At 48.3% G+C, this 224,983-nt stretch overlaps 12 protein-coding genes and 2 long non-coding RNA genes across 36 annotated transcripts; 5 read left to right on the top strand and 9 right to left on the bottom strand.

Annotated features, from left to right (window-relative positions):
* Positions 1 to 5,243: 5,243 nt before the first annotated feature.
* On the bottom strand, positions 5,244 to 23,829 carry PELI3 (pellino E3 ubiquitin protein ligase family member 3). Of its 5 annotated transcripts, none has more exons than XM_080985790.1 (7): positions 21,334 to 23,829; positions 12,809 to 12,961; positions 12,033 to 12,162; positions 10,872 to 10,973; positions 9,459 to 9,656; positions 7,679 to 7,867; positions 5,244 to 6,178 (listed from the first exon to the last, which is right to left on the bottom strand). In XM_080985790.1, coding segments are annotated over exons 1-7 (1,341 nt in total). In that variant the 5' UTR covers positions 21,336 to 23,829; the 3' UTR covers positions 5,244 to 5,611. The 5 variants fall into 5 exon arrangements, with proteins under 5 accessions (XP_080841916.1, XP_080841915.1, XP_080841917.1 ...); XM_080985789.1 differs by lacking the exon at positions 21,334 to 23,829 and adding an exon at positions 19,735 to 19,838; XM_080985791.1 differs by lacking the exon at positions 21,334 to 23,829 and adding an exon at positions 18,757 to 19,084.
* Positions 23,830 to 26,660: 2,831 nt separating this feature from the next.
* Positions 26,661 to 44,517, top strand: LOC308465698 (actin-related protein 2-like). The gene is made up of 9 exons (XM_080985803.1): positions 26,661 to 26,818; positions 34,136 to 34,246; positions 36,162 to 36,377; positions 36,994 to 37,066; positions 39,282 to 39,418; positions 40,867 to 41,016; positions 42,438 to 42,583; positions 43,921 to 44,053; positions 44,238 to 44,517. Exons 1-9 carry the CDS (start codon positions 26,771 to 26,773, stop codon positions 44,406 to 44,408), a joined length of 1,185 nt encoding a protein of 394 aa, XP_080841929.1. The 5' UTR covers positions 26,661 to 26,770; the 3' UTR covers positions 44,409 to 44,517.
* A 970-nt stretch (positions 44,518 to 45,487) lies between these two features.
* DRAP1 (DR1 associated protein 1) lies at positions 45,488 to 57,372 on the bottom strand. The gene is made up of 7 exons (XM_080985812.1): positions 57,177 to 57,372; positions 52,433 to 52,505; positions 51,541 to 51,634; positions 50,454 to 50,573; positions 49,145 to 49,232; positions 47,686 to 47,774; positions 45,488 to 47,192 (listed from the first exon to the last, which is right to left on the bottom strand). The coding sequence occupies exons 1-7, from the start codon at positions 57,216 to 57,218 to the stop codon at positions 47,045 to 47,047; spliced, it is 654 nt and encodes a 217-aa protein (XP_080841938.1). The 5' UTR covers positions 57,219 to 57,372; the 3' UTR covers positions 45,488 to 47,044.
* Positions 57,373 to 61,243: 3,871 nt separating this feature from the next.
* LOC308465700 (UPF0696 protein C11orf68 homolog) lies at positions 61,244 to 65,022 on the top strand. 2 transcript variants are annotated; one of them, XM_080985810.1, is made up of 2 exons: positions 61,244 to 61,381; positions 63,256 to 65,022. In XM_080985810.1, exon 2 carries the CDS (start codon positions 63,271 to 63,273, stop codon positions 64,006 to 64,008), a length of 738 nt encoding a protein of 245 aa, XP_080841936.1. In that variant the 5' UTR covers positions 61,244 to 61,381; positions 63,256 to 63,270; the 3' UTR covers positions 64,009 to 65,022. The 2 variants fall into 2 exon arrangements, with proteins under 2 accessions (XP_080841936.1, XP_080841937.1); XM_080985811.1 differs by having other exon boundaries at positions 61,297 to 61,391; positions 63,267 to 65,022.
* Positions 65,023 to 66,810: 1,788 nt separating this feature from the next.
* Positions 66,811 to 98,074, bottom strand: RELA (RELA proto-oncogene, NF-kB subunit). Its single transcript, XM_080985776.1, has 11 exons — positions 97,728 to 98,074; positions 81,375 to 81,416; positions 76,889 to 77,040; positions 75,636 to 75,784; positions 74,810 to 74,901; positions 73,842 to 73,976; positions 73,087 to 73,191; positions 71,878 to 72,090; positions 71,226 to 71,306; positions 70,448 to 70,522; positions 66,811 to 69,171 (listed from the first exon to the last, which is right to left on the bottom strand). The coding sequence occupies exons 1-11, from the start codon at positions 97,774 to 97,776 to the stop codon at positions 68,561 to 68,563; spliced, it is 1,704 nt and encodes a 567-aa protein (XP_080841902.1). The 5' UTR covers positions 97,777 to 98,074; the 3' UTR covers positions 66,811 to 68,560.
* A 2,860-nt stretch (positions 98,075 to 100,934) lies between these two features.
* Positions 100,935 to 116,410, top strand: KAT5 (lysine acetyltransferase 5). Of its 5 annotated transcripts, XM_080985584.1 has the most exons (14): positions 100,937 to 101,077; positions 101,161 to 101,227; positions 102,552 to 102,620; positions 103,477 to 103,613; positions 103,991 to 104,170; positions 105,807 to 105,887; positions 106,901 to 106,975; positions 107,105 to 107,353; positions 109,642 to 109,731; positions 111,121 to 111,261; positions 112,123 to 112,216; positions 113,282 to 113,441; positions 114,256 to 114,337; positions 115,550 to 116,410. In XM_080985584.1, the coding sequence occupies exons 1-14, from the start codon at positions 101,066 to 101,068 to the stop codon at positions 115,682 to 115,684; spliced, it is 1,572 nt and encodes a 523-aa protein (XP_080841710.1). In that variant the 5' UTR covers positions 100,937 to 101,065; the 3' UTR covers positions 115,685 to 116,410. The 5 variants fall into 5 exon arrangements, with proteins under 5 accessions (XP_080841711.1, XP_080841712.1, XP_080841708.1 ...); XM_080985586.1 differs by lacking the exon at positions 103,991 to 104,170 and having other exon boundaries at positions 100,936 to 101,077; XM_080985582.1 differs by having other exon boundaries at positions 100,936 to 101,077; positions 106,901 to 107,353.
* A 169-nt stretch (positions 116,411 to 116,579) lies between these two features.
* Positions 116,580 to 120,865, bottom strand: RNASEH2C (ribonuclease H2 subunit C). Of its 2 annotated transcripts, none has more exons than XM_080985588.1 (4): positions 120,442 to 120,865; positions 118,629 to 118,735; positions 118,429 to 118,548; positions 116,580 to 117,312 (listed from the first exon to the last, which is right to left on the bottom strand). In XM_080985588.1, the coding sequence occupies exons 1-4, from the start codon at positions 120,839 to 120,841 to the stop codon at positions 117,283 to 117,285; spliced, it is 657 nt and encodes a 218-aa protein (XP_080841714.1). In that variant the 5' UTR covers positions 120,842 to 120,865; the 3' UTR covers positions 116,580 to 117,282. The 2 variants fall into 2 exon arrangements, with proteins under 2 accessions (XP_080841714.1, XP_080841715.1); XM_080985589.1 differs by having other exon boundaries at positions 118,629 to 118,732.
* Positions 120,866 to 127,334: 6,469 nt separating this feature from the next.
* Positions 127,335 to 152,488, bottom strand: LOC308465239 (uncharacterized protein). Of its 3 annotated transcripts, none has more exons than XM_080984971.1 (12): positions 151,308 to 152,488; positions 148,414 to 148,600; positions 146,359 to 146,514; positions 144,498 to 144,634; positions 142,748 to 142,893; positions 141,766 to 141,954; positions 140,916 to 141,005; positions 138,636 to 138,725; positions 136,998 to 137,120; positions 130,483 to 130,614; positions 129,357 to 129,473; positions 127,335 to 127,838 (listed from the first exon to the last, which is right to left on the bottom strand). In XM_080984971.1, exons 2-12 carry the CDS (start codon positions 148,572 to 148,574, stop codon positions 127,725 to 127,727), a joined length of 1,455 nt encoding a protein of 484 aa, XP_080841097.1. In that variant the 5' UTR covers positions 148,575 to 148,600; positions 151,308 to 152,488; the 3' UTR covers positions 127,335 to 127,724. The 3 variants fall into 3 exon arrangements, with proteins under 3 accessions (XP_080841097.1, XP_080841096.1, XP_080841098.1); XM_080984970.1 differs by lacking the exon at positions 151,308 to 152,488 and adding an exon at positions 150,319 to 151,153; XM_080984972.1 differs by lacking the exon at positions 151,308 to 152,488 and adding an exon at positions 149,733 to 150,281.
* Positions 139,915 to 148,849, top strand: LOC308465241. 2 transcript variants are annotated; one of them, XR_013980382.1, is made up of 4 exons: positions 139,915 to 140,524; positions 142,517 to 142,753; positions 144,441 to 144,597; positions 148,685 to 148,849. It is a non-coding gene; the product is annotated as an uncharacterized lncRNA (long non-coding RNA). The 2 variants fall into 2 exon arrangements; XR_013980381.1 differs by lacking the exon at positions 144,441 to 144,597.
* Positions 152,489 to 153,712: 1,224 nt separating the features above from the next.
* On the bottom strand, positions 153,713 to 164,815 carry RIN1 (Ras and Rab interactor 1). 2 transcript variants are annotated; one of them, XM_080984973.1, is made up of 7 exons: positions 163,991 to 164,815; positions 163,293 to 163,367; positions 158,083 to 158,263; positions 157,310 to 157,424; positions 157,086 to 157,158; positions 155,947 to 156,038; positions 153,713 to 154,841 (listed from the first exon to the last, which is right to left on the bottom strand). In XM_080984973.1, exons 2-7 carry the CDS (start codon positions 163,361 to 163,363, stop codon positions 154,216 to 154,218), a joined length of 1,158 nt encoding a protein of 385 aa, XP_080841099.1. In that variant the 5' UTR covers positions 163,364 to 163,367; positions 163,991 to 164,815; the 3' UTR covers positions 153,713 to 154,215. The 2 variants fall into 2 exon arrangements, with proteins under 2 accessions (XP_080841099.1, XP_080841100.1); XM_080984974.1 differs by lacking the exon at positions 163,293 to 163,367 and having other exon boundaries at positions 163,991 to 164,801.
* A 4,500-nt stretch (positions 164,816 to 169,315) lies between these two features.
* BRMS1 (BRMS1 transcriptional repressor and anoikis regulator) lies at positions 169,316 to 187,532 on the bottom strand. Of its 6 annotated transcripts, none has more exons than XM_080985806.1 (11): positions 187,374 to 187,532; positions 184,204 to 184,336; positions 182,017 to 182,107; positions 179,806 to 179,933; positions 178,679 to 178,758; positions 176,426 to 176,522; positions 175,719 to 175,811; positions 175,013 to 175,077; positions 173,689 to 173,728; positions 171,973 to 172,111; positions 169,316 to 169,779 (listed from the first exon to the last, which is right to left on the bottom strand). In XM_080985806.1, exons 2-11 carry the CDS (start codon positions 184,328 to 184,330, stop codon positions 169,662 to 169,664), a joined length of 978 nt encoding a protein of 325 aa, XP_080841932.1. In that variant the 5' UTR covers positions 184,331 to 184,336; positions 187,374 to 187,532; the 3' UTR covers positions 169,316 to 169,661. The 6 variants fall into 6 exon arrangements, with proteins under 6 accessions (XP_080841932.1, XP_080841933.1, XP_080841931.1 ...); XM_080985807.1 differs by having other exon boundaries at positions 184,204 to 184,373; positions 187,374 to 187,501; XM_080985805.1 differs by lacking the exon at positions 187,374 to 187,532 and adding an exon at positions 187,078 to 187,263.
* Positions 187,533 to 189,564: 2,032 nt separating this feature from the next.
* On the bottom strand, positions 189,565 to 193,033 carry B4GAT1 (beta-1,4-glucuronyltransferase 1). Its single transcript, XM_080985802.1, has 2 exons — positions 191,831 to 193,033; positions 189,565 to 190,897 (listed from the first exon to the last, which is right to left on the bottom strand). The coding sequence occupies exons 1-2, from the start codon at positions 192,890 to 192,892 to the stop codon at positions 190,706 to 190,708; spliced, it is 1,254 nt and encodes a 417-aa protein (XP_080841928.1). The 5' UTR covers positions 192,893 to 193,033; the 3' UTR covers positions 189,565 to 190,705.
* A 1,282-nt stretch (positions 193,034 to 194,315) lies between these two features.
* SLC29A2 (solute carrier family 29 member 2) lies at positions 194,316 to 224,293 on the bottom strand. 4 transcript variants are annotated; one of them, XM_080985779.1, is made up of 14 exons: positions 219,961 to 220,028; positions 217,759 to 217,894; positions 216,605 to 216,710; positions 211,757 to 211,838; positions 210,142 to 210,329; positions 208,967 to 209,106; positions 207,346 to 207,480; positions 205,503 to 205,600; positions 204,644 to 204,728; positions 202,915 to 203,093; positions 202,667 to 202,772; positions 201,276 to 201,361; positions 199,397 to 199,596; positions 194,316 to 198,195 (listed from the first exon to the last, which is right to left on the bottom strand). In XM_080985779.1, exons 3-14 carry the CDS (start codon positions 216,631 to 216,633, stop codon positions 198,084 to 198,086), a joined length of 1,440 nt encoding a protein of 479 aa, XP_080841905.1. In that variant the 5' UTR covers positions 216,634 to 216,710; positions 217,759 to 217,894; positions 219,961 to 220,028; the 3' UTR covers positions 194,316 to 198,083. The 4 variants fall into 4 exon arrangements, with proteins under 4 accessions (XP_080841905.1, XP_080841906.1, XP_080841903.1 ...); XM_080985780.1 differs by lacking the exons at positions 217,759 to 217,894; positions 219,961 to 220,028 and adding an exon at positions 224,184 to 224,293; XM_080985777.1 differs by lacking the exons at positions 217,759 to 217,894; positions 219,961 to 220,028 and adding an exon at positions 220,578 to 221,381.
* Positions 217,894 to 218,944, top strand: LOC308465704. The gene is made up of 2 exons (XR_013980543.1): positions 217,894 to 218,657; positions 218,870 to 218,944. It is a non-coding gene; the product is annotated as an uncharacterized lncRNA (long non-coding RNA).
* Positions 224,294 to 224,983: the final 690 nt, after the last annotated feature.

The following is a 224,983-nucleotide window of genomic DNA, read 5'->3' as shown; positions in this document are numbered from 1 at the left end:
AGTCCCTTTCTCGGCAGGTTACTCAGAGATACCATGATTCAACCCACATAGGACCAGATGCTACAACCAAGCAGCTGGAGAAATGCTTCTATATAGCCCACCTCTACCAACTGGCAGCCCAGATTTCCAGGAAATGCCTGCTGTGTCAAAAGAATAATCCCAGAGCCGGACCACTGGCTCCCCCAGGGATTCAGCATAGTGGAACTGCACCTATGGAAGATCTTGTCGTGGACTTTACTGAATTACCCCGTTGTGGACTACACCGCTACCTGCTGGTGGCAGTGTGCACCTACACCGGATGGGCCGAAGCATGGCCAACAAAGACTGAAAAGGCATTTGAAGTAACCAGGTGCCTGCTTAGGGAAATCATCCCTCGCTATGGATTGCCAAGGTCCATAGGATCTGACAATGGACCAGCATTTGTTCATGCAGTCCTACAGGGACTGGCAAAAGCGCTCCAGATCAACTGGAAGCTGCATACTGCTTATAGACCCCAGAGTTCTGGAAAGGTAGAGAGAATGAACAGGACTCTAAAGAATCAGCTGTCCAAGCTGACGCAGGAAACCGGGTCTAATTGGGTGACCATGTTGCCCTTGGCATTGCTCAGGGTCCGCAGTCTCCCGTCAAAGCGAACCCACCTGTCACCCTTTGAAATTGTGCTTGGGAGACCGGTCCCATATGTCAGAATGTTGTCCCCACATGCTGATCAGGATATGCAATTGAATAATTAAGTCCAGATATTCTTCCGAGTTTTCTTTTGTCTCGACAGGTGGACCCAGGCTCGCAACCCCTGTGTGTTGGCTGCATCAGTTCGAGCCAGGTGATGAAGTGTGGGTAAACGATTGGGCACGGACGCAGCTACAACCGTGCTGGAACCTTATACCGTCCTGCTCTCCACACCCACCGCCGTGAAATTCGCCGGCATCACCCCTTGGGTCCACCACACCAGAGTGACCACTATAGATTGAACTGTGCAGTTAAATCCTGATTGACCCCTTCGGCTGACCATCTCCAGACCCTCCGCTGATGACCGCTCTGCTGATATATCTCAACGCACAGCTGAAGAAATGGATGGGAGGGACGCCCGCGGGCAGCGTCCCCAACGTGAAAACCCGTGCCGGGACTGATCCAGGAAGTCCACCAGGACATTTAATACTTTCATAAGGACTTTCTCTTTTCCTTTTTTTCTGTTATATTCTGTATTGATTTGCTCTATGCCCCACAGCCCTGACCTTACCGAGCCATACCGCCCTTACTGGCCTGCTGGCCTCTGCTACGACTGGTTCGTCTTGCCGGTGGTAAGAGATGGCGTGCTCATTGACTACTGGAAACAGGGGTTTGATGAGGTTACTATACCAACCTCATCTGATGGACCAGGTTCTAATCTTAATCCAGGCGTTAGATGGGACGGAACCTATCTTAATGCAAGTATTGCAGGGGTGGGAGCCTTAACCAGGTGTGCATTGAAATTGCTAAACAAGTGCCAGTAAGAATTGCCACCCCAGGATTTCAGCTTCCATATGCTCTGGTCAGTAGGGAGGCAGCACGAGAGTTCAATCCACCCAACAGGGTTAGTATGGTGATAGGCCCAATAATGCTTCTATTGCTTTTTTGCTTTTGTATTCCCTGCTTGATGCAATGCTTGCAGAATATGATGGGAAAGATGATGTCTCGCATGATGGGACCTCGCGTGATTGCTGTAATGAGAGAATATAGACCCCTACCCCAGAACGAATCTAAGTAATAGATTGTTCAAAAGAAGAGGAGGGAGTAAAGGGAGATGGGAAAAGGTTTCTCTCAATATTTTCTGTGCTTAGAACTCTGTACCTAAGAAAGGTTGCTCTCAAATACTATCTGCAGTAAATTCCTGTGCTAATCCTGTGCTAATCTTACTTCTGCAAATTTTGGCCAGACAGTTAGCACACCGCCAGTGACTGCTTGCAAAATTTGGCTGACAGGTCAAAAGTTCGTTTCCTGCCTAGCCAGCTAGCAAGAAACCGCTGCTGTTAGCAATAACTAACCAGACCTACTAAATTTGGCTGGCGGGTCAAAAGTGCAGATTTAACCAGGCCTGCTAAAGAGGCCCCTTTTCCTGTCTTATGCTTACTAATGCAAAGATGAGAAAAGACACGTGTACAAAGGAGAGGGGAGGAATGTTTAGCAAGCAATAAAATGTGTTTAGCAAGCAAAATAGAAAGACAGGAATGTTTAGCAAGCAATAAAATGTGTTTAGCAAGCAATATAGATGTGCCATGTAAGGGAATAATTTGAGAAGGTATGGGAGGGGGGAAGAGTGCTCAGAGAGTATAAGAAAGTTTGCTGAAGTGTCTTGCTTTACAGCCAGTCTATTTTCAGGAGCTATCCAACTGGTTGTCTCTGTGTACAGATATTGTCTCTGTGCACAGATTTCAATAAACTTTTTCTCCAAAGAAGATTTTGCTTTCCTGGTACTTTTGTTCCCTCCAAGGTCCGGGGATGGCGTGGCTGATGGATCCCTAGGTAAATAAGGCTTCATTAACTCAGCTTGTATTAGAAATTGTACAATTTTGATGCTCTAACCAGGCCTGTGACCGTGTAACATTTGTTGTGGTGGCTTTTAAAGCCCGGGGTTATTGTGTGCTGCAAAGCATTTGCTGTACCACACTGTGAAACTACGGCTGTTCCAGGCTGTGGCTATTTTGGGGTGGGATTCAATTACATACCAGCAAATTTTGGATGTGCTGTCAGTTGATGGAGAGCTGTTGTGCAACAAACCCACTTGCCCCAGAGAGCAAACTTTTTGCAATAAGAAACAGCCAGGAAATCTGCTGGTAAGTGTGATAGCACTCACTATGAGGCAACATCCTGCAAATAAATCAGGATGAATGCTGAATAAACAGGTAGTCTGGAAACACTTGGCACATGAGGTGGCAGCATCAGAGGAGACTCCTGATTTTTCATGCTGACCCACAATTGATTTATGTTAAAACATTCCCCAACATAGGCACAACATAGGCAACAAATACACAAATTATGGCATGTTCTAATATGGAGAAACAGGGAAATATTTGGTGCAGGATTCTTTAAAACAGGACTGGGGAACCTTTTCACACCAGAGGGCCACAGACCCTTTTGGACAAGCTTCTGAGGGCCACATGGTACTGGTGGACAGGGCCAGAGGGAAAAGTGGGCAGAGCAACAAATGGAAATTTTACAGTACACTAGGGTAGTTTCTGTACTGTCAATCCTCTGTCCAGCCAAGCAAGAAGCATTAAAAGGAGTTCAAAGATGCATTCTAGACAGGTAGAAACAGGTAGGGAGCGATGTTGCCTAGAGAAAGTTTCAAGGGCCAGGTCGAGAGAACTAGAGGGCCACATTCAGATCCCAGACCTGAGGCTCTACTCCCCTTCTTCAAAAAGGGCAAGAATTAAACAGCAGTAGACAGTGTCAGAAATCCTTTGGTGGTGTGTGCATGAACGGTGGACCCCTGCTGGGGTGTGGGCCCCAGCAAATACCTGACACTGAGGTGCACATGACACTGCCTTACATACCAGGTTTGTGTTTGACAGGTTTGAATGACAGCTACTCTGCAGGGAGGCAAGTGGGAAGGGCTTCTTCATCCCTGCTCCTTTTTAGCACATCAAACCTGGGCCCTTCCAAATGCAACTACAAGCCATCTGTCTAGCCCAGTACTGCCTGCTCTGACTGGCAGCAGCGCTTCCATAGTTTTTCAAAGGCAGGGGCATCTTTCCTAGCTAGTCCCATTCACTGAAGATGATAAGAGGACTGTATCTGCAACCTTATGCATGCCAAAAAAAAAAAAAGGTCTATTCCCACTGAGCTCTCGTCTCCATCGTCTTCTGAGAAAATACATACCCATAGCAGCAGCCTTAACCCAAACTGCAGTGTCCCTTTGACCAGATCCAAAGTGCAATTCACGGATGTGACGAAGACATGGCGCTGTGAGCAGATGGGAGCCAGGCGCAGCGCTGGAGCATCAGGGACATAGGGACATAGGAAACTGCCACACACTGAGCCAAGCCATTGGTCCATCTAACTCAGTATGGTCTACACCAACTGGCAGCAGCTCTCCAGGGTTTCAGGCAAGGAGTCTGTCCCAATCCTATCTGGAGATGCCTTTGGGGAATGAACCTGGGACCGTCTGCATGCATAGCAGGTGCCCACACACTGGGCTATGGACCTGCCCTTAAAAATAAAGCAAGATTCCAGTCCTCATAGTTCAGAACAAAGGGCCAATTTAAAAAAGAGCATGCTTTGTACCAGGGGTTGCCAACATCTTGGAGGCCTGTGGCTTGTGGGACCAGGCATAGGTTGCAACCTGCTGTATTGGCTACAACAGAACACTTCTTCAAAGCCTAATTTCAGTGGGGGCAAGGGGGACCCTGGGGGTGTCAGGAAAGGCCTCTCTGGGCACTAAGTTGCCTATGGGTACTACCTTGGTGGTGTCTGCCTTAGACCAAGTCAGATCGTGAGTCCATCTTCCTTAGTATTGCCTACACTGACTGGCAACAAGCTGTCCAGGGTTTCTGGCAGGGAGTCTCTCCTAGCCCTGCTTGGAGATGTCATCAGGGATTGAATCAAAGATCTAAATGCAAATCAGCTCCTCTGCCCCTGTGGGATGGCCCTTCACTCATCATAACTGGGTAGCTGCCCAAGCCCACAGCCCGGAAGGGGGCCCAGCGCCAGCCTCCAGTGGCCCCCCCTGCTGCCCACATGCTTTTCAGCTGCCTGAGCCTGTGGTGGGAACAGTGAAAAAAGAGCAAAGAGAAAGAAGTGCAGCCTCTGCTTCCTTTGCACGTTCTTTTTGGGTGAATATTGGCGGGGGCAAACCTTGGTAATATGGCACCCTGAGCAAGGACAAAATTTGGTGCCCCTCCACCCTAAATATTTCTTATTTTCACAATAATTCCTTTTGATACAGGGTTTTTTAATCTTCTAAGTAGGTGCCCACATAAATATAGGTATATTATTATTATTATTATCATTATTATGTGCCTCTTTGGCTCAGCATCCAGGGCAGGGGAACTGCCTGCTCTGCCCTAAATCCAGCTGGGATTGGTGCTGGGGGCAAGTGAATGCACCATGGTGACTATGGCATGAAGAGGGGCATCTTCCTCACCCCCAGCCTATTATACCTATTAGGAAGACTTAAAAGCACTTGGAGAGAATAGGAATGTGTCGCATTAAGGAGTTATTGTGGCAGGGAGTTCCATAGGTCCTGAAGTATTAAAACAATGAAAGAATTGCAAATATCTAAACTTGTATTTATAAAAAAATGGGACTGGGAGAACCATTTTCCTACAAGAAGTTGCAGCAGGGTGACCTGTTTCCCTAGAGGTTTCGGGGGGGGGGGAGAGGGCTCACTGAGGGGCTTCTTGCCCAACAACATCCCCACCGCACCCCCAAAAAAATCTGTGAACTGGCATTGCCTGGGATATCCTTACATACGGTGGAAGTTTCGCAGCCATTGGCAGGGAACCAAAATGATGCTTTCATTGAACCACACACGCAGAGCACCTGCCTCCAAGAGCCGGACCTTGTTCTCAGATGTTGCTGTTTATTTTCCATCTCACCCTCCCCTCCCCTCCGCCAGCCCCCCGCCCTCCCCAGCTCAGTCGAGCGGCCCCTGGAAGATGAGGCGGACAAACCCCTGCTGGCCCGTCAGCCAGGTGCCACAGAAGGGGCAGGCTGCGTGGAAGGCGTGGGTGCCGTGGGGCAGGGGTATCTGCGCCCAGTACTGCACAGTCTTGGCCGAGCAAACGTGGCCGCAGGGGCAGAAGGCATGGGTGGGGCGCCCGGCGTCCAGGTACAGCCCCGCCTCGCAGCCCAGCCAGAGAGGCACGTAGGGCCCCGAGCGGCGGCACATGGGGCACTCACGCTCCAGCCCCCCTTTCTCCTTGCGGAAGCCCCAGTTGTGGAAGCCGTGGACGTGGCCACAGTTGACGTAGACCCAGGGCTGCTTCTTCTCCACCACGCCCCGCTGCGCCAGGCTGGGGAACGCCAGCGTGCTGAAGCCCACCGGGCACTGGGGGCGGGCGGCGTTGATCTCCTGGCGCAGGGCCTCCAGCTGCTGCAGGGTTGGAGTGCGCAGGAGTCCCTCCGAGGTCCGCCACAGCAGGGTGGCCCCGCACAGGTCAATGAGCGAGCCATCCTGGAGCACGTTGGACTCAGACTCCACCTGGCCGTGGGGGGAGAGAGAGAGAGATGTCAGAAGAGGCACTGAGGTCCAGCTCCGAGGGCCTTCACTGCGAGAAGCGAAGTTACAGGGAACTAGGCAGAGGGCCTTCTCGGTAGTGGCACCCGCCCTGTGGAATGCCCTCCTACCAGATGTCAGAGAAAAACAACTATCTGACTTTAAGAAGACATCTGAAAGCAACCCTGTTTAGGGAAGTTTTTGAAGTTTGATCTTTTATTGTGTTTTTAGTATACTGTTGGGAGCCGCCCAGAGTGGCTGGGGAAACCCAGCCAGATGGGCAGGGTATAAATAATAAATTATATTATTATTATTATTATTATTATTATTATTATTATTATTATTTGCGATGGAAGGGGATGGACAGAAGATGAAAGCATACCCTCCAACATTTCTCCGATGAAAATAGGGACGTCCTAAGGAAGAGCGGGACATTCCTGGATCAAATCAGAAACCAGGATGGCTTCTGTAAATCCGGGACTGTCCCTGGAAAAGAGGGGCACTTGGAGGGTCTGTGAAAGGCCCAGTATGAGGGGCAGGGTAGAGAGGAACTCCAGGGGGTGGGAGGCTGGGGGAAGAGGGTGAAGCTTCCAGATGAGAGCTGGGAGACTTTACTCTTCTATGTGTGGAATAAGGGTTAAGATATAATTGTGGTACAGAGCCTTGTGTTTATTTTCTCTTTCTCTTCTCTTTCTTCTTCCTTAGTTTCTCCCTTTGCTTATTCTTGCTTCTTTCCTTTTTATCTTATTTAGATTAGTTTGACTTTTCAGAGGGGCCCTGAAGCAACTTTAGTCTACATTGCTTTAAAAAATTGGGTCTAGTAGACCCAATTTCATCATTTGATGATGCATCCTGCACATATATAACATTTCCCTAATTTTCACCCCCCATAACTCAAAAACTATGTCATATTATTTTTTTATTCACACCAGCGACTTTGACATGTGAGATAATTCACTACAACAATTTTAATCAAAATCTGAGATATAGGAGTTAAATATTTCAAAAAATTGTGGCAATCTGTCATGGAACAACCCCACTGTAGATGATAACAGCAGTTTGCTGGACCTGGTTGCTGGTTGTGAAGGGGCCCCCATAACAGCTCAAGCGTCAGGGCCCCAAAAATGTAGGTCTGCCGCTGTTTCCTACCCCTTCCCGAAGATACCAAGGAATGAAGCTGGGACCTTCTGTGTGCAGAGCAGATGTTCTGACCCTGAGCTATGGCCCTTCCCCTTAAAAAAATAATGAACAGATCCAGTCCTCAAGGTTCTGAATAAAGGACTGATTTAAATAGGAGAATAGGAAGCTGCTTTTGGGGTTTCAGAAAGGGTGTCTCCCCATCCTTCCTGGAGATGCCAGGGATTGAACTTGGGGCCTTCTGCACGCCAGCAGGTGCTCTGCCACTGAGCCACAGGTCCTCAGTAGGGCAAGAGCCTCTCCTTGGTCCTGCAGGGCACCTTGCCTGGGCTTCCTCTCCCCACGTACCAGCTTTCCCCGCTGCTGCGCTGAGCGACTGTCCCGCAAGGCATACACATTCCCGCACACGGAGATCTCGCGCCATACACCCGGCGTGGAGTCCTCGCTGAAGCCACCGTTGGGGTGCATCACCAGCACTCCGTTTGTCGTCAGCCCGTCCATCAGTCCGTCAGGAGTCCTCCACTTGGCTGCCCTCTCCTGCCAATGAACCCAGAGACTGGCATCACAGCACCGCTTGGGCAGGGGGGATGTGGGGGCAAGACTTGTCCTAGGGGCCTTTGAACGTGGAAACAGGATTGCCCTGCAGAGTCCTAACCAATTCCAGCCAGGCTTATTCAAAGCACAGTCTCTCTCATCAACAATCCCCTGCCTCTCGCCGGTTGCAGTCTGTTTCCTGGCCCAATTCAAAGTGCTGGTTTCACCTCTTCCCACACATACCTACCCATGACTGGCAATTGTTATCATAGAATCCTAGAAATGTAGAGTTGGAAGGGACCCTGAGGATCATCTCATCCAACTCCCTGCAATGCAGGACTATGTAGCTGTCCCATACGGCGATCAAACCTGCAACCTTGGCATTATCAACACCACGCTCTAACCGACTGAGCTATCATGCCCCCTCAAGGGAGCTCCGCCCGGCATTGACACCATATTCCTTCCCAGCTCCAGGCTAAAATGTGTTTGTTTGCCCAGCCATTTTAGATTAAGGTTATTTTTGTCTGGTTGAATGCTTTTATTTCTCTTCACTTGACGGTGTATTTGGTTGTGCTTTGGAACGCATTTGCCCTTGGAAATTATTTGTTTAGGCCGCATTCCCAACTGTGTCTACTCGGAGGCTGTCCTACTGAATTGAATGAGCCTTGCTTATTCACTGCAGGGGTGGGGAACCATTTTAGGCGGGCGGGCCGCGCTCACTCGTGGGCAGCCTGCCAGCCGTCACATGCCAGGGGAGGGCAGAGCAAGAGACAAAAGTGGTCAGAGAAACAGATGTAAATCTGTACCTTTGTACGGTAGGCTACATTCCAGACACACACACACAACCAGAAGTTTCTGCAACCTCTTCATCCAGGCAAGAAAGAGGCATGACTACAGTTCAAGGAAAGTGAGAGGTGTGGTCAGGGAAGGGGATGTTGCCTCAGGAAGGTCCCAAGGACCAAAGAAAGAGATCTGGAGGGCCAGAGGCATGAGCGATCCCTACACTGAGGATCTGGAAGCAGCTCACATCAATAAAGACAGAGAGAGACACATAAAGGTGTGTGGGGAGAGAGGCTACATCAGACTTAAAAACTAAAAAGATGACGCACAAGGAAAGGAGAGGAGAAGGAAAAGGCAGAGAAAGATCACTTTCTCAAGGCCAGAAAAAAAGTGGACGACTAAGAGGGCATTTATATCCAGCTCAGGCCAGACAGGTCTCTTTGAATATCATTTAGAAATCCATTTTTGGGGACGAAGGGTGGTCTAACTCCATTAGAAGCCCTTCTCTGTGTGCCCCCTCACAGGCTGCAATAAGGCAGGAGGCCTCAAGGGGAAATGGCAAGCAGATGCACTGCAGGGAGTTGCTTACAGAGCAACTGCCTCCTGCTGGCTGGTGCAAGTGAGCCAAGTTATGTGACAGGCAGAAATGGCACCGATTAGGATGTCCCCGTCCACCATCATGTTGTGGGAAACTGCACCAAAGTGAATATTTGCGTATCACACAGGTGTGCTGTCCTCCTTTGGAAGCCAAAGACTTTTCCATTCCACCACACATACGCAAAGACATACACAGTCATGCTGGTGACTCACTCACTCCAAGGAAAATGTTGCGGGAGGCATCAAAGCCAGCAGCGTAAATGCGTGCTGTGTACGGAGGGTTCCTCTCGCAGATGACACGGCAGGCAAAGCGAGAGATGGTGCTCTGAGCCGACTGACCATCGATGGCTGAGTTGGCCCCTGGGGTCGTGTCCGTCACCACAAAATCAATCATGCTCTCTGTGGAGCGGCCAATCTGGGAAGAAAGGAGGCAGAGAGAGTTCAGAAAGGCAAAAAAAGTGCGCTGGTGTTTGCTTCGCGAACACATCCATTGTACACTTGTGATTTTGCCATCTCGGTTTCAGGAAGATAGCATTTTCTCCTGTCAAAAAATCCTGAAATATCACAAACGGATGCAGAGAAGTCAGGAAGGCCTTACATTGATGAGAGGGACCCTTATTAATGTCCCATCTCCAGAAAATGTTTTGTCAGTCTGCATCAGGAACGTGGAACCTGTGGCTCTCCAGATGTTCGTGGACACCAACTCCCAGCATGGCCAACAGTGAGGGATGCTGGGAGTTGGAGTCCAACATCCACTGGAGAGTCACAGGCCCCTCATCCTTGGTCTAGGTAACAATCGGATATCTGTATTAATTTCCTTGCGCTCTCAATAATAGCTTTGGTTCACATCTGTTCATGAAGTAACTAGCCAGCACTGGAACAAAACATCCTGGCCACACCTGAGGCTTGAAGAAATGCATTTCCAAATGAGTTGAAAACTATTTCAGTGGTATTGTCATGACTCCAGAATCCAGCAGTGATCCAGCCACAGATGGAGGCTGTGGAGGCACCAGCGAGGAGAGCTGGACACACCTCAGGGCTCTGATTCAGCTGCTGGAGACTGCTGGGCCTCAGACGGGGGCCTCCAGAAGGACTTCCTGTACCACCAGAGGCCAGAGTCAGGACTCACATTGGTGCCATCGCCTAAGCACTGCTGCCTTCTTCCTAGCATCCTGCGCAAGATCAGAACACAACAGGTATTTCAGCTAAATGACAAAGGGAAAAGTGGTGCCAAGGCTGCCACCATCTCTGGAATCTCCAGAGCCTCACTGAAGCAGATATGAAAACAACAATCTGATGCAATATCCACAGGGCATGAAATCATAGCCAGCATTGGTGGTAGGCACCGCTGGGCACCTGCCAAGGCTCACGCAGGTTTTCAGCAGGAAGTTATGGGACATGTGTTGCTTGGAAATTACTCAGTACATCCACTCCGAAACATTTGCAGGTTCAAACAGTATTGAAAGTGTCATTGCGTATAACCATCATGAGTTCAAATAATCATAGATGCACAATAAAAAGTATATGTGGCACAAAAAAACCTCATACATCAGACATCTGCTGAAGGCACAGGCACCTAGTCACCCAAAGAGGATGGCATTCCTGTTTCTGCTGCCAGGGTCATAGGTACCTGGAACATGTCGGTCTCGCAGTCATGAGTATACTCAACGATCACAGAGTGGCTTCGGGAAAGTGTGTATGAGATGCTGTGCTGGCCTTTGTTACTCAGTGCCTGTTGGGCAGAAGAAATAAAATAAACAGCTGTGGGACCCATCTAAAGCTCCTCTCCAGAGCTAAACTCATCACCTCAATCCCAGCACCGAGCCTCTGAGATTCCCTGTTCCCTTTCTAATGATACATGGACTAGATTCAGTGCCTGATCAAAGAGCAAGAGGCTTGTATCCCATTCCTAAAGCCCAGCTGCACAGAGGAAGACAGGAAGGTGCCTTATACTGAGTCAGATCATTTATCTAACTGGATTGTTATCGTTCACACTGACTGGCAGAACCTGTCCAGGGTTTCAAACAGGGTCATTCCCCAGCCCTACCTGGCGATGTCAGGGATTGAACCAGGGACCTTCTGCATACAAGCAGATGCTCTGCCACTGAGCTCCAGCCCTGCCTCTAAAAAGAAAGTAAGATTCCAGTCCTCATGAATCCGAATAAAGAACTGATTTAAATAGAGACAATAAGAAGCTTCTTTATAACCAAGTCAGGTCACTGGTCCATCTAAGCCAATTTGTCTATAATGACCAGCAGCAGCTCTCTGGGGTTTCAGATGAGAGTCAAGACAGTTTTGTCTCTATTTCCTTATTGTAGGGTTGTCATATTCCCAAAAGTGAAAAGTTGTTGAGCCATACGTCTGGGTTTCCCCAGACATTTTGCTGATTCGGCAAACATCTGCATGGACGCCATTTTGACAGACTGATTCCTGGACGTATGGCAGCCCTACATATTGGGACAGAAATGCACTTTACACATGCTTAGAGTCATAAATCTTTTCCAGGACTAGATTCTGGCATAAAAAAAATAGCAGGGAGCTGCCCTATTACAAATAAGACCCTTGGTCCATCTATCTTGGCCATGCCCACAATGATTGACAGTGGCTCTCCAGAGCCTTCCTTGTCCTACTTGGAGGATGTCAGAGACTGAATCTGAGACTTTCAGCATGCCAGGCATGTGCTCTATCACCACACTATGGTCCTTGCACAAAATGGCCCCCCATTGAAGCCCAGAGTGGTCTGATGAGCAGAAGAGTATTCCTGGTGGCTAGGAAGGGGCTTTGGACTCACCTTGGATACAAGCGGTGTAGAGATGTGGTGGATGACATCTGGTTTAACCCCATTGGGTTTCGGCCTCTTGAACAGGGCCAATCGGCTGCGGCGGCGGCCCTTGTCACCATTGGGCAAGGAGCCATTGTACCTGTGTTGGGAGAGGCCAATGGATCTGTTTGTTTGTCTGTACTTGGTACAGAGTAAAATAGAGCATCACATCAATTCAACTTGATGAGAGTTCAGGATTTCAAATATCTAGTGTTCTTTAAAATATATCTATTTTTGAGGCCCACCTTTGTGAAAAGGCTGCTTTCAAGTCTAGTGGACAAACACAACCGCAGGCACTTCCAGATGATCTGTTTACTGAGCATTCATACTGATTCACTTGCAGGGAGACTGGACTTCTTGTCTTAGCTATTTGATGAGCATTCATTGTTATTTTTTCCCATAGAGATTAGATGAAGTTGCATCAAAGCAAGGGTTATCCCACCCTTTCTCATGTTTTCCCATCATTTTCCTATTATTATAACAGGGTCTCTGAACCCCTTCTAAAAGAGGTATGATCGGGGTTCAAGCCTGCCTGGGAGACAAATTATCTGATCTGAAGGTCATCACCCACTAACCTTGGAAGTACATGGCTATTTTTACTCAGTGGTGAGAGAAATGTACTCTGTACATGCTCAGGCTTCCTGCTCATCAGCTTCTTTTTATTTCATGTTCCAGAGCTGAGCACTAAAAAAATGTGTCCAGGTCTGCATGGGGGACTGCTGGCAGAAAGGGTTCCCTTCACTTACCCCAACACGATCAGCTCCCCGTACTTCACTGGCTCCTTGGTCAACAGGATACTGTCCCCTGGAGAGGGATAAATGCGGCTGCTTTTGGGGCAAGCTCGCCGGAGATCTAGTGACTGGGAGCTCACTGCTTCAGGGCTTCCTTCTAACACCATCCTGTAAGCACAGAGAAGGCAGGTCAATGATTCTTCAACATCAACTTTGTTGGACTGGTCATGTTGTTCGGATGCCTGATTATCATCTCCCAAAGCAACTACTCTATTCCAAACTTAAAAATGGAAAGTGTAATGCTGGTGGTCAACAAAAGACTCTCTAAAGGGAAATCTAAAAAAAAAGTAGTATAAACACCAACAATCGGGAAACACCGGCTTGCGAGCGCTTCAACTGGAGATCAGCCTTTACCAAAGGTGTCATGGAATTTGAAGACGCTCAAACTCAGGACAAAAGGGAGAAATGCACGTTTGGCAAACCCACACCGTGATCAACTCCCGCCTGGAAACCTATGTCCCCACTGTGGAAGGATGTGTGGATCCGGAATTGGCCTTCACAGTCACTTACGGACTCACTGTTAAGACCGTTTTCATGGAAGACAATCTTACTCAGCTACGAGTGATCGCCAAAGAAGAAGAATGCCACACATTTAAAGCACTCTCATTTCACTGGATGGCTTCCCGAAGAATCCCGGGAACTGTCATTTGTTCAAAGGTGCTGGGGGTTGTAGCTCTGTGAGGGGGTCTCCTAAGAAGTTTCAGAACCCTTAACAAACTACTGTTCCCATGATTCTTTGGGGTGGGAAGCCATTGTCAAAGTGTTGTGAGAGTGCTTCTTCTCACTTCAACCGTACGAATATGGTTGTTAAGAATAATTTTTTAAAAATCATTTACGAGTCGCTTGGTATGAAACATATCGAGGCAGTTTAACAATGAAACATTAACAATATAGATATATTTCATAACTAGAACAAGTTCACGTATAAAAACAATGCCAAATTCAATGCAGTTACAGACTGGGATTAAAAAAAAATCTCCACTTAAAAGACAAGTTGGAAAAAGGAAGGTCTTCCATAGGCCCCCAAAAGACAACAGAGAAGTCCCTGTCTGATATGTAATGGGAGGAAGGAGGAGGAGTAATAAAAAGCACAATCAATGCGCTTGCATGATCCTTATCAGAGAACAAAAGGAAAGATCCATTGCAACCCTGTTGTACCTCATGTTAGTCCTACATAGATTCATTAAAAATAGTGGATATTATTTTGACTCTGAATATTATTTAGCTAGAGACAACCCAGTGCATGCCTGGTTGTGCCTGAAGGCCCATCTGGCTTGAGGGGAGGAAGTACTGAAGGAAGTAGTTTGAGGGCCTGCCACCCTCCAGCTCCCATAGCAGCCCCTCTCCCTCCCCCCCAAATGTCACCACAGGAGCTTCTGCAGAAGAAACTTGCCCTAAGGGGAGGGGAGAAGAAGTAGTAGCAGTTTTTTCTAAGCAACCAAGTTGTCTTTTCCATTCTATTGCAATTTCTTCTTTAAAAAATAAATAAATGCTTCTAGTTGTAATAATCTTACGTAAAAGATTTGTGAGATCTGCTCAAAAAGTTGTACGTAAATATTGTAAGTAAAATAAAATACTCAGAAGTAAATCCCATGGAGTTCAAGGGGCCTTACTCTGTGGTAAATGTGTTTAGGACTTCAGCTTCATTTATAGTAGGAGGACATGGATTATAGCCTCCCTCCTGTAGGGACTCTACACATGCTCAGATGCCCATTAGGACCGCATCCCATATTCATACTGCATCTCGCCCTTGCATTGTCATAGCAACGCCCGCTTGACGGCTCCCCATCAGTTGCCGTGGGTGGCACTCCCTGACCTCTATGGTTTTGGGCCCAGTGTTCAAAGGAGCCATATGGTAAACACCTCTAGCATCTCCAGGTTTCTAAGGTGACAGTCCTGACCCTTAGCAGCAGCAACCCCCCCCCCAAAGTTGCCATGGTGATAGCCCTAAACTACCTCCGTCCGCACTGTTACCACAGCAGCATTTCAGATATTTTATGCCTCCCTGTTGCCATGGCAACACTCTCGGCTCCATCCTGGTCCCTGCTGCTGGAGGAACCCACTTGTGGTTCATTGAAATCCTGTAGCTGGCTCCTTCCCGCGCCCCCAATCCTGTTGATTCCCGGCTCGTGGAGCTAGTTCACACATGCACACACATAATGCCCCCCCCCCACACGGAAAGACATGCCTACACAAAAATGGGTCTTCTTTAACAACCACCACAACAAACCAAACAAATCTGAGCTGAGCCTCACCTAGGCCTTGCAGTGTGGAATGGGTTGCATCCCACTAAGGCCCCATCTCCACAATACAGCTGAAGCATCATCATACTGCTTTAAACAAAGAATTCTGGGAACTGTAGTTCATTAAGAGTTGTTAGCAAGCCTGCTATTCCCCTTACAGAACTATATTTCACAGAATGGTTTAGCAACAAATTCTTCCCCAAGAACTCTGAAAACCGCAGCTCCTTGTGCAGGATAGGGATCCAACTCAGAGCATCCTTAAGAAACTACAGTTCCCAGGATTCTTTGGGGGGAAAGCCTTGGCTGTCAAAGGGGGTATGTATAGCACAGGTGCCCCCCCAAGTCCTACACAGAGTAGACCCGCTGGAATTACTGGGCCTATCTGTGTCCATTAATCTTAATGGGTCTGCAGGTCTAACGGGATAGAATCCTATATTCTTTTTAATACCAGGATGTAGCACAGATATATAAACTGGAGGGTATGTCTTAAGTGCGTCTCCGCATATTTTTCATTAAAACAAGTTTTAGTTAATGATTTAAGTACTGTACTGCAAAGAAATGCATTAATATCTCATTGTATGAAGGTAATTGGTTTACTTATTTAGTGGCCAACCTGCATGTTGCCAACCACCCAATACAGTATATAAATTATAGTTAAGGGGTGAAGATGGCCTTAGTCTTATCTGTTTAGATACAGAGATGTTAAGTCAGACATTCTAACCAATTTGTAAACTGCCCTGGGTGCAATCTCTTAATCAAACTCCCCACAAACAGACATGGTCTCAAAAACATTACTCAGATACATCCAGGAAGGTAGTACCAGCTTTGATTCTGGAACTCAGGCAAGACTGTAAATAATTACATTTTGCACAAATGTCCATCACGTGATACCCTGTAGAACTAAAAAAGTATAAACCCAGAATCCAGCAATATCCACTGCTCAGAAGGTTACACAAATAATCTGAATTATGAGATTATACACTGATTCCCGCCCCCGCCCCCCAGCCATTTTTTCCACCCTCTCTAGGCTAGGAAGCAGCATTTCTGGAGGCTGTAGGAGGTGGAGGTGCTAAGCCTCTATAGAGAACTGTATTGTCAATAACTATGGAGCCAAGGACTCTGGGTGTGTAGAGCAGAGTGTGAGGGGGAGAATTAAATCTTGAAGAACGGTTGTGTGTCAGGATCCCTGGGGCAAATTCAGAGACACAGAGGAAACTTAGTGGGACAGGGTATCCAGAGATGCCTGGCCAGTGAACATTTTTGAAAAGCTCTTTGTATGTGCAAAACTGAAGGGCAAACAGAAATTAAAAAGAACTCAAGAGGATTTGTAGATCAAGGAATGTAGAGATTTATGCATCTTGAGGTCAAACAGGATGGGTGTGTGACTAAAGCCCTCAAAGGGGAAGTCTATGTGAACCTTTGCATGTGCAAGGTCTCTTTCTACTGAACCTGTCCACCTCTCAGATTAAGGGCCAAGACTTCCAGGTCACACAAGGTGCAGTATTGTACATGCATCTTCTGGAAAGCTTTGAGTCATAGGGTTTTCTCCCCCCTTAAGCACAGAAAGGGGAGGTTTTCTGCTTAAGGGGGGGGGGAGGGTCTGCTACACCAGGATATTCTAGAGCAGTGGTTCTGGTAAGAGTGGGTATGTAGATGAAAATCTGTAGGATCTAAGCTGTGCATTGGGAGAATGGATCAAGTTCTTCCTGTTTAGAGGGGCATAGCTGTTGTTGTTGTTTAAAAAATACTTAGAAAGATTTATAAACCACTTACTCAAATAGGCCTCTAAACAGGATACATAATAAAACTGTAGATAAAAACACAGCTAAAATTAAAAAAACTATTAAAAAGAAAATATATCTATAAAATAATTATCATTAAAACTTGGGGGGGGGATCAGTGCAACAAATATAGGGAACTAATGTCCAATGGAGTTGTGCACAAACACGGGGGCTCTCAGGGTTTCTAAGGGACTGGAATGGGGTTTAATGTCAAATGTGGTGAGTGAGAAAGGAGAGGGCCGCATCCTGCTTTATTGCGAAGTTAGGAAGGTTGCATTTTAAGAGATGATGTACATAACTTGAAGGGGGTGGACATGTGTTTAATATGTTTAGGAGAAGTAGAAAGAGTTGGGATGTCCATGATGGTACCCCAGTATACCTGCCCCCACTAAGGAGCAGGCTGTAGCTCCATGGTAGAGCAACTGCTTTGCTTGCCAAGGTCCCATATTCAATCCCTGGCATCTCCAGGTAGGGCTGGAGATATCTGAAATCCTGGAAAGCCCCTGCCAGTCAGTGTCTGCAATACTGACCATCTAGCTCAGTATAAGACAGCTTCTGGTGTTCCCTGGAAACAGCAAGAGTGCTGGAAGAGTGTATAGGGTGCTGTGTGACTGTGTAGGAGAGGGGACAATCCTGATTTATTGGGGTACCATGGGGATGCATTTGCAGAAAGAATTCACAAGGGAAAGGATCCAGAGGCTGTTTGACAGGATATTATCGATAGTGCTAGAGAAGCAAGGAAAAGGGCCTGATTTTGCTACTCAAGAGTTGCCTGATAGCCTCTGCCTTTGGACAGAGGGATCTGGACTAGGAACTGAAGTTGTTGGAAATTTATATTGTGGGGGTGGCTGTCTCTTTCACCCATGAAAACCAGATATTGAGCATGCATTCTTGGGGATGCAGGGTAGGTGGGCAGTGCCAGGCATAGTGCAATAAGGAAGGACCACGGAAAAATGGGACATTTTGCAAAGGGACAGTGGCCCTTTACACTCGTTCTCCATACACACACACACACACACACACACACAAATGTGTGTGTGTGTGTGTGTCCGTCCGTCCGTCCCATGCAATGCTGGTTAGCAAAAGGTAAACACAGACAAATGTGTACGCATCTTAACGAAGGTGCTGGTTTGGGGGCAGAGAACAGGAATCAGAGGACACCCAAACGGATTTGGGACAGGAAGGTAAAGAATTCAGGAACACCTGGGCATACTGAATTAGGGGACATGGGAATCAAAGGACACCCATAAGACATTCAGAGGCAGCCCAAGAGATCTGAGGAGGGAGAGTGTGTGTGTGTGTTTATATTAGGGTTAGGAATTAACAGGGGCCCAGACAGATGGTGCTGCTGGGGGAGGTTAAGAATAACAGGGTGCATATTAACAAAAGAAAGCCAGACAAGTGCCAGGGCTTAAATATGTTATATAAAGACGAGACCTTTTTAACAGACACTATTAAGAGACAGCTAACCAGATTTGAGAGGGATGGAGCTAGGCAATGAATTAGGGGACATAAAAATTCAGGGTCACCATATCAAATTGGGGGTGGGTGGGTGGGTTAGGAATTGGGGGGGGGGCATGAGAATCGAAAGGCAGCCGAGCCGATCTGCGGATGAGCCTAGGAATGATGGGGATGGGGGGGGGCTGCAGACAGACAGAAAGCGAAGAACTGCAGAAAGTAAAAGTGGGGTGGGGGAGATCTGTGGGAGGCATCCCTCCCTCCCTCCTTTCCCCTCCTCCCTGCCCTCCCCCCGCCGCTCCTCTCCCCCATGCAACACCACCCCCTCCCCGCAGCCTCCTCCGCCTCCCTCCCTCCCTCTCTCCCCCCCACCCCAACCCGCCAGGCACCACCGTCAGGGTTGGGGGTCTCTCCGGCTCACCCCTCTGCGCGTCCCCCCCGCTCCCCTGCGGCGGGTCCTTGCTCAGCAACCACCGCCTGCGCAGGATGGATAGCCCTGCATTGCCGAAGGAGGAAGAAGAAGAAGGAGGGAGGAGGAGGGAGGAGGAGGCGGCGGCTCTGCTTTGGCGGCGGCGGCTGCTCCGGCGCCGGGCGGGATCACAGGCTCAGCTCTCGCGTCCCCGGCACCCCGCCGCACACACCGCAAGTCTGCAACGCACACAACGCCGCTCCCCCCCCCCCGCAACCCTTTGCAAGGACCAGAGAAGGGGGATCCTCCTCCCCAAGCCCTCTCGTCTCTCCCTTTTCCCCACCCAGGGGCAGCCCTTGCCTCGCGCCCCCGCCTCTCCCTGCAACCTGCCCACCAGCTGCATCACAAAAGCAAAGCGGGTGTGTGGACGGGAGGGGGGGGAGCGTTTGTTTATTGCTTTGCAGGTGTGCAAAGAGGCTAGAAGAGAGGGAGGTGGGAGGGTGCCATCGTGCGTGTGTTGGGGGCGGCGGCGGGGGGGGGGGGTGCCGAGAGGGGTGCAAGAGCCGAGGGTCCCTCGCTCGGGGAAGGGGAGAGGAGAGGGAAGTGCAACAGATAGTTACGGAATGCATTCTTGTGTTTTCCGATTGCAAACCGCTGTGTGATTCTCGGATGAAGGGCAGCATAGAAATTAATAATAATAATAATATAGGGGAAGTCTCCTTTCGATGGAAATCAAGGCAAAAGCACCAGCAGCAGAGCCCAAACTGGAAAATGTTGTGCTTTAAAAGGATTGCAATGCAGTACAGGCTAACAATAAACATATAGTATAACTTTATTAATAACAATGCTAATTTTGTTGTTTTGCTTCCTTTGGTAGCAGCTTAGGAAAGTAGGAAAGTGTCTTAAACTGAGTCAGGCCCACTGGCCCATCTAGCTCAGAAATGTATGCACTGGCTAGCAGTGGCTTTCCGGGGTTCAGGCAGCCCCTACCTGGGGATATCAGGACTGGAACCCGGGACCTTCTGCATGCAAGGGTCTTGTTCTGCCCCTGATCCACAGCCCTTTCCCCAAAAGAGAGGCACGGGTGGAATGTGCTAGGATATTAGTAGCTGCAGTGGCTTCCAGTCTGTTTCCAGGTCCTATTTAAAGCAGGAAAACAAGAGCAGAGATAAGAAGCTGCCTGACAGCGAGTCAGGACATTGGTTCATCTAGCTCAGTGCAATCTATACTGACTGGCCGTGGTTCTAGAGGGGTTTTGGTTGAGGGATATTTCTATGCTAAGGTTGAACCTGCCCTCAGCTAGTCCTCACCTGCCTGTCTTTTTGACTTACAGCCAGTCCAGTGAGTGGCATTTGTTCCCTCCTCCTTGGCCTCAGTGTTGCCTTGGGAGAAGGGCACTGGGAGGAGACAGGAATTGGGTGGCCCAGCCTGCCATTGGCTCTGGCGCCACCTGCTGTTGGGCTCCTTTTCTTCTGCCCTACCAGTCCCAGGGGGCACCAGCCACCCCTGCAGCTTGGGCAAGGCACCCTTGGTGGGCCCACTGTTCCTCCTCCTCCAAGACATCGCTTCCTGCTCACTTCTGTTTCTGGGCCCAATCCATCCAGCCATCCAGCGGGAGAGCAGAAGGCAGGTGCTGCTGTCTTATCTCTCTTGGGCGGAAAGGGCATAGCTCAGTGGTTAGAGCATCTTTTTCCCATGCAGAAAGTTCTAGGTTCAATCGTTGGCATCTTTAGGTAGGGCTGGGGGAGGCTTCCTCTCTGAAACTCTGGAGAGTAGCTGCCAGTCAGTGTAAACATTGCTACATGAGGTGGCCTTTTGGTCTGGCTAGGTATAAGGCAGTTTCCTCTGTTCCTTGTGCAGGTCCTTCTTAAGACTCTGCAAGATCCAGAGGTAACATGTACATTTGAAGTCCCCCCCTCCCGGCACTACATATCAGTGTGATCCTCTGCCTGAAAAACCAACCCTAAATATGCATATGATCCTCTCTATTTGCCAGCGGAAGCAGTATGTTAAGATTCCATCTCTTTAAAAAGTATACGCACAGAGTGTGTGCTGCTACAATACACCTCGTAATTATGGCTTGTGTCACGTGCAGATTTGTGCCTTCTTTAGCAGGTGGAGTGGACCGCCCAAAAATAAGCTATACATGGAATGAAATGTGTGACAGACAAGATGAGCCCAGGAGAAGCTTCTCCTGTATTTGTACTTCCATACTAGAAAATGCTTAACCTGTTGAATGTCTGCCTGCTGCACAGTTGTTAAAGGTACAAGAACCCCGCTTTCCTTCAATGCCCAATCCTAAACCAAAGTCTGTGCCCACATACTGTGGGGATGTTAAGGAAGGTAGGAGAAGATACATTGTTTTGATATTATCCCTTCTCACTCACGCTAGTGAGTAAACAGCAGAGCACATTCCCTTTGCAGCTTATTGGAAGCAAGCTGATGATTTGTTAAAATCCTTTAATTAAACAATCCTGTCTGACTTGTCGAGTCTGGATTGTTCCTGGTAAGTTTCCCCTTTATTTCCCTCTTAAAATAATAATAGCACAACACAGTCTTCTTTAAAAGTAAGAATAGTGTTTTACTCACATTCAGTTCACAGCAGTAATTTGAAGGCAGGATTTATCTTGCGGTTAAAATGAAAAGAAGTCTGAGCTACATTTCAGACTTTCTGCTTGTGGGCTCCATCCTATGTGAAGCTTGAGCCATGCACTGGCTAAAAGCCAGGACAGCAAGAATCCAAGAGTAAGGGAGTAAGAGTCCAAGAGAGAAATGGGGGTTGCGTGGCCAGCCCTTTTATGTGGTCAGCTAGGGTCACGCCCATCTACCTGGTCACACACAGGGGGAGGAAGTTCCAGAGCAGGTATGGCAGGAAGTCCTCCCTGTCTGGAGCCACATCCCCGTGTGTCCATTCTAGGCAACAGGAAAATGTTATACTTGACTGCTCTAGTAATACATCCCACATACCCCTTCTCAGGCAATGCAACTGAAATTGAGTCGCAAAGTGATTTCATGCTCTTTATTCAGCTCATAGTGGTGAGGAGGAATGGAAGTCCCCTCAAAGTATCTGCTTTATATACATTATTTACACAATGAGCTGCACCTGATTGGCTAATTCCGGACTTCTCCTGTAGGCCAATCAGGTTGTGGATTCACTTCTATCTGGAGCTGGATTGGGTGGCTCCTGCTGACCAATCATACTGCTGCATTGTTCTAGGACCAATCAGACTGCTGCATTCTGAATCCTATTGTTCTAGGACCAATCAGACTGCTGCATTTTGGATCCTATTGTTCTAGGACCAATCAGACTGCTGCAGTTTGGATCCTATTCAATTCAGTACATAACAGCAACATACATTTATATACATAAATTTTATTCAACAACCCAGAGTCCCAGCTTGACACGAAGGTTCTGGAAACTCTCCTTTGGTAGGGGCTTTGTCAGGAAGCCCGCAGTCATCTCCTTGGTGTGGCAATAAGACAGTTCCACAAGTCCCTCGTGGATGGCCTCACACACATACTTCACCTCAATGCACTTTGTCCTTGCCTGGAATTTCTCGCTCTGGGACAGCTTTAGGCAACTCCATTGGACTAACAGGCCCCTTTCTCACCACCCCAAAGTCTGAGCCAGGCCATCTCTCTGCACACTTCTGTGGCCGCAATGTATTCAGACTCTGTGGAAGATAAAGCTATACAACTCTGTTTATAACTGCCCCATGAAATGGGACCGTTTCCAAACATAAACACATATCCACCTGTGGATTTATAATCAGTTGTACATCGCAGCCCAATCTGCATTCGTAAAACCAGTCATTCTAGGATTACTAACAGCTGGTAATCTTAATTTAGTTTATTGCACCCATGAGTACCAAACCACCCTTTTCACACCTACCCAGTCATATTCAGTGGGAGCATTTACTTTTCAGCTTAGAATTCCCACTGCACTGGCTAAATTACTTATTTATTTATGAAAGATGACCAAAGTCCAACCCTGTTCTATGTAAATGTTAAATACTAGTCATTCTGTGCTGAGCTCCCACATAATATATAGATTTTAATAAATTTTTTCTCTCTTTTTGGAGGGGGTAGATTTCAGAGATTTCAATTAGCCATTTCCTCCTATCACAATTTTGGATGTGTCTCACACAACATCAGGAGTATGAAATTCACTATAATTGTTCTGAAGGCATTCGGTAATAACTGGAGCTATATTTACAGTTAAGTCTGAGGTTCTGGAGTAATCTTGGATTTATTTTCCAAGTAAAGTCTTACAGGCTTTGCAAAGCAGAACATAAGAGTTATGGGGCTATGGTCAGAGATGATAATATTGGTAATCAAGGCCAATTTAACAGAGGGAATAAATTCAAATGAAATCAAAATATGAACTATTCTGGAATAAGCGAAAAAGCTTTTTGAAAAGTAAGTGTAATTGTGTTTATTAGGTATAAAGGACTCGGCAAGGATCAAAGTTCATTTATTTATTAGTTGAGAAAAACTGGTGTTAATTTATTAGGGTTTATGAATGTCCTATCCAATTGATTATTAAGTCATGTTAAAATTCCCCCTAAAATTAATGGACCCTCTTTAAAATTTGATAATTGAAACAGTAGAGCTGATAAAATAGGTTGAGTGGAGTGAGGGGCATAGACTGAACCAATTGTATAATTTTTGTTTCTCTATAGTTTCTTCTTCTTCTTCTTCTTCTTCTTCTTCTTCTTCTTCTTCTTCTTGTTTCAAAAACACACACAAAATACCCCTTCTGATCTATTGGAACATCATTATATACAATGCCTGTTTTCTTGGCAATCCATAAAGCCACACCCCTAGCTTTTGAGGATCCAGGCAAATTATATCAAATCCCACCTTTAGGGGGCAGTACAAATCACTCGCTCGTTTTTCTTTTGTAGGTTTCTTATAAGCAAATGATACCAGGATTATTTTTTTATGTAGGAATTTTTGTACTTTTTCGTTTTGATATGGAACCCAGCCCATTGACAAAATATTCACATTAGCCAAACTTATATCTAAAGCTTAAAACAACTATGAGCTTGCATAACACAGTTTATGCATCTCTCCCAACAATACATCCCTTCCCCCCCCCAACCACCACCACCCTAACCCACAGCTTGAGAAGTAAACCCAGAAATCATGTACCTGCAGGATCCATCTCCAGGGAGAAGTCCTGGGTAGAAATGGCCACAGACCTCAATTTATTATTTTTATTTATTAAATGTATTGCTCTTCACCCGAAGATCACAGGGCAGTTTACAGTAACTTAGGCCTCAAGAATAAGGGGGGTGAGCTCCCATTTCCCCCATTAAGAGCAAACAGAAGAAAAAAAGGCACAATTCAAATGTTTAATCAATCAGCAAACTGATTCAGGATATGGTGAACATCATTCAGCTTGATGTAGACTAGAGGATAGAAGCATACATAATAAAGGTTTTGTAGACTCTTCAGGTCAATTTGACTCAGGAAACTTTCTCTTTTCTGCTGTGGTGGTGTTTTTTACTTGCTAATCATGACCATCTTCTCCAGAGTCCTCCACATTAGTCCCACCTTCACACTGCAGTCCTAGTAAAGTTAGTAGGTTTTTAATTTTCTACAGTGTTATGCTATCTCTGCGCTGAGGCTTAATTTAAATGGAAAGCCCCATTTGTAAAGGCTTGAATTTCCTTCTAGGTATGCTGAGTGAGGTATTGAGAAATTGCAGAGCTGTTCCCATCAAGGTTCTGATCTTCTGTATGGTTTAGTCCAGGGGTCTGCAACCCGCGGCTCCGGAGCCGCATGTGGCTCTTTTACACCTTTGCCGCGGCTCCAGGGCGGATACTAGCGAGGGGAGGAGGCGCATTGTGCGCCCCGACACTCCCCACTGTGGCGGGCGCTGTACTGGCTGTGACGTCGCATGGGGGCAGTGCGTATGTTAGTCACGCACCGTCCCGACGTCACCTTCCCACCCGCCCGCTACATTGTAAGGGGCATGTATGCTGGTCACTGCATTGAAAGGGGGCATGTACGCTGGTCACTGTTTTGAAGGGGAGTGAAGAACACACACACACACACAAAGGTAACTTGTTACTTTAACGTTTATTTCTATGAGGAGGAGTAATTCTGAGGGGTCAAACAAAAAAATAATTTAAAAAAGTGACAAAAAAGTTATTTTTATAATGATGAGTTTTGCGGTTCCCAGTTTTTTTTCCTTCGGAAACGGGTCCAAGTGGCTCTTTTTGTCTTAAAGGTTGCAGACCCCTGGTTTAGTCTCTCACTGCTTATCTATGAAATCTTGTAGTATCTCTTGGTTTCTTGTCTCTTTGGGTATACAGTAAGTCTCTGTGGACTCTGTCTATATTGGGATTCAAGATGAGCTTAACCATGTGTATAGCCAGGATTTGGGGGGGCAGGCTTGGGGGGGGAGGGGAGAACCAACTTATCTGCAACGCAACTGACCAGTTAGTTAAGTATTTTTATTTATTTACTTGATGGGGGGGCAGCTGCCCCCCACCTCCCTGGCTACGCTCATTACCTTAACAGATTGGAGAACTGGGCATGAGCTAACAAAATGAAATTCAATAGGGACAAAGGTAAGGTTCTGCTCTTTGGCAGCAATAACCAGCTGCACAAATATAAGATGGGAAACACCTGGATTGTCAGTAGCACATGTGAAAAGGATCCAGGGGTCTTAGTAGACCGCAAGCTTAGCATGAGTCAACAGTGTGATGCAGCAAATAAATAAATAAATAAATAAATAAATAGCTAATGCTGTTCTAGGCTGCATCAACAGAAGTACAATACAGTGGTACCTCAGGTTAAGTACTTAATTCATTCCGGAGATCCGTACTTAACCTGAAACTGTTCTTAACCTGAAGCACCACTTTAGCTAATGGGGCCTCCTGCTGCCACCGTGCCGCCAGAGCACGATTTCTGTTCTCATCCTGAAGCAAAGTTCTTAACCTGAAGCACGATTTCTGGATTAGCGGAGTATGTAACCTGAAGCGTATGTAACCCGAGGTACCACTGTATCTCGATTAAAGGGAAGTCATAGTCCCGCTCTATTTTGCCTTGGTTCAAACCACACCTGGCATACTGTGTCCAGTTCTGGGCACCACAATTTAAGAAGGATGTTGACAAGCTGAAACCTGTGCAGAGGAGGGCAACCAAGATGATAAAAGGTCTAGAAACCAAGCTTTATGAGGAACAGTCGAGGGAATTTGGTATGTTTAGCCTGGCAAAGAGGAGACTGAGAGGAGATATGGTCAAGTATCTAAAGGGCTGTCAAGAGTCAGATGGAAGATGCACCCTGCTCCGGAGGGTATGACTTGAACCATGGGCTTCAAGTTACAACAAAGGAAATTCCGACTCAACATTGGGAATAACTTTCTGACAGGAAGAGCTGTTCAGCTGTGGAATGGACTCCCCCCAAAGGTGGTGGACTTTTCTTCACTGGAGGTTTTAAGGCAGAGGATGGCCATCAGCCATGGATGATCTAGTTGAGATTCCTGCACAATTCTATGATGATTCTATCATGCTTATGATGGACCTTATCCTGCAAGCTCTTCTTAGATCCTTACCTACCTTTGAGCCAAACCTACTTTACAGGTCCGTGTACCCAGAAAATTACTGAGTGAGATGGCCCAATGGTACAAGCCGGCTTCCGTGGAGTCTTTCCTAGGTGTAGAGTGGGAAAGAGCAAATGCGCAAAAAGCCTCGCGATTTCCGACGCATCTACCTGCTCGGGGCGGCTGCAAGCCCCCGGTTCCTGCCCGGTTCTCCGCCCTTCTCCATGGCCCTTCCCGGTCCCTCCCTCCCTGGCTGGCTTTCTCTCCCAGCCCAGGATGTTGCATCACGGACGGGGCTTGGCTCCCTCCCTGCTCCGGCGCCTGCTCCGTGCGCTGGCCCTGCCCCGAACCCGGGCGGCGGCGCTTCCTGCTGCTGGGCGAAGCCGGAGAGGGCGGCGGCTGCTGCGACTTGACAAGGCGCTGCCGGCCTCGAACCCGCGACCCGCAGGCGGCATCGACTCGCCGCTGCCATGGACAGCCAGGGCCGCCGCGTGGTGGTTTGTGACAACGGCACCGGGGTGAGCGTGCAAGCGCTGGCGGAAAGAGTGTGCCAGGGAGCTGGGCGTGGCGGGTGGGCGCGGCGGGGCATCGTCACCGCCTGTTCCAAGGGGCTAACGTGTGGATGTGCGAATGCGTGTGTGTAACACGTCCGAGTGTCCCAGGGTTGCCTCCGAGAGCGCCCGACAATCGGGGCTTTGTTCCGATTTAGCCAGCTCCCTTTCTCTGCCGGGGATGAGCTCGCCTCGGATCTTGCCGCAACTCCCGGGGAGACCTCGGGCAGCATCAAGGTTTTGACCCACAATATTGGGGCTTGCCTCCCTTGCGAGGTTGTTGCAACCATGTAGCCGTTCGTGCAGATTTGGAAAGCGCTCGAGATTATGAAATGAAAGAGCAAGAGCGCCTCTGGGGACGTGCAGAGCGCCCTGGAGACATCGCTGTCGAACCCCAGGAGGGCATTCGTTTTTGAGTTTTGTAGGGCCCACCACCTCGTCGCAAAATAGTGAGTATGGTCATCCCCAAATACATCTGGAAAGATGAAGCTGGTGGCCTTCCAGGGAAAAGAGTGTAGCTTCTAGGCAGGGTGTTGTTGAACTACAGCTCCCAGCATGGCTGACCTTTGGCCATGCAGGTAGGGGCTTCATATTTAACCAGTGTACTCCTTGGGGGATAAAGGACTGGATTAGCTCAGCCAGATCAGTTAGGGACCTGGATTTCACCCTGGAGTCTGTGATCCTCATTCTGTGACTGTGACATAATGACCTATTGTGTGAAAGCAGAATGTGAAGATCTCTAACCCCTTAAGCCAGGAGTTTAATGTGGCCCTGTAAACTTCTGCGTCCGGCCCTCAGGCCTCTCCCCAGGCCACACCCCTCGCGGGCCTTGATTGAGTGCTTTTTCTGGTTTGAATGAACTTTGATAATGACTCTTGCCTGTCTGAATGAAGGACAGAAAGGAGTGTGTGTTAAAAACCAGCCTATTGTTGAAAGGTAAAATTTACCATTTGTTGGTCTGTTTACTTTTGTCTCCTCAGCCTATTGTAGAAAGGTAAAATTTATCATTTGTTGGTCTGCTTACTTTTGTCTCTGGCTTGGGATCCCCACCCCCCAAATCAAAGGTTACCCATTGTGGCCCTTGTCTTGGTCACAACTATCATTTGCTCCTCCAAACACAAATCTTTTGCTGTTGCTGCGATTTTTATAATTCAGTTTAAATTTAAGTGCAGGCCATACATTCAAGCTCTGAGCTGCCAGTTGTTGAGAAAGGAGTAGTCTAGAAGAGGAAGGTCGGCATCCATCTGTCTTGGGGGACAGTGGAGGAGTGTGCCTTCAGAGATGGAGTCAAACCATTGGAGAGTTACAGCGCCTGCTGTGGCTGTAGAGACTGACAGGGGAGAGACATGTTTTGTTGCAGCTGGGGCAGACGAAGACATGCGGTTGTGCTGCTGCAGATGCCCCAGGGCGTTTCTTCTCTCTGCTCTCCTCCCAGCAGTCATTCCTCCTCTGGTCACTGCTGTGGATGTATGGCTTGACCGTATGTCTCCAGCACTGCGGTCATCTGCAAGGGATTCCCACATGGCGGGATTGATGTTGCCAGCCTTCATGCCACATTTGCAGACATCTTTGTAATTCAGAGCTGGTTTGCCAACAGGCCTGGTGCCTGAAGCCAGCTCCCCATAGGAGATCCTGCCATCTTTCATTCTGTCGACATGACCAAGACAGTGTAGACCACAAACTAATACAGAAATTAGGCCTAATGGCGGGAATGGGGGTTAGATACACAGGAAATTCATTGGGGAACTGCACAGCTGTGGGAAAGTCCACATAGATACCCTTCTCCAAATTTGTTTGTAAGTCTTTTAGGGTTTTAAAAATAAAATAAAAACAGTTTGGAGATCAGAGCTGTAGAGCCTTAGGCTAAGGGATGCAGCTGTGGAGGGTGTAATTCAGCCTCTAGCAACCTGCGACTGCCAGATGTTCCAACTATACAACTTCCATCAGCCCCAGCTAAAGGTGGTTGCAATGTTTTAAGACTAGATACTCCTGTGAGTTAGTTCCCTTGGTTAGAACATGGTGCTGACAATACCAAGGTTGTGGGTTCGATTCCCGTGTATTCCAGCATTGCAGGGGGTTAGACTAGATGACACTAGTCCCTTCCGACTCTACAATTCTATGATTTCCAAACATTTCAGGGGGATGATCGTGCTAGAAATGGTCTACCCAAGGTGCTGTTGAACCTGGAAACTGCTGTCCAAGGGGGAACATAGGAAGCTGCCATGTCCTGAGTCAGGCCCCTGGTCCATCTAGTTCAATACTGCCCGCACTGAATGGCAGCAGCTCTCCAGGGTTTCAAGCAAGGGACATTTCCTACCTGGAGATGCCAGGGATTGAGCCTTTCACACGCAAAACCTGGTGCTCTTACCACAGAGCTTTGGTCTTCCTCAGCTATATTTTCAAAAATTTTAAGCTGCATATTTCACAAGTGTTGTTACATGGCAAGGCCACTAAATAATTGACTTAGTGGGTGTGGGATAATGCTGTGAACACCCAGGTAAGGACGGTGACTCCAGCTCTCTCCATCCACGGTTTTAATCAGTTTCCAGCATGTCATGACACCCATATGCATACATAGGAAACGGACTGGTCTGTCTTTCTCGGTGTTCACTGCACTGACTGGCAGTGACACTCCAGAGTTTACCTGTAGATGCTGGGGATTGAATTTTGGACTGCAGGTGTTTTGTACTTTGAGCTTAGTAAGCAGCTGCTCTACCTTAGTAAAGGTAAAAAGGGACCCCTGACCATGAGGTCCAGTCGTGACCGACTCTGGGGTTGCGGCGCTCATCTCGCTTTCTTGGCCAAGGGAGCCAGCGTACAGCTTCCGAGTCATGTGGACAGCATGACTAAGCCGCTTCTGGCGAACCAGAGCAGCGCACGGAAACGCCGTTTACCTTCCCACCGGAGCGGTACCTATTTATCTACCAGCACTTTGATGTGCTTTCAAACTGCTAGGTAGGCAGGAGCTGGGACTGAGCAACGGGAGCTCACCCTGTTGCGGGGATTCGAACCGCCAACCTTCTGATTGGCAAGCCCTGGCCTCTGTGGTTTAGACCACAGCGCCACCCGCGTCCCACTCTACCTCTGAGCTTCCACCAATCAGAAAGCAAGATTCCAGTGCTTGAGTTTCTAATGAAGGGCGGATTTAAATATCAATCTGCCTTATTTATACTGAAGTCAGGCTGTTGGTCCCTTAAGCTCAGCATTTTTACAGTGGCTGGCAGTGACTCACTGAGAGTGGGACGTCTGTCTCTCTCAGCCCCAGATTGAACTGGGAATCTTCTGCCTGCAAAGTGAGCCTGCCCCTCTTAAGAAGTGTAGGCAACCCTGAAATCCCTGGGAGAAAAGGCCGGTCTCTGGCTGATTTAGCCCCTTTCTCTTGGGCCGTTCCACATGCTGCAGTCTTGCTGCTGGCAACACCCGACTGACCTGTAGATCTCTCTGTCTTGCCCTGTGCCTGTGGGATTTCATACATGCAGATTTACCAGGAAGATTAAGCATAAATTAAGATTAACCGGCATGGATAACACAGCAGACAGTTCAATGGGCAAGATTCTTAGGCTTCTGGGAAATCTTCTGAAAGCCACATGCCAACTGGCCTACAGGGCCAGAGACAAAAGTGGGCCATACTTTTGTGCTGTCGACTAGTTTCTACGCTAGTTTCAGTGACACTTTCCAGGCAGGAAAAACACTCGTGAAGCAGGGCCAGTGATGGATGTGGCCTACAGAGAGTTCTGAGGGCCAGATAGCGAGACATGGAGGGCCACATTTGGTGCTTTGACATGAGATATAAGCAGCCAGGGGTTGAGGTCCGCAGTATATTAATGTTCTCTTGAGGAGGCTATATAAGGTTTTTGGAAAGCAATGCATCCTTTGAGAAGTGTGTGTGTGTGCACACATGGCAGGTTCTTTGGAGAGCGTGCTGGGAGGGTGTGTGCACTTGCGCACGCACTGAGCTTTTCCAGCAATCTGGAAAAAGTTGCCTCTCAACGCAGCTTTGTCGGTGATTTGCAGCAAAGCCCTGTGGGTAACAAAGCCACCCCCACATGTCCTCTCAGCTTTCCATTGCTTTTTTGTTCCCAAACCCACTTCATTCCCCCGCCTGCTGAACATAACTCAAAAGAAACTGGCTGGGAGATCAGTGTGCAGGGAGCCTACTTATTCCATGATCTTGGCAGTTTTTAATTTCTAAACGGAAAATAAGAGAGAAAGAGAGGGGGAGGGGAAGTGTTTATAAACGTAGCGAGCTCTGCTTTATATTGAGTCAGGCTATTGATCCATGTAGCTCAGTATTGTCAACACTGACTGGCAGCAGCTCTCTAGGCAGCGGTGTCCCACAGCCCTATGTGGAGATGCCAACGGGAATTGAACCTGGGAAAAACAGGGGGTCTTGTCAATGAGCTACGGGCCTTCCCCTAAGAGTAAGATTCCAGTCCTCATGGTTTTGAATAACAGGCTGATTTAGATAGGAAAATAGAATCATAGAACTGTTGAAGCGGACACAAGGGTCAGTGCAGCAGGAATCTCTTGCCCAACAAGGGGCTCGAATCCATGTTTTAATAAGATTAAAAGTCTCATAAGAAGCTGCTGCCTTGTACAGAATCAGACCATTGGTCTACCTAGTTGAGTGCTGTCTATGCAGAGTAGCAGTGTCTCTACAGGGTTCCAGGTGCAGAAACTTCCCCAGCCCTATATGGTGATGCTGGGGGTCGGACCTGTAATGCTCTGGATGAGGACTATGCTCTGTGGGAGGGTTGGCCTCCACCCTCTGACAAAGCCTTCTGCTTCTGTGTTGAATTTCTGGTTGAGAAATTTCAGCAGCCAAACCATTAGCTGCATAAAGGTTAATATAGAAACAGGAATTTAGGAAGCTGCCCTATACTGAGTCATTCCCTCATTCCATCTGGTTCAGTTTTGCCTACAGCAGGAGTTGCTTCTTGGACAAGTGAGCACATTTCAAATTTTGGAGGGAGAGCAGGGGGCGCCTGTCACAAAATGGCTTCCGCGGAGGGGGCATGGCATAGCACAAAATGGCTGCCACGGGAAGTGTGGCAAAACGCAAAATTAGAAAGGCAGCCACCTCCAACAACCTTATGCTTACCAGCAGGGAAGTAAACTGTGTCCTGCTGGCACTGATTGTGGAGATAGCGCAATATTGATTTTTTACACACACACACACACACACACACACACACACACACACAGAGTTGCTGTCTAGGAGCAATGGGGGCATTCCTCAGTAGCAGGGGAAATATAGAAGGTGGCTACACCACACCCTGATTTCACGGAAATCACTTAGAAGGCACCTGCACATTTTGTCCCATGACTTCCTAGGAGGGCTAGATGCTTACTTTAAAAATAAAAATGGAAGCTCAGAATCTGGGGGACCTGCCCAGGGGCACCAGTGAAAGCTTTTGTGAGTGTCACTGTGCCCATGGGTGCCAGGTTGGCGGCCCCTGATCTACAGTGACTGGAAGTAGATCTCTGGGGTTTCATGCAGGGGGCTCTTCCAGCCCTATGTGGAGATGCTGGATACTGAACCTGAGGCTTTCTGCCTGCAAAAGAAGTGCTCTTTTGCTCAGCTGCGGCCCTTCCCCGCTCGTTTTTGTTGCCTGCATGGATTCAGGAGAACTGCCATGGCAGCCAGAGGTAGTAGCCCTTGGTAGCAAAGTTCAGCAGGAGAAAGAGGCCTCCATGCTCCCGCCCTTCGTTTTGGGCCTGCAGATTTCTGGAGCTCTTGGTGTGCAAGCAACTTCCTCCTTGGTTGCCTGTTTGTTCTGCCGTGAGTCATATTTGGCCATTTCATTTCCTGCCTCTCCACTTCCCCCTTTGCAGTTTGGTTTCCTCAGTCTAGTCTGAGGGCACATTTCCCAGCCCAGAACCAGAGGCCTTTAGCAGGCAAGCAGAGCAGCTTCTCAGGCTGGCCTTTTCTCGCACACACACATACCCCCCCCCCTTTTAAACCAGGGGTTGGCCACCTTTGGGGGCCAGTGGGCACAACTGGGATTTTGAGAAAGTACTATGGGCGCCTTGTAAAAACAGCTGCTGCGGAGCGTGTTGCATAACACAAGCACATTGGAAAGGGGGGGGGGGGAGAGAGAAAGACCACTTTGCTGTTACAGCAGATGAATCTGAAGGGGTGTCCACCCTAGAACATTGTCTAGTCCTGTTGCATCTGATGGGTTTCACTTGGTAATTCTCGAGGACATGGACAAGGTGCATAAAATATCTGAAGCACTGTTACAAGAAAGATGGAGCAATCTGGTTTCCTGCTGCTCTAGACAGTAGGACTCAAAGCAGTGGGTTTAAATTACCAGAAAGGAGATTCTGACTAAACATTAGGGAGAACTTTCTGATGGGAAGAGCTGTTTAACAGTGGAATGGGCTACCTCAGAAGGTAGTGGACTCTGTTTCATTACAGGTTTTTAAGCAGAGGGATGGCCATCTGTCAAGGATTCTTTTTCAGACATTCCTGGATTGCCCTACAGTTCTATGATTCGATGACTGTTGGCCATGCTGGCTAGGACTGATGCATATCTCCAACACTCATATAAACTTGCCCTGTTCCATTAAAGATTTCCCTTCAGGAAGTTCTTTGGATTGTGATCCTTTTGCTAGTTGCGTGGGAAATGGGCTTGCTGCCGTGTCAGTTTTGCCAATAACTTTGGATGAATATGAAGCTTGGTAGCTTCCAGGTTAGATTACTGCAATGCATAGTGTATGAGACTGTGTTTTAAAGGGTGCTCAGAAAATGCAGTTACTTCAAACCCCCGCTGTTAGGCTATGAAAAATGCAAAAATTATCAAGGGAATGGAGCAATGTCCCTGTGAGTTGGGGTGTGTGTGTGAACAACACTTTAAAAATAAAGGGCTAAAAGGAAAAATGCATTCTGGAGTGTAGTGTGTAGAAAACTGATAGAGATAAGTTTTGCTCCATCTCTGATAATCCTAGAACTCGGAGGCAGCAGAAGTATTGGCAATGCAGAGAGGCAGAATAGTGGAACCGCAAAGTCCCCAGTTTGAAAATTGTGGTTGCTGCTCATTTGCATCATAAGCCAGCCTTTGCACTCCCAAATACATTACGGTGATGGTAATACTACTGACCTCCCTCCCAAGGTTGTTGTAAGAATGAACTTAAATAATAATGCCCACAAAGGAGTCCTATAGAACCAACCCTTTTCCTACACCCCTGGCTCCCCTACCCACTGTGTCATTCTTCCATGCTTGAATTACTCTCAACCATTGTTTTTTTCTCCTCCCCCCCCCCCCCCCGTTTTCCCTGCAGTTTGTAAAATGTGGCTTTGCTGGGTCAAACTTCCCGGAGCACATTTTCCCAGCTCTGGTGGGCCGCCCTATCATCCGCTCCACCGCCAAAGTTGGCAACATTGAGATCAAGGTGAGTAGCGTCTGTGGGCCTCAGATCTCAGTGTGTGTGGTGAGGCCAGTCAAATGCGGTTGGGGGTGGAGGGCTGTTTTTTATTCTGTAATGGATAAGGTGGGGAACCAATGGCCCTCTGCCTAATTTCATGTGGCCCTCAGCATTTCAGATGTTAGGGACCCACTCTTGCTCTCTAGGCTTCTGCTCTAGGTATTGCTTCCTCTTCTGTTTCATGTGTTTGCAAGAGGTAGAGAAACAGCTGTGCAAGAACTTGCCTTATTAAATATCTCCCAGGACAACAACATACACACACAAGGAACTCATAAGTCACTTACTCTCAGCAGGTAGAAATATCATAACTGGAAGGACCTATCAGGAGTGAACATAGACCACTGGTACCAAAAAATAACGGGAAAGTTACTATAAAGTTAACCAACAAACTCAAACTAGCACAAGGACAAGGACCTCAGTGTGGTTCCCCTTTATTACATACGCAACATTATCCCCTCCAACTGCATACAAATCAATACGGCTCACCTGACCCAACAACCTAGCCTTCCTCCCTCACACAAATGAACCACACCGCAATCAACTAAACACAACCAACCAAGCTTGGGAACCCCTAACCTCTCACAATATCTATATATCTATATATCTATATATATATATACACACACACACACACACACACACACACACACACACAAACAAACAAACAAATGTGATGCTTACACAACTCCCCCTATACTAAGAACAGGCAATAGAATGAAAGAACAATTTCCCCAGTCCATCTCCCCCTCCCTTTGCCCCCAACTGCAAGATGTCAATGACAGAAATGTTTTTCACCAAATGTAAACGATCTTGTGAAAAAGACTTAAGAATTGAAAGTCAAGACAATAGATGTAACGCTCCCTGTTTATCTGTTTGCTTTGTAACACAAAACCCCCCCAATAAAAACTATTTTTTTAAAAGAGAGAAAAAAAGAAACAGCTGAGCAATTGTAGAGTGCTTAGAAAGCCTGCAGGCCCTCCATTGGAAAAAATGTTCCCCAGCCCTGCCATAAAGTTACTGAGAGGCCCTGGAAGCTTCAAATATAGAATTTTTAGCACTCCTGAGAGTGTGTGTAACTATAGTTACTACAACTGGCGGGAGTGGCATATAACTCACCCACTGCAAGAACAGTATTGGAGTTAAAGTCACCCTGAGGGTTTGTATGCTTGTTTATATGGTCCAACAATCTAACTCCACACTGTTAGTTGGAGTTTGATACCTGTTTGTGTGAAGGGAGCCCAAGTTTTGGCCATGATCTGAAGGCTGATTATGCTCTGTGATGACATGGCATGGGGGCTCATGTATTGCACACGCAGGTGTATAGCTGTAGCCCAGCAGCATAACTATTTATTTATTTATTTAACTTTATATGCCACTTGATTGTAAAAAGCAGCAAAATCAAGAAAAGCAGCAAAATCAAGAAAAAATGACAAGCATACTTAAAAACATACAAAACAAAAAACATACAAAACACTAAAACAGATTAACATACTTAACATACAAAACATACAAAACACTAAAACATACAAAAACATACAAAAACATACAAAAACATACAAAACACTAAAATAGATTAAGATTACCTCAGCTTTCTAGGTGTCTGGGTAGGCCTGACTAAACAAAAACGTCTTTAGCAGGTCTGAAAAGAGTACATGGAAGGTTCCTGCTTCCTCTCAATAGGCAGGGAATTCCCAAGTTGCAGGCGCTGCCACGTCAAACGATCGAGTTCTTACAAATGCGGATATTATGTGTCACCTGTGGCAGGGCCAATTTCGCCAATTGGCGCGGTCGAGTGGGCACATGGGGGCAGGGTAAGGTGATCTCATAGATGAGCTGGCCCCAAGTTGTTAGAATTGAATTTTGTTTCTCTTTCCCGTGCCAGGACCTCATGGTGGGAGATGAAGCCAGCGAGTTGCGCTCTATGCTGGAGGTGAACTACCCCATGGAGAACGGGATCGTGCGCAACTGGGACGACATGAAGTACTTGTGGGACTACACCTTTGGGCCCGAGAAGCTCAATGTCGACCCCCGCAACTGCAAGATCCTGCTTACCGAGCCCCCCATGAACCCCACCAAGAACCGGGAGAAGATCATTGAGGTAGGTGGGATGTTATTAGCAGAGGAGCTTTGGAGAAGCCGGGGTCCCAGAGCAGGGGTGTGAGAAACGAGTTCATCAAACCATCCCTGCAAGATGTGAGGCTGGATCAGTGTGATGGGATCTGTTGCAGCAGGAGCGAGATAGGCCGCAGAGTTTTGTAAGCTCCTTGAGGCAGGGTCCTGGGTCCTCTTGTGTACTTTATAATAATATAAAAAATAAGGAAACCTGGGGAGAGGTTGGGTAACTTGTGTTCTGTAAGTGGGGCTGGTCTTGGCGGCTATTGAAATACAGTGGTACCTCAGGTTAAGTACTTAATTCGTTCCGGAGATCCGTACTTAACCTGAAACTGTTCTTAACCTGAAGCACCACTTTAGCTAATGGGGCCTCCCGCTGCCGCCGTGCCGCCACCGCACGATTTCTGTTCTCATCCTGAAGCAAAGTTCTTAACCTGAGGTACTATTTCTGGGTTAGCGGAGTCTGTAACCTGAAGCGTCTGTAACCTGAAGCGTACGTAACCCGAGGTACCACTGTATGGACTTGGGAATAGCCAGGAAGTCTAGGGGTGGCTGAGACTTGTAGAACGAATGCTCATTGCCCATTTCCCCTTGCAACACAGGTGATGTTTGAGACATACCAGTTTGAAGGAGTCTATATCGCTATCCAGGCAGTGCTGACCCTCTACGCCCAAGGTAAGTCGGAGGCTGGGGTGTGTGATGGGAGAGGCCAGGAGTTAAGCAGTGGTATGGTATTAATGCATGTTAAATCTTTTGGAAGACCCACATGTTTTATTGTTTAAGGGAGACATTGTATTAATTCCCAATCTGTGTCCTGTTAATCATAAAGGGGACGCGGGTGGCGCTGTGGTCTAAACCACAGAGCCTCTTGGGCTTGCCTATCAGAAGGTCGGCAATTCAAATCCCCGCGACGGAGTGAGCTCCCGTTGCTCTATCTCAGCTCCTGCCAACTTAGCAGTTGGAAAGCACACCAGTGCAAGTAAATAAATAGGTAGCACTGCGGCCGGAAGGTAAACGGTATTTCTGTGCGCTCTGGCACTCGTCACAGTGTTCTGTTGCTCTAGAACATGGGTAGGCAAACTAAGGCTCGGGGCCCAGATCCGGCCCAATCGCCTTCTCAATCCAGCCCGCGGATGTTCCGGGAATTAGCGTGTTTTTACATGAATAGAATGTGCTTTTATTTAAAATGCATCTCTGGGTTATTTGTGGGGCATAGGAATTTTTTTTTGAGGGGGGGGGAAATGAACAAATTCCTATGCCCCACAAATAACCCAGAGATGCATTTTAAATAAAATGACATATTCTACTCATGTAAAAACACGCTGATTCCCAGACTGTCCACAGGCTGGATTTAGAAAGTGATTGGGCCAGATCCGGCCCCTGGGCCTTAGTTTGCCTACCCATGATCTAAATCAATGTTGTCTGCAATGGACATCAGCTCTCTGGGTGTTTCAGGTAGGAGACTGGGAGAGATGTCATTGGGGATTGAATCTGGGCGTTATACATGAACAGCCTGCACACTACCACTGAACTATGACATTTAATTTAATGAAAGTATGGGCTGGCATGTTGATGATGATGTTGTGTGGACCCCATGTAAAACTGCGTACAAAGGCTGCTGAGATTGCAATATAAGCCCCTAGCAAGAAGCACTTTTAGAAGTGAAAATTTGTCTCACCCATTCACCTGGTTGGTATCAGTTCCCGTTGGTATCCAGCTTCCTTTGAAAAGTCTGCACTGAGTGTACTTTCCCTCCCCATAACAGTTTGTAACTGGTGATTTTATTCATGACCACAATGTTCCAGATCCTTTTCTTCTGTCGATCTGTTGTTGGCTTGCAAGCTGTTTTCAAAGGTTTTGCTAGCAGAGTTCACGCTGCAGTTAGCAAATGCTGCCAACTCTTCAAATAAAAGAAATTCTGGTATCTGGGCAGGCCCAGGGGAGGAGGCTGCTGGGGTTCCCCCCACCCCCATGTCAGAGTGTGAAGCCTGGCTAATTAGGGCATTAGACAAGATTGTTGTGTATATATAAAATAATAGATATAACAGATTTAAAGTCAATTGTTTGCTGCTATATAGGAAATTAATGTATACATATTTATATATTTTTTCAAGCAAACATTTAAACATTTAAAGCTGAGATTTTAGAGATAATTAGTAATATATTTATCTAGGGGAAAATGATGTTTAACATATTAATATACGTATATTTAAAGATAAATTGTAATACCAAGAGTCTGCATTGCCATTCAGTGCAAAGAGACTGCGGAACGAAATGGTTTTATAGAGCTGGGTGTGTCTTGATTGGCTGGCAAGGTCAGCTGGCTTGTCTTCAGGCCAGTACATATTTCGATTCCTGCTTAGACTTTTGTTTAACACACACACACACACACACACACACACACACACAAACCCGGTTCAATTCTTGCCTCTTCCATGAACTCCAAAGGTGGCCTTAGGCAATCTAAAATTATCTCAGCTTTGGCCTTCTCTCTGAAGCTTGGGGATAATACAGTGGTACCTCGGGTTACATACGCTTCAGGTTACATATGCTTCAGGTTACAGACTCCGCTAACCCAGAAATAGAGCTTCAGGTTAAGAACTTTGCTTCAGGATAAGAACAGAAATTGTGCTCCGGCAGCGCAGTGGCAGCAGAAGGCCCCATTAGCTAAAGTGGTGCTTCAGGTTAAGAACAGTTTCAGGTTAAGAACGGACCTCCAGAACAAATTAAGTACTTAACCCGAGGTACCACTGTAATTCTCCTTGATGGCCACCTTGCAGGGTTGTTGTAAAAATTAGATACACACACACTGTGTGAAGAGGTTTGTACACTTTGAAAATGCTACTGAAACAGTCTGTTGCCATAATTAATATGAAAACCTTTTTTTCAGGCCTTCTCACAGGCGTGGTGGTAGACTCTGGGGACGGTGTCACCCACATCTGCCCAGTCTACGAGGGCTTCTCCTTGCCCCACCTCACCCGTCGGCTGGACATAGCGGGGCGTGACATCACACGCTACCTCATCAAGGTGAGGGCTGCAGAGGCCGTCGCTGGCTTTCTTCCCCTAGGTGGGGGGATGCCACATAGGGCATCAAAGAAATGAGTGAGCAGGATCTGCTGAAACCCTTTCGTGAAGCTGGAGGACCTGTGTATCAGCAAGTAGGGAGCGCCTGTATCAAAATACTGCTGTGTAACCTCACCTCCTAACAGGAGGTGCTCCTGTTCAGAATATCAGCCCTCCAGGATTCCCCCACCGGCGTACTAATATAAGCTAGGCCATTTCACACAAACACACCACCCATCATGTTCCATTTGTAGCCAGTACTTAACATTCCACAGCTACAGACATGCTCAGTCCTCCTCCTGTTGTTTTTGAGGATGTATTTCAAAACCTGCTTCCCCCTTGGGCCCTTGTAGGGGGGTTGGACTAGATCAGAGCTTTCTAAACCGTGTCATGCCACGTGTGTCGGCTGCAGTCTGTAGGTGTTTTGCGTGAACACTCCCAGCACTCTGCTTGTGGCTGGAAAGGGGTTTGTTTAACCTCCGGTTTGCTAGTAAAACGGAATTATTGTGTCACAAAAAGATGCACATCTAAAAAGTGCCTCGCCAACATGGAAGGTTTGGAAAACTAGAGGATCCTCATAGTTCCAACTCTTCAATTCTATATGATGCCAATTTTGTTGGCACTCACTACTATGAGTATGCTATTGGCGGGAGCTGTACTGCTCTGCTGCCTCTCTGTGTGGAGGTTTTATATTTCTAGCTATCCTATATACTAATAGTGAACACAGTTCTCCAAAAGTGTGGATCTTTGTTTATCTTCATTGATAAGTAGATCCTTCCAACCCCTCTCCCTTTTCCATTTCCCCCCATTTTTCTTTTGCAACTGGCATTTTGTGGCTATTGAGCGTGCCCAAATCTCACTGGGCTGGGTGGGGTGTTGTTGGTTTTTTTGGCCAGGGGTGGGGAGGTGCATTGCCTCCTTAGTTTTACTCCCCCACCTTTCACACTGGCCTAGTTTTGTTTCTATTTCTCCTAACTTGACTAATTTAACTATAATGGAGTGTGTTACGAATTGACAGTGTCAGAGACCATTATTTCCTAAGTACAGAAACTTTTGCCTTCTTGTTATCAACACTTTCCTTCTTGAACACCTTCCTTGCTGGAAAAAGATAGGTTTAGAATTGTGTGTTTGTTACACAGAGGCTGTGCCTATACTTTTGTGGGGTGTGTGTATGTGCCTCCACCATCTCTCAAGAAGGCAAGTCAATACGCCCCATTTATTTATTTAGTTTCTAGGAATGTGAGGTGGGCAGAGTGCTTCAGGGGTGAGTGTGTGCGCGCTTAAGAATCCTTGACAGAAGTTTTTCAGCACCTTCGCCATGAAATATTCCCAGGATGCTTTGCAAGGGGTGGGTGGAAGCCATTAGCAATGACAGCTGATACAATGCAACTGATGGTTTTCTGCTTTGACAGCTCTTGTTGCTGCGTGGATATGCCTTTAACCACTCGGCTGACTTTGAGACGGTCAGGATGATGAAGGAGAAGCTGTGCTACGTCGGCTACAACATTGAGCAGGAGCAAAAGCTAGCTCAAGAGACGACCGTGCTCGTGGAGTCCTATACGGTAATTATTAGCTGAGTTATTAATTACTGTTGGCGGGATTTCTTGCCTGTCCTTCACCATAAGAGCCCTAGGATGAGTTACAAGAATGTTAACTGTATAAAATATTGCAACCAGTTTAAATGAGTTAGAAGGATAGGATTGGTCCTAAAGCATATATATAACTTGGTTGTCAAAGCCCAGAGCATCTCAATGCATCTCAGCATGCTACAAAAACTGTAGAACGAGTGTGTCTGACCCATCTCTGTTCGGGAGAGAATTCCACAGTTTAAGGGCTGCCCCAGGGGATGTCCCGAGCCATGCCACCCCCTGCTCTGAAATTGATAAATATAAATTTATCTATTTAAAATTTCTATACAGTGGTACTTTGGTTCTCAAACTTAATCTGTTCTGGAAGTCCGTTTGACTTCCAAAGCGTTCTAAAAACAAGGCACGCAGTAATGCAAAATGGATTAATCCGTTCCAGGCTTTTGAAAACAACTCCTAAAACAACAATTTAATATGAATTAACAGTCACACAATCAATCAATCAATCAATCAATCAATCAATCAGTAGCTGAGCTAGGTTCCATACAGTCACAATAACAAATTAACCAAAAAAGCCGCAAAAACAAAAGCACAAAATAAGTAGCAAAAATAAAAGCGGCAAAGATAAGCTCCAAATATCACCTCCATGTTGCGTGGGTGCTCGGGACTCACCATCCGACAGACCTCAACGTATCACTCAAAACAGAAGTGTGGCACTCAGAACGGAGCATGTTCGGCTTCCGAAAAATGTTCACAAACTGGAACGCTTACTTCCAGGTTTGTGGCGTTTGAGTTCCGATTTGTTTGACAACTAAGCTGTTCAAAAACCAAGGTACCACTGTAGTTAAAAAGTATTTCTAAACCACTTAATGTTCTAAGATCTCTAAGCGGCATATAAAATTTACAGTATAAAACCCAGTCAAAACAGTATTACAAAAGCAGGAATTCAGGAATCACAAAGTGCAATCTTAGGAATCAGGGAAAGCCCAGGCTAAAGGATGTGTTTTTGCAGGAAGCTTGTTCATGTAACCAGGGGTGGGAAATGCCCCTTCTCAAGTCACTGCCCTGTTGTCCGTGAGGAAAATTTCCCCAGATGATTTCAGTGACCTTACAGGTCGAATGAATGGAACGAGGAGCAGAGAAAGGGGAAGATCATGTTTGCAAAGTGATTGTGGCAGGGGCCGTAAATTAGATCAGGAGTGGAAGTGGGGGCGAATGTGGCTTTTCAGGCTCCTCCATCTGGTCCTGAAGACTCTTCCCTCCATGAATGTTTTTGCCTGGCTGGAATGTGTCTTTGGTCTCTGCTCATGCCTCTTTCTTCCCCTGGCTGGAAGGCAGAGGAGGGGGACATGCCCCACAGCCTACTAGTGTCACCCTTTCTTGTTTCGCCCCTACAGCTTCCGGATGGACGGGTGATCAAAGTCGGGGGCGAGCGCTTTGAGGCCCCTGAGGCCCTGTTCCAGCCCCATCTCATCAACGTGGAAGGAGTTGGTGTGGCTGAGCTCCTCTTCAACACCATCCAGGCAGCGGATATCGACACCCGGTGAGGGGGGCGTTGCCCAGGAGGATGTGGGGGGCATCTCTAGAGGTTAACGTGGGACAGACTTTAGGAATATGTTTCTGAATTGACCCAAATGTGGGTGATGGGGCTTGTCAGCCTGGGAAGGTAGCCCATCTAAGAGAAGGAAAACTCTGATCCTAAGCCTCCACTCTCTTGAGGGACCTCTTCTGGTCCCTCAGTGTGGTGTAGTGGTTAAGAGCGGTGGACTCGTAATCTGGTGAACCGGGTTCGCTTCCCCGCTCCTCCACATGCAGCTGCTGGGTGACCTTGGGCCAGTCACACTTCTCTGAAGTCTCTCAGCCCCACTCACCTCACAGAGTGTTTGTTGTGGGGGAGGAAGGGAAAGGAGAATGTTAGCTGCTTTGAGACTCCTTAGGGTAGTGATAAAGCCGGATATCAAATCCAAACTCCTCTTCTTCTTCTTCTGGAGAAGAAAAGGCTAAAGATTAAATCCTGCACAAATCCAGAGTGGAGTCCCTGAGACAGTCGGATGGCGCCTTGTATGCCTCCTTCCGGCAACTCCTGCAGCCAGGCTGGGGCCAAACATCTTGCTCTACTTCCTTTGGACCACATCAGAGAGGCTGAGAAGGGGGCCTTGTTGCCTGGACAGCCCAGGACCTCCATACACACTGCCCAAGCTTTGTGCCCCGGGGAGGTCACTGCGGTGCTGCTAATGCAGTGGTTTGACTTCACCCCCGGAGGCGCACTCCGTTGTCTCGAGACAGACAGCTGCCAACAACAACTTCTCCTGATGTTCAGACTGTACATGTCGTTGCATGTGGTAGACAAAACAGTCCCATGCATGCACTTTGGGGGGAGGTATCTGTTTGGGAAAATCCTAAGAAATTCAGAAGTACAAAGGGCGGGGGGACCCTTTTGGACAAAGGCCTTAAAGGTGTGGGTGGGAGAACTCCTAATAGCCCCGTGAAGGACTTAAGCATGTTTAGTAGGGACAGAATACTGACTGATTGTATGATGGGAAAGGATATGGGTGGCTAACTGCAACCTTGAACAGGAATTTGAGTCATTTGGCAAAGAAAACAGGGAGGGGGGAAGGAATGGAATCTCCTGAGAAAGGGCATGGCTGTAAATTGGTCTCAGTGAAGAGGAGCACTCTGCACTGCAACATTTTGCTGCAGGTCCCCACTTGTTCTCTCTATGACAGGTGGGCAGAGGCGGCTTTCCTCAATCACCAGCTTGCTCTAGTGAGAAATTTCAGTGGGGACCCGGCCGGCTGTGACTGTCTCTTTCTCCCCTCTTCTTAGATATAAAAGCATTACAGTTCTCCTCTTACCCCCCCCCCTTTTATATTATCATAGGGCTGAGTTTTACAAACACATTGTGCTTTCTGGGGGTTCCACAATGTACCCAGGACTGCCTTCCCGCCTGGAGCGTGAGATCAAACAGCTGTACCTGGAACGGGTGCTGAAGGGGGATGTGGAAAAGTTATCGGTGAGTTGGGGGGTTGTTTGGGGGGTGCTGTAATGGGGCATGGAGCTGCTGCCCCCTAGTGGCCTCTCCGAGGGGAGGAGGGATCTAGTCAAACTGGGGAGAGACACAACAGTGAGTGGAGGTGGCAGGTTCCTTGCTGTTTGCTTTCTTTTAACCCCCCCCCTTTTTTCTCTCTCTCTTCCAGAAATTCAAGATTCGCATTGAGGACCCTCCCCGCCGGAAGCACATGGTCTTCTTGGGAGGGGCAGTGCTCGCAGACATCATGAAAGACAAGGATACCTTTTGGCTGCAACGGTCTGAATATCTCGAGAAGGGGGTCCGCATCTTAGAGAAGTTGGGGGTGACTGTGCGATAGGACCCCCCCTCTTTCCATTTCCCTTGCCCTGATGCATTCCAGCCCAATTTCTTATTCTGTTGAGCCACCACTGTGCAGGATGTGGGTGGGTCAGTGAAATAATCTTTTTTTAAACAAATATCCTGTTTGGGGAAAATAGGAGAAGCATTCCAAGCATCTAGTTATTGTCTTCCTTGCTTTCCCAAGTTCATTGTCCTCATGGAGCTTACAGGAGCAAGCCCCATCACACAGGAAAGAGCTTCTCCCCACCCACACTGGGGTGGGGGACGCACATGTTTAGGGGCCAAAGGTCAGTATTCTCCACCTCTTGCAAGTTTCACACTCCACATTATCTCCTGTGCAGCACATGCTGCAAATGTTTGCTCAGGGAAATCCATCCATTCCCATCCTCCCTTCTTTCGCTTTAATGGAAAGGAAGCAAGTGTCCAGACCTCATGGCTGTGAGATCATATGCTTAAGCATGGGATCAGGGAGAGTTTGGCAGGGTGGGGGCGGCAGCACTTGACTGCTGGCCTAAGTCTTCGCTTTCCCTCTGCTCCCTGCAAACATCTCACATCTCATTCCTTTCCCATGCTGTCGTCTTCCCTCAAGTGTAGCTGAACTGCACAGCTTTGGCTTCATTACCAAGCCAGAGAATAATTATAAGGAGAAATCTATTTTACTTGTGTATTCTGAGTTTTCTAAAGACTACTCTTTCAAGTGGCTATGATTTTAGGATTGTGTAAGGGCGGTGACACCCCCCCCCCCTCACACACACCCACCAGTTGTAGGCTTCAGTGATGGAACATGCACACCACAATTGTTTCTGACTTGTTTCCAGGTTCAGCAACACTCCTTTCATTGGTGAGGGTAGATCAAGCGAGGGCAGGGGGGCAGAGACAGCAATAGATCAATATTCAATATGGTGCCATGAGGGTGCTGGGTAAGGGTCTCCCATTGCTGGCCTGCAAAGCAGCTTTGCTGTTTGCTGGTTGAGCTAGCATCCTCTAATACAGGCATGGCCAAACTTGGCCCGCCTGCTGTTTTGGGACTACAACTCCCATCATCCCTATCTAACAGGACCAGTGGTCAGGGATTACGGGAATTGTAGTCTCAAAACAGCTGGAGGGCCAAGTTTGGCCATGCCTGCTCTAATACATTGGTGCGCTAGATCCTTCTTTCTTCTCTGGGGCCCCAACATCACACCACCCATTTTCCTTTCCCCATACGAGTTGAAATCAAAACTGCTGGCAAAGACCCCGCACTTTGCAGGCGCCAATCAGCTGGTTGCCGGAGTCTGCAAGGGGCTGTGTATGCTTGGCTCACTGCCAGCATCAATCAGATGACTGTTGCTGCTGACAGCAAGTTCCGCTTGCAAAGGGACAATTGAGAGCTCCCCTTAAGAAATTCACTTGTTTTGTTTTTTTTAAATTCCATGGGCTTTGGGGCTGGGAAGGAGCTCCTGTTCAGTTTATGGCCTTCGTGCTCCTATGGAAGGCATAGTTGCTCCACCAAATTTGGGGAAGGAGGGAGGGGAGTGAAATAAAGGAAGCTGCCAATTTTATCCCAAAGTATTATTCCCCATCACTGCCATATCCTGCCCTTCTCTTTCTCCTCAGGCAGTCCCAAATATTTGTTTCCTAAAAGTGGGGTAGGAGGCGATGAAGAGACAACCTGGTTCACTTGAGGTTGGGACCCCCTGTTGTAGTTATAGGGCAACTAAAACTTGCTTGCCAGCTTATAAATGCCCAGGCAGTTGGGCATTATCTGCCTGTTCCCTGCCCCCAACCAGAAAGGTCTCCTCTCTCTTTGCCAGGAGGAGACAGAGTGTTCCCCCCACTTTGCACACTCATAGAATCATAGAATAGTAGAGTTAGAAGGGACCCCTGGGGTCATCTAGTCCAACTCCCTGCAATGCAGGAATCTCAGCTAAAGCATCCCTGACAGATGGCCACCTAACCTCTGCTTAAAAACCTCCGAGGAAGGAAAGTCCACCACCTCCCGAGGGTGTCCGTTCCACTGTCAAAGCAGCTCTTATCGTCAGAAATTTCCTCCTGATCTTGAGTCAGAATCTTCTTCCTTGTAACTTGAAGCCATTGGTTCGAGTCCTACACTCCAGAGCAGGAGAAGACAAGATTGTTTTTGGTGTGAGGATGAATGGATGGGTCCACTCCATACTGGCCCCCCCCCCAATTTTGTTCTTTGTATCAACTTCAGGAGAAGGTGCAAGAAGTCACCCTCCTAATTCTTTTGGTATTTTGTTTTGGTATTATTATTTTTTGGGGGAGGGAGGAATAAGCTTGATTTTTTTAAAAAACGGATCTGCTTTTCAAAACTGTCCATGTCTCTGGTTTTCTGTTTAGCAACAAGAACAATCAGCTAAATACCTGGTGGTGGCAACTGAGGGCATGAGATGGTGTTGGGGCACCAGGGAGTGAAGGACCACTGATGCTTATCTCAGCACTGGGGAGGGAGCAAAGTAGCAAGAGGGGCTGGGGGCAAAAGCGGGCAGAACAACAACAAAAACACACACACATCCTGCCACAGTTTCATGTTTTTTAATAAATTTAAGAACAGCCCCGTTCAAACCCTGTTCTGTCCCTCCCCTCCCCCCCACCCCTCCCCAAAGTGGCAACAGCAAAAAAACAGAACTAGGGCTAGGAGTCATAATCCTCCTCGTCTTCCTGGGCTGGCGCAAGCGGCACAGGTGGGGGCGCAACTGGCACCGTCCCCATTGGTGCAGCGACAGGCAGAGGTATTGCGGGAACCGGCGGGGAAGTGAAATGTAGATACGGTGTTGGAGCACTGCAGGGGGAGAAAAAGGGGGTCGGATTAGTGTGCAGGCCAAGGCACTTTTTCTATAGATTGGGGGTGATGAAGATGTTTTCCAGGCCTGGGGTGTGTGGGTGTGTGCCTGTGGCCCTCCAGGCGCTGTTGGACTACAACTCCCAGCATTCACAACCATTTGCCATGCTTGTTAGGACTGATGGGAGTTGGGAGCCCAGGAATATCTGGAAGGCTGCAAGTCGTCCCTGTCCCCTCTAGGCTCAGAAACAGATCAGGGTTTCTTTGGTGAGGAGAACAAATAACAGCAGCCTAGACTTTAAGCCAAGGCTGGTGCCATAGCAAAGTGGCATCCAGTCCCTGCCCCCAAAACACACAGACGTCAACAGTTTTGAGGCAGCCAACAACAGCACTTGAATCCCAGCTTGACGGCTAAAAGGGCAGAGCTCCCAACCACAATTCCTGACACACTACTGGCCAAATGCAATAAGCAGGAGCACACTGAAAATATTACGTGGAGAGATGTGTGGCAGGTCGCACAGGAGGAGGGGCGATGTGGGACACTTCCTCCTCCCCGTTGCTCTCGCTGTCTTCAGAGTCGTCCTGCACAGGCCGGAGAAAAAAAGGGTCACCATGGAACGATGCTATGCTCTTGATGCCAGCCTATCATTTACTCGGAGCAACCAAGCTAGCTGGATCCTGCAGCCACATCTTTTGCCCTTCTAGGCAGGCAGCTGAAATGTGTTTCCTGGGCTGCTTCCAGTCCAGCAGACCCGATTCACACTGCTGTGCAGGGACAGTGCACTGAACACAACAGGAGCGGGGAACCTGAGACTTGTGGGCCAAGCGTAGCCCCCCTAAGCCTCTCCATCCAGCCCTCAGGACCATTCTCCCCCCCCCCCCGGCCACACCCGGATGCCTCTTGCTTGCTTGCTTGGAAGGAGGGGAGAGGGGTTTGTATGTGCGCAGGCAAACTAGCCTACTGTACAAAGGGAAGATTCACCTCCATTGCTGGATGTGGCCCTGGGGAGGCTGCCTAGAAAGGAATGCGGCCCTTAGGCTGAAAAAAGGCTCCCCACTCCTGGGATACAACCAACATCACTGCCTCAGCCCACTGCTTGGAGGCTGGACAGTCTAAAACAACATAAGAAAAGAGGGTGGAATATTGAGGAATAAACTGTGTATGTCCGATGAAGTTTGGCTGGAATCGGGGCATGGCATTGTGGGGCACTTGCCAAGGCCTCACTGCCCACCCACTGAGCCCCCTGGCTATGCTCAGCTCGCTCCTTGCGGTTGTGGCCTGCTCGGCTGCCCATCCCAAGTGTGAGTGAGCAGGGAGGCCTCAGCACAACAGTCCCTGCCTGCCTGCCTTGCTGCCGCCTCCTGGGCAGTGCGGCCTGGCAGGCCCAGAGGGGAAGCATACGGGCCGTGAGCACAGTGGCAAGCGGGGGGAGGCCACAACTTCACCCCCCTGTGAAGAATCACCGCTGAGATGAGGCAAGGGTGGCTCCAAAAAAGTTAACCATCTATAGATAGCAGAAAGGGAAGGGGCCGAAGCAAGAGGGTGGTTTTTCCAAGCAAAACCACCAGGGGGAAGGAAGATGAACAGCAGCCGCTTTGGGTTTCTGTTCACACAAACAGAAACCGAAAGTGGGTCAAGAGACTGTACATGGGCATCCACCAAGGGGGATGACGATACAGTTGATCCCCCTCCCTGGATGACCTGCTTCGTCCTCTCTGTGGTTTACTCCACCCGGAAAAATTCCTGCGGGCGCCCATACGGCCCGCATTTTTCTATGGTTCTTCAGGATTTCATTTAAAGGAGGGAGGGAGGGAGGCGGGATGAGAAAAGAAAGAGAAAGGAGGAGGAAAAACAGGGTCAGATGATTAATTAACTTTTTAAAAAGTGTTTCTGGACTGCAATTAGAAGAGGGTTTCAGTTTCTGAAGACACTCAAAACCACGCCAGCCCACCTCTTGCTCCGAGTCTGTGCCTGACTGCTTCGGATCCCGCCCTTTGCCTGGGCCGCCGTTCTTTCGCCCAGTGCCAGGTTTCCGGCCCCTGAACCAGAGAGGAAAAGAAAGTGGAGACAGGTGTGCGGAAGAGGCCTCCAGGTTAGGCTATGCAATGCGTTGTCATGGGGCTGCCCCTGAATACCATTTGGAAACCGGGGCTCAATTGCTGGCTTTGACCTTTACTGCCTTGCAAAGCTCAGGACCCCTATCTCTAAAGGCTGCCTTCCACTATATAAACCTCCTGAACCCTGAGATCATGTCCCCCATTGCCCTTCTCTGCATCCCACCTTTGAAGGAGTTCCAGAGAGTGGCGAGAAGAGAAAGGGGCCTTTTCTGTGGTAGCTCCGCACCTCTAGCAAGCTCTCCCCAAGGAGGTCTGCCTGGCACCAACCTTGCCAGGCCAAGACATTTTTGTTTTCCTGGTCATTTGGGCAGCACCAATGATGGGATGTGTTGTTGTTTTTTGCTTTGACTACATTTTGAATATAATGATGCATTTTTATTCATTACTGCACCTCACTCGTCCTGTAAATTGCTTCAGGGACTTTTGCTGGGGGAGTGATTCATATAATTAAATACACCTAAAGCAAGCCTCCCCAGGAAAAGTCTCCACTTTCACCTGGCAGACACAAACAGCGGCTCAGAAACTGATGCTCTGCCACTTGGCTACGGCCCAACACATGTCATGTGTAGTCACTGAGAGCTGAAATTCCTGGTTCTAGTCTTAGCTCAGCCGGACTGGTCTCTTGACAAGGCTGGGGAAGCTGCGGTCCTCTGGAGGTGTGTTTACTTAATCTCCCGCCATCCCTGGTTGGGGGGTTGATGGGAGTTTGAGCTCAACAATATCTGGAGGGCCTCCAATTCCCCATCCTCAGCCTCCCACTCACAATTTAACAAGGACAATACTAGCCAACTTGCAGGATGATTGCAAAGGTTCCTGAAGCAGAAGCAAGCAAGTATTCATATTATGGGAAAAACCTCCCCATCTCCCCCCTTTAGCAAAGATCAGATTAGGGGAGAGGGACAGAACTTCCTCCAGTGTCTCCCATCCCACCCATTATGAAGGAGGTTATCTTAGGCCAGATCAGATTATTCATCCATCTAGCCCCATACTGTCTACTCTGTCTTGCAGAGGCTGTCCAGGGTCTGAGGCTGAGAAAGATCTTAGCCATCTCCTGCCAAATGGCCATTTTTGGGAAAGTGGAGAGATGCAATCGGGGATCGAACCTGGGACCTTATGCTATGGGGGCTTCCCCTCCCTTCCTACCTCCTGGAAACTTTCTCCCCCTCCATGAGGTTATCCTCCGCGTCTCCTTGCATATCTGGCACAGAGGCAACAAGGTCCTTCAGGAAGTCGAACTGTTGCTCCAGCTCTATGCATTGTTTCCTGCAAAACCAGATGACAGGCTTAGATGGGAAATCCAGACACAGCTGATGCAGTGACAAAACTTCTCTTTAAAATCAGGGGGACGGGGAGACAAGTTTCTAGCCCTCATGGTTTCAAATAAAGGTTACTAGATTTGTGAAGGCAGGCAGCTAGCTGCCTTCAACTTAGTGGGACTGTTGATGTTTCTCCAATGGGCCAGGGACCACCAGTGGGTCTTAAGTCTACTTTCAAGGGTGCTTCAGGGCCACAGCTCACACAGTGCTTCCTCACTCTTCCATTGTGGCCTCTGACTTTTGGGAGGAGCAATGCCAGCAAACCTGTATGCTTGGTAAAGGTGGGTGGGAAAGAGAAATAAAGAGAAAGAGAAAGAGGCAGGGGAGGGAAGGAAGGTCTCACTCCTCTGAAAGGAAGAAGCCAGAGGAGGTACTGAAGGAAATCAGAAAGAAAGAAAGTTATTTTTTTTAAAGTAAATGAAACAAAAAGGAATATGATAACAGTCTAAAGCTGCTGCAGAAGGAAGAAGTGAGTGTAAAAGGAGTGGGCAGAAGGAATGAGAGAAACTGGGAAGTTTGGAGGGGGGAATTAGATACATGTATGAAAGAAAAAGACGAAATAACAGGAGGTAAGTAAGTAAATACTTTTGAGAGGCATGGTTGGGGGAAATAAACAGTTTAAAATAAAAACACTTTCTGCACTTCAAGCCAAAGCACTTGAAGCTCAACAAATTCTGCCTGATACGGGGAGGCTGAACTGCAATACTTCCACAGCCAATGCCTGTGCTTACTTTGAGGAAAGCTGAACTGGGGAACTCCTTGCCACAAGGAATATACACATTTCCAAAACGGGATTAAAAACCAAGGAGAGATGATGTCAGTAATTGCCAGCTGATTGCACCAACTCTGCCTCCATCCGCCACCTTTTCATGACTGGCTCTGCCCCTGCACCTTGATGTGCAGCCGGTACTCACAAGTGCGATGTGGTCATGGTCTTGGCGTTCCTGGACTGCGTCACGTGACAGGCCTTCTTCAGTAGCGATTCTAGAAAGAGCTCCAGCGCCCGAGCTTGGGGAGACCTACAGTTAAGGGATGCTGTGAAGGGAGCCACCCCCCCCAACCCCCTGACAATGTGCAGAGAGTGCAAAGCCTCGCACAGGAGGCTGCCTGAGGTCAGATTTGCCCATCCAGTCCTAGGGAACTTGTCAGGCCCCCCAAATATAGTGGGACAACAGCTTCATCCTCATCCCTGAGCACGGGCCATCCTGCCTGGGGCTGACTAGCAGCAGGTCCCTGCTGGAAATTCACATATTGCATCCAATATGCCCCTTTGGTTTTAGATAGTACATGAGTAGACGAGTCTAAAATGCCTGGGACGCAAATTTTCACAGCCCTCTAGCGGCAATGGTGGCTCATTTACCAGAAGTAATTTATTCAGTGTTAGCTCTGGAAGTGTATTCACTATTCCAGGGCTCAGCAAACTTTTTCAGCAGGGGGCCGGACTATATTTTGAAAAAAAAATATGAACGAATTCCTATACCCCACAAATAACCCAGAGATGCATTTTAAATAAAAGGACACATTCTACCCATGTAAAAACACACTGATTCCTGGGCCAGATTTAGAAGGTGATTGGGCCGGATCAGGCCCCAGGGCCTTAGTTTGCCTACCCATGCACTATTCTGACCAAACTATGCCTCCTAGAGCAAAATATATGTAGGAGGCTTAGTTTGGTTGGAATCGAATTCCTACAGGTTCCTCAAGCCATCTCCTTGGGGCGAGACACATTCCCCCACTTGGCCTCCTTGCACTTCTCCCCAAGGCTTGGCGGGCGGGCGGATCCAGGCGATGTGACGAAAAGGATACAGATAATCACAGGAACAGCCGCCGCCACCTTGCCAATCTCCTCGTCAGTCTGCATTATCTTCTTGATTCGAGCCTTTTTAAAAACAAAAAATGGAGAATGGAAGAGGGTATTAAAATGGAACCCTGGCTTCTCAGATTTCAGCTGGACTTAGCCAAACAGCCTGTAAGATCTAGAAATTTTGCTTCCTGAGTTTGAAAAAATTCAACTTAGCTGGTCACAAAGCTGAATCACATCCCTGGTAGTCACCACATTTTACATGCCTGTGGAATCACAAAATACAACCCCCACCTCCAACCACTCGATAATAACCAGGGCCTTGAACTGGCGCCTTGGAAACTAGCTGGAAGACCAAATTTGACACACTGTACTTCACCCCTATTAACAAGGGAATGCGGCTGTGTGCATGCCATCCATTTAAAGCACATGACCCCCCCCCAAAGTATCTGTAATTTATTAAGGGTTCCGGGAACTGTAGCTGAGTTTAGAGTAATCTATAGTTCCCAGGATTCCTTGGAGGAAGCCATGTGCTTCAAATGTGATGTGTGCGCATGGCCACAGTGGTGGTGCCTCACTTCCCAACAGGGGTAAACGACAGAGGGCATCAGTGCCACCGGTTTGCCAGCTAGCTCCCAAGTCTAGTTCAAGGTGCTGGTTATAATCACTGCAGAGGTGACGTCTGAACTGGAGGCTTTCTGCTTAGGTGGAACAACCACTCATTGGGTGGCCCTAGAAGCAAACACTAGGAAACACTTTAGAAATTGAAGAGGTAATCCTGGAACTCAACCTCAGCCCAGGGGATCATTCAAGAAGGACACTGACAAACTGGAACGTGTCCACAGGAGGGCAACCAAAATGGTCAAAGGCCTGGAAACGATGCCTTATGAGGAACGGCTAAGGGAGCTGGGCATGTTTAGCCTGGAGAAGAGGAGGTTAAGGGGTGATATGATAGCCATGTTCAAATATATAAAAGGATGTCACATAGAGGAGGGAGAAAGGTTGTTTTCTGCTGCTGCAGAGAAGCGGACACGGAGCAATGGATCCAAACTACAAGAAAGAAGATTCCACCTAAACATTAGGAAGAACTTCCTGACAGTAAGAGCTGTTCGACAGTGGAATTTGCTGCCAAGGAGTGTGGTGGAGTCTCCTTCTTTGGAGGTCTTTAAGCAGAGGCTTGACAACCATATGTCAGGAGTGCTCTGATGGTGTTTCCTGCTCGGCAGGGGGTTGGACTCGATGGCCCTTGTGGTCTCTTCCAACTCTATGATTCTATGATTCTATGATTCTATGATCTATTTTGGAAGTCCAATGGTCCAACTCTGTAGCCCACAGAGTAAAAAAACAACTCAACAACAAAACCTCTAAGGGCTCCTCTAAGCACATGCAGAGTGCATCCCCCCCCCCGAATACTATTAAGTGACTTGGACTGGGTGACCAAGGCTCAGCATCTCTCCTAAGCACTAAACCAGGGAAGGGGAACCTATTGCCCTCTAGACTGATGGGAGCTGGGGCGGCCATGGATTTCCCCGGCCCTGCACTAAAGCCTTCCCCTGAACTCTGCCTTGGCACCTGGGGTGCAGCAGGGAGCTGCCAGTGAACAACCAACTTGGGTAAAAAGACACACTGCTCTCGGGAAGCTAGCTTTTCAGCATTGCACCCAGGTTGTCCCATGGGTTGGCAGGAAGGACTGTGCTGCTGGGCTTGCTGAAGGACAGCCCTCAGGCACCCTTGTCTGCCAGAGTCAAGAAAGGCTAGGATCCACTGCTGGGCAAGAGAGTGGGGCACCTGGGGCATTGCGATGCTTGAAGTGGAAATGCCCAGCCTAGCTTCACAGGGGTTGGGTGGAGAGACCCATAGTTCAGCGCCAGAACACAGGATTTGCATGCAAACTCAGTCTTCAGCATCTCCAGATCAGTGTAGACCAGGAGTGAGGAATGCTTTTTAGGCAGAAGGCCAGAATCCCTTGTGGACAAGTTTCTGGAAGGGGGAGGACCAGAGGCAAAAAGCAGATAGAACTCCTGCCTTTGTGGAGCAGGCTGCATTCCAACATGCCAAATTCACACACACAACGCACTCTCCACCCAGGCTAGCAAGAGGCCTTATCTCAGTCAAGGACATTTCTCAGCCGAGCCAAGACAAAACACTCAGGGAAGGAAGGGAGGGAGGCCAGTATGGGGTGTGGCCTGGGGAGCAGATATGTCAACTGAGAGTCCCAAGGTCCCGGCTGAACATCTTAGAGAGCCCCATCTGCTCCCCAGCATGAGGTTCCCCATCTCTGGTTTATATTGGGCTAGGTGGACTGGTGGTCTGACTCTGTCTAAGGCAGATTCAGGCAGGTAGCCGTGTTGGTCTGACGCAGTCGAAATAAATTAATAAATTTAAAAATTGTCCAATAGCACCTTAGAGACCAACTAAATTTGTTCTGGGTATAAGCTGAAGTGTGCACGTCTAAGGCAGTTTCCTATGTGAATTAGCTGTTTATCCAGAATCATGAGGGCAGGAGTCTTGTTTCTGTTTTAGGGTGCAAGAACACATGCTTTACATGAAGAAGGTCCCAGATCTCCAGGTAAACCCCATAACCTCCAGTTAAAAAGGATCAGGCAGCAATTGATGGGAAAGACGCTGGCCGGCCTGAAATTTCAGACAGAGGAAGAGGATTGATGGGAGTTGGAATTTACCAACACCTGCAAAGTCACGCGCTTCTCAACCCTAAGGAAAGCCCAATCCTATGCATTTGTGCTCCGAAGTAAATCTCATGGGTTTTACAACTCTCATGCTTGTACAAGTCAAAGGATAGCAGGACATGTTCCAGGAGAGGCTCACATGTGTCCCTCCAGATTTTTAAAATTTTAATTTAATTTAAAAAATTAGTTGAAATATAAAATCTTACATTCAGCTAGGAAAATTAAACCAAATTGTTTTTCAAATGACAAAGCAGAATAAAGTAAAAATTAAAATTAAAATACATAATCATATTCATGTTCTTATTATGTATTTTGTGTTTTTTATATTGCAATTTTAAGTTGTGAACCGCCAATAACAATAATAATAATAATAAACACTGTCCCAAAAGGCAGTGAAAAGATAAAACAGCCAATGTTGTAATAATGTCCTATACAAATGTATCATGAGTCCATCCATGCTTGGAATACATGTGGGTGATCAGCAGTCTCTTGATCACTCAATCACAAAAAGGTTTTTGGGACCAAGGAAGGAAGGAAAGAAGGAAGGATAAGAGGTTTTATAAAATGATGAAAGGTGCAAAGAGACAAAAATAATCTGTCTTGCTCCAAACACAAGGACCCAGGTTTTCCACCAAAACTGTCCAGCAGCAGCACTTTGGACAGAGAAAAGAAAATGCACCCCCTCTTCAGAAAGCCCTTCTACAAAAGAGGCACCCACCAAGAAGCCTTACTATAAGACCTCAGGTTGGCCCAGGACCCAACAATCAACATTAGCAAATAGCAGAGGAAATAAACTCAGACCTATTCCATGCCAGGAGAGGGAAACCTGCTTCCCTCCAGGTGTTGCTGGACCACTGACCATGCTGGCAGGGGCCAATGGGGGCTGCAGTCCAACAACAGTTCTGGAACTAGTGGCCATGCAGATGTGGGCAGACTCCAACTCCCATCAGCCCCAGCCAACATGGTCAATGTTCAGGGATGTTGGGAGTTGTAGTCCCAACAACTTCTGGAGGGTCATGGATTCCTCAGGAGCCAGATTGTATCTTGCAAAGGCCACAGAGAGCAGAGGGCACATCTTCCACAGGGGCTACAAAAGCCAATTTCCATTGGCGAGGGGGTTTGTCTATCAGGTCAGGGAACCAGTCCCTGTTCAGTTGTTGTTGCATGACACCTTCCGTCATCCCTGACAAGTGACAAGGGACCACACTGGCTCTGGCCGATGAGAACTGCAATCAAGCAACATCTGGAGGCGCATCAAGCTTATTCGAAGGAGGATTTTGTTTTGTATTTTATTGGAAAACGGGCTACACTCACTGAATTGCTAAAGCAGAAAACCTCTCCTATGGGTTTTCTCTTCTGCGCGGAGGGATCAGTTGCCTGTGTGTTCGGGGTTACATTTTATTCCCTGGAGCAGGAAGGCAGTGGGGGTGGGGGAAGCAGGCTTGTGTGTCTATTCCAGGAGTGGGGAACTTTTGGCCTTCCCGATGTTGCAGAATTATGACTCCCAGCAGCCAATGGCCAGGGGGTGATGGGAGTTGTAGTTCAGCAACATCTGGAAGGCCAAAGCTTCCCCATACCAGGTCTATTCTAATAAACAGCAAAAATAAGGGGTTCTTAAGACTTCTATAGGCAAGCAGGCACGAGTGTCTTTTAGGGAGGGGTCTGTATTACCTGCTTTCTTTTCTCTCACCCCCCCCCTTTCCACATCTTGCTTGAAGCATACGGGAGGTACGGGGGGGGGGCAAGTAAAAGGGAAGTAATTCATTTGCCGCCTTGATTAATTTATTTAGGCAGCCACCCTAGCCGTGTCTACTCAGCCGTTTCAATGGGGTCCCCCCTCCCCAGCTTCAGCGGGCTTAAGATCGCAGCCTCAAACTCTCTGGGGATTCTGCAGCGGCCGGGGTGGGGTGGGGAGGAGGGTGGCAGTCCAGGAAGCAGCCCCGGCACTTTTTGCTCCCTTCCTCCGGGGCAAGAGGGGCTCCGCTGCTGCGGGCCGGGCTTTGGTGCAAGCTCTACCCCGGGGTAAGGCAGGCGGGGGGAGGGCAGCCACGGGGGATCTCACCGGAGGAAAGCGCGCATTGTACTTCTTCTTCTTGCTCGGCATCTCCTCTCCTCTTCCTCCTTCTCCTTCTCCCTCCTCCTTCTCCTGCTGCCGGGCCTGCAGCGAGCGAAGAGCCGGATCAGGATCACCTCGGAAGGAGCCGCCTCGCCCGACCCGGCCAAGCAGCCTCCGCCGCCGCCTCCTCCTCCTCGCCGCCCGCCGCGCGGGTCCTAACGCCGCCTGGATCGAGGCAGAAAGGCATGAATGGGCGCTCCTTCCCCCGAGAGCGCGAGGCCCATTCATAAAAACAAACCATCAGTAGACACACATCCTGCGGTGCCCGCGGAACAGAAGGAGCAAAAGGACAGCAAAGGCTGGCTTGCCTGCCACGTCAAGGAACGAGCGCACAAAGCGGGAGCCCCCAGCCCACCCGCAAAGGCGGAGATGGGGGAACCTGGGACTCCGCACAGGTCGTTTGCCTGCAAACTCCCATCAACCCCGCCGGCCAGCAGGGCCAATGGTCAGGGGTGGTGGGAGTAGCGGGGCGGGGTAACCACTTCTGGAAGGCCTCCACCCCCTAGACTCGAGTTCAAAGTTAGGTAAGCAGGAGTCTCCCTCCGCCCTCCCCCCAAAGTAGAAGCTCGAAGGGGGACGGAGAGGGAGCTTCTGAGCCACATGCACGCACGACTCGTTTCATACGAGCATGGGGACCACGAGGGTCATCTAGGCCATCCCCCTGCAATGCAGGAATCTTTTTGCCCAGCGTGGGGCTCCAACCCACGACCCTGGTCTTAAGAGTCTCATGCTATCCCGCTTCGAAGTAGTTTGCCATTTAAGGGGATTAATCATGCTTACTTGAGAAGGGAGTCCCACTGTGTCCAACGAGGATGACTGTCAAGTAAATGTTCATAAAATAGCTGCCCAAAGATGAAAGAAAAAAGAAAGAAAGAAAGAAAGAAAGAAAGAAAGGGCAACAACTATGATGTAACAATCAAATGATAGCAGCAATTTAAAAAATTCATTTGAGTACAAGACAGCTGCCATTAACAGATAGATAAATTGATATAAGGCTGCAATCCTTCTGCACAGGCTTACCCGTAAATAAGTTATTTACTTGTTAAAGCACAATCTTTCTGTATTCCCAGAAAGAAGTCCCACTGGGTTCAATGGGCCTTGTTCCCAGGTAAGTGGGCATTAGATCAGCCTTATGTTATAAAGGCTTGCCTGAAAAGTATATTTATTTTAAAATTTTGAATTAATTTCTGCCCTGCTTTTCAATCCAAAAGGAAAACCAAAGGCAGCTTCTTTTGATATGTGAAAAGTACAATGATAAAAAGTATTGTCCAAAAGCACGAGGCACCTTGCAGAAAATAAGCAGCTTTTGGTTGGTTCCTGCCTGGATGGGGAACCCTTGTACGCCACCTTAGGTTCCACGATGGAGAAATGACAGAATATATATGTAGAAGAAAACAAGTTAAATAATGTGGGGCAGCTTCCATCGCCTTCAATACACAGGATTGCTCTGTTGTTTCCATTCCAACAACAGTGTCATTAGCTGGGTTGAAACACTTATGACAAACTTATAAGGTATGTCACAGTGTCAGTGCAGTGAGAGAGACAGCTTGCCTACAACACCCTGGTATCTTCAGGAATTGATCTGAGATCTGATGTAAAGACTTTCTGACCTACGGGTTACCAAGTTTCCTGAGTGGCAGTGTTGGGGAAATCTAGACTGTTGGGATACTGAGCTTAAAACCAGTTTCAGATGTACTGTGTACTCAATTCATTCTGCGCCCAAAGTAGCAAAAAACATTTTTCCTGCATGATTTGTGTACTGTACATAAACAATTTAAAGGTGTGATCCTAAGCTTGCCATTTCTGATCCAGCAAACCACCCCCTCGCCCCCCCAAAAAACCAGGCCTCTGTGAACAATCAAAGCTTTCCAGCTTGTTTCCTTATATACAAGCTTTTTACTTAAAAAAGAAGAAGAAGCTGAGGAATGCCACTTTGGACCTGTATGCTAGCTCTGCTCACTTGTAGCGCAGACTGAACAAAACAGTAGACTGCTTATTCATTTGTCAGATGAGACTTGCCAGTTAGTTTTGATGCTAAATTTCCCCCTTTTCCTGCAAAATAAAAGTAGCAGCTGTATTTCAGAAAGAACAGAGAAATGCAGGATTTTAGCCCAGTTGTGATAGGGGAACAGCACGCCCTTCCCAAGGTCTGAAGTCAGGAGTTGGCAACATCTAGCACCTGCCAGTGCCTGAGGGGAGGGGACAATGCTGTTCCTGCTGCTCCTGCTTCCATTGCCATCCATTCACTTCCAAAGTGGGGGCAGCAAGCAGAAGGAAAGGAGCGAGCAGAAGGAAAAGCAACTGCAATGGTTTGATCACTATCTGCCATCTTTCTCTGGGCCACGAAGGGAACTGGACCCCGATGCAAGAGGCTGAGAGCAAGTGGGCAATTTCAAGGCGGAGGAGGGCACTGAGGAGCCCCAAACCTAAACCAAGAACTCAATCAACCAACCATTCATACAAAAGAAGGGCGGGGGGAGTAGTAGCAGGAATGAAACATTACTTTAGTTTTTTAAAACACTGCGCCATAAATGCAAATACAGCCCGTAGTTATTATCCCTATATTGATGGTGAGGTGGCAGTGGCTTTGGCTGAGTTGCCAGCTACAATGGCTATGTTCTGCCTCCACCATGTGGAAAGTATGCCACTGATTTTGAATACCATTTGCTGGGAGTCAGAAGTGGGGAGAGTTGCTGTTGCATTCAGATCCTGCTTGGAGGCTTCCCAGAGGTATCTAGATTGCCACAGTGAGAACAGGATGATGGGCTAGACGGGCCACTTTTATATTCTTATGAGGGGATTACAAGGTAGCCCTGTGGTTGTCCTTTTTAAACATTTGGGCATGTGTGTGAGAGAGCGGCTCTAAGTGACAGCCATGTGGCCCTGTTTGCCCCGTTACCCTAGGCTTTTAGAGCCTGTGGCTTACATCTGCCCTGCAATGTTGTCATCTTTATATTGCAGTAGTGTGTGTGGCTGAGAAGCTCAGAATGCAGTGCAGCCCAATGCTTCCATCCTTAAATTATTTTATTTAAGGAATTTACACCCCACCCTCCAATAACATTCCCAGTTCTTCCCAGTGGCTGAAAGTGAGGCTTACAACAGCCCTGCAATGATATTATCCTCGCATCGCGGGTACTTGTGTGGGTGGGTGATGTTTCAGGAGAGCACTGCCAGGCAGTCCAGTGCTCTGATCCCCGCACTGCAGATGGGCGGGCTGGGGAGCCGTGGTTATACCATGAAGGGCTGCGATGCCAACGGAGCTCTTAACATCACATCCAACGTCAAACTAAACTGGTTTTCCGCTTTATTCCCCAGTGTAAACTACGAAGGGATTTCAACGTAGCTGCGCCTAGAGCTATTACGGACCCACCTCTCAACAAAACTCAAAACACTTAGGCGCAATCCGGAAGAAAGCGGGGGGGGGGGAAACCAGCCCTTCTGCGTCACTTCCGGTATAAAATGGAATCCTCCGCGCGCGATACACACACAAACCCCCCGCCCTCTTAACAGCCTGAGCACATTTTAGAGGGGGGCTGTTGCTCCATAGAGAAGCCAACTGCTAGACCGGCACCACTCCGGACCCCCATAGGAAACAATGCCCAACATGGCGGATTGCCATTTGTGAGAGGAGATGTGTTTTAAACCCACCCCCGTGCCCTCAGATATTTTAGGTTTGGGACGAAGAGATACAATAATCCTCAAATACTGGGAAGCGCAAAAAAAGAAGCCCCTTTTTTTCCGGAAGATAGCAAAAAAACTTTGGTTCCCTTACCTCAGCTCCCTTACCTCAGTTCCCCGGCACTTCCTGTCCCCCCTCCAATGCATTCCCCGCATAACTTCCGGGCTGTGCCGCGCGCCCGGCCGCCTACGCCAGGCCGTTGGTAAGGCAACGCCACTCCAGGCGGGGCTGCTGCGAAAGGGGCTCCGGCGGCGGCGGCGGCGGCGGCTTCTCTGGAGGGGCCCGGAGAGGCCCGCTCTCTCGCGCTCCTCTGTCTCGCCGGGGAGGGTCAGAGAATGGAGGGGGCTCCCGTTTGCCTGTTTATTCCAACGCCTGCCGCTCACTGCAGTCATTGCCAGTAACGGTTCGCTTTACGGTGCTCGGAATGCGTCGCCTCCATTAAGCTTCTTGTTGCACTGAGCAGCCCTGCAAGGTAGGCCAGTGTTATCAGCCCTAAGCGAGGGGAAAACTTCCTGGTTGGGTCTTGCTTTATTTTTATTTTTGGCATACTCCCCACCCTTTCCCATAAGCTCCTTTGGGCGACTCCTTAAGACACCAGCTGACACTGGCAATTTCTTTAGTCACTGCAGTGTTGTTGTTTTTAACAGCCACGCTCCTTCTGCAACCAGCTTATTGCTATTCCTTCCTTAGACTAAAATTTAATGCTGCCTAAAACGGCCCCTAAGTGAGGAGCTGCGTAGGTCTGCATGTGGTTAGTTTTTGTAGGTTCCCCTCCACAATTAAAAATGTCTTTGGAGCACCCTTTGCTTTGCTGCAGTTAGTGTTGCCTTGGTAAATGGTAAATATGTCTTAAAGGCAGGGGTGGGAAACCTTTATCAGCAGCTAAAGGGGTCACGTTCCTTTCTGGGCCACATGGCAATGATGAGCAAAGCCAGAGGCAAATGTGGGCAGAAATGCAGATTTTACCTTTGCACAGTAGGCTAGTCACACACCCCTCTGTATCTTCCATCCAGACAAGCAGTTCAAAAGCACATCCCATCTTGCAGAGGCAGATTTAGGGGAGTGTGGCAGGTTTGCCTGCACTGGCACCGAGCTGTGAGGGCACTGTGAGGGATGCCACAACAATTAAGTAGAATGAAGTTTTGTGGTGGGGATATGCACCAAATTTTGGCACCTCACAGGGCGCTACTAAAATTCGAAAGCCCGAAATCCAGGCAGAAACGTTTGTAGTGAGAAGCAGGTTGAGTGAAGGGTCTGGATTGGGGAATAGATCAGAGGGCCAGATAGCCAAGTCTGGAAGGCTGCATTTGGCTGCTGGGCCTGAGCTACCCTCCCCATGCATTAAACTATACTGATGCTTTTACATTGATAATGTTAAGTCATTACGAACTTAAACTTTACTGAATTCAGTGACTAAGCCTGGATCCAACCCTTGGTGTGTAGTGCTTGAAAGGGTTGTGTGTGTGTGTGTGTATAAAGTGTTTAACTATTTGTATTCCATTTTTACTACTTGGAATGTATTGTGGTTGGAATGTAGGAAGCTGCCTTATACTGAGTTAGACCCTTGGTGCATCTAGCTCAGTATTATTTAAATTGACTGGCAGAGGCTCTTCAGTGTTTCAGACATGCGCCTCTCCCTTCTTCTAGTACATGTTGCTCTTCTGTTATCCTTGCAACAAGGTTTTGAGGCTGATCAAGCAGAGAGCTAGTAACTTTATGTAGAAGGCTGCCTGCTGAGCTGGGGTTTGCAGCCAGGTCTCACATCCAAGGCTAGTGTTCTGCACCATACTGCCCAGCAGTTTTGAGTAACTAAAAAATAAAAATAAAAAAATCCTTCCAGTAGCACCTTTAAGACCAACTAAGTTAGTTCTTGGTATGAGCTTTCGTGTGCAAGCACACTTCTTCAGATACCTGAAGAAGTGTGCTTGCACACGAAAGCTCATACCAAGAACTAACTTAGTTGGTCTTAAAGGTGCTACTGGAAGGATTTTTTTATTTTGACTATGGGAGACCAACACGGCTACCTATCTGTAAAAAAAAAAAAGTATGTGTGGTGGTGGTGAACTTCAGTTGCTACTGCTCACTCTGGAATTCCTGTTTTATAAATTCCAAGCTGGGTTACAGTTATAGATAAATAGTTACTGGACACGTTTGGTAATGACCTCAGGGTGAGTGAGGCTTGGCCTCAATTCTCTAATCTGTAAAATGGGACTGTGTAGAGAATTTGCCTTGTTGGCTAGTTGTATGAAGGAAGGAAACATTGCAAGCTAGGATATATGACAGCAGGGACCAGGCAGGCTGCCTCTTGTTTATTACATTTTGCTTTGCCCTCTCCTTCTTTGTCAGGTGCCCTGCAGTGCCATGTCCAGCCAGGATGATAAGACAGGGAAGGAAGGTGCTTTTGCAGCAGAGCAGCTGGCTGCTGAGTCCATGGCGGCAGATATGGACCCCTGGGTAGTTTTTGATGCTCGCAAGACTCCCCGGGCCGAATTCGAGGAGTGGCTGCAGACCTACCAACCGTCCCGTGTGTCCCGGTTTGGTGACCCCGAGTGCAATGCAGAGCCGGTGGGTTGGATAGCAGTGTATGGGCCCCGTTTCTGTCCTGAAGCTGGCGATGTGGTAGGGCTGCAGGAGGACTGGGAGCTGCTGCAAGCCAGCGGGCGCCACATCACCTTCGACATGGTCAAGGAGCTGGCGCTGAACCGGCGAGTGCTGACCGGGAAGTGGCTCATGCACCTGGATAGTGGCTTCAAGGTGGACCATGCCTGGTGTGGCATTGCCCGTGCGGTGCTCGACGGGCGCATTGGCGTGGCCAAGGTCAGCCCCTGCTGCCCCGACTCGGAGCGCAAGCAGGTCATCTGTGTATACACAGACGACTTCACAAATGAGGAGCAGGTGCTGGGGGCCGATGCTGTGATCCGCACCACAGGGGTCAAATGCTTGTTGTCCTACAAGCCTGATGTTTATACCTACTTGGGCATCTACCGAGACAACCGCTGGCACCTTTGCCCCACCATCTACGAAAGTAAGTTTGATTTGGAATGTATCCCTCGGCGTTCGCGCATCACCAACAAAGTGAACAACATGGAAGTGACTTAAAACGTGTTCCTTTGGATGTGTGGCCCTTCCAGGGGAATGGTGTTGTGGCTGGGAGCTACAAGTCCCAGTGCCCCTCCCCTTTCGCTCCCCCTCAGAGAGACCACATTACAGTTGCCAAGCACAGGCCGGCAGGGATGCTGGAGGCAGGATTTCAGCACTGGGTGGCAGCTGCCTGCATTGGTCTTCCTGCAGCCACATTTAAGGACACCTGAATTTATCTTTCAATGAAGTGTGCTGCCTTCCTTGTTTTCAAGAACTTCTTACTAGGAGTGCATCACTGCACTTCTTCCTCAGTTGCCTGTGCGTATGCTTTCATATCCCCTTCCCCAGTGACTTTGGGTATCAAAATAAATGCACACACTCCCATTTCATGACAGGTCAGTAGAAAGATTGCTGTAGCAGTCAAAAAGAAAAGGGGTGGCAAGTCAAATGATCTCTTATTTGACAAATCCTTGCATGTTTAGGATATGAATACCCAACATGGTGTCTTCCAAATGCTTTGGTCTGCAACTCCCAGCATCCTTGACCATTCACCATGTTGAGTGAGGCTGATGGGAGTTTTAGTCTAAAACACCTGGAGGGTTTGGCTACCTCTGTGCTAAGAGGCGGCATACTTTCTAACAATGCAAAACATTCCCATCTTGTAGAATAATCTAAGCAGACTATGGGGAGTTCTGTGAAACACAAAAGTTTGGATATTCTTGCTTCCAACAGTTTCATCTAATTTTGCCACAGGTTCCCCAGGCCTGCCATAATGCCTGGGAAAAGTAGTTTCTAGGGAAGTTTTTCATCAGAAACTACTAATGGTTCACCAGGGAGGTGCTGTGTAGTTTTGAAAGAGGGGCTAAACATAGACACTATCCCAACAAAATGTGTTGGGAGAACAAGTTTTACTCATTTAAGGGAATGTCTCTCAACATTTCTTTCCTCTTGAGGCTGTGGAAAATAAATTTGATTCAGCAGCACTTGCCTACCTGTAAAATAGGTTTTTAAAAAATAAAGTGATTTTGTCTTCTTGCTGAATGTTTATTGCCAGGAGGGTGTGTGGGAAGAGAGAATGGAAATGGAAGAGGCAAGCAGGCCAGCTGGCACCAGTCTTTGAATTGCCTCACTTGCAGTTTAAAGCTAGTTCCTACTCAGGAAACTTTTAATTTTTAAAGAGGCTTCTATACTAGGGTTGCCATAGGTCTGGAATTTGCCGGACATGGCCAGAATACGGCAGTCAGAAGCAGTGTCTGGGTGGAAATGGCTGAAATTGTCCTGGAAAACCCGGACATATGGCAACTCATGTCGGAAGTCAATATTTTGGTGAATTCCCTCCAAAAAGCTCAATTTCCATTTTTTAGATTTTGCAAAATAAACAAACACTTCAACTTTTTGTCTGGATTTTAACTTTTTGAAATAGGGCAACCTTATTATGCAGACTAAGTATGCTTATCCTTGAGAGGGGAAGGGCTGTGGCTTAGCAGTAGATTCAGTCCCCAATGACATCTCCAAGTGGAGCTGGCAATGTCCCTCGACTGAAAGCCCAAAGAGCTGCTGCCAGTCAGTGTAAACAGTACTGAAAGAGGAATCATTATTCTGACACAGTATAAGGCAACTTCCTACGTTTCTGCCTTACGGGAACTGAAGGAAGGACCTGAACATTCTTGCACTATGGTGAACCCTGTCCATGCTCTTCAAATAACCAGTCGTACCACAAAATGAATTATGTGAAGCAGCTGTCCAGTAGTCAGAATTTGCTTTCTAGCTTGTGCATGCAACTACCATTTCAGGTAGCCTTTCTAACTGAGGGCAGTTTGTTTGGGGATTTTTTTGTGAAGCTTCTCCCCTTCAAGATACAAATGTAAGGTTGTTTCAGGGGCACATGGCTGCCATCAACCCCAGACAGCATGGCCAAAGAAGCCCAGGGAAAGTGGGAACTGGGGGTCCAGCAATATCTAGAGAGCCCTAAGTTGTCCCACGCCTGGGCTTAGGGAAAGAGCATGATGCATGTATAAACCGCACCTTCTACTTCCCTGCTTGATTCATGCAAATTGTACATGTGGATAGGGATATCTTATTTAATGTTTTGGAAGAAAAGCTAGATAAGTGTTCATAATTCTATGGGAGTGCAGGCAAAAGTAATAAAAGAAAATGGCTTTGGTTCCAGAACCTCTTTCCATTAAACAAAAATATTCTGATCAGCTGGGAAATGGGAGGGAGAAGCTTAGGAGCCAAGAAGGCTGGCTGAGCAAGATGCAAAGAGGTTGGGTGCTTAATGTAACACTCTTCGCACCAGCAAAGCCAAAATGAAAAATCAGAACATCACAATAAATTATACAACCTGAAAGAAAACAGGCACACCTATACGGTGTGCACATCTATGCTCCAGTGTTCTTTTGGTGTGCAGTTATACAACAGCCCAGGAAGCGAGAAAAAATAAGGAATTACTAAGCTGCTTTTTGTTTTAAAAAGCAGCACAATAGGGTTTATCCATGCTTCTAAATGATAATGCACTGATGCCTACCAGATAGATGTTTTGGATTGTAATTCCCATCGGCACCAGTCAACATAGTCGATGGTCAGGAGTGATGGGACACGACAGCTTCCTGGGGGAAGGCTCCCAATTTGCCCCCTTAAGAACCTAATAGTCCCCATGGCTTCTGGATTTTATGTCACTGGGGTGGGGTAGGGGTGGGGAGAATACCAACACTGGTTTGAGGTGACATTGCCTGCAAATTAAGGCCACAGTTCCCAGATCTTCCTTCCACAAGTCCTTACGGAAACCACACCCCAATTCCACGATAAAAAGAAAACTGCCAGGCTGAGGCTTCAGTTTATTTTTAGGAACCTGCTATAGGAAGAAGAAAGCAAGAATTGCCACATCAGATAACAAAAAAAGAAGAGTGAGACAACTGTGGACCAATAACAGCACTTAAGTGGTTAACTATCTTGACACACCCACCCACCCTTAAAAAAATGCAGCAAATAGTATTTAAAAAACAAGGCGCAATCCCACCCCCACCCTGGACATAACCTTGGCTGCCCCTGCTGGCTTGGCAGCTGCTTTCCCCACCAGACCCTGTTGGCAGCAGGCTGCATCCTAACCTGGGATAACTGGATCTCTCTTCCGTTTTAGACCTTGTGTCTGAGTTCAGCCATCTGAGGCTTTTGGTCTGTCTTCCCACTGAGGAAGGGGAAGATCATCCTGCTTCCTGCTAGCTTGTTTTCCCTCTACGTGGCCTGAACTGTCTTGCTTTTCTTTGGAGGGGTGGCATGATTTGGGGGCTGGCAGGCACTGGGTTCACATGGAGGGTCTCAAGCCCTCACCCTAAGAGGAAACTGAGCAGGGCTAGGGCCAAACAAAGCCTGCAACAGAAAGGCACCAAATGTCCCATTGCACCCCCTTATAGTAATGGCATATTTTCTGAGCGGAAAGGCTCAGAGTTGGCTTCAGTATGGAAAAAGAAGTCGCCGCCCACATCCTCATGCGATTTCCCATTGTTTTATCCCCCCCACCCCCCGCCACTGGCAGGCAAGGTGCAGGCCTAGAGCAGAATGACTGGGTCTGCATCCCTTTCATCCACGAGGCTGGCTTACCCCTCACAGCCTTGTTGCTCTTTCTGGCTTTAAAAAAACCCCTTATCTTAAGAGGAAGAAGTCCTGTGTGCGTGCCACAGAGACTGACACAAATCCCCAGTTAAGGCCAAGGACACCAAGGTTGAAAAATAGCCTGTGTTTTGCCACCACAAGTCCCATGTCTGTATACCCACAACAGCCTGCTAGAGTTAAGCTATTCCTTCTACAGCAAAGGACCAACAAACGATCCCAACTCTTCCCGCCTCTTCAAACATGGGCAGAAGGGACAAACCCTCACGGCCCTGGAGATGGCTGTAGGGTTTCACCAGGAAGGCCTCACCCACCAGAAGAACCTTGGGCAATGCTTTAAGGCACTCCGGAAACAGTACAGAAGTAGCTTTGCTTTTAAAATATCCTGGTACAGCTACTGTAGCATTTAGAACTGTGTGGCTTTTCATAAAAAGGTTAGAAACAGGTTTGACCTGCTGATTTTTTTTTGCTTGCTGGCACAGTTCTTTAAGGCTTCTGAGCTTCCGCTCCCCCTTAATAATGTTTTGTTTGGCATGAGGAGGAGAAGGTGCCGGCTGGCGAGTTTTCAGAAGGCAACCATGGTAAGGAGGAGAGATTCTTCCCCTTCAAACAGTCAAAAACACACACAGCTCCATAGTTCTGGAAGGAAAACAAGCCTTCAGTAGGGAAGCGAGAACTGGCTCCGCCGTGTTACCAAATGTACAACGCCCACTTCACTGGTGGCGGGGAGGAAAGAGACCTCGCCTCTGCCTAAAAGCAATGGTCCAGGCCTATAAAAACCTCATGTTCCAAGAACCTAGAGGTTGCCCCCACCCAAACACATCCTTGAAGGATAGTCCATCCAGTGGGGGGGACCACCAGAGAGGGGGAGAGTTAAGTTGGCAAAGTCTACGCAAACAAAGAGGGGCCACCCGGGATCTGGAGCCCAGGGACAGAAGCTGTTGGTCCTGTGACTCCACCCTTATGAGTTCAGCTGGTTCAGAAGAGAGTTCAAGTCAAGATCTACCATGGAGGAAAAGCTTTCCTCAGCAGGAAGAGCCCCCGGAAGGCCATTGTAGCAGCTGGCACCTGAGCCGCCCCCGCCCCCTCCACTGGGCTCCCCTTGGGCTCTCCGCTGGGACACCAGGCGGCTGATCGACTCTGGATAGGTCAGCAGAGTGCCTTGGTTGTCCTGGAGTGCTTGCTGGGCGGCCCCTTCTGTGAGGAGCTGGCAGAACTCGGCTGTGTTAATCCCCTCCAGGCTGGCGTAGGGAGCATCATCCAGGATCCCCCCGAGCTCCATGCCCCCAGCATCCGCCCCTTCGAAGTGGAGGTGCAGGAAGGCGTCTGCAATGCTGGCTTCGGCCTCCGACTCAGAGGGCTGGACCCGATGGCTCACACCCAGGCCCGACAGATCTTCCATGTTCACCGTGCTGAAGCTGGACTGTGGAGCTGCGGTCGGAGGAGGAGCCGCCGCTGGAAGTGGGGCATGGCTGGGCCCCGTGAAGTAGGCGGGAGAAGGGTGCACCATGGCCTGGGGTTTGGAGGTGGGCAGTGGGGTTTGCCCTGATGCTCCCATGATTCCTGGGACACCTGCAAGGAAGATCAGAGAGAGGAGATGACGACAAAGGACACATCAGCACTCTTGCATCAGTGAGAGAAGCGCCAGGGCCTCCTGACCTTCCTGGACTCCCAGCTGGCCAGGGTTTACCGGCCAGAGGATCTCAGAGCTGGTGCAGGATCTGCCCACCAGCCATGGTTTGGAAACTAAGAAGCAACCTTGGCGCCAATGCAAACACCTAGCATGTGTTAAGGCAGAGTTTCCCAAACTTGAGTTTCCAGACTACAATTCTCATCATCCCTGACCACTGGTCCTGCCAGCTAGGGATGATGGGAGTTGTAGTCCAATAACAGATGGAGACCCAAGTTTGGGAAATACTGTGTTAAGGGAAAGGGAGGGAAGAAGTGCATTCCCAAGAGTGGCTCCCAATTTTGCTGGGAGCCAGTGCTGCAACATCCACTCAGATGTGGCATTTTCTTTCTCTCTTTCAAAAACAACAACAACTTGCCAACAAGTTTCTAGTTTTAAATGCTGTGATTGTGGACTTTATAAGTGTATGTTTCCTAGTGAAATCCTAGAAGCAAGCCAATAGGAAGCTGCCTTCTGCTGAGCCAGATTCACTGGGGCCCATCTCACTCAGTACTGTCTACACTCTGACTGGCAGCAGCAGTTCTCCAGGGTTTTAGGCAGGGAGTCTTTCCCAGGCCCACCTGGAGACGCCATTGGAGATTGAACCTGGGACCTTCTGCATGCAAGGCAGATGCTCTGTGCCCCCTCCCCCAGCAACAGTTCCAATCATCATTCAATGGGGGAAATTGCCAGATTGTGTTACATGCTTTTCTTTTGAAAGCACAGAATATAAATAGCTTAGAGCAAGGGTGGGGAGCCTTCAGACCACGAGTCAATCTCGGCCTGCCATGGGATCCAATTTGGCCCATCACACCCACTGACACCACTGGTGATGCCAGCTGTTGGGTTGGAGGACAGGGTTCAATCCTGCTTTGGGTGCACTTCCCTGTTCCCAGTAGAAAACAGGATCTTGCAGCCTAGGTAGCAGGATTTAATCTCCACTCGTCTGCCAATGAGCACAGGTTTTAAAAGCCCCTTTCCCTTCTCCTTTAAGCGGGGGGAAGGGTGGACAGGAGCTGAATGCCAACCAACAGTTTGAACAGAACATATACAACTCCTAAGCTGCTAGTCCATATTGACGTCATGGGACAAGATTCCCAGCCAGACCAATTTTCCTCGTAAGCAAGCTGTTAACTTGACAGAAGAGTTACATGAAAGGAAAGGTTAGGCATTCCTCACCGCTGATGTTGGGCCGGGCCAGGCCATGTTTGGGAACAGCAATGCGGCGCTGGGAGCGAGGTTCTGGAGCTCCGACTGTTGGGAGGGAACGGAAGGGGTCAGAACATGCAAAATCCTCCCAAGAGCCCAGCAAGGCTTCAACCCCCTCCCCCCCCCATGTATGGACACCGGAAGAACCCTCACCGTGAGGGAGACTCTTTGTCTGTCTTGCTTAGTATTGCCTGTTCTGACTGGCAGAGGGAGGGGCTCCTTCCCCATCACCTGCTCCCTGATCCTCCTAAACGGAGATGCCAGGGATTGAACCTGGACTCTGTATGGAAAGTGTGAGCTCTTATTTACTGAGCTATAGAGGAAGCAGTATCCCCCCTGCAACATCAAACCCAGGTCTCATGAGATTCCAAGGTATTCCACCTCCTGTGCTCCTCTCTGTTGGAGGCCAGTGTACTAAGAAGAGCAGGGCATGGGCCCCTCAGCCTCAGCCATTCCATCTGCCTGCCTTTTTACTTGCAAGCAACTCACAGGGTGGCTCTGCCTGCTGGGATATTCCTCCACAGCCCTGCTCTTGCAGAACTTGGTTGGAGGAGGAGGAGGATGGGGACAAAACTAGAAGGAGTAGGTTCCACCTGCCAAGGGCTCTGGGCTCTGTTTTCCTGTTGGTCTCCCTGTCTTCTGCCCCAACAGTCCCAAATGGGGCCCAGTCACCAATGTCTCACCCCCCTGAAGGTTCTTCAACCAGCCACACCACCCTTTTCTTCTACCCCTCTAACTCGAGCCCTACCTGCAAAGGGTGTTTTCTGAACAAAGTTCTTGAAGGTGCCAAGGGTCCGTTTGCGTTTCTCGTCAATACGATTGAAGTCACCTGTCCAAAAGGAAAGGGGGGGGGGAGAGAATAAGGACACCTTTGCTTTGAAAGGGAGCTGATAATGTACTCTCCAATCATAGGCAACGACTGAGTAACAGGAGAGCTGGAGTCAGGGAATCACGCCTGCACACTCACAGCGGTGTTTGAAATTCGCCAGGCACTGGGCCCATTTTGCACCTGACTTTTGGCCACTTGTGAGCAAGTGAAGATGCCCAGGTGCCAGGAAGGCACCTGACGTCTCCATCACCTGGAGGCGCATCCCTGGGGATCCTTGGATCTTGCCTGCTTTCACACACTAGCAACACACCCTTTCAAATTCTCTCTGTGGTATTTCATCTGCGCAATCCGAACTTTATTTCAGGAAGCAAAAATTCACATTGAAAAGTATGTCTTTTGAGCCACTGGGCCCCAAAATGAAAACTAGGCATTCTGTTTTGGCAACTGTAACCCTATTCAGGGAGCCCTTTGGCACCTAACATACATCTGAGTTTCTGAGCTGGCTCACAGCTGAAAGCTTTGACCCTAAACTCATAGAGCTTAGAACCTGAGCATGCAAGAGAGGACATACCTTCATCAGGAAGATAACGGAACTCCATGGGCCCACTGACTTCCTTGTCGGATGGGCGACGCAGCTGCATCTGGACTGTCACAGGCTCCCGAAGGGCTTGGTCCATGTACGGCGGGGTCTTGAAGACAATGGCCACTTGGCGATGGACGTCGGCTTGGGAGAAGGAGCCCTTTGCCTCCCAAGAGTCCTTGAAGAAGCGGACTTCAATGTCCTCTGCAAAGGAAGCGAGGGGGGGAGGATTGAGGGGTTCAGACTCACTGAGAACGTAAGAACACAAGGAGAGTCCTGAAACTGGATCAGGCCAATGGCCCATCTAGTCCAGCATCCTGTTCTCACAGTGGCCGACCTGGTGCTCCAATAGGAAGCCTGAAAGCAAGTCCCAAATGCAACAGTGCTCTCCCCAATTGTGATTTTTGGCAACTGGTACTCAGAAGCATTCTGCCTCCAACAGTGGAGGGTGAACCGAGTCTCATCCTCTTTTAAAGCCATCCAGGTTGGTGGTTGTTGCTACCCCTTGCTAGTGTGAAGGGTGGGGGAAAGAACAAAATGGGAAATACCAACACCTGGTCTTATTTCCTTTCACCACAAATGTGGAATCATCTCCTGTTCCCAAACTGAGAAATGGCCAACAGCACTTTTTGAAGGCAACAGGCCAAAATACCCATATACACACACCAAACAAAATGTGGAAGACTTTTTAACATTTTGAATATATCAGCTGACTCCTTGAAGTTGCCTGCCATTGGGCGAGATGCTGTGACATCAGGGCAAACCTCACAGAAAAGCCCAGGACTGAAGTGGGCAAACAGTGCTGGAAGCGAAGAGGTCAGTTTGGCCACATGGTGACTATAGTGAGCCTGCATTTAAAAATGCATAAGTTAGGGAGGATTTTTAAAGGGTTGGCAGACACAGGAGGCTTTAGAGATGGTTTCAGTCATTGTTATGAGCAAAGATGTGGCTGGAAGGGCTTTTTGAGTTTTCCCCACTACACTAAAAACTGCCTTAAGAATAAGAACAGCAACAGCAACAACAAAACAACAACAACAACAACACCATGAAAGGAAAACACACATGAAAAGTTGAACCCTTGCTGCTGTTGTCCAGAAGTCCTTTGCAGCCTCTTCCAAGGCTTGACCTCTACATCTCTTCCAAAGCCCAAGGTGGCCAATGGAAGTAAAACCCTGCACTGAAAAGGGAGGCATCTCTTACCTTTCTGGACCTTGTCACAGAGGAGGAAGATCTCGTCTCCACCCAGGCAGCTCCCTGAATTGCGGTTCACACGGCAGATCTTCAACTCGGCTGTGTTGGGAGCACCTGGAGAAAGAGAGGGCGCCGGGGCCGTCTTAATGACTCGGTGGCAGTGAGGGAATACAAGAGGCTGTGTTATGGAGACCATTGGTCCATCTAGCTCAGTACGGAATACACTGACTGGCAGTGGCTCTCCAGGGTTTCAGGCAGCCTACCTGGAGATGCCAGGGATTGAACTGGGTAACTTTTGCATGCAAAACAGGTGCTCCACCACTGTGGACCTTTGTTGAAAAATAAATATCCCAGTCCTCATGATTCTGAACAAAGGACCGAATTGAAAAGGGACATCTGAAGCTGCCTTATACTGGTCAGACCATTGGTCCATCAAGCTCAGAACTGCCTGCACTGACTGGCAGCAGCTCTCCAGGGTTTCCAAATCATGATTTAACAGAAGCCCTATTAATTTCAATCAAGTAGTTAGTGCACCTAACTCTGATCTGCATCCATTCCATTTCCTCAGGGATAGAATTATTTACTTGTTGGATGAAGAAGCTGCTGTTAAGTTGCTCTGGGACCCTCAGATAGAGCAGGATGCGAAAATCAAAAACCAATGAATGATCAGTGTTGGGTCTGCTCCACTGTCCATCCCTGGTTGGTCCCTCCCTCTCTAATAAAGGTAGCGGTGTGCATCAGAGCCACCCCCCGTTAGCACTCACGATTGTCATAGATGGGCTGTGAGATTGCCAGGGGCAGCTGGACCAAGCGCCCACTGCCTGCATCCTGAATCCACACCTGGAAACAGAGCCGAACCGCGTTCAGGTCATAGTCTCCTTTTAGCTCTTCCATGGACACTGGAATCAGGGGCAGGCGGGGAGGGAGAGAGAAAGCAAGAAATAGAAACAATACAGTTAAGTCTAGAAAAGGGAAGTAAAAATTGTGCACCTGCATCTAGATGGTTCAACCCCTGGAAATGACAATTAAAGAGAATGAGGCAGCAGAGGGGTGGGTCAACTGTTTTCAGCTTGTGGTGCAGATTCCCTCCTGCGCAACATTTCAGGGACCGCATGCCAGTAGCAGACAGAGCAATGAATGCAAATCTGAGCCTGGAGGGCACCCTGGTATGTCTGACGATGGTTGGGCTTAGCTGCTGCTTTTACAGGGATAGGAAACCCTTTTCAGCCGGAGGGCCAGATTCCCTCCTGGGCAATCTTCTGGGGGCCACATGCCAGGGACTGTCAGGGCCAGAAGCAAAAGAGTGGGCAGAACATCAGGTGTGAATTTTAGATTTCTACAGAAGGCTAGTTTCTAGGCACACCTGCACACCCCTCTCCATCCTGGCAAGAGGCATTATCAAAGTTCAAGGGCACATTCTAGCTGGTCTAGAACAGTGTGAATCAGGGTGAGTGAGGGGCATGGTCTAGGGAGAGCCCCAAGAGCCAAACAAGGAGGCCTGGGGGGCCGCATTTCATCCCCGGGCTTGGCATTGCAGCATCTCTGAGACAGCAGGTTGCAAAAAAGGCCCTTCTCTGCTGGAGACTCCAAAGCAGCATTGCTGGTCATCACATGCACAGCTAGGTGGGAGAAATAGTCTGAGCTAGTCCAAGACAGCTTCTCACGTTCCAACAACAGACCCCTGCCCCCCACAAAGCCCTTGACCACTGTCACGGCCGACAGCGCTCCTCACCATTGAACGGGTTGTTGTTGGTTTCGATCCGCTTGGCCACGGCCTTGTCCAGGTCTCGTTTCCGCACGCATTGGATTCCCAAGTTCTGGAAGCTGGGAAGGAGCACATGGAGCAGGCAGGGGTCAGTGTGCAGCTTGGAGGGAGGGGGAGAGGGAGGCACAAGGAGGTGAAAGGCATCGGGTGAGAAGCACGGCTGCTTCCCCAAACACCAGCGAGGAAGATCCCCAAATCATCCACCTTCACGTGGAGATGGTGATGCTCTTAACATTGGCCCATCTAAGCTTGCTTTATTCTTTGTACAGACTCCCGTGTAAAGAGCCAAGCGCCCCACTCGCACTGGGCCGCCCGGCTGCTTTTCACGCTAACTTTTCTCCTCGCAGATCAAGGTTAAATGGCTGACAGTGAAACCTGCAGAGCTTCAAGCAGCCGCCGTCAAAACATGGCCCACAACTACCTCCTCTTGGGTTTTAACCTGCGTAGTTTTTTATTTTGGAGTTTGCAGCTGCAGTGGTCGCGGAAGGGCAGTAGCTCAGCAGTGAGCACACCTGCTTTGCACACAGAAGGCCCCAGGTTCAACCCCAAAGGCATCTTTGCGTAGGGCTGGGCAAAGATACGCTCTCTGAGACACTGCAGTTGTTCATTTAGTTTGGCAGCTTCATCCCTCAAGTTGTGCTTATGTTTGCACTTTTTTTTGCAGACAGCAATGGCTAGCGGTTGATGCAAATAAATAAACACCCACCCCCAAATCATCCTCCCAAATGGCCAGAGAAAAAGACCGGGGGGGGGGGGAGATACCCAGCTCTCTCCCCTTCCCACATCCGCTCACCTGTGGATGGAGCGCTCTGGAGACAGCTCTGCTTCATAATAGCCTTCTTTGCAGTCCTTCCCCACCAAGTCGTGTGGGTGGGGCCGGTAGGGGACCTCCTTGGTGACCAGCGAAATGCGGACCTTGCCTGGGCCTGTATAGTTGTGGATCTGAAAGCAAAAGGCGGGGAGCTGATGTGTGGCAAAGGCTGCAGCTCAGAGGCAGAGCATCTGCTTGGCATGTGGGAGGCCCTTGGCTCCATCCCCAATGGCATCTCCAGGAAGGACTGGGAGAGACACCTTGTGCCCCTGAAACCCTGGAGAGCTGCTGCTGCTTCAGCATCTCTTAAGTCCAGTGTTCACAGTAACCTTGCAGAGTAGGGTCGTACGGCCTTCCCTGCACTGCAGAAATGGGGATATGTAGCTCAGTGGCAGGTACAGCAACTGCCTTGCATGATTCAATCCCCACTGGCATCTCCAGGTAGGGCTGCCTGAAACCCCCAAGAGTCATAGAACCACAGAATTGTAGAGTTGGAAAGGACCCCGAGGGTCATCCAGTCCAGCCCCCTGTAATGCAGGAATCTGAACTAGACCATATGTGACAGATGGCCATCCAACCTCCACTCAAAAACCTCCAATGAAGTAGAGTCCACAACTCCCAGAGGGAGTCAATTCCATTGTCCATACAGATCTTACTGTCAGAAAGTTCTTCCTGATGGTTAGTTGGAATCTCCATTCTTGAAACTTGCAAGCCGTTGGTATGAGTCCTACCCTCCCGCAGAATGACACATGACCTCTTTCTTCACCAAGAGCCTGGAATGTTTATGATCATTCCATGCCAGCACACCAGTCGGTGTCAGGGGCTTCACCTCCGCAAAGGGCAATTAAAGTACAGTGGATGCTCGGGTTGCGAACGTGATCTGTGTGGAACGCAAGTTCGCAACCCGCAGCGTTTGCAACCTGCAGCAGCGCGTCTGCGCACGCGCGGGTTGCGATTTAGTGCTTCTGCGCTTGCGCGACCGCAGAAACCCGGAAGTAACCCATTCTGGTACTTTCGGGTTTCGGTGGGTCCGTAACCCGAAAAAATGCAATCTGAAGCATCTGTAATCCTAGGTATGACTGTATCCTTAAAACGATGCCTTTTATTCTGAAATTCACACTCCCATGGCCACACATACAAGCCCTGCTTCAATCCCTCAACCCCCTAAAGACTTCTAAGTAACACTTATTTCTAGAAGAACCCCCCACCCCACTCCCAAGTGCTGTGGGGCTGACCTTGATGGTGGGGTGGGTCTTGGTGGTGTCTGTGCTGCGTTCCCCGGGAATGGAGCCAGCCAACCGCCCTTCGCACTGATAGCGGAAACGCATGCCGCGCTGCTTGGGCTGTTCAATTATCTCCACGACAGGAGTGCTGCTTGCGGGAGGGTCTGGAGGGAGACAAAAGATACACCTATATTAGTATTATATAAACTGTTAGTAAATCCTACCAATTGTTGTCGTTTTTTATTTATACACCACTCAATGCGAAAACAGGATTCAAAGTGGTTTTCAGAGCATAAAAAACAGGTGTGCAGACATGAAAATGTGAACGCACCCCCACTAAAACATGAAAAGCATCCATGATTAAAATACACAATGAATCAATCCCACAGAAACAGCAATTAAAACAGGACTCTCAGGTGGAGAGATCAAGAGAATCAAGAGACACCCCCCTACAGAAGCCAGAAACACTTGGCTATTGTGTGTTTTTGAAACAAGCCAGGCTGCAGTTGATAAATGCTTCTCTCTCTCTCTCTCTCTCTGTGTGTATGTAGAAATTTTTATTATTTTCAAGGGCAAGCATTACAAACACAAAACAGGGAAACACTAACTAACAGGTAAGTTACATACAAAAAATAATAATAAAATACAATGCCCTATACATAGATTCTCACCAACTCTGGAGGTGTGAGCTCACACCAACAAATCCAAGTGCTTCGATTCTTTCAGTGATAATCACCTCATCAATAGCAAATAATACTAATGTTAGTCAGGCACCTGCATTGCACTGCTTTCAACACCGGCTAAAATTGTTTTTGTTGTGTAGCACAGCCTGCTAAGACATGCAATTTTATCACTGTTAGTTTATTTGCTCTCACACCTGTTGATTTTATCTGTATTTTGAGAACTGCATTACGCCTACTGTTTTTATCATATTACAGAAACCTTGCTAAATAAAAAATGAGCTATTAATGAAAGCCACCCCATTCCTAAAATGAAAATGACAGGCTTCTCTCCCAAGTTAATTCAATTTCTCTTTGGTGCCAGGCTTTAATCCCGCAATGGGGAGATGGTGCTGGGACCCCCAGAATATGGTCTGAAGCAAGGGTGGGGAACCTGTGACTTTCCAGGCATTGCTGGGCTCCAGCTCTCATCAGCCTTGGCCAGCATGCCCAATGGTCAGGGGAAATGGGAACCTTAGTCCAGGAACATCTGGAGAGCAACGACTTCCCCATGTCCAGTTTATCCCTCATCTGCACTACACATTTAAAGCAGCACCATACCACTTTAAGCACACACAGCCTCCCCCAAAGAATCCTGGGAACTGTAGTTTGTTAAGAGGGATACGAGCTATGGGGAGATCCCTATTTCCCTCCCAGAGGTTCAGTTCCCAGCATGGCTCGACAGTCAACCCTTCTTCACTTGGAATTCAGAGAATTGTGGCTCTGTGAGGAGAAACAGGGGTCTCCTAAGAACCCTCAGCACCCTTAAAAAACCCACCACCTACAGTTCCCAGGATTCTCGGGGTGTGGGGTGTGGGTGGGAAAGCCATGACTGTGTACCTAACCTGCCACACCGGGCTGTTGTGAGGATTAAATGACGGGGAGAACCACGTACACCCCCTTGAAGAAAAGGAGATATATAAATGCAATGAATATGAGTAAAATAAGTAATGAATGTATAGCGCTGAGATGGGGCTTTAATCCAAGCCAAACCCCAGCGCTAGCTGTCAGCTCTAAACAGCTGTGTCAGTGCATACAGACTTTCTTTCCCCCAACTAGATCCAACATTCGAGCGGAGGGGAATGGCTTTTGGGAGAGAAGCTCATGATAAATACATACAGCGGTAACGGGTTACATACGCTTCAGGTTACAGACTCTGCTAACCCAGAAATAGTACCTCGGGTTAAGAACTTTGCTTCAGGATGAGAACAGAAATTGTGCTCTGGCGGCTTCACGTTAAGAACAGTTTCAGGTTAAGAACGGACCTCCGGAACGAATTAAGTACTTAACCCAAGGTACCACTGTATTTTTGACGCCACCTTTTTCAACGAGCCTTTTGTGCTCCCTGCCCCTCGAATGTGGATTTGGAATCGTTTCATATATGATTTTTTAAAAAAATATTGTTAATAACAAATTGCTTTGAGGCATTTCATACAGTGGTTTTTAAATGAATGCGAGTGTTATCAGAACCCTGAGCCCTCTTGGTGGTGGGCAAGGTGCCCCTAGGCACACATCACACCTTGCGAACGGCTGACTCTCAATACTTTTCATTTAAGAGAGAAAGAAGAAACAGCCTCTCCACCTTATTCCAATCCCCCTAAATGCAGTTGTCCCTTGCTGGGATTTGCAGCAACAACAAAAGGTACTTTCCCTGAAAATTAAGAACTGCCTGCCAACTTTCTGTCTGGACAGAGAAAGGAATGTTCCCAAAGTCACACAGGCAGGCCTATGTGTGTCCCCTCCTGCTCCCCCCCCTTGTCAAAAGGGGCCCTGTTTTTACTCTGTCCTGTGCTCTCACACTGTTTCCTCTGGGAGTCAACTTCCCCCCTCCCCCTCCCAAACTTGGGGATTTCCCGATCCAAGCTTTGAAGCAATACAGGAATTTTTCTTTTTCTACTAGATTAAGTCACAGGCACAAGCGAAGTCCAGCCAAGCTTGGCAGCAGATGGTAACTGTCTTTTCCACTGTGCAGGGACAGAGGCCCCACCCCTCCAAAACTGTGGCCTGACCCATCTGTTTTGCTTGGCAGAATCAGTAACCCCTGTGTTACCTGCGCCAGACTCCTTCGCCCGGGCTATTAAAAAAGAATTAAAATGCAGGGCGGATCAACCTGAGAAGCTAGAGAACTCTCCCAAGACAGGGGAAATCCCCACAACAGGGAGAGGCAGTACAGCAGGATCCACATCCACCAGAAATCAATGACCTCACCCTCCACCGACACTGTGAAGCCAGGAAACAAGGACTATAAGTCATTTCTCTCTGCTCCAGTCACAGAACCTCCCAGCCAAGATGTGAATTAAGACTTAGAAATCAGAAACTGATTTATTCAAAATCCAATAAGCCCCTGCTCTCCTTAGCTTGGCCCACAACTTATTTCTGCTCTTCTAGTCACCCCAGGTGAGGTTTACATGTTTGTCTGTCTCTTGACCATTGCCCCTTCCGTCACAGAAGCCAGACAGCGACTGCAAGCATTCCAACAGTTGTTCCCTGCCCTGCTGGAGCAACATTCCACAACATTACAAGGCAGCTCAGCCAACCCATGTGAGAAGCTCCACCACCACCAATTATACATGCCCAACAACTACTCCCCGCCCCAGCCAATCACTATCTCTCTACCCGGAAAAACTTTTAACTCCTGACTCGGCATCTTTTACAGCCAGAAAAGCTTTTGTCTCCGCAGCAGCCAGATGTAAGGGATGCAGTAAAAGAAACAGAGGGACCATCTCTTAGAACACTAAAAATAATATACCAAAGGTGTGCATGGCTTCAGGAGCAGTACAGTGTCCAGGACAGGATCCTGAACCCCAGAATAGGATCCTGGACAAAAAGATCTAGCTCATAGTAAAGGAAATTCACAAATACTGTATCCTCCGATTCTTGGAGAGTAAATATATTACTGCGTAAAGCTGGATCGCTGAATTTCTGGTACCAACAGCACCCAGCAATTAAAGATTTTTCCTTTCTCACCACCATAAATCCTACTCCTGCATTTATTATATTTTTTTATGACAGCCCCTTTACCACTTCAAATGAGTGATATAGGAAATCTCAGTGTTTCAGAACATGCCTCTGTTTTTTTTCTGAACTGACTTTTTTGAGTTTGTCTAAGAAGTCTTGCAACAGGTGGCCCGACACTGGTATTTTAACAGACAAAGAAATGGTGAAAAGTCTGGGAAAGCATGTTACTGAATATTTTTTGCTTAAGTCATGCCTTCATGTGGGATTCCTTCAAAGCAGCCCTCGGGGGCCAATGCAGTTCTGAAACTAGTGTTCGAAACCACTGCAATGGGAACACTATTTCTGCTCTTGCTTGCAGAAATAAAACTCCTTGAGGTGAAACATAAAACCACGACTAGTGAACATATTTACAAAATGCTTCAAAAGATACCAATACAATACTAATAAAATCTAAAATCACTGTAAATTAGGGTACTTTTTTGTTTTAGGAAGAACATAAAGGTTATAAACATTTGTAAATTCAGTGCCACGGGGCTTCTATTTTTTCTTAAACAAAAACAACACTACGACTTAGATCTTTATTAAGTTTATAAATGCTTTTAAATAAAATAAATAACATAAGCAAAGTGCGTGGTATCAGGTTGTGTTATTCTGAAACAAATAATAAGTTCTAAGAAAAGCTTAAATCCCATCTCCTTCCATTAAGGAAGTGGAAAATTGAGGGGCACTATCCTCCCCCTTCCCCAATTCAAAACTTCCCAGGAAATACTGTCATTTGTGATATGAATGACAACAACACGAAACGAAGACATGCCACTTACCTGGAAGACCCCAGTTATGTTGCAACAACAACGGCAGGAGATCTGGAGGAAGGAAAGAAAACAAAACACCAGCATGAATAACTGTGGAAAGCACGAACCTAGGAAACTGCTTATAAAGAGTCAGATGACTGGGCCATCAGCAGCCCTAAAGCTGGAGAATTCCCTCCCCAGGGAAGCACACTTGGCACCTTCACTGTATTGCTGCTGTTACCTGCTGAAGACACAACTCTTTAACCTGGCCTTTGATATTAGAGGTATGTTTTAGGACCCACCCCGTTCTTCCATTTGTAAATTGTATTTGCATGTTGTTGTGACCTTCCCTGGAGCCTTGTGGAGAAGGAAGGATATGAATTCCAGTCATGATGATAATGATAAAGATAATATTATGATGGCAAAAATAATGGCATCTGCACCAGCAGGGGCTCTCCACTAGGGTTTCAGACAGGAACCTGTCAGCTGTACTTGGAGATGCTAGAGGTTCAACCAGGGACGTTCAGGTGCTCTGCCACTGAGCTACAGTCCCCCCCTCCACCAGCAACTGAATGCCATGTCTTACTCAATACATAATCCATACATAGGCAGCAACTCCACACAGCTTGACCACCCAGCATTAGCCTTGTAAAGACTTCAGCCGTTACTTCAACCGCTGCGGTCTGCCAAGCAAAAGGTGTGTTGCTCATGATCACTTGACACTATACAGTTAAGGAAATGATCCCAAGCCTGCACTCTTGCTTAACAGGATCAGCTCAGTGTCCACCTCCCCAGCAGGCATTAGGATATAAGGATGCTTCTCCTCCACTCTCCAAATGATCACAGAGGCCTCCCATTTATTCCCTGTTTGCAATGAGGCTTGAAAGGAACCCTCTGACTGGCAGCCAACTTTTTCAGGCCATGTCGGCGCACTCTGATTTTCAAGCGAGCGCTGTGGGTGCTGCTACCCCCTTTGCGTCTCTTCTCCCGAAACACGGGAAAGAAAAGATACGCGTGCACTTCATGCTTCCAAGAGATCAGGGTAAAAGTTGGATCCGGCTGACTTACACTGAACCTCGAAAAGCACATAGAGCTGAAAGAGGAAGTGAGGAAGAGAGTCACTTTTCCAGCTTCCTGCTTAAGGCCTGTGGAACTTTTTTACCCCTTTAAAAAGTAACTGTGCTCGCTACCTTATGGCCAAGGGTCAACAATACCATGTGTGTGTCCGTGCACATGCTCAGAGGCTTTGGAGCACCAGGAGAAAGACTGAAAGGGCGCCACCTGACACCGCACTGGCAACCACGTTGTAGTCAACAGATTCTCCCCAAACCTGATTTTAGTCTGGGGAGGGGGGAATTAACTCTCCCACAATTGTGGTTCCCCCAAGACACACACACACACACACACACACCAGTACAGTGGTGCCCCGCAAGACGAATGCCTCGCAAGACGAAAAACTCGCTAGACGAAAGAGTTTTCCATTTTTTGTTCCGCAAGACGAATTTCCCTATGGGCTTGCTTCGCAAGAAACATCTTGCGAGTTCTTGCGAGTTTGTTTCCTTTTTCTTAAAGCTGCTAATCTGCTAAGCCGTTAATAGCCGCTAAGCCGCTAAGCTGTTAATAGCCGCTAAGCCGCTAATAGCCGCTAAGCCGCTAATAGCCGCTAAGCCGCTAATAGCCGTGCTTCGCAAGACGAAAAAACCGCAAGACGAAGAGACTCGTGGAACGGATTAATTTCGTCTTGCGAGGCACCACTGTATGTGAGAATCTGAGGAATTTTCCCATCATCCGATAAAGGGGAAACAAAGTATTCTGAGGGTGATGAACCTTTCCCAGAAATCCTATTCATCTGGAAAGTTGACATGGGGGGGGGCAAGAGTCCACAGAGTGGTAAACTGAACTGGCAGAGAAGGTGACACGGGGGAGGAAAGTAAGCAGAGTAGAAAGGAAAGGGAGAAGAGAGACAGGAATACCCACAGGTGAAAGGAAGTAGAAAAAGGCAAGAAAAATAAAGGGCAAAAAGTGTTTTGAGAAGGTAAGGAGAATGTGGAAGAAGGGATGAGCAAGAGAGAAAGAGGCAACAGGAAGATACCTGGTGATAGAAAAGATGGCGAAAGAAGGTGAGAGCAAAGAGAAGGTGGAAACCGAGGGGGGGGGGAAGGCAAGACTAGCGACGCAGGAGAAAAAGTAGAAGTAGCTAAATAGAGAAGAAATGAGAAAGGAGGTGGTGAAAGTTATGGAAAGCGAGAAAGTGACAGAAAGGCTTTCTGATTAAGAAAACGCAACCATTGTAAAAGTGAGCATGACTTCACTACTGAGGAAATGTAATAAGCGAATAGGAAGAGAACCTACCCAGTTGATGCTGACACAAAACCCCACACGTACACAATGTAAAAGAATGTTTCACCCCCCTTCCCCAACCTTATACCGCATACAACACTAACGTCTCATATCAAATGTAACTGATCTGTAACAAAGAGACTCTACAACCTGAAAAAAAGACAATGCATGTACTTTTGTAAACCAGGAAAATCTTTTAATAAAATTTATTTAAAAAAGAACTGAGCATGACTTGCCCTCTTGCTTAATGTCTACCATAGCCTTCACTGAAGAGAAAACCCCCAGAAATCAAAAGAGGATACAACTATTAAAAGTGTTCCGAAGTCTGACTAACAATACTTGGAAAACAGCTTCACTTGTTAGCATGCCAATACCTCAGTGTGGCAAGACACTGCCTGGTACTATTAAGTTTAAATCAAAAGTGAAAATGTGAAAGATGGTCTGGTTGGCAGTCAGAAATGGGTCTCTAGTCTGGACTGGCTGAAGATCACAAAAGCGTGTTTGGGAGCTGGAACTTCCACACAAAGCTTCCAAGACAGAGAACAGATACCTTAGGTTTTTATGTCTAATCTAGTTTAATCCTCTCTCTTTTTACAATAGGCCAACTGGTCTGAAGTGGCTTGTTATTCTGTAGTATATGTTCAGAACCATTTAGAAGGGAACCCTCTAGGTTAGATTACTTTTAAGTAAATTTCTGATTGGCTCCTTACAATATTTAATTTCACAGATTTTGTCACTGGTTGATACCACACTCTTCTCCAAGGAAGGAGGCAGGCTTTTACTGATCTCAAATTCATATAAGTATGTGAAACACCATTGGAGCCATTCACATCAGGTGACTCAAGGCCCTGCAAGGACTTACAATGGGGGTGGAAGTTGTTGCTAGACTACAATTCCTATGATCACTGGCCATGCTAGCTGGGGCTGATGGGACTTGGGAGTACAACAACATCCAGAAGGCCACAGGCTCCCCCATTCCTGCCTTATACCCCCCTTCCAGAACCTCCTTTCTGCAAGGAACTCTGCACATACTCAGAAACCCACGGCTCCACTCAAACAGGTACAAATGGAACGAGTTAAGTGGCAGCAACTTTTTTTGAGATGTCTGAATGAGGGATCAGTTTCGTCTAATCTTTCCCAGTTTTCCAAAAGAAACTTCTGTACAACATAGCAACAGCTGGCTGTGTTAACAAGCTGTTTCTCTGCAATTTCTCACTAAGAATCTCCCCTGTGAGTTCCAATGAACAGCTACCAAGCCACCACTTTTAAGTGTTTTTCTCCTGCTCTTCAAGATGAAAAAAAAGAGTTCTTATGTTTATTTCACAAGGTCTGATTAAAGCCTGTACCTTCTGTACTTTGGCAAAGTAAATCTGGAACACCTTGTGCTTAGTATTTATGGAGTTGGGTTTAACTGAGGGGTCCCTTGCCAGAGCCCACCCTGCCAGAGCCCCAAAACTCCTAGGGCAGGGAAAACCTCTACAGCCCAAGGGCCAAATTCCCTTGCAAGCAGCCTTCCAGGGGCCACATCCCAGTGGCGGGCAGAGAAATATATATGGAAGGCACAATTCCAGCTATATTCCAGCCACGCCAAAGCCGAGAGGTCAGCACCCACACTTCTCTCCACCCAGGCAAGCAAGACACAGGTCTAGGACACATTTCAGACAGACACAAGTTCTGGAGGAGGGCAAAGACCAGGGCAAGTGAAGGCCACAGGCTGGGGAAGAGTCTCAAGCCCAGAAGGGAGGCATGCTGAACCACATTCAGCCTCCAGGCCAGAGAGGTTTCCCCACCCCTTTTTGTTTAGGGCATGTCAGGAGGTCCGGCCTAATAGGTGGAAGACTTTCAAGCATGCTTTTTCTTTCTTTCTTTCTTCTGGAATAAAGACTTCCTCCGCAATGGTCCATCGCAGCCACCAGCAGAGAGCGATAGAAAGAAAAGAGAAAAAGGTGGGAGGCAGGCCTGTGTGTCATGGAACTGAAGGCTCGCTTGCACGCACACAACAACCAGAGGCCAGGATACATATGTGGGCCTCCCCTATGTGAAACGGAAGCTAAAACTGCTAATGTTAAGTAACGCCAAGAAGTAAAAGATCAAAAGGCTGGACTGCCCTACCAGAGGCTGTGGTTACCCTGCAGCACAGAAAAAAAACGCTCTGAAGGTGGTAAAAGGGTGCTGAACTAAGCTTCCTGGATTTAAAGAGAGAGAGAAAAAATGCATGCACACACAAGTTTCTAGTCCTTATGGCTTCAAAGGCAGGCTTGGAAGAGGCTGGGCAATGGCTGCCAATGTCTCAGGTGACAGCAAGGCGGCCAGATAAAACTACCAGCCTGTGTCTAGCAAAATAGTAAAAATTAAGGGTGCTAAACTAAACTCTCATGCACATCTTTGCAATGTTTTGTTGCAGCTGGAAAAACTGGCTCTACCGGGTGCAAAGTTTAAATAAAACCTAGACATAGAACATTAATTTATCTCTCTTTTTAAACACAATCTCAGCTATACTGATTGACGCACAAGTGTGCAGAACTACAGAGCAAGGCAGCTGGGGCTTTAAGCATAGAAAATCCAAATGCAGTTGCCCTGCCCAGCTGTGAGCCTCTGGATTGGTGAGGGCAAGTCAAGTCTCTCTCTTTCTCTCAACCTGAAACCCACCTGAAACCCTACGTTTAAAGCACATGGCTTCCTGGGAACTGTAGTCTGTTACGGGTGTTGGGTGTGAGGCTAAACTACAATTCCCAGGATTCTTTGGGAGAAGTCACGTGCTTAAGATATATGGTGTAGATGTTTATATCAACAATCCAAACGGAACATGTAGAGCATAGTTCCTGAATATTGAAAATACATTTCTTGCAGTTACATTTTGTTCTATTTCCTTGGTTTCCGATCATAAAAAGAGGGCACTGCTGGACCAGGCTCAGAGGCCCACCAAGAAGACCTGGGGGCAATAGCCGCTCTCCCCACTTGCGTTTCCACTCAGTCTTACTCAGAGGAGTACTGCCTTCCGCATGGAGGCAGAACATGGTCATTTTGGCTAGCAGCCGCTGACAGTCCTATCCTCCATGAATTCGCCACATTTGTCACTTTACGAAAGATAATGCAACCAAAGCAACATAAAGAAAAATAGGGAAAAGTTAAAAAGGGAAGGGGGAGCCTGGGTTAAGGTCTATTTCTGACCATATAAATTGGAAATACAAATCTGAGCTGTGCAAGTCTCAAGAACACGTGACTGAATGGTCTGGTATTTCTTCTTTGTTCTCATGCTGATACGTCGCCAGTTCAAATAAGGACAAGGAATGTAACCCATCACTGCATGCCAGGCAACTTTCTCCCATCGTGCAACTCAGAGCGAAGCACAAATGGGGTTCCCAAACAGTTGAAAACCCAAATGCAGACTAGACCCATACCTGCTTAGCTTCAGCAAAGTGGTACAGCCTCATGTGCCTTCAGACCAGGGTTTCCCCAAACTTGGGACTCCTGGTGTTGTTGGACTACAACTCCCATCTTCCCTAGCTAGCAGGACCAGTAGTCAGGGATGATGGGAATTGTAGTCCAAAACCGGCTTCCAGCACTGAACCGCTATGGGTTGTACCCACTGAAAGTCACTTGATCCAGGGACAGTGCACATATCTATTTTTCTTAATGGTGACGTGGACCATTCATAACATAAGAATATTCTTCGAAATTGCGAGCAGGGCAGTGGGGTGGGGTAAGTGAAGACAAGCTACAACAATGAACTACAACGTTGTTCACTGCTCCTGCTCAGGCTGCACAGAAAAAGGCATTTTGGTTCCTGATTTTATCTGATTGTGCAGCTAAACTATAATGGATAGAGTTCTACAGTATATGTTGCTGGTGCTGTGAAAGCAGTCAAGATCCAAGGATCCCTAAACATGCACGTCCAGAGGGTGGAGATGTCAGGCACCAACCAGCCTGGTGCCCAGCCATCTCCACTTGGTCACAAGTGGCTGATAAAAAGGTAAAGGAACCCCTGACCATTAGGTCCAGTCATGGCCGACTGGGGTTGCGGCACTCATCTCGCTTTATTGGCTGAGGGAGCCGGCGTACAGCTTCTGGGTCATGTGGCCAGCATGACTAAGCCGCTTCTGGCGAACCAGAGCAGCGCACAGAAACGCCATTTACCTTCCCGCTGGAGCGGTACCTATTTATCTACTTGCACTTTGACGTGCTTTCGAACTGCTAGGTTCGCAGGAGCAGGGACCAAGCAAAGGGAGCTCACCCCGTCATGGGGATTCAAACCACCGACTTTCTGATCGGCAAGCCCTAGGCTCTGTGGTTTAACCCACAGCGCCACCCGCATCCCTAAGTGGCTGATAGTCAGGTGCAAAATGCACCCGCTAATTTCAAACACTGTGTGTGGCCCCAGGAAAGTTATCCAGAAAGGAATAAACCCTTGGGGTGAAAAAGGTTCTTACACACACACACACACACACACACACACACACACACACACAGAGTCACCCAGCAGGAGAGCTTCATGGCTACATGGGGTTGAATCCAACTAAGTTCTACTCAGCATAGACCCAATGCAATGAGCCTATGCTAGTCACGTCTATTGACTTCAATGGATCTCGTCTGCATAAGATTGGTAGGGGAGCCAACCCATGGCTTCTGAACCTACCCTCCCCAGCCCTGGTCAGACACTCCTAACCACACTGGCTCTTGCACCACCTGATGTCACAGCAAATCTGCTTCAGTCTTTTTTAAGGTGCCACAAAACACACAGTTGGGGTTTCTGCTGAATGAGACCTTACACAGTTTCCCCTTAGGAAAACAAAACTGAACAACAACACACAGGCATAACACACAATGCAGAAGCGGAGACAGCCCCCCGCCCCAAGGAAAATTGAGTTTCAAAAACAGACACATAATGTTCTTTGTTTCGGGCCCCAAAAAGAGGAAGTTTGAGAGAGACACATTTCCAGATACCCAAGCGCTGACAGAAAACACAAGCTTTAAGAAACGGGGACCGGGCTCGATCTTATAAGAGAAAAGGGAAAAGAAGGGAGAATAACCAAGGTTATTTCTTGCCTAAGGGATATGGAATGCAAATGAATTGTAGAAACGCCATAATTCTACATTATTCTCTTTTTTAAAAAAGAAAGGTGCATGCAGGTGTGTGTAAATGAGTGTACATGGAGAAAGAGTGACTAAAGTTTTTTTTAGGTAAGGAAATAGAAGGTGCCAGGATTCAAATCTACCTCATGATCCATACTCTGATCTGGAAGTCCTACTGACGGGCTTTCACTGCACATGCTCAGAGGGTCTCCCACTGACTACCACTTTGCAAACAGTTTCAATGATCTGCAAGGAGTTATTGTGTCATTTATCAGAAAGGAGAGAGAGATAGCGGATCCAAGTCAGTCTACCCAAAAAAGCTGCTGCTTGTTGTTTAGTCATTTAGTCGTGCCCGACTCTTCGTGACCCCATGGACCAGAGCATGCCAGGCGCTCCTGTCTTCCACTGCCTCCCGCAGTTTGGTCAAACTCATGCTGGTAACTTCGAGAACACTGTCCAACCATCTCATCCTCTGTCGTCCCCTTCTCCTTGTGCCCTCAATCTTTCCCAGCATCAGGGTCTTTTCCAGGGAGTCTTCCCTTCTCATGAGGTGAGCCTAATTAGGTGAAGCCTCAGCTTGAGGATCTGTCCTTCCAGTGAGCACTCAGGGCTGATTTCCTTAAGAATGGAGAGATTTGATCTTCTTGCCATGGGACTCTCAAGAGTCTCCTCCAGCACCATAATTCAAAAGCATCAATTCTTCGGCGATCAGCCTTCTTTACGGTCCAGCTCTCACTTCCATACATCACTACTGGGAAAACCATAGCTTTAACTATACGGACCTTTGTCGGGAAGGTGATGTCTCTGCTTTTCAAGATGCTATCTAGGTTTGTCATTGCTTTTCTCCCAAGAAGCAGGCGTCTTTTAATTTCGTGACTGCTGTTGCCATCTGCAGTGATCATGGAGCCCAAAAAGTAAAATCTCTCACTGCCTCCATTTCTTCCCCTTCTATTTGCCAGGAGGTGATGGGACCACTGGCCATGAACTTTGTTGTTTTTAGTTTTTTTTTTATGTTGAGCTGCTACCTTGCAATAAATGCAAAACTAGCCTGCTGGGGAGCAGATAGAAAAAAAGACTGAGAGCTTCGTCCTTCCTGAAGCAGTCCACTGCATTCCCACTGCCCTGGTGTAGTGGTTAGAATGTCAGACTAGGACCTGGGAGATCAGAGTTCTAATCCCCACTCAGGCATGAAGCCTAATCTGGGTAACCTTGGGCCAGTCACTATCTCTCTGTCCAACCTCCCTCACAGGGCTGTTGAGTATAAAATGGTAAGGGGGGGGGCAATTAGAAGCATGTATGCCACCTTGAGTTCCTTAAAGAAAAGGTGGGATACAAACATAATGAAGTTAATAGGTACAGAAGACTGATGGAGCAGCCTCTTCTCCCACCTTCTGCCAGCCAGCTCACTCATCTGCATGCCCTTCCATCTCACCTATGGTGAGCAGGCAAGGACTTAAGGAGAATGGGGAGTTAGCACACAGGATTTTCCTACCTTAACTGACAGAGCTTCTTCAGGGTCTCGGGACTGGCGGTGGTGCATATCAACGTCTACTGGACCAGGTTCAAAGGGGGCCCACCTAGTCCAGCATCCTGTTCTCACAGGGGCCTACTGGATCCCCACGATGGCAAACCCATAAGCAGGACCCAAATGCAACAGTGCTCTCCCCACCTGCCATTCCCAGCAACTGGTGTCCAGAGGCCAAGTGCCTCCAACAGCAAAGATCACAGCCATTGTGGCTGGTGGCCAATGATACCTTTATCCTCCAAGTTCACGTTGTCTAATTCTCGTACAAAGCCATCCAGCTGGGTGGCCATTGCCACAACTTGTGGGAGCAGGTTCCATCCTGTAATTCAATAGCTCTGCTACCTGAGAGCCAAGCGCCAGGAGACTGAAGCTACATGCAAAGTCTAGGCAAGTGGTTCTCAAACTTTTTTTTGAGCAAAAGCTGGCTTGAGGCACATCAGGGTTTTTTTTGTTGATAAGAAATACACTGGAAAACAAAAAACTATATTATACTGAAATGCTTAAATGTTTCTTTGATTGTCCTTGAATCTTCCCATCCTCTCCTGGCACCCCACCCACTTTAGGTCTAGGGCTAGGCTCTCCCCATGCCATATAGGCCCTCCTTAAAGAGCTGCCTTGCAGCCAGACAGACCGTTGCCCAACAAAGACCAGTACTGCCAATCTGGCTATTGGCTCTTCCCAGTTACAGGCAAAGATGGACCTTCCCTGTTCCTATTACCTAAGAATCCTGGTTTATGGCCTGGAACAACTTCCTTGCCAAACTCATATATGCAAATCTGGACTCGCAAGGGAGACTTCAAAGAATGTGCGGAGGGGGGTTGTGGGGGGGCCCTGTGAGCTAGCCCCTCTCCCACCATCCCTCCCCCTCAATTCCATGCATTTGACATTAAGTACATATTTCCCTCCAAAACATTTCTTATTGAGTTTTAACATACAGACCTGATGCACGCACATTCTATATATGTGCCGATTTGCTTTGAGTGTGCAGAGCTCCTGAGGAGAGAGCCTTGCCCAATCAGGGCCCCATCCCACACGAAGCACCACACATGCATCAGTGCAACTACATAGAACTCCTTCTAATGCACATCAAATGTGCAGATGTGAGAGGAGCATGTTTGTGGGCACAGTGGTGCAGCCCCCTCACCCCATTATTGTCCATATCTCAGCTGGTAGAGAGCACAAGACTCTTAATCTCAGGGTTGTGGGTTCAAGCCCCACGTTGGGCAAAAGACTCATGCATTGCAAAAGATGACCCTCGTGGTCCCTTTCAACTCTACAATTCTATGAAATCGTCAGTAAGATTTTATTTGTCTACCAAATGCAGATTACAGCCAGAAAAACCACATCTGGGACATCACTATTTGTAAGAAAAGGAGAAGAGAGAGACCGGGTTTCCACCACATACCTTTAGCAGGGTCTCTACACCCAGACAGTCAGAATCCAATTACCAATTACGTACATTCTCAAGCCACGCAGAGCAGCTCGACTTCTGCACTGCAATTATGCTTTTCAAAAACTTTCTTCTCCACATCGTTCGCCCCCCATGTAATCCCTGCATGGTGCCAGTGATTCCCGGAGATTGACCTTCTGTATGCAAAGCACATGCTCTACCACTGAGCAACAGCTCTTCCCAAATAGGAACATAGGAAGCTGCCTTATAGCATATCAGAGCACTGATCCATTTGCTTCAGTATTGTCCACACAGATTGGCTGTGAGTTTGTTTTACTTAATCCTGCTGCCTTGAGATGTCGGTGGGCGGCTAGACTTGGGACATTTTTCATGCAAAGTATGTGCTCTGCCAGAGCCCTACATTCCATCCCCAAAGGTAGAGGACAGAGGTTCTGCTGGAGAATGTAGGGATTTGTCCCACTCCCACCACTACCCTTGCACACTAAGCAAGAGCCACAGATTTGAACCAATTCCCTGGCTGAGGGTCTTTCAGAGAAGCTGTTCCCATGAGCTTCCAATGAACTCCAGCATATGCACATACCCCTTTGCAATGACGCCGTGTTCAAAATTAGCTAGGCGCCAGCGCGTTTTGCATCTGGCACAGGTCTAATTGAGACCATGTAGAGATCTCTGGATGCCAGGATGGCGACTAGGGAAAGTAAAATGTCCCTTAGAGAAGGATCTGAAATATTTCCCTTGAAGCTTGGATTTTTTTATTCTGCATTGTTTTATTTGATGTCTTAATGTGTTGTAAACTGAGATTTGTTCTTTAAAATATAAAGTGGTACAGAAATGAAATGGACAACAACCACCATCAATGGGGGGGAAATGGTGCCTAGACATTCTGTAAGCTAGGTTTAAGGTGCCATTTGGCAATTGGATATCTGAGCTTCTAACACTGAATGACACCTAATTCTAGATGGAAGCAAGCAAGCTCTGATTTCATGCTGGTCACAGAAATGCAAACTGTACAAGCTCCACAACCACGAGCTTGTATTTGTCTTCACCACCAGCAATTTCATTACAGCAGCACCTCGGCTTATGTTACCCTCGGGTAATGTAAACTTCGGGTTGTGAAAGCGGCAAACCCGGAAGTGTTTCACCATGCCCGCATGCGCAGAAGCGCTCTACTGCACTGCGCACAGGCGCAGAAGTGGTCCCTCCGGTTGCGGAAACCTCGGGATCCAACGGGAGCTCTGGAACGGATCCCATCCGCAACCGGAGGTACCCCTGTATTTTCATCCCAAAGAGCTCAGAGTGGCAAATGTGTTTCGTAGCTCCCATCCACTTTATCCACACAAACAGTGTAAATAAGGTATGGTCAGGCTTAGAGGAAAGATAAAGAGCCTGGTGCCCACAGATGTTGCACTACACCAGCCCCAGCCAGCAAGGGCAACGACAGATGATGCTGGGAGCTTTGGTCCAGCAACAAATGGAGGGACACAGTGTCCCTGCTTGTCAGGGCTGGTCACTGGCATAGCCTTGTCAAGGTGAACAAGGAAAACTAAGCCAGAAATTCTGCCCATTCTTTTCTTTTGAGGCACAGGAATAAGGGTGTAGGCATTTGGGCCTTCGGAGCTATGCTGTAGCTAGGCCTGCCCATTTTGGAACAGGTCCCAGTTATCTTGCCCTGCGACTCAGAGACATGGAGAGGCCAGAAGATGAAGCACTTCCTGTCCTGACGGAGTTTTGCTTTTCCCCAAAACAAATCCTTCTCATTGGCTTGAATTCTAAAAAACAGCACCATGCCAAATTGCTTAGTGCTTTGCGGGAGAGCCCCAGAGCCTGTTGCTTAGTTTATATGCTAGCAACTGCCTTCACCACTGCATTAACTACAACACCACCACCTGCACACGTGGGGCTGGTGAAAAGAGTTTCAGATAGGATACATAGGATAGTAGCCCATGGCCCAAGGAGTTGCATGCAGACTTCATGCCTTGGCAGCTCCAGGAAGAGATGCATAAGATCCCCAGCAGCAGCCACCACCTGGATAAACTGGGGGGGGGGGGGGACCTTTGGACCATGGGCCAAATTTGTCTCACAAGACAAGTTTCCCAAAACCACACCCACCCGCCCCCCACGCCAGATGTCAAATGCATCATCAGATGCAAGGTAGGTACAGACACATGTCAGTTGGCTGGGCAACTGAGCTCCCTGTGGGAAACTCAATTGTGCAGCCAATCCCTGCACAGCGCAGGCTTGAAGTCAGGGCCCATCAATGGTGAAGCAGTGATTCCAAATCTGCTGATCAGCAGCGCCTCAAAGCAGCATGCAGGCCTCTTTAAAAGTGTCATGCGGTGCTTTGATGTCCTGGGGGTCATTGATCACCGCCTGATGTCATTGTGATGTCAGATTCAGCCCATGAAGGGTATGTGAGATAAAAATTTGGCCTGCAGGTCAAAATCCGGCTTCCCGCTCCCTGGGGTAGATGTGGTGTTATACAAGCTACCTAAAGCAGCAGCTATGTTCATACATCACAGTAACCCAGGGTTGCTGGCTTATTATGGTTCATCAGGAACAGTAGGATATACATGGAATTAATCAATGCCTCAACACAAAGCTAACAGGACCAAACAACAGCTTCTCGCAGCCCTAGCACATTTATTTTTCTCACCATGGTAGGCAGAGCCATCACCTCAGTGATTCAGGAACATAAACTAAGGCAGTGACAGGGAACCCTGTGGCCCTCCAGATATTGGTGAACTACAACTCCCATAACCCATGTGCAACGCCCGTGTCAGCTGAGGTTGGTGGGAGTCCAACAACATCCGGTGGTCCAGAGAGTCCCCATCTCTAAACAAACAGCAGAGTTTTAATAAACGGTGCAGTTTTTGTAATTTGATGTTTCTTTTTGAAATTATGAAAGTGTACAATGTTGTTTCTCCCCACTGCCTAAGGCAGGGTCTGGGGAACCCATCACCCTCCAGATGTTGGACTGCATCTTCCATTGTTAAGGCAAGCTCCTCCCCAATTTTTTTTATTATAAACAGTGTATTTTTTTAAATAAATCAATTGATCATCCCTGATCAATGGCCATGCTAGCAGGAGCTGATGGGAGTTGTGAGTCCAACAAACACCTGGAGGGACGCAGGTGCAAGAGGTAAAAGACCAAGAAAAGGAACAGTTTTTTCATTTCATGCAACTGTCAGAATTTGTTGCAGCATAGAGCCAGTAGGGCAGAGTACTTTAGAGTGGCAGACTAGGGCTGGGGGGGTCCTCAGGTTCAAATCTACACTCAGGTGGGCAAACTTCAGCCAGTCACTATCGCTGAGCCTGGCCTACCTCACAGGGCTCTAATGGAGGGAACATACATACCTTTGTTAAAAGTAGCATCATGATGACAGGGAAGAATCATTTGGGAAAGAATGAGCAGCTTTATCTGTTCCCACCCTAGCACATAAGAATTGGTTAGAGGGCACACATGCATCACTGCCATTCATCAAAAACATTGACAGTTTTGGATTGTATTAGTCGCACCCAAGAGTAGCTCCATTTAAATGAATGAGATGACTGACAGGTCTCTTCATTTCAAGAGGTCTACCTGGAGTAGAACTCAGCTGGATACAACCCAGATGAGTACACTGACCACATTCTCACACAGCACAGCTAGATATGATGGCCAGTGTTAGAAACTGAGATATGAAAGCTAGGAGCTAAATGGCACCTTAAACCTAGGTCATGGGCGCCACAATGGAGTGTCTAGGCACGCTTTTTAATAACAAGAATACAAAGCTGAAAATGAATGAACTGCAGCTAAAATTTTATCTTCATTTTTCACATAGTCTAGTCCGCATCCTAACACTGCAAAAAAAAAAGCCCTACTTCCCCTCCCTGCCCGCCTAATATTATTATGAGGGTCCCTTCTCCAGTCTTCAGAGAGTGGCTGGAAGTGGGGAGGCAGAAAAAGGTCCTGCTTTCCTTCCAGCAGTGGTAGTTTTAATCTGAAATTTTAGGCGCAATACTGCACCCTGAGCTCAGAAACTGCTTGCATTAATGAAATTCCCTGTCACAAAACTGCGCTTAGAACAATGGAAGTTTCGAACGCTGATGATGGGCACTAGGACGCCCCACAAAGACAAACAGAAGACAGCAACATTCCAAAGATCATCAAAAATCTAAAATACCTGAGCAAGTAGGAAGGTCTTCAGCTGGCACCTAAAAAGCTTGCAAGGTGGACACCAGATGTGCCCCCCATGAGGAGAGGATCCCTAAGTTTAGCTGCCCCCCCCTTCGTGAAAGATTGAGGTACATTTGAGAAGGGTAAATTTGAGAAGAACTCTAATAGAAGATCTGAAGATGCATGCAGGCTGATAATACTACATAAACCATAATCACTACAAAACTACAGAAAGTCAAATATCACTGCGCATCAACCAGCACTAAATAATCCAGAAAGGATAACCAACTAAAAGCATTCGGGACCAGCCGTGTTTGGGGACAAACCTCTATTACAAGTTAATTCCTCCCTGCCCCCAGCTCCAACAGCAAAATCGAAATTGTGAGCCCTATCAGTCGAAGACAAAGGATAAAGTGCACCAGTAGGAAACAACACAGAAAGGAGCCATTAGTGAAGCACATAGGAGCAGTTTCTTCCAGGAACCAGTCACAGGTCCAACTTGTAAGCAGGCTTGGCCAACCTGGTGCCATCAAGATGTTTTGAACCACATCTGGCTGGTGGAAGTTGTAGCTCAAAACATCTGGAAGGCACCAGGTTGGCCTAGAAACCTACAAAGTGTGCATGGTGTGTCAGTCGTCCCCAACCTCCTCCTCAGATGCCCATCCTCTCATCCCAACTCAGAGAAGGCCCCTGCTGCAAGAGGAATAGCCCCAACCAAATACCACTCCCTCTTGAAATCAGCCAATCGCTAGGCTCATTTTGCACCTGGCTATTGGCCACTTGCAACCAAGTGAAGATGCCCAGGCACCAGGATGGCATCTGACACCTCCACCATTTGGAGAGGAATGCCTGGGGATCGGTGGATCTTTTCACACACTAGCAACACATTTCATTTACTGCTCATCACATAGGGAATGTTTATTAAGAAACCAATAAACATTTCTCCTCCTCTCCTCCAAATCAGAGACATCTCACCTCACACCTTCCTAGTTTTATTATGTTTTTATATATGTTGGAAGCCACCCAGAGTGGCTGGGGCAACCCAGTCAGATGGGCGGGGTACTAATAAAAATTATTATTATTAGTTAACAGAGAACCAACCATTTCCCTCTTCCTTCCTAACTCACCCCTTTAACCCTGGCCTTTGACAGGTAAGACATTTTTGTGGGACCCATCTCATCTTCCATTTTTGTTTTACTCTGTACACTGCTACATTTGCTCAGGATTGCTTTGTTTTAATAGCTGCATCTGAAAATCGTTTTACTTGCATGATTACATTGCTGTAACTCAATTTGGAACTTCACAGCTGAGGGAAAGTGGTTTTTTTAAAAAAACATACTTAAGAATTACTGAAATCAACCCAAGATAGCCACTGCCATTATTTTCAACAGGTCTACTCAGTGTTTTTCTTCTTCTAAAAAAATGTACCAGTGCTGCGTACACTTGAGTACCCCCAGGGGGGAAAAAGCACTGGGCCTTCTCTGAGCGGGGCCAGCACTGGATCCGACCCATAACTGCTTGCAACTCACCAAACTGTGTTTCTGTGTGTATTTGTTAATGTTTTGTATCATTGCCTAATGGCACAATGTATTCTAATGATTTCAAATGTAAGCGAATAACAACGACGACGAGGAAGAGAGTTGTGCATCATTTGCTAATGGCAAAGTATGCGTTTGTGTTGCCAGATGCGTTGCGACGTGAACAACAACAACAACAAAGTGGAGGGGAGAGAGGAGGAGGAGGAGAATGCACACCCCTCCTCCCTCCACTAAAGCGGGTGTGGGGAAGCCCCACATCTGGGGCAGAAAGGCAAAGATGCCCCCACCCCCGGACCCACAACTGAGAAGGAGGTTGCAAGCAGAAGGCAAAGGCACTCACCGTCCATGTTGGCAGCCTGGAAGCCCCCCTGGGGCAGAGAGTCCCCCATGCCAGTTGGGTGGGGAAGGTGCGGGGGGGACACCACCGCCACGCAGGCCCGCGGGAGCAGGAGAAGAGGCGCCTCCAAGGAAGGAAAGAAGCCAGCCTAGAAGCCGTCGGTGGTAGGCGGCAGGCCCAGGCTCCCTCCCCGCCCCCTGAGTCCCACTACTACTACTACTACGGCGCAGCAGGAAAGGGCGCTCGCAGGCGGCGGCGGAGGCGAGACACGCAGGCGCACCCAGCCCGCTCCGCTGGAACCTCGGCAGCAGCAGCAGCAGCAGCAACGCCTCGGGGTCGGAGGAACCACCGCCACCCCGCCCCACGTGACCCCGCCGCCTGCCGGGAAGGCGCCGCCTCGCGCCTCTCGCGCTCATCCTCGCCGCCCCCCCCGCCCGCCCGCCTCTTATGCAAATCGCGGGCCTAAGGGATCGGGCGCAAGTGCCTTACCTGGCTCAGGAGGGAGAGGGAACCTCCGAGGAGAGCCCAACCTGGATTCTGTTGGGTTTTATTTTTAAAAAAGCAATAATAAATATTTTATTAGTGTTATGTTGCGGGTGGCAATGTTTTATTCTGTGAAGCGCCCTGAGATTTTAAGAGGAAGGGCGAGGTATATAAATCTTAAGAAATTAAAAAGTATGCAAGCACAAGAAGCGTTGAGCGTCCCAACATCCTCGCTTCTCATGCGCCTCTCAGAAAATAATAAAAGGAGAGGAAAGTAAGGAGACGACCTATGAAGGGGTTGCGGGGTGGAGAGGCAACATAACAAAAGCTATGTAATACGAGGAATGAATTAAAAGGAAATATATTTGAAATATACTCAGAGTTCTGTAGTGATTTCATGCTCTCTATTGCAGCTTGTAAAACAGTGATTGAATTGCCCCCCAAACCTCAGGCTTTTATATACATTATTTACACAATGAGTCCCATCTGATTGGCTGATTAACTTCCTCTTGGAGCCTGATTGGTCTTTTCCTGCAAGCCAATCAGTAGTTGCAGTCTAGGTTCCTACTTGCCTATTGTTCTAAGATCCAAGCTTAGTAAGGTAAAAATAAAGGTAAAGGTAAAGGGACCCCTGACCATTAGGTCCAGTCGTGGCCGACTCTGGGGTTGCAGCGCTCATCTCACTTTTTTGGCCAAGGAAGCCGCGCATGGAAACGTTGTTTACCTTCCCGCCAGAGTGGTACCTATTTATCTACTTGCACTTTGATGTGTTTTCAAACTGCTAGGTTGGCAGGAGCAGGGACCGAGCAACGGGAGCTCACCCTGTCGCGGGGATTTGAACTGCTGACCTGAATCGACAAGTCCTAGGCTCTGTGGTTTAACCCACAGCGCCACCCGCATCCCTTAGCTTAGTACAGTACATAACACCATTGCTTAGTGCATAACACCATTGTTATAAGGAGGAGGAACAAAGGATAGAATCATCTTGGCTGCTGGCTGGAGCTGCTGCCATCCAGAGACTGTGGAGCATGACTCTAGGACTCAAGCTGGCCAAAGCTATGAGAGAAGCAGGGAGATGCACTCTGCTGATCTAATACTGTGTTCACTTCCATCCTAGGCTCAGGTTGTATTTATTTGAACAAGCCATTTATCTCATAGTCACCATAGTCTCTTGTGCCTCTTTTTATCCAAAGGAACACAGACCCTGGGTAAGCGCTGGGACTAGAGGTGGCGCCCAACCTTTGTGTTCTTTACTTTCCATAAAAAAATTTTAAAAGGGCCCACCTTTCAATAAATTTCAAACTGAATACTTATAGTTGTTTTTAAAATAAATGAATAAATACTAAAAACAAAACATAACTTAAGCCAGGGTTGTTTATTCTTTCTTGGTTCTGGAGCAAAGGTTTTCCTCTCCGCTCTTTAATTAGACTGTTTGGGTGGCCAGCAACTGCTTTCTGAAAAGCAGTCATCAGTTACATAATGCTATCAGTAACATGTCATCAGTAACATAAATTATAGCTGTGTTATCTGTATTTCATCAGTGCAAGGAGGCTCTGCAAACCCTTTGCATGTACCTGACAATGCCAGCCTCGGACATGGGCCCTGATTTATCACATACAGGCATTTATGCAAGGAGCTCAAAATGATCTACACGATTCCCTATCCATTGCTAAGGTCACCTAGTGAGCTTCATAACCAAATTGGGGGTTTGAACCTGGGTATCCGCTAGTATTCCTATTTTCATCCGTGAAATGTGAAGATATTATTTTATTATGGTGAAAAGGGAAAGCACTCCTGGACACCTTGAATGCATTCACCTCACTCTCCATGTGACTACAGCCAACACTGACACACATCTAGCATTAGGAGCAGTTTTCTGTTCAAATTATGTCTATCCATGGAAATGCATATGCAAAAGCTTGCTTACAATTTTGTAGTTATTTGCTTATTTTTTCAACTAACAAAGGTCTTACTTTTTTATCTATGTATGGAATGGAATTCTAATGGGCAAAAAACAACAACCCAGTGCCCTGCTTGTAGTTGCACACAGAATTGTTATCTGTTGGTGAGAGCCTTGAGTAGTAGAGTGAGAAGTCCCTGGTTCACTCCCTGGCATCTACAGTTAAAAGGGTCAGATAGTCAGGGATAGAAAAACTGTTATCTGGCTGAGACCTTGGCCAGCTGCCACAGTAGACTAGCCTAATGAGTTTAGAAAAGGCAGCTTCTTTTTTAGACATGCTAAGTGACTGCTTTCACTTTGCTTTAGTTGTCCTCAGAACAACAACAAAATCCAAATTGGGAATTGGTGTATTTTTATTGGTGAAAGGGTTGGTTAATTTTGCAGCCAACTTCTGTATGATTTATATTATTGCAAAATTCTCAGCACATCTCCAGTCTGATATCTTACAAAATTTGCTTTGGTATCTTGGCAGAAAGGCAGTATATAAACGTAATGAATTAAATAAAGGGGGACGGAGTCGGTTAACTGCCAAGTCATATAAGCTCATACTATACAAATTACAACAACAAAAATGACAACTTCCGTTTTCTGGGAGGCAGCCAGGTCACGTTGAAAGCGTTTTAGCGTCACTTCCTAGACCATCACGTGACAGCAACGCCTGTCGCTGTGACGACTTGAACGAGCATCATTTCCCTTTCTCTGCTGCGGGCTCTAGCTGGCTGTTCTCGTCACGTGATACTACGACCATAGAGTTCAGAAAGAAGCCTATAGAAGGATCAAAGCAAAATAGGAAGTTGTCATCTAGAGCACACCGGAAGCGATCGCTTCCTTTCTCCCCCCCACCCGCTGTTTGGTAGATGCCGGAAGAGAAGGCCCCGGCTAACGGCGAGGGTCCAAGATGGCGGAGGTGGTGAGTTGAGAGCCGGGGATTGCGGGGTGGGGGTCTGGTTGGGCTTGCTGGCCCCTCTGCTAATCTCTCTCTAACTCCTGCAGGAGGAAGTGACCGAGGGGTGTCGCCTCCCCGTGCTGCGCCGTAACCAGGAAAACGAGGACGAGTGGCGTGAGTGAGGGGCGGGGCGGAGGCTCAAGGGGCGGGGCGGAGGCTCAAGGGGCGGGGCCAGCTGTCATCATGGCCCAGAGGGGAGACCTCTCACCTTGTGGGGGAAATGATATCTGTTACCAATGAACCTTGGGGAGGGTTAGCATGGACAAGAAGGTGGAGTCAAAGAGGCTGGTGAGGCTGAGGGCCAGCACCGCAGGGGTGTCAGGTCTAAGGTCAGGCTGCGAAAGAGCATCCTGCAGTGTATTGGAGTGTGGTACATGGGGAGGCTCAGATTCAAATCCTCATCTGCCTATAACACTCAGTGATTGAATTGGGGTCAGTTGTAATCTTGGTCCAGGTGTGGAGAACCTTCAGCCCTCCAAATCTTGTTGAATTATAACTCTTCTCAGCCCTAGTCAAGTTTGGCTGGTGGACAGGAGTCCAGCCTACTTTCCAGGATTGTTTAGACAAAAATAGAGAAGGGAGACCTGTATGTATCACCTTGAGCTCCTTGGATGAAAGGCCTGGTATAACTGTAAATATGGGCCAAGATGAGGTGGGACCAACAGCACAGTCTTACCTATGCCATCTCAGAAATATGTTCTATTAATTCATTGGAGGCTAGTGCGGTTTTGAGTTCCACCACAATCAAGATGTCAAGGAGTCTAGAGGTCTCTGGGAATTTGGGGAGAATCCAGTGGAGGAAAGGAGCAAATGGAATTTATTAATCTCAACAGGTTTTGATGACTTTATGATTAAAGGTATTGCAGAACGAAACACACTTTGTTCTCCATGTACAAAAGGAAGTCCAAGTATCTGTGGCAAAATCATATTCTAAACTGTTTTGTATCTTTGCCCTTATTCTACCCATTATTTGTCAGTCTTCTGTCAGTGATGAGTTCCAGTAACAGAATCTGGTATTTGGATACATCCATGACATTGATTACAGGCAATGCAGGTCAGGGCTATCATTTCTTTACAGCACTCTTACCTATTATTCATATCTGAAAAGATAAATTGAGTTAAGAAAGAGTAGTGCCCTCAGCCATCTAGTCTTACAACCAGGATTTGAACTTGAGTTTTTTTTATCTAGGCTCACATTAGTTCTTAATACTCACATTTCACAGACTGAGAACATTGATTGTGAGAATTTTTTTTACAGAGATCCTTGTGGCAGACTAGAGCGTTAAAACTGATATAACATTTGCATCGCAGGAATCCCAAATAAGAGAGTCTTCCTGACACTTTTAGTAGTAGCCTTTTCAGAGGTCCACAAAGTGGTCTCCTCTCTCTCTCTCTCCCTCCACATTCTCTTAGATAATATATTTCTTTCTTTCAACAGCACTGGCTGAAATACTTAGCGTCAAGGACATCAGCGGCCGAAAACTTTTCTACGTTCACTACATTGACTGTGAGTAGATGGGGACAAATCCATTTGGAGGGTGGGCAGGATGAAATCATAAAATGGGCTTTTCCAGATAGGAATGATGAAGACCGTCTGGGAAGGCAAAAGGTTATAGAAACATACTCAAGATACTTAGAAATTGAAAGCAGAATTTTTTAAAATTACTATCCAGTAATTAAAACTGGTCTACCCACTTAAATGGGGAAGTAGACCAGCCTTTTCCCAGAGCAGGAATGGGGAACCTGGAGTCCAACTCCCAGGCAGCTTGGCCAATGACCGGGGCTGATTATCGTTGTTATCTAACAACATCTGGAGGGCCACAGGTTCTGCAGCAGACTGCCCATAGAGCTCACAGCAGAACCAGCATGCTAAACAGGGGTGTGTGAATGCATGGGTAAACTTCCTTTCCATCTGTCCTGAGCATCAGAACCAGTCCTAATAAAAAAAGTTTTTGGAGGTGATTGTTGCTGACTTCATTCTTCACTTTGGAAACATCTGAGAATGCTTTTGAAACTCAGTATTGGGCCAAAAACCAGACTCCATCCTTCCCCTGTTGGGATGTGACTACCAAGATTAGTCAAAAGGCATGGACTCTTCATTCCAGCCCTTGGGACCTGTTTTTGCTTTTGATGTGTATATGTACGTAATGAAATCTGGTCACCAAAAGTAGACAGCTGGCAGCTACTGTAAACAAGCAGGTGGGAAGACAGGCAGAAGCTTGGGGCACTGCCTAGAAAGATAGGGGGGATGTAACAGGGATTGCTGCTGGCTAGATAGCGATCCAGAGCCCTGCTTTTATCATCATTTCATTCCTCCTTAAAGATGGGGGTGGGAAAATTATCCCTTGCCTTGAACCATGCAGTTAACAAGCGTCTGGATGAATGGGTGACTCATGACCGGCTGGATTTGAAGAAGATACAGTTCCCCAAAAAGGAAGCGAAGACACCCACCAAGAATGGGCTGCCTGGATCACGGCCCAGCTCTCCGGAACGTGACGTGGTAGGAGGAAATGTGGGCCCTGGGGGGGGGGGGGGAAGGGAAGGGCGGCTTTGGGAGGATGTGATCTGGCAAGGGATCGGTGGGTGGTGGTGTTAGTCTGGACCTGGGGAAGAGAGTGCTTTTATTAGCATTGGGGTTGATTCCCCGTCCCATTCCCCCAGGTCTCTTTGGGTCAAGGACAGAGACTTTATAAGGAACGAGGCCTTTGGAAACATTGGTGGTTTTCTTCCGGTCTTGTCCCTTGTGTCCTTTTATTGTGCTGCCCAGCCTGCAGCATGTGGGGATGGTGGTCCCTGCACCCTTCCCCACAGCGGCAGTGCCGCCCCTTGCCCCTCCCTCCCATGTGTTGGTAACACCCCTCTTCCTCCCCCACTCAGAGGAAGACCTTGGATCTGTCTCTACAACCAGCCACAACTCCATCCAGCGGTAAAACCCTTCCCATTCCGGTGCAGATAACCCTCCGTTTTAACCTACCTAAAGAGAGGGAGGCCGTCCCCGGCTCGCCCGACCAACCCCTCTCCTCCAGCTCCTGCGTCCAGCCAAACCATCGCTCAACGGTACGAACCGGCGCTCGGCCGCCCCGGCTCGCTCCTTTTGTGTCTTTTGTCTACCCGGCACGTTCTCAAGAGGCCGCACAAGCTGGGCGGGGTTGGGCAAGGTCTGGGCTGGCAAGGGAGGCCTCCAAGGGAGGAGCCCGGGGGCATTCTGGCCTTCATCTTGAGGGCACTCTCTTCCCTCCCGAGTCAAAGAAGAGTAGTGCAGGTGACCCCCGACAGGAAAAACACCAAAGAAATAAAGAACGGGTTCAAATCAAGCCTCCAGTACAGTGCCCTGTGCACATTGGCATTCAGAACCATATTACTCATTGAACTAAGCTCTTGAGTGTCGCTCAGGGTCTGGAGCCTGTGAATGACCGTGGAGCCCCACTAAAAATACTACTCAGACGTCCATTTATTGCTGACTAAGTGCCCTGGAGGGACGTGGGTGGCGCTGTGGGTAAAACCTCAGCACCTAGGGCTTGCCGATCGCATGGTCGGCGGTTCGAATCCCCATGGCGGGGTGAGCTCCCGTCTTCCGGTCCCAGCTCCTGCCCACCTAGCAGTTCGAAAGCACCCTTAAGTGCAAGTAGATAAATAGGTACCGCTTTGTAGCGGGAAGGTAAACGGTGTTTCCGTGTGCTGCGCTGGTGCCGGCTCGCCAGAGCAGCTTTGTCACACTGGCCACGTGACCCGGAAGTGTCTTCCGACAGCGCTGGCCCCCGGCCTCTTAAGTGAGATGGGCGCACAACCCTAGAGTCGGACACGACTGGCCCGTACGGGCAGGGGTACCTTTAAGTGCCCTGGAAATTTTATTTGGTTTGAAACCAGCTTAGCTGCTACAGTCACTTCATTCGGCCCCAAGTCCCCAGGTTCCTTGCTTCACAGCCTCGCTGTTAAGCAAGTTAGAGATTTGAATCGTAGTTTAAATGTTGGGTGGGGGCGTTTTACTTGCAGCTGTCCTTTTTATATGGACTCTCTCTTTCTCTGTGATGTGTCTGCCTGCAAACCCATTAAAACACACCCTGCACCTAAGGTGTCTTTGTGTAAAAGTCTCTGATACCAGAGGCGGGGGAAAAGCTGTTGTGAGCATACAAGCAGACCTTCCATTGTGGAAGGTTCCCTCTCCCCCAGATGTGGGATTAGGACAGCCATACATGCTCCATTGACTGCAGAAGATTGCTGTACAAAGCAGGCCTGAGTCCCCAAGGATGGGGGACAAGTAATCTCTGTAAATGTTCAGAAGAGTCGGAGCTCAGTGATAGAGCACTTGCTTTGTGTGCAGAAGTTCCCAGGTTCAATCCCCAACATCTTCAAGTAAAACTGGGAATGCCTCCCTTTTTGAAACCCTGGAGAGCTGCTGCCAATCAGTGTAGACAGTAATGAGCTAGATGGACCAGTGGGTTTGATTGATTATGAAGGCCCCAAAGCAGATGAACTTGAGCCATAACCCCTGTATGACCTTCCCTGCAAGGCCCAATCCCCGTGTGGGCTGTGGGTCAAAGTCACCATGTTTTTTGCTATGGGACATGCAAGTGGGGATCTCTGCTTGGAACTGAGTGGGCACATGGAAATGTGTTTGGAAGCGTATCAGTGGCTGTTGAGGAAGGGGATGGGCAGCCCCAGAAATAACTTGCTTTGTTTCTGTCTCTTCCAGAAGAGGAAAGTGGAAGTAGTTTCTCCAGCAACCCCCATCCCCACCCCAACAGAGACAACACAAGCATCAGTGTTCCCCCAGGTAAGCCACTCCGCACCCACCTCCAGTGGTTCTTGTTGGACGAATGGGTCTAGGTAAGGGATTATGCCTGTTGGGGGTTGTGGAGGAAGAGAGAGCCAGGTTCTGAAGAGGAGCCTGTGAGTGTCTCCACAGACACCCAGGATGCAGAAGCTGCTCTTCCAGCTACTCAAACAGAGGTTGGTGAAAGGCTGGAGTTTGCGTTTTCTTAACGAGGAAACCAAATCTGAATCCTTGCCTTTGTGCAAAACCACATTTGATTTTGACCTCAACTTACAGAACAGCACAAGGGGATGGGTGTGTGCGCATGAGACCCAAGCAGGCGGCGTGGAATTTTAGCTTTTCCTTTGGGAGGGCGGCTGGATTTTATTCATGCTCCAATGTGGGCCGTTGGCCCACAGAACACATGGCACCGGTCTGAAACTAAGCAGGACAGGGTCTGGAATGTAGGCCTGCCTGAGAACACCACACTGACTTCTGAAGAGGAAGATGAGCTACAATAAATAGATACACCTCCCAAAAATAAATATACCTCCCAAGCCAAATAGGTTTGTGACCTAAAGAGCGGGGATGCATGTGTTGCCTTCCTCTTTAGCAGCCCTCCAGACCTCTTTGTCTTGCCCTTAGAACCCTCTCACCAACCTGGCTTGCATCCTCCTTGACTATTTTTGCTTGGCTAGAATGTCTCCTTGAATTCTCATACTGCTTCTTGGGTGCCAGGATGGAGAGGAACGTATAAGTAAGTTAGACATTGTTCCTCCACCCATGTTTTCTCCTGGCCCTGCCCGCCACGGGCGGCCCCCGAAAAGTTGCCTGGATGGGTGAGTCACCTCAGGGTGCAAAAAGTTCCTCCCTCTTGCTGTAGCTTCTGTCCCTCAGTGAGTCTTCTGGAGCTCTTTTTGAGGTGCCTTTTAACACTTTTCTGCGTGAGCTGGAGAGAGGGGGAGGGAGTGCCTGGGCAGTGACTTTCCCCTGCTCTCTTTGACATCCTCCTTGACCCCGTTTTTGTCTTCCAGAATGGCTCCGCACGCCGAGCGGTGGCTGCCCAGCCTGGCAGGAAGAGGAAATCCAATTGCCTTGGCACTGATGAGGTAAGTGCCAGGGCTTGGGGTAGTGCCTGCCAGCCTGCTTCCCAGGGGGGCACCAGCCTGGAAGAAGGAATGTGTGGCTCTTCCTCGTTCATCCAGAATCTCCCGCCTCCCCCCGGTTTTTGTGAGCAGGACTCCCAGGACAGCTCTGACGGCATCCCCTCAGCCCCACGCATGACAGGCAGTCTGGTCTCGGACCGCAGCCACGATGACATCATCACGCGCATGAAAAACATTGAGTGCATTGAACTGGGGCGTCACCGCCTGAAGCCTTGGTACTTCTCGCCCTACCCACAGGAGCTCACCACCCTCCCCGTCCTCTACCTCTGCGAGTTTTGCCTTAAGTACGTCAAGAGCCTCAAATGTCTCCAGAGGCACCTGGTAAGTCCCAGGACCCAGTTTGGGCAGCCTGTCATCCGGGACCCAAAGTCTGCCGGCCTGGATTGCTCTGTTTCCCAGCCAGCTCTTTGTCGCCAACACCTAGCGGCTGCCCGAGACTGCATGCTGGCTACCGTTGGCATACCAGGTCTAACAACACCCTGAGTTGCCCAGACCCGCCTGTTTCTCAAGACGCCAGATCTATCTTCCTGGGTTGGTAGACCTGGTCTCTGGCCTGGGTAGACCTAATGCCCAGTCTGACTTGTTATAGCAGGTAAGCCCAATGCCATACTGTGCCTGCTCCTGCAGAGTCAGAGGCCAGGCAGGTCTACCGTCCCGACTGGCTGTCGGACATGCCTGGAGACTGTTGGGCTCAGCAGACCTGTTGATGGGGATCTACTGATCTCTGCAGACCCATTGCCCAGGGTTGGTAGCCCTGATGCTAGCCTGGGATTTCTGCCTGACGCAGCCTCCAGGAGGTTAAACCTATTGAGTCTAGTAGACCCTGTTGGTCTTCTCCTGCCTATTGGAGGACCGGTCTGCCTACCGTCACATCTCTGTCACAGCCTTGCAGGCTACACATGCCCATCATGCCAGTTTGTGCATTCAGAAGATTTGATTGGCAAAACGTCTCCAGATGAGATAGGGCTTGTTTGAGTACACCCCTATGGGAACATACTGGAGGGAAAGCTTGCTTCTTCACCCTTGCAGGCTAGTTTTCTACATGCCCCTGAGGTATTTTATACGAGAAGCAGGACTTGGAGCAGTTTTGCTCCTCAAGCCGCCTGATTGCATCAGTTCTGTGCAACTCGGAATCTCAAAAAGCTCCTACAATCACCTGGGGAGTCAATAGATTTATTTATTTTATATATTGTGCTAACAACAGTGACGACAAAAAATACAAATCAGGCTGATGCAACAGAAATAAAACAAGAATACACTTTTAAACATAGAATAAAATAAAACCCATTACTGTCTTGGGTTGGATGAATCTTAAAGAGGAACAGTATCATATATTTTTGAATCAACCAAATCCATTGAGAAGCAGCAGGAGGTAGCAGGCAGTGTTCTTCCTTATTGACATTAGTACAGTTGTACCTCAGGTTACAGACGCTTCAGGTTACAGACTCTGCTAACCCAAAAATAGTACCTCGGGTTAAGAACTTTGCTTCAGGATGAGAACAGAAATCGCACCGTGGCAGCGGGAGGCCCCATTAGCTAAAGTGGTACCTCAGGTTAAGAACAGTTTCAGATTAAGAACAGACCTCCGGAACGAATTAAGTTCTTAACCTGAGGTACCACTGTAATATAACCAAACCAAACCCCTAAAAATCTATCCAAAAATCTATCCTTTTTACATTGTCCCCTGGAAATGCATAGTTTGTTGGTCAGCTTTTATAATAAAGCAAGTTCCCAAACTTTGGAATACGAAAAAGAAGTATTGGCTCCGTTTGGAACTTTCTAGAAATGAGCCATTGTGGCTCTAGCAGCCATCTCAAAATGAGCAATTAGCTCTTTATTATGTATACTAAGACCAGCTTCCTCAAAAATAGGTAATGGTGCAAGCTGGGCAGAAGGGATAAGAAAACAATTCAAAATTGTATTGATTTCTTTAAAAGCCAGAGACCATAAATGAAAATATGATTGAGTAACATGCCTCTGGGAGTTCTGTACCAGTTCGTGAATCACTTTTAAGGACAGTTCTTTATATTTTGCTGAAACAGAGCGGAGAGGGGGCTTCACCCATATTCTCTGCCAGGTATCATCCTCTTTGCCCCAACCTGTGTCCTGGCTCCATGCTAATCTTAAACCGAGCTGCCTGTTTGGTTCCTGTTTCAGTAAAAGTTTGTATAACCCAGAGTCAGTATTGAAATGATAACTGTGTGTGCTTACTTTGCACCATCCAATTGTGTAAAACATGGGAGAGAACTCTTGAGCGCCTTGCTGGACTTCCAGAGAGGGAAGACGCAACACTCATTTCCCTGTGTGTGTGCTCCACTAAAGGTTAGGTTCTTGATTCCCCACCCTCCATCTGGCATTTACTCTGGGAACAGTTAACTTTGTTAGAGAGCAGTATCAATGGTTCCAGACAAAAATCCCTAGTGTGTGCTGGAGCCAGGTAAGGGGCTGCAACTTTGTAGGATCTTGAGCTTTTACCTCCCCACACCCTCCAGTCTGCCCTGTCCTGTCCTATGTCCCTGCCCCCCAAATGCAATTCCTAGAATCACAAGGACCCGGAAAGGTTTGATTTTGCTTGCGAGAGTTCAGCCTGTGATCCTTCTGTTTTGCAGACAAAGTGTGACTTGAGGCATCCGCCAGGGAACGAAATCTACCGCAAAGGGACGATCTCCTTCTTTGAGATCGATGGGCGGAAGAACAAGGCAAGAGCAGTTATTGGGCGCTGATGAAACAGGGATTCTAGGAAAGCTGATTCCACGATGATTGCTGGGGCTTTGTTTTGGGAGATGGGGATGGAGAGCGCACTGGTGGCGGCTGTTGGCCGTAGACGTCTCATCCACCACACACACACACACACACACACACGAAGTTGGGACTGCTTCATCTAGTGCAGGGGTGGGGAGAAACTGTTGCCCTTCAGATGTTGTTGGATTACAACTCCCAACTGCTTCAGCCGCTGTGGGGGTTGCCATCTAGGAACTTCTGGAGACCACGGTTTCTCCACACCTGACTCAGCCCAGTGATGTCTGCTCTGTCTGGCAACAGCTCTCCAGCAACTCAAAACAGAGAAATCTTTCCTCCTCCTAATTGGAGAAACCAAGAATTAAACACAAGACTTTCTACATGCAAAACAGTTTCCCCATCATTGAACTACAGTCTCTCCCTGTAAAGCTACAAACTTCCAAATGCCAGAGCAGGCGGTTTCTTCATCCTGTCCAGTACCCTCTCTCCTCTGACTGGCTGTGGTTCTCCAGGGTCTTCCCTGTCCCCTTCCACCTGATCCCTTTAACAGAAGGTGCCAGGGATTGAACCTTGGGCCTTCTGCAAGCAACAGTAAATTTGGCCCTCCCTGCTGCCTGCTCCCGCCACCCACCCAAATGCGAAAAAGGTACAAAACTGAGTCACATAACGTGTGGTCTGAACTGATAGGCAAGCCAGATGGGTGTCCCATCTGGTACGACAAGACGTTCACAATGACAGAGAAGCAATGCAAAATTGGCATTTTCAGTCCTTCATTGCAAAAGTCTTTTCTTTGTGTGCTCGTTTCCTTTCCTCCATTTCCTCCCAGAATCCAGATGTATGGATTGACAAGTCGGGGCAGAATAGAAGGGAGGGAAACAATCCAATCCAGTTGTCTCTGTGTGGGTGGGCAGATAGGGTGGAGGTTCATCCCCACATTGTAAGGCAGGCATGTTTTAAAAGTCTTGAAACTGATCCAAAAGCAAAGGTCATGTGCTCAGTACTTGGGGAGGGGTGTTTGGAAGTGAAACTTCTGGGTTTGTCTTCTCTCCCCTCCACTTGCTTCCTTGTTGTTCTGGAGATGTAATGGAGTGAGCATCCCACACGAATTTCCCTCTCCTTGGAACTGGGAAAAATGCATTTTAAATTCCCTGGAGGAAGCACTGGGTTTCTAGACACCGTATGTGAAGCTGAGAGGAGGAAATGCTCATAGCCTCATATTTGAAATGGCTTGTGATTTCCCTCCCCCTCCAGTCCAGTCTTGCCCCACAACCTTTCGCTGCTAGAGATGAATCTCAGGCCCTCCTTTCTCAAGGACGTGCTTTTTTTACCCTTTCCATATATCTTTTCAGAGCTACTCGCAAAACCTCTGCCTCCTGGCAAAGTGCTTCCTGGACCACAAGACCCTCTACTATGACACAGATCCCTTCCTCTTCTACGTAATGACAGAGTACGACAGCAAAGGCTTCCACATTGTCGGCTACTTCTCCAAGGTAATGTTGCAGAATTAATGTACACATACATTGGATAGATTTTAAGAATTTCTAAATTGATAATGCGTTAATATAATATTAATTTGCATGGTGTATGTGTAAAATTCATTTGTCTATTTCAAATACATTTAATATCATCAAGTTCTTAAATTAGTTACAGTTCCGATTGAAATGGATCTGAAGTTTCCACCATGAGCTGAGAGTTTTACCTAACTGAATGCTATTCTTTTTAGCCCCAGTGAAATTTTGTGGAATGCTCACAATAATGTCTTTGCTTTGCAAATGTGTCCAGGGGCCAACCTGTATTGATATTTATCATCCTCATCCTTTTATGTTTTGTCCTGCCTCTGAGAATAAAGATTTATTATTATTATTATTTTTATTATTATTATTATTATTATTTAGCAAGGAGAAAGAAGTTAGGGGGAGAGCTGGTAGCAACAGCCTAATGTTATCTGTGGAGCAAGTTGGCTGTGAGGATCTACACAGAGCACTGGAGACCTGTCCAGCTCAGTCCCTCTCTGCCTTCTGATATTTCATTAGGCATTACATTTTCTCTTTCCAAGTCTTTCCTTGCAGCCATAAGGACTGGAAACTTAGTTTATAGAATAAAAGCTGAGGGCCTACTGTTAATGAATTTTGCAACAGTTATGAAACCAAAGAATGGGCACTGTCCTAATGCAATCGCCATTATGCTAGTTGTGGTGAAACCTAAACAGCTTCCTCTTGACAAGGGACAGAGAGAGGGGAAATCTCCTGTCATGCCAATGTCAGGGATCCCGGGGAGAGTCAGTGTTGGAAGGGCTGGAACAGCTCCTCCAGTGAAAATTAACATGCTGCTTGTTTTGCCACTACGTGCAGGAGAAGGAATCTACGGAGGACTACAACGTGGCCTGTATCCTGACCCTGCCCCCTTACCAGAGACGGGGCTACGGAAAGTTGCTGATTGAGTTCAGTAAGTGGAGTCTCTTTCCATTTTCAACCCTCCATTTGAATCTTAGCAGGTTGTTGAATCAAACCCTCCTATATCCCCAGAGGTTGTTTTTCTGGATTTGGCCCAACCATTCCCGACAGTCTCAGGAGACAGTCTCTTCCCTGACACATCGAGGCTCTAGAGGTGCCCTCATCTGTGCATCATGTTTAGATTGTCATGTGCAAACATGGGGAAGAGCACTTGTGGGGCTGCCCCACAGCTGCCCCACAGCTGTGTAGCTCCCTCATCTTGAGTAACCTTCAAAGCCCAAACTTCAGCACCTTCCCCCACCCCCCACCCTAGATGTGTTGTCTAAGTAGTCTTTTACTTGCACTTTTGGTAGTTTGGTATGAAGATCCTGCTTTGACGACTCAGTTGCTTATTAAAACAAACAAAGCCACAGAGTTATGCTTGGTTATCTATGCATTACATAGATTTATTTACTTGCAGGATAGAAATCCTACAAAGGTGGCTTACAAGTAATACAATTACATATTTTAAAAATATATTAGAAATATTAACATATCAAAAACACCACAGGATCCTTTCCACATGACTGTTGGTGGCCATGGGTTGTGGGGAGAAAATCCAGCTGGGGCAGGCCGAGGAGGGCACCTGGTTGGGGAGCGCTGCTATAAACAACAGCCTGTTTGAGGTTGCTGTGATGTTTGCTAGCCGCATATTAAGACACTTAAAGTTATATCCTATTTTATCAGGTCTCCCAGCTAGGAAATGCTCCTTATTTTAGAAAGTGCTTGTTCCATGGAGTAGGCAGTCCCAATTTCACATTGTGGAAAAGACTCCTAATCCTGCCAATTCCCAGTTCCACCAGTCGAGTGCTGTATTTTCATTATTTATGAAAATTCACTTCTTTAAAATTTGGGTCGAGGGCGCCTCTTGGCCCTCATTTTAAACTCCGTGGCTTGAGACAAAATAGGTAGAACTTTCCCTGATTTAGTCATCTCTTCCATCCGCCACATTGTTCTTTCTTGTGCACCGGGATCTTCTCACAGCCCCCCTCAAGCTGCCTCACTCTTTCCCCTCAAGGCTATGAGCTGTCCAAGGTGGAAGGGAAGACAGGCACGCCAGAGAAGCCTCTCTCAGACCTGGGGCTCCTGTCCTACCGCAGCTACTGGTCCCAGACCATCCTCGAGATCCTCATGAACCTCAAATCGGAGACCGGAGAGCGTCCACAGATCACTATCAAGTGAGGTCCAAGTAATGAAAGTTCACTACTGAAACCCCTGTGGGCAGCCTCCGGGCTGCATGAGGCCCTTGGGAAGGCCTTCAGTGCGGCCCTTAGCAGTGCTGATGGCAACCCCTCGCTGCTTAATTTTTTGCATGGGGTGGAGAAGACACCATGCGGTGGGTGCCCAGAAAATCATGTTCCCCTCAGCTTGCCAAATAGCTGGAGGGGGGAGGGAGCTGTGATGGGGAGACAATGGTGTGTGAGGTCATTTCCACGTAAATTAGCCCTCTGTGTGTGTTTGTGTGTGTGTAGCCACTAGCACAGGCATCCCCAAACTCTGCCCTCCAGCTGTTTTGGGACTACAACTCCTATCATCCCTAGCTAACAGCACCAGTGGTCAGGGATGATGGGAATTGTAGTCCCAAAACAGCTGGAGGGCAGAGTTTGGGGATGCCTGCACTAGCACATAACCTGTGACTTCCTAACCTCATGTGACAAAAAACAAGAAAAAAAATCCATCAGGAGAAGCTCCCAGGTAGGAGCTGGGAGAGCTCACTTTCGTTTGAAATAGGGGTTAAGACGCAGCCTTAATAGAGGGCTTTGTATTTCTTCTTTTTTTTCTATCTTTTTTGTCTGTTTTATATTTATTCAGATTAGTTTGGCTTTTATTGTATTCTATGTTGAAAACTTTCAATTAAAAAACTGATTAGAAATAATAAGGTGGCCAATTCACTACCTGAGGTGCACGCTAAGGTTGTAAGACTGGCCTCCCTCTTTCACTGGCCCTTCTTTATTTTGGATTGCACTCAGTATTTCTTCTCCTTGTTTCCAGTGAGATCAGCGAAATCACAAGCATCAAGAAGGAGGATGTCATCTCGACACTGCAATACCTCAACCTCATCAACTACTACAAGGTAGCATGCCTGAATGAATGGCCATGCAATTTGCTCTGCAGCAGCAAGACTCCAACATTTCTAGGCACCACTTTGGAGCTTAATGGGCAAGTTTGGGCTCCCAATTTAGGGGTTCCCTAGAGCTCCCAGCAGACAAAGACACAGATGGGGATCACAAATGGGGAATGAAGTCTCCTGCACCCAGGTGTTGCTAGATTCCTAACTACTATCAGCCCCAGCAAGTCTAGCCCAATGGTCAGGGCTGATGGAACTTGGAAGACCCAACAATTGCTAGAGGGCCTCAGGTTCCCCACCTTTGGGCTGAATTCATCCTGAAGGAGGGAAGTGTTATAGTAACATGAACCAGCTCTGCACGGAGGACACACTATCTTGGGATGGATGTGTCTGCATGTGAATTTTGTTTGTGTTTGGCTGATGGAGGGATAAAAACGACAGGCGGTGATGTGCTAAGGTTCTTGCAGTTTGTCTATGCAGTTTTGCATAACTTGCTCTGCTTCTGCTGATGTGGCTGATGTCTTTGCAGTGGCATGGCCAGGAGTAGAGGAGCTGTGCAAGGCAGCCTTTGCTGAACCCATGGCCTTCATCTATTTTGGACTCCAACACCCATCAGCCCCTGCTAGCATGGCTAATGGTCAGGGAAGATGAGAGTTGGGAGCCCAGTAATACATGTAGCTTACCAATTTGGAGAAGGCTGCTATAGGGTAACAGGTATGAGGGTTTTTTGTGGGGGTAGGGGGAATAGCATTACAGGGAAGACTAGAAACTGCAGAAATTTCTTGTGGGGTAGGGAGTTGCAGCACTAGAAAGTGATACAGCTTGTTGGCTTCAGTTTTCCCCACCTGCAGTAATGGGGGCAGCAGAGGAAACGTGTTCCTTCCCCTCAAGATAAACCAGCTAGAACTGTGGCCTGCTTTCAGGCATTTTTAAAGACGAGACTCATTTTTCCTGAGAAAATTCCATGAAAAGGGATGGGCAGGGAGACGCTGCAGCCCTTGGCTGTCTGTGGTTCTCCGCCACGTCAGATTTACCTCTTGTCACAAAAAGCGCCAGGAACTCAGAAGAGGTATTTAATATGCAGGATTTCAGGAGCTGAACCATAGTGGCCACAGAAGTGGTGGGAGTGAGCAGTGTTTCAAGTATAGCCGTGTCCCCATCATGAGGACTAGAATCTTTGTTTAAAATTAACAGAACCAAAACACGTCTCCTTTCTAGGGCCAGTATATCCTGACACTCTCCGAGGACATCGTGGATGGACATGAGCGTGCCATGCTGAAGCGAATCCTGCGCATTGACTCCAAGTGTCTGCACTTCACCCCAAAGGACTGGAGCAAAAGAGGAAAGTGGTGAGGCCTGCGCACCTGAGTAAGGACCAGCTGCTTGCAGGACATCCACCCTCCTCCTCACTTTCTGTGACAATGGGGATCAGGCAAGGTGACCATGCGCTCTTTCGAAGACATTTTCCAGTCGGCTATCGAAGCAGGCACCGTCAGCCAGCCTTGGCGCGTTGTTACCTGGGCCTCACGTGCCCTGGACTTGCCTGCTTGTTTGTATATAGGACTTTTTGGATCCCTCACTGAGCGGTTGTGTACAGAAGTGGAAAAAGCACAGACCAAGCTACCCAAGCCGTCCCCCACCCCCCCCTTTTTTTTTTGGACCGGATATTTATTTATATATATAAATACAAAACCACCATCACAAATCAAAGTTTGGAGCTTGACAAAGGCAGTTGAAGGGCAGCTGCTTTCTGCTGCGTTTCAACTGCAGGCAGAGAAACTGTTGTTGCTGCCTCCTTCTTTTGAGGCTGGAATTGTGCAGTTGCTTCCTTGGGAGGAGAAGCTGGAGGCCAGCTCTAGAAAGCTGCTCTCTCCCATACTGCCTGAGGCTGTAGCAGCATCCACAGGGGTGAAAATGTGGAAAGAATCTGTTATAGGTTAGCATACGGTAGACAGTCTCGCTCTCTTGCTCCCTTTCCCCAAAACCAGAGTCTTCATGAACTGGAGGAGCAGCCTTAAAAAAAAGCAAACCCCACCCACCTTCTGTGCTCAGAATAAATTAACAAAATGGGTTTTTAAATGGCATGTGTGTGTACATCTTTTTTCTGGATATGGTATTGCTTTTTCACAAAACCAAGACCCTCAGACAAGCAAATGGGAGCCTGAGAAGGAAGAGGCTTATAGGCCAGAGCCACTACAGCCTGAAGCAGTTGAAGCGATGGCTGCGTACACATCATACATTTAAAGAATTCTGGAAACGTTACGTTTATTACGGGAATTACAACTATAGTTCCCAGGATTTGGGGTTGCTGGTGAGCTGTGGTGTAAGTATATGCCACATAAGGAGCCACAATCACTTTACCTTGTAAGGGGTTTTCAAAGCTGAGTCTTTGCAATACAAACTAAGTGTGTTTAAAATCCATTTCCACTACCCTGGCGCTCTTCCTGAGGAACTGTAGGAACTACAGCTCTGTGAAAAGATAGGGGTGTCCAAAACTCTGGAGTTGCAAGATTTTCCTGGGAGACAGAAAGCGTGGGAATTAAAGCAGTGTTGACATGGTCTTATCTATGTAGTTGAGGGAAACCACCAGAACCAGGTGTGGCAGCAGGATCCTTTGACTTGATGGAGCACATTCTCAAAAGTCACTTTGGTGAGGAGTGAGCCCACAAAAACTTGCTTTAAAAAAAAATATTGCAGAGATAGACCAAGATCGAAAGCAAAGTTCCACTTGAATGGTAATACTGTAAAAGAAAAGGCTGAATGCAAGGAAAGCACAGATCTGCACGTTGGTGGGGCTGAGTTAGCAACAGCATCCAATCTGAAAATGAGAGGCCTGCAGAAAAAGGACTCCTTAGCCCCCCCACCCCAAAAAAATCCAATACAGAGTTCGAAGTGCAGCCTGTTTGTTTGTTTTTTTACTTCCATGTCACCAGCAGTCACAAGCTCCCATCTCATTCTTCATCAGCCACAGGAGCATGGATCTACAAGGGAACAAAAAGGATCCTTTTGAGGAGGGATGGGGAACCAGCAGCCTCCCAGCAGAAGTTATTGGGCTACAACTCTCATCTCCATCCCTGACCACTGGTTGAGGTTGATGGCAGTCAGAGTCTCACAGCAGCTGAAGGGCTATGGTTTCCCCACCTGCTACAGCCACATTCCTGTCCACAAGATGCACGTAAGAGTCGGTCTGACCAGACACCGTCCCTAACAACGTAGAAGAGACGGTGTTTCTAGTCAGAGAGGAGGAACTGCAGAATTAAGCCACTCTCAGAGAGGAGTCGAGGCAAGAAAGGTGCTAGGCTGAGCAAGGCGGCATCAGTGTCAAACTCTACCAATGCAGCCCTGCACTTATTCAGCTTCACCCTATTTGATTTTGGTGCTGTGCGTGTTTCCTGCCTTTGCCGCCCCCCGCCACAGATTATGGGTGGGGAGGGAACGGCACCAAAACCCTCGCCTCCCAAAATGCACAATAAGGCCAATGTTTACTGGAGCGTCTGTTTCTCCAGAAGCATGTTTTTAAAGTATTTGCCCTATGGAATCAGAGCTGGAGGGGACCCTGGAGATCAAGGCTAGGGAACCTGTGGCCCTTTAGGTGCTGTTGGACTACCACTCCCATCATCCTTGACCATTGGCCAGGCTGCCAGGGGCTGATAGTCCAACAGCACTGGAGGGCTAAGTACTCCCCAACCCTGCTCTTAATTGCCACAGGAAATCCAGAAATCTAGAACGGGTTCCCAAACTTTCAGGTGCTCTCCAGTGTGTCTGCATTAAATATACTGATTTTTGATTGCATTTTAAAATTTATTTTACGGTATTACGATCTGAATTCTACGGGGCACAATAAAATACAACATAAGAAAGAAAAGCAAACCAAACCAAACCAAACCAAACCAAACACAAGAGCCATATAGCACCTGCAGATACTACATGAAGACTGTTAGATTCCCAGCTCTCACATCTTCACCCTAACCATACCCAGCTCTTTTCCATGACTTACAGGAATAATACCAAAATTTACAGAAAGGGCCTGAAGGTATGCTTCCAAGTGGAGACGCCCACCCTGAGCTTCCCTGCCCCTTTATAGATAAGATACGCACCCCTTCAGCAATCTTCGGCCATTGTAAGGACATGAGGATCTCATCACTGCTGTTGGGGGCCTGCTCCAGGTTCCAGACAGTGAGTAACTCAAAGGTAGACTTCACCTGCACCTGCCGCTCCTGTAGGAAAGAAGGGACAGTCAATGGGGATCCGGGGATTAACCCTCCCCTCTCCAGGTTCCACCCACCCAACAACTCACCTGCAAAGCTGCATCATCTTCCTCCAGGACCAGCCCCATGTAGCCCTCAGGTACGAGGACTTCCTTCCCTTTTAGGCTCCGCCCACGGAAGGATACGGATGCCTCTGCTGGGCAATGCAGGGTGACAGAGGACAAAAACAAACAAACATAGATTCTCAGTCTGGGCTTTCCAGGCAGAGATGGGGCTCCACACCTGCTCTCCAGTCCCTTTAAACTGGAAATCCCTCCTAGAACCACCTGCATGCAAAACTCATGTGTTCTTGCTCCTAATAATAATAATAATAATAATAATAATAATTTATTTATACCCCACCCATCTGGCTGGGTTTCCCCAGCCACTCTGTTCTAACATAGTCAATATTGTTGTTTTATCACAATATATTGTGAAACTAGGGAAGGAAAGAGAGAGGGAAATGAGCAAATTTCTGACAGGCTTCTAGAGTGACGGTCAGTTTATTCTTTTAGCATATTATTTTATCGTTAATATAATGGGTGTGGGGGTGAGGGCCCGGTGTCAGCAGCTGTGATCGAGGAATGTTTTGGGTCACAAAACTCTTATGCCACAAAGGCTACTCCAAATCGCAGCACCGGCCGCCAGTAAGGGAAGGCTTGCTTCCATGATAGGTTGAGGGACTTGGAGCTGATCAGCCCCAGAAGACCTCAGAGGATGTTGAAGACTGGCAGTTATGGCAGCCAGCAAAGGCTTGGGGTTGAATTGAGATCCTCGTTCAACTCGGGGAACAAGACCAAGGAAGGTCTAGCCTTGAAGTCAGGAAACGCCACCTGAGCAATTCTGTTACTTATAGGAGGCATTTCTATGGTGTCATTTTTCTTGTGCTAATTTTTATTTTGGTAAAAAAAAACCCAAGCCTTCTAAATAAATAAATACGTTATTACTGGATTCCATACACACTCTTCCAGGGTGTGTAATACAACAACATTAAATACCTAAGCAGCGCAGAAGGGCCAGAGCTCAGTGGTCGGAGCTCGTGCTTTGCATGCAGAAGGTTGTAGGTTCAATCCCTGGCATCTCTAGGGTAGGAACATCCTGCCTGAGGCGCTGGAGAATCACTGCCAGCCAGTGTAGACAACATTGACCTAGATGGGCTAAGCGGTCTTTTCTGGTAGAAAGCACCTTTTTTTGTTCTAGATGGACAAGGGATTCAGGGCTCCTGCACCTTTCATAGCTGTCCAGAAGAGGGAATTTAGGCAGCTATTGTTCAATCAAAGGTGCAGGAACCCAGTCCTCTTCCCCGTCCACCCTCTCCCATGCCCTCCCTGGTGGTCCATTACTGCACTCGGAAGTCTGAGCCTGCCAAGGTAACACCCCTTGCATCGTCTCCTCTGCCCCATTTACTTCAAGCAGCACCAATCCCTCGCAGCGCAATCCACTCCAGGGTGGAGACTACACAAAGTTTCTTTAAAGCACACTCTCTTCCCCTCGGAGAATTATGGGCACTGTAGTTTGTTAAGGGATGCTGGGAATTATAACTTTGTGAGGGCTAAAACTACACTGCCCAGAATTCTTTTTTTATTATTATTTTTTGGGGTGGTGGGGTGGGAAAACGTGCTTTAAGCAGATATGGTGTGTCCGCAGACCAGGCCTACTTCGAGATACAAGACTGCACTGAGTTCGACGGGGCCCCGAGTTCGGATTCTGAGCCATTTCTTTCCCCCCTTGCAGAGCAAATCCTACCCCCTTTCCCAAGTCCACACGGACAGATAAAAGTCCCTCTCGATCCAATGGGGCCTTAGTGCCCCATAACCGGCTGCCCAAGGGGTCTGCATCCCACTCTCCTCCTGCTTCGCTCACCGTCCGGTTCTCCGGGCCGTCGAATGGCCGGCGCGAAGTACCGCCGCACCGCAGCGGCGCCGTCGTGCCGGACCGCGCAGGGGAGCAAGTGGAGCCGCTCCCGGGGCGCCCCGGGCAAAGAAGGCAGCGCCAGCCGCGCCGGGCCCCGCTCCTCGCCAGCCATGAGCAGCACAGCCGTCCGCCCTTCCTTCCTTCCCGCGGAGCAGCCGCCCTCCTGCGCCCCGCCCAGGCGCATCCACTCCCGGGTCGCGCCCAGCCCAGCGCCGCCTCCTGCGCCCTCCAGCGCGCGTTGGACTCTCCTCCGCAAGCCCCGTCCGCCTTCAACGGGTCCTGGCGGGCACGTCCGACTCGAAAAGGGAGTTCGTTCCCCAGGAAAGGGTTGCCAGTTTCGGCCTTTCATTTTACACCCCCCCCCCTACCAATCTTCAATTCGGTTCTCCCACATTTCTGCAGCATTAGTTCAATTAGTTCAGCATTAGTTCAACTAGTTCAATGCAGCAATCTTTCAGCATCTTAAAAGGTAGCTTCTTCTAAGAAACGCATTTAAGTATATAGTTTGGACGGACGCCCACGTGCTTGCAAGCACTTTCTAATAATATAGTTCATTTTCGTATGTTGTTTTCACGGGTATATTCCTTTCCAGCCTTTGTCCTGCAAAAGCCATTTCCCCACTTGGCTCTGCCCCAGGCTGAGAGGGTGGGAGAGACATCATCGTGCGCCACAGGGGTTGGGTGTGGGACACTGAGTTCCTTCTCTCTTTCCTTCTCTGGGGGGTGGAAGCCCCCCCCCCCAATCCAGACAGCTATCTCAGCCCCTGCTGCTGCATATGGAACCCTAGACCAGCCCCAGAAGAATGGGGAGGGGGTGTTTGCAGGGGGAAAGGAGAGGCGTGTGTGTGTGTGTGTGTGTGTGTGTCTTGGACTGGAGGGTATTTTTTCAGAGGGGAGTGAATCTTTACTTTTCAAGGAATCTCCCACCACCCTCCTGTGCTTACCAGTAGTTTGCAAGAGGTGTTGGGGCTCAAATTTCAGAAGCCCTCTGTCTGGCCTGGCTGTGATGATGACCCAGCTGCAAAGGAAGACCACCCTCTGTTCATGCTCAAGGATGCTGTCTTCCCCAAGCAATTTGCAAAGAAAATGCCCATGTTTCCCTGGTATTGCATGCAGGTTCAAGAGCTGAGCTCTGGGAACTCAGGGAAGGCTATCGGACCTCACTCACCCAACCTGGCAAGATGCTACCATATTTAATAGCGGCACAAAGCAGCAGAAAAAAAATATAACAGGTTTTACTTTCCCCAAAGTGTGGAGCTGAATTGACTGGAGCGGGAGGGCAGCTTCTCCTCTTGAATTTCTGCCTGCTGTGACTCTTATTTCAGCCTGGCAGACTCTTATTTCAGGAATATCCTAACCCAGATGCAAAGTAAATAGAGCCAAAAGGGTTCACTCCATGTTAGGGTTAAGCCCCCAAATGCATGGATCCCTCTTTCTGCCTCCATCCCACCCAAGTTCTCATCACTGAATTTCTCCACCTCTTGCCTTTTGAGTTTTGGATTGATTCTCTGCCAGAGATGTCCACAGACCCAGATTGCATCCCTCCCAACATGACCACCAGCCCAGAGAAGCTCCAGCCCTTTCAAGCATCAGCAAGGCAGCCCCCACCCCATGTGAAAAGGGTGGGGTACCTGATGCATCATCATTCCCAGCATCATAGACTCTACCGAGCCAAAAGCTGGGGCTGTGGTGTTGCTGGGGTCAGGGCGACAGACTGGGAAGGGAGGGTTATCAGCAGAACAGGAGACTGGACTCAGCTACAATTGGCAAAGAAAGAGCGCTTTATATGCCTTGTTTATGCATTCTAACACTGCGACAAGAGATGGCGCTGTGGAGTTCGGTTTTTTGCTAACCCGATTTCTCATACAAAGTTTGCAACTCGTTTATCTGAAACGCTTCTTGGATGTGTCTAGATCCAGCCTGAGTTCTTCCCCATCCCCACCCCCACCAAAACAACAACAACAACAACAACCCAGTCAAAGAGCAAAACAGTGCAGCTTTAAAATGATTGACATGATGTTTCTCCAGTGGAAACGTCCTTCAGAAAGTACTTAGCCACAGATGGCACTGCAGAATTGACCTTTGGAACCGCTTGCTTCAGGATGTTGGGGTCGCCGCTGGCAGGATTAGGAGAGGAGCTGTACCTTTGTGATCAAGCATGTTCTTCCTCCTGCAGAGTCCATCTCTAGCTCAGTATTGTCTACAAGGGCTGGAAGTTGCTCTCCAGGACTCCTCAGGGGCCCTTTGCACCTCGAGTGTTTATGGCCGGCTGGGATTTGTCCCAGAACTCTGGTCATGCCTCTTGGGTCAGTCACAATCTCTTAACCTGACCCACCTCACAGGGATGCTGTGGGGGTGAAATGGAGAGCGAGGAAGAACCATGTGCAGCTCCTTGAGTTCCTTGGAAGGAGGGTGGGATAAAATGAAATAAACAAATCAATAAATCGTGGCAGCTTGACACAGTGAAGTTGCAATCACAGGGTTTGCAGCTGCGTCTCACTTAAACCACACACACACACACACACACACGGAGGCTGCATATGCACCATACATTGAAAGGACATTTAAAGCATATACACAACCAAGAATCTTGGGAATGATAGTTTGGTAAGGGTGCTGGGAACTGTAGCAATGTGAGTGGTAATTCTGCGTATGCAGCATACATTTAAAGCACACACAAACTCGGTTTTGTGTGTGTGTGTGCATGCATGCATGTGTGTGCTTTAAATGTTTTTCAAATGTATGCTGTGCACACACACACACGCACACACACGCACACAAACACACACACACAGACACACACACACACACACACACACACACACAAGGAAGGGTGGGAAACCTGGGCAAAATGTGCATTATTTTGTCAGCTCTAAAGGGGTGGAGATCTGCAGGCTTTTGCAATCAGGGCTGGACCTCAAATGGATGCAAAGTGGAATTGGATAGGGACTGTATGATCTCATCCCATACACTTAGCAGATACGAGCAAGGAACAAACAGGAAAACACACAAGACCTAAACATGTGAAATGTGAATGAAGAACCACAGTTCTGTTCTCGCTGGCTCTCTGTGCAGAGAAAGAGGGGTGCATGTGGGGGGAGGCAGAGTGTCACGCAACCTGGGGTCCCAACAAGAGTGGGAAGGTACACTGCTAAGCCCAGATCCATGCAGCCAAAGATTTTGTGACTCTTCTGGAAGGGCCCTGCGGGTATTCTCTAAGGGCTGGTCCACAGTAGAAGAATTTCTTGAAGCTCAGAGCTCAGTTGCAGCTAATTTAACCGGCAGATGACTGGAAAGAGTCTGAGTAACATCTGGGAAGCAGAGTTGGCATTGTCAAAAAATGTGCTGTCTGTGCACTCCGTTCAGGTTCTGCTGCTTCGAAGGAGAGGGAGCAATGTCACCAACTCCGGAAACTGGTTTCAAAGCTGGGAATCATATGGCGCAACCGTCAAGGGCGGCTCGATCTCTGAGCAAGCACAGAGTGCAAATTCATAACAAAGAAGAGAGTGACCTCAAACGTGCAGAGCTTTTATTCTGCACCATGGCGCAAACACAACCATGTTTCAGGAATTGAAGAGTAAAGGGATGCTGGTCTGAGCCCCAAGCCCATCTCATTAGCCGCTGAGCCAAATATCCATAATTATCCATAATTAACCGCCAAATATCCATGCTGAAACTTTAGGTAGAAAACTGAGCTGGAAACAGACAGTGGCATTAAGTAGGGTTTGGCTTGTGAACCTGTCAGGCTAACAACATTAGGCTCTTACACAAGAGCAGAGGGTTTCCTGAGCATGGGCAGAGTAGCTTTCCATCACTGGCCCTTACACCTGTGGAATCAGAGGGAAGAGTTTTCAGGATAGGGGAAATAGCATCTGGGTGTAATGATCTTTTCTTTCTTTCCTCACTTCCTTCAAACCCCTTTACAATCAAGGACCTTTCCTCCTATATCAAGGATAGGGAGCCAGTGACCCTTAAGATGTCGTCTTCATCCACTTTGACCAGCAGCACCAATGGTCAGGGATTATGGTCAGAGTAATTAATTCAGTAACACCTGGGGGGCCACAGATTCCCCTTTCCTGTTCTATAATCACCGCGGCACTGTTTACCATGGGCACATTCATATGTGTGGAGCAGAGCTCAAGAGTGGCAATTCAACATCTCTGTACTGAATTGTCATGGGTCAAAGCGGCAGGTGGGGGCTCTTGCATAGAATCATAACATTGCAGAGTTGGAAGAGACCCCAAGGCTCAACCCCCCTGCAATGTGTTGACTGTGAGTCTTCGGCCTGGTACCTTCCTGGGACGAAGGATTCCAGCAACATCTGGAAGGCCACAGGTACACTGGCTGTCAGCAGGGCTCCTAGGTTCCACCAGACACGCTTACCTGGAGATGCCAGGGTTTGAGGCCAGGACTATTAGCATATAAATGGTTGGGCTTTAGCTACGGCCCTCCCACAGTTCTTGGACAGGAATCCCAGGATGGCTTTATAGCTTAGATAAATTCACAACTAATTTTCTTAATGGCCACTAGCCGTTACTGCCCTCCCATCATGCTGTTTGTGGCTGATGGGAGCTGGAGTCCAATGATGGGCCACAGTTTCTCCATCCCTTCGTGATGACAGGAGCAAGCCCAGCAGTAAATCAGACCGTGCAAGTTAGAGTTAACTCTTTATTAGCAAAACAGGGGAGTCAGGCCTAATGAGTGCAGCAACCTGTTTCCACTAAGTCTTGCTCCCCAGGAAGCAGTTGCTGCGACTGAAGGTCGCTGCGTAAGTTCCCCTCCTCTCTAGGGTTCCCCCCCAAACAATCTGAGACTCTGCCTGCATGAAGCTAACTCCTCCTCCTCCCTCTTCATGCCTCTCCTGGTTCTGAGAGACCAGGGACAAGGGGAGCTTGTCATAGCAGGAGGGGAAGACACCCTCCTGATGTATCTCTGCCTCTTGGCCTCCCTCCTCTCCTGCTTCAGCTTCTGATTCTAGTCTTCTCTCTGTCACAGACTCTCCCTGCTCACTAAAACCTGGTGCCTCTTCAGCTTCTGACCCCTCCCCCCCTTCTCCCTCTGACCACTCATTGCCAGCCCACCCCCGGGCTCTGAGCCTCCTTCCCTTGGAGGTTCCTCAGCCGATTCCTGCTGCCATTCCTCTGCATCCAACCAGTCCCTGACAATACGCAACATCCAGGACTGTTGCTTTGCTGTCCTGCTAGTTGGCTTTCCAAGGGCACCCGACTGGGGATGGTGATGGTGGTCTATATTGGCCTTTGGCCTCTCCTTAGGTTCTTACAAGGGGAGACTGCTGGGAGGGCCTCTGCTTTTGCGGGTCAGCTTGCTAGTGCAGCAGATCCCGGTTACGGAGGGGGTGCCTGCGTGGGCCCATGCAGCCAGGGGTCCTGCATTCTGCACCGTGGGTGTGTGGGAAAGCCATTCGGAGCTTGTGATTAGAGCCAGGTGGATGTGGGTGAAGGGCAGGGCTTGTGCTTTCCCCCCACCGCCCCGCCCCCTGGGAGGTGAGTCAGCCCGGGAAGAATCTGATGAGTTCATCCCTTCTGTCCCCGCAGCAGGAGTCCCACCCTGGGCCAGCTCTTTGTTCCAGAGGCCATGAGCCAAGATGACCCAGAGGAACAGCTGGGCCCGCTCTCTTTCCGCGGTGCTCGGGTCCAGCCTGCCTGGAGAACTTTCGGCGTGGCCAGGGTTACGAGCTGACATTGACCCGAGTCTCTGTGTGCACTGAGGACTCCCATGCACCTTCCCACCTCTGGCTTGGGAGGATTGCCCTGGCTGGCTCTAACCACTAGGGGCCCACTGCCTTTCCGGAACGGCACACAAGCTCACTTCCTGTGGAGCACTTGGAGAGGGCAGGCAGGCAGACAGAAGCAGCAATGGGAAATGGAGTTAGGAGGCTCCGGGGGGAGGCAGTGGGTCCCCTCCTGGAGCTGGGGCTTTGGCGATGAGGAATTAGACCACCAGTTCCTCTAGCTCCATATCATCCTGGCAAAGGGGCAAAGCAGCATAGAATTATAGAATTGTAGTTGGTAGGTTTCCCCCTTGGGTCGTCTAGTTCATGGGTAGGCAAACTAAGGCCCGGGGGCTGGATCCGGCCCAATCACCTTCTAGATCCAGCCCATGGATGGTCCGGGAATCAGTGTGTTTTTACATGAGTAGAATGTGTCCTTTTATTTAAAATGCGTCTCTGGGTTATTTGTGGGGCACAGGAATTCATTCATTATTTTTTTCCAAAATATAGTCCGGCCCCCCACAAGGTCTGAGAGACAGTGGACTGGCCCCCTGCTGAAAAAGTTTGCTGACCCCTGATCTAGTTCAACCCCCTGCAATACAAGAATCTCAACTAAAGCAGCCATCCCAGACCCTCCAAGTATCCTTATTTTCCAGGGACGTCCGTGATTTAGAGAAGCCGTTTCGGTTTCTGATTTGAACCCGGAATGTCCTGCTTTTCCTTAGGATGTCCCTATCTTCATCAGAGAAATGTTGGAGGCTACGGCATCCACAGACCCACCCACACCCCTGAACAGTAAGGTCTAGGATAGAGAGCTCACCCTGTCCCAGCCCAAAGTCCTCCAGGTTCAGCCCTCTCCCCAACACTGGGACTCATCAGCTCTCAGACAGTTCAGGCAGGTGGCATGAACCATGAGTTTCAGAGATGTTCTGCCGTTTCCAAATACTGTATGACTGTGGCAGCACGGCACTGATTTATTGATCAGATGGAGAGCTGCTGCCCCCTGCTGGTGGGTTTATAGGACTTCAATGTGACAACCTGGGTTGGTTCTCATAACAGCATGGTTTTGCAGGGATGGAAGGTTCCCCACAAATGTAGTATAAACAAGGAAATAAAGAAAATGTAGTAAGTTTTTAATAACCGAAACAGATGGAACAGAGATGCGGAGGGAGAGGAGGGGATCGTTCCAGGAAGAGGGAAAGAAAGGAAAGAAGGAGGGAAGAAGGAAAGAAACAGAAAGAGAGAGAGAGAGAAATCCTTCCACACTTGCAGCCAGACCTGGAATAGTGCAAAGCCAAGTAATCTGACTGAAAGGCCAGCAAAAATCCAGACTGGAAGGCAAAGTTTCTTACAAACTCTTGCAGTGGATCCAGACTTGAAACCTGACCAGGCAGCAGTAGGAAGAAAACACAAGTAAATGCTATTAAAAGCTTGCTGGGCCAAAAAGCTCCTGGAGCTGGACAGGAGTTCACTGCCACAGGCTGTTTGGGGTGGGGCAGCAGCTACTGCGGCTTCAGAGCATAGAAGACCCCCCAGCGCTGGTCCCCATCCGCACAGCGCTGCAGCTTCTCCCTCCATCCAGAGGCCAAGGACTCAAACTCGCTCTCTGAGAATTCCTAGGCAGAGAAGAAAGAGAAGAGTCACTCACAATCCCTGGTGGGGTGAAATTGATTGTTTTGTTCTCTGTCTAGGGAGGGGACAGATCTGTCAATTGAGGTTTCTTCCAGTTTCTCGTTTTTCCAAGCATAAGTTCAGTTGTTTCCACCTGCACATCAGTTTGGGGACTTATTTTTAAAGTCCTTGTGAAAATCCATCAGCATTTCAGTACAAATTTCTCCCAACATACACATTTTCTTCAGTATTTCTGCCTAATGCATGCATTTTTGCAAAGCATCTTTCCCCATATATTTATATTTCCCCTCAAAATGCATTTTTTATGCTTACTTTCACCAAGGTGTGCTTTTTTTATGCACACCTTACCTTCATTTTTGCATTTTTGTACATGTTGCTTGGTTAGAAACTGCTTTGCAAAATCCAGAAAAGTGCAAATTTCCAAGAATAGCTGTTTCAGTTCACATATTGTTCCAGTTGGTGCAAATTAGGTAGGTTCGTCTTTAAATTCAAACTGAATCATGTTGTCGTCCCCCCCATCACCGTATGGTTTGTTTTTATTTACACTGCTCAGAAATGCTATGATTATGCACAATATAAATGCTGTAAATAAACAGAGAACAAGAAGGAATTGTAAATGTCCTCATGGTGCAGTAGAAATATTTATGCTGCCCGCTCTCCGCTCCCTTGGAAGTTTTGCCTAATGTTTGTCTGAAATCTGCTTGCCTGGAGCTCCCACATGCTGGGAGGGGAAAGGATTATTACAATTAATTACACCTGTTTGTTGCTCATAAAAGGTCTCGAAGCAACTTACAACTGTAAAAAAAAAGAGACAAGTTCTAAAGCTTAAAACATCATATTCTAAAAGTGCTTCTCCTGCATTTTGATAAAAAGGACAAATCCTGCCTCGCCTCCGCCAAAGATGACCACCACAGCATTATTTACTTTGAGTGGCCATAATGCCACATGATAAAAAGGACAGATTGTACCCCAGCCTAGGTCACTGGTTCTACTTCAGCCCTTTTCAACTGCTTGCCCAGTCCTCCGAAATGCCCTTGCTCTCTCCCAATATTTGTTTTCATGGCGCCATCATTGGTCAGGGCCAGCCCACCCATGAGACAGACTGAAGCAGCTGCCTCGGGCGGCGGAATCCCAAGGCGATTCTCTGCTCCTGCCACCAGAGAAGTGAGAAGCGGCAGAGGCAGCTTCCGATGACATCTTACCACTGCTTCTGCTCACTTTTTCCCTGTCACCGGAGAAGTGACTCTGGCTTCCAGGTTTCGGCAAGATCTCCCCGGAAGCTGGAAGCCAAAGCCGTGTGACCCTGGTAAGCGAGGCTTTGGCAGAGGGGTGACGAAACAGGACAGGCTGCTCCTGCCTGTGGTCCAAGTCTGTCAGTTTTCAACAGGTAGATGTGTGTGTGTGTGTGTGTGTGTGTGTGTGTGTGCGTGTGTGTGTGTAGCCACACAGGGAGAGAGACAAGCTCAGCTCTAGGCTGCTTCATCTCCAATCTGCCGACCCACCTGGACAAATTGCTGCCGACTTCTTTCCAGCTCTTGCAGCTCTTGAGTCAAGGCTGACAGCATCCGCTCTGTATAGTCCAACGCCTGGACCTGCCTGAATCCAGCCTCCTGCAGCACCTGGAAGGTGTTGGCAATGAGGATGAGAGGTGAGGGACCTTTCTGAATTCAGCTCTGCCAGAATCAATGGCTCCCACCCCTACCACACCCAGCCTTTCGGGAGCCTGTTTATACGATCACATTCCCTACAGCAGTGGTTTTCAACCAGTGTGCTCTGGCACCCTAGGGCATAGATGTCAACTTTTACCTTTTTTAAAGGGAAATTCCCTTATTCTGAATAGGACTCCTCACAAGAAAAGGGAAAAGTTGACAGCTATGCCTTAGGGTGCCTTGAATGGTGCTCAGGGGTGCCTTGGGCAACACTGGCCTCTGTCTCTCCTTCTTTCCCTCCCTCCCTCTGATGCCCTCTCACGTCTCTGCCTCCCAAAGGCTTGCACAGCTGTTTGTTGCAGCAGCCCTGGCTACAAGCCCCCCAGGCGAATGGTGCCTCTGGGGCTGGCCAAGGGGTGCTGGTTGCCAGGAGCTGAGGTGGCCTCGGAGTAAGCAAGCAAGCAGGTGAGGGAGCCCAGCCAGCCAGCCCTCCAGCCCGTGCTGTTGGGAATGGACAGACAAGCCCCAGGCCCTGGTGGGGCAGTGTGAGGAGACACCTCTCTTTGGGGTGGGGAGCAGCTCAGAGACCAGGAGTGGCAGCAGCGGCTGGCCAAAGGACTCCCAAGGAGAGGGGAGAGGAAAAGAGGCTGAGGGAACCCTAAACACAAGGGAGGGTGTTCGAAAAAGAGTGAGAGGCTGTGGGCTCTGCAGGCAAGGGGTGACATAACTGGGCTCCTGAGCCCCACAGGGGTGCCACAGAAAGAATGCAGTGGGTCAAGGGAGCCTTGGACTCAAAAAGGTTGAAAACCCCTGCCCTAGATTGAAAGCAGCACGTTAAGGACAATCATGAATGATTCTGGATTGAGAAAAGCTATGTTTTGGGGCAACAAATAGGGTACGTAGCCTTAATCTAAGTAAAACACCTGCTATGGCCTTCTTACTTGCCTGCCTTCTTTCACAAACACACACACACCCATACCTGGCCATATTCCCAGGGTGTGAGAAGGCTGTAGCCCCTCCGTCTGACGTACTCCGTGAAAGCTTTTGACCAGGGGCGATGCCCACAGCAATAATCAGAGATGAGAAGCTGCCCGCCTGGCTTCAGCCATGACTAGAGAGGAGACAGAGAGATGGCTGGGTAAGATTTGAGGGCGGTGGGTGCTGGTGGGACAGGATCCAGAATGTTGTTGTTGTTGTTGTTGTTGTTTAGTCATTTAGTCGTGTCTGACTCTTTGTGACCCCATGGACCAGAGCATGCCAGGCACTTCTGTCTTCCACTGCCTGCCGCAGTTTGATCAAAAGGATCCAGAATACCATCATTAGTGAAATATACTCAGAGTCGCAAAGTGATTTCATGCTCTTTATTCAGCTCATAGTGGTGAGGAGGAATGAATAAATGTCCCCTCACAGTATCTGCTTTATATACATTATTTACACAATGGGCTGCACATGATTGGCTAATTCTGGAATTCTACTGTAAGCCAATCAGGTTGTGGATTCACTTCTATCTGGAGCAGGATTGGGTGGTTCCTGCCAACCAATCATACTGCTGCATTGTTCTAGGACCAATCAGACTGCTGCATTCTGAATCCTATTGTTCTAGGACCAATCAGACTGCTGCCTTTTGGATCCTATTGTTCTAGGACCAATCAGACTGCTACAGTTTGGATCCTATTCAACTCAGTACATAACACCCCTCCCCTCTAAGTTCCAGTCCTGCCCGGGAGGTCGCATTCATAGTCCTCAAGGTATGCCGGCGGCCTACGTGTGCGTTGTGGCCTGGGGTGTTCCCTGGTCCGGGCTCCGGGTTCTGGCTCGTGTTCCAAGGATGCTGGCTGTGATGCGGCTGTTTGGTCTGGTGCAACCGGCTCGCTCAGTCGTGGTTCTGGTTCCGGTGTCCTTTCGGCCTCACGGGTCCTCTCTGTATTTACTGATTCTGCCTCTCCTGCTGGCCCCTCCTGCTCTATGGGCCTCACTGCCCCGCTGTTCCCTTGGGACTCCTCTGACCTGTCCTCCTCCTGGTTTTCTCCCGGGAATCGTCGCCGTATCTGGTCGCAGTGGCGGCGCCAGCATTGCCCCCCATCCGTTAGCACCTCGTACGACACGGGGCCAGTGACCCTGGTGATTGTGGCGGGTACCCATGCTGGGCCTGCCCCAAAATTCTTTGCGTACACTGGGTCCTGGGCCTCGAAGGTCCGGGGGTTCCTGCCTTCCCCCACCACTACCTCATCCTGAGCTCTATCGGGGTGAAGGCGGTCCAATCTGATTGCAAGGCGCCGACCCATTAGTAGTTCAGCGGGGCTCCGGCCAGTCGTTGAGCTGGGGGTGCTGTGCTGTGCTAGAAGGAATGTGGCAAGGCGGTACTCCCAGTCCCCTTGCGTCATGCGGCGAAGGGTGTCCTTGGTGGTCCGCACCATGCGTTCTGCTTGGCCATTGGTGGCAGGGTGGAACGGCGCCGAACGGATGTGGCGGATGGCGTTCTGCGCTGTGAAGGTTTGGAATTCTCCTGACGTAAATGCTGTCCCGTTGTCTGAGACGAGAGTGTCAGGGAGCCCGTGGGTTGCAAACAGCCTGCGTAGTACCCGGATGGCTGCGGACGTGGAAGTGGACGGTACCAGTGCGACTTCCAGCCATTTGGTGTAGGAGTCCACCACTATGAAGAATGTTTTCCCCTGAAAGGGGCCAGCGAAATCCACATGCAGGCGTGACCATGGTGCTCGGGCGGACTCCCAGGACTGGACTGGGGCCCTTGGGGGATCTGGGCGGGATTCTTGGCAGGCCTGGCAGTGTTTGACCCAGGCCTCTATCTCTCCATCGATCCCCGGCCACCACACATAACTCCTGGCAAGGGCCTTCATTCTTACTACCCCTGGATGTGTCTCGTGTAGGGCTGTGAGGACTCTTTTGCAGAGGGGCTGGGGAACAACGACTCTGCTTCCCCATAACAGGCACCCCTTGTGGGCCGACAGTTCATGTTTGCGGGTTGTGTAGCCGGCGAATTCTGGCCCGGGGCTGCTGCTGGGCCATCCCCTCCACACCCAGTCCAGGACCCGGGAGATGACCCTATCTTTCTTGGAATGGTGTGCAACTTCTTGTGCCTGAATGGGGCGGTCGGGAAGCAGCTCCAGGCTCATAACCTCTTGTGCAGGTGCTGGGTCAGGGCCTGTTTCCGGTAGTGGTAGCCTGCTGAGGGCGTCCGCATGGCCCATCGCCTTCCCAGGTCGGTGAATCAGTGCATACTGGTAGCTGGCAAGGAAAATTGACCACCTGAGGACGCGAGGAGACAGCACTTGGGGGGTCTGCTTTTCGGGGGCAAACAAGCCAAGCAACGGCTTGTGGTCAGTCACCACGGTGAAGGGCCGCCCGTACAAGAAATCATGGAATTTTTTTACTCCCTTTACGATTGCCAGACCCTCCTTGTCGATTTGCGAGTAGTTCCGCTCGGTTGTGTTGAGTGTCTGGGAAAAGTACGCCACCGGTACCTCTCTTCCATCCGGGAGTTGGTGCCCCAGGACAGCTCCAATGCCATAGGGTGAGGCATCGCATGCTAGCACCACCGGCAGCCTCTCGTCGAAGTGTGCCAAGACCGAGTTTGAGACAAGCAAGTCCTTGACTGCCTGGAATGCGGCCTCCTGGCGCTGGCCCCACACCCAAGGGGCCCGCTTGTCCAGGAGTCTGTGTAGGGGCTCCGCTACCGCCGCCTTGTGGGGAAGGAAGGAATGGTAAAAGTTCAATAGTCCCAAGAAGGCCTGAAGTTCAGTCTTGCTCTTGGGCGCTGGGGCATCACAAATGGCCCGTACCTTGTCCCCAGTCGGGTGGACCCCTTCTGCGTCCACCATAAATCCCAGAAAGTCCACCTGAGGCACTCCTAGTAGACATTTTTCCCGCTTCACCTTGAGACCCGCCGTCTTGAAACGGTGCAGAACGGTGCGGAGGCGGTCCTCAAACTCCTCTGGTGTGGGGCCGGCAATCAACACATCATCGAAGAAGGGGGTGACGCCAGGAATCCCTTTAAGGAGAGAGTCCATTATATTCTGGAATATGCCTGGTGCCACGCTGACACCGAATTGCAGCCGCTTTACCCTGAACGCTCCTCTGTGCGTCACAATCGTCTGTGCCTCTGCTGTGGCCTCATCTACTGGCAGCTGTTGATATGCTTGGGCCAAGTCCAGCTTGCCAAAAATTTTCGACCCAGCCAGGGTGGCAAGGACATGGCTGACCACTGGCACTGGGTATGCGTGGGCCGTGAGGGCCTTGTTTATGGTACATTTGTAGTCTGCGCAGATGCGGACCGAACCATTAGGCTTGACGGGTGTGACGATTGGGGTTTCCCAGGGAGCATTAGGCACCGGCTCCAGCACTCCTTGCTCTACGAGTCGGTCCAATTCCTCGTCTATACGGGGTTTCAAGGCGAACGGGACCCGGCGGGCCTTGAGCCTGACCGGTCGTACTGCGGGGTCAAGCTGTAGCGCAATGGGGGGGCCCGTATACTGTCCCAATTTCCCATCGAAAACCCCTGGAAATTCCTTGCATATGGCGTCCACGTCCACTTGTAAGCTAGTGTGGTTCACCCCGGTGACAGCTAGCCCCAGTGGTCCAAACCATGCCAATCCCAGTAAGCTAATGTAGGGGCCCTTGACCACAAGCAAGTCCAGTTGCCGCGTCCGCCCTCGGTATTGCACCCTGAAGGTCCCCACCCCCATTGTGGGGACCTTACGTTTCTGGAAGTCCCGGAGGGTGAATGGGGCCGGCCTGAGTTTGGGACCCCCAGTGGGACACAGTTTCCTTAAGGTCCTTGCCGAGATTATGGATAGAGTTGAACCCGTGTCAAGCTCCATGCGGCATGGGGCCCCCTCTATCTGTACCTCTACATAAATTTTCTCTACGTTGGGGTGGGGCAACTGGTATACCTGGAAGTCCGTGAGCTCCGTCGAGTTGCCTTGGTGCGTTGGGCCCCGGGACCTGGGGCTCTTGGATTGGTCATCTGATGCCTGGTGTCGGGTGGGCCGAGCCCGACACACCCGGGCGATGTGTCCCGATTTTCTGCACTGCCTGCACTCTGCGTTGCGGAAACGGCAGGTCCTCCTCTCGTGACTCTCCCCGCAGCTTGCGCAGTTCCCTCCTTCTCGTCGAGGCAGCTGTGGTCTGTGCGCTGCTTGAGTGCGCTGCTGTACTCGGTGCACCTCCTCCCTGTCGGATCCTGAGTCGTCGGTGAGGTCTTCATGGTGGACCCTCGGTTGGGATGGCAGGCTCGGCCGTGCCTCTTGGGTCGACCTCTCGGCAGCTTCTGTTGCCAGGGCCTCCTCCAGAGCGACCTGGAACGTTAGGTCCTTCTTAGCGTAGAGGCGCCGTTGCAGCTTCTCATCCTTCAGGCCACCGACGAGGCGGTCACGAAGCATGTTCTCCAGCTCTGAGAAGTTGCAGAACCGGGCGGCTTGGCGGAGAGAGGTCACAAACCCAGTTATGGTTTCCCCAGGGGCTTGCCGCTTTGCGTAGAAGGCATTTCGACGAGCCACCACTGAGGGCTGCGGCGAAAAGTGCCCCTTCAGCTGTTCCATTATTGTTTTGTATGGAACAGTAGCGACGTCTTCAGGCGCAAGGAGAGCCCGGGCGATTTCAAACGTCTCCTCTCCGCAGACGCTGAAGAATATCGCCCTCTTCTTGGCGTCTTCTTCGTCGGTGACCCCTTTGGCTTCTAGGAGGAAGGTGAAACGGGAGGCGTACGCTTCCCAGTCTCCAGATGCTGGGTTGAATGGCGAGAAGCTGCTGTTGGCTGCCATTCTGAGTTCCTTGTGCCCCGGAGCTGAAGCCTGGATACACGGTGCGAGGCAGCGGTGCGGCAGTTGGCGGTGCTGCGGTGCTGTGTGTGGCAGTCAGCTCAGCGGGATCCCACCTTCGTCGCCAGTGAAATATACTCAGAGTCGCAAAGTGATTTCATGCTCTTTATTCAGCTCATAGTGGTGAGGAGGAATGAATAAATGTCCCCTCACAGTATCTGCTTTATATACATTATTTACACAATGGGCTGCACATGATTGGCTAATTCTGGAATTCTACTGTAAGCCAATCAGGTTGTGGATTCACTTCTATCTGGAGCAGGATTGGGTGGTTCCTGCCAACCAATCATACTGCTGCATTGTTCTAGGACCAATCAGACTGCTGCATTCTGAATCCTATTGTTCTAGGACCAATCAGACTGCTGCCTTTTGGATCCTATTGTTCTAGGACCAATCAGACTGCTACAGTTTGGATCCTATTCAACTCAGTACATAACAATTATAATTACAGTGGACGCTCGGGTTGCAAACGTGATCCATGCGGGATGCACGTTCGCAACCCGCAGCATTCGCAACCTGTGTCTGCACACACGCGGGTTGTGATTTGGCACTTCTGCGCATGCGCAACTGCTGAAACCCGGAAGTAACCCGTTCTGGTACTTCCCGCAAAGACGCAACCTGAAGTGGCTGTATCCCGAGGTATGACTGCATACTATTATTAATTTGTTGTTGTTGTTGTTGTTGTTGTTATTCACTCTTTATCCATAGATCTCAGGGAGGTTCACAGCATGGTGTTATAGATTTGCAGGAAAGGGGGGACTCTTTAAACCCTAGAAGTTGCTAAATGGTAGGATTTTGATTGCTTGGAGTACTGAAAGGAAGACTGGAGGCCAGTGGAAAAATATAGACTAAGTTTTCTTTCCAAGCTAAGGTCTCACCTGGGAGAGAGGCATTAGAACGGCAAAAGGTGTTGATAACGCATCTGAGGTGTGCCTGGAAAGCACAAGTCAGAGTGGTTTCCCCCTTGCCCTGTTCCTTGCCTGGGGAAAACCCACTCTTTAGTGCTAAACTGGAACAAACGTGGATCCAGGGAAAATATGGATTGCTGTTTGCTCCAACTGAACACTTTCCTGGGGGAAGCAGCTGGACAAGCGGAAGTGTGAATAAGCCCTTTGTTATGTTTACACCAAAGGTTGCTTCCTGTTTGTGTGTGTTTCCTCACAGAACTCAGCAGGAAGGAAGATAGAGGCAAAACCAGAATGTGATTGCTCTATCGCCACCTAATGTCAGCCTCCCTTCCTTCTGCCCTACCTGGGGTTGCCATATTTCAAAAAGCAAAATTCCTAACACCTGCAAAGTTGGTGGGATTTTTTTTAAGGAAGAACCAAAATTGTTGAGCTTTGGGAGCTGTTTCTGCTGCTTTTTCCATCGCGTTGCCATACATGCGGGTTTCCCCCCTCACACCTGAAAACCAGGACAGGTCAGGGTTTCTCCTGACGCATGGCAAGCCTGGCCCTACCAAACCCACTGGACACGAACCGCTTGTTAAGGGCATTGATAAAATAAAGTACTGCTGTTTCCCATGTACTCTGAGCGCTGCTTCATTTTAGGGCACTGGGGGAAAACACAGTTTTTGGATTCCACCAGAGGGCTGCCCCCAATGATGCGAGGCTGAATTGCTTGTATTTTTCTGCACGTTAAGAGGCAGGAGACTCACCAAGAACTTTGCAAAGAGAGCACTCTTGCCTGGCACATGCAGGACAGTGTCCCGGCTGTAGATGACATCAAAGGTGCTCTCTGGGAACGTCCTTCGCGTGGCATTGCCAATTTCAAACTGCACCTAGAAGCAGAGCCGGCACAAGAATGTTTCAGAGTGAAATCCAATCAGCAGCCTCTCCTACTAAGTAGCATTGCAGCTGATCCACCTAGGACAGGCATGTCTAAATTCAATCCTAAAAAAAGCTCAGCAACTCTGGTCAGCTCTCACGCATGTTCACTTCATCAAATCTGGCCCTCTTTGAAGAAAGTTTGGACACTCCTGACCTAGGAAGTGTTTTCACCCAAGCTCCCATGAAATGAACAGAAGATCTGCCCTTTTAGATGGCTGACTTAGAGAGCTACACAACATACATTTTTAGCTCTCCCCCTCCCGAATCCTGGGAATTGCTGTTTAGCCCTCACAGAGCTACAATTCCGAGCACCCTTAACCAACTATAGTTCATAGAATATTATTTTTTTTGCGGAGGGTGTGTGTGATGTACTTTTAAATGTATGGTGTGTACACAGCCTTCACTTGCTTAGCTGCTTCCAGATGACCTGATTATCCTGATATCTTTGCAGGGAGATTCAACAATATTGGCTATTGAATGAGCATTCATTTCTGTTCTGCTTTCGGGGAGGTTAAGTGATGTTTCTTCGAAACTAGAATTATCCCACACTTTCCAGTGCTTTTACCTGTAACTTTCCTTAATGCAAAAAGTCCAGTTTGGGGGAGGGGAAGCAGTTAGGGATGAAGGAATCTGTTAATTTCAGTTTGTCTCAGTTTCTCATTCTTCCAATTTTAAATTCAGTTCTCCGAATTTCCATAGCAATTTGTGATTTTTTAAAAACAATTTAAAGTCTCGATGAATTCCATATCAATTTATGGATATATATATATATATATATATATATGAATTACGTAGCAATTTGAGATTTTTTAAAAACATTAAAAAATCTTGATGAAAATTCATCAGTATTTTAGTGCATATTTCTTCCTAATACACACATTTTTGCATTCAGTTTTGTACATATTTTTGCACGTAATTAATATAAAATATATTTGTTGCTTGAATGAATATGCGCATTCTATGCACACTTGCTACTGATGCGTGCATGCTTGTACACAGTTTTTGGTTGGAGAACTGCAACTCAAAACTCAGAGAAGTGAGCATTGTGAAGGACAGCTGTATTCTGGTTTGAGTATCGATTCGAGAAGTGCAAGTTGGGTAGTTTCTCGTTTAAATGCAAACAAAAACGAATCTCTCCCCATCTCTTTGTTGCCCCAAAGCACCAAATCAGCTTTAACTGCTTAACATGAATTTGCTGACATGAGATTGAGCCAGTTTGCTACAGTCTAGATGCCCCTTTAATTCCCTTTAATTAATTCGGAAGGGCTGTCGCTCAGTGATGGAACATCAGCAATGCGTGCAGAAGGTCCCAGGTTCAATCCTAGCATCTCCAGGTAGGGCTGGGAATGTCTACCCTACCTGAAACCCCAGAGAGCCCCCTATCAGTCAGGTGGACCTGAAATAGGTATAACTAGTATAATAGGGCAGCTTCCTTTGGTTCCCTCTCCCTTTCCCCTCATCATTACCAAGGATCCAGTCTCCTTTTGCGCTCGTTCCAAAGCCAACTCCACCATGTTGTGGGAAAGATCCATGCCCAGGACTTCCACGCCAAACTCCTTGGGAGGAAAGGAAAGAGTCAGGGCACCTCAAGGCTAGATGATAGCTCAAAGATGGGACCATAATCATAGGCTGTCCGTGAACTCATTTTCTTTTAGGTTTACTTAAAATGTTGTGGTTCGGAGGTTTAATGCTTTGAGTTTTATAATGTACATTCTGGGAATGGGAGATCGTTTAATCCTGTTTTGTATGGTTTCCTTCCTTCCTTCCTTCCTTCCTTCCTTCCTTCCTTCCTTCCTTCCTTCCTTCCTTTTTCCTTTCTGCTCTCCTCTTTTGCTATATCCTTGCTGTCATATTTTTATGTTGTCACTGCTGAAAATACCATTAAAAAATTCCCTCCCCGTAAAAAAAATATGGGGCCATCATGGAAGTAAACAGGAGCTTCCAGCACTCAGTGGCATAGCGTGAGTTGCCAGTGCCCAGGGCTGCCCAGAGGAGGTGGTGGGAGAGAGGGAAACAGATGGAGAATGCATGCACATTCAGCTGTCTAACAGTATCCGCGCCACCCAGGAGATCACAGCCACAGAGATAAGAAGAGTCGTTCCATTGTCTGGAGAGGTCACTCCCTAGTTCTTACTGCGAGAAGTGAGGTTACAGGGAACCAGGCAGAAGGCCTTCTTGGTAGTGGCGCCCGCCCTGTGGAACGCCCTCCCATCAGATGTCAAGGAAATAAACAACTATCTGACTTTTAGAAGACATCTGAAGGCAGCCCTGTTTAGAGAAGTTTTTAATGTTTGAAGTTTTATTCTGTTTTTAGTCCTCTGTTGGGAGCCACCCAAAGTAGCTGGAGAAACCCAGCCAGATGGATGGGGTATAAATAATAAAATTATTATTATTATTATTATTATTATTATTCGTTCGCATGGAGAAGCTGTTTTCAACAGAGCCCAGCGATGGAAGCGCTTAGCTGCATTGAGGCAGCACCGGGTGTTGAAATTTTGCGCCCCTAACAATTGTGTGCCCATGCCCCCCCCACGCTACGTCACTGCCAGCACTAGAGTCTTAAGTCAGCCCTACCCATTGCAGTAATCTGATGTCTAGATTAGATGACTGCAAGGTGTTAGACGTGGGGCTGCCTCTGAAGACGGTTCAGCTGGTGCAGAATTCAGTGGCCAGGTTGCTCACTGGGGCAAGGCGGTTTGAGCATATTACACCGATCTCGGCCCAAGCTACCAGTCAGTTTCCAGGCCCAAGTCAAAGTGCTGGTTTTGACCTATAAAACCTTAAATAGACTTCATGGAAGATACAGCTATCAGTATCTACTAGCTGGGATGGCTGTGTTCCAGCCTCTGAATATCAGTTGCTGGAAATTGCAGGTGAAGAGAGTTCCAGCGGCACTTCTCCTGTTTGGGGGCTTCCTACAGACATCTGGGGGTCACCGTGAGAACAGGATGCTGGACTAAATGGACTTTGGGCCTGATCCAGCAGACAGGCTTTTCTTATGCTCACAGTCAACCCATGTTTTCTGGGATAAGGGACATGGATGGCATGCATGTCAAAAAAGGCCATACAGTCTGATAGAAGATGGAATGGTGGCTGATGATGCAATACTGCGATGTCACAAGTTGCACTCTTGCATCATTCCTTCTTGTCCGCTGCTCTGTAAACCTGGGGTGGGGAATCTGTGGCCCTCCAGAAGCTGTGGGGAAGCTAACGTCCATCAGCTCCAGCCAGCCCCTTCCCCCCTGTGTTGGATTTTAGTTGTGTAAGCTCCTTGGGAGTAGAGACCCGTCCTCTTGTACTCTGTGGAAGCACCATGCGACGCTGCCAGAGCCAACCATCGTCACCATTCTTAAAGGTAAAGGGTAAAGGGATCCTTGACCATTAGGTCCAGTCGTGACCGACTCTGGGGTTGCGGCGCTCATCTCGCTTTATTGGCCGAGGGAGCCAGCGTACAGCTTCCGGGTCATGTGGCCAGCATGACTAAGCCGCTTCTGGTGAACCAGAGCAGCGCACGGAAACGCCGTTTACCTTCCCGCTGGAGCGGTACCTATTTATCTACTTGCACTTGACATGCTTTCGAACTGCTAGGTTGGCAGCAGCAGGGACTGAGCAACGGGAGCTCACCCCGTCACGGGGATTCGAACCGCTGACCTTCTGATCGGCAAGTCCTAGGCCCTGTGGTTTAACCCACAGCGCCACCCGCGTCCTGTCACCATTCTTATTCAAAGGTTTATTTGCGCTTGTACCTTAGCCATGTAGAAGTCACTCCCGCCAAGTCCGCAGCCAACATCCAGCACTCGTTGGCCCTGTTTCAAATCCAGCATACGTACCAGCTCCTGTAGAGAGATGGGGAAGGGGTAGGCAGATCTCTGGCAGGAGGGCAAGGGCAGTAGCTGAGTGGGAAAGCACTGGCCTTGTGTGCAGCAGGAGCTCCCAGGTTCAATCCCACGTAGGGGTGGGAGAGACCCCTGCCTCAAACCCTGGAGAGCCACTGCCAGCCAGTGTAGACAGTGCTGAGCTGCATTGACCAATGGTCTGACTCAGTAATAGACAGTTTCCTATATAAGCCAGTCCTTTTTTTCAAGACCATGTGGACTAGAAACTTACTTTATTTCAAAGGGAATGTTGAGCATATTTCAAAGGGAATGTTATTATAATTTCCTAATATAGCTCAGTTGGTTAGAGCATGCTGCTGGTAAGGCCAAGGTTGCAGGTTCGATCCCCGTATGGGACAGCTGCATACTCCTGCATTGCAGGGGGTTGGACTGGATGATCTTTAGGATACCTTCCAACTCTACAATTCTGTGATTTCTATGAATAGAATTTCTCCCCAGCAACTGATGCCCTTGGCAAGTATCTCTGCAGACTTCCCCAACCTGGTGCCCTCAGGATGTTGCTAAGAGTCCAGCTCCCACCAGGCCCAGCCCACATGACCAGTGGTGAAGGATGATGGGAGTTGTAGTGCAAAATGTCCAGAAGGCACCAGTTTGAGGGAACCTGTTCTCCTATGTTAATAATTTCTGGCATCTTTAGCCTGTTTCCCCAAAGCCTGAGGTCGTGGACCTGCCCTCCACTTCCTTCCCCAGCTCCAGATACCTTGGTGGTCGTGAGGCCTCCGGTGCTGACGAACCCAGGCCCAAAGACCCACTCGTAGCGACGGATGTTGCGGGTGGCATACTGCTCGCTGTCTAGAAACTTCTGGAAGGTGTCGTATCCCCAGGTGGCCTCGGGGTTTCGGGGGACTTTCTGGAGAAGCCAGCACACCTGGTTGCGGTTTTGCTTCCTCTGTGAAAAGGAGCGTAAGCCAGAAACGGGATTCCCATCATCTCATTTTCGCTTTTTGAATTTTAAAACAAGTTTCTAGTCCCCAAGATCCTGGCAAACTGCGAGAGTCCCTGACCAAGCCGCCAGGGTAGAGCCTGGGGCCTAAGAAGTAAAGCGCTGGGAAGGATTAAATTCTGAGCAGCGGATGGAAAATTAAAAATAATAGTAACGAAAGTACTGTGGAATAAATATTAAGCATAAGGAAGAATAGAAGGGTGGGAACAACAACACCGTGAAAGAAGGGTGGGAGGTCAACTTATAAATTATGTATTAAATCTGATGTTAGTTTATATTTTAAAAAATGAAACTAAATAAAAATTAAGTGGCAAAAAAGCCACACCCTTCGATTTGGGGGCCCTGCCCTATCGTTGGGCAAGCAGGGTATTGCCCCCCAAACCATAGCCTGCCCTCAGCCAGCCCCTACCTGTTTACCTCCATACTTCCATCCTGTCCAGGGACTGTCACTGCCTGTCAGCTTCCTTCTCCTGAGTCTCAATGCTGCTGCTCTTGTAGAACTCAACAGGGCGGAGGCAGAACTAAAACCAACTGGCATTGGTGCTGCCTCCACCAGCTATGGGCGTCCTCTGCTTCCCATCCCACCAGTTCCAATGGGCACCAGATGCCATCGCTGCCCGATGACATCCTATGCAGAGGTGGCTGTGGTTGCATGGAAGGCCCTCGGCACGTGCTCCTGTGCTCCTCCGCATGTGGCGCAGCTTCAGAGCAGAAGGGCGGGAAGGGAAGAGGCGGTTACCTTGATGTAAGTTTGCACCGATCGGGACATGACTATCTCAAATCCATAGAGCTCGTTCCCGCACGTCTGATGGGCTGAAGTGAAGAGGTGATTGTATTCTGCAGGCGTTCGATAAAGAGTGGGGTTGAAGGCCCTTGGCTGGTCTCCTGCGGGGGAAAAGATGCTAATAGGATTGGGAGCTTGATTCTAGGCAACCAACCAGGGCCGGATTTAGGTTTGATGAGGCCCTAAGCTACTAAAAGTAATGGGGCCCTTTAATATGTCCAGCTGTCCTTTGTCAACAACAAATTGTTGCTATTTTTTGTGTTGAATATATGCTATATGGTAATTTATAGGACCTAATAGGTATCTAATGCCATTTGCACATGCAGAATGTAGGCACCCTATATATAGAAATGAGCAAACCAGTGATATTTTAGGGACTAGGCTAGCAGGCGGGGCCCATTTCTTACATCATAGGAGCCTACACAAAACACTGTTGCTGTATGTAAGTTTTATTTGTTTTTGATCTTATATTTTGGAAATGTACATCCAGTGGTTTTTTGGGGGCCCCCCCAAGAGAGCAGGGGCTTAAGCTATAGCTTGTTTAGCTTATACGTAAATCCGGCACTGAATCTAACCTCTGCAATGGATTCAGAGTTCAGGGCTGGGCAAAGTGGTCGGGGAGAGGCCCTTGCTCAGTGATGGGGTGATGCACATAGAGACCTATAAGCTCAGCTAACTAGCCAGGCTAGAGACCTTGTGCCTTTCTTTGTGCTAGGAGCAGCTTTAGTCCCAAGGTTGTAAACAACATCCCTAAGTGTCTACATTTGACAAAATAGAGTCCTTTGTTTCCTTGCTTAATGAATAGGTAATGAAGGCAAGACCATACATGGTATAATTAGTTGTGTTGTGTTGTAACTTTAGATTGGAGGAAGTTTATGCATATATATTGCTTAATAGATAACAGCTACCTATATTAAGCAGGCCCCACCCATTTTGGCTTGCTCAGCTTTTGGAGAGAGCCTGTTTATGACCTCCAGGTTTGTTAAATGCATTCCTCCTTGATTCCTGTTTATTTAGCCTAAAACTTGTATGCATGCTCAAGTACAGTGGTACCTCGGGTTAAGTACTTAATTCGTTCCGGAGATCCGTACTTAACCTGAAACTGTTCTTAACCTGAAGCACCACTTTAGCTAATGGGGCCTCCTGCTGCTGCCGTGCCGCCGGAGCACGATTTCTGTTCTCATCCTGAAGCAAAGTTCTTAACCTGAAGCACTATTTCTGGGTTAGCAGAGTCTGTAACCTGAAGTGTATGTAACCTGAAGTGTATGTAACCCGAGGTACCACTGTAGTTCTTTGTAGTTAAAAGGATTCCTCAGAGGAAATCTGATTGGTTCTTACAAACACTGTGTAAGAGTTCTTTTGTTAATAAAAACGGCCTGGACAAGGGAGTGGCTATTCGCACTTCCTCCCAGAGTCTTGCTGGCCAAGCCTCGTGTCTATTTTATTAATCAGGGTCCAGTCTTTTCCTTTGCCTTCAGAATGCAACAGGAGAGTGATCCCACTGAGCCATTATTGCTAGCAATAAACACCCTTTGTTTTCTCACTGCCGCATGGAGATTTCCCTCAGCCTCAAAGGTTAATTTTGCTACAGGAGCATTTCTTAACTGCACTGCCCACTGAATGTCAACTCCACTTATGGACCTTCCAGGGTCTCTTGGGAACTGGTCTCCTTTGCTCTGCCCCCTCACCCATTGGAACTACTGACCAGACTGGTAGAAGCAGGATTCCCGGAAGAAAAGTCGCCCTCCTGGACGCAGCCAGAGAAGCATCTTCTGGGCCACATCACTCACTTCGGTATCTGACAGGTACATGAAAAGCCAGTTGGAGAATATGAGGTCGAAGCTACGGGGGGAGGAGAAGAGAGAAAGGCTAAAGCTTTCTGGGAGATGATATATAATGAATTGAAAAGGATGTTTAAAACAACGTTTGTATAAAAACAACAACCCAGAAGCTTTTCTTAGGGACAGAACTACCTAAACTGTGTAGAAACTTATTCATGTATAGTAGCAAGAACATTACTCGCCTCAAAACAGAAAGAAGCAGAAGTCCCAGCAAAGGAAGAATGGATACAAAAAACTTATGGAATATGCAGAAATGGAAAAAAATACCAGAACAATAAGAAATCAAGATAACAAACTTTTTTTTATAAAAGAATGGAAATGGTTTGTTGGATATTTCCAGATTGTAAATTGTAAACAGATTGTAAACAGATAAGAACATTGTCAGGGTTATTGTAATAACCTGCAGTTTCGTAAGAGTATATATTGAAAGTAGATGATTAAATGAGCAAATTAAGTTAATTTGGATATGCAGAAGATATTAAAAATAAATTTAAGGGACCGCAGGAAGAGGGGGAAGGAAGTCAAGTTTTGAAATGTTACAATGATTTTAAAATTAGTGAAATGTCTAAACCTGAAAAGCATAAATAAAATTTAAAGAAGAAGAAGAGAGAAATCACTGTGAATCCTGCAAGGCCTGCTCCTTGCTTGCCTGGTCCATTCCCACCAGGCCTGGGAGGCCCTGACCGACTCCAGCTATAAAGGCTGCGTTGATGGGAGCTTGTATGAAGGAGAACCAGAGAGGTTCCATTTTGCCTCAGATAATAGGCATTAGCTCGGATCAAGACAAACAGAACGTTGGCCTTCTCGGCGGTTAGCCTCCTCTGTAACTTTTCCACCTCAAAAGAACACCATTCCCTCTGAGATTCCGGGGACAAAAACTGGGACGCTTCTTTTTTCTTTTTGGGTCCTGAGCTCTCGCGCATGCGCAAGGGCGCAAGAGCAAAAGATGCTCGCTTTTTGTTCCCGCAAGACCAAAAAACAAGCGGCTTTCATTCTGGTGCTCTGGCGCAAGCCAGCTGACATGCACTAGAGCACCAGACCCAAAATATAGGACATTCCAGGATCCAATCAGAAGCGGGATTGGCTTCTGTGATTCCGGGATATCCTGCTTAAATCGGGACTATTGAGCGGTATGTAACACTACGATGTATAGTCAGCAGAAAGCTGGCCCAAAGCTGATAAGCACCCTGGCACCCCATCACATACAAATTTAGCTCTTGCCCTCCCACTTCCCTCAAAAATGTACTGACAAGCAAACTAAGCGAAAGCTGCCAGACCTCCCATCACCCCCTAACCTGTGTACCAAGCCAGTGTAACTGCTAGTTTTGCAAGATGAGATAAGACAAAAATAAGTAGTTTTAGGTTGCCATGGGGATCGCTTGCACTAAATGACAATAGAAGCGTAGCAAGTATTAACATATGGAGTTAACTGTATAAATTGTGCGAAAAGATGAGCAGGATTTGGAACTTGGTGCCTTTTTTCTCCAGTCTGAATAAATCTTTTCTTTTACCCCAACCCTGGTGTGATTATTGACTTGTCACCCCAGCATTGGACCATTGCGTCTGAAGCTCAGGATGTCTAGAGACCTTCAGGGTGGGGGTCCTTCACCCCATGGGCCTGATTAGACCCACCAGCTCTTTCCATTTGGCTCACAAGGCCCCCCAAAAGAGAGAGAAAAAGTATAATAAATCGCCACTGAAATCAACAGTAAAATCTGTTTCTACCTCTGGCTTGGCAACTGCAGGCTGGTAACGTCGGCCTGTAGGAAATCCACGTTTGGCTGGTGTCCGTTCTCTTGTCGGTTGTGCGCCAGGAAGCTCTCCATGAAATCCACAGCTGTGACGTGGTGCGCCAGCTTCGCAAGAGCTGCTGTGAACCGGCTGACAGAAAAGCAGGGAGAGGGAGGTCATAGGCCTCAAACCCAACAAGCACATTTCTCCTCTACTCTTCCCCTCGTCCCTGAAATGGGCAATAATAATAATAATAATTTAGTTATATCCCGCCCTTCCCAGCCGAAGCCGGGCTCAGAGGGCCTGTTTTTGCCTCATTTGAGACTGTTTTGAGAGCTAGTGTGATGTAGTGGTTAAGAGCGGTGAACTCGTAATCTGGTGAACCGGGTTCGCTTCCCCGCTCCTCCACATGCAGCTGCTGGGTGACCTTGGGCCAGTCACACTTCTCTGAAGTCTCTCAGCCCCACTCACCTCACAGAGTGTTTGTTGTGGGGAGGAAGGGAAAGGAGAATGTTAGCCGCTTTGAGACTCCTTCGGGTAGTGATAAAGTGGGATATCAAATCCAAACTACTCTTCTTCATTGCATTGGCAGCGCATTTTCCAAGGCATCTGGGGTTCCCCCAGGGGTGAGCGCAGCGAAAGGGGCTCTACGATGTGCAAAGTTGCTGGATTTGACATAGCAGTTTCCAGCTGCTTCCAAGAGGTGGAGAACTTCAGGCCCAGGGGCCAGATGCGGCCCTACAGAGCTCTCTGTCTGCTGGGATTCTCCCCAAGGGCCCTGCCCACCACAGGGATGTGGCCCTTGGAATGTTGCTTAGAAGGGAATGTGGCCCTCAAGCTAGAAGAAGCTTCCCCATCTTTGCATTAGAGTGAAGCAACTGCCACAGATGTCATTTAACAATGACTTAACAATGTGTGGTCTGTTCAGTGCAAGAGGAGTGCTGTATGCAAGTGGACTTAATGGGATAAAAGGCTCTAACAGCCTGTATTCCTAACGCTATTCTACTGCTTGCTTTTGTGGATTTAAACTGTGCTACCGGGGCCCCTCTCCTGCTGCAGAATGAGTTTAGCTGCACGTTTTGAATCCAGGCACCCAGCCGGTTCTTTCATTATTTACCCTACACATGTGGATCACAGGGATTCTATTTTCCTCCCACAAGATGGGTGTGTTTTGCGGCCTGCCCTGTGCCCCCTAAGCTGTTTGCCACCCTTGGGTGTGTGGGAGGGCAATGTCCCCTCACTTGTACAATGGTACCTCGGGTTACATACGCTTTAGGTTACAGACTCCGCTAACCCAGAAATAGTACCTCGGGTTAAGAACTTTGCTTCAGGATGAGAACAGAAATCGTGCTCCGGCGGCCGTGGCAGCAGCGGGAGGCCCCATTAGCTAAAGTGGTGCTTCAGGTTAAGAACAGTTTCAGGTTAAGAATGGACCTCTGGAACCAATTAATTACTTAACCCGCGGTACCACCGTACTTCAATAAGATTCTCTGGTTGGTTTCAGTGTAAATATGTAAATTGGGGGTGGACTATCCTTCTCCTGAAGCCACAAATGATCCTAGGCCAGCTCTGAATGCCTCTGAACATGTACAAAATGCTTTCCCCCCTCTTCCTAGTGAACAGCATAGCCAACAAGCACTGGGGACAAAACCTTCAGGCAGGCAATCTGCTGTCAGTTGTTTGGGTTTTTTTGGGTGGGGTGAAATCAAGGTCTTGCCAAGACAGTTGGCCGCCTGAAGCAAAGGACTCTCCCTATCTGCTGGCTGAGGCAGCTGCCTCCCTCTGCCCAATGGTAGAGCTGGTTCTGCTGGAAATGAAACAACAGGATTTGCATAGCTGAAGGGGGGAGGGAGACAGCAGGACTCCTGGGTTCCCCTCTGGCCCTGGAAGGACAGTAGAAATCCTTGGGGCTTTATTGCATTATTACAGCTTTATCTGTGGAAAGGAAAATGAGGCATTGTGTGTGAAAGGGGGAGAGCGAGATGGCTTGACCAGACTTTTGGCCTGGGAGAAGTAGGGTCATCACCTGCTCCCTGCACTAAGACTCACCCTATGCCTGCTCCCAGTTCCAACACGTCCTGTCCTTTCAGGCAAGGCAAGAGGGCAATGATCTCTGGGGTGTCTTCCTGTGTGAGTTGCTGGGCCCCCGAGTCCAGCATCATCTCCTGCACTGAGGAGTTTTGCGAATGTTCTTCCCAGAACTTCCGCATCCTCAGACGAGGCGAAGTTTCTGCTGCTGTGGGAGCAGGTAAGAAAGCAGTGGCTCATTTATTTTCCCCAATTTTATCTCCTCCCTTTTCTGCCCCCCCACCCCCAACAGTTCATTCTCCCAACAACCCTGAGAGGAGGAGAGCAGGAGAGGAAGAGAATCATCCAGTGAGCTTCATGGCGGAGTAAGGATTTGTACCTGGATCTCCTAAAGAGGATATTCTCTTGACTTAACAGAAAGAGAAAAATGGCAATAATATATTATATTATCACAGAATCGTAGAATTGTAGAGTTGGAAGGGACGCCAAGGAATCTTAGCTAAGGTATCTGTGACGGATGGCCATTATATTATATATTTCATAAAATGTATACACTGCTTGCAAAAACAACAACTAAGAAAAGCCTTACAAAAGATTATTAAATCCCTCCTTTCTTCCAAGCACCTCAAGGGGGGCATATAAATGGTTTAGCCCCTCCCCATTATATCCAGTGCTTTTTTTCTAATAAAAATGTTTAGGGGTACTCTCATTTTGACTCAAGAAAATCACCATTTTATAGTTCAAATCGGGGGAAATAAATACAGTAAATGGACAAAAGGCCACCATCAGGGGTAGTAACGGAACTGACTATTCACTGTGCTAGAGAAGAAACTAAAAATTTAAATTTTTTTAGTTTCTTCTCCCATTAGACTCACAAAATGTTTAGGGGTATGCATACCCCTCTCACCCCCCCAGAAAAAAAGCACTGATTATATCCCACATAAAAACCCTCCCCAACATGAGTGCCAATGAGGGTTCTCCCAGGTTTGGTAAACAGCATGGGAGCTAGGGAGTTCTGCCACTGCTCCAAGAACATAGCCAGGATTTATGTTGGGGTGGGGGTGGCTGGACACGTCCACCTGTCCTGTTCCAGAACCGAGCGACCTGCAACGCGATTGGTCAGTTCGCCAGTTGCCTCGCCAGAATGCGCCGCAATATCTTCCATGTGACCTCAGCAAGCATTTCAGTTTCAAACAGTCTGATCGTTCATAGTTTTAGTTAAGTGTTTTTATTTATTTACTTGATTTTATTTTTGGGGGTGGGGGAGCAATGGCAAGCTTATGAGTTAGCAAGGCAGAAAGCGGGGGGAGGGGTGTGCAACATTTGAGGAGGCAGGAGACCTTTGGGTGGTAGATGGTGGTGATGCTGCAGAAAGTTCACAGGAAAGGATGCACCAGCGATGTGCCCGCGTGTCGTGCAATGGCTAAGAACCCAAGGCAAGAACAAGGAGTCGGTGCTGGGTTTGGGAAGAAGACAAAAGAAACCAGTGCTGAGATTGAAAGAGGAGCGTCCCTTTGATGCCAGAGGCCAGAGGACTTTGGCAGCAGACGGCTGGACAGAGGAGAGAGGATCGAGGTGAGAGGTTGAAACAGCAAAGAGGAGAAAATAGTTCAAACAAGAGACAACCAAGGGTCTGCCGAGGGGACTTAAGAGGACCCTCCTGAGACCTCAGTTTCTTTTGTGAAGTATTTGGGGTGTGGGTGACAGTGCGCCCTGTTGCCATATTCCAGGCTTCTCTCTGCCTTCTGTGCCTTTGGGAAGCCAGGAAAGAAACCCCACTAATTTCCATCCACCCTACAAATAGTATTTGCTCCTGGACTCTTATTTCCGTTGCCTGGCTTAGGAACTGTTCCCTTCCCTTCATTGTCATTTCTCCCCCCCCCCCCCGACTCCCAAAATCTGCCCACCCACAGCAGCCCCACTCACGTCCTGCCATGGGATCAGCTTGCTCCTTCTGAATGTTCCCTGGGCCCAGCGTTCTGATTAATCATTAATTGACAATTGTCCTGATAATGGGGCGGGCAGGCAATCGGCATGATCACCAGTTCAATCCACCTGACCCTGCCTATCATCCAGGAAAAAAATGGGAAAGAATCCCTGTGGAATTTCCCCCACTCCAAATTAATTGCCGCATTTAACCTGCCTTAGAAAGAGCAGTTGGAGAACCAGGCCATGAGCGCATCTAGCTTAGTACTGCCAACACAGACCTGCAGCCGCTCCCCTGGATTTCAGGCAGGCCTGTTTGAAGATGCTGAACCTGAGACCTTTTATGTCCCACAGGAAGATGCTCTACCACTGACCTTAAGGTCCACAAATAACAACACTTTGGTGGTCCTGAGCCTCAAGGAGGTTAGATGGGTTTCAACTAGGGCCAGGGCCTTTTCAGCACTGGCCCCGACGTGGTGGAATGCTCTGTCACAAGAGTCTAGGGCCCTGCGGGACTTGACATCTTTCCGCAGGGCCTGCAAGACAGAGCTGTTCCGCCTGGCCTTTGGTTTGGACTCAGTCTGACCCTTATGTTTCCCTCCCCTTATGGTCTTGATTTATCAGCTATTTTAAAATGAGGCTGCATGTTAAATTGCATTTTAAACTGTATTTTAAATTGGTTTTTTTTTCTCCCTCTCTTTTCCCCCTATTATGTTTTTACTGAGATTTTATTTTATTGGTGTTAGCCGCCCTGAGCCCGGCTCTGGCCAGGGAGGGTGGGATATAAATAAAAATTTATTATTATTTATTATTATTAGCTTTGAGAAATTCCTCCATTGCAGGGGGTTGAACTAGAAGATCCTCGTGGTCCCTTCCAATTCTTCTATATTTCTGGGAGGGATACACCAGAGACCAGATTCAAATTCCCACTGGGTTAGGTAGGATTAGCTGCACTGTACTCTCTCTGTCTCCTAGCCTAGTGAACCTACCTCATGGGATTGTTGTGAGGACAAACAATCCCTTCTTTGGAGGTCTTTAAGCAGAGGCTTGACAAGGATATGTCAGGAATGCTCTGATGGTGTTTCCTGCTTGGCAGGGGGTTGGACTCGATGGCCCTTGTGGTCTCTTCCAACTCTATGATTCTATGAAATGGCGTAAGGCAATGTCTTGGATCCTAGTTGGGCTTCTGCTTGCAGAAGGTGATCACCCCCAACTCCCCCTGCAGCCTCTGGAGTTTGTACTCCCCAGAAATCCCTGCTGGATTGGGGAACTCTTTCCACCAAAGGCGGCATGGGCGGCAGATCAAGTGGCTGCAGCAGAAATTGGCAAAAATCACCTCCCTCGGCCTTTTGCTAGCAGGATCCCCGCACTGTGTCTCAGTACCACCAATGGATTAAAAGAGCACCTACTTAGGATCCAAGATTACAGTACATTCCTTCGCCACCCTGGGCGCTTCTCCTAAGAATTTTTCCTTTTGTGTTGTGCCTTTTAGATTGTAAGCTTGTAGGCAGGGGCTGTCTTGTTTTAGCTGAATGTTATGTAAGCTGTTTTGGAAGCAGAGGGGGGAAACAAATGCTATTAATGATAATGCACATACACTGCTCTGAGCGAGGTGGGAAGGCAAGGGGGAGTTTAAAATGCAATTAAGGCAAACATCCAGGGGCGGAGAGAAATGTACCCAAGAGATGCTCCTTACTCAAACTTGCTTGCCCAAAAATAAAATAAAAATCAACAGCATGCCAAGAAAGGAAGGCTAGATTTCAACAAGCTAATGCTAAGCTTGCCTTAGAACTGAGAAGATAACAAGTTATAGGCAGAAAAATGCAGCAGGAATTTGAACAACCAAAGGAAAAAAGAAGATGCATTGTGGGGGAGTCAGGATGCAAAGACAGTGATAAGTTAACGATAAGATAAGGGGTGTTTTGCAAGGAGAGATGCTCTAGGTAGCCTTTGAGAACTGAGCATCAATATGAGGCAGCTACTACAGATGGGCTCCTTCTTATAAGGCTTGGTCTAAAAACAAGTCACCCCCACACTGTAGGGCAGGGATGGGGAAACTCAGGCCCAGAGGCCCAATGTGGCCCTCCAGAATTCTATATCTGGCCCCTCATAACTTTCTCCACACACGACACTGGCACTGCACTCTAATAATGCCCCTTGCTTGCCTGGAAGGAGGCTAGAGAAGGGGGTGGGGTGGGGGTGGGTGTAGAAACTAGCCTACCATACCAAGGTAAAAATTGCATTCATTTCTTGCCTCTGGCCCCACACATCACTGGTATGTGGCCTAGCAGGGAATGCAGCCCTCAGGCTGAGAAAGAGCCTATGAAGAGCATGCCGGCTAACACTCCAGTGGCCCATCTAGTCCAGCTTCCTGTTTGCGCAGTGGCCGCTCAGATGCGCTGATGGGAAACTTGCAAGCAGAACCCAAGCACAAGAGTGCTCTCCCTGCTATGGTTTCCAGCAACTGGCATTCAGAAGCATTACTGCATACCCTCCAACATTTTCCCAATGAAAAATGGGACATCTTATTTCATGATGATGATGATGATGATAATCATCATAATTTATTATTTGTATCCTGCCATCTGACTGGGTTGCCCCAGGCACTCTGGACAGCTTCCAACATAGATAAAAACATAATGAAGCAGTAAACATTTTCTAAGAAAAAAATCTCTACGTAGGCCTGCTTTCAGATGTCTTCTAAAGGTTGCATAGTTACTTATCTGCTTGGCTCAGGGGTTGCATAACTCCATACGCTCCAACATTTCTCCGATGAAAATAGGGACGTCTTTAGGAAAAGTGGGACATTCCAGGATCAAATCAGAAACCTGTAAATCCAGGACTGTTACTAGAAAATAGGGACAGCTAGAGGGTCCGTTTCTGCCTCTGACCATGGAAGCAGAGCTAGCCATTGATAGTCTTATCTTATCCCTGTTACATGGGATCTGTTCCTTTTTATTGTACAAGATCTGCATTAACGTTAAAACCCATGTAGGGAGCTTAAGCCCGCAACCCAATACCTACTTACTTAGACTCATGGAATTGTAGAGTTGGAAGGGGCCACGAGGCCCTCTAGTCCAACCCCCTGCAATGCAGGAATCTTTTGCCCAATGTGGGACTCGAACCCGCGACCCTGAGGTTAAGCGTCTGGTGCTCTATCCCCAGCAACTGAGCTATCCCCACGGTGCAAAATATGTGTCAGAATAAAGGCTCATTGAACTGAGCAAGATTTACTTTCCGGTAGGCAATGTGGTGAAAATCACTTTTAATAGTTAAATAAGAATATAAAGGATATCTTTATAGTCCCCCCCCTCCCTGCCAACATTTTATTTTACAGGGTCTTTGTCTGTCTATACTGCTGTTATTTATATGCATTTGATCAATAAACAAAGTATTTCTGTGTTAAGAAATTGTAGTTTATATTTATTAACAGCAAAACATGACTCAGCAATGGTGTAACACTCTTCCCCCTCTAGGAGAGGACATCAAACAGCAACAAGTTTAGTTTAAAAAAACTAAAGGTGCAAGGGAAAAAAACACAAGAAAAGTTCCAGTAGCTTATTGGATGCAATTATATTTTGGGTGGGGAGCCTGTAGCCTTCCAGATGTTGTGAAACTACAAATCCCATCCACCCTGCTGGCAAATGGAAAGCCAGAGCGCCAACCCTCCCCGTCCTTCCATTACATTTTCTTCTCTCTCTCTCTCTCCTACCTCTCCTAAGCATTGAAGGCTAGAGTGTCGCTCCCTGGCTCCAGATTCCCATTCAAAATCTAGGATAGGACCCATTCACCCACTTGCTCTAATAATGTTGACATCCTTGCCTTCTTTGGGAACACCTCCTGGCCCCGTTTGCGTCATCAAAGTTCCCCCAAAAGCCCAGCTCCAGGAATCGGCGCTCAAGAAGGCTCGGAAGACGAAAGAAGGCAGCCTTTTACTCCGTTGCCGAACCTGCCCCTTTCTTGTTCCTGGAAAAAGTGACCCAGGCAAGATAACCCTGACTGGTCCTCTTCCATAACATGCAGCGGCTGCTGTGAAGAAGGACCAGGGGTTAAAGGGCGCCCAGCTTGACCCATAAGCTCCTCCTTCTTGCTCTGGGGTATGCTGTAAGTTTCCAACCTCGCCGGAGCCTGTGAGGAATCTTGAGGGAAAGGGTTGCGGTTGGGTAACTGGCTTCTCCCACCGGGGACAGGAGGGTGGGGCAGGTTCTTTTTCTTCTTTTTCCCAACGGGAATGGGGGGCGGTGGGACCGCCGGGGGGGACAGGGGGCTGACAGCCTCTGTGGACACTTGGACCTTGACGTTGTTCTTGAAGCGCTGGCGCCGGGTGCCGACATCCTTGTGCAGTGTTCCGTCAGCCGGCGGGGGGGTTGGAATATCATGGGATCTGGCAGGTTGTCCACAAACCAGCTTTGCACAGCTCCCCACCTGGGTGTCGCTCGTGGGGCCCTTGTCTGGGCCGAAAAGAGGCACCGGCGGAATAGGCCTGCTGAAATCCTTAGTGTTCAGGGATGAGCTCCAAAATTCTGGAGGCGGGCAATGAGGATGAAAAGAGAGAGAACAAACTGTGTTAAAAAAGCATTTGCTGGGTGCTCAAAGCTCTAGCCTGGCTATGATTATCTTTGTCAGGCCAGAAAAAAGAAGAAGGTGGAGATGCATTGGTTGTGGTTGCTAGGCAACCACTGGGAGCAATCTGCATCCATCAGTGACTAAAGCAGTTTTATACTTGAGCCACATCTGCACCTTTATATTTAAGAGTTGTACTGTACTGCTTGAAACAGTCATGGCTTCCCCTCAAAGAATCCTGGGAAACTGTAGTTTATGGTTGCTGAAAGATATTGAGAGACCCCCGCCCTTCTTCCCCTCAAAAAGCTGCATTCAACAAACTGCAGTTCCCAGAATTCTTTGCGGGAAGCTACAACTGTTAAAGAGGCATAATACGGCTTTCAGTGCAGAAGTGGCCTTGATCAGTACAGTGTTACCTCAGGTTAATAACTTAATTCGTTCTGGAGGTCCGTTCTTAACCTGAAACTGTTCTTAACCTGAGGTACCACTTTAGCTAATGGGGCCTCCCAGCACTGCCGTGATGCAATTTCTGTTCTCGTCCTGAAGCAAAGTTCTTAACCCGAGGTACTATATCTGGGTTAGCGGAGTCTGTAACCTGAGGTGCCACTGTAATGTTTCTTGGGGGATCATCTGGCTGGATGTGGCCTCCCAGACCTCTCTGTTTGGCCTTTAGGATTCCCCCAGGCCTTGCCTCTGACTTGCCCTGCCTCGCACCCCCCTTGAGTGTCTTTTGCCTGGCTGAAAATCTGCCCTAGAGCTCTTGCTTGGATGAAAGTCAGGGAGGGGAGGTGTCTCTGGAAACTTAGCCAACTGTAGGATTAGTTGCTCCACCCACTTTTCCCACTGGCCCCACCCACTTTTGGTAAGTGGACCTCAGGAAATAATGCAGCCCGTGAGATGGAGAAGGTTCTCCACCCCTGACACCCCCTGTCACTGAGCTGTGTATCCCCCACCCCTGCCAAGGAGCCTAGGAGGTTAAAAGCCAGGCAGGTGAGTGGGGTTGCTGTTCAGGGGTTTGGTTCTGGATGGAGATTTCTACCACTGAGTCAACACTGAGCCACTCACCAAGCCCCAAGTGAGCGATGGCCTCCAGCTGCTGGCAGGATGAGGCCTCCCAGATGAGCAGAGGAAGGCGCAGAGAGAGAGGGAGGATGTCCCTGAGGCAGTGGGCAGGGGGAGGGAAGAAGAGAAAGTCTGTCAAAACTCAGCCAGAACTTGGAAGAAAAAACAATGCACTTGGAAACCAGAAACCAGAACATTCAATTTATATCTTTTTCTAAGCGGGAAATCATAGAATCATAGATTTGGAAGGAACCACAAGAGTAATCTAGTCCAACCTCCTGCAATGCAGAAATCTTTCATTCAACATGGGGTCGTGGGCGTAGCCAGGATTTTTGTTAGGGGGGCAGAACTGATGTGATTGGTCAGTTAGTTAAGTTTTTCTATTGTTTTACTTGATGGGGGGCAGCTGCCCCCTGCCCCCCCCTTGGCTACACCCGTGACTGGGGCTCGAACCCACAACCCTGAGATTAACATCTGGAGAGTCACTCCCAACACCTGGAGGGTCACAAGTTCCCCATCCCTGGGCTACACTGACCAGCATTCCAGAGTTTCAGGCGGTGTCTTTCGGCGGTGTCTTTCACAGTCACACCTGGCCATACCTACAGTGATTGTGCTCAACCCCTGTGCCCTGACACTTCCCCCAAAAGCTGACATTTTAAAAGAAGATGGTCAGATAGGAGCACTAGACAATTCACTCAAGGACCTTCTCCATATATATATATATATATATATATATATATATATACACACACACACAGTGGTACCTCGCAAGACGAATGCCTCGCAAGACGAAAAATGCGCAAGACGAAAGACTTTTCCGTTTTTTGAGTTGTTCCGCAAGACGAATTTCCCTATGGGCTTGCTTCGCAAGACGAAACGTCTTGCGAGTTCTTGCGAGTTTGTTTCCTTTTTCTTAAAGCCGCTAAGCCGTTAATAGCCGCTAAGCCGTTAATAGCCGCTTAGCTGCTAAGCCGCTAATAGCCGTGCTTCGCAAGACGAAAAAATCGCAAGACGAAGAGACTCACGGAACGAATTAATTTCGTCTTGCGAGGCACCACTGTATATATATATTCAGGAGTCTTGGTTGTCATTGAACCACCATAGGGGATAATGGTGGTCTCCAAAGGTGGCAAGCCACTTACGGGGTTATGCAGTAGGAAGCAATGAGGTGCAGGAGGCTGGGGAAGGTCAAATCCGAGCCCTCTAGGAAGATGACTGGAGAACATAAGAAACAGATGGAGAAAAGTTAACCCCGGGCCAGAGTTGGGACGAATTTCCTCCCCAAAATTCTCCTCCATGAAAATTATTCCCAGAACACTTGAATAATCCCCCGACCTTGCAAGGCAAATGCATTCGCCACCCTCACCTGCACGCTCCTGGCATAAGCAATGGGTCGTCACAAAAGCCGGCGATGAATTGTCGGGGAGGCGTAAACACAGTACTTGACATTGCCGCGTATTTGATCTCCGCACTAAAAATGTCTGGGAGTGGGGAGAAGGGGGAAGAGAAGCACGAAAGCAGGTTAAGGTAGACTATAATAACAGGGACACACAGACAGCAGCATCATTAAGTGGGAAGAGGTTCCAAATGCTAACTTTAAAAAAAATGCAAGCTCTGTAGGAAATAGAATATACCAAGAAAGTACGGCTGCATTTGAATTACCCTTTTTGGCAGGTGGGATGCTGGTGTTGTAAATTTCCTGTATGAGCGAAGGGATTAAAGTAGATGGCGTGTGAGGCCCACTCTGATTCTATGGCCACAAGGAATTCTGGGAACTATAGTTTTTTAAGGGTGCTGAGAGGAGGCCCCTATTCCCCTCACAGTGCTACATTTTCCAGATTCACCTGTGAAGACGGATTGACTGTTAAACCGTTCTGGGAGTTCTGCCTTCTCACTTTTGTGGAAATGGATACATCCAACAGGTGAAGCTGTCTCCCTCACAAATGCATTCCTACACTGCAGCCTGAATTTCAGACCTTCAGGTGCTTCCTGAATGGAAAGGAGCCTCTGTCGAAAGGAAAAACGTTGCAGCCCAAGCCAGTGGGGCAGAGGTCACTCAGAGTATGCTCAGATGCACTATTCTCATCACTCCTGTGCTCTAAAGTGGGGTGCTAATGACGAAACCCTGTCGATCCTCACCCCGGGAGGTTCACGCTGAAGGATGTGAAGTGCAGCGGCCGAGTTGATGCCCAGCTGGAGCCAAACTGGCTGAGTGAGGCGCAGTCGTCCCACGAGGCTGATGCTCCGGGGGGAGGCCACCGTCCCATGCCGTGGGTTGGCATAAGGCTCGGGATAGTCGTAGATCGGGTTCCGAGTCATCCTGAGAGGGAACAAAAACCTCCCCTGAGTCCAGCGTGAGGAACTGAAAGGGGCGCAAACAACAGGCAACCCAAGAGACCTGCCCTGCTTAGCATGACTTTACTTTATTCCCTTATTTTTTTAAAATTAGATTTTGCAAATTCATTCACACAAATGTTATTCTTGCAAAAGTTAAAATTTTACACAGGATTCTTCCAAATCCTAGGACTTCCCTCCTCCCCCCTGTGGGTTCTTTAAATAAATTTTTCTACTGTGTATTATAAATCCATCTAGTTTACCGTCCTCCAGTGTATCCAAAGTCTATGTATCATTGCAAGAGTTATTTAAAGCCTGCCGAAGAGCTCAAGTGTTTACAGTGGTCTTTCAAATACAGTCTATATTTGCCCCACTCTCTGTTGAAGTTTTGGTCCTCCTGATTTCTGATTTCCCTGGTCAATCTTGCCATCTCTGCATAGTCTAATAATTTCATCTGCCAGTCTTACTTTATTCCATTTCTATCCTGTGACATCACACATGTTGGGAGGAGGCTGCAAGGCCTGCTGCCACCGCAGGGAGATCCCGTGAGGCCTGGCCCCTCACGATTGGCGGGGGCTCAGCCCTGTCCCAACATACTTTGAGGGGTGTCCGCAAGCCCATAGATTTGGTGCCTATGGCTTTTGAAGCACATTTGAAGTGCATGTTTCCCCCTCAGAGAATTATGGGCGCTGTAGTTAGTCTGTTAAGGTTTGCTGAGAATAGTAACTGCGAGGGGTAAATAGCAGTGCCAGGAATTCCTGAGGAAAAGAATGTGCTTGAAAGGCATTGCTGTGTACGCAGCCTTTGAGTGTATACTTGTGGCTAAAATGTGACAGAGCACCTGGGGCATAGGAAGCTGTCTTGCATGGCGTCTAAAGGCTGGTCCGCCTAGCTCAGTATTGTCTATGCTGACTCAGTGGCAGACCTACATTTTTGGGGCCCTGAAGCTTGAACTGTCCTGGGGGCCCCTTCAAACCAGCAACGAGGTCTGGGTCACCACTGTTATTGACTTCGGGGGTGTTGTTCCACGACAGATCACTACACTTTTATAACATTGGTGCTACAGACTTGTTAAGTTGTGGGTGAACATATCAGACGACACAGCAATTCTTCAGACAGCTCTTGTTTATTTACAGGCCAGAACTGAACTGAACTGAAGGGTTCAGCCAGCCTGCTTATATAAAGCTCCACTACAACGCAACAGTAACCACTTTCTGTAACTATCCAATCACTGAATGTCACTTTCAATTCCTTATTTGCATATGTAGACCTGAGTGAAAACTATCTACAGTACTCCCCTGTTGGCCCAGGGTGAGAACTTCAGTACATAACAGGACTCAAACTAGTTGAAATATAGACAACAACAAAATGAGTCAATTTGAGTTGTGCGACTCAGATTGGGTCTACCAGACCCGCATTTTTTAAGCAACGTGGGCAAAAGTCGCTTCTGGGGCCCCTTCAGGATTGAGGGTCTCTGAAGCTTAAGCTTCATTGGTTTCACAGTAGATCCATTCCTACACTGGCCGGCAGCATCTCTCCAGCAGAGAAAGATCTTCCCCAGCCCTACCTCGAAAGAGAGAGAGAGAAAGAGAGAGAGAGAGAGAGAGAGAAATCAAGGGGAGGGGAGAGGGAAGGATATCTGGCAGGCACCAAGGAAGGCCCACAGACTATGTGTGCCCATGGCTGACCACATTATATAGCCCACCAACTTGGATCAATTCATGAAGGACAAGGAAATCAAAGGACACTAGCAGTCACAATGGCCCTTTTCTTCCTCCACTGTCAGAGGCAGTATGGCTCTGAATGATAGAAGTTACTGGAAATCACAAGTGGGTTGAGTGCTCTTTCCTTTGGATCTTGCTTTCAGGATTTCCAGATGTATCTGGTTGGCTAGTGTGAGAACAGGATAATGAACTTAGATGGGTCTTTGGCCCTGATCCTCTTTTTATGTTAGATGGAGAAACAGCTCCGTCCTATGCGTTTTATTTTCATGCTCTGCAGAAATCCAACAGGTGCAGATTATCCTTGTGTGGAAATACCTGTTGAGTTTCTGCAGCACCGTCGCATTGTTTTTTTATTTTATTTTTAAGCACAGGAACATGCCAGGGAGGGGAAAGTTGCCACCCTCTGCAGAGACACAGCTGGATCGAACATGAGCTGAAGGCGGGAGCCATCCTCGAGCTGTTACAAAACACAGCGGGGGCGAGAGACGAGAAAGTAAGGCAGGCTATGAATCAGCTCCGTGGCATGAGAAGCTGCAATTTGGAGATGGGGAGGAGCACAGCTTCGAGTGGATCACTTAGCAGCTGCCCTGCCCCACAGGGGGAAGGAGAAGCCTGTGGAAATGGGCCTCCCGCTGGGGTGGGCAGAGCTAACCCCTTTGTCCTCACCCCCAACCCAAAACAAAGCTGAAAAAGCTTCTCACTTTGGCTTAACGACCCCCTTTGTTCCATTTGCCATCTCTCCCACCCACAAACAGTCCCGATGCAGACGGCAAGTTCCTTAACCACCACCACATGTATAAAGCACATGGCATTTTCCATGTGCTATCAATACATTTTTTTTACAATAATTTCCTGACTGCAGGCTCAGCCATCTCAAAGGCATGACACAGAAGGAAAAGGAATGGGGAGGGAAGAGGAAAGCAAGCATGGGAACAGGGTGATGGAAGGAGTCTGGTTCAATCTCCCCCTGGCTGTGATATTCTTGCTTATGGCTTTCGTTTAGCTAATTTGGCAGCTCACGGGAAAATAAAAACAGCAACGATAAAATACACTAAAACTCCTTTAAAATAATAGTAAAAATAAATCAAGGAAAAAATGAAACGGGCCATGTAAATATCATAGAATCATAGAGTTGGAAGGGACCCCTAGGGTCATCTAGCCCAACCCACTGTGATGCAGGAATCATACATGACAGATGACCATCCAGCGCTGAGGGCCTTCTGGCAGTTGCCTTACTGCAAGAAGTGAGGTTACAGGGAACCAGGCAGAGGGCCTTCTCGGCAGTGGTGCCCACCCTGTGGAACACCCTCCTATCAGATGTCACGGAAATAAACAACTATCTGGCTTTTAGAAGGCATCTGAAGGCAGCCCTGTTTAGGGAAGTTTTATTCTGTTTTTAATGTTCTGTTGGGAGCCGCCCAAAGTGGCTGGGGAAACCCAGATGGGTGGGGTATAAATAATAAAATTATTATTATTATTAAATATGTGTGAATGAACTATATTTCTTAAAGACACACCATTCTCCCCTGTGCCTCATTCCAAAGGAGCACAAAACCTGGTTAAGTGCCAAGGGCCCGCCAGCAACACGGGGGTTAGAAGTGAGATCTGTGTTTCCTAGAGGAGAAGGCCTGGGAGCAAAAGTGTGCCTGAAGTCAAAACAGTGAGAGGTCTGAATTTCAGCACTCCCTGAGCAGTTCCAGGGGATGGACCAGCAGGAGGAGAGACAAAAGAAAGCAGCAGCAGAAGCGACAAATCGGTGAGATGAAAGCAGCGGCAAGCAGAGCGTGTGAGACAAAAGTGCTATATTCACGGCTGGCAATTCATAATAATAATACTAAACAGTCATCAAGGTCTCTCCTGAGCTGCAGTGCTTGTGGTTAGGGAAACCATGGGCCCTGGCAGTTCTACAATGTCCTCTTCTCAAAAAACCCTCCTAATGGAGCCAATAGGAGTTTTCTTTCCCTCCCCACTGCAAGCCTAATTGTGGCACAAGAGGGGGAGGGGTGGAAGGTCACACAGGTAGGGAAGGGTTAATCTTTCATTTCCCAGCTCTGACACACAACCCCCAAACACACACACATCCACCTCACACAATATTTAGGGGTTTTTTGGGGGGGGGAGGAACCTATCAGATCCATCTGTTGCAATGGATCAGGCTAGGACTGATTTGAATCTCTTCTCAGCCACCCATAAAGCCCACCGGGTGACCTACCTGATTTGGTTGTGAGGCTAAAATGGGGAGGGGGGTAAACCTTGAGCTCCTAGTGTGGGAAAGCAGGATATAAATGTAAGAAACAAAAGAAAATGAAGTCTAACTACCTCACAGGGTTGTTGGAAGGTGGGGGAAGAGAGCCACTCCAGGCGATGGGAACTTGAGCCCGTTAGCCAGAAGTGCTGGGCTCAGCTAGGCCAGGCTCCCATAGTACAGTTGGTAGAGCATGAGACTCTTGATCTTGGGGCCGTGGGTTTGAGCCCCGCATTGGGCAAGAAGATTCCTACATTCATACAGGGGGTTGGACTAGTGACCCTCATGTCCCTTCCAATTCTATAATTCTGTAATCCATCCGCACAACTCTTGACATGCACAGAGGGCAGGGCAGGAGTGACATCAACATAAGGCCAAAGATGAGGTGCAGAATCACATGCAAAGACATGCGCAAGAGGGAAAGAGGAAGAATGGTGTTTCCTTCCTTCCTTCCTCCTGACATCGTATAATTGGGGGCCTTTCAATTGGAGCTGGACAAGGCCTTGTTTGCCAATAATACACAAATCCTGGGCTGGGGAACCTGGTGCCCTCCAAACAGTAGACTCAAACTCCCATCAGCCCCTGCCAGCAAGGCCAGCGGTCAGGGATGGGTGTTTGTTTGTGCTGTTCATGAACATGCCCTGGCCAGCATCCCACTCTTGAGCTCAGCAACCCAGGAACCAAACCTCCCACCTTTCACCAGTGAACACCAGTAAGCCCGTTTCTGCAAACCCAACAGTCCTAGTGCCCAGGGACCATCTAGGATATAATAGCTGTGAGATGCCCCCCTGGGGACATGGGTAAGTATCCCCCGCGACTGACTTAAGTTTTGGTTTCAACGGGTCTTTTAAGAGTAGGACTGAGCTGGATACAACCCTATGCATGCGGACTCAGGCACAACCCCTCACTGAGTTCTGGAGTAGGGGGGCAGGTTAAGAGAGTGTAGGGTCAGGGCCAGTGTGGCTCAGCCTGTCAAGGCTGCGATTTAGAAGACTTGGGTTCAAAATCCCCAGCCATGAAGCCTTGGGCCAGGCACAACTTCTCACCTTAAGTCTACCTCGCAGCGTTGTTGTAGGATAAAAAACGGGGAGGGAGAAAGTGCTGTGCGCCACATCATATCCCTTGGAGGAAAGGCAGGATACTGCAGAATAAAATAAAGCTTTCCCAGTGCCCCCAGACGCTAGCAACCCACTTAATCCAGAGTGACTCCCATCCTCTGGCGCCAGATACAGAAGGAGGCTTGTCCCTTCACCCCAGGAATGGGGGAACCGGCAACTGCTCCACAGGTCTTGCTGAAATCCAGCTCTTCACAGCCATGACCATTGGCCATACATGGGAGCTGGGTTTGAACAGCCCCTGGGGGAGCAACGGGAGAGTCTTAACTTTTTCCTCCTCTGCCATGCGGCTGAGAAACCAGAGCTGGAAATGACCTCAGGAGTCTCAGCTCCCAGTTCCTTCCTGATCAGCAGCACACCCCTAGTGTAACATCCCCGCACAAAACACACGCGCAGCGCACTTTCTAGCAACGGGACTACAAAGGTGGCCTCCACGTGACCAGCTGTATCCTTTAGACGGCACTGCCCTCCCCGAAGCAAGGAGTCCACAAACAAGGAAATCAACTGCTGCGGGGAAGCGCCGTTGGCACCAGTTCCCAGCAATACAGTTTGGTCAATAGAGGAAGGGAGAGAATTCCCATCTACAACGCCCTCCCCCCAATCCAGGGTACCCCATCCTTGCCACTCACCTCTCCTCTCTCCGGCAACTCCACGGCGTGCTCCTTTGCCACCTCTATTGCACTCGGTTTCTCTCTCGGCTGCGCTCATCTCAGCTGCCTGAAGACGTCTTGGCTGAGATCCAGCTCCGGGGCGAGGCTTGGGCAAGCGGCACCGGGAAGGAGGGTGGGCACCTGGCTCTCAACAACAAACTCTTACTTCATGGGCTGAAATCTTGAGAAGGCTGAGCTCACCGCAGGGCTCCTGCCACGGAAGAGGCGGCTGGCTTTGCAAAATGCCAAGGAGCAGCAGCAGCAGATTTCACAGAATCATAAAATGGTTAGAAGTTGGAAGGGATCCCTGGGGTCATCTAGTCCAACCCCCTGCAATGCAGGAATCTTTTAGCCCAATGTGAGGCTCGAACTCACGACCCTGAGGTTTAGAGTCTCATGCTCTTACCAACTGAGCTATCCAGGTCAGTTTGACTGGAAATAGAAAAAGGGAAGAAAGCACAAAAAGGGGGAGTCTCTGAGCAAGTGCAGAAAGCCTTTCATGTTTCAAACCCCTCTGTAATAGCTTTTACCAACCTAGGGCTCCCACGGTGATGGGATATGCAGCCAGAAACATCTGGAGAGTCCCAGATTGGCAAAGTTTGCTCCAGAAGTATTATTGTTTAGCAGGGAAGGTTTATTCAGATTCCCACTCCCATTTTTTTCTTCTTGCTACTTCTCTAGGTTTGTCAGGGAGCCCTAGAATGGAAAATCAGTTCCCAGAGTTCAGCTCCTGAGTAATGAGAATCACAGAATCGTAGGCTTGGAAGGGACCTCAAGGGTCATTTAGTCCAACCCCCTGCAATGCAGGAATCATAGCTAAAAAAAGAGAGAAATGATAATAATGACTTTCCAAACAGTCTAAGGTAGGCCAAGGAAGGCATCTTCTCTGAGTGCTACCTGGCCAGAGGTGCTAAACTGGAATCAAATTGCCATGCGCTCTGTTGACAGTACAGTTTTAAAATTATGTTGAAAGAGGCAAAACGTTTCTTTCATTAGGGTAATAAGGAAGCATTCAATTTCCAACACTTTCCAAACAGGCCTGCAAAATAGCACTGCATGGAACCCTGGAAAACATCTGGCAGTTGGGGACAATACTGAGCTAGTGGTTTAAACCAGCTCTTTATTCAGGATCGTGAGGACTAGACTCTTATGTCATTTTTATTTTATTTTATTTTTTTTAAAAAATAATTTTTATTAAAGTTTTAAACAACAAAGAAAGAAAAGAAAAACATACACAATACATATAGCAAAAACACAAAAAAAACAAGATTCAACAATAAAAGAACAAAAAACATAACAATTAAAAACAATATCTCTTTTCCATTTCCGTTTTTTAGTTACTTATTTTCTGGACTTCCTCATACCTCCCTCTTTTGTTTTCCAATCCAAATTGTTTGTCCAGCAATTTCTTTTCCACTTTTTTAATCCCAATCTTTAGCTTTAATAAGATATTGAAATATATAACTTCAACTTCTTTAAACCTGATCTTTGATCTTAGTATCATATAACGTTAAAATTTTCCCTCTTAATGTCAAATTTCCATTTCTTTAAACATCTTTAATCCTAATCTTTAATCTTAGTCTATCGTTAACTTTAACCTGTACAGCTGGAAACCGCTTATTTTCAATCCAACATCACTCTAACATTCTTTAATTTTGCAATGTTTATGAAGATAGTCTTTGAATCTCTTCCAATCTTCCTCCATCGACTCTTCTCCCTGGTCACGGATTCTACCAGTCATTTCCGCCAATTCCATATAGTCCATAAGTTTCATCTGCCATTCCTCCAGCATGGGAAGTTCTTGTGTCTTCCAATACTTTGCGATGAGTATTCTTGCTGCTGTTGTTGCATACATAAAGAAAGTTCTATCCTTTTTTAACACCATTTGGCCGACTATGCCCAGAAGAAAGGCCTCTGGTTTCTTAGGGAAGGTATACTTAAATACCTTTTTTAATTCATTATATATCATTTCCCAGAAAGCCTTAATCTTTGGGCACGTCCACCAAAGGTGAAAAAATGTACCTTCAGTTTCTTTACATTTCCAACATTTGTTATCGGGCAAGTGATAGATTTTTGCAAGCTTGACTGGGGTTATGTACCACCTGTATATCATTTTCATAATATTCTCTCTTAAGGCATTACATGCCGTAAATTTCATACCTGTGGTCCATAACTGTTCCCAGTCAGCAAACATAATATTATGTCCAACATCCTGTGCCCATTTAATCATAGCTGATTTTACCGTTTCATCCTGAGTATTTCATTTCAGCGGCAAGTTGTACATTCTTGACAAATTCTTAGTTTTGGGTTCTAACAATTCTGTTTCTACTTTGGATCTTTCCACCTGGAAGCCAATTTTCCTGTCCAATTTAAATGCCTCCATTATCTGATAATAATGAAGCCAGTCTCGCACTTTGTTTTTTAGTTTTTCAAAACTCTGCAATTTCAGTCTATCTCCGTCTTGTTCCAAAATTTCCCAGACTCTTATGTCATTTTTAGGGGAAGGGCCACAGAACAGTCCCTGGTTCAGTCCCTGGCAGCAACAGGTAGGACTGGGAAAGAGACACGGTGTGAAATCCTAGACGGCAGCTGCCGGTCAGTGCAGGCAAAATTAATCCAATGGGCAAATAGTCTCACTTGTGGTGCCTCCAGACAACCTGTTTGCTGAGCATTCGTCCTCAATTGCATTCGTCCTCAATCCGCCCACTGCCGATATGCAGCCCCGCCCCCTGACAGGTCACCCCTGAAGGAATGTCGCCCTCTACAAAAGAATATAGGTTGCAACTTCCATGAAAAGCTTGCATTGCCCTTGCCAAGCCACCCAAACATTTTATAAGGGAAGATCTCTACAGGGCAAAGGAACAAAGGAACCTGGGTGTCATAGCTCATGTCCCAGAGCTCAAAACAAGGTAGAAGTTCTACAGTGGTACCTTGGGTTACAGATGCTTCAGGTTACAGATGCTTCAGATTACAGACTCTGCTAACCCAGAAATAGTACCTTGGGTTAAGAACTTTGCTTCAGGATGAGAACAGAAATCGCACGGCGGCAGCAGCGGTGGGAGGCCCCATTAGCTAAAGTGGTGCTTCAGGTTAAGAACAGTTTCATGTTAAGAACGGACCTCCAGAACGAATTGAGTTCTTAACCCGAGGTACCACTGTATTTGCCAGACACAAGTAGGGCTGAATGAGGCAGTTCCTAAGTACAGTGGATGCTCGGGTTGCGAACGTGATCTGTGCGGGAGGCACGTTCGCAACCCGCAGCGCCGCGTCTGCGCGGGTTGCGATTCAGCAAGCGCCGAAACCCGGAAGTAACCCATTCCAGTACTTCCAGGTTTCGGCGCATCCGTATCCTGAAAACATGCAACCTGAAGCGTCTGTAACCCAAGGTATGACTGTATAGCTTCCTGCACAGCAGCCTCATTGCTTTGAGTTGCCTGTCGAGCATTCAAATGGGAACCGCTCATCCCAGCTAATATGAGGTCAGGAAGGAATTTATCTTCATCTTCAGCAAAATATTTCATTTTGGCCATTTTTTTTTGTGGGTTTTTTTTTTTTTTTTTGTCTTCTTGAAGATCATTTTGGTCAAAGCCTCTGCTCACAACCCTTAGTTGGCTCTTCTTGTTTAGCCGCAATAAAGTTTTTCCATCTCTTCTGTTTTAGCACCTGAGAGTTTCTCGTTCGTTTCTGTGCTTTCTGAGAAGCAGCGCTTGTGTGCAAAGGAGAAATGGGCAGGAAAGAGACAGAACAAAGGTCTAGCCCTGCTTTGAAGAAAGAAGGAAGGAAGGAGCCACGGCGGGGAATGGGTGGGGGGAGCGGGGTGGGGAAGGATCCGGTTGGTTGGTAGGAGTCAGGAATCCCTTTGAGTCTTTCTGCTTCTGTTCCAGATGCCTCGGCCAATTCCCTGGCAAAAACATCTTAAGAACTTAAGGAGAGCCCTGCAGGATCAGGCCAAACACTTGTGTAGTGCAGATTCCTTGGGGAAGCCTGAAAGCGGGACCTGAGAGCAACAACAATTCTCCCCACTTGCAGTTCCCAGCAACTAGAATTCAGGGGCCTGTTGCCTTTGACAGCCGAGGGAGAACAAAGTCATTATGGCTAGTAGCCATGGATACCCTCACCCCCCATGAATTTCATTAAGCTTTTATATCAGCCCAACACACACACACACACACACACGGCTGGACAATTATATATATCCAAAACCATTTTGTGAAGTCAATTTTTTGCTATCAGTTTCATAATTTCTGACCTGGCAACATACCACAGATCACAATGTGTTTGGCTGTGTGCTATGTGAAAATCACAATGTGGGGGAAAACCTTGAAGCCAGCCAATGCTTCTCTTCGATTTCTGCAGCCCCTGTTAACTCTGATGGCTCAGCTCTCCCCTGCCTCACGCAGGCTGGGGCGGGGGGCAGAGAATCACAAGGGCAGGCACGGCAAGATGGGAAAAGATGGGAAAAACCGTGAAGCCAGCCAATGCCTCTCCATAGCTCCATGCTTATTTCAGGCATCGTGATCTATCGGTACTGTATTTTTCACTCTATAAGACACACTTTCCCCCTCCTAAAAAGTAAGGGGAAATGTGTGTGCGTCTTATGGAGCGAATGCAGGCTGTGCAGCTATCGCTGAAGCCAGAAGAGCAAAAGGGATTGGTGCGCACCGATCCCTCTTGCTCTCCTGGCTTCAGGGATAGCCCTGCAATGCCTCCTCAGCAAAGAGGGAGGAAGGCTCCCTCTTCGCTCAGGAGGCTTTGCGTTGCTTTCTTGTTTCTTGTTTTCCTCCTCTAAAAACTAGGTGCATCTTATGGTCGGGTGAGTCTTATAGAAAGAAAAATACGGTATATCACGATGCTTAGATGGTGATATCTCGATGTTGAAAACCAGTTATCGCCCCGCCCTACGGTTCGCCTCTATAATAGTCCCATCCTTATGTCAGACATTGTGATTTATCCATATATTGCAATGTTTAGCTCGTGATATATTGCGTTGCTGAAAACCAGGTATCGCCCGGCCTTACAGATACCACCACTGCTACAGCCTCCTCAAAAGTAACAGGGAAGTGGTCAGGACAGTGGTAGCCAACCGAATGTTTGGAACTCCCATCAGCCCCAGCAAGCATGGACAATAATATGAGGACAATGGAGGTTGTAGGGTTTGCGATCTGCCTTCTAACTGCCATCTCTCCCTCCCCTCCCCTTCCTCCCACCCCACCCCAAAGCAGCATTTCCTCCCTTCTCAGTCCAAACAAGCAAACCTCAGAGACAGCTGGTCTCAAATTAAAAAGCCAGGCCTGGAAGCTGGAGGGAGGTATTTCACTTTGGTGTTTTATTGGATGTTTCTTCCAGAAAGAGAGGAGCTGCCGTCAACGCCCAGCCCCAAACACGGAGGGAGGGGCACGCTGGGCAAGCACAATCAAAACTGCCGCAGGACCAACAGGGGGCTGGAGGGGGAGGGCTCCACGCCAAGTGCCCCCGTCACTAGGGGCAGCGATGCTGGTATGATTTCAAGGTAACTGCAAGCAAGCCCTTCTCCCTTCCACCTGCTGCAGCCCAAACTGGGGTGGTTCGGGGTGGTCTTTGCTGCTCCGAAGTCCAAGAGAGGGAAGCTGTGCCTGTTCCAGGAGAAGTGAGAGAGCCAAAGTCTGCGCTGCTAGACCTTGTGCACGGAATACTTGCCCTTCTGGAGTTGCGAGACGTAGATTTTGGTCTTGCTGCCGTCTTCCCTGCGCAGCCAAACCTCCCCAGTGCTGATGGCAGTGATCACAGCCCTAGAGGAAAGGGAAAAGAGTCAGGGATGGCCAGGCAGAATGTGTCTGTTTTTTGGGGCAGGGGGCCAAGGCAGCATCTCACACAGGCCCTGATCTCAACATGCCAGCCGTCTCCAAACCTCACTCCAAAGGAACGCAGCTTATACCAAGTCGGACTACTGACAATGGCTCTGCAAGGTTTCAGAATGGAGTCTTTACATGGAGATGGGACCTGGGACCTCCTGGATGCAACAGAGGTTCTATATCGTGCTTCTATGACCCTTCCCATCTCTCAGGGAGAGACGGGAAGCAGGGGCTGCTCTTTTAGGTGATGCTGGAGCTCACCCTCCTCTCCCTGAGATGGTCCACTCCATCCTAGCTGGTTGCAAGGAGAAGTTTGTTACTTTGGGCCAAACTGGGTGTTAACCAGAAGCGAAAGGAGGCCTCTGCCACAGGCCAAGGCACCAAGGTTCACTGAGAGGCTGAACTTGCTCCCTCCCCAAAAGAATATCAGGGCAAGGAGAGGGACTGGCTGGACCCCATCGACTGGTCAAGTAAAGGAGAAAGTGCCCTGAAGCTTGCTGTCTTCTGTTCTTTTTAAGTCAAGCCTGAAAGCACCAGGAGCTGCCTTATCCTTTTCATACATATGCAGCCAGGGGCAGAGACCATTTTGCAGCCCAAGGGCCATGTTCTGTTCTGGGCAGCCTTCCAGGGGCCACATGCCAGTGGAGAGGGCAGGGCCAGAGGGGAAGTGGGCGGAGCAATAAAGTGTGCTATTTTCTATGCCCACAGACCCCACCCCTCTGTCAGCCCTCCAAGCATTAACTGAGAGGCATTATCAGAGCTCAAGGACACTTTGCAGCAAGGCAAAAAACATTCAGTGAGGGTGTGAAACAGGACCAGTGGCAAAGGAGGAGGAGGAGAATGAAAAGCCTGGGAAGATTCCTGAGTGCTGCAAAAAGAGACTTGGAGGGCCGCATTTTGTGCCTGGGCCTTGAGGTTCCCCACCCTCTGATACAGACCATGTTAGGTGCTTTGTAAGTTATACTATACTGCTACTGATGTTTATTTATTTAAAAGCATTCATAGAAAGTGTTATTGTTTTTTTAAAAAGAAGATTCTAAGCGGTGTGAAACATTTAAAAAACCATCAAAACACAAAAAAAATGCAACATGAAAACAGCAAAACAATTGTATAAGGGCGTATAAAAACAAGAATACAGACAAATGAAGACAGGGTCTTACGGGCTTCGAAAAGCCTGAGCAAAAATTATAGGTCTTTATAATAACACTAGTAATACATATTTGCAATTAACAATGCTGCTTTTAAGGAAATGCAAATAGCAGCTTGGGGCAAGGGAGACTGGTCATGGGGTCAGAGCAGGCATGGAAGGGGAATTTAACCCTTTCCTCCCCTACTGCTGTGTCCTGAGAAAAATATCCAAAGATTGTATATCTGAGGGCAGATATACTGTCTTGTCACTGATCTTTAAACTTGGAATACCATGTACAGTTTCTGGCTGCCCTGTCTCAAAAAAACAATATTGCAGAGCTGCAGAAAAGGGCAACGAAAATGATCAGGAGATTAGAGGAATTTCCAAGAAAGGTTACAACACTGGGGGCTTTTTAGCTTAGAAAGAAACATATAAAATTATGCATATTTAGGGAAAGAGGACAGAGAGAGGTTTCTCTCTTTATTTCTCTCTCTCTCATATAACATTTGAACCCAGGGACAACGAAGAAGCTGAATGCTGGAATATTCAGGACAGAAAAAAAGAGTACTTCTTGACACAGTGCATAGTTGAACTATGGAATATTCTACCGCCAAAATGTAATAACAGCCACCAACTTGTACGGCTCCAAAAACGATTGGACAAGTCTATGAAGGATCAGACTATCAATGGCTGCTAAGGATGGCTCTCTCTATGTTTTTTTTGTGTGTATTACAGATAAAGAAAACCTTCTTTTATCAGGCAGTTTGCCCCTGAATACAAGCTGCTGGGGATCTCAGGATTGGGAGAGTTCCTATGGGCATCAAGGCTGGACACTGTGAAAACACAGTGCTAGGCTAGATGGGCTCTTCTCGTCTTTTATCTGACTGGCTTTATAAATGCACAAGATAACTATCCTCAGCTGCAAGCTCAGGCCAGGATCTGGGGCGTCCTTCTGGCTGCACCCACCACACCATCTGCCCCTCCTCTTTTTCATCACTCACTGGACAGGTGCCTCGTCCCCAACTTGCAAGGAGATGCTCTGCCCTTTGACGTAGGCCTCGCCTTCGTAGTAGAGCTGGCCGTCTTCACAGTGAGCAGAGAACAGGGCAGGGGATGGCAGTTTCTCGGCCTTCACTGGGCCTGAGGGAAGGAAAGGATATGGTGGGATGGGGAAGTGGAAAAATCAGGGCCAATATGTTCTAAGCAACATTCTTATTCTCTCTGGGGTTTTTTCCCCAATGAATGTCTTTTTTTTGGGTGTGGGGAACCTTTGACTCCCCCAGATGTTGCTGAATTGCCACTTCCATCATCGCTGTCTGTGCCTGCAGGGGCTGATGGGACTTGTAGTTCAGCAACCTCTGGAAGATCGAAGGTTCCCCACATGGGTTGTTGTATCTAAAGGGGCACCTCTCCCTATACTAACCTGCCTGTGCCCTTCGGTCTGGGGTGGGGAAGCCCATCTCGATGTCCTACCACCAGGGAGGACATTGTGCCTTCTCTGTGAAGGTGCCCTGACCGGGCACCAATTTTAATTGCATCCCAGCACCAGAATAAGATCCACGTGTTGGACATTTATGAATGGTTTCTCACTGTGGTAATGTGTATATAATGATTATGATTGGGATCTAACTGCTGATGATCTGTTCTTGCTGTTGATCATTCTGTTAGAAGTTTATTTCTTTCATTGTGTTTCATTGTTGGGATTTGCTCATCTTTAATTCTGTGGTTACCTGCCTTGGGATTCATGAGGGACAGATATAATTGAAGTGCTTTGTGTTTTTAAAAAGTATTGAAAGGACGCTATATTTTTAAAAACACCAAGGACGGATATTTTTACTTGGCTGATTATGTTGTTTGTTAATTTCCTCCAGTCAATTTTATGGCACATATTTGTCACTTTTTAAAAAGTAAAACTGTAAACTGCCCAGGCATAAATATCATGAAAGGACGCGTATGAATGCCTTAAATAAAATATATAATGAAAAATAATCAGTGGGTTGGGGGGGGAGGAAACAGGGAGGAAAAGTCAGATAGCACCTGCAGTTTAAACTCAAGGGTGGGGTTGATTGTGCATTCTACTCATTCTGCAGATTTTGTGCATGCACACATCCACTCAATTATGACAGCCATGATCCAATATGCAAATTAGCCTATCTTCATGTTCCATCATTTATTCTCCCCTTCCAAACCGTACTTCCAAATAATTGGGCATTTATGCAGAAAGGAACAGAGAGAGGGCAGCTGGGAAGGACTGGAAGAGCAGAGCAGTCAGGTTGCAGAAGACAACAGATGGGGTAGGGGGCGGGAAGCTGTGCAAGGCCGAAATTCAGTATCCCATCTACATCGAAACCCAGCTTCTAAGCTGTCACCAGACAGTGCTCACTTGTTTTTAAAAATATAATCTTTGCGGCCATAAGGGCTAGAAACCTGATTTAAAAACAAAACAAAACCCAAGATTCTAAGGAGCACCAGATTCCATGAAAAGACATGCACCCAACACACACAAACACAGGGGGTGGGGGGGTCCTGGCCCTGTAACCCTCTCCAATGGACCAAGCAGACAGAGGCTGCCTGCCTTTGAACCACTGCTCAGTTGGGCTTCTGTATCCTCCCAGACATTCAGGCACAATCAGGACTTTATTGAAAGGCAGGGGAAAGATCCAGGACCACACCCCCTCCTCCTTGCAATGAAGAGAGAGAAAAAACAAGGCTCTTGCCTTCTAGTTTCCTCTTCGGCGAGGACACAGCCGCTTTAGCCTGGGAAGAAAGAGATGAGTGTAAGAGGAAGTCACACTCCCAGAGGCCCCTTGCTGAAGAAGTCCCTTGTCTAGTCGGCTGGGTAAAGCCTGCAGACCTCCAAGGGAGAGGCTCATCCCAAGCTAGAAAAAGGGAACGAGGAGGCCCCCCAATACCCTAACTCCTCTTTTGCAGCACTATGAAGTCCCAAAGGGACTATACACCCTTGATCAGAAACACAGGAAGCTCTCTTCCACCAAGTCAGGTCTTTGATCTGTGTCAGCTGAGGAACCTGTGAACCTCCAAATGTTGCTGGGACTCCAATTCCCATCAGCTCCTCCCAGCATGCAACAGTCAGGGAAGATGGGAGTTTGGTTCCCCATCCCTTGTCTACAAGGACTGGCAGTGGCTCTCCATGGACTCAGACGTGGGTCTTCCAAGCCCTACCTGGGACATTCTATAAGCAATGCAAATCTTCTCGGTAAAAGGTAAAGGACCCCTGGATGGTTAAGTGCAGTCAAAGGCGACTATGGGGTTGCAACACTCAACTCGCTTTTCAGGCCAAGGGAGCTAGTGTTTGTCCACAGACAGCTTTCTGGGTCACGTGACTAAACAGCATGACTAAACCGCTTCTGGTGCAACAGGACACTGTGATGTGTGCCAGAGTGCACGGAAATGCCGTTTACCCTCCCGTCGCAGCGGTACCTATTTATCTACTCATGCTGGTATGCTTTCAAACTGCTAGGTTGGCAGGAGCTGGGATAGAGCAACGGGAGCTCACCCTGTTGCGGGGATTCAAACTGCTGACCTTCCGATTGGCAAGCAAAAGAGGCTCAGTGGTTTAGACCACAGCGCCACCTCTACCACTGAGCTATGGTCATTCCCTTCAAAATAAAGACTCTGGTCCCTCATTGTTCTGGATAAACAGCTGGTTCAAACAGGAATGGAGGAAGCTACTTTATACTGAGTCAAACAATTGGTCCATCTAGCTCTGTATTTTCTACACCAGTGTTTCCCAAACTTGGGTGTCCAGCTGTTTTTGGACTACAGTTCCCATCATCCCTGACCACTGGTCCTGCTAGCTAGGGATGATGGGAATTGTAGTCCAAAAACAGCAGGAGGGCCAAGTTTGGGAAACCCTGCATTAGTGTGATTTCCCATGACCAGCCTCTCCATGAAAACCAAGGGCGAGTTCTCCAGGCTTCCCCTCTTCTGCTCCCAGTCTCAGAGACACTTCAGAGTCCTCATTCTCTCCCTTCACTCCGATCAAGGTGACACGGAGAAGCCCGTTTCTCTCACCCTTACCTTTTTGATAGCTGTCCAGTCCTCCATGATATCCATTTCACGCAGCATGTAGACGATGTACGGGCGTGGGAAAGACGAGCTAAGGGAGAGGTGCCTGCACCCCAGCAACTATGATAAAAAATATAACTGGGATTCTATTGTCCATCAAGTCATCTAACTGAGGGAAGAACTTTGTGTGCCTGGCCCTGGATGCTGTCACCAGCTCTGCTCTTGGATCTGAATGAAGACTGGTCTTAAAGGCAGACAAAACTGCCCCTGGCATCAGCTACCACTTGAAGAACTTGTGCTTGAGCTTGGCTTTTACCTCCTCCCTCCTCCCTCCTTTAACCTTGTGTGCCATGTCTTTTTAGACTGTGAGCCTGAGGTCAGGGACCACAGAATTGGAAGGAGCCCAAAGGGTCATCTCGTCCAATGTGGGAATCACAGCTAAAGAATCTTAGAAATGATATTTTTAAAGCAGCTCTTGAGACAGCCTGTTTGGGTAAAGGGCAGGGAATAAATGCTGCCAATTAAACGCTACTCATCCCCACTCACCCATTTTCCTGAAATAATTTTGGGCAAGTGCTTAACCCGCTTCCCAACACAAACACTGCATTAGAAGCTGTCCAAAGTCGCTCTGCTGAGCTGCTTCTCTTTGCCATATGCTGGGCACCACAGCCTCCTCTAGGGAAGAGCCATCAGGGTGTGGGGTGCACAGAAAGGATATCGGACACCAGTGGTGCTTTCTTCCTCTTGCCAGGCCGGAGTGGGTCCCATTCCTTTGAGCTGTGCTTCGGTCGAAGTTTGTCATCCCACCATTCTAGGGGACGGAGAGAGAGAGAGAGAGAAAAAAATAAGCCCAAAGGGGAACCTCAGCATTGATGGCCATCGATGCTCCACCGACCCAAATGGATTCAATGCTGGGTCGGCATGGGGTGGGCAAGTAACAGGCATTTATCAGAAGACGATTTGCAGCACCCTCACCAAACCACGGTTCCCAGGATGGGAGAATGGAGCAGCTTCAGGAAGTGTCAGGGGCCACATAAAATGAGGTTGGGGGCCAAATTCAGGGCTGCAGGTTTCTCCATCTGTGGGTCAAGGCAGCCTTGGTTTTTTAAAAAAAGGCTTTGTGCACCATCGTTAATTCTGCCGAGTTACCCGCAATGACGACATCTCACAACCCAGGAAGTCAGCACACTGCTGAAAGCAGAACTTGGCAACTTCCTCCTCCAGGCTAGATGACACTTTTGAAATACATTTTTAAAAATCAGCTTTTTGGGAGGCCTGGCAGCAGCTCTCTCTGAGGGTTTAGCCAACTCTTTCCATCAGGGGAATGAACCTGGGACCTTCTGCAAGCAAAGCAGGTGCTCTGCCACTGAGCTATGGGCCCCTCCCCATAGAAGGGACAGCGTCTGCTTGCTCCTCCGGACTGACCTGAAGTGAGGCCCACACTGTGCCTGTCGTCCTCCAAGCACTGGATCCGTTCCAAGAGGCGTTCCTGAAGGGTGTCGAACAGCAGCAGCTTCTCACTCTGGTTGGGTAGAAGGGCGACGTCACGTCAGGATAAGCCAATGTGGTGCCCCCACCCTGCAGTAGTCCTTGGACTACAAATCCCATCGACCCTAGCCAGCATGGTCAATTGCCAGGGGTGGCGGAAGTTGCAGTGCAAGGACATCCGAAAGGCATCATGTCAATTCTGTATGATAAGAATGATTTTATTACAGTTGTACCTCGGAGGTCGAACGTTTTGGCTCCTGAACGCCGCAAACCCGGAAGTGAGTGTTCTGGTTTGCAAACGTTCTTTGGAACCCGAACATCCAACGCAGGTTCCGATTGGCTGCAGGAGCTTCCTGCAACCAATCGGAAGCCGTGCCTTGGTTCCCGAACGTTTTGGAAGTCGAGCGGACTTCTGGAACGGATTCCATTCAACTTCCAAGGTACGACTGTATTTATATGCCACCCATCTGGATGGGTTGTCCCAGCCGCTCTAGGTGGCTTCCGACAAAGTATTAAAACCCTCAAACATTAAAAACTTCCCTATACAGGGCTGCCTTCAGATGCCTTCTAAAAGTCAGACAGATGTTTATTTCCTTGACATCTGATGGGAGGGCATTCCACAGGGTGGTATGGATTAAGTGCATCTTCCCCTTCTTCTTTCTTCCCATCCAGTTGGGGATTGCTATTGATTCTACAGCCAGCGCAACATCTAAACCTAATATTCAAGCTTTCTTGGCATGAGCCCAACTGGGTTTCTCCCCACATCACAATAATTTCTGCTCGCTGTCTCACAAGGCACCCAGCTGTTCCGTTTAATGCCCAGGCAAATTTGCACCTGGTTTTATGCTCTCAGAAAAAGCGTGGTCTCCTTTCGATTTATTAATATTTCTCTCCTGCCTTTCCTCCAAAGACCTCAAGGTGGTCTCTGTAATACTCCTTCACCAATTTCATCCACACGACAGCCCAGTGAGGCAGGCTAATGCGAGCACGAAGGACCGGCCCAAGGTCACCCAGAAGGCCTGGGCCAAAACATTTCCCACCCCTGGGCCTAGGAGTTCACGTGGTGGATCAATGGCATATCTGTGAAAACGCTGATCGGGGCTGTGTTTGCAAAAAAGAGAACTGGAAACTAGACTAGTTCCCCGCCTGCTCGTCTTCAGCTAATTAAAGGCAGGGACCTTTTTTCCACGACAACCACCAATCAGTTCTGTAAAGCTGCTGGTCAGCAGAAAGCACCACTCAGGCTTCTTGCTGAGGAACCCGGTTGTTTGTTGCTAATTATTGTTTGTCGAGTGCACCGTGTGGTCCTGCAAGCTCCCACATGCAATTCTCGTATGCAAGCTGAAACCCGACTCTGGAATTCCAAGCTGGGATACGCAATGAAGTAGGAAACAGGGCACACTCAGCAATGTCATGTTTTTGAATAGAGCCCATGGAGCAGCCCTCCAGATGTTGTTGGATTGCAGCCCTCATTGTCTCCAACCACTGGGCATGCTGGCTAAGACTGCTGGAGTCAATCAACATCTGGAAGGCCGCCGGTTCCCTGTCCCTGGGGGAACTGAAGTCACATTCACGGCACATTTTGAACACATGGCTTCCCCCCAAAACAATTCCGGGAACTGTTGTTTGCCCCCTCAGAGCGACAAATCTCTTAACAAACTATAGTTCCCAGGATTAAAAGCATGGTGTGATATTATTTATCTGCTGCATTTATATCCCGCTTTTTCCTCCAAGGAGCTCAAGGTGGCGTACATGGTTCTCCCCCTGCCCTCATTCAATCCCCACAACAACCCTGCGAGGTAGGGTGGGGCTGAGAGGCAGTGACTGACCCAAGGTCACCCGCTGAGCTTCATGGCCGAGTGGGGATTCGAACCCTGGTCTCTCAGGCCCTGGTGCGGCACTCTAACCACTACACCACACTGCCTCTCACATTAGCCCCATTAGAGCCTCTGCCCATATGCCTGTTAGAGTAATAACAGAGGAAGCTGCCGTATATGGAGTCAGTCCATTGGCTAATGTAGCTCAGTATTGTCTACACTGACTGGCAGCAGCTCCTCCACCCTGCATATGAGATTTTTGCATTCTGCCTTCTTGCCCGAGAAGTTTGTGATGAGGCTGCTTTTCCGGCCCCCGCCAGGATTTGAAAGCGGCACTGAAGGGAGGGAGATGGGACCAAGTGGGGCTTCTCACCTCCAGGTGCTGCTGTGCTCCCTGCAGCTCACAACGGTGCTTGTGGTGGATCACCTCCAGGCAGAAACCTCGGTAGATCCCTGCAGAAAGGCAAAACGTTGAAGCACTGTTCATAAAACCAGGACGGTAGAGTTGGAAGGGGTCCTGAGGGTCATCTAGCCCAACCCCTTGCAATGCAGGAATCACAGATGAAGAATCCCTGACATGTGGACATTTAACCTCTGTTTTGAAACCTCCAAGGAAGGGGAATCTACCGCCTCCCGAGAGTGTCTGCCATACGGTCTAATGGCTCTTACTGTTCTCCATCCTCAGAAGCTCAACCGGGGCTCAGCTCCACCACCACTTCCTTTCAATGCAAAAGACCAGCCACGGAAGAGAATGCCTCTGAGCACCTACAAAGTGCATCTGCCTCCTTTGCAGCACAGCCCATCCCTGCGTTGAGGCAGGCATGGCTTCCAGGGAGACACAAGCCCCTTGCAGTCTAGTTCTCATTTGTTTTCATTGATTTATAAGGTGGGGTTTTTTTACTATAATATTTCCAGACTGGTTGCAACAACACAACGTACCTTTAGAAAAACAAATAAAACCCTCTGAATTGCAAAAGAAGCAAAACTTTCCCAAATGGAACATTACAGTATAAATGAGACAAAAGAGGCGAGTCCCACGATACAAAATACCTTAAGCATCATGGACAAGTATAATGAAGTTTGGAACTGCTTTATACAAAATACAGTAGGTTAAAAACGCTAACTACTAACTGTTAACAATTGCTATAGTGATGTACTATTCTTTTTCCCTTTTTCTTTCTTTCTTCACTTTTTAAAATCAGAACACGTCTAATAATAATTTTATTATTTATACCCTGCTCATCTGGCTGGGTTGCCCATCACTATGTGGTTTGTTTGTTTGTTTAAAAATAAATATTTAAGGACCAAGGCCAGGGTAAAGAGGCACATCTGCAGTATATGGTGAACGCTGTACGAGGAAGATAACCCATGCACCTCTTCCAGAAATTAACCCCAGCCCTAACTCCAAATGCCACAACCTGGAAGCCATCTCTCCACCAAAGCTGTTATGATTGCTTACACTCTGGCTGGCAAGAGTGGCCAGGGGGGTTCCTCACTTACCAGCCACTTCAATCCGAATCTGCATGTGGTTCTGCAAGACCCCGAGCGGGTCAAGGTACTCTGACGCTTTCCCCGCCATCACGTCCTCCAGCTTTGCCTTCACCTGGCTCAGGCGCTCCTTGAACAGCCTGCGAGAGCGGCAGCAGCAGCAGCAGCAGCAGACAGGTTAATCAGAGTTGCCACAAGAGCTCAAGGTGGGTGGTGGAATTCCCCCCCCCCCCATGGTATGTGGGGTGGCGGGGAAGGGTAAGTTAGTATGACCACACTAAATTAAAATATGCGAGCATAGAAGTTGTACTGGAACTGGAAAATGTCAAGGTTAAGCATTTTTCAGAACAGCAAAAAACCTTGGGTGTGTAGAGCATACAGTATGCAGGTTTCAGGAATGGAATTATATGAACAGTGAAAGAAAGGAGAGGCAGATTGGAGCCACAAATTGGGGACACTATTGCCTAATGGACTCATAAATTATATAGACTGGATGACTTAACTTGTTGTGGGTGGGGGGGTGTTCCCCCACTTAAGGAAAAAAATATTTTCTACTCCTGCAAACCGTAGGGTTCTGCTGAGCAGGACAACATCCCCCTCTTGTTTCTCTGTACCCCCGTTTTGGCTACACAGCCAACATGCTCAGCACCCGAGTTCCCTATTAATGTATAATGAATATGTAAGGGTTATGCTTTAAAACAGGAAATGGGCAGAGAGCCTTTGGCCCTGCAGATGCTGCAGGACTACTTTGCCCATCATCTCTGATCTTTGTCTGTACTTGCTGGGGATAATGGGAGATGGAGTCATCTGGAGAGCCAGGTTCCACATCCCTGCCCTAAAAGGCTGTGTGTGTGTGTAAATAGAAAATATAAGTGGGCCTAGGAAAAAAGAATTGTGGAAGGAAGGAACATCTCTGAAAAACTGACCCAGGGGCGATGCCAGCCCCTCAGAGTCAGCATCTGTTTGGGGGCTTATATGAGACAACAATCTCATGGCTTGCACATTCCTACTAAATAAGATTTTATCTGGTGACATTTATGAATACTTGATATATCTTGTATATGCAATAAAGAACCTTGTATCCCACCATGAAATATATTTCATTCTTTTTTAATCCTTATTTTTTTATCTTGTATTTTTCTTCTCCCTGCCTTCATGCCTATTTTTGCAATGTTTTTTGGTCTGTTGTTTTGTTTATTGTATTTGCACATCTTTTTATTTTTTGGAAGGAGAGGAATTACAAAAAAATATATATTGAGGCAAGGAAGTCAAACAACAGCAAAACCCAGTGCAATGAGAACAATTAGTTCCTTTGAACATTTGGGAAGAGAACAGCAGATGGGGTAGTTCCCTGAGATGGTCCAGGAACAGCCATCTGATGATGTTTTTGGCTGCCTGTCTGCTTGCTTCCTCCTCCTCCAAATTGTCTCTCAGAGGACAGTGGATGCTCACCACTAATAGCATCTGTTCCTCCTCCGCAAGTTTGTCTCATCCCCTTTTAAAACCTGAGGCAGTGAGTTCCACAAATTAATTTGCCTTTAAGCAGGGAGTAAAGATTTATTTCCGGCAGGCTACTTTTTCTAAAGAAGCTCTGCGATCCTATTGTGGGGTTGAGCATCTGGGCGCTGCCTCTAGTCTTCAGATCTTTATATGCTTCTTTTCCAAACCTTAGTGCACAAAAAAGCAGGGCCTCATTTGCGCTAGTCTCAAATCAAAGTTGCATTTAACTCTTTTCGGATATCTGTAGGAAGCACATACATTTACACAGACTCTTTGCCAAGCATCCTAAATTTAGCACACCTTCAAATTTCCTTCTTTAAATCTAAGCGATAAAAGGGAAGTGCATGCTATTGAGTCATCACGAATTAAAAATAACTTACGCCATCCCAGCAAAAATGATCTCCAAGTAAAGCTTTGAATTTGGAATGCAATGTTTGAAGCACACCGACACTTGATTTTCCTAATCAAAAAATTCAGTTCATTTGCTTTTGGCTACTGGAAGGACTCTTGAGATATTTATACAGTGTCTCTCTTTTTTTAAGTTTAAGTGAGTTATTGGGCAGCAGGCACAAGAAACCACAGTGAGCCAGAAACCTTAAGGAGGATGAGGCTCATCTTGCAGGGTTGTTGAGAGGGTAACTGGGGGTGGGGAAGCACCTTGGAGGAAGGGTGGGCTTAAAATGTAATAAATAAGTACAGGGGAAAGAGATGGAAAAAACTCACTTCTCTTTGACTTCAGAGAACTCCTTCTCTAAGTCTAACATCTCATCTAGGCACTCTGAGCGTCTCCGTTCATAATCTTCATCGTCCATCTCTGCAGGTAAAAGAGACAACATGTGTCACCTGGCTCCTCTGAACAGGTCTTGCAGGGCAAGAAAATTCAACAATGCTCACTATCTGGGATCTCTTTCCGTTCAATGGGCTTAAATCAGTGGGGAAGGACTGTAGGTCAGGGGAAGATCACCTGCCCTGCACACAGAAGGTTCCCACTCCAGTCTCCAGTAACTCCAGATAGGACTGGGAGAACCTGCCCCCCTGCCCCATTTGAAACCTTAGAGAGCTGCTAAACAAACCAATGGGTCTGACTGAGTAGTATGTTTCTATGTTCCTAAATCTAGAACAGCATCAGGGAAGAAAGGGTTGCAAGCTTTTCGAATTGCACAGAATTTTCCCCTTTTGTTTTCCTACCACAGCGAGCAGAACAGTGGCGGGGGGACTTCAGGCCTGTGGATCTCATTAGGCCCCACCAGGTCTCCCCCTTAGCTAAAACCGTTCTAGCCAAGCCATGCCCGACTGCCTTATACCTGAAACCATACCGATGGGAGGTGGGGAGCAGGTTTGCATTGAACCAAATGTGAGCCCACTCTGGAAGGCTTGCATATGCCATCTTGGTAGACAAGATAACCCCAAAACTAATTGGGAGTTGTTGCAAGAACGAGCTCGCTTAAGTATATTCACTTGCTTTGATACATGCTAATTGGCTTGCTTTGATACAACTCTTATTTGTGGGCCTTGGGATGCTGGGCTCTGGGCCCAGAGAGGGGAGCTGTCTGTAAGCCCTGGGTAGTTGCCCACCTATGCCCTCATGGGCCAGGTGGAGGTTCTGGCCAAAGTGATGTATTCGGCTTTGTGGACCAGTCATGATTGCTTGCTGCTGTGGTGTTCATCCCGCATCTGTCAAGGCAGCAGGGCTCTCTGCATGCTGAATTGTAAGTTTACACCTTTCTTTAATAAAGCACTAGAACTGGCCGTGTGTTTTTGACATCCTTCTTTGGTATCCCTGCATCAGACCACTCCCAAGAGCCCTCTCTTGGGCAGGTGGATCAGAACAAGGTGTAGATCTGCAAAGCACCATGCACAGTGCTGCTTCTCAAGCCTGGCCATCTACTGATCGTCATTGGCATTTGCAAGCAACCACCACCCAATTGTCAGGGCTTGCAGTGTGTCCCGTGCAGCTTTTCGCAAGCCCCGACAATCAGCTGACAGCACTGCACTTTGCAAACCCCAATGATCAGCTGATCACCCACCCACCTACCTGTCAAACTCGTCCCACTGTGAGTGGGTGGTGTTCTCCACCCCCGCCTTAGAAAGACCACAGAGGCTAAGTCAGATTGTCAGAGTAACAGCTCTTTAATCTCTTCTTTCTCCTCTTCTTATGCTTTCTCTGTCTTTTTGTCTCTCTTTTCCTTTCCCCCATTCTGCCTTTGTTCTTTTTTAGATTAAGTTGCTGTTTTATTTTGGTGTATTATATAAAGATGCTTTGCAATGGGCAAGAACTTTTGTGTGGTTTTGAATAAGTATCAATATTTTTTATTTTATTTTTTAACAGGGTGTTAACAGAAAAAGAAAGGGAAAAACTCAGTCCTCCTTACTACTGTTTCCAATTGCTGGTAAGTAAAAGGAAACCAAAAATTATTCTAGGGTTCAGATTTGTATCCACCTGTCAAAGTGACCCGTGGCAGGTAGGGAAGCTCAGAATCCAGCCCCTGGGTCAGATCCTGCTCCCTGTTGTTGAACTCTAGTTCCCATCATCCCTAGACAGCATGGCCAGCAGTCAGGATTTATGAGAACTGGGAGCTCAACAACATCTGGAAGGCCACACGTTCCCCACGCCTGCTCTAACTGGAGATGCCCACTATGGTACCTGGGATCTTCTGTGTGCAAACCATCTGCTCTCCCTCTGTACCATAGGTGTTCCCATAAAAAGGTAAGACAATAGGCTTTGTGGTTCTGAACAGCTCTGTCCTGTCTGCACTGACTTGCAGCAGTTCTCAAGGGTTTCAGGCAGAGAAGAGTCTTTCCCACTCCTACCTGCAAATGCCAGGGACCACACCTAGGACTTCCTGCATGGAAATTGCATGCTCTACCCTGAAAGAAGGAGTTGGGAGGCGTTTTGCTCCTGCCAGCTACCTGAACTCTCCTCTTCTGATTCAGATTGGCTGCCGCTGCGCTCGTCCTCGCTCTCTTCTTCGCCGTTCATCTCTGTGGTCGAGTCTCCTTCCGCCTCCATCTCCTTGGGCAATGGCTGCACAGGCATTGTGCTCTGCAGAAACAAGAGGGCCCAGGCTAAGGAAAGGAGGCTAGGCAACAACCAAGCAGCAGAAAGGTGAATACGGCACCAGGCCATCATCTTGACAATAGCAAATTATGATATACACGTATTCCAAAGGGGACCGTGCTAAGCACAGGAATGGGTTACAAGCACGGCACTGAGTACTTTGAGTGTATCAGCGGGAAATGCGGCTTTGTGGTCCTTAAGGTTGCAAAGGAGGGCTGGCAGGTACAATAACCGGTAAATTGTCGCCAGCAACTAAGCAAGCTTCTAAGCTGAAAGCCTGCCCAATTAATATACCAATTACATGCCAAAATGGCTTCTCAGTGGACTGCAACTATAAAATCAATTATAACATCCATACATACACACAAGAACAATTCCATCAGAGCATCAAAACAGCCTTAATTAATATGTACAATGAAAAAAAGCCATTTATAAGGCAGGACAAGTAGAACAGTTTTTTGCAAGATCAGAAGTTTAGGGGACACTTGCCTAACCAGGTGTCTTCAGAAGCCAGTGGAAAGACAATACTGATGGACCCTCTCAATTTTTTCCGCATTACCCAACATAAGGAAACGTTTACATTTTCTCAAGAAGTGTTGCTAATACAGAGTTTGGATTTTGTTTTCTTTTTTGCACATACAGGTTTAACCAAGCACTTCAGTCTGAAGGAACTGCTAGACAGGTGTATTTCCCTGACACACAGAGAACCTAAGAACCTGGCTGCAGGTTACATTCATCAGACGCTTTGCCCACTGAGAAGCATGGAGGCTTGCCAGAAAATATAAAGAGCCATGGTGTCTACGTTCTACCTCCACTATTGGAGCTAGCATGGCTCTGCATATCAGTTGCTGGGAATCACAAGTGGGGAGGGGGTGCTGTTGTGGTTGGGTCCTGCCTTCAGGTTTCCCATGGGCCTCTGGCTGACCACTGTGGGAACAGGATGCTGGACTAGGTGGGCCATTGGTTTGATCCAGCCACCTCTTCATATATTCTTAAAGATGGAGGGCTAGCTCCCCTCCTCTCTCAGCTCTTTATCTCATAAGAACACAAAAAGAGCTCTGTCGGATGAGGCCAAAGGCTATTCTAGTCCAGTACTCTGTTCTCACAGAGGCCAACTAGATGCCCATTGTAAGAAGCCTAAGTGCAAGACCTAAGTGCAAGAGTAAGACCTAAGTGCAACAGCCCTCTCCCTACCTGTGATTCCCAGCAACTCGTATTCAAAGGCTAATTTTGCTGCTGAATGACAAATTAGGGGCAGCTATGAAGGCAGCCAGGGGTTCCGGCTTCTGTGTCTTTGCCCATAACCACCTCCTCCTTTCTCAGCCTCCAGAATCCTCAACCATCAGCACCTTGCTAACACACAACGCCTTCAGAGGAGTTAAATCAGGCATAGGCAAACTCGGCCCTCCAGATGTTTTGGGACTACAACTCCCATCATCCCTAGCTAACAGGACTAGTGGTCAGGGATGATGGGAACTGACGTCCGGAGGGCCGAGTTTGCCTATGCCCGATAAATGAAACGTGCAATCAGGGGTTCCCTTCCTTAGGACAGGGGTGGGGAACTTTTGGCCCTCAGGACATTGCCAAGCTCCAATTCCCATCAACCCCAGGCAGCATGGCCAAAGGTCAGGGGTGATGGGAGTATGAGTCCAGCAAATGTCTGAAGTGCCACAAGTTCCCCAGCTCTGTCTTGGGACCTCTCTCCCCTATACTGGGAACATAGAAAGCTAGCTGCCTGACCCCAGGTCAAACTTTTTGGCCATCTAGCCAAGCCCTGTTGCCTTTGACCAGTGCTGGTTCCCATGAAAAGCGCTTTCCCCTTCCTTGACTACCCTGGAGATGCTGAGGACTGAACCTGGGACTTAACCTGCGTGCAATGCACCCGCTCAGCCCACCATTTGCTCCAGGAACCCTCCCAGCACTTTTTAAATAAGTGCTATGAGGGCCCCTGTAAGACAGGAAACAAGGGCTTCTTTTAAATCAAGAATAGGAGACCAGATGCTGTTGGGTGCCAACTCCCATTAGTCCCAACCAGCAATGGGCAGTGGTTAGAGAGGACAGATGTTGTAGTTGGAAGGGCAAATTCCCCAGCCAGGCTTTAAAGGGGAAGAAAGAGGCGACTAGGGCTGCACTCCAAGCCACAAGTGCCTGGGAGTAAACCCCACTGAACTCCGTGGGGCTGGGGTCTGAGTTAACATGCATAGGGCTGTAGCCGAAATCAGTGTCAGCCACTGCACGGTAGAGGACAGGAAAATCAGCACATCTCTCTTTCCCAAGCAGTGGCGACTGGATATGACTGGTTTGTGGAGCAAGAGTGAGAGAGAGGAAGGAAGGAAGGGGAGCTGCACCTCTTGAATGTCTGCCTCTTCAGGCAGCTTTTCAAGTCACAACTTATTCCTCCTCCCAGAGCCCTTTATCCCTCCATTTTGAGTGCAGTTCTCCGCCCAGCTAGAGGTCACTGGTAGTGATTTTAAGGTGGGTTTTGGAAGGGTTGTGCGTGTGTCTCTTTCTCACGGTTCTCTTAGGAAATCCAGAGACGATCCTGCAAGCGCTGCTTCTTCCTCCTTTGCAGTGAAAGGCACCATTTGGCAAAGCAGACATACGAGCCCCGACATCACCACCCCCGCCATATCTAATGGTCTTTCCCGCACCCCGATAACATTTGCTTGGTAAGAACAATCCAACAGAAGGACCTGGGGGGGGCACATAAATATAGCAAACCTTACCCCCATATTACAACAGACTCAAGCATGTGCCCGAATGGATATCATTTAGGGGAGAATTGCCGAGCACTTCCAAGAGGGCAAAGAGAAGCATTTTCTCCCCCTATGTCGCACATGTAACACTGAACTTAAGTGGGAGAAATCGGTCATATGCGAACACCCCCGCCCCCGGGTTGTAGTGTGCTGGCCCGTGTAGTCCCCCTTCTCTCAAAGCGGGGGAAATGCATAAGGCTGGAATGGGCGGGACCATCATTACCCACAAAAGGGGGGTAATAGGGAAAGTCTGGACCCCTCATTACCTGGGGGAGGGGCTGAGGAAGGCGCAAACCCCGCTCTGGCTTTCTTCAGCAATCGGAAGTCGTCCTCATTCGGCCCCGCCCACCAACGCTAACCAATCACAGCGGCTAGCATTTTCTAAGTACCCTACACTCGTCTATGGTGCTGCATAGCCGTCAAGCTCTATGGTTCCGTGAAGCACTATGGGAATCCGGAAGCGGAAGAAGGGTATGCGTTGCCGTAGTAACGAGACAATAAAGAAAAACTAGAGAAGCGAAGGGGCGTGAAAATGTGCTCTCTCTGTGTGCCTACAAAGTGGCGTGGAAGTTTTCATAGCAAAATAAAACCATACAGTGAAAAAGTAATTAAAAAGAAAACCAACCGTCCTCCCAGGAAAGGTTCGTTTGCATGTATATGTGCTTATTTGAGTGCATCCTAAATATATGCTCACATTTACCATAGTTAGTACTGTGGCTAAGTTGAAATATAGACGTAGGAAAAATAAGAGCTGGGGTGGGTGGGGAGCCAAGAGGCAAATTCTGGCTTGAAGCCTCACTACAAGATTAGTACAAAGGTGGTGGTTGCCATGCCAACCAGTACTGTTGTTGCCATGGAGAATGCCATTATCTTCCTACTGCCCACCCCCACACCCTCTGATGTTTAAAAAGAAGAAGAAAAGATTGGCATTTGTACCCCACGCTTTGACCAAGGAGCTGAAGGCATATCTGGTTGTTTGGGGTTTTTTGTCATCCTGCACATCACAAAAAACCCTGTGAAGTAGATTAGGTTCATCTATCACCCTGGGAACTTTGGGGATGAGCAGATTTTCAAACCCAATTTGCCTAATTCTAGTGTGACATTCTAACCATTAACACCATACTGGATTGTTACCTTCTTGTCAAACTTACTGGCTGAAAACCATTGGGTGTTTGGGGGGTTTTGTTTTTTAAAAAATAAAGTTATAAACACTATGACAGCACAGCAAATCAATGACATCACACCATGTCCTGTTGCTTACTGCCATTAACCCCCCCCCAACAAAGTACACCCAATAAAGTAGGCTGTAAACCTAAGCAACACATTCTGATTATAGATAGATTATAACCAAGCATAATAATGACAGCACTGATGACACCAAGCATCTCTGTACATATGCCATAATGCAGTCAGGGCTATAGGGCTGTCACAGCAAGATTTGGGGGCATGCAGATTTCTAATTATTCACTGTCTCCACTGAAAAGAGGTCCATTTTTTGTGTAGATAACCGCAAAGCAAGTCAGAAAAGACATAAAAAAGAGGTGTTACAATGTGGCCTTGAATGAATGTACCGGTATCTTCCTCGATTCCTTACAATGCTTAAAAAAAATATTTATGTAGCCCAAATTGGAGATGGATCATCCAAATCTTATTATGGTGGGATTCAGCTTGGTACCAAAGCACAGTGGTGCCTCGCAAGACGAAATTAATCCGTTCCGCGAGTCTCTTCGTCTTGCGGTTTTTTCGTCTTGCGAAGCACGGCTATTAGCGGCTTAGCGGCTATTAACGGCTTAGCGGCTTTAAGAAAAAGGAAACAAACTCGCAAGAACTCGCAAGACGTTTCGTCTTGCGAAGCAAGCCCATAGGGAAATTCGTCTTGCGGAATGACTCAAAAACCGGAAAACTCTTTCGTCTTGCGCGTTTTTCGTCTTGCGAGGCACCACTGCATTTGAACTTAAATACCTTCTGTTATTTGATAGTAATTTAGACAAATTATTACTATTAATTGCTCCAGATAAAAGTGAGAAAAGTGCTATTTAACAAATATTGGAAGGCATGTGATGGTTGTTTGCTAGTACCAGAGCACCTGCGATGTTTGAGTGACATCCAGTCATAGCATTTGGTTGTGTAGTGCATGCATACCCTGTGCTAAATTTATAAAACAAATGATGCCAGGCTTCAAGCTTAAAAGTGAGGCTCTCTGATATGGGTGCTCAGTAATTAATGTTCATTTCAGTGAGGCTGGAGAGGACTTTGCAGTGAGTTGTGGATCTTCAGTGGCGAGGTGGGGGCAGTACTCTTTGGATTTCTCATTCCAAACTCCAAAATGCCCTGATCCACCTTTGAGGACAATCTTTCACTAAAATGTGTTTCTCCCCACACCTCTATCCTCCCCAATCAATTTCCAGAAATACATTCTGTTGGAATGCTTGTCACAAAGTTGATAGAGCTAAAGCGTTTTAAATCAAACTGGTTCAGTTTAATTCATTTACAGACTGTGATTGTTCAGGACAGCAATAAGTTAAGCTCCTCCACCCCGTCCCCAGGACAGACGTCAGTATATTTATTCCCATTATACAGAAAAGGAAATGGGGGTCACCAATCCGAGAAGCAACGTTCGGTGCAGGGCCCTATAATCTTGGCTCACAGTTCTGTTTCTCTGTTCCAAATCACCGTATCTCAATTCCCATAGCTTAGAAATAAACCTCAGCCCTGATTCCACAGGTCTTTTACAGAAAATGCCAGTCAGTGAGAAATAGACTGGTGGGGAGAATCACATGTCTGTAAGCACTGGGAACAAGTGAAAAGAATAGGACTGCAGGATTGTCCACAGAATCCAGATTCAATGGTTGTTATCCCAAAGTTATTATCTCAGAATTTGTTTACTAAGAAAACAACCCACCATCTACAGGAATTAAAAAATGGCAGAGTGGGCTAGCTCTACTATTTTGGATAATCCCGCAGGTCACTGTGTTTCTCTGTGTAAAATTATGAACACCCATCAAAGGCAACCTGCTAGTGTTTACACCAACGATGGTTGGACTACAACTCCTACCATCTCGGACTACTGGCCATGTTCCCTGAAGGCAGCTGGAGTCCAATAACACCTGGAGAGCCTCGGGTTCCCCATCCTTATCAGGTTCCCCATCACTGCTCACCCCAGAAGTGAACTAACTGGGAGGTGAGCCAATAAGAATTCCTAGTTTTTTGGCTGGGATTGGCAATTCACCTTCAACAAGCTTGACCTTCTGAATCAACCATTGAGATGTCTGTGAGATTGAGGCAAACCCCCATATTATTATTTTTAAACTACACACACACACACAGAGCGCACTCAATGGGGGTATTCTCCTACCTGAAGGGGTCTCAGTGTGTGTATAAATTCCCCCCAAATGAAGCACAAATACTTCTAGCAGCAACAAACACATTTGGAGCGAGCAGGTCAGCGAGTCACTAAGCCATTTCTCTCCCTCCAGTTGGCACAGGAGTGGTCCTTATCCTGAGTCAGACATTTCTGTTGTGACAGTGTGCAACACTATGCTCCCATCGCCGTCCAGCTAAGAGGCTCCGCTCTATTTCCACAAAGGTAGACGTGAGGTCAGCACCGTCGTGGTGAACTGGGGTATCTGGTCTTGAGCTCCTGCTTGAACTGCCGGAAGAGCAGCTTGTTGCGTTGATTCTCGGCATCCTTTTGTGCGTGGAACTCGCTTGCCACCTTGAAGCCCTTGTGGACCAGGAAGGCATTGCTCAGCACAGAGAAACGGTACCCAGCCACGTGGAGCTCGCAGGCCTGGCGGAAAAGGACAGTGTAAGGACAGCAGCCCACCACCAAAAACCTACAACATGCAAGAATAACTGCACCTCAAAATACCTCTGGGTTATTTATAGTGACAGAAACCCCTCATTTGACCTGTAAAGCCATTCTGGGCAAGCTATGCCCACCTGACCTACACCTGATGGTCATATATGATGTTAGGTGTGGGACACTTTCCAAGGATAGAGACTCTGTCCCCACCAACGCACCAACAAGCATAACCAGTGGTAATGCTGAGTAGGTGTTTTAGCCCAATGGGCACAGGTAAGATGTAAGGCAAGAACGGGAAATCTCAGGTCTGGGAGTCAAGCCTCCCTATCTGGTCCTCTGCCCAGGCTCTACCTCCTCCTTGGCCAACCTCTGCCCTGCTCTCAACAGGCCACACCCCCACCCCCTCCTTGCTCCACCCCCTCCTTGTTGAGTGTTTCTGCTGGAATGTGTTCTTGAAGGCAAGATTCTTGCCCACCTGGATGGAGGAGAGAGAGGGATGTGGCTGTAAAAACTAGCCTACCACACAAAGGTAAAATATACACCTGTTGCTTCACCTGCTTTTCTCTCTGGTTCCACCCACTGCTGACATATGGCCCCCAGATGGCTGACCAGAAGCAAATGTGGTCCTTGAGTTGAAAAAAATTCCCTACCCTGATATAAGACTCCCCACCTTTTGGCTCAAATGTAGCTTTCCCACTACCGGCTTGGCCTCTCCACCAACAAAGGCTACATATGAACTATACCACCAAAGAACATTAAACACATGGCTTCCCCAAAATAATCCTGGGAACTGTGGTTTGTTAAGGGTGCTGAGAATGGTTAAGGGGTAAGCTACAGTTCCCAAGATTATTTGCAGGGAAGCCACGTGCCTTCAATGCTGCCCCAAGTCATGCCCCCCCCCCCAGGCAGGGCAGCTACCTGGCTGATTCGGTTGAAGCCGTACTGCTTGAAGCGCTCATCGTAGGGGGGCACAGAACTAGCCCCGATGTAGAAGGGCTCCCAGGGGTCCCGCCACTCCACCTCGTAGGCCACGCGCAGGGGGCCTCCGATGGGGAGATTCAGCCAGTGGGAGTAGTTGGTGGGCGCCTGGCACCGCGGGCACAGCTCCTCATAGAACGGCCGGATCTCGCCCACTTGGTACAGCTGCAGCAGCTCCGTCTTGGTGCCCGGGATCCGGCGGGTGTGGCGGATCTCGAAAGCCGGCACAACGAAGACCCCCGGCGTTTCCTCGGCAGCAGTTCCGGGCAAAGCCAAGAAGTCCTCCCGCAGCCCCTCGCTGGGCACCATGTCCATGTCCACCGCCAGCATCCAGTGCCCGCCGACGGCTCCCCGAGCCACGTTGCGCAGCAGATTGTTCGGGTACGAGGCGTTGGCGGCGTCCAGCGCGTAATTGCGCCGGCCCGCGGCTACCCGCGCCAGCTTGGCGAAGACATCCCCGCAGGCCTGCAGGCGGGCGAACTCGCCGCGGTCCGGCAGCTCCGGGAAAGAGGCCGCTTGGTCGGCGTGGCACACCAGGTGGAGGCGCACCAGCTGGCGGACGGGCGCGCACAGGGCGGCCAGCGCGTACACCAGCGCCGTGGCCAAGCGCACCTCGGCGGCGCCCGGCGCGAAGAGGGCCACCGACATGGGCCCCCGCCAGCGCTCGGCCAGGCGCTGCGCGTGGTGCAGGTTGCCCAGGCTGGTGTGCGTGACCAGCACCACGTCGGGGCTGCGCTCGCCCTCCCAGGATCCGCGCACCATGTCCCGATACACGCGGTACTGGCCGCTGGCGTCCAGGGCGCCGCCGCTGGCCAACACCTGCTTGAGGCGCTCCTTGTGGGCGTCGCGGGCCGTCGGCGCCCGTCGGCCCTGGAAGAGCTCGGCATAGCGGGAGCGCTGCTCCTGGCCGTGCAGCCCCGACAGCAGCGCCAAGTAGAGGAGCTGCAAGCCGGCCACCAGCGCCAGCGCCGCCACCAGCGCCTGGAAGCAGGAGCAGTGCATGGGCGGCAGCCTCAGCGACGGGCCCGCTCGCCTGCCCCTCCTCCTCGCCCGACCTCACCGGAGGCCAGCCTGGAGGGAGCGCACCGAGAAGCCAGGCCCCGCACCTCGCATCCTTCCCCGCAGCTGCTCAGGCTGCTTCCCAGGCGGGTGCCTGGCGGCTCTTGCAAACAGTTTCACGTCTGGGGGCGGGAGGAGCGAGCTCTCCTCGGCGCCCTCTGCTTCCTTGGAGGATGCATTGCAAAAACACGCGCAGGCCCCGGGCAGGTGCGACTCCCCTCCCTCCTTTGCACTGCTCTCTCCCTTGTTTTGCAAAGCAAGGCAGATGCATCGCCCCTTCCCTCGCACACACCGCACTAAGACGTGCGTGCGTGTTTTTCAATTATTATTATTATTATTATTATTATTATTACCATCGTCGTCGTCGTCATCATCATCATCTGCCATTTATTATTAGTATTGTTTTGCTTAAAAGGAAATGTGTGGGAATGCATGGAGAAAGTGCAATGCCGCGGGGAAGAGTTGGGAAAAGAGCAAACAGATTGTCCGGAAGCGGACTAAGGGATCTAGTGGGAAGAGGCACCCTTGCTCCGTGTGACGAGGTGGCCGAGTGGTTAAGGCGATGGACTGCTAATCCATTGTGCTCTGCACGCGTGGGTTCGAATCCCACCCTCGTCGGCATCCATCTTCTCCCCTTTTGAGTTTAAAGGGAAAAGTGGATCAATTCTGTTTATCAAGCCCACACTCTGCAAGGTGGTTTCCCCCCAGGCCTGTAACCGGAAATTCCTCTCTTTGAAAAAGTCTAGGGAAGAGACACCCGCATAAAGGGCAACTTTCACTTAACAGGTGGGAACACCCAACAAAGAGTAACTTCATGAATTCATGGGGATTCCTCGTGGAGTTGGAAACGGCTTTGTGGGGGGGGGGGCATTCAAAAGTGAGCCCCTCCAGGTAAATATTTTACTCCTACTGAAAATCTCATAGGTTGTCTATTCAGAAATAATAATCCCTGCTGAATTCAATGGGTCTTACTCCCAGATAAAAGTGGGATTGGCACCTAGCTCTGTCAAAGATGTGTGCAAAGGGCAGTTCCTTCTCAGGTGCTTTACAAGAACTAAGGCCCTTCAAAATGCATCACACAATTTAATAACCATTCTCCATAGGAGGCTTTAGTTTAGAGTACAAGGAACTGTGATCTTCTCTTGTAAATTGAATCAAAAGGGTAACTGAGTTAGAAAAATGACCAAAGTATTATTCAGAAAGACAAGTACCGGTATATCAAGGATTTGGTTTGTGGGGTGGTCATAAAAATGCTTTATTAGTTTCACCCCCCCCCCATTTTTGTTTCTTGACTTGCTTCTAATTGTGAAATTACTCAAAAATACAGTAATTGTTGCTGGACGCCCAAATCCCATCAGTGAGGGATTATGGGAATGGTAGTTCATCAATATCTGGACAGCTACAGGTTATCCCTCATATGCTCTAGACTAGGATCTGCTAGGATTTTTGCCCTGGAGACAATTATTTGTGTCATTGTTATATTTTTATTTCTGTCATTTGCACAATGCACGGGGGACTCATTGCCACAAGAAGATGTGGTGACCACTACAATAGTTTCCAAAAGATAAGTGGGACCTGGAACAAAAGGTTGCAGTGTAGTGGGATGCTGTTCAGGATTCCAGGCAATCATTTTTTTTTATTAAAAAAAAGCTTTATTGGGGGTTGGGGAATGATAAACAAACCAGAATCCCTCCAGGGTAATGGCAATAGTTCAACATTGTACATGCAGCAAAAATATTCTTTAAAAAATAAAAATGTTTGAGCTTTGAATTCATTAAAAACAATCACGCACAGGATCTGATAAAATGTCCTTCCCACAAACCACAAAATAAATTGAGTCGTTAAAAATAAACACAGTTTTCCCATTGCCCTTTGTTCCTTAATAAAGTTAGTTATAATGCCAGTAAGTATTGAGAGCAAGTATCTGTTTACAATGAAACACACTTAAATATATATTGCTTAAGTAGGCAACAAGACTGAAACCATTCAAATGTACCATAATGAATATTGCAATCAGATCACAGTGAATAAACCATTGTTGTGTCTTGCCTTTTCCTGCAGTGCAGGGGGTTGGATTAGATGACATTTTAGGTCCCTTCCAGCTCTACAATTCCACAGTCCTATAAGGCAATACCTGGCCCTAGCCGTGGGGTACCCCCCAGACTGTACTTTTTGCAGATACAATCAGCGACATATCACTGACGCAATATTTGTGCATTCATGGTGGATTTATTCTGGACTGTCCCCCCATCATTTCACTTTATTGGGTGTTCTGCTACGCTTCCACAATGTTACTCCTTGACTGATGTCGGGAAGGGCACTCTTGTGCTATATAGCGCAGCAAAAGTGGGGTGAAAAACATCCTGGAACATCTGTAGTATGAAAAGTTACAGGATTTCATCAAGAAGCTATGGGACATGTGCTGATGAGAAATGAATCTGTATGTCCATTCTGAAACTTTTGCAGGCGCCCTGAAAGCGGGATTGCACATAACTGCCCTGATACCGTCATAAGCACCAATCATAAGTGCACAATAAAAAGGATACCTAGAGCCCTTAGACTGTGTTTAATAGCTGAGGATATTCCATGGGAGCTATTGGATCAGGTACATGGGAGGCCCTCTGCCACATGCCGCTGCTTCCCTGTTCTTAGATGTTTGTAGAACCTTTGGCAGATTTTCATCCCCCCTTTGGCCAAATTACACCATTTCCCAGCCATACCAGTAGGCAAATGATAATTTAACGTATTAGTCCAGGAGCAGGGAATCTGTGCCCCCCCAGATGTTTCTGGATCCCATCCTCCCAGACTAACGTTTGCTGAGGCTGATGGGGGTTCAAGTCTAACTACATCAGGAAGATCACGGTTTCCTCACTTCTCTACTACTCCCTGCAACCCGTCCCCTTATTCCTTTCAGAGAAGCATTTGCAACTGCTGAGCAAGTGCAGGAGGTTTATACTTGCATTTCTTTCCCTTTAAAAATGAAATAAACCCTCCACCCAAATTCCAGTACTTTGAAACCTCAAAATTCTGATGGGCCATGGTTCATCGTTATCTCCTTTTCTCCAGATGTACTTCCTTTTTAATCTCATCACTCTGAGCATGTCATACACAAAGCAAGCCTCTCTCAAGCGTCACATGGCCAGAAGAAGGTGGCCTGGGAGGGGGGCCCTACTGGAGAGCCGAGGAGGTTGAGCAGGGTTTGTGGGACAGAACCACAGTTTTCTAGATCATGCTCCATGACGAGGGGAAGTCCAGCTCTTCCCATACATAGCTGCCCCTTTCAGTTTTAAAACCAGGACACCTGAGAATTCTGCTAGCCCTTCCCCATAAAAAAATAATAATTCAAGCTTCCAGTCTGCTGCAAAATAGGACATGGCTTCCACAGCTGCATCCATGCTGCAACTGAGGACGGTGTATGTGTTCTGTAAAATGGCACACGTTAAATGCCTCACGTTGGGATTGTATATTAGGGTGGCTCATTGTAAAGAGATTCTGTACAAAGAGGCCTGACTTCCCATTGGGACATCTGGTTGGCCACTGTGAGTCCAAGATCCTGGATTAGACAGGCCACTGGCCTGATCCAGATTCCAGCTATAGAGTTCTCTTCTTATGTTCAAATTTCTGGAAGGTCTTCAATGAATTTTCGGACCAAAGGGCCCCATCTAGTTCAGTGTGCAGAAGTCCTGAGCAAGCTCTGCAAGAAGAAACTAAACGCATGTCCAGCTGTAATGGTGGAAGATGGAAACAGAGCGGCTCAGGTGTGAGCAGGTGAGGATCAGCCAGAAGAGATGCTGGCCGAAATCCTGGAGGTATCCTATCACGACCATGACTAGTAGCTATTGATCGCCTTATAAGTTATACTCCTCTATGAATTTGTCTAATTCCCTTTTAAAGTTGTCCAAGTCGGTGGCCAACACTTGTCACTTGGTGAAAGAGCACCTACCTTACATGCGAGAGGTCCCAGGTTCAGTCCCCAGCATCTCTGGATCTTACCTCAACACTAAATACGTTAAAAAAAACGAAAAAACCCCAAACAAAACACTGGCAGTGTCCTCCATTACATACCGGAGGGAAACAGGCTAGCTTAGGAAAGCAGCTGCTTCAGGCTTAACAGCGGAGGCCTAGCCCTGCTTTGAATAGACCTGCCTGCCTAAATGAGGCTCCTTTGGCCTGAAGAGAAGCTTGGTCAAATGCCAAATCTGACTAGTTTAAAGAGGCTACACATGATATTATTTCTCACCACTCCTATGCCTCTTTTTGCAGAGCCTCCACCACCAGTCTTCCAGATGGTTTGGGCTACAGGAAGTGATGGTTGGGGCTGTTTGTCCCAAAACATATGGGGAACACCTGGTTGGGGAGGTTGGAGGATGGACCCCTCTGGAAAGCAGTATCTGACATCTCGTGGACCTCTTTATCGGATGAGAACAAGTTTTAGCAGACAGGTTTGAAGCAATGCAAGCTGAGAAAACCAAACCATAAACCGGCCAGTGGGTGGGGGGGGGAGAGCAGAGAGCTTGCCCTATATGGCTAATTTGAGATGGAAGCAACAAACCCAACTCTATTAACGGACTGGATACAGACTTCTCCCTTCCTTACCTACCGTCACCCTCTAGGAGGATGTTCCATAGAGCAAACGTGTGTTATGCAACAATACTTCCTCAAGTTGAAAGCAAAGGGAGAGCAAGAGTACGTGTGAGGATATTGCAAAATCCCCCTTTGTTGTGCGTCCTCAGCCAGGCACAAGTGGGAGAGGCAGAGCGGCTCCTCCACCTCCAGGGGCGTACGAAGGGGGCTTGCAAATGGCCCCTCCGTACCGCAGCCTTCCCTTGGCTTGGTAAAAATCCAGGAATCTTTCAGAAAAGTCCAAGCGTCTTTAAAAAAAAATACATTCAGGCTCCTGGGGATTTAAAAGGGTAGCTGAGTGAACGTGAACTTCTGCATATACAGGAAAGAAAAACCAAAAAGAGCAGTTGCCTTTGTTGGAAGATGGTGGCAGAAGCCCATTTTGCTACCCAGAAGGATATTAGCTGCTACACAGAGGGCACACCTGGGAGGGAGAGAAGGGCAACCAGCCGCTCCTCGAGTCTTCAAGGCAGATGCTTTGCTGTTGCCGAGGTCCAGCAAGTCCTGGACATCAGAGCAAGGCCTTGAGGATGAAGGACAGCCCAGCTCCACAAGAGAGACCCAACGCCAGGAAAAACGTCATGATGGCTCCTGCCAATTCGCTCTCATGTGGTTGCACCTGCCTGGGGGCGGAAACAGAGAAGACACTTTATAATCTGGCAGAAAAGGCCAAGGGCGTAGCCAAGGGGTGCGGGGGGGTATTTGCTCCCCAAATCAAGTAAATAAATAAAAATAACTAACTGACCAACTGCATCTCAGATAACTTGGTTCTGTCCTCCTATAACATAAATCCTGTCCCCCTATAACATAAATCCTGGCTACACCCGTGGGAAAGGCCCTTCCTCTTTGCCGAACCCAGAGAGGAAACCAGGGCTGGATTTATGCACATGGAAGCTACAGTTTACGGGCTCCAATTATGAATGGCCTTTAAATACAACTTTTTAAAACTCAATTTCAATTACTTTGTTCTCAAAGAAGATCACAAAAGTGTCTTAAGCTTTATGTCCTACGCAGAACACTCACAGGGCATGTTGGGATGCTTCTGCCGTTCAGAGGGTGCCAAAATGTGTGGGTCACTGCTACATAGAATAATAGAGTTGGAAGGGACCCCCGAGGGTCATCTAGTCCAACCCCTTGCACCCTGTATAAACTACATTTCCCAGGACTCATTGGGTATTCAAGTGGTATAAGAGAGTGCTTTAAGTGTGTGGTGTGGCCTAAGAGGAGCACAACAAAAATCAGAATAATTTGAGGGCCTGCTGTTCACACCTGGAATTCAGGGAGATGGCATTTTTACCCATTTTTCGAGAATGGTGGTGGCTCAGGGAGCCTTGCATGGAGAAAGTCCCTGGTTCAACATCCCCGGCTTTGCCAGGTAGGGCTTGGCAAGACATCCCTTGCCTTAAACCCTGGAGAGCCACTGCTGGTTAGTGCAGACCAGGGGCTGCCAACAAGGTGCCAATGCCCCAATGCAAAATAAATACAGTGGTACCTTGGGTTAAGTACTTAATTCGTTCCGGAGGTCTGTTCTTAACCTGAAACTGTTCTTAACCTGAAGCACCACTTTAGCTAATGGGGCCTCCTGCTGCTGCTGCACTGCTGGAGCACTATTTCTGTTCTTATTCCTGAAGCAAAGTTCTTAACCTGAGGTACTATTTCTGGGTTAGTGGAGTCTGTAACCTGAAGCGTCTGTAACCTGAAGCACCTGTAACCCGAGGTACCACTGTAAAGAGAACAAGGGATCCACTCTTGCAGACACCCCCCTGTTTATAATGCTGCTTCTGGATGTTTCAGGAGGGGCGACGTCGCGCAGAGCACACTCACTTTGGCGCCAGGCACATGGTGAGGGAGACGAAGTAGCCATTGGAGAGGGAGAAGACGACCATGAAGAGGACGAACCAGGCATCCTGGCGGAAGAGCATGGGCAGGTATTCCCGCTGGGGGACATTGCACAGAAGCAGGAGTGGGACGAGCAGCAGGCGGAGCCCCACCACCGCAGGGAGCAGGCGCAGATGCTTCTCTGGCTGGGGAGAGCAAAAAGCAGCGTTCTCAGCTTCATTACCCTATTTCCTAATAAACGTCCAAAGGTCTCGTTTTATGATGTGATGGCTGTGGACCTCCATACTCACAAACCTACTAGAGTTTTCTTTTTTTCTCTTTCTTTTTCTTTTTATTTATTCTATTTCATAATTCTTTCTGCATTGTTATTTTAACTTCATAAGAACGTCTTGATCTTTTTGGCTCCCAGTATGTTTCCGAGCACAATTCAAAGTGTTGGTGTTGACCTTTAAAGCCCTAAACGGCATCGGCCCAGTATACCTGAAGGAGCGTCTCCACCCCCATCGTTCAGCCCGGACGCTGAGGTCCAGTGCCGAGGGCCTTCTGGCGGTTCCCTCATTGCGAGAAGCAAAGCTACAGGGAACCAGGCAGAGAGCCTTCTCAGTAGTGGCACCCACCCTGTGGAACGCCCTCCCATCAGATGTCAAAGAGATAAACAACTACCTGACATTCAGAAGACATCTTAAGGCAGCCCTGTTCAGGGAAGTTTTTAATGTGTGGCATCTTAGTGTATTTTTGGTCTTTGTGGAAGCTGCCCAGAGTGGTTGGGGAAACCCAGCCAGATGGGCGGGGTACAAATAATAATCTATTACTACTACTACTATTATTATTATTATTATTATTATTAGATGTCTAAGTACTGTATTTTTCCGTGTACAGTCATACCTCATGTTACGTCTGCTTCATATTACGTTCTTTCAGGTTACGTCCCGTGGTGACCCTTTCCGGTACTTCTGGGTTTCACCGCTTGCGCATGCGCAGAAGTGCAAAATGACGTCACGCGCATGTGCAGAAGCGGCAAATCGCAACCCACGCGTGCAGAGATGTGCTGCTGCTGGTTGCGCTCTTTTCATGTTGCAAATGGGCCTCCGGAACAGATCCCATTCACAACCAGAGGTACCACTGTATAACGTGCCCCCGTGAATAAGATGCCCCCTATTTTGGGGGGCTCAAAATTAAGAAAATGCACTATGCACTATCCATGTATAAGACAACCCCTTATTTTAAACTTTAAAAAATTAGGAAAAAATATAGTCTTATACACGGCAAAATACGGTAAATAAAACCTGCCTGGCCTCAAAAAGAGTAGACGATCTTAGGATTCAAGCATACTCCTATGTAATGAGCAAGGAACTTTTTTCAAGGCAAGGGCAGCATATTCCCTTCTGGGCAACCTTTTGAGGGCCACATGCCAGTCGCAGGCAGGGCCAAATGCAAAAGAGGGAGGAGCAACAAAAATAATTTTTACCTTTCTACACTAGGCTAGTTTCTATGCATGCTCAACTCCATCCTCCACCCGGGCTAGGAAGAGTTGTTGCAAGAGTTCAAGGATGCATCCTGTCCAAGCAAAAACACTTGGGAGAGTCCCAAGGACCAGGCAGAGAAGAGACCTGGTGGGCCACATGTGGTCTCCACCTGCTATAACAATCTGCCAAGTGTGAGATAAGGCTTCCTGAGCTTAGTGGCCCAAGCCCACAAAAGCTTTCCTTGAAATCAAAGTCTTGTAGGTGCCACATGCCTTATCTGTTTTCGTTATGGGAGGTTAACACTGCTGCCTCTCTGGAGTTCATCCAGAGATAGTCATAATAGTCACCCTGATTTTGGACAGCGTGAAGCCAATCCCACTTCAGAAACCAACACTTACCCAGAGGAAATAGGAGGTAGCGCTGCGGCCCAGCCAGTCCATGACGTTGAACAGAAGAAAACAGCAGACAGGAGTGAAGAACTTCCCTAGACATAAGAAAAAGACAGAGAAATAGGAGGGAGATGAATGCAACACTAACCTGTAATTAGATTTGCTTTGAAAAATCTGGTTTTACTTACGTTTTATGTCTACTACTTTTAAAAAGTTTGGTTTAATTGGGATTTTCCTTACAAATGTTTTATACCGTTTCAGTAAATCACTTAGAGGGGTTTTTGTCAATTAAGTGGTACGCAAATCTTCTTTAAATATAAATAAAACTGAACAAAGCCCAGGTGTCCTTGATTCTTCCCTCCACACTTGCCAGCCTCTCCTGCCACACCCTTTGAGAACCACTGGCCTAGCCCAATATTGTCTACTCTTGGCTGGCAGTGGCTCTCTGGGGACAGAGGCAGAGAAAATTCCGACACGATCCTTTTTTAACTAGAGATCATAGAATCATAGAGTTGGAAGAGACCACAAGGGCCATCGAGTCCAACCCCCTGCCAAGCAGGAAAAAGATGTTGGAACCCTTCTGCAAGCAGAGTAAGTGCTTCATCCCTGAGCCTCAGCCATCTTTCTAGGATGGTAAGCAATTGCCTTAGTAGTAGTAGTAGTAGTAGTAGTAGTAGTAATAATAATAATAATAATAATAAGTTATTTATTCATTATTTCTACCCTGCCCATCTGGCTGGAGCAACTCTGGGCAGCTTTCAAAAAAACCTTAAAAGCAGAATAAAACTTCAAACATTAAAAACTTCCCTAAACAGGGCTGCCTTCAGATGTCTTCTAAAAGTCGGATACAGTGGTACCTCAGGTTAAGTACTTAATTCGTTCCAGAGGTCTGTTCTTAACCTGAAACTGTTCTTAACCTGAAGCACCACTTTAGCTAACGGGGCCTCCTGCTGCCACCACGCCGCTGGAGCACGATTTCTGTTCTCATCCTGAAGCAAAGATCTTAACCTGAAGCACTATTTCTGGGTTAGCAGAGTCTGTAACCTGAAGCGTATGTAACCTTAAGCGTATGTAACCCGAGGTACCACTGTAGTTGTTAGTTTCCTTGACATCTGATGGGAGGGCGTTCCACAGGGCGGGCGCCACTACCGAGAAGGCCGAGTCTTGCTGTCTGTTTTGCAAAGGCAGTATCTCTCTAGGGCCTCAGACAAGGGTCTCTCCAAACCCTCCATGGCAGTGCTACTGGGGACTTCTGAGCCTGGGGCCTTCTACATGCAAGGTAGCTCTACTGCTGAGCTGTGGGCCTTTCTGTGGGGCTCCAGCTCTCAACCGCCTCTAGCCAGCTGGGACCGGCCCTCCTCATCCTTCCACCACCCCCCATGGGTCCCCCCATTACTCACTCCAGGTTTCGTTCTCTGATGTGCTGGCCACACTGGCAGTGATGGCGGGAAACACAGACAGAGTGATGGAGAAGACCATGACGATGCAGAGGGCCATCTGCCAAATCTATAACCGGGAGGAAGAGGAAGAGAGAGCAATGTGAGCGAGTTGGGTGCTGGCGAAACCAAAACCCTTGCTAAAACTATTCCCCCACCCCCACTAGTTTTGACGTTTCCCATTACTTCACCCCTCCGGCCACAGTCCCTACCTTCCTGAGCACACCTAGGACTGACGGTTTCGGCGGAGGCAGGCCTGCCCCATTGCTCCCGTTCATAATCTCCAGGGGGCATTTTGAGTCTTCTTGCTCCAGGGCGATGGCAATCCCATTGCTCAAGCTCAGCGGCTCTCCTCCTTGGGTGGCACCCGGCACGGGGCCAAGGCCATCCTCTGGGGGGCGGGACAGAAAAGGAGCCAATCAGCATGCGGCAGAGTCAGGTGACCTACAGGCTCTAATTGCCTTCTACTCTGCCACACACACACACACACACACACACACACACAGAGTAGAACTTCAGTTTTCGAGTGTCTCGGAAGCCTAACGATCTGGAACCCGAACACTGAAAACCCAGAAGTAATTGCTTCCATTTCCGAATAATAATTACAATATTATTACATTTTGGGGGTTTGTTTAGTATTGACTGAGGGGTGTTTTTTTATGACTACATCAGGAATTCCGTTGTTGGGTTGCCATGTACCTTTAATGAATAATAATAATAATAATAATATCATTTGAGCTTTGAGGTTTTTTTTTAAAAAACAAACCCTTGCAATTTCATAGAATCATAGAATCATAGAGTTGGAAGAGACCACAAGGGCCATCGAGTCCAACCCCCTGCCAAGCAGGAAACACCATCAGAGCACTCCTGACATATGGTTGTCAAGCCTCTGCTTAAAGACCTCCAAAGAAGGAGACTCCACCACACTCCTTGGCAGCAAATTCCACTGTCGAACAGCTCTTACTGTCAGGAAGTTCTTCCTAATGTTTAGGTGGAATCTTCTTTCTTGTAGTTTGGATCCATTGCTCCGTGTCCGCTTCTCTGGAGCAGCAGAAAACAACCTTTCTCCCTCCTCTATGTGACATCCTTTTATATATTTGAACATGGCTATCATATCACCCCTTAACCTCCTCTTCTCCAGGCTAAACATGCCCAGCTCCCTTAGCCGTTCCTCATAAGGCATCGTTTCCAGGCCTTTGACCATTTTGGTTGCCCTCCTCTGGACACGTTCCAGTTTGTCAGTGTCCTTCTTGAACTGTGGTGCCCAGAACTGGACACAGTACTCCAGGTGGGGTCTGACCAGAGCCGAATACAGTGGCACTATTACTTCCCTTGATCTAGATGCTATACTCCTATTGATGCAGCCCAGAATTGCATTGGCTTTTTTAGCTGCCGCGTCACACTGTTGGCTCATGTCAAGTTTGTGGTCAACCAAATTTATTTATTTACTTCGTAACATTTATACACCGCCTAACAAAACAAAACCCTGAAAGCGGTTTACGAAAAAGTTAAACTGTCTAGATGCCAGCCAGGTAGAGGGAGACTTAATTGTACACTTGGGGTGGCCAACGTGTAGCTCTCTAGATCAGGCTTCCTCAAACTCGGCTCTCCAGATCTTTTTGGCCTACAACTCCCATGACCCCTAGCTAGCAGGACCAGTGGTCAGGGATGATGCGAATCGCAATCTCAAAACATCTGCAGGGCCGACTTTGAGGAAGCCTGCTCTAGAGGTTGCTGGACTACAACTCCCATCATCCCTAAATCCCTGGTCTTGCTGGCTGGGGCTGCTGGGAGTTGGGAGTCTAACAGCCTCTGGAGGGCCAAATGTTCCCCCACCCTGCCCTACAAGCTCCATTATTAAATTTGTGAATAGGTTCCACAATTTGGGATGAACTCTCAAGGGGGGAGCCTGGCTGACCCACTTCTTAGGAGGCTGCTTACCAGGGGAAAGAAGCCCCGCCTTGGTCTCCAGCTCATAGCCTGGCTCTTCCTGGGCTCTCTTGTGAAGGTGGTGGCGAGCAAAATCCTGCAGAGAAAAAAGCGAGTCGTGGTTGCAAATGGCAGGGTGTTATCAGATTCCTCCATCACCTCTTCCCTCACCTCTGCAAGGGAAGCTTATAAGGCTGAGAACACAATATGAGCCTTCTGGATCAGGCCAAAGGGGGACCCATCTAGTCTAGTATCCTGTTTTCTCAGTGGCCTCCCCATTTGTGATTCCCTGCACCTGGTATTCTGAGGCCTGCTATACTGCCTCCAACAGTGGGGGGGGGGGGGGAGAGAATAAAGTTACAGCGAGTTCATAGACTTCACTTCCAGGCAATCCAGATTTGTTTGCATAAAGTTTGCAGGGAGGTTAGAGAACGCTGGCAATTTATTTATTTCTAATTTGTTGGGGGGGGGTAGACAGCATTGCAATGCAATGCAAAAAGAAGAAGTCAGATTTTTATGGGGGGGGGGAGGTGAGTTTGTTGCACAGGAGTGCCAAATTGACTTTAATAGTGCAACCTGAATTTGTCAGAATGTGTGAATGAATCCCGCTCGAAGATCACGTCAGTCTGTAAGCGCCCAGAAAGCAGTTTATCTGCTGTACAAAACAGGTGAAAATAAGGAGATGTGTACATGGTGCAGGGGGAGGGGGAAGAGATCATGATTGTCCACATCGCTTTAGCCTAGTTGGCTTTTAAAGTGGATTAGACCATGCCAGCACTTACAAATCTCTTCCTTCCCTCCTCAAACCCAGTGGAAAGAGCTCCCGCTTATTTTGCAAAACCAGGGTGTGGGAGAGAGGGCTTTGTCTCACCTTGTGGGGCAGCAAGATATAGCAGATGATCGAGATCAGGGTCCCAACACAGGGGGTGACAAAATAGCTCAAAGCAGAGGTCTGAGCATCCACACCACCTGAAAAGCCAGAGAACAACGAGATGAGGATGGGCAGCCTATGGAGAGCACTTTCTGGGCTACCCTTCTGGCCGGGACTTTGACACAGCCCGTGGGGGTGAGGAGTAAGTTGCTAGAACTTGCCTCGTATTCCTTCCCCACAACCCTGCTATGCAACTTGGCATAAATGCAAACAAACAAGCCCACAGTTAAACACTGTCTTATCACCTCCGAACCTCTACCAGTCACCAGTCGAGCTTTTGTCATGTCATGGAATGCTCACAAATATTTGGGGTGAAGATGTCTCAAGACAGAATGTGGAGAAGGGTGGGGGGCAGTTTGGGAAAGAGAAGTGATAACTCAGTATGCAGGAGGAAGGAATTCTCACATAGGAAGGGGTGAGGGACAGGAGAGGGGTTAGTAGGAAGGAGGAATTAAAGGCAGGAGTGTTGGGCAAGCTATGAGACTGAGCTGGGGAGTGGGTGGGTGGGTAAGGGGTGCCACAGCCACATCGCAGCAGAGCGCACAGAAAAACACAGAGCATTGCTGCGTTTCCCCCCCGCGATGCAGGTTGTATTCAAAACACCAACGAATTATAACTTGGTGCACCTCAGAGGTCCTTTCTTCTTGTTCCTGGAAGAGGCAAAGGCCTGAATGAAGAAAGAGGTGGGGAAGAGAGATGAAGAAGTGAGAAGCCTACAGAGAAAGGGGCAGTTGGGGGCGGAGTGGGGACTTCACATTGGGCCTAAGGAATGCATGTGTGCTTTGGGCAGGAATGAACAGGCACGTGGGCTCAGAAGGGTGAGGCGTACTGAGGAGGAGAAGCATTTAAGACCCCTTGAGATCCTTGGAAGATAAAAGGTGGGACATAAATGTAATGGATGATAAATAAAATATAAGTGGTATTTTGGAGGGCAACAAAGCAGCTCCGCCTCAGACCAGCTGGGCGCTCCACATTCATAAGCCAAAGGCAGGCAATCTGAAGTGGCTGTTATTAAAAATGCCTCTCCTGAAATGGGGCCCACCACTTCCTGAGGCAGCCTGCTGCACGGCTCAGTGCCTCTTACTGTTTTCTCCCCCACCCCTGTAGATCAAGTTTGACAGGTGGAGAGGTGGGGGTGCCCAGCTGTCAATCACCTGATGCCACAACGACATCAGGTGACCTGCTTTTGGTCCAGTGCAACATGTGACATTTTGAAGCGCCAACAAATCAGCTGATTATTGGGTTTCAAGGCACCGTCCAGGTCTCACTGCAAGCAGCAACCATCAGCTGGTCATCAGGGCTTGCACAGAACTGAGGCAGCCATCAGAGTGTCTCATGTTGCTCTCTGAAAAGGGCCAATGGTCAGCTGAATGTTGATGCTTGCAAACACCCTGTGGGGCACTCTGAAGCCCAGGTGGTCAGCTGTAAACCTGACCCGTCCATGTCTTTACCTGCCCCACAGGTAGGGGCATATTAAGGCCCACAGACAGGCTGGACATTCCTCACCTCTGTCTTAATGTTCAGCAGAAATCTGCTTCCCTGCGATTTCCACTGTTTGGTTCTAAACTGACCCTCTGGAGCAACGGAGAGCAGGTTGCCGCCATTTTCCACGCGACACCCCTTTCAGATATTTGAAGGTGGTTCTCCTCCCCCCCCCCCGCCGGCCTCCTCGATCTTCTCTTCTCCATGCAAACAGCCCCCCACTTCCCAGCACTTTCCCAGTAGGTCTTCAGAGGACTTGCTCTCCAGACCACACACTCCTCCTCCTCCTCACGATACTCACTGGCCATAGAGAGCAACATGGCGGTGGCTGCGAAGGTCCCAGCCATTCCTTGGCCGCTCAGGAAGAGAGTGCTGTAGCTTTGCGGGAAGGATCCCAGTTGCCCAAAGAGGCTGCCTTGCAAGACGGCGCAGAAGGCTGGCAAGAGGAGAGGAGAGAAGGAAGGTGGAGTTTGGGGGGCGAGAATGTCAGCAGCCAACATGCTTAGTGGCATTTTACTTCCTTATAAGCTCACACACCCAGGACTGGGACTAAGACCGTGGTTGTGGGGGGGGGCACCTTCCCCTTTCCCCCAAGCACTAAGAACCGCAATCCCTCAGGGGAGATCATTCCTCACAGCCAGAGGAAGTCGTGCAACTTCCTCTCTCCCTCTCTTGTCCAGCATCTTCAGGAGACAGTTTCTGACATAGGCCTTCGACACTGGCATTTTTAAATTGCTGTCACCTGTCCTAGGACTGTATGGTAAAGGGCGGGTGAACATCAGCAGCAGCAACAACGGATACCTTTTCTTAGATTGCAGTCCTAGAATGACAGAGTTAGAAGGAGTCTTGTAGGCCATTTAGTCCAGGGGTGGAGAACCTTAGGTCTCGGGGGGAGGAGTTTCAAATGTGGCCCTCCAGGTCTCTCTATCTGGCCCTCGGAACTCTCCCCAAGCCACACCCCCTCACTGGCCCTGATTCACACCTCAAGTGTTTTTGCCTGGCCTTGATCTCTTGCTTGTCTGGATGGAGGATAAAGAGGAGCGTCTGTAGAAAACTAGCCTGGATAAAATTGAAGCTCCTTGGCTCTGTATAGGGTATACAGTATCTCCACCCTCATAATTCAGCCCAGACTGGGGTCCAGCTCCGAGGGCCTTCTGGCAGTTCCCTCACTGCAAAAAGTGAAGTTACAGGGAACCAGGCAGAGGGCCTTCTCGGTAGTGGCACCCTCACTGTGGAATGGCCTCCCATTAGGTGCCAGAGAGATAAACAATTATACGACTTTCTGTAGACATCTGAAGGCAGCCCTGTATCGGGAAGCTTTTTAATGTCTGATGTTTCGTTGTGTTCTTTTATATTCTGTTAGAAGCCGCCCAGAGTGGCTGGGGCATCTCAGTCGGATGGGTGGAGTATAAGTAGGTAATAAATTATTATTGTAATTATGATTATAAAACTGTTCTTACCATCCTAATCCTCAATCTGCCTTCCTGTAATTTAAGCACATCAGATCCAGTCTGAGCCAGCAAGTCTTTTCCCCTCTTCGGCATGACAGCCCTTCCCCTCAGCCTTTTAAAATTACATCAAAGTTACACTTCTGGCTCCACCTTTCATCCCAGAAATCCAGAGCCACAGATCCATGGTTCTCCTCACCCCTGTTTTACCCTCACAAGAACTCTGTGAGGCTGTTTAGGCCGAGAGACAGCATGCTGGCCAAAAGGTTTGGGGCCAAGCATGGATTTGAACCTGGGTCTCCCTGGCCCTAGACTGACTCTCTAACTGCTACACCAGACTGGCTCTTGGTCATTCTCTTCTCCAAACTCAAACCTGGAGGTTACAGATCTGCCGCAGGGCTTGGGAGCAGACGGCAATGGTGTTATTGCTCTGAGAGGGACAGCCAGGCCCCAGCCAGGCCATGCAGAACTCACAGTTAATGAACCAGACGCTTGCCATCGTGATGGAGAAGAAACTCTGGGCCGGCATCTCCACCCTGACCAAGACGGCCGTCAGCACAAAGAGGAGCAGGATCCCGATCAGGCTGCTCAGGATTCGCACTTTGTCCGGAATGCTTTGCAGGGGTGGAAAGGAGAAAGATGAATGCTTAAAGGTTGCGCAGCCTAGATAAGAGTCGGAGGGGGCTGAGCAGCTGGGAGATGCGGGGAAGGAAGCGAATTGAACCCACGGCTTCAAGTTACAAGAAAGGAGATTCCAGCTATACATCAGGAAGAATTTCCTGACCGTAAGAGCCGTTGGCAGTGGAACAGACTGCCTCCGGAGGTTGTGGACTCCCCTTCACTGGAGTTCTTTAAGCATAGGCTGGATGGCCAGCTATCATGGATGCTTTAGCTGAGATTCCTGGACTAGAGGACCCTTGGGGTCCCTTCCAACAAAACAATTCTGGGATTCAACACTGATGCCGGAAATTGAACTGGGAACCTCCTGCAAGCAAAGCAGAGGCTCCACCACGGATCTATGACCCTTTGTCTCAGAAGGAAGTAGGTTTCTGGTCCACATTGTCCTGAATAAAGGGCTGATTTAAGTAGGAAGCTGACTTATACAGAGTCAGGCCGTTGGTCCTAGCTCAGTATTGTCTAAACATACCAGCAGTGGCTCTTCAGGGTTTCAGTGGAGGACACTCCCAGTCCTACCTGGGGATGCTGGGGATTGAGCCCAGAACCTGCTGCATGCCAGTGAGCGGCGGCCCTCAAAACAAAGCAAGTTTCTGCTCTCTCTGCCTCAACTCTCCCCATATGTACTATGGAACCAACAGTGGTCCTACCTCACAGGGCTGCTGCAAGCACAATCAAGGCTTTGTTGTGACTGACCCCTTATAGCGCAGTTTATAGAGAACACTTTGGACACATAGGTGGGGGCAAAGTCAAACAGTGGAAGGGGGAAGCAGGCCTGTACATTTTGCCTCACGTCTCAGGTTCTACAGACACTTGCTTTTCCTTCTTTTAAATGAAAGCGGGGAATCTGGAGATTACGCTTCACCCACACCCGGAAAGGGAACCTGGGAGAGTGTGGAGACAGAGGTGGGCAACACCCATCTTGGGCATGGGATCAGGGCCAAGATGGAGGAGCAAGAATCAAGCTAGCTCACCATTGGTAGAGGAGGGAGTTGAGAAGGGTGAAGAGGAGCAGAGGCAGTTGGGAAAGAAGAGCCAGCCAGTTGCTGAAGTTAAAGTTGTCACTGCAGTGGGATGAGGGTTCAAGTCCCAGGCCTGTCCAGTTCCCATCCTCCTCCTTGCCAGCTGAGCAGTTCCCCACAATGAGCCGAGACTGAAAATACTGAAAAGAAGGTTATACTCTGTGTGAGCGGTGTCTGTGTGTTCAATTCCCCAGGAAGAGAGGGGCCGGGACTCAGACTCGCCCTACACCATGGTTATTTATCAGATATTTATATACCCCCTTTCATCGCAAGATCGCAGGGTGGTTCACAGGATAAAAATGCAACACACATTGTTGGACCATTAAAGCTCTTCCCCTCTTAACCCACATGTGTGCAGGCTAATTGAGGCATGGTGCAAGGACACTTTGCACATGCTCCACTGCACCTTGCTTATCCCTGCCATGCTATGCAATCGATGGAAGTTCCAGGGCTGGCTATAGTGAGCTAAGCCCAAAACTCGACCTGTTTCCTCAAAGCACCAAACAACAGGAAGCCATGCTGCTATCACAAACAGCCTCCATCACTGCATGCCACCAGCACAATGGGGCTTCCATTTCCTCTCTTCCTCCTCCTGAGCACCCCAAAGGTGGAACTGCAGGGTTGGATAGGCAAAGAGCAATCCGTATATTTGTGCAGGTGTTTTTTTTAACAATCAATTTACGGACTGATGCCGGAAAGGGATGGAAAGGCCTTGCGAATGAACTCATCCGTGTGAAACGGAGAATGTCCTTTCCGTTCCTGCTCCCAGGTTAAGTGGGATCCAGGGATGCAGCCTAATTCATCCTGGGCAAACGGCCTTAGAGTGGAGCTGGATTCAGAGTTTCCTCTTATTTTGAAGAGCAAGAAATGCAAAGAAGTGAGTGTGCAACAAGGGCGATGATTCCTGGCGTGAGCTGCACGTGGGATATTTAACCACGTGCAGTCAAGCCAACGATTCATGTTTTGCTAGATAGGCACACGGCAGGAGATGAAGCTCACAGAGTTTTCCTGCAAGTTTCCTAGAGAGGTTTCTGTGAGAGATGCTCCCACTCTGCCTGGGCACCCTCTCTTACTCTTCCTATCTCTTTCCACCATGCCAGCAGCATAAGAACATCTGCTAAGCTAGACCTAAGTATGTCTTTGTTACAAAATTACCATGTTAAGTCTGCCCGGACAAAGCTGCTGTATCTGTTAACTCTTCAAAAAGTATTCTGAGTGAGTAAATGTTTTCTTTTTTTACCTTTTACAAGACTGTTTGTGTGGTTGTTATTTTAAGGGATAGAAAAGGGGGAAATACAAGGGAGAAGGCAGTCTGCCTTAAAGCATCTTGCATTACTTAAACTCAAAAGGCTAAAACTAGCCTATCCAAACTTCCCTGGTAATCTGCAAAAGGATGCATTCTGCTGAACTCACAAAAGTGAAGGAGGAAGGATAATATCTAATAAAGATATCCTCTCTGAGCATCCACAGTATTCATATCCCAACCCTGTCCTGGGGCTCAGCCCTGGAAACGTTCCCCCTGCCCCCGGATGCCCAGAGAAGAAGGTGCCTGAAGCAAAGGACCCACCGGTATGGCCGTGATGAAGAAGTTCCAGGGCAGGAGAGTTCCCAGGCCAAGGAGGAAGAAGATGATCCCCACACAATGGAACCTGGGGGTTTGGAGAGGAGAAGCAGCCATTAAAGAGATGCAGCTGTGAGCAATTCAGGACACTCGTCCATCTAGCGCAGTATTGTCTGCTCTGACTGGCAACAGATCTCAGTGTCTCAGCCAGCAGTGTCTCAGCCAGCAAGGGGGGCTTCCCCCATCACCAACTACCTGCTGATCCTGTTCCTTCCTAACTGAAGGTGCCCCGATTGCATAGCAAGCAGTCTTAACATTGAGTTACAGTCCTGCTTAAAACAGAGTAATAAAGATTCTAGCCCTCAAAATTCTGAAAAATCAGGGCTAGATCAGGCTCAGTACTGCCTGCTCTGACTGGCAACAGCTCTCCATGGTCTCAGGCAGCCGCCACCTGTCTCTTGATCCCTTTTAACTGGAGATGCTGGCAACTGAACCTGGGACTTTCTGTAAGCAGAGCAAGCATTCTACCACTGTACTATGTTCCCTCCCTCTCAAAAAGGAGTCAAAACCAATTCAGGCCAGGCAGGTGGGTCATAAATACCACAGTCCAAGCCTGCCGCTAACATCCTGCAATGCTTCCCCTCCCTGAGAACACTGTGTAACTGTGGTCGCAGTGCTCAGAGGAGGGCTGGGCCTAACCACCCTTTGAGTATCCTACAACAGCTCAAAGTGACACTAGGTGAGGGAGATGAGGGGAAGTCGAAAGGGTAGTCAAGTCCTGCTTTGGGGGTTTCTGGAGCAATGCAAGAACCAAAATACAGCTTTGCTTTGAAATCTGCAATCTTCCCAATTTTGCAGCGCAGTTCCCCAGCCATGTGTACAGAAACGCCCATGCAAATGTGCATTAAAGTGCATATCTAAATATAATGCCCAAATGCATTAGGTTAGGGGAAACGGCTTTGCAAAAATGTCTCTTGTTAGGCAAAACAGAAATACGCTCATGAATTTTCACGAGGGCTTCCAACCACCAACACGACGACTGAGGCGGAAACTCCACATGGGCAAAATGGGCAAAGGAAACTGACGGTTTCTCCCACCCCTGCCTCCTGAAATTTTGGACCACAACTCCCATCACTGGGGCAGACTGAAGCTGTAGTCCAAAGTGTCTTGAGCGCCCCAGGTTACCAAAGGCTGGATCTGAAGCAGAGAGAGAAAGAGAGCGACAGATTTAATCTAATAAGCCGAAGGCATGTCTACACGACAAGGCCTTGCCTGGCAGCGGTTTCTGCCCTCCTCCCTGCTAATCTATTTACCACCCCATCTTCTTATCCCTCCCCCACCAGGCACACAAACGGAGCACAGTGCCAAGAAGAAAGCGTTCCCACCCCCGTGCTCATTTCTGGACAGGAAAATCAGGTTTTGAGGAACCGATTCCTTTGTTTGCTGTTTTGTTTTGTTTTTTAAAAGAAGGGAAGTGGAAGATTTAATTCGCCAGTGCATTTGTGGCAGCACCGGGGAGGGGAATAGGGTACCTAAAGGAAATCTGTGCACCTGCCCAGAAAACTGGAAACTCAACACTTCTAATCCTTATACCATAAGTGAAACGTGCCTAATCCAGGTGTGAAACATTCCACTCCCTCCCCAAACACATACCCGAGTATGCAGAGAAGGAAACCCAAGAAGGCACACCTAGGCAGCTGCATTTTGTAACTGAAAACAACTGGGGAGGTGAGGCTTATACAACTGGTCCAATTTGGAGTTAACAAAAAAAAAATGTGTCATGTGCAGAGCAGAAATAACGGGCTGCATCCAACCAACTAACTAACTAGCTAGCTAACTAACTAACTAACTAACTCATAATGATTTTTTATTATTCATATGCAGGGCTGGATTTAGGTTTGATGAGGCCCTAAGCTACTGAAGGTAATGGGGCCCTTTATATGTCCAGCTGTCCTTTGTCAACAACAAACTGTCGCTGTTTTTTGTGTTGAATATATGCTATATGGTAATTTATAGGACCTAACAGGTATCTAAAGCCATTTGCAGATAACAAAATATGTTTTTTATCTTATATTTTGGAAATGTACACCCAGTGGTTTTTTCCTTTAAATTTTTCTGGGGGCCCCTACGGGACCGCCTCTCCTGGTACGCCCCGCAGAGGACCTTAAGGTCCACAAATGACAACATTCTGCAGGTCCCAAGTTGCAAGGTGGTTAGGTTGGTCTCAGCTAGGGCCAGGGCCTTTTCAGTACTTGGCCCCAACTTGGTGGAATGCTCTGCCACAAGGACTTGACATCTTTCCGCAGGGCCTGCAAGACAGAGCTGTTCCGCCTGGCCTTTGGTTTGGACTCAGTCTGACCCTTATGCTTCCCTCCCCTTATGGTTTTGACTTTTAAAATGAGGCTGCATTTTAAATTGCATTTTAACCTGTATTTTAAATTGTTTTTTTCTTTTTCTTTTTTTCTTATTATGTTTTACTGAAATTTTATTGATGTTAGCCACCCTGAGCCCGGCTCTGGCCGGGGTATAAATAATTTTTTATTATTATTATTATTATTATTATTATTATTATTTATTAAGAGAGTGGGGCCCTAAGCTATAGCTTGTTTAGCTTATATGTAAATGTGGCACTGGTTGGAAGGACCACCCAAGGGTCATCTAATCCAACCCCCTACAGTGCAGGAATTGCAGCTAAAGAATCCCTGACAGGTGGCCATCCAACCTCTACTTGAAAATCATCAGTGAAGGAGAAGCCACCATCTTCCGCTGTCAAGCAGCTCTTACCCTCAGAAATTTCTTCCTAATGTTTAACAGGAATCTCCTTGCTTGTCATTTGAATCCTTTGGTTTGAGTCCTACCCTCCATAGCAGATCAAAGCAAGCTTGCTCTGTCTTCCATGTGGCAACATCCACCAGATATTTGAAGATGGTTATTGTATCAGTTCTCGGTCTCCTCTCCTCCAAGCTAAACCTACCCAACTCCCTCAACCGTTCCTAACTGAGGCTTGCAGATTTTCATTCCCCCTCCCCTTTGGTCCCGCTCCACCCTTCCCCATCCATGCCACTGGGCAGATTCTGGTGGAATGCACCACGGATTCATTGTATTCATCCAGGAGTGGGGGTGGGGGAACCTGCAGCCCTCCAGATATCTCTGGGCTTTAAATCCCATCCTTCCTGAACGCTGGCCCACGCTGGCAGGTGCAAACAGTACTGAAAAGTGTCTCTCTGCACCGATACCATCATGAATGTGCAATAAAAGCAACATCTAGAGGGACCCTTGATTGAAATCAGTGGGCATGACTGACTTAGGTCCATTCATTTCAACGGCTATACTCTGAGTACTGTACAACAAAAGTGTGTTGTTAATATTTTGTTGAGAGCCACCCAGAGTGGCTGGAGCAACCCGGTCAGATGGGTAGCATATGAACACTTCCAGATTTACGTATAAGCTAAACAAGCTAAAGGGGGGAATACCTGGATGTACATTTCCAAAATATAAGATAAGAAGAAGAAGAAGAAGAAGAAGAAGAAGAAGAAGAAGAAGAAGAAATTTTATTTATATCCTGCCCTCCCCAGCCGAAGCCGGGCTCAGGGAGGCTAACAACAATAAAACAGTACAACAGTACAACACAACACTCTAAAATCATTCATTATAAAATTAATTTAATAAAATAAAACAAAATTAAAATTAATAAAATAAAACAAAATTAAATCTACATATAGCAACAGTGTTTTGTGTTGTGTAGGCTCTGCTTCCAACTCTACAATTCTATGATTCTAAGGTTCATTGCAGTTCTGCAAACACAGGCAAATTTATTATTTTTTATTGCATTTATATCCCATCTTTTTTCTCCAAGGAGTTCCAGGTCATGTACATTGTTCTCCTCCTCCTTATTAAATCCCCACAACAACCCTGTGAGGTAGGTTAGGCTGAGAGGAAGTGACTGACCCAGGGAAACCCAGTGAGCTTCATGGCCAAGTGGGGATTTGAACCTTGGTTTCTCAGGTCCTAGTCAGACACTCAGGTGTGTTTTTTAACCACCTTTGTACCCTACAAATCCCCTAAGAGGCTCATGACATCATCCCATTTTATCCTCCCTGTAAGCCATGATGAAGGACGCGGGTGGCGCTGTGGGTTAAACCACAGAGCCTAGGACTTGCCGATCAGAAGGTTGGAGGTTTGAATCCCCATGACGGGGTGAGCTCTCGTTGCTCTGTCCCTGCTCCTGCCAACCTAGCAGTTCGAAAGCACGTCAAAGTGCAAGTAGATAAATAGGTACCGCTCCGGCGGGAAGGTAAACGGCGTTTCCGTGTGCTACTCTGGTTCGCCAGAAGCGGCTTAGTCCTGCTGGCCACATGACCCGGAAGCTGTATGTCGCCTCCCTCGGCCAAGAAAGCGAGATGAGCACTGCAACCCCAGAGTCGCTCACGACTGGACCTAATGGTCAGGGTTCCCTTTACTTTTAAGCCATGATGGGCCAAAGAAAAGCTTTATGGATTTTGAACCCAGAGCTCTCCCCACTCTGGCCCACCACACTTGACTACACCCCACAGGCCCATGGGCAAACTCTGCTTGAGAAGGGATTCTGTTTAACTCAACAACAAATAAATAAACCACCCTCTAACATGAAAAATAGTAACTCATCTATGAAGGGGTGTCACGTACGGGACTCTTGTGTATGTTACAAAATCCCTACCCAAAAGGCTCAGGAAGCAATATGCTCAAAGGCATCCCAGGTATTATTCTCACGTTTCAGTCTCTGCAAGTGGTTCTGAGGGTTAAGACGCTTATTATCCTGGCTCTTTTCAAAGTATATTCTCCCCAAGTCAGATCTCACGGGGCTTTGATACTTACGAGTCCTTGGGGGTCACCTGAGAAGCCATCGGGAACCAGTTACACCCCCTAAGCGGGAGGCAGGAACAGTGGCAGGAGTCTGGCCCCTGTCAAAGCACAGCTGCACCTGAAAGGGAATTGAAAAAAGTCGTAACAGAAGGGAAAACTCTGCCTCCATCCACGAAGGGCGAGAAAGCTAATAAACTCGGATTATGCCCATCTCAAGCATTCAGGAGGTTCTGAGAACTCCAGTTTTCAAAGAGGGGATTTGAAAAAGCAATGAAAGGCAGGAGGAACTGCACACTCCAGATCTGTGCAAAAAAAAGCACAATAAAGCACCCAAAGGGTTGACAGGACCCTGCCTCACCCTGTACGAGAAAGACCCCCAGACCAGTGGTCCCAGGGAATGGCTGAGATGCCCGCTTCCCTGCTCTCGTGACATGTGTGGATCAGATGCAACCGCTCACTGCTGCAGAGGTAGGGAGTCTTTTCCAGCCCAATGGCGACATGCCAACAGTTGGCAGGGCCAGAGGCAAAAGTGTGCAGAGCAACAAATGCGAATTTTACCCTTCTGCGCACACCCCTCTCTGTCCTCCATCCAGGCACAGGAGAGGCATTCTCAGAGTTCAAGGACATTTTGCAGACAAGCAAACACAGTCGAGGCCAGTGAGGGACATGACTTTGAAAGACCCAATAGGGAAGGCTGCAGGGTCACATTTGGCCCTTGGGCCTGAGATTCCCCACTAATGAGAGAAATGCACTCTGCATGCCCCCAGAGGCACTCTTTTCCTGTTACTACTTCCTGTATTCTGCCTTGATCATATAACTGTCGAGTTGGAAGGCGTCCTAGACCAGCCCCCTGCAATGCAGGAATACGCAGCGGTCCCACATTAAGGATCGAACCTGCAACCTTAGCCTTATCAGCACTACTCTCTAACCCACTGAGCTATGGCTTTAAGGGTTAGTCAGATGAAGCCCTACAACCGTTATCCTGCCCACGCCTTCAACAACTCAAATGGAGGCCAAGAGTGTCCTCAAGCCACAAAACAGAAGGGAGAGGCAGGGTCTTACTCTTGCACATGCTCAGAGACACTCTCCTCTTTATTACTGCTTCACACTCTGCAGGGACGGACACAAAGCATTCAAAGATCGACAAAGGAGGAAAGACAGCTGACTCACAGCACTGAATCGGTCCTAGTTCAAGCCCAAACAGGCATCCTGGAAAATTGCATAGGCCTTTGACCCGACCCAACTTCAGGGCTCGTCTTATGTTTCAAGGCCTCAGGTCTGTTCTGAATACCAGGATAAGCCCTGCAAAACGCGTAGCAATGACAAAGGCGGGAGTGTCTCTGAGAATGTGCAGAGTTAGACCCTGCCCCTCCTCAGTGCCTGGGCTTGTGGGCAAAGAATTTAAGCACTTAGTGTGAAAGTGAGTAAAATAGAAAGGAATTTGCCATTGCCAAGGTGGTGTTTTCCAGACCTAATGGCCTACAACACCCATCAGACCCAGCCAGCAAAAGTGTGATCGCTGGGGCTGATGGGAGCTGTAGTCCAAAACATCTGGAAGGCACCCAGGTTAGGGAAAGCTGGGTTATTATTATATGTAATGCCAGACACTTGTGATTGTAATTTAATAAATAATAATAATTGTTATTTGCATGCTAGTTTTACCTGGTTTTCTCCTGATTTTAAAACAACTTAAATAGATACATTATAGACATATTTCTACAGTAGTCTAGGAGTCATTTTGGCCAAAAATCTATGTATACATTTTAACTTGCTTTTTTTTAAAAGCAACAACAAGCAATCCAGTACGAAACAGAATAATCTGGTTCTTCCTTCCAAATCTTCACGCCCCAAATAGGCGTCAAAGAGTTAACGTAAATTCCTGGTTATTTTGCAACAAGAAAAATAAGGAAGTAAACGGAATAAGCATAATCTCTTAAATCCAGATGCACAGACTGGAATTCACCCTGGGAAAAGGTATCAAAGGAATTGTTGTTTTTACACAGACACACACAGAGCCTACTCACATTGCTATCAGCACCTCCAAAGACTTCAGCTGACTGCTCAGGTAAGGTCTGTTAGTCACCACATTATACACTTCGAACAACATTTGGCATTGCCCAATCAGGGATTTGCAAAGGCCTGCTCAAAGGCCATGGGAGGTTTTCACCCTTGCAAATGCTTTTGTTGACAATGGCCTCTGGTTACCCTCCTCCTCTCAAATTCCACCCCCTCTGCAGTTTTTTTTTATTTAATTAAGTGTTCGTTTATCTTTCACAGGTAATACAAGGCAAGGAACAAAGGAAACAAATAATATTTCCCCCTCCCCCTGGAACAGTTTCGGAAATATGTCCAGCAAGAAAGTAACGAAATAATTCCACCACATATCAAACACCAAATAAATGTCTCTGTCAATAATTGTCCAAAGGTCACAGGAGGTCTAAATTTGTGCTTTTTTGTTATAGCATATGAAATAAAATCAAGCCATTTTTTTGGTCTGCCTTTTTGTCTTTGTTTTCTACAAGTTATTCTCCTGTTCTGGTTTAGCATCTGTCGGCACTGGGCAGTTAAAGCACTAGGAAGTCGAACAGAATACAGGAATACAGGAGCACAGCTGAGGCATCACTCTTTACCTTGCACATAATCACACCAGGACTCTGAATTTGGGGCAAGAAGAAAGCTATGTTTATTGCAGGAAGTCGGTTCTTGAAAGGAAAGATCCTAGTTCTGTCTAAGCAAGGGGGAGATGCAAAGAGTCAGCCAGGCTTGATTTAGGTCAGGAGTCTCCCTGTAGTTTTCAGCTGAGATGAGATGGTTGCTTAGATGAGAATGCTGCCCTCCTACATCTTGGGTAGCTTTAAGAGTATTTCCCAAATTCTTGGAGGACAGAGCTATCAATGGGCATGAGCCACAATGGCTATGTTCTACCAACACTGTGCAGTGTCCCTCTGAATGTCCATTGTTGGAGGTGTGGACTAATGCAGCAGCCAGGCTCTTCTTATTAACCGGCTCATAGTTCAGGGGTCAAAAGACCATAATAACACGAGAAGAGCCTGCTGGCCCATCGAGTCCAGCATCCTGTTCTCACAGGGTTCAGCCAGGTACCGTATTTTTCGCTCTATAAGACGCACCAGACCATAAAACGCACCTAGTTTTTGGAGGAGGAAAACAAGAAAAAAATATATTCTGAATCTCAGAAGCCAGAACAGCAAGCGGGATCGCTGCGCAGTGAAAGCAGCAATCCCTCTTGCTGTTCTAGCTTCTGGGATAGCTGTGCAGCCTGCATTCGCTCCATAAGACGCACACACATTTCCCCTTACTTTTTAGGCGGGAAAAAGCGAGTCTTATAGAGCAAAAAATACGGTACTTACGGGAAACCTGCAAGCAGGATTCGAACACAAGAGCACTCTCCCCTCCTGTGGTTTCCGGTGCCTGGGATTCCACCAAATAACCTCTGGTGACCCAGAGAGAAAGTTTGGAAGGGTCAGTTTTGAAAAACAGGTTCGACACCTGGCAATCTTCCCCCTCCCGTCCTAGGCATAGGAAAGATACAGGCTGTGCTAGGGAAGGCACTCTGCACAAGTTCAGGGGCACAGCTGCTCCTTGCTAGTCACTCAGTGGTAGAGCATCTGCCTTGCAAGCAGACTGCCCCCCCCTCCAGGTCCAATCCCCAGCATCTCCAGGCTGGGCTAGGAATATTCCCCCCCCCCCCCCCGCCACACACACACCTGAAACCTTGGAGAGCTGCTGCCAGTCAGTGTAAACAGTACAGAGCTACACGGACCACGATAAAGACCTGTGTACTACTTTGCCCTAAAACTGCAGCCTGATGTTGAAAATATCTCCATCACCCTGTCTCTGACTGATCGCTAGATAAAGGCATTTTTTAAAAAGAAGCTAGGCTTGAGCCCCTGCACCTGTTTTAGCCTCCCCCACCCCCAGGCCCTCGAAATCTTCTTCTTAAGCCATCCTCTTCCAGAGGCCCTACCTTGAGTTCGGAAGGGTCATATTCCTATGCAATCCAGAGTCACTTCGCTTCGGATCATGGGAGCACGCTCCTTCCTCCCGTTCCTGCACCCCCGGACCTCTTCGCGGCGCTCGGGGCCGCTGCGGGCTGGGCGCTCCAAGGGGCGCCGAGGCTCACCTGCCTCTGCGGAGCTCCAGCCCCCGAGGGCGGCGCTGCTTGCTGCCGCCGCTACCGGGGCTGCCTGGCCTCGCCTCCATGAGGCGGGAGATGCCGGCGAAACAGGCGAGCCTCTCTGCCGCCGTCGCCCTTGGAGGGTCAGGGAGGAGCCGGCCTCGGAGTCTGCGTACAGGAGCGCGCCGGGGAAAGAGGCCGCCTCTCCCCACCCCTCTCTCGGTCTGCCTGTCCGCCAGCACCCTGAGAATGGCCAGCGGAGCCAACCGGCAGGGAGAGACCAAGGGGGGAAATGGGGGGATGAGGCGGCCGACGGAGCAAAGGGGATCTCTGGGGGAAATGGGCCTTTCCAGTTGTCACCAGCAGGGCCGGCGCTAGCATTAGGCCAACCTGGCAGCTGCCTATCTAGGTCGCAGCGCTGAATTTTGAGGGGCGCAGTTTTTACATAGATTCGCTTTTGTTGCATCTTATCTGTTCCAGGCAATATTTTACTTTTATTTCAGATCTTCAATGCCGTTTCTCAAAGCTCAGAGAATCAGCACTTTACTCGAGGGAATGGGTGGCAAACTGTAAAAAAAAGAAGACCATGAATCGAAAATGGAGATGCCATATGTCCTTTTCCTTGTTTATTTGTTTGTTTTGTGACACGGTGAAAGCTTTAATAAAAGCTAATTTAAAAATGGCAAAGGAAAAAAGGCACACAAAGTAAAATCTGGATGGGCCGGAAATTGAAACTTTTAAGAAACTTAAATGTTGATGTCAGAGCTGGCTCCAGGTCCCAGCTCACAGAGGACCAACGCTAGCCGGCAGTAATGTACAAAAGTCTTTATTGAAGTACAGTTTCCATTTTCAAGCCGCAGCGCCCCAGCTCTACGTCTAGGGGTTAGATCGGCGAAGCTCCATCTGAGTCTCCGCCCCCTGTACACCAGTTTAAGATTCTAGCCTTACTCCACCTCTTACGTCTCTCCTTTCTCCTCTGGGTCCTGCTACCCCCCGGGGTCCCTTCCTTCCTGGATTCTTCTGACGCTGACGTTGACCCCCCTGACTCCTCCCCCTCTTTTCGGCGGGCTTTGGGACCTGGCTCCCTATCCGGGCTGCCAACTGCGCCGCCCTCCTGTACATTTGAACTTGGCGCGCGCGCCCAGCCTTCAACCTTCCTCTCGACCGTTTCCTCGCTCCCCGATGGAGGCGTGGCCAATCCTGACTCATGTCCTCCCACTGGCAGTGCGCCGCCTGATCCCGATGCCTGGGACTCCTCCCCCCTACTGCACTCTGGTGTGGACGCTGGTCCTGATTTCCAACTGCTGCTCTCTGAGTCCCCTCTGGCCCCTTCTTCCTGGGGTGTCCCCCTCGGCACCCCCCTTGCTCTGACCATGGGAGCCCCTTTCTGTGAATCTTCCGATTCGCTGGAAAGACTCAGAGACCTCGGACCGCTGTCATCGCTAACATTTCCTTCGGACTCCTCCCCCTCGCTCTCTATTTCCTCCCTTTCCTGTGCCTCTGCTCCTGAACCCCTGACAGTTGACATTGCAATTCACATGTTGAATCAGAATGATTTGCGTGCCAAACCGTGGTCTTTTGTTATTGAGAATTGGTGTCATACAAGTCCACGCAAATGTCAGCACTCTGGTGGCTGTGTTCCAAAATAGCTGAAGGTTCTGGGCAGCCCTCAAGGGCAGCCCCCGTGGAGTGCATTACAGCAGTCTAAGCCCAATGTTACTAGAGCATGGATTCCCGTAGCAAATCTAAATGGAACTTCCCTGTCCAGCAGCACTCTTCCCTTAAAAGCCTATGGAGATAGACGATGGACGGAGCGCTGTTGCCTTCACACCCTGTTTCTGGGCTTCTCAGTGGCATCTATGGGAAACTGGATGTGGGAGCTCTGTGGGCTTTTAGAGCTGATCCTACCAGGGCCAGCTCAATACATTTTGGCACCTGAGGCGGACCCCAAAATGGCACACGCACCCTCCCTGCCATGGAAGAAGGGGTGAAGGAAGTTCTACACCAGGAACAAAGGGGTGGGGGAGAGAAAGAGCTACATCAGGATCTGCTGCCCTTGTGAATCCTGCCACCTGAGGCAATCGCCTCACCTTGCCTCATGGGTGGGCTGGACCTGGATACTGCAAGCCTACTTTCTTATGGAGAACAGGCTGGAACTCGCCATCCTTCCCCACTCCTCACCCCTTGGCGGGTCTTTTACACCACAATGTAATCTTAATATGTTCACAGGAGTCTTTGCATCTGAGCCCCTAATTGCACTGACCCCTGCCCTGGCCTTTCCGCTGCTGATCTCTTGGGTGCTACTTACCATTTCCACAGTTCCGGGGGGGGGGGGCACTCTATGACTGTGAACACACTATGCATTTAAACCTACCCTGCTCCAAGAATCCTGGGAACCATAGTTTGCTAAGGGTGCTGGAAAGTGAGGGCTCCACTACAGTTCCCAGGATTCTTTGAGGAAATGCCAGTTGCTGGGACTCACAGGGGCGGAGAATTGCTGTTGTGCTGCTGGGGTCCTCCTTTCAGGTTTCCCCACTAGGGTGTCTGGTTGGCCACTGTGAGAACAGGATGCTGGACTAGATCCAGCCGTCAGGCTCTTCTGGGGTTAGTCACTTATTCTCCCTCAGGCTAACCATGCCCTGCTCTTTTAACCAATCCTTATAGGATTTGGTTCCCACAACCGCTCACGCCATCCTGGTCCCCTCTGTGCATGCCATCAGTGCAGCCAATGCAGAGTACAAGGAGGCAGGTGGCCTCTGCCCTGAGGATCTTACAATCAGAAGTCTGGCGCGGAGGAAGGAACAGAGGAAGGAGAAGGAAAGGGAGCAGGGTTAAGCATGGAAAAAGTCTGCGGTTGTTTCCGTTGCAGGTAGCCAGGCTTAGCTCCAGTTTTTGCCGCCGAGACCACATAACACCAGTCTTGAAAGACCTACATTGGCTCCCAGTACGTTTCGGAGCACAATTCAAAGTGTTGGTGCTGACCTTTAAAGCCCTAAACGGCCTCGGCCCAGTATACCTGAAGGAGCGTCTCCACCCCCATCATTCTGCCCGGACGCTGAGGTCCAGTGCCGAGGGCCTTCTGGTGGTTCCCTCATTGCCAGAAGCAAAGCTACAGGGAACCAGGCAGAGGGCCTTCTCGGTAGTGGTGCCCGCCCTGTGGAACGCCCTCCCTTCAGATGTCAAAGCAATAAATAACTACCTGACATTCAGAAGACATCTTAAGGCAGCCCTGTTCAGGGAAGTTGTGTGACATTTTAGTGCATTTTTGGTCTCTGTGGAAGCCGCCCAGAGTGGCTGAGGAAACCCAGCCAGATGGGCGGGGTACAAATAATAAATTATTATTATTATTATTATTATTATTATTATTACTACTACTGCAGGAGAACGGAACTATGCAATTATGAAACAAGTTGCACAATTTAAAACAAGCTGAAATGAGGATATTTGCACACTTACTTTTGTCCCCTCTGGAAGGCAGGGCTAAACAAAGCAATGTATCTCACCGTTCGCCATGCTTCCTTGGTAATGGCGCTCTGTATGCCACAGCCACAGCTGCTGTGAGTGAGAAAGGGAAGTTCTTCTGTTCTGCTGTTTCCGTTTAAGTTCCCGCCAAGAGGCGATGGCTGGGAGGCTGTGACTCCTTGCAAAGTCCTTCTCTAACCCAGCAGAGGGCACTAAGAGGCCTTATTATGCAAAGGAGGAGGGCAGGAGCAGAAGAAGGGGGTGGGACAGCTTTCAGCTCAGGTTGTTCTTCTTATTTTAAATTTGTTATTGATTTATCATAAACACTTGTACAAGATAAGACATAACCACCATACATGGAGCATCTCCAGTATAAAAAATAAATTACAGAGCTGCAGTTACATATAGCCAAGTTTTTAAGATGCCCAAGCATAACGAGGAGTGAGTCGTAGGAGGAGCACTTATACGACTCTCCCTTTTATGTAATAAGAAATGGAGACCGGTTTGCATCAAAACTGCATCACTGGGCTTGACCCCAGACTGCATGTCTTATGTCTGGCCAGGCGTTCAGCTAAAGACGTGTTCCACACACTGGTTAACCATTCTTCCTGCAGAGGAACTGTAGGTGATTTCCAGCATGTTTCTCAAGAACATACTGGACTTTACGTCCTGAGGATACAAGAGGGGCCCTGCCCAATTAGATGCGTGGTCCGTCTAGTCCAGCATTCTGCTTCAATGCAGCAGCTAGCTAAATGCCCATGGAGGTCCACAAGCATGGCGTGAGAGCGGCAGCG

Source organism: Podarcis pityusensis, assembly GCF_964106645.2.
Source record: "Podarcis pityusensis genome assembly, chromosome: 16".
Taxonomy (NCBI): domain Eukaryota; kingdom Metazoa; phylum Chordata; class Lepidosauria; order Squamata; family Lacertidae; genus Podarcis; species Podarcis pityusensis.
Note: the sequence above shows the minus strand (reverse complement) of the source record. Positions and strands in the feature narration are given on the sequence as shown.

Coding starts and splice junctions, on each gene's coding strand:
- LOC308465239 (XM_080984970.1), bottom strand. Junction 146,515..148,413: donor GAACTGGGAGCAGGCATAGG/GTGAGTCTTAGT, acceptor CTTTTCTGTCAG/CCGGTTCACAGCAGCTCTTG. Junction 129,474..130,482: donor CACCCTGGGAATATGGCCAG/GTATGGGTGTGT, acceptor AACACCTTCCAG/GTGCTGCAGGAGGCTGGATT.
- RELA (XM_080985776.1), bottom strand. CDS start 97,776: ATGGGGGACTCTCTGCCCCAGGGGGGCTTCCAGGCTGCCAACATGGAC. Junction 73,977..74,809: donor CAACAACAACCCGTTCAATG/GTGAGGAGCGCT, acceptor CCCTGATTCCAG/TGTCCATGGAAGAGCTAAAA. Junction 71,307..71,877: donor CCGTTATCTTCCTGATGAAG/GTATGTCCTCTC, acceptor CCTTTTGGACAG/GTGACTTCAATCGTATTGAC.
- SLC29A2 (XM_080985780.1), bottom strand. CDS start 216,633: ATGGCTTCTCAGGTGACCCCCAAGGACTC. Junction 207,481..208,966: donor AAGCGTCTGGTTCATTAACT/GTGAGTTCTGCA, acceptor TCCTCTTGCCAG/CCTTCTGCGCCGTCTTGCAA. Junction 202,773..202,914: donor TCCTAGGTGTGCTCAGGAAG/GTAGGGACTGTG, acceptor TCCCGGTTATAG/ATTTGGCAGATGGCCCTCTG.
- KAT5 (XM_080985582.1), top strand. Junction 107,354..109,641: donor AATGTCTCCAGAGGCACCTG/GTAAGTCCCAGG, acceptor TCTGTTTTGCAG/ACAAAGTGTGACTTGAGGCA. Junction 111,262..112,122: donor TTGTCGGCTACTTCTCCAAG/GTAATGTTGCAG, acceptor CACTACGTGCAG/GAGAAGGAATCTACGGAGGA.
- RNASEH2C (XM_080985588.1), bottom strand. CDS start 120,841: ATGAAAGGCCGAAACTGGCAACCCTTTCCTGGGGAACGAACTCCCTTT. Junction 118,549..118,628: donor AAGATGATGCAGCTTTGCAG/GTGAGTTGTTGG, acceptor TCTTTCCTACAG/GAGCGGCAGGTGCAGGTGAA. Junction 117,313..118,428: donor GGCCGAAGATTGCTGAAGGG/GTGCGTATCTTA, acceptor GTTCCCTTGTAG/ATCCATGCTCCTGTGGCTGA.
- B4GAT1 (XM_080985802.1), bottom strand. CDS start 192,892: ATGCACTGCTCCTGCTTCCAGGCGCTGGTGGCGGCGCTGGCGCTGGTG. Junction 190,898..191,830: donor GCTTCAACCGAATCAGCCAG/GTAGCTGCCCTG, acceptor CTTTTCCGCCAG/GCCTGCGAGCTCCACGTGGC.
- DRAP1 (XM_080985812.1), bottom strand. CDS start 57,218: ATGCCGAGCAAGAAGAAGAAGTACAATGCGCGCTTTCCTCCG. Junction 52,506..57,176: donor ACAATGCGCGCTTTCCTCCG/GTGAGATCCCCC, acceptor GTTTTTAAAAAG/GCTCGAATCAAGAAGATAAT. Junction 47,193..47,685: donor CCTGCCACACATCTCTCCAC/GTAATATTTTCA, acceptor CTCCCCCTGCAG/TGCTCCAACACCGTATCTAC.
- RIN1 (XM_080984973.1), bottom strand. CDS start 163,363: ATGATGTGGCGCACAGCACTTTCTCCCTCCCCGTTTTTTATCCTACAA. Junction 158,264..163,292: donor CGCTGCGAGGTAGACTTAAG/GTGAGAAGTTGT, acceptor GTTCCCTCTCAG/GATGACTCGGAACCCGATCT. Junction 157,425..158,082: donor TTCAGCGTGAACCTCCCGGG/GTGAGGATCGAC, acceptor CCCCACTCCCAG/ACATTTTTAGTGCGGAGATC.
- BRMS1 (XM_080985804.1), bottom strand. CDS start 186,952: ATGTCTGCTTTGCCAAATGGTGCCTTTCACTGCAAAGGAGGAAGAAGC. Junction 175,078..175,718: donor GAAAGCACCACTGGTGTCCG/ATATCCTTTCTG, acceptor CGTCTTTCCCAC/GCCCGTACATCGTCTACATG. Junction 169,780..171,972: donor GGGGACGAGGCACCTGTCCA/GTGAGTGATGAA, acceptor CCTTTCCTCTAG/GGCTGTGATCACTGCCATCA.
- LOC308465698 (XM_080985803.1), top strand. CDS start 26,771: ATGGACAGCCAGGGCCGCCGCGTGGTGGTTTGTGACAACGGCACCGGG. Junction 36,378..36,993: donor ACCGGGAGAAGATCATTGAG/GTAGGTGGGATG, acceptor CTTGCAACACAG/GTGATGTTTGAGACATACCA. Junction 41,017..42,437: donor TGCTCGTGGAGTCCTATACG/GTAATTATTAGC, acceptor TCGCCCCTACAG/CTTCCGGATGGACGGGTGAT.
- LOC308465700 (XM_080985810.1), top strand. CDS start 63,271: ATGTCCAGCCAGGATGATAAGACAGGGAAGGAAGGTGCTTTTGCAGCA.
- PELI3 (XM_080985788.1), bottom strand. CDS start 15,182: ATGATGATGCTTCAGCTGTATTGTGGAGATGGGGCCTTAGTGGGATGC. Junction 12,163..12,808: donor GGGGAGCTGATCGTGTTGGG/GTAAGTGAAGGG, acceptor CTCCCAACACAG/GTACAATGGCTCCTTGCCCA. Junction 9,657..10,871: donor GCGAGACCGACATGTTCCAG/GTACCTATGACC, acceptor CTTTCTTCCCAG/ATTGGCCGCTCCACAGAGAG.